General features: G+C 48.1%; 3 protein-coding genes and 1 pseudogene across 8 annotated transcripts; 2 read left to right on the forward strand and 2 right to left on the reverse strand.

The window, feature by feature from the left end:
- The first annotated feature begins 30329 nt into the window (after positions 1–30329).
- LOC139031777 (U2 spliceosomal RNA) lies at positions 30330–30392 on the forward strand (annotated as a pseudogene).
- A 26927-nt stretch (positions 30393–57319) lies between these two features.
- LPIN1 (lipin 1) lies at positions 57320–190415 on the reverse strand. Of its 6 annotated transcripts, XM_070451534.1 has the most exons (23): positions 190340–190406; positions 153077–153133; positions 106966–107166; positions 106033–106128; positions 102785–103092; positions 99900–100025; positions 97713–97817; positions 94104–94233; positions 92445–92763; positions 91365–91458; positions 90500–90690; positions 89425–89518; positions 88637–88706; positions 85233–85310; positions 84986–85078; positions 81660–81739; positions 75888–76014; positions 74491–74639; positions 73888–73974; positions 69216–69368; positions 65595–65709; positions 63652–63755; positions 57320–59790 (listed from the first exon to the last, which is right to left on the reverse strand). In XM_070451534.1, exons 1-23 carry the CDS (start codon positions 190391–190393, stop codon positions 59631–59633), a joined length of 2991 nt encoding a protein of 996 aa, XP_070307635.1. In that variant the 5' UTR covers positions 190394–190406; the 3' UTR covers positions 57320–59630. The 6 variants fall into 6 exon arrangements, with proteins under 6 accessions (XP_070307635.1, XP_070307645.1, XP_070307639.1 ...); XM_070451544.1 differs by lacking the exon at positions 97713–97817 and having other exon boundaries at positions 190340–190408; XM_070451538.1 differs by lacking the exon at positions 85233–85310 and having other exon boundaries at positions 190340–190354.
- A 7-nt stretch (positions 190416–190422) lies between these two features.
- NTSR2 (neurotensin receptor 2) lies at positions 190423–197999 on the forward strand. Its single transcript, XM_020883200.2, is given in 5 exon segments — positions 190423–191115; positions 193993–194242; positions 196297–196387; positions 197477–197651; positions 197653–197999. Coding segments are annotated over 5 exon segments (1257 nt in total). The 5' UTR covers positions 190423–190491; the 3' UTR covers positions 197770–197999.
- Positions 198000–204004: 6005 nt separating this feature from the next.
- Positions 204005–270679, reverse strand: GREB1 (growth regulating estrogen receptor binding 1). Its single transcript, XM_020883216.2, has 32 exons — positions 270120–270679; positions 265308–265427; positions 263714–263890; positions 256197–256379; positions 254760–254903; positions 253394–253522; positions 250589–250702; positions 249934–250077; positions 247948–248133; positions 244590–244940; positions 243426–243554; positions 242627–242755; positions 241809–242006; positions 240989–241169; positions 238839–239034; positions 236709–236845; positions 234805–235144; positions 233506–233621; positions 232005–232204; positions 230136–230225; positions 227337–227944; positions 224645–224747; positions 221084–221242; positions 219980–220122; positions 216331–216492; positions 215230–215434; positions 212599–212773; positions 210849–211067; positions 209421–209556; positions 208069–208269; positions 207253–207391; positions 204005–205908 (listed from the first exon to the last, which is right to left on the reverse strand). Exons 1-32 carry the CDS (start codon positions 270274–270276, stop codon positions 205745–205747), a joined length of 5835 nt encoding a protein of 1944 aa, XP_020738875.2. The 5' UTR covers positions 270277–270679; the 3' UTR covers positions 204005–205744.
- Between the last annotated feature and the right edge of the window lie 17679 nt (positions 270680–288358).

Here is a 288358-nt window from a genome sequence, read left to right on the forward strand (position 1 = left end):
CTGGATCATTTTGTTTACTCTGAATAAAGTGTTTCAACTGGGAGGAGAAAGGATTTCACTTGGCAAAGGCAATGAAAATCCTAGCTCACTTACTTAGGGAAAAAGTATCACACTTGAACCCTGACTTATATTTTACAGCCTGTGACATGAATGCTCAGTCATGTCTAACTCTTTGCAACCCCATGGACTGTAGCCCACTAGGCTGCTCTGTCCATGGGATTTCTCAGGCAAGAAATACGGGAGTGGGTTCATTTCATAAATTAAATATTTCATTTTTTAATATGTAAAGAATACTTAGATAAGATTGATGAATATTTACATAATCTTTATATATAGGAAAAAGTTTGAAGTATATCAACAAAGACAAAAGCCATAAAGCAAAATCTAACAAATTTAGAAGAAAAAAAATTTTTGAAGGTAATGGGAAAAGATACAAATGGGAAATTTCTAAAAAGGAAAGAAAAAAGGAAGGGGGGGGGGCAGAAGGAAGTATAATTGATCAGGAACCCACAAAGCCTTCCTTGAATAAGACTTCCCCTGCTGCCATGTCCTCAGCCTGCCTTTTGTCTGTGGAAAAACTTCAGTCAATGAAGAAATTTAATCAGAGAAGTGAGAAAATGAAGAAAGAAAAGAAACAGTCAAGCAAGACAAAATATTAATAGTTTAGCCATTAAGCAAAGTCTAGGACATTTAGGACAAAAGACTGGTTCCAAATAGGAAAAGGAGTATAGGCTGTATACTGTCACCCTGCTTATTTAACTTATATGCAGAGTACATCATGAGAAACACTGGGCTGGAAGAAGCACAAGCTGGAATAAAGATTGCCAGGAGAAATATCAATAACCTCAGATATGCAGATGACACCACTCTTATGGCACAAAGTGAAGAGGAACTAAAAAGCCTCTTGATGAAAGTGAAAGAGGAGAGTGAAAAAGTTGACTTAAAGCTCAACATTCAGAAAACTAAGATCATGGCATCTGGCCCCATCACTTCATGGGAAATAGATGGGGAGACAGTGGAAACAGTGTCAGACTTTATTTTGGGGGGCTCCAAAATCACTGCAGATGGTGATTGCAGCCATGAAATTAAAAGATGCTTACTCCTTGGAAGAAAAGTTATAACCAACCTAGACAGCATATTAAAAGGCAGAGACCTTACTTTGCCAACAAAGGTCCATCTGGTCAAGGCTATGGTTTTCCCAGTGGTCATGTATGGATGTGAGAGTTGGACTGTGAGGAAAGCTGAGGGCCAAAAAATTGATGCTTTTGAACTATGGTGTTGGAGGAGACTCTTGAGAGTCCATTGGATTACAAGGAGATCCAATCAGTCCATCCTAAAGGAGATCAGTCCTGGGTGTTCAATGGAAGGACTGATGCTGAAGCTGAAACTCCAATACTTTGGCCACCTCATGCAAAGACTTGACTCATTGGAAAAGACCCTGCTGCTGGGAGGGATTGGGGGCATGAGGAGAAGGGAACAACAGAGGATGAGATGGCTGGATGGCATCACCAACTTGATGGGCATGAGTTTGAGTAGACTCTAGGAGTTGGTGATGGACAGGGAGGCCTGGCATGCTGCGATTCATGGGGTTGCAAAGATTGGACACAACTGAGTGACTGAACTGAGCCGAACTGAGGACATTTAGTTCCTCCTCAAGGTCTGTAGATAATATTCTGAGCCATGATCTCTGAGTTAGATACTGAAACCCCCACCATGTGGAAGAAGTGAACAGTATGTTGCCCAGATCAGTTGGAACCAGAAGGTTGACAATGTTGACTCCTGCTTACCTAACTGCCAAGGGATCAGAAGAATGTCCAAGAGCTGATCACACACCCCACCCACCCCCTCCCTCACTCTGTCTTTATAAACCTGTCCCTGAAAGCCTTTGAGGAGTTCAGGTCTTTTAAGCACTAGATGCCCTGGACTCCTTGTTTGGCACCTTGTTTGGTCTTTTAAGCACTAGCTGCCCTGGACTCCTTGCTTGGCACTCCTTGCAGCAATTTCCACTGCATCTTATTTCACCACAACCCAGTGTCAATAAATTGGCTTTACTGTGCATAGGCAAGCAGACCCAAGTTTGATTCACTAGAAGGAAGGAAGGAAGGAGGGAGGGAGGAAGGAATAAAAAGTAAAAGAAATATGTATGGTCCAAAACTTAAAACAAGTAACAAGTAACTGTAATCAAAGCATTATAAATGGAAGGTAACTCTTACTTGACCAACAAAGGTCCATCTATTCAAAGCTATGGTTTTTCCAGTAGTCATGTATGGATGTGAGAGTTGGACTGTAAAGAAAGCTGAGAGCTGAAGAATTGATGTTTTTGAACTGTGGTGTTGGAGAAGACTCTTGAGAGTCCCTTGGACTGCAAGAAGATCAAACCTGTCAATCCTAAAGGAAATCACTTCTGAATATTCATTGGAAGGACTGATGCTGAAGCTGAAACTCCAATATTTTAGCCACCTGATGTGAAGAACTAACTCATTGGAAAAGAACCTGATGCTGGGTAAGATTGAAGGAGGGAAAAGGGGATGACAGAGGATGAGATGGTTGGATGGCATCACCGACTCAATGGACATGAGTTTGAGTAAACTCCAGGAGCTGGAGATGGACAGGGAGGCCTGGAGTGCTGCAGTCCTTGGGGTTGCAAAGATTTGGACATGACTGAGTGACTGAAATGAACTGAACTCTTAACATGTTCTCAACTTTTATTTCTTGCTTCAGTGGCTCTATTTTTATGCATTTGTGAGATGCAAAAGGATTTGACTGAAAAGCCTTGTAAGACCTGAAGTTGGCAGAACTCACTGGAACTTGGTTCAGGAGAAGGCAAATATGAAGTAGAATAACATAATTGTACCTGAAATTAAAAAAACATAACAGGCAGGACTAGGCTCAGATGACAGAAAACTCGCCATGGCTGATGTCATCCAAAAAGACATTCCAGAGCCTGGAATCTTGAACCTAACCTCAAGGAAAAAAAAAGAAAAACAGAACAATGATCTTGTGTGTGTGTGCTAAGTTGCTTCAGTCATGTCCAACTCTTTGCAATGCTATATACTGTAGCCCACCAGGTTCCTCTGTCCATGGGATGCTCCAGGCAACAATACTAGAGTGAGTTGCCATGTTCTTCTCCAGGGGATCTTCCTGACCCAAGGATCAAATCTTCACGGGGTATTCCAAACTTGGCAATATGCGTGAGGTAACCAGGATGACTATGAGTTCGCAAGTGATAACTGAGCAATAAGAAATTTATTCAATCTAGTTTGCAAGAAAGTGTGCTTATGCACCATGCTTTATAATCTAAAAACATAACTCAATATATTATTTTCACATAATCTTCCTATAACCCTTATATTAGGCAATGCAGAGGTCATACCCCTCATTTTAAGAAGAGGAAATAGAGGCCTAGAGAGATGGGATGATGCACCTGTAGTTTCACTACAAGACCTTCCTGAAGGAAGTACTTCAGCCCCATTTCGTAGCGGAACCCTGCCTTCTTTCCTGACCACTCCTGTTGCCATGTGGAATAAAAATTACCAGCTTCACACTTGCACAGTACAGCTGCACCCGCTTCAAACAGTGGAAGCTCATCCAAATTTCAAATGGTCGTGCTAAGGAACACCAACTGCTGTTGCATGTAAAATGTCCTTGAGGAATCCAGATGCTCTTACCACCAAGAGAACCCTTTTGCTGTGTCTGTGAGGCCTTTCTGGAAAAAGTAGGGAAACACTGCAGTGAAACTATGAAAGTTCTTGCCACTGTAGCTTCAGAGCTGTAAACAGATAAATCAGAAAATACTTCTTGGGTTTCCCTGATGGCTCAAGATTGAGAAATTCGCCTACCGATGCAAGAGACACAGCCTCAATATCTGATTTAGGAAGATCCCACATGCCACAAAGCAACCAAGCCCATGCCCTGCAACTATTGAAGCTGTGCTCTAGAGCCCATGAGCAACAACTACTGAAGCCCAAGAGACCTAGAGCCACGCTCCACAACCAGAGAAGCCACCAAAACGAGAGACCCCACGCACCGCAACAAGCCTGCACGGGAACAAAGACCCAAAACAGCCAAAAATAAATAAATAACATTGTAAAAAATTTTAAAAAGCACTTCTTGGGACATGCTGCCAACCACACAGAACTTACTGTACGACACTCCTTACATTGGACCTCAGTTTCTCCGGCCACAAAACTACCAGTGAGATGCTCCCTAAGTTCCCTTTCACCTCTGACTCTTATGGGTACCACTGTTTGAGAAGGAAGTAGGCATACACAGAGAAGATTAAATAGGGCAAGAGGACTGGAAACCATGTGATGACAAGGCGTGGCCAAAAGAAGCAAGGACTAGTGATGGGGAGACACTGGGGGACCAGAGTGAGGTCTGCAGGGCTGGCTTAGGAAAGACAGACTCAATTCACCCCCACAAGGCCACACAGAGGGAAACAGACTGATGGTAAAAGCCCAGGTAGTCAAAACTTGGTCTAAAAATAAATAGACCTATCAGAAGATGAAACAAGCAGCTTCCAGGGAAGGGAAAGAGAAAGGAGAAAGGAAAACAGTTATTGCCCTCCTGTCTCAACTTTGACATGCATGACCTCTGACCTCAGTAACAATCTTGATACCTTGGCATTATCAACTCTATTTTCCAGGTTAGGAAACTACTGCTCAGAAAGAAACCACGTGATCTACATCAGGGTCATGAGTAACTGAATGCCCCATCAGAAGGATGTTGAAATGGAGGATGAAATATTAACTCAAATGTATTTAGACATCACATGTAGAAGACTGGAGGAAAATCCCCTCCAGCCTCAGAATCCCAAAATTCTACTGTCCCTGGTGACTCAGTGGTAAAGAATCCACCTACAATATAGGAGACACAGGTTCAAGCCCTGGTTCGGGAAGAGCCCCTGGAGAAAAACACAGCAACCCATTCCAGGATTTTTGCCTGGGAAATCCCATCGACAGAGGAGCCTGGCGGGCTACAATCTATGGGGTTGCAAAGAGTTGGACATGACTCAGAGACTGAATAAGAACAACAAAAACTTCCTAATCACGAGAAGGATCGTGTACCTCAAAATATTGAATGGGGAGAAAAAACCCATTGCTTCCCGGCAGCCACCACCATGATAACCCACCACCACCATCATCGCCATCACCACCATCAGCAGCACCGTTATCATAGCAGCATCTGTCGTGTGTCAGATACTAGTATAAGCTATAATTAGAGATGTTGATTACCATCAAATACAATGGCCATCAAAGTAAGTTTCTTTGTCATCATTTCACAGATGAGAAACTGAGCCTCAAAGAGGTAAATTATTACCACTGAGCAAGTAAATGGCAGAACTTGGGCTCAGGACCAGTTCTGTTTGATTCCAAAGCTGGTACTGTCTTCAGAATACCTATCCACTCTCTCCATAATGCCCCCAACATGCCACCATACCAGTCGTACACCTGAGCATAGAATATACCACACTAGGAAGTAGAGGATCAGGTGTTGGAGCAGTTTCTATTTCCATGGTTTGTGTTTTTTGTTTTGTTTTTTTAAAGAAAAAGCTCTCTTTTATGTAGCTCTCACAACAAGTCTTAGTTCACTAGCTACCACTCTTCTTGAGTAACATGAACTTGATGGCATATTAAGAATGAGCCTGGCTTCTCAGCTCTCTGTGGCTCTGAAAAGAAAGCTCCAGGAGACTGGCCAGATCAGCAGGAAGCTCTACCTGCAGAACCTCAATGAGACAAGATGCTACCTTTCAGAGCACTTTGTTGTTGTTTAGTTGATAGGTAGTATCCAGCTCTTATGCGACCCCATGGACCACCAGACTCCTCTGTCCATGGGATTTTCTAGGCAAGAATACTGGAGTGGGTTCCCATTTCTTTCTCCAGGGGATTTTTCCAACCCTCCAATACAACCCACACCTCCTGAATTGTCACGCAGGTTCTTTACCACTGAGCCACCAGGGAAGCTATGCAGATCATAGCGCACTGGAAAGATTCACCTCCCAAAGCCATCCTCCACCCTGGGGGTGCAGACTTGGCTTGCCTTCCTCACAAGGTTCGAAGGCCATCAGCAACTTTCCCCACACTCAGCACTTTTTCCAAACCCCTGGCTCTTTCAGCTGAGGCTGCAATGTTAAACACATAGTTTTGTAAATTAATTCTTTGAAGATTCACTCTTGTCAGCTAACTTTTCTCACTGCAATAAACCAAAGAAGTCACTTCCTTGCAACCGAACTTTCCACTTTCATGTACTCCTGAGCCTTTTTAATTTAAGACACTGTTCCAAAATCTCTATTCAGCAAAACTCACTGGGAATCTCAAAAATGTTCACTTAAAATGAATGGGGAAAGTGATGAACCCATCTTGGCCTTGGATTTTAAAAACTGGGTATATCATCGGGAAGTCTTCCCTGGTGGCCCAGACAGTAAAGAATCTGCCTGCAATGCAGGAGGCTTGGGTTCAATCCCTGGGTGGGGAAGATCCCCTGAAGAAGAGAATGGCAATCCACTCCAGTGTTCTTGCCTGGAGAACTCCATAGACAGAGGAGCCTAGCAGGCTACAGTTCATGGGCTCGCAAAGAGTCAGACACAACTGAGCAGCTATGACACACACGCACACACATCATCATCATCATCATCATCTGAGAGAAGAAGAGAGACAATAGATGAAGAAGCATTCAGCCAGCATTTGACTTAAAATAGTCCCGGTTTTCCAGTTTTGTTTTCCTCTCCAGACTCAGTTCAGCAGTCATGTATGCCTTGAACAGATTGGCCAAGCTACAGGTGAGAACTTAGAAAAATGAGCCACTGTCCCTGCCCTCCATGAGGTCACAGCTGAACAGCAAAAGGACACAGCATCCACCATGGGGCAGGCAGCCTTCAAAGGTGCAGGGGTGTCCTGGGGGCTGCTCTGGGCTAGAAGGCCTGATCCTGGCTTGGGTTCTGACTGCACTCCTCATTTACTCCATAAATTTGGGTGCATCTCATCCCCTCCTGAATTTCAACTTACTCATCTTCTAAGAGAAATAAGGTAGAACCAGATGATACCTAAGATTCCTTCTCTCACTAGCTTTCTAAGAGTTAAGAAGAGAAAAATGTTCCAGGAGAAAAACAAAGGTTCTAGCAGAAATGAAGAGAGGGCTTGCCTTCAGGTTGATTGGGGAAAGTGCTGGGAAGGTGGCCGTGCTGGGCTTTGAGAAACCTAGAACATTGATGGATCTGAAAATGAAGTACTGAGAGACATTCTTGTCAAAGGAAACAGATGACAGCCCAGAAGCTGGGAGAGGAAGGGAGGCCAGAAAGGTAAGCAGAGGGGAGACATAAGGAAGAACAGGAGGAACGCCACCTGATGAATAAGAATAATAGGACCTACATAGCGCTTTATAGCTCATAGAGCAATTCCATATACATGGGCTCATTTAACTCTCATAACATAACTGGGAGGCAGGAATTGGCACTTTACCCCTTCTTATGGTCTCAGAGGGGCTTCCCTGGTGACTCAGATGGTAAAGAATCCACCTGCAATACAGAAGACCCAGGTTCGATCCCTGGGTCCGGAGGATGCCCTAGAGGAGGGCATGACAACCCACTCCAGTGTTCTTGCCTGGAGAATTCCATGGACAGAGGAGCCTGGAGGGCTACAGTCCATGAGGTCGCAAAAAGACACAACTGAGTGACTAACACATACACACACACATGGACTCAGAGTGGCTCACACATCTGGTAAGTGGTGGAGCCAGGACTCACACTGAGGTCTGACTGACTGCAAGCCCCACATCTCACACAACCACGACCACAAGCTCGGCAGGCTGCCCCCACACAAGAGTGTCCAAAGGAGGTCAGCACACGTGTCCCTGGCTGTGCTAATGGATAAAGTGATCTCCATGGGAGATGAAGGAGAACCATGCTGTGCTCTGATTAGCCCAGGACCATGGCTTTCAGTGCCAGGTCCCACACATCGTAAATTGCCCAACTGGAACACTGCAGAGAATGGGTTGTATTCCTAAATTCCTAAAGCCAAGCAATGTTAGCCACAATTGAGGAATCCTGGCACATTTGAGTGAAGAAGACATGGTGGGTACACAATATACTAGAATTATCTGAAGGGCTATTATATCAGCCAGAGTCCCAACTGGAAACAGATGGCTTAATCCAATAGAGATCATTCAAGGAAGATTTGTCTATGAAGGGACTGTTTGCAGTGGAATAGGTGTGAAATAAAGTGAAAGTTGCTCAGTCGCGTCTGACTCTTTGTGACCCCATGGACTACACAGTCCATGGAATCCTCCAGGCCAGAATACTGGAGTGGGTAGTCTTGCCCTTCTCCAGGGGATCTTACCAACCTAGGGATCAAACCCAGGTCTCCCGCATTGGGGGGCAGATTCTTTACCAGCTATGCCACAAGGGAAGCCCAAGAAAACTGGAGCAGGCAGCCTATCCCTTCTCCAGCGGATCTTTCCAACTCAGTAATCGAACCAGGGTCTCCTGCGTTGCAGGTGGATTCTTTACCAACTGAGCTATCAGGGAAGCCAGGAATAGGTATAGCAGAACCAAATGAATAAGGCTGGGATAAGAGATGCTGTTAACCCTGAGACATAGAGTACATAAAGAGGAAGTTGTTCCTAAAACCTGGAGAAAGTCATGTAGAGAGCAAGTCTCCTTGGGAAAAAAAAAAAAAAAAACAGTATCAATAAGAACAAAGCCAATTAGAAGGAATCCTCCAGGCAGGCACCTGAGTAATCCACACATTCCAGCTTCCTCTCCTCTCTCCTTTCAGCTTCCTGCCAAGACACTCCTATGGCCAAATCCAGCCAGAAGTCAGGGCACACAGGACCCCATGGATGGAGCCCAGTGAATTCCACACAGGTCAGCCTCACAGGGCAGAGGGCAGAGTGACAATGAGGAGGAGGTCTGGAGAGGCAGAGGGATGTTATCAGCCATGGTTGTTCTTATAGAAGAACTAGACTTGGGGATGAGACCATAAGGGGAATGGGGAGGTGAAGAAGGAAGTAGGTCCAAGGAGACTTTATTTAGAAACGAATTTTAGCTAAATTTTACAATGGAAAGGAAGAAATCAATAGTCGGAGAAGGAGGGATAAATTAGGAGGTTGGGATTAACAGATACACACTACTATGTATAAAAGAGATAACCAACAAGGACCTTCTACATAGCACAGGGAACTATACTCAATATTTTGTGAAAGTGTAAGTCACTCAGTTGAGTCCAACTCTTTGCAACCCCAAGTTCTATACAGCCCATGGCATTCTCCAGACCAGAATACTGGAGATTACAGAAAACTTTCCCTTCTCCAGGGGATCTTCCCAACCCAGGGATCAAACACAGGTCCTCCAAATTGCAGGCGGATTCTTTACCAGCTGTGCCACAAGGGAAGCCCAAGAATACTGGAGTGAGTAGCCTATCCCTACTCCAGTGGATCTTCCCAATCCAGGAATCAAACTGGAGTCTCCTGCATTGCAGGCAGATTCTTTACCAACTGAGTTATCAGAAAAGCCCTTTTTATAATAACCTGTACAGGAAAAGAACCTGTAAAAGAATAGCCATATATGTGATATACATTAATATGTATCATTTATAAATGTATGTCAGTTATATATATATCAATATGTCAGTTACATATATAACTAACGTGACACTGTAAATCAACTATTCAATTTTTTTTAAAGTCTCCCCCTCCAAAAAAAACTAGGAAGACTACTAGTTCATAATGAGCTTCCCATCGCCAAAACTCAAGTCAAGGTTAGAAGACCAGAGACTCACAAATTCTTTACAGGAAATTCAGTGGGAAACTGTACTAAATGACTTGTAAAGTTTCATCTAACCTTGATATTTTAATACTTCATATATAACAAAGGAGATAAAAAGTAGAATAATAGAAGGGACTTTTTAAATCTATCTAAGATTTCCCCCAATCTTCCTCCTCAGCCTTTTTACAAATTAAGTACCTGCATTCATTGCCTAGAAGATAATAAAGGATGTTTATCAATTAAGGATGGTACCCCAGAGTTAAAATTCTGATTAGGTAGAATTCTGAAGTCTTTCGAGTTTTTTAAATGTATCTCTTCTTTGGTTTATTTTGAAAATAGGATACCTTGACAACGAAAGGGAATGTTCTTTTTTATGTGATTTTTTTTTTTTTTTTCAGCCAGTCCACATGTCATGTGGGCTCTTAGTACCCAACCAGGGATCTAACCGGTGCCCCCTGCATTGGAAGTGCAGAGTCTTAACTACTGGACAGCCAGGGAAGCTCAGGAGTGTTTTTTTTTAAAACCAAACAACTTCAGAAGACCACTTTCTACAGTATCTCAAGATGTGTCAAAATTTTCAGCCATAATTTCCCCAGAATCTTTCTAAAATGGAGTCAAAAACTACAAATAAGGGGGTAGCTGACAAGTGACTTGCAAACTTTATTAACCTTTAGGTTTTTCCCTCTTGTTTACCAAATAACTATAACAATATGTTCCCCTGATTCATTTACCCAAAGAGTTGCATTGTGATCACTGTCAAGGCTAATTAAAATCTAGATTTGCTGATGTTTCCATTTCCTGAATTTTCAAACAAAAGCTTTAGAAGACTTTAGCAATTTCATAATTAGCCATAATGTAGTTCATATACTAGAGGCATCTCCTGTGGGGTTTGTGTTAAATGAGTAATAGCAATGTTGTTCTGAGTGAATAATAGTCCCCTTAACTCCATTGTTACTAAGTAATTTACACTCAGTTAGAAAACCAAGAAGGTCATTTGGAATTGTGTGCATTGAAAATTGCCATACCTTGGTTACACAATGTGCTTTCCATTATTTCACAATGTCTCCAAGAATGGAACTAATAAAGCTGATATTCCATGGTGTAGGGTACAGACTAGCAGTTTGATGTAATTTACAAGGAACAGATTAATCTATTCAACCGGAGAAAAAGACCACCCAAGGTTTAACTGCCCAGGTGAGATGCAAAGAAAAACTGGCTGACAATTATTTTCTAACAGAATTAAATGGATCCAATTGGCATATCTCCCGAACAAGCATGACAGAGCCATAGGTCGATGGATTCCAGTCCTGTTCTAGGAAAACTGTGAATTAATTCAGTTATGTTCAGGAAGCCGAAACACTACAGCCATTAGGGAATCTTTTAGAAGCCATGGTTTTTATTTCTTTGTTCCTACAAAAAAAGACTTGATTGTGAGCTCAAGCCAAGTCACGGCACATTAGCACAGAACACTGCCCGCCCAGGCAGGCCCTTGAGAAGGGCAAGAGGACCACTCGTGCCTGGGAAAATCTTCAAAAGGCAATTCTCAATGCCAGAATTTCACCTAATCACCACAAAATTCTTGCCTCCTACATAATCTCTCCTACCCTCTCCCCAATATAAGGTTTTTAAGTCTTAAACCAAAAAAGCAATGCCTGTCCCTTCTCTGCATTCATTCAACAAAATCTGCCTTCATTCATACACTTGTTCACATTCATCACAGACGTGTAGGCTCTTCAGCTACATTAGGCAGGTCTTTACAGATCAAGGGTCATCCCACTGGCATACTATGTCTGCCATGCATCAATGTCACTGGGGTTTTTATCATTATTTTTTGTATTTTTGCTCCCTCACAACAATGCTGTTGTATGTGCTTGCTAATGCAGCATGGCTCACAGATGCAGGGACAGACTCGTATGGGTAACAACTGTTGAAAGAGAAAATGTTAGTCACTCAGTCCTACCCAACTCTTTCCAACTCCATATTAGCCTGCTAGTCTCCTCTATTCATGGGATTCTCCAGGCAAGAATGCTGGAGTGGATTGCCACTCCCTTCTCCAGGGGATCTTCCCAACCCAGGGATCAAACCCAGGTTTCCTGCACTGCAGGCAGATTCTTTACCATCTGAGCTACCGGGGAAGCCCCCACATGGGTCATGGACTTGCCCAAATCACCTGGTGCCTTAGTCCACTCAGGTGCTATCACAAAAATACCAAAGACTGGATGGCTTATAAACAGTGGATTCTTCTTTCTCATAGTTCTAGAGGCTGGAACTCCAAAATCAAGATGATGGCAGATCGGAAGTCAGGTGAGGGCCTGCTTCCTGGTTCAAGTCTTTCTGCTGAGTCCTTGCCTGGAAGGGACAAGGGCTCTGTCCTGGGGTCATTTTTAAAACGGCACTAATCCCACTCATGAGGGCTCCACCTTCATGACCTCATGTGTGTGCCAAGTCGCTCCAGTTGTGTCCAACTCTTTTCGACCCCATGGACTGTAGCCTGCCAGGCTCTTCTGTCCATGGGGATTCCCCAGGCAAGAATACTGGAGTGGGTTGCCATTTCCTCCTCCACTGACCTCATCATGACCTTCATGACCTCATCATGACCTCCTTCATGATCTCCTTCATGACCTCATCACCTCCCAAGGACCCACCTCCTAATACCAACATATTGGGGGTTAAGTTTCATCACCTGAATTTAAGGGGAACACAAACATTCAGCTTATTATACCTGGTTAATAGTCACAGAGCTTGGGTAGCATTCCAGGTGAGTCTGGCGGCAAATCCCATAATCTTTCTACTGTAGCAAACTATTTCAACATTATAGTGTCCACCACTGTCTCACGAGCTCAATCAACAATCTTACAGAAGACTCATCCTGGTCACTTCCAGTGGACTCACACATACAAATGCCTGGTCCTCATTAACCACTCCCCATGTGCCAGGCAATATTTAAATGCTTTTGAGCTGCTTACACTCCATTCAATCCTTACAACTATCATGAGGAGACTGATTGGTATTATTCTCATTCAACACATGAGAACAGCAAGGCACAGAGGGGTTAAGGAACTTTCCTAAGATCACACAGCCAGCAAATGGAAAAACTGACATTCAAAACCAAGTAGTATGGCTCCAGAGTCTGTGCTTTGAACCTCTATATTACCCTCCATCATCATACTCGGTCTTCATTTATTCAATAAGCTACCACTTACTAAATGCCTCCTGTGTGCCATCACTGAACGGGCATTCAAAAGGTAATAAGATGGTGTGGTCATTTCTGTACTAGAATGTGCAGCATAACGGGAGAGACGGATGTCAAACAAATAAAAGCAATGGAGGAAGACACACAGTGAGGAAAAAAGAAGATAATGCAGAAGCAGGGGGCAAAGTCTCTTTTAGACAGAGTGGTCAGAAAAGGCATCCTGGATGCAATTTGATGAGATCTCTAACTTCAGAGAAATATAAATGATGGATGAGAGGGACACAGATTCTCCCTTCACAGTTCATTTCCTCGGCCTGAGTTTACATCTCAGCCTGGACCCTTCCCAGTGCTGGGGCTTTGAATAAGTTACTTCTTTGAGATCCCATTTTTGTTTTTGTTTAGTCACTATGTCATGTCTGACTCTTTTGTGACCCCACGGACTGAAGCCTGCCAGGCTCCTCCGTCCACGGGATTTCCCAGGCAAGAATACTGGACTGAATGGCCATTTCCTTCTCCAGGGGATCTTCTTGACGCAATAATCGAATCCGTGTCTCCTGCATTCGCAGACAGATTCTTTATCACTGAGCCACTAGTGAAGCCCCTTAATCAGCTATGTTGATCTCTAAGTCATGTCCAGCTCTTTGCAACCCCAAGGACTACGGCCCACCAGGCTCCTCTATCCATGGAATTCTCCAGGCAAGAATAATGGAGTGGGTAGCCATTCCCTTTTCCAGGGGATCCTCCCGACCTAGGGATCAAACCCAGGGCTCCCACATGGCAGGCAGATTCTTTACCATCTGAGCCACCAGGGAAGCCCTCCAATACAAAATAAAAAGTTAAAAAAAAAAAGACGATGAAGAAGAAAAGAGTGCAGCACCCACATCCTGGCCGGATGCTGGGAGGCTGGGGCCAGTGGTTAAAAAAAAAAAAAAAATGCAGCAGGTATGAGTGAGGTGCAGGTTTCCTGATGGGCTCACAGCATCACCACGAGGCCCCAGGGGGCCTCTGCTGAGCATCCTTGTGTCGTTAAACAGGGACCCTGAAGGCAATCGACATAAAGCCCAGCTGGAGGGGAAAACGTCACACAGCAGATCAGCTCTGCCTGTCAGTCTTGGTTCCGGAGACAGACAGCCTTTCTGAACGCTGCTCTGCTAAGTGGCAAAGCCACTACATCTTATATTTTTCAAGAGGTAGGTCAAAAAAGCATTGTAAACATGAAAGCGATGACTTATCAAAACAGAAAGAAAAACAGATTGAACAAGGAAAACTTTTGAACTTCTACATGTCAAAAAAAAAATTCCCCGAACAAAATTAAAAGGCAAAGGATAAGCTAAGTAGGAAAATATTTGTAACTTAGCAAACATGAATACAGGGTAATTTGTACAAATTAATGTAAAACGTACATCTTTTTTTTTTTTTTTTTCAGGAAAAGGACATTCAGAGAAGAACTATAAATGGTCAATAAGCATTTCTAAAATGTTTATCCTTACTGCTTACCAAGAATGCAAATTAAAATAAGGTACCATTTTTTTTTTGCCTAATTGGCAAAAAGGATCTTTTTTCTCTTTTCAAGCTAATACTTAGCACTCTTGAGAGTGCCACAGTGCAGGCCTTCTCCCACAGGTCTGTAGGAGAATAAATTCCAGGAAAGCAATTTAGCTAAATGTATCAGAAGCCCTAGAAATGTTATCTTCTTTGATCTAGTAATTCACTTCTGGGAATCTATCCTAGGAAAATCACCAGAAATGAGGATAAAGATTTATATTCCAGAGTTTTTAATATACTGTCATTTATATTGACTAAAAACAAACAAAAAGAAATGCAAGCAACCTAAACAGCAAAAAAAAAAAGATTTACTAAATTAAAGATGGGGTAAGGATAAATATAGTGGAGACAAGATAGAATACTAAAAGATATATATTCAAGAATTCTTTGGCGACATGGGTAAATGTTCCTGATAGAATGTCAGTTAAAAAGGAAGACTTGGATATTATTCTTTTAAAAGAAAATACTACACAAGCATATATGCACTTGCAATGATACATTCACTCACATGCTCATAAGACAGAAGGAAACACAATAAAATACTGACAATGATTGCCTCTGAGTGGTACATTACAGATGATTTTTTTCCTTCTTTAGATTTTTCTATATCTCCCTAATTTCCAAACTAACATATAAGGTTGGCCAAAAACTTCATTTGCATTTTCACTAACATCCTATGGAAAAACCCAAACAAACTTTCTGGCTAATCCAATATACATGGTGGTGGTGGGAGTTTAGTCACTAAGTCGTGTCTGACGTTTGCAGCCTCATGAACTGTAACCTGCCAGGCCCTTCTGATCCATGGGCTTTCCCAAGGAAGAATACTGGAATGTGTTGCCATTTCCTTCTCCAGGGGATCTTCCCGGCCCAGGGACTGAACCCTGGTCCCCAGCATTGTAGGTGATCTCCTGCATTGTAGGAAAGTTCTTTACTGACAGCCACCAGGGAAGCCCTAAAACACATACATGATACATATACCATACATACATTCACTGTTATAATTTTAAAAAGTGCTTTGAAAACAGAATGGGACAAATGAACAACAGCAACTCGGATTACTCCCCTCCTACATCCGTATCCTTGGAGGGATGACACCACACTGACTCTGAGCCAGGTCACTTGGTCAGTGGGCTGTCAGCCATTGTACTGCAAACAGGCTGAAATGCATTCACAGGCCAGAGCTTGTCTGACCTGGTTTCTCTTGGATCTCACGACAACTACCACGTGATGGAGCCTGAGTTTGTTTGCAGTGTGATAGGAGACACGTGGCCCAGTTACCTCACTGCCCTAAACATAAGCCGGCTGACCTCCAGAAACAGAGCTGCCCAGCCAACCAGCAGCTCACCACCAACGCAGAAATACCACCCAGCCGAGCCCAGCCTAGATCACCAACCCAGAAAGTCATCAAATACATAGGCTGTTGTTCTTTCAATCACTAAGATTTGGGGTCCTTTCTCATGCAAATAAATGACATAGAAAAAAAGAAATGGTTCTCTAGTAGTAAAATGGGAAAATCCTGAGTTCTCCGTTGCCTTCTTCATTTAGCCTCTCAGTGACTGTATTTCTTAATCTCTAACATAACAGCACATGCCTCCCTGGGTAGCTGTGAGAGTCAAGTGACTTATGATGCATGAAAGCATCTGACATATAGTGAGGCTAAATGAATATGGGATGAGTCTGAATTATTATTGTTAGGAATTGTTAAGAAGAAAGAAACACTTAAGAACATTAGAAACAGATGAATCAGGATACATCTATGTCCACTGTGTAAGAATGGGCTAAAAATATTATTTTAGTTGTCAAAGGATTTCATTATTATGAGTAGAGGATAAAGGCTTGGGCTGGAAATTGGGTCCATAAGTTTTACACCCTAACTCTTCTAATGACTTGGAATGTAGCACAGAATGCTTTTTTCCCCAAACTTTAAACTTTTTATTTTCTATTGGAGTATACCTGATTAACAATGTTGTGATAGTTTCAGGTGAGCAGCAAAGGGACTCAGACATACATATACGTGTATCCATTCTCCCCCAAACCCTAGGATATTTTTTTAATGTAGAAATTAACTCCCAAGTGGTAATCTCTCAGGTCTGAGCCAACTGCAATAGTGCAAGGGAATATGACTGCATTTGGAGACAGGCATTTAAAGAGGCGATTAAATTAAAATGAAGTCTTTAGAGTAGGCCCTGATTCCCTGATGGCTCAGATGGTAAAGAATCTGCCTGCAATGCAGGAGACCTGCATTTGATCCCTGGGTTGGGAAGATCCCCTAGAGAAGGAAATGGCAACCCAGTCCATTATTCTTACCTGGGAAATCCAATGGACAGAGGAGCCTGACAGACTACAGTCCCTGGCGTCACAAAGAGTCAGACACGACTGAGCAACTAACACCTTAACACTTCAAGCCAGTATGACTGATGTCCTTATAAGAGGAAATATGAACATGTAGAAGCATCAAAGAAAAGACCACATGAGGACACAGTGAGATGGTTTACTTCAGTCCAGTCACTCAGTCCTGTCCGACTGTTTGCAACCCCATGGACTACAGCACCCCAGGCTTCCCTGTTCATCACCAACTACCTGAGCTTGCTCAAACTCATGTCCATCGAGTCGGTGATGCCATCCAATCATCCCCTTCTCCTCCTGCCCTCAATCTTTCCCAGCATCAGGGTCTTTTCAAATGAGTCAGCTCTTCACATCAGGTGGCCAAAGTATTAGAGCATCAGTCCTTCCAATGAATATTCAGGACTGATTTCTTTTAGGATTGACTGCTTGGATCTCCTTGCTATCCAAGGGACTCTCAAACACCACAGTTCAAAAGCATCAATTCTTCAGCTCTCAGCTTTCTTTAGGGTCCAACTCTCACATCCATACATTACTGGAAATACCATAGCTTTGACTAGAAGACCTTTGTTGGCAAAGTAATGTCTCTGCTTTTTAATATGCTGTCTAGCTTTGTCATAGTTTTTCTTCCAAGGAGCAAGAGTCTTTTAACTTCATGACTGCAGTCACCATCTGCAGTGATTTTGGAGCCCAAGAAAATAAACTCTGCCACTGTTTCCATTGTTTTCCCATCTATTTGCCATGAAGTGATGGGATCGGATGCCATGATCTTTGTTTTTTGAATGTTGAGTTTTAAGCCAGCTTTTTCACTCTCCTCTTTCACTTTCATCAAGAAACTCTTTAGTTCTTCTTCACTTTCTGCCATAAGGGTGGTGTCATCTGCATATCTGAGGTTATTGATATCTCTCCCTGCAATCTTGATTCCAGCTTGTGCTTCCTCCAGCCCAGCCTTTCTCATGATGTACTCTGCATATAAGTTAAATAGGCAAGGTGACAATATACAGCCTTGATGTACTCCTTTCCCAATTTGGAACCAGTCCATTGTTCCATGCCCACTTTTAACTGTGAGACAGTGGCTCCCTACAAACCAAGAAGAGAGGCCTCAAAAAATCCAAACCTGATGATACCTTAATGTTGAATCTCCATCCTCCAGAAGTGGGAGAGAAATGAATTTCCGTGGTTTGAGCCACTGGCAGAGGTGACTGGAAATGTGAGTTTCCCAAATGGGTCACTAGGGGGTGATAGTGAGCAAAGCCAGTCTTGCACCCATCTCTTAGTTCCTGGACCCAAGTCATCTATCTCTTCCACAGCCTATCTCACTCCAGGTACTATATTTGTCTTCTCACAACCCCTTGTCCAAGGGCTCCTGGGGGCCAGGTCTGTTTTCATTTCTCTCTGCACCTTTCATCATTCACAGTGCCCAGGACACATCAAGGGGGAAGAATAGAGGAGAAAAGTGCTTTCTCGCAACCACAAATATCATGCCTCCAACAAAATATCAGTTCTCTGGTCTTCAAACCTGATACAGGGACAAGGGGCCAGAATGTTAAATTGGGACCATCCCAAGATACCTGCGGGGCTTCCCTCATAGCTCACTCAGTAAAAAGAATCTGCCTGCAATGCAGGAGACCCGGGTTCAATTCCTTCATGGGAATCCCCTGGAGGAGGAAATGACAACCCACTCTAGTATTCTTGCCTAGAGAATCCCAGGGACAGAGGAGCCTGGCAGGCTACAGTCCATGGGATCACAAGAGTCAGACACGACTTAGCGACTAAACCACAAACCACCGCCATAAGATACCTGAAGCATAGACAGCTACTCAATTTGGGACGGTTCCTTAAAGACCCGGAAAAATGTTAAATACTAGCAGCAGCATATGTGTGGTTGAGAAGACGGAGAGGGATGCCAAAGGCCAGGGTATCCGAGGTAAAAAAAAAACAAACAGACGAAACCCATTTCCTTGCCAGGCAAGGCTCCCCTTATGAGGGAACTGGGGCTGAGAGATAGTCACCTGGGGTCACAGCAGAGTCAGGTCTCTGTCCCCAGGACCACATCAGGTTCTGGGAGTGGGAGATAGGAGGGCAGAAAGAGTAACGGTAAAAAGAGCTGGACAAGGACGGGCTCCCTGGCCACAGCCAACCCCGGACATCCTGCCTTGGCCAGAAGGGGCCTGGAAAGGAAGCAGACACAGAACAATTGGGAAAGGTCTAAAAACCACAGGAGTTTGATGAATAAAGCCAAGAGGCTGCCCAGTGATGCAATTCATGGGAGACAAAAAAAAAAAAAAGAAAGAAAAGGAAAAAAATAAATAAATAAGAAAATAAGAAAAAAGAACTCTCCAATCCTACCCGGGAGCATTCATCATTCAGCGTGACCTTCCAGGAATCTGCTGACAGACACACAGTATTCTGTGTGACTTTCTGCCTGGGTCCTGGAATGACTGGGAAAAGGAGGAAGGCAGGGAAGGGGCTGGAAAGGGGCAGGGGGAACTAGGGGGAACGGGAGGGTTGGGGAGCTGAGGGAACCTTGTTCCCAGCACCCCAAGTTGTTGGGCGCCATCTGCTGATGGCCTGGGGAACTACAGTCATCTCCCTGTCCAAACAAAGTTAAACAACGTTTCAAAGAGAAGGTACATGTCCGAGGAGAGGAACAAAAAATTAGATTTCCACCTCTGATGAGCCACAAGCGTCCATGTACCTCGAAGGTTACATTCCTGTTAGGTGAGAATTGTTGTGCTTGTTTTACAGAGGGGAAACTGAGGTTCAGGGAGATGATCCATTTCACCAAGAGCGAGGCAACCAACGCGTTGTCATTGAAAAATCCATGCTCTTTCTGATCTCATAGAGCCTGGAATCATTCTTAGAGTGTAAATGCTCTGTCAACGAATGACTGGACAAGGCTTGAATAACTGAGTCTTTTTGCGGTTTATCTGTTTGAATCCAACAGAATAAGAAAACTGCTGCTGCTGCTAAGTCTCTTCAGTCATGTCCAACTCTGTGCGACCCCCAGACAGCAGCCCACCAGGCTCCGCCATCCCTGGGATTCTCCAGGCAAGAACTCTGGAGTGGGTTGCCATTTCCTTCTCCAATGCATGAAAAAATGAAAAGTGAAAGTGAAGTCGCTCAGTTGTTTCCAACTCTTCACGACCCCATGGACTGCAGCCTGCCAGGCTCCTGCATCCGTGGGATTTTTCAGGCAAGAGTACTGGAGTGGTGTGCCATTGCAGAATAAGAAAAACTAAATGCAAAAATAAGAACAGCAATTCTGTTTGTCAGAGGCGCTCAGGAGATGCCCAGGGCTTTATCATCCCCCAAGATTCCAAACTACTTCAAAGCCTAGGAGGGATCTGATTTCTTCCTGACCTCTTCAGAGCACTGAGCTATCCTGCAGGGACCACATCAGGAAGAAGCTCAAGCTCCACCGGGTCGCAGGGACTTGAACAAGTCCCAAGGAACAGGGGGCAGCCACCACAGAGAGTTCTGAAAAATTCATTCACTGCCATCAGAGCCGTACTTCAGTCACCCCTTTCTCTCCTGTCCCAGACCAGGACCCCTTCTTCCTCTGCAATGTCTGGTGGTACTCAGGCACATCGGGTCTCTTCATGCTAGGCCCTACCTACCTCTTCATCCACCAGTCCCCCCGCCACTAGTTACCACACACAGGCATATACACTCAGCTTTCCTACAAACACAGAAGCAGGCCTACTATCTATACTCCTACACACAGGCAAAAATTGCACAAATCATGGACTCCAGCACAGAAACCTCAACATTCACAGACACACTGGAACCTGACACATCTTTGAATCTTGGCAGTACTTTTCTTCCTCTTGTTCTCTAGCTGGGATGACTAGCCTTCTCAGACAAACTCCTATTCAACCTTCAAAGCCCATCTCCAATATCACCCCCTTGTAAAGCATTACCCCGACCCAAACTACAATCACTATTTAGTTGTTCTCATCTCTGAATACCCAGACTTTGTGCATATTTTATATGTTACCACACGTAAAGACCCTTCATGGATCATGGCCTTGCAATGCTAAAGGGGCATGAGTAATTCAAGGAAGCTATGAGTCATGCCATACAGGGCCACCCAAAATGGACAGGTCATAGTGAAGAGTTCTAACAAAATGTGGTCCAGTGGAGGAGGAAATGGCAAACCACTCCAGTATTTTTTTCCAGTAATTATGTATGGATGTGAGACTTGGACCATAAAGAAGGCTGAGTGCCAAAGAATTGATGCTTTCAAATTGTGGTGCTAGAGAAGACTCTTGAGAGTCCCTTGGACTGCAAGAAGGTCAAACCAGTCAATCCTAAAGGAAGTCAACCCTGAGTATTCACTGGAAGGACTGATGCTGAACTTTGACCATCTAGTATGAAGAGGTAACTCATTGGAAAAGACCCTGATGCTTGGAAAGATTGAAGGAAAAAAGATAAGGGGTTGGCAGAGGATGAGATGGTTGGATGGCATCACCAACTCAATGACATGAATTTGAACAAACTCTGGGAGATAATGAAGGACAAAGGAGCTTGGCATGCTGCCGTCCATGAGATTGCAGAGTCAGACACAACTGGGCAACTGAACAACAAAAACATAAAGCACTACCTTCATCTACACATGCCCTGGATAGAAGTAGATATTTAGTAAGTGTTCATTGAAAGAGTTAAGGAAAAAATGTGCCCACACTTCTCATAAACCCTGAGAAAGAGAAAAAGTATCAAAGTGGAAAGGAACCTGTCTGCCATTAGCTGCTAGATCCCAGCTTTAGGCTCAAGCAGCTCTCAACTCCCGGGTCTGGTCTAGAGCCCCTCAGCAAGCGGGCCTGACACTCTGGAGGGGAAAGGAAGTGAGAGGCTCCCAACTTGTGGAAGAACAAGGGACAGCTAGTCAGAGAAAAAATGACCCTCAGGTCAGCTACATGTCAGCAGTATTGAGATCTAGAAGCTTCTGCATCAACTCAGCTCCTGTACAAACCTGGTCCAGCCCTGGGCACTCATTTTTTGTGCTTAGGTTCTGATCTCTCTTGATTTTTACCCAGCATATGGGATTTGCTGAGTACCTAGGCTAGGAAACAGCACTGTAATTCTTTCCTAATTGAGTGCTTTAAAAATAAGACAGGGACTTCCCTGGTGGTCCAGGGGTTATGACTCCCCATATAGGGAGCCTAGGTTCAATCCCCGGTCGGGGAACTAGATTTCACATGCCCCAACTAAGAGTTCAAGGAGATTGAAGATTCCATGAGCTTCGACTAAGAGTCGGCACGGCCAAATAAGGAAATAAAACTAAAATTTTTTTAAAATACTATGTTAAAAAAAAAAAAGGGATCAAAACCAGTGGTGAACCTGCTCATCTGAGACTCTCATCCCTGCCCCAAGGCACTGAGTCCGAGATGGCGGTGACTCCCCACAGGAGGGGAGAGGAGCAACAACAGTTAGTGACCATCCCTGAGCAGCAGCCGTTTGACCTGCGACCACGGTAGATGCCACCTTGCTTCTCTGGCAGCTGAGGGCAGAGGCTCAGAGAAGCAGAGGAACCTGCCCAGGGGACCCAGCTGGTCAGTGGGGCAGCCGGCATCACACAGGGGCTCGCTGCAGCACATCGTCCACCCCACTGCATGGATAGCCCCCCACAGACCCTGGGCGCTGGGGACTGGGTACAGAGACACTGGCCTTCCTTTGCTGCTTATCCGCTAAATGACCCCCCTTTCAACTCTTTACCTCACGTGGGAATGACAGGGTTTGAGGGAAACTTGGGGCTTCGCTGATAGCTCAGTTGGTATAGAATCTGCCTGCAATGAAGGAGGTCCCGGTTCGATTCCTGGGCCGGGAAGATCTGCTGGAGAAGGAACAGGCTCCCCACTTCAGGATTCTTGGGCTTCCCTGGTGGCTCAGCTCCTAAAGAATCCACCTGCAACACGAGAGACCTGGGTTCAATCCCTGGGTAAAGAAGATCCCTTGGAGAAGGGAAAGGCTACCCACTCCAGTATGCTGGCCTGGAGAATTCCGTAGATGGTCCATGGGGTCGCAAAGAGTCGGACATGACTGAGCGACTTTCACTTTCACTTTCCAGAAAGCGCAGAGAGGAAGGCAACAGCCAAAGTCTGCTCTTCATTGGACGAACAAGCACATCCAGGGTGGGCCAAGTGAGGCTGGCCCAGGGAGGCAAGGCCTACGGACCAGGGGCTGGCCCTCCCACCCACGGCACCAGGGACGAACTAGCGCCGCCCACCCCCCCAACTATGGGGCAGTGCCTCAGGCCCTGGGAGTATAACACTGGTTTAGGGTCACAAATAGCTACACGACCAATTTTTTACCAAAGCTTGGCCAAGGCAGAGAAGTGGGAAGATCCCATGTTACAGGATGAGAAGCTAAGATTCAGGTGAGCAAATCCTTGATCAGCCTTCCTGAGTAGTATTGTCATAGAGCGTGACAGAAAGACTCACTGTCTGAGCCAAACACTGCCTGGCTATTGGGACACAAAGGCAAAGAAATACCAAGTGATGATGCTTACAGCAGAAACAAAGGACACATCAAAATGGCAGGACCATCCCTCTGGGAGAGAAAGATGCCAAGTGGGGGCAGGGATATTCGCACCATTATTTCCTATTTGTTTATTCATTAATAAAAGTGCAGTCATATTCTGAAGCAATGGAGTTGGAACTTCAACATATGAACTTGAGAGGTTATAATTTAGCTCATAATCCCTAGGTTATCAAGAAGCAATTTCCCATGGATAAAGAAAAAGAGGCTGGAATATCATTCAACCCTAAAAAAGAATGAAACATCGCCATTTGCAGCAAAGTGGATGGACCTGGGGGCTTCCCTGGAGGCTCAGCAGGTAAAGAACCTGGCTGCAATGCGGGAGACCTGGGTTCGGTCCCTGGGTTGGGAAGATCCCCTGGAGAAGGGAAAGGCTCCCCACTCCAGTATTCTAGTATAAGTGTTAGTCGCTCAGTCGTGCCCGACTCTTTGCCACCCCATGGACTGTAGCCCACCAGCCTCCTCTGTCCATGGGATTTTCCAGACAAGGATACTGGAGTGGGTTGCCATTTCCTTCACCAGTATTCTAGAGATTATCGTATTAAGTGAAGAAAGTCAGACAGAGGAGGACAAGTATCATATGATATCACTTATATGTGGAATCTAAAATATAATACAAATAAATCTATTTACAAAACAGAAATCAATCAAAACCCCTTGATTCTACCTCCAAGGTGTTTCTTACACCCACCAGGTACTCACTGTCTCCACTGTCCCTCCCTCGGGTCGGGCCTCCATCTGCCTGATCCCCGAGTTTCCTCTCTGCTACTCATCCTTCCCACAACAGCCCCCCTTAAAATACCTCAGTGACTTCCCTGTGCTCTTAAAATCCACTTCCTCACCATGGCTTAGACACCTGCTTAGACTGGCTTAGACACGTGGCTTAGACACCATGGCTGAGGGAAGTTCTGAGTAACTGGCCCCCCGCCATTTCCTCTCCTATCATGTCCCTCCAGCTGCTGTCACACTGGCCTTCTTACACTGCTCTGAACACACCTGGCTCCCTCCAGCCCCAGGTAATATTCTGTTCCCTCTACCTGGAAAGCCCTTTCCCCAGCTCATTTGATGGAAGACTTGCTCTCAACCTCAAGGCTCAACTTCAGCACGAACCTTAGCCGGACCCTTTACAAAAGAAACAACCCCACCCCTCCCCAGCGAACCCTGCAGGGATTCTGCCTCACCTCCAAGCAGCTCCTTTTAGAGCATCCTCTTGCTCAAGCTGTTACCATCTGTACTTCAACTACAAGGGCAATGCCAAGGCAGCAGGGACCTTCTCTCCCATCACTGGACCAGCGCAAATAGAAGGAGCCACAGCTGAGTGGAGGTGCCAGCAGGTGTGAATGGAAGTGTCAAGGTCTAAGTGTTCACACAGCATCACCCTAGACAAACACATCTGGCCGGCCCTCAGAACGTTCTAGCCTACAGTGGCTCAGGCCCTTCCGAGCAGGTGTCTGAGGAGGACTTCAGTCCTGACCACCTGAGATGAATTTCCCCCACCCCCAGCATTCAGGGAAGAGCCACTCGGCCAAAGACCTCTGTCTTTGCAGGGCTCCCTGCTCCCTGCCCCCAACAAACAGAACAAGAATCTTCTCCATTGCTTGGTTTCGCTTTTCTTTCTGGGACCCTCCATTAGCTCCTTATCACCTACAGGCACTTCAAGCCACTGTATCCAGCCCCACCTGCCCATTCTGGCCTCATCTCCCACCATGAGATCACAGGACCTGCACTCCAGGCACACAAACCCTAAGACCCCCACATGCCACACCTTTAAGCCCTCAGTTACATTTTTCTCCCAGCCTGGATTGCTTGCTTGCTTTTTCTCTACTTCTCTAGACTTAAAGCACTCTTCCAAGCTACTCCACACCTCTGTATTGATATTTCCCTTTTGAGTCTCTTGCATCTAGTCTCTTGGATTGATAGATACCAGTTCACCCCAGTAGAGGGTTGTGAGCTTATTAAAAGCATGTGATTGGCCATGTGTCACCACAGAAAAAGGTCATGGCCAGGGCAGGACAGCTGAGTAAGATGTCACAGAATGGGGTGGAAGTTACTATGGGAAAAGAACTGGATTTTGAGTCAGATGGGAACCAGAGTTCAAAACTCTCCTCTGACGCTTCTTAACAAGGCAGGCTTGAGCAAGCCACTTCCCTTCATCCCTAAGCATGATCATGAGGTAAGCGAAAGTGTTAGTCACTCAGTCATGTCTGACTCTTTGCAACCACATGAACTGTAGTCTGCCAGGATCCTTTGTCCATAGAATTCTCCAGGCCAAGAATACTGGAGTGGGTTGCCATTCCCTTCTCCCAGGATCTTCCTGACCCTGGGATCAAACCCAAGTCTCCCACATTGCAGGCAGATTCTTTACCATCTGAGGCACTAGAGGTGATTAAATGAGATCATGTAAAATACTTGGTGCCCAATGAGAGTCAATAATTGTCCAGCCCCTCCTCCATCCCCAGGACTCTGCTATGAGTCACCTCAACACTTTTTAGCCTCTCTGCCTCTATCTCCTGTTCTCAGCTCTGACCTGAAACTCTTGGGTCCGAGGGATGCATTTTGGTTATCACCCCAGCCTTCCCCAGCCTAGCTCCATCCATAGACTTCACTGTCCCAGCTTTGCCCCTGCTCACCTCCCCTGATGTTGACAACCACATGAGATTTCAAATTCCAGACTCAGGTTCAAGTTCCAACTCTGCTACTCATGGGTCACCTGATCTTAGACTCAGTAAAACATGTCTTCACAGGATGACATTTATCCACTCACCAGCCCTGGTTTAACCCTCTGGTTGACGTGTGAACATGCCCTGTGACCTGCAGACCCTACGCTCACCATTGTTACTTGGAAGCCAGGAAAGACGTTTTCTCCATGGCTCTTCTCATATCCATGAAAATTAGGGTACTTGGCCGAAATTACAGACCACATCCTGTTGGACAATAGCGAGTGAAAGTTGATCAGTCGTGGCTGACTCTTTGTGACCCCGTGGACTATAGAGTCCATGGAATTTTCCAGGCCAGAATCCTGGAGGGGGTCACCTTTCCCTTCTCCAGGGGATCTTCCCAACCCAGGGATAGAACCCAGGTCTCCTGCATTGCAGGCAGATTCTTTACCAGCTGAGCCACAAGGAAAGGTATATTGCACGATAACAGGATAATTTATCTCTCTGCCACTCCACTGTGGGTTTCTTCTCTCTGTCTTCCCCTGTGGAAGCACAGTTCTGGCAGAGAAGATGCTCAGGAGTTTGTCATTGGAGTCAAGGACTCGCAGACTCATTCAGTTCAGTCACTCAGTCGTGTCCGACTCTTTGCAACCCCATGAACTGCAGCACGCCAGGCCTCCCTGTCCATCACAAACTCCCGGAGTCCACCCAAATCCATATCCATTGAGTCGGTGATGCCATCCAACCATCTCATCCTGTGTCATCCCCTTCTCCTCCTGCCCTCAATCTTTCCCAGCATCAGGGTTTTTTCAACTGAGTCAGCTCTTTGCATCAGGTGGCCAAAGGATTGTAGTTTCAGCTTCAAAATCAGTCCTACCAATGAACATCCAGGACTGATCTTTAGGATGGACTGGTTGGATCTCCTTACAGTCCAAGGGACTCTCAAGAGTCTTCTCTGACACCACAGTTCAAAAGCATCAATTCTTCAGCACTCAGCTTTCTTTATAGTCCAACTCTCACATCCATACATTGCCACTGGAAAAGCCGTAGGCTTGACTAGACGGACTTTGTTGACAAAGTAATGTCTCTGCTTTTTAATATGCTATCTATGTTGGTCATAACTTTCCTTCCAAGGAGTAAGCGTCTTTTAATTTCATGGCTGCAATCACCAACTGCAGTGATTTTGGAGCCCAGAAGAATAAAGTCTAACACTGTTTCCACTGTTTCCCCATCTATTTGGCATGAGGTTATGGGACCAGATGCCATGATCTTAGTTTTCTGAATGTTGAGATTTAAGCCAACTTTTTCACTCTCCTCTTTCACTTTCATCAAGAGGCTTTTTAGTTCCTCTTCACTTTCTGCCATAAGGGTGGTGTCATCTGTATATCTGAGGTTATTGGTATTTCTCCCAGCAATCTTGATTCCAGCTTGTGCTTCTTCCAGCCCAGTGTTTCTCATGATGTACCCTGCATATAAGTTAAATAAGCAGGGTGACAATATACAGCCTTGACGTACTCCTTTTCCTATTTGGAACCAGTCTGTTGTTCCATGTCCAGTTCTAACTGTTGCTTTCTGACCTACATACAGGTTTCTCAGGAGGCAGGTCAGGTGGTCTGGTATTCCCATCTCTTTCAGAATTTTCCATAGTTTATTGTGATCCACACAATCAAAGGCTTTGGCATACCGCAGACTAAATGACTTCAATTTAACCAAACCTCTCTTCCAAAGTCTCTGGGCCCATTTCTTCATTTGCAAAATGAAGAGCATATGACTTCATGAAGCAAATGTAGTAAAGTTCTCTTCATTCCTCTCCATCACACTTTCCTTCTGGAATTCTCCTCTGGACAGGCGCCCCACTCCCACCCAAGCACCAGTTGTTCCATCCTCCTCCTGCAGCCTTTGTCCAAAGGAAAGACTGTAGATGAATGACGTACTCCGTGTGTGAGTTTGTGATCATATCGACGCCTCACCAAGCATCTCCTCAGGTACAGTTCCTGTGACTTAACCTGATGGCTCACCTGTCGAGGAATATCCATACCCTCCGAGAGAACCAATCACTTAGGTTTGGGGGCTGAAGGAGATTAGAACCCTAAAGATCACTGGCAGTGAAATTTCAGATTCTGCGACAACAGATAGGAAGCAAGTTTCTTCCCCAGGCAAATCCACATCCCAGAGGGACACGGCTAAGAAAAGACTGTGATGGAGGTTTCCTTGGTGGTTGAACAGCTAAGACACCATGCTCCCATTGTAGGGGCCCCGGGTTTGATCACTGGTCAGGGAACTAGATCCCACACTCTGCAACTAAAAACACCCTGCATACCACAACAACAACAAAAGACCCTGTGTGCTGCCACAAAGACCTGGGGCAGCCGGATAATTAAACACATAAACAAATTTTTAAAAAACAGGCTATGATGTTTTCCATCCATCTAAATACCTACAAGGGTACAATTCAAGTCCAGCCACTTCCTAGCTCTGCTGACTGAGGATAAGTTTATTTAGCCCCTTTTGCCTTACCATCTGTAAGATGTTGATAATAATACCTATTTAAAGGAATACCCGGATGATTAGAATAATTAAATAAATATATTAAAATCAATAGATGAAATAGATACAATAAATACATGGAATAATTAGACATAGAAACCCATTCTATGATAAGTACACTATTTGCCTGCATAATACGTACTCAATTGGAGTTGCGCTCAGTCGGTCAGTCGTGTCTGACTCTTACCACCCATGGCCTGTAGCCCACCAGGCTCCTCTGCCCATGGAATTTTCCAGACAAGAATGCTGAAGTGGGTGGCCATTTCCTACTCCAGCAGTATTCAATAAATGAAATTAAACTTAGTGTCTGGACTCAAGACTTACTTTTCATGTGACTTAGGTCAGGATCTTTCTTTTCTGCACTCTAGAGTTTTCATCTGGAAACCAGAAACAACTCCCCCCAGCAACCCTGTGATGAGTGTAATATGATGTCAGAGATGGGATGCCATCAAACCTGCCACGAGGCGAAACATAATTTCCTTCCATGGGTTCTCGATCCAATAGGCTGGGAGCTGGGGAGGTCAGGGGCCTGAGATCACACATCCCTCCTTCCTTGCAGCACCAGGAGCCCCAGAGTTAGCTGCTCAGATTTGATTCTGGGACTCCTCTTGAGCCCCCAAGCAATTCTTAGAAGCCACCCAACACGTGATGTTTGCCACATCTACTATGTGCTAGATTCTGAGATAACTATTTCCTGGTTTCATCCCAGACCAGCTCCAGACAGCAGAAGTTCTGTGAACAATGAATGTGTCCCCAGGATCCGGGGAAGCCTCCCACCAAAACAGATTACCCCTTCTGGGGCCGCAGGCACCCTTCCAGGGGAGTGCGGGGCACACAGTTGCAGCTGGGGGCAGGCCGGGCCAGTGCACACTGGCCTGATCGTGTCAGAAACCAGTGGGAGAAACACGACCTGCTCTGAGACTCACAAAGCTGCCAGGTCAGTCCCTCTCTCCAGGTGCTGCCCCTGGGGGGCCTTTCGGGGGCCTTTCAGGACAGCAAGCAGCACCGTTCTTAATGCATTCCCTGCGGGGCTTCCGGACCTTCCCACAGCTCTGCTTTCAGCGTTTGCTTCAATAAATTAGTAAATGGAATTCAGGTAACAGCAATAATAGGTGATGCCTTGAAAGGAGCTTACCTAGCCACCTATTTTAGTTCCATTTTCATTGTGTGAGGCCGCCCTCCCGCCCATCGTCAGAAGCAGATGTCATTTGTAATAGGTACAATCTGTCCTCTTCCCAGATAAGAGCAGGGAATCATAGACTCTGAGCCAGAAGGAAACGTAAAATTCCCCTAACCTGGTGAGTCTCAGACTTTAGTTTATATTCAAACCACCCCTTCCGAAAGGCCTGGGGAGACCGACAGCTGCAGCCTGAGCCCCAAACGTCTGATTCCAAAGGTTTGGGCTGGGGCCCCAGAACGCGGATTTCTAATGAGTTAGCATCACGGAGGCTGATGCTGCCCTTGGAGAACTGTGGTCCAGCCCATCAGTTACTACCTTGATGGTGGAGCAACAGGAGCCCAGGGAGGGAAGGGACTCTCCAGAGGTGATAGCAGGAGTGCAGGGGGGTGGGGGGCAGAGTTCTGACAGGCAGGGCAGTCTTAGCCCACCCACCGGGGCCCTTCAAGCTTGTTTTTTGCTGTATAATCACCAGTGATGATCTGGTTTCTACCACTGGAAACTAGAGACAGAAGTTAGGGTGGGGATGGCCTGGGTCTATCTGACGTGTTTTCAAAAAACGGTCCCATCGCTTCTCGGCCTTTTGGCTAAGATCAAGTGTAGTATCAAAAAATGGTCCCCAGATTTCTCAGCAGAGAAAAGAGACAGGGCAATGGGATGGGTTAACAGCTCAGGGTGGCTGGGCGGCAGTGGGCAGGGAAGACTGGATGGGCAAGACCCATTCCAGGCCCCACCCCCGCAGTCTGCTGGCCAGGCTCCAAGCCACATAAGAGATTCCCTGTCCCTACCTCTTTCTCTGCTCATCTGTCCCTCCGTTCTCCACAGACCAGCGTGGATCAGGGAAGCCTGCCCCAGAACTGATCAGAGCTTCTGAAGAGAGAGATCCTTATAACCTCTGTGCAGAGAAGCTTAGGCCAGCTCTGGCACCAGCTTTGCGTTCGAGTCCAGGTCCATTACGCACGCAGCCTTCACTCTCCTCGCCTTGAGCATGAAGTTATAATCAGCACGAAGCCCCTCTCATGATGCCTGATATAGAACACGTGTTCACGTCTCCATTCCACCTCGTCGTTCTAACCCCAATGGTGACTCCGCAGGTTTTCATCCGAACTGAAGACCGTCCCACAAACAGAAAAACAGCGGAGAATTAGAGATGCCGTCTCTGATTGGGTGAAAACTCTGGAAAACGCCTTCAGAGGCTGTTCGCTGAGCTGACAGGAGCTGGTCCATTCAGGCCGGAGGAAGGGTCCACAGAGTTATCACCACCAAACTTTCTGAGGGATCTTGAGGGTTTGCAAGAGCCTTTTAAGTCAAGCCCACTTTCAACCTCCATCACGTGTCCCCCACGTTCAGGACCAGCAGCAACTGAACCACTGAGGCCACAGTCAGTCTTTAGCAGGAGTTAAACATAAATCTTTAAGTTACTGGGTCCAGAGATTAAAAAAAAAAAAAAAAGCTACAAACAAACCAAAAAACCAGATGGAACCGGCTGGGACCAAGATGGCAAAGAATCTGACCTTGAACAGACCGCATCTCATTATACACTGACTTGACTATAAAGCATATTCACACCTGCCAGGGGTCGGACATTAAGGACCATTAAGGATAAAAGGGGTGCTGCCCCCTCCCTCAAAAAGCCCTGCCCCTTCCCAGCAGACTAAGGCATGTGCCTCCCTGTCATTAGCCTCACTCCTCCTCCCTTTTTCTTTACTCTTAATTAAATTCCTCTTGCCATGCGGGTGAGAAATTGATTTGTGACCTTAGTATCCACTTCTCCATCTTTTGGCCACTGAATAAAGCCTGTGCAGCATCGATCCCGGCTTCCATTTCATTATTCCAACAGCTTGAACCCAAAGGGAAAAAGAACTGTTTCCTCGGAGGCTGGGAGCCTCAGCCAACCTAGGGCCGGAGCAGAGTCCACACGATATAATTCAGTACCAGCTTAGCCAGGGAAGAAATGACCTGTGGGAGAAAACAGAACATGGTATAATCCAGTGACTACATGACCGTGGTTTAGCAGTTCAGTATAGCAACCAGGATATATGAATGTTTTCCTATGACTTTAGCCTTTCCCTGACTTGGGTATGAGTTTGAGCAAGCTCTGGGAGGTGGTGATGGATGGGAAGCCTGGCGTGCTACAGTCCATGGGGTCTCAAAGAGTCAGATATGACTGAGCAACTGAACTGAACCGAACTGACTTGGGTTTTTATGTTGAAACTACTCTTTGGACTCCCTGGGTGGCTCAGTGGTAAAGAATCCATCTTCTAATGCAAGAGACTTGCATCTCTTGCATCTAGGATTTGTGCTAGAATAAATATAGGTTCAATCTCTGGGTCGGAAGATCCCCTGGAGGAGAAAATGGCAACCCACTCCAGTATTCTTGCCTGGAGAATCCCATGGACAGAGGAGCCTGGCAGGCTACAGTCCGTGGGGTCTCAAAAGAGTCAGACACGACTGAGCACAGTGCAGCTCTTTGTTTGATCTATGTATAATAATTCATTAAACAGTAATAGCTAATATTACAACGCACTTAGTAGGTGCCAGGAACTGCTCCAAATGTTCACAAACATTAACTCATTGATTCAATCTGCACAAACTACAGGTATCATCTCCATTTGAAAGGCAAAGATGCTGGGACCTTCCTGGTGGTGCAATGGTTGGGGCTCCAAGCAATACCAGGGGGCCCAAGTTCAATCCCTCGTCAGGGATCTAGATCCTGCTCACCGCAACATGCCACAACGAAAGACCCCAAGGGCCGAAACTAAGACCCAGTGCAGCCAAATAAACAAATATTTTTAAAATAAATTATAAAGGTGAAGATGCTGAGACACAGAGAGGTTAAGCAATTTGACCAAGGACACAGCTAGTGAGCAAAGTCAGTGTGGCTGACTGAGTCACTGCTTTGAACCACAGCTGACATGCCCTGGGACACCCTCCCAGGATCCAGCTATCCTTGTGCATGTCACGGGAATTCAGTCACTGATGTACTTGTTCATCTGTCTCTTTGTCACCCCCACCACCAGTCTAAAGCTCCTCCTGATTCCTTGGTGACTTAGGGGTAAAGAACTCTCCTGCCAATGAGAGACCCAGGTCCAGTCCCTGGATCAGGAAGATCCCCTGGAGAAGGACATGGCTACCCACTCCAGTATTCTTGCCTGGGAAATCCCATGGGCGGAGGAGCCTGCTGGGCTACAGTCCGTCAGACATGATTTAACCACTAAAACAACACAGTGACCCTGGGACGTGCTCATGGTGTGGTCGTTAGCTGAGTGTTAGCCGGCACGTGCTGATGTCACAGGCCTTCAGCAAATGCCGAGGGACAAACGAACGAGTGAAGAGGCTATGGGAGAGGGAATTCGCATATCTGTTTGAAAAAAGTACAGTATAAGGGGACTTCCCCGGTGGTCTAACAGTTAAAACGCAGAGGGTATAGAGGTTTCGAGTTCAATCCCTGGTCAAGGAGCTAAGATACCACAGGTTGGAGGCCAAAATACCAAAACATAAAACAGAAACATACAGTACAAGAAGATCTAATATTGACTGAAAGGATTTTTTTATATTTCAGAAAATTTTTATATATGTTATCATTTTTCACCTGCAAAACAAACCGGTGAAGAAATATCAGCTCTATTTTACAGATGAGGAAGGAAGCTTAAATGCTTAAAGCCATTATTCCAGTAATCCCCAGGGTCAGAAAAAAAATTGTAGAGGTCTCTAAAATGAGAAAGAAAAAAAATTACTAGCTGTTCTTTTTGGAGCATCCTTTCAAGGTATGTAAACCTGTGCTTCTCTGTGCTGTTTACTACTCTGTGAAATGTAGAAAACCGATAGCAAGGCAGACAATTCTTTTCCATGGAAATGCAAATGAATTTGCATCCTTGGAGATGCAACTGATTACTGCCCCATGGACACTGCATTCTTTTGCATCTATTTGCAAATTCATTTCCCAATTCCTGACTGCCTGTGTTGTGTGTTCTTTGAATTCTCCATTGAACCTGTTTCTACATTTTACTGGTTTCCTTGTTAATGAGTTAAGTAAAATTCGTAGCATGTATTCATTATATATTTCCATGAGAGTTTTGATTTTACCTTTATTTTAATTTTAGCACCAATTAGTATTCAAATCCATGTTTGTTGGTTCTTTCCAATTAATTATACACACATGTACACACACATACACACTTCACTGCTGATCACAAGTTCTTTATCATTAAGCTCTCTGTCAAAGGCAAACTAAGCTTGGCTAAAATGTCAAAACAACACATGTTTAAATAGGGCTTTTAAAAATTGTATTATTCAAAACTTCCCCAGTGGTTCGTCCAGCTGTTAAAACTCCACATTTTCATTGCAGGGGGGTGCAGGTTCAAGCCCTGGTCAGGGAATTAAGATTCCACATACCACGTGATATGGTTGAAAACTTTTAAGAATGGTGTTGTTCAGTATTGTCTATTAAGGACTGAATTGGAAAGGTCTGACTGGGTAATACGGCAGGTTGTTCTCAGGGGCAGCCCTGGGTTCCCACTGTAGTATGTATTATCCTCCTCTTTATTCTGTGCATTTTTTGTTTCTCTGCTTACCTGCCTCCACCTCCATGCAATCCGCAGGGCATGAACCATGTATTTTCTACTGTCCTTCCTTTGCTACGCTGTGGCCCAGAGCGCACCAGCACATGGTCAGGGCAAAAACAGTCCAGGTTGGATTCAGGCGAATTGCACTGAACTGGATCAGCCTCCAAAGTCTACCCAGGAATCCTTACTTTCCCAAAAGCTGAGTCTTGGAGAACTGTCTTCCAGAGATGCTATTCTGAGAAAGCAGGGGGAATTCCAGATCTTTTATTTTCCCTATAAGGCAACCAGAAGATTTTCAAGGCAGGAAAAAAATGGCTGCTGCCATCAGAGACCCTGGGCTAATAGGCCCAGTGCCCCTACCCATCCGTACACACTCTAAATGAGACAGCGTGGCTTTAACAGAACAAATTCTGTAGCCTCCTCCCAGCTCAAGCCCTAGCTTCATCACCAGTGCTTCTCTGAGTTTCAGCTTCATCAACTGCAAAGGTTAATTTTTATGCATCAACTTGGCTAGACTATGCCTGGTGCCCAGATATTCAGTCAGACACCAGTCCAGATTTTGCTGTGAAAGTATTTTTTAGATGTGAGTAACATTTAAATCAGTAGACTTTGTTAAGCAGATAACTCTCTGTAATGTGAGTGGTCCTTTATTCAATCAGTTGAAGACCTTCGGAGGAAAAGACTGAAGTCACCTGAAGAAGAAAGACCTCTGCTTCCAGAGAACCTCTGGACTTGAGCTACATCCTTAGCTCTTCCTTGGGTCTTCAGCCTACCAGCCCGCCCTGCAAATTTCAGACTCACAGCCCCCACTATGGTGTAAACCACTTTCTGTCTCTTTCTTTCTCTTCCCCTCTTCTTCTTCATCTCCCTCTTTCTCTTCCCTTCTCTCTCCAGATTAAAAAAAAAAAAAAATTTAAATGACAGTCCAGAGATGAACCTGTAGAACTGGGCTGTCTTGTATGTTATAAAACAATAAAAATTCACTTTCAGGAAACCTACCTTACTTGGCTAAAGTCCTCCTGCAGGTAAATGAAGGGACAAAGGAAACCATAAAGCATCACAGTGGATCCTCTGGTGTCTGCTCTGTGTAACCACCTCACTCCCAACAGGTATCTGCATCTGTGGCTAAAAATAATAGAAAACTTAATCCAACCAGCTGGAGGAGTAAATGGCTCTCTGTTCCAGAATTCTTGCCTGAAAAATCCCTTGGACAGAGGAGCCTGGGGGGCTACAGTCCATAGGGTTGCAAAGAGTCAGACACGACTGAGCACACATACACACACTACATCTGGAGAGTGGATATTTACCTGGCAAATCCGTAATTCACCTGAAATGTTGCAGAACTGAAATATGAAAGATTATTTATGAGAATGTGATCTCTTCTGAGGAGCACTTTACCAACCCCACTTTACCAATGAGTGGGTTGTTGGGAAAGTACTTGAATGTCTTATGTCACACACGGTCCCCAGGTTATTCCACTTGAACAAATGCAGACTGAAACCAGTAGCTTGGCTGCTACCACCAAGACCCCGGGATGCATTCACAGGACTTGCATTCAATAGCATGTGTCTACGAGTCAGCTGTCCTCCTAAGGGGATGTCACTCCCCAAGGTGTGACTTCCACCCTCTCAACTCCTACCACTATTCCAAATGTATTGCCAAAAGTTCTGAAATGGGAAAGAACAAGACATAATAATTAATTCCAGGACCGCATCTCTCTCTTTTCTGAAAATTCACCCTCATTCTATTTCACTTTGTACATGAGTTCAAACATATTGTCTAATACAAGGAGAGACTGCCCACTGAGCCCAAATATACATTAAAGAAGGCTCTCAAATACGGACACTGAAAATTGTTTCCCATTTGTGAATTTCCAGATAGGCACTAAAGGCCAGAAATTGAAGTCAAACATAATCTCCCTTCAAGGGTCTCATTCTGCTCAGGATTAGAGAAAGAGGTCCTGACAGAACTAGCTTTTGATGGATTTATTCTGAAGCTGCTACCTAAGCTCCTTCCAATGGAACAAAAGTGATTTTTTTTAAACACCTGCAAAGGGGCAGACGTCCAATGCCAAATATCTCATATACCCCAGTTTCCCAAAGATCCATGAAGAACCACAAGATTATCTCAGTACCACTCTCACACCCACATACATTAGAAAACCCTAGCAAATTCCTAGCCCTGTGAAAACTATGGTGACGAGACCAGTTCATTGCAGGGTTCAGAGCTCAGCCAAATGCCATTACAGATTTCAAAAATGTCTGTGAGAGGAGAATAAAGGGAAAACATATGGAAAATGTTCAATATGCTTGGTTTCAACTTCAGCAGAAGCCCCGTGAGCCTGGCCAGTTGTTTGTCATGTTTTTTGTTTTTCCAGAAACACAAATTCGGCAAGAAGCCTTCAGCTTTGAGGAGGTTCATGGTTATGGGTACAAACAAGCTGCTCTTCAAAAAGTGACATTTGAGACACTGCCGTCTTCCTGAAAATTTGAAACACGTGAAGTCTCCGAACTTATTAGAGGCTCCCTTCTGCCTCTTAAAACCTCTTCATTTATGTCTCCTCAGATGTTCCTGGCACCCCCGTGCTGAACACTGTATCCGCTCTGTCTCCGCTCCCTCCTGTCAGCAGAGCGCACATTTATTTTTAGCATTTTGTTTCCTGATAATTCATTTTTTTTTTCCCTCTGCGTTACTCAAGAGGATGGAATATCCCTCATAAAACAACTCCTTCCCCCAGCTCACAAAGGTCCTTATCTTTTGTAAATAATATCCACCACCATCCACTGTGGTTGAACCCACAGTCTGGGTCGTTCAAACCTCCAATAATCAGAGTTTATGATCCGAGCACTTCCAAGCAAGCTGACCACCCCTCCCCCCGGGAGGATGGAGATTCAGAGACTCAGATTCAGCTGGTCTGGGGTCAGACTTACACATCAGTGATGTTTAAAACACCCCTCTTCAATTAATTCTAATAACCCACCAAAGTTGAGCAGCTTTTATGGTAAGACCTCAAAGATTCTCTGCTCTGAGACTTCTCACCAGCATCAGCCACAGCTGTAATTCTGTGGGAGGCACGCAGCTGCGGCCTCGGCTCAGGACAACGGAAGCCCTCGGGGTCTGGCAAAGCTCTGCCTCCCCACCAAGCATCTCCTTCTCTCCATGTAAAACTCACAAAGATTATGCTCAAAAATTCCCAGCCAGAATGCACCAAAATGTATCCGTTACTCCTCCTCCATCCTGCATGAAGAACTCATAGGCATAGAGGAAACAATTGGCAGTTTTTTAAAAAACCTGGACAAGCAAGAAGAGATTCAACCAGTCCATCCTAAAGGAAATCAGTCCTGAATATTCATTGGAAGGACTGATGCTGAAGCTGACACTCCAGTACTTTGGCCACCTGATGCAAAGAGCTGACTCATTGGAAAAGACCCTGATGCTGGGAAAGATTGAAGGCAGGAGGAGAAGGGGACAACAGAGGATGAGATGGCTGGATGGCATCACCGACGCGATGGATATCAGTTTGAGTAAACTCCAGGAGTTGAGGATGGACAGGGAGGCCTGGCGTGCTGCAGTCCATGGGGTCGCAGAGTCGGACACAACTGAGTGACTGAACTGAACTGAACTGGACAAGGTGTCCACAAACCCCTCTCTCCTGGAAGAACAAGAGAAGAGCTAGGATGAAGATGGCCTGGATCTGAGCTCAGGAGAGACTCCACCCGCCTCTCCACCGGTGTTAAGATGCCCACTTGGCCAGCCTTGGACTCAAGAGTTTGAAAGAGTTGGGACAGAAGTTGGGGCCCAACCCCTGCACACATTATTGGAGATATGCCCGGGGCAGGGGGTTATCAGAAAGGGTCTGAGAGCGTCAGAGACTTGCTTGACTCAAAAGTGAGTCCTGTCCTGGCTCCAGGGTCCTCCCTGGGCAGACCAGCCCTTCCTCCTCTGGGAGTTTAGGTCTCAGGGGACAGACAGACTTCCAGGGGAGGGGAGATGGGAGTAGCATTTGGGGGTGAGGGGAGCAGCCAGGGCCCATGTCAGAATCTCTCCTGTCCATCTCCTTGGGGACAAAAGTGTGTCCAATTGGACACATTGCCTGCAGTTCACGCTGCCAGGTGGGGAGTCCTTGGGGCTGAACCAGACACAGGTCTCGGGCTGACTCTGTCTGCGGGATTCCTGGGCTCGTCCTGGGTGCCTGGGCTCCCGGTCCTGTGGGGGCACCTCTGGCACTCAGGTTCACGTCAGACCTCAGAAGTTACCCTGAGTTCCCCCGGGCACCCCTGGTTCCCTCTCCTTCAGGCTGTGTTGCTGCCATGCTCAGGGCTCAGCCTCCCCCCGCCCTTGGGGAGCTGCCCCATCCTCTCCAGTGAATCCTTTGGGCTCAGCCCAGCCCTCTGGCCCCTCCACGCTGCTGCCGCAGTGACCCCCTCCTTCATTCAAATGGCCTGCACTTGCATATGAGACGAGGCCAGACCCTCTGGCCCGGCTACACCTCTCAACAGGGTCTCAACACACTCCTAACCCCTCCTCTAACCACATCAAGCTCATGAAGTTCCTCCTTCCCGCATGCCGCTTCCTGCTTTCCAGATAGAAAAGATGCAGGCGTCACTGGGGACTCAGTCCAGGCACCACCGCAGAGGAGAGCTTCCTCTGCCTTCGCACTCACCACCCCCACCCCCGCCCCCAGGTGCACTTGACCTTGCCTCCACGCTGCTCCCCACACACACCCTGACAGTTCTGTGCCTGGTCCTGCCCCACCTCAGCACACGGTTTCTTTTTTTTGGCTGCTGCACAGTACGTCGTGGGATCTTAGATCCCTGACCAGGAATAGAAACCAAGCCCCCTGCCGTGGAAGCACCGAGTCATAATCAATGGACCACCAGGGAAGTCCAGCACATGATTTTTTTTTAATTTCTTTAAATTTAAATTAAATTTAAATTAAATTCTTTAATTTCTTTAAATTCTTCCAATTTCTTTAATTGGAAGCTAATTTCTTTACCATATTGCGGTGGCTTTTGCCATACACTGACATGAATCAGCCAAGGGTGTACATGTGTCCCCCATCCCGAACCGCCTCCCACCTACCTCCCCATCCCGTCCCTCTGGATTGTCCCAGTGCACCAGCTTTGAGGGCCCTGTTTCATGCATCGAACTTGGACTGGTCATCTATTTCACATATGGTAATATACATGTTTCAATGCTATTCTCTCAAATCATCCCACCCTCGCCTTCTCCCACAGAGTCCAAAAGTCTGTTCTTTACATCTGTGTCTCTTTTGCTGTCTTGCATATAGGGTCGTCGTTACTATCTTTCTAAATTCCATATATATGCACTAATATTAGTGTTTTTCTTTCTGACTTATTTCACTCTGTATAATAGGCTCCAGTTTCATCCGCCTCATTAGAACTGACTCAAATGCATTCTTTTTCAACAGCTGAGTGATATTCCATTGCGTATATGTACCACAACTTTCTCATCCATTCGTCTGCCAATGAACATCTAGGTTGCTTCTAGGTCCTAGCTATTGTAAACAGCAGCAGGTGATTTCTTAAACATCCATCTCTCCCTGGCCACGAACTCCTCCAGTCCCCCAGCACCCGGCATTTTATTGGGCGTATAATAGGTCTGTAGGCTTCCCCAGTGGCTCACTGGTGAAGAATCACCTGTAACGCAGGAGCTTCAGGAGACTCGGGTTCAATCCCTGGGATGGGAAGATATCCTGGAGAAGGGAATGGCAAACCACTCTAGCAGTCTTGCCTGGAGAATCTCATGGACAGAGGAATCTGGTGGGCTACAGTCCATGGGGTCGCAAAGAGTTGGAAACAACTGAGTGACTAACACACTATTGACTTATTAGGATGAAGATTTTATCTTCTGCATACCTTTGCTCATCCCCAAACCTCCTAGTATAAATGACATGATATTTTGTAGGCCCATAATTTTTCACTCCTCCTGAGGCTGAGAGTTGCTCCATTTGTTATTGCTCATTAATCTATGGTTTTTTTTTTTATATTTTATTCTTTTTTTTTTCCATTTATTTTTATTAGTTGGAGGCTAATTACTTTACATCATTGCAGTGGTTTTTGTCATACATTGAAATGGATTAGCCATGGATTTACATGTATTCCCCATCCCAGTCCCCCCTCCCACCTCCCTCTCCACCCTATCCCTCTGGGTCTTCCCAGTGCACCAGGCCCAAGCACTTGTCTCATGCACCCAACCTGGGCTGGTGATCTGTTTCACCCTAGATAATATACATGTTTCGATGCTGTTCTCTTGAAACATCCCACCCTCGCCTTTTCCCAGAGTCCACAAGTCTGTTCTATACATCTGAGTCTCTTTTTCTGTTTTGCATATAGGGTTATCGTTACCATCTTTCTAAATTCCATATATATGTGTTAGTATACTGTAATGGTCTTTATCTTTCTGGCTTACTTCGCTCTGTATAATGGGCTCCAGTTTCATCCATCTCATTAGAACTGATTCAAATGAATTCTTTTTAATGGCTGAGTAATATTCCATGGTGTATATGTACCACAGCTTCCTCATCCATTCATCTGCTAATGGGCATCTGGGTTGCTTCCATGTCCTGGCTATTATAAACAGTGCTGTGATGAACATTGGGGTACACGTGTCTCTTTCAGATCTGGTTTCCTCAGTGTGTATGCCCAGAAGTGGGATTGCTGGGTCATATAGCAGTTCTATTTCCAGCTTTTTAAGAAATCTCCACACTGTTTTCCATAGTGGCTGTACTAATTTGCATTCCCACCAACAGTGTAAGAGGGTTCCCTTTTCTCCACACCCTCTCCAGCATTTATTGCTTGTAGACTTTTGGATAGCAGCCATCCTGACTGGTGTATAATGGTACCTCATTGTGGTTTTGACTTGCACTTCTCTGATAATGAGTGATGTTGAGCATCTTTTCATGTGTTTGTTAGCCATCTGTATGTCTTCCTTGGAGAAATGTCTGTTGAGTTCTTTGGCCCATTTTTTGATTGGGTCATTTATTTTTCTGGAGTTGAGCTGGAGGAGTTGCTTGTATATTTTTGAGATTAATCCTTTGTCTGTTGCTTCATTTGCTATTATTTTCTCCCAATCTGAGGGCTGTCTTTTCACCTTGCTTATAGTTTCCTTTGTTGTGCAAAAGCTTTTAAGTTTCATTAGGTCCCATTTGTTTATTTTTGCTTTTATTTCTAAAATTCTGGGATGTGGGTCATAGAGGATCCTGCTGTGATTTATGTCAGAGAGTGTTTTGCCTATGTTCTCCTCTAGGAGTTTGATAGTTTCTGGTCTTACATTTAGATCTTTAATCCATTTTGAGTTTATTTTTGTGTATGGTGTTAGAAAGTGTTCTAGTTTCATTCTTTTACAGGTGGTTGACCAGTTTTCCCAGCACCACTTCTTAAAGAGGTTGTCTTTTTTCCATTGTATATCCTTGCCTCCTTTGTCGAAGATAAGATGACCATAGGTTCGTGGATTTATCTCTGGGCTTTCTATTCTGTTCCATTGATCTATATTTCTGTCTTTGTGCCAGTACCATACTGTCTTGATGACTGTGGCTTTGTAGTATAGTCTGAAGCCAGGCAGGTTAATTCGTCCAGTTCCATTCTTCTTTCTCAGGATTACTTTGGCTATTTGAGGTTTTTTGTATTTCCATACAAATTGTGAAATTATTTGTTCTAGTTCTGTGAAAAATACCTTTGGTAGTTTGATAGGGATTGCATTGAATCTATAGATTGCTTTGGGTAGAAGAGCCATTTTGACAATATTGATTCTTCCAATCCATGAACACGGTATATTTCTCCATCTGTTTGTGTCCTCTTTGATTTCTTTCATCAGTGTTTTCTAGTTTTCTATGTATAGGTCTTTTGTTTCTTTAGGTAGATATACTCCTAAGTATTTTATTCTTTTTGTTGCAATGGTGAATGGTATTGTTTCCTTAATTTCTCTTTCTGTTTTCTCATTATTAGTGTATAGGAATGCAAGAGATTTCTGTGTGTTAATTTTATATCCTGCAACTTTACTGTATTTGTTGATTGGCTCTGGTAATTTTCTGGTAGAGTCTTTAGGGTTTTCTATGTAGAGGATCATGTCATCTGCAAACAGAGAGAGTTTTACTTCTTGTTTTCCTATCTGGATTCCTCTTACTTCTTTTTCTGCCCTGATTGCTGTGGCCAAAACTTCCAAAACTATGTTGAATAGTAGTGGTGAGAGTGGGCACCCTTGTCTTGTTCCTGATTTCAGGGGAAATGCTTTCAATTTTTCACCATTGAGGGTGATGCTTGCTGTGGGTTTGTCATATATAGCTTTTATTATGTTGAGGTATGTTCCTTCTATTCCTGCTTTCTGGAGAGTTTTAATCATAAATGGGTGTTGAATTTTGTCAAAGGCTTTTTCTGCATCTATTGAGATAATCATATGGTTTTTATCTTTCAATTTGTTAATGAGGTGTATTACATTGATTGATTTGCGGATATCAAAGAATCCTTGCATTCCTGGGATAAAGCCCACTTGGTCATGATGTATGATTTTTTTAATATGTTGTTGGATTCTGTTTGCTAGAATTTTGTTAAGGATTTTTGCATCTATGTTCATCAGTGATATTGGCCTGTAGTTTTCTTTTTTTGTGGCATCTTTGTCTGGTTTTGGAATTAGGGTGATGGTGGCCTCATAGAATGAGTTTGGAAGTTTACCTTCTTCTGCAATTTTCTGGAAGAGTTTGAGTAAGATAGGTGTTAGCTCTTCTCTAAATTTTTGGTAGAATTCAGCTGTGAAGCCATCTGTTCCTGGGCTTTTGTTTGCTGGAAGATTTCTGATTACAGTTTCCATTTCCTTGCTTGTGATGGGTTTGATAAGATCTTCTATTTCTTCCTGGTTCAGTTTTGGAAAGTTATACTTCTCTAAGAACTTGTCCATTTCTTCCAAGTTGTCCACTTTATTGACATAGAGCTGCTCGTAGTAGTCTCTTATGATCCTTTGTATTTCAATGTTTTCTGTTGTGATCTCTCCATTTTCATTTCTAATTTTGTTAATTTGGTTCTTCTCCCTTTGTTTCTTAATGAGTCTTGCTAATGGTTTCTCAATTTTGTTTATTTTTTCAAAATACCAGCTTTTAGCTTTGTTAATTTTTGCTATGATCTCTTTAGTTTCTTTTGCATTTATTTCTGCCCTAATTTTTAAGATTTCTTTCCTTCTACTGACCCTGGGGTTCTTCATTTCTTCCTCTTCTAGTTGCTTTAGGTGTAGAGTTAGGTTATTTATTTGACTTTTTTCTTGTTTCCTGAGGTAGGCCTGTAATGCTATGAATCTTCCCCTTAGCACTGCTTTTTACAATGTCCCATGGGTTTTGGGTTGTTGTGTTTTCATTTTCATTCATTTCTATGCATATTTTGATTTCTTTTTTTATTTCTTCTATGATTTGTTGGTTATTCAGAAGCGTGTTGTTTAGCCTCCATATGTTTGAATTTTTAATAATTTTTTTCCTGTAATTGAGATCTAATCTTACTGCACTGTGGTCAGAAAAGATGACTGGAATGATTTCAATCTTTTTGAATTTACCAAGACTAGATTTATGGCGCAGGATGTGATCTATTCTGGAGAAGGTTCCGTGTGCACTTGAGAAAAAGGTGAAGTTGATTGTTTTGGGGTGAAATGTCCTATAGATGTCAATTAGGTCTAGCTGGTCCATTGTGTCCTTTAAAGTTTGTGCTTCCTTGTTCATTTTCTGTTTAGTTGATCTATCCATAGTTGTGAGTGGGGTATTAAAGTCTCCTACTACTATTGTGTTACTATTAATTTCCTCTTTCATACTCGTTAGTGCTTGCCTTACATATTGCGGTGCTCCTAGTTGGGTGCATATATATTTGTAATTGTTATATCTTCTTCTTGGATTGATCCTTTGATCATTATGTAGTGTGCATCTTTGTCTCTTTTCACAGCCTTTATTTGAAAGTCTATTTTATCTGATATGAGTATTGCGACTCCTGCTTTCTTTTGGTCTCCGTTTGCGTGGAATATTTTTTTCCAGCCCTTCACTTTTAGTCTGTATGTGTCCCTTGCTTTGAGGTGGGTCTCTTGTAGACAGCATATATAGGGGTCTTGCTTTTGTATCCATTCGGCCAGCCTTTGTCTTTTGGTTGGGGCATTCAACCCATTTACATTTAAGGTAATTATTGATAGGTATGGTCCCGTTGCCATTTATTTTGTTGTTTGGGGTTCACGTTTATACCACCTTTCTGTGTTTCCTGTCTAGAGAAGATCCTTTAGTATTTGTTGAAGAGCTGGTTTGGTGGTGCTGAATTCTCTCAGCTTTTGCTTGTCTGTAAAGCTTTTGAGTTCTCCTTCATATCTGAATGAGATCCTTGCTGGGTAGAGTAATCTAGGTTGTAGGTTATTCTCTTTCATTACTCTAAGTATGTCCTGCCATTCCCTTCTGGCCTGAAGGGTTTCTATTGATAGAACAGCTGTTATCCTTATGGGAATCCCTTTGTGTGTTATTTGTTGTTTCTCCCTTGCTGCTTTTAATATTTGTTCTTTGTGTTTGATCTTTGTTAATTTGATTAATATGTGTCTTGGGGTCTTTCGCCTTGGGTTTATCCTGTTTGGGACTCTCTGGGTTTCTTGGACTTGGGTGGCTATTTCCTTCCCCATTTTAGGGAAGTTTTCAGCTATTATCTCCTCGAGTATCTTCTCATGGCCTTTCTTTTTGTCTTCTTCTTCTGGGACTCCTATGATTCGAATGTTGGGGCGTTTCACATTGTCCCAGAGGTCCCTGAGGTTGTCCTCATTTCTTTTGATTCTTTTTTCTTTTTTCCTCTCTGCTTCCATTTATTTCCACCATTTTATCTTCTAACTCACTTATCCTATCTTCTGTCTCTGTTATTCTACTCATGGTTCCCTCCAGAGTGTTTTTGATCTCATTTATTTCATTATTAATTTTAAATTGACTTTTTTTTTATTTCTTCTAGGTCCTTGTTAAACATTTCTTGCATCTTCTCAATCTTTGTCTCCAGGCTATTTATTTGTAACTCTTTTGTTTTCAAGATTTTGGATCATTTTTATTATCATTATTCTAAATTCTTTTTCAGGTAGATTCCCTATTTCCTCCTCTTTTGTTTGACTTGGTGGGCTTTTTTCATGTTCCTTTAGCTGTTGGGTATTTCTCTGCCTTTTCATCTTGTTTAGATTGCTGTGTCTGGAGTGGGCTTTCTGTATTCTTGTGGTCTGAGGTTCCTTTTTATTGTGGAGGTTTCACCCAGTGGGTGGGGTTGGACGATTGGTTTGTCAAGGTTTCCTGGTTAGGGAAGCTTGTGTCAGTGTTCTGGTGCGTGGAATTGGATTTCTTCTCTCTGGAGTGCAATAGAGTGTCTAGTAATGAGTTTTGCAATGGGTCTCTGTGTTAGGTGTGACTTTGGAGAGCCTGTATGTTGACACTCAGGTCTATGTTCCTGCGTTGCTAAAGAATTTGCGTGGTATGTCTTGTACTGGAGCTTATTGGCTCTTGGGTGGTGGTTGGTTTTGGTGTAGGTATGGAAGCTTTTGGATGGTCTCTTATTCCTTAATGTTCCGTGTAGTCAGGAGTTTTCTGGTTTTCTCAGGATTTGGGCTTAAGTCTCCTGCCTCTGGATTTCAGTTTTATTCTTCCAATAGTCTCAAGACTTCTCCAACTATACAGCACTGATAATAAAACTTCTAGGTTAATGGTGAAAAGATTCTCCACTGTGAGAGACAACCAGAGAGGTTCACAGAGTTACATGAAGAATAGGAGAGGGAGGAAGGAGATAGAGGTGAGCAGGAGGAGAAAAAGGGGACTCAAGAGGAGAGAGACAGATCTACACAGTTATCTGTTCCCAAAGTGTTCTCTGTAGCCCAGACACCCACAAAGATTCACAGAGTTGGATTGGGAAGAGAAGGGGAAAGGAGGAAATAGAGGTGTTCTGAGGTAGAAAACAGAGAGTCAAAAGTGGGAGAGTAATCACCACACTCCTGAATAGAAATGGGAACTGAATATTGGATTCTTAAATGACCAAAATTTATATCACATACTACTGAAAAACAAAGATTAAAAATCTAGTGTAGAGGTTAGACTCTTTGAAATACAATATTTAAAAACAAAACAAAACACACAAAAAAATTTAGAAATGTATATGAAGTTCGGTTTAAAAATAGGGTTTCTCTCTCTCTCTTTTTTTTTTGGCAAGGTTATAGTGAAATGAAAATGAAAATTAAGGAATAATAGAGGAGTATTAGAGGACTTTAAAAGGAAATAGGAGAGAAAAACAAGAAAAAGAAAAAAAAATTTTTTTCCCTAATTAAAAAAATCGTAAAAATATATGAAAATGAAAGTTGAGGAGTAATGGGGGAGTAATAGGGAATTTTAAAAGAAAATAAAAGAGAAAAAATTTTTTAAAAAAAGGAAAGAAAAAACAATTTTTTTAATTAAAAAAAAAAAAAATATATATATATATATATATCTAGGAATTTCTCTGGAGTTGTTGCGGTCAGCGTAGGTTCAGTTCAATTTCAGATAGCTCCCCTTTCCAGCTTACACTTCTCGATATCTGTAGGCCCCTTCCGGTGTAGTCGGTGTTACCTTCTGGGATTTTAATCTGTTGCACCAGTCCTTTCTGAAGCGGTTCCCTTTGTTTATTTGGCTTCTATTTGCCGTCTCTTTGGTGTCTAATTTCCGCCCTGACACAGGCGGGCGGAGGTGATCTCTTATTTAGGTTCTCTAGTTCAGTTCAGTCCTGCTACGGGGAGGGCGGGGCGCTGCAGACAGATACCGCTCAGTGTGGATAGCACTCACCGTGTTCCGGCCACACTGGGTTTGCCCCGCTCACGGGTGTCAGTGCTTTCGCCGTCTACACTGCTCAGGCTCCCGGCTGCTCTATATGGAGCGGGCCCTGGGTTGAGTGCGGTTCCAGTTTTCGGGTACTCCACAAAAGCGCAGATTCGGTTGCGCCTGCGTTTTGTGCCTTCCCCGGCCTGAGCGGCTCAGGCAGCCAGAGGCTTGGGCGCACTCTCCCGGGGTGCGGCGCGCTTTTTCCCTCCGTGGCCCCAGCACGCACCGCCAGTCGGGTCTCAGGAAGTCTTTAGATAGGAACCGGGGGCCTGTTTGCAGTGTGGGAGGGGGTGGCTTCTCAGGGGCTGAGTTTGCCCTTTTCCCCTCCCCACTGCCTCCTACCTCCAGCGGGGATGGGCCGGCTCTTCTCTGGAGATTCTCAGTCCCTTTGTTTTGCGAACCACCGGCAGTGTGTTCGGGCCGGTTAATTTTGTCCCTTGCTATCCCACAGTTTAAAAAAGCTCCCTCCGATTGCTCTCAGGGTCTTCGGGCCAGTCCTTACCCTAAGCAATGCCGCCCGCTCCTCTCCGTTCTGCCCCCACTTGTTGCTGGCGGGTGCGGGCGTCTGGGTTACTTTTCTGCTGGGAGTTGCTTTTAGGCACGTAATCTGTGGGCCTTGTTTAATTTTTCCTCCCAGTTAGAATGCAGAAAACTTCCCCCAGTACCGCCAGAGAGAGGGTCTCCTGGTGATTGGAAACTTCATCTATTAAGACTTCCTTCCAGGGACGGGTCTCCGTCCGTAGCTCTTTTGACTCCCTTTTTATCGTTTATATTTTGTCCTACCTCCCTTCGAAGACAATGGGCTGCTTTTCTGGGCGCCTGATGTCCTCTGCTAGCGATCAGAAGTTGTTTTGTGAAATTTGCTCAGCGTTCAAATGTTCTTTCGATGAATTTGTGGGGGAGAAAGTGGTCTCCCCGTCCTATTCCTCCGCCATCTTGTCTCCTCCTCCTCTTTCTATGTATTACTAATGTTCACCCCTTCCCCAAAAAATATATCATGGGAGAAGAAAGCTTCTCAGTAACATTTTTTTCCCATTGTCAAATCTCTCTCCCCTCCCCCCACCCTTTTACAAACAGAAAAAAGAAGAAATAAAACTCAGGATGAAACATTACTTCCCCTAAAGCACAGTGACCCTCGCCATCACAGGCGGCCTCGGCAGCCACCTCCCCTGACTCCCCAGGACCAGCCTACCATTGTGTTTCTCTCCAATCCCTCTTCCCTAATCTGTTCTCTCATTCCATTGTTGCTGTTCAGTTGTCAGTTGTGTCCGACTCTGCAACCCCATGAACTGCAGCACGCTGGGCTTTCCTGTCCTCGCCATCTCCTGGAGCTTGCTCAAACTCATGTCCATTGTGTCAATGATGCCATCCAACCATTTCATCATCTGTCATCCCCCTCTCCTCCTGCTTTCAATCTTTCCCAGCATCAGGGTCTTCTCCCATCAGTTGGCTCTTGGCATCAGGTGGCCAAAGTATTGGAGCTTCTGCTTCATCAGTCCTTTCAATGAATATTCAGGACTGATTTCCTTTAGCATGGACTGGTTGGATCTCTTTGAAGTCCAAGGGACTCTCAAGAGTCTTCTCCAGCACCACAGTTCGAAAGCATCAACTCTTTGGCACTCAGCCTTCTTTATAACCCAACTCTCACATCCATACATGACTACTAGAAAAATGACTACTCATTCCATTGGATAATGCTAATTGTTATCGCAAATAAACCTCTGAATCTCAGAGGCTATCACCATAGGAACATTTCTCACTCCACAAATTTCACGCACGTATTCAGCAGGCCACCTACCACTGAGTGGCTCGGTGATCCAGGTTCCTTCCGTCTTGTGACTCCGCCCTGGAGACCTTTGCTTCCAGTGATGGAGAGACAGGGAATGTGAAGAAGGCACACCTTTGTTTTATCTGCTGTGGCCCAGAGGTGGTCTGATCACTGCTGCTTAGATTTCCACTGCCAAGATGCAGTGGAAATCAGCCCCCAGATAGGGGGCTGGGAACTGGGGGACTTAGTCCCTGGGAGGAAGCTCTTTTTCAGCAGTAACTCTCCAGAACAGTAGGACTCTTCAGAAGACAGCTAGCCACCTCTGCCCCACCTTCTAAGGCTCAGGGTCCTCAGATTCCTTGTCCCTGCCTCATTTTCACAGCAAGTCCAATATCAATTTGTATTTCCACCAGGATATTATACAGCAGGAAAGTAGCAACTGAACATAAGTGTCATTCCTCTGTGTTGCTAGGCTGTTGTAACACGTCTATGGCAAACAGAACAGAAGGCTGGAGAGGAGTGCACCATTCATTCCGTCCCCTGCCCCAGACACTGCTTCCTCAGCTCACACTCTGCTGCACCCAGTTGGCAGGTCTCATTGTGCCTGGCAAGTCCTCCAGCGTAGCCTGACAATGGTGCCTTTGGCAGGAGTGTCCATGATATACGCTCCATCGCCCACCCGAGTGAAACTGGGTCCTTGCAGATATTTCCTATTTGAAAGGTTGAGCTCTGCTTGGTGAGAAGAACAGGCCCTGGTTTGCATCTGTTTCTGGTCAAAACAAGAGGTGCTTACCCCATTTTTCAAAATGCGTTAGCTCTTTCAAAAGCAAAAGGCATTGTGGCACATACAGTGATTCAGCCCTGAGTAATCTGTGGAAGAGTCTGCAGGTCTTTCTCACGGCCTGTTCCCTGCTCTGGGTCCTCTCATCTCCACCAGCTCCACCAGGACAGATGTCAGTGCCTCTCTTGTGTGCAGAGTTCAGGGCACAAGGTGGAGTTACTCTGACCTTTGCCCACTTCACTGCCATCACCCAGCGGCCACCCATATGACTGCCACTCTCAGTGGGCCCCATGGGATGGGGCCTGTTAGCACTTGAGAATATTCTGGATTTGGGGATCTGAGTTCCTGCTCTACTTTATACTCATCAGAGGACACCAGACATATCAGTCTCTCTGAATGTCGATTTTCTCAAGAAAACAGAGAGAATGTAAAAAGTGATCTGAAACAGCAATGATAATAAAATTTAGGATTGTCCCAGGTCCAAAGTACAGATACACCCATTATTTTGTGCTGTTTTCTGCTCCATGGCAACCATGTAGACCAGCAGGGAAAACAATTAAGAAACCCAGGCCCAGGTAGGATGCTGGAGTCCATAACGGAAGACCACAAACTGACTGGAGACAGTCCACATTGTTTCAAATCAACCTTTCTGGGCATAAACCAGGTGCCAGGCACTGGTTTTTTCCAGTAGTCATGTATGGATGTGAGAGTTGGACTATAAAGAAAGCTGTTTAGTCGCTCAGTTGTGTCCGACTCTTTGCAACCCCATGGACTGTAGCCTGTCAGGCTCCTCCATCCGTGGGATTTTCCAGGCAAGAATACTGGAGTGGGTTGCCAAGATGAGTGCTGAATAATTGATGCTTTTGAACAGTGGTGTTGGAGAAGACTCTTGAGAGTCCCTTGGACTACAACGAGATCCAACCAGTCCATCCTAAAGGAAATCAGTCCTGAATATTCATTGGAAGGACTGATGCTGAAGCTGAAACTTTGGCCACCTGATGCGAAGAACTGACTCTTTGGAAAAGACCCTGATGCTGGGAAAGATTGAAGGCAGGAGGAGAAGGGGACAACAGAGGATGACATAGTTGGATGGCATCCAACTCAATGGACATGAGTTTGAGTAAACTCCAGGAGCTGATGATGGACAGGGAGGCCTGGCTTGCTACAGTCCTTGGGGTCACAAAGAGTCAGACATGACTGAGCGACTGAACTGAACTGAACTGAGGCATTGGGATCATTGCTTTGGAAAAGAAATCTAAGAGCATATCCTTCCATGGGGCTCTGAATAGACCTGGGATGACAGAGGGAAATGGAGAATTCCTGTTCCTGGCCCAGCTCCCTCTTGCTCAGCAAGTTCAGATGAATTCAATGATGGGCGTGTGGTGGCTGTCTAGAGAGCTTCGTGTGAGCCAGCTGCAGAGACTAGACGGTGAAGATTACACCAGGCCTCCAGAGACTCACCAAGGGGCAGCAGGGCAGGCCAGTGAGCTAAGAATGTGCGAACACATCGCAAACTGTAAAGAGACGCTCAGAGGTGCGTTACTGTAAATGCAGCCTACCAGCACCCTAGCTGAAAGGTGGGCTTAGAGGCCTGACTTCAATGAAAATAATAATAAACAATCTATAATAAGAACGTGCGTGCTGCGTGCTAAGTTGCTTCATTCGTGTCCGACTCTGGAACTCTATGGACTGTAGCTCCCCTGTCCATGGGATTCTCCAGGCGAGAATACTGGAGTGGGCTGCCATTTCCTCCTCCAGGGGATCTTCACAACCCAAGGATCAAACCCACGTCTCTTATGTCTCTGCACTGGCAGGCAGGTTCTTTAACACTAGCACCATCTAGAGAGTTCTATTTGAGCCTCACTGAGGCCAATCGCCTGGAAGCCAGCTTCCAGATCACTCTGAGAAACTGCTCCAGAGAAGCCTCATTTTCAGCACGTGAAACCTATCTTTTATATCTTGTCAAAACAAAAAACATTAAATTAATAGGAGATACATTTCTTTAAACTGTTGTTAAAAAAAAAAACAGAAAAACATACCAGCACATGCAGAATGAGTATGTCCTCAGCACCTGGGAAGGGAGCCTTATCATGTTAGGTGTCCCAGTGCTGGCATCCCAGGAAGGGGTGTTTATTTTTTAAATGGACATTCTTTGTGGTCAGCGAGACTTTTTCTTCAATACTTACAGCAGATTTACGACACACACTTGGTAGGCCACAAAAAAACCTGTCCTAGTTACCATAAGATTCAGGTTATCTCATGTGTAAGCCTGAACGACTTCCCCAGACCTCAGTATGTGACCATTTCTTCTATCACCATGGACAGACATAATTAGCTATACAGAAGCAAATTGCTTCAAGAGTGATGTTCTATCCACAGGCCTGGGTGAGGTCCTCCCACGGACACTCAGGACATGCTCCGTTTTAATGTCTGCCCTTTTGATAATCTCACATTTATCATACATTATACATCAACAGCCCTAAATTATTTCTTGTGTCCGCTTTTTTGGTTTTTTTTTTTTTTTTTTTTTGACCATGCAGTGCAGGAATTAGGATCTTAGTTCTTCGACCAAAGATGGAACCCATGCCCCCTGAGGTGGAAACTGCATGGAATCTTAACCACTGGACCACCAGGGAAGTCCCTGTTTCAATGTTCAATTTTTGTACATTAGTTGATGGTTTTATGCTGTGGTAAAAGAATGCTGATTGCAGGTATGGCTGTTCGGCTGGGAGAAAAAAACCAAACCACCTCTGAGCCCCAAGTCAAGTCCATTGTCCTCTCTCCCCGCCCTACCCACAGAGCATGTTGGGGGTATCTGGAGCTTTCTCATCAGCTGAGTATTGCAGGGGTGAAGAGCTAGGAACTTAGGTGAGAAAGAAGCCAAGGTCCCATTCATCTCTGGATGTCAAGGTTAGATCCCTCCCCCTCTTTTCTCCAGATGCTGTGTGAACTGGGACAGACTTTGGGGATCTGTGGCTGCTCAGCTCCCCCACCCCAGTTCCTGCAACAGGAAATGCTCGTGGGAAGGGGAGGTGTCAGGCCCAGTTCCCCAGTCCCCAGGAAAGCCACCCCAGGATCCCCCAAATCCATGCAAAGGTGCTTTACCTGGCCACTCGCCAACTTCCTCTCAAAGCAAGCCAAACCATCCTTCAAAGTTTCATAAGAGCTTTGGCTCCCTAGAAACAGAATTGCTCACCTGCCTCCCTGAAAGCGCACAGGTGAGAATTTAGCTTATTGGACCCTCCACCTTGTTAGAGGGACGCGGCGGGAAGGAGTATGAGGGAAGCAGCTGCCAGCAGGACCTGTCCTCTCTGCTCCATCTGGCGGGTGGGATGGCTGGGCGTCCGCCAAGTGATAAGGGTGCAGGCCAGCTAGAATCAAAAGTAGGAGGCAGGCTCCATCCTCCACGGAGCCAGAGATGGGAGGAATTTTCTAGTTAGGGGGATGAAAAGAGGTATTTAAATGTTCCAATGTGACTTCAGGCAACTTCCATAATTTCGGTCGCTTTGGGGAAGAAAACTGACCCACGAATGTCCATTGGATTCAGCTGTACTCCATCAGTCAGAATCCTGGAAGGGAGAAGGGTGATGGGCATTCCAGACCCAACCTCCAAGTGTGCTGATGCCTTGAGTACCAAACGATGCCACACAATGTCCAAAAGGAGGTCTGATGGCACATGAAACACAAACCATGGACTCTTCATAGTGCAATCCCTGGCTAAACACCAAAGTCCCATTTCCAAGTCTGTGGCAGGCTTGTCCCATCAGACAACTCACTGAGGGGACCCCATCCTGTTGGAAGAATCCGCAACAGCTCATTAGCTGTCAGTGTAGATGGAAGTGGGTAATAAGAACTTTTTAATTACTGTTTTGTAGGCCAGTGCTAATGATCATTTAAATGATGACACCCCATGCTCAAAAATTGAAAGAATAAAGTCGACAAATGAAACATAAAGCATGGATACCTCTATTATCAACCCCAAAGTGAGCATCATCTTACTGGCTTTAATACATCATTTTCTATCACATAACATTCAGGTTTATTTGAATTTCACTGCTGCTATAGTTCTATCTGCACTTAATTTTAAATGCATTTTGGTTTTATTATTATATAAAGGCTATTGCTTTCTGTTGATGCATATTTAAATAAAACTATACAAAAACAATTTAGTTCAACATTTTGAGAATCACTGTATTGTTTGAATTGCGGGAAAGATGCTACATAGCACTGGTCCACTGGGCGTGCACTCTCTAATCCTAAGAAGCTCACCTATTTAGGTATCATAAACTGACTTCTGCAGAGAGTCCAGATGAAAACAATTTTACTGCATAAGAAATGATCTCCTTTATCATTCTTTGTGAGCCACATGAAAGCAGGAACATGAACTTTTGTCCAGAACTAAATCCCCTTCAATAAATCAGAGGTTAACCGCCTCAGTCAATCAACAGGCACTGTTTATTTTTTGGATATCCCAGAGGTATGAATCAAGAAGACAAAAGAATAAAAGTGAAACTATCAGGTCACTCTGGAAGGAAAAATATAAAGTTCCCAAATGAATGTGTTCCTTGAAAATATAAACCATTTCTCCTTAGCTTGGCTCTGTCATCCATCTCGGAAAAGGATGTTTTTACAATCAGAGCAGAAATATGACTGGCGCTCCTACATTTACATTTCTTTGTTGCAAAATGAATGTAACTTGTTCGGATTCCAGCAGCGGGAGAAAGCTGCAGAAGTCGTGGTTACTTTCCAAAGTGAAACCTAAAACCACCATCTCCGGTTCACAAAAGGCAGAATGAGTCACCGGAAGAGGCTACTTGCTTGCAAAACTCATTAAAGGCAATGCAGGCCTGAATGGACTTCCTGCACCAGTGAAAAGATCGCTGGCGTCAGGACAGCACCTCAAGGCTCCAGCAAGCTGGGGGAGGGAGCCATCAGAAATCTGGGCCCAGCCCAGGGCTGCTGGTTCACACGCACTCTGGCTGCCCGGCCTGGTCAAGGGCACTGCCTCCTCCCAGCTGGGACCAGCAGCAAGGCAATGAATGCCCAAGAAGGTGGCTTAGGCTAGTGGCTGTTCATCGAAGGTCCAGGATACCTTGTGGCTCTGGCGAGCCGCTGTATTAGATTTCCAGAGGTCCTTCTCTCTCAGCAACTCCTGTGGCCCTGACCAGGCCGGATCGAAGTAAGATATCATGTGCATGCACGCTCACTCGCTTCAGTGGGTCCGACTCTTTTAGAGCCTGGAGGGCTCCTCAGTCCATGGGGTTCTCCAGGCAAGAATACCAGAGTGGGTTGCCATGCCCCACCACCCCCTGCCCACCCCCGCAGGGGATCTTCCCAACAAAGGAATCAAACCCACGCCTCTCATGTCTCCTGCGTTGGCAGGCAGGTTCTTTACCACTAGTGCCACCAGGGAAGCCAATAGATGTCCGGTAGAGCCAGGATCCACCCCCTCCATGACCCCCAGCTTTGTAGAAACAGGGCACAGTGCTTTGTGCAGTTTCAAAGGGAGGCAGATGAATACGAAATGACGGGTGATGTGACAAAGCTCCCTGGAACAGCTGGTGACAACAACACTCCTGCTGGAAGGAGGAAGTCAGATCCCAGAGTTTCATTTTTTAAAATAATGCCGTGTAACTTGCCTCCATGCCTGTTCTTCTGTCTTAGGATCGTCCGAGGGCTGCCTGTGTTACCTTTTATAGGAAAGGTCACTCTGAGGCCCAGTGGTCACTGGCTGGTTGTCAGTGCTGCTTAACATCCGCTCAAAGGGCTGGTTCTTCTGGTGGGGTGTCAGGGTTTGAAAACCAAGGTAGGAAGTATTTTAAATGTTCAGGTGATTACAGCTGAGACATCAGGAAATGCAAGCTGCCGAACTGGTTTTCCCTTGCACGTGTGAGGGCTGTCTGCACAACCGAAGGGAAATAGCATAGCCTAGTGGTTCCACAGAGGAGTGGGGACAGGCCCAAGACTGCAGCTCACAGTTACTTTCCAGAGAAGCACCTACCATTTGAATTCAGGGCAAGACTAAATCTGTGATGTTCAGCTAAATGACAGCTTGTTTTTAAGATGCACAGGCATAAATTCTACAGACACCTTGAGATGAACTGCTTGGATCTGGGCTTCACAGGGAAATAACCTGGTACCCTGGGTGGCCATCTTTAGGGCCCATATTCTTGCATTTATTCCAGAAACATTTAGGCTGATGCAGGTAAATTGATAAGATGTCTCAGGCATGTCAACAATATGCAAAATCAGTAGGAATGCTGATGGTTTTCAAGTTATCTGGGTGAACTCATCAAGGATTCTGATTTGTTCAAAATGAGAAATGAATCTGGCACACCAGAGTCCAAAAACCGAGGACGGTGGACCCGAGGCAAGGACACCTGTACCGTCTCTACTTTTATTGTACATTTATCATGCCTCTTAGTGACTTTTTAAAAACTTTTTAATTTTATATTAGAGTAGAGGCAATTAGGGCTTCCCTGGTGGTTCAGATGGTAAAGGAGAATACGCCTGCAATTCAGGAGACCTGGGTTTCATCCCTGGAGTGGGAGGATTCCCTGGAGAAGGGAATGGCTACCCACCCCTGTATTCTTGCCTGGTGAATCCCATGGACAGAGGAGCCTGGGGGGCTACAGTCCGTGGGGTCGCAAAGAGTCGGACACGACTGAGCGACTGACACTTCCACTGTTCAAAGTCGATTAGCAGTGTTGTGATAGTTTCAAGGGACTCAGCCATACACAGTGTTTTGTGATCTAAACTACTTTCTGGCTAGGAGAGACTGGCCAGGCACTTTTTAGAGATAGCAGAGGGCCCGGCCGGAGCATGCCTAGGGAATGCAAACTAGACGATGCCGAGACCCAGAGCAGGCCTCCTCTGTCCGGCTGGCACCGCAGCTACACCAGCGTTGGCACTATTCCTCGGCCCGCATCGGCCCAGGGCCGGGTACCAGGCACCCGAAGGCCACGCCTATAGCTAAGAGGCCACTGAAATGAGCCACATCTGGCAGTCCTCAGCTGTTCCCCTGGCCCTGCCTTTTGGGCAGAGACCCCAATAAAGGCTGGGTCCTCGGCTCCCCCCTCACTCTTCTGCCTCGTGACCACACTGGGGGTTTCCCACGTGGCCTCCCACTCTGAGAACCTGGGAGTGTAAAAAGCTTGGTTTTCCTGAGCTCTCCTGGGGCTGCACCTGACTGACGTCCCATACAACAGCACAGCACACAGCCCGCCTGTGCGAGAGTCACATGTTGAACATCGATTATGGGCTTGGTCCTGGGAGACACCTCACATACAGCATCTAGCACAATTCTCCCTGCTTCTAAGTCATTCTCTTCAAGGTGAGATGAGTCCCCGCCCCTGGGTGGGGAGGTGGGGAGAAGGAGCCCAGCCGTCTCCTGTCTTCACCCCCTCTCCCTCCGAAGTGCACACGGGGGGTCAGGATTTCACCAAAGGCGTCAGAAAAGAAGGGCTTTTTTTATTCCAATGCTGACCATTCAAAGCTTTAAGGTTTTTGCTTTTTAAGTAGAAAATAAAATAGTATGCTTGAGATCACACAACAGGAAATCAGCAACTTAATAACTTACCAAAAACTAAAATTCACACACCTGGCTTTCAGGGAAGTCTTTCATTGGTCTCATTTATTACAATATATTCTAGCTCTGCATCCAGGACAACGCAATCAAGGATTACAGTGATTTTATCATTGTGCCAGCATATACAAATACAGATCAAGTGTTGTAAATAAAATATATTTAAAATGGCGATCCCAAACCTAAAATGAAAAGGGAATTCTCTCTGAAGTTGTCATCATTTTCCCCAGTGTATCCGGGATGTACATTTTTTTCCATCACGTGTGATGAACGTTTGATGACCTGTCACTATGGAGGGATTCGTTTCCATTGGGCAGCTTTGAAATGTGTGGTCCAAACACAGCATCCGAGCCCGTGGCCATGGGGTCACAGAGTTATGAGTGTGTGAACATTGATTAAACTAGCGCACACATGCGTGAGTGCTTCGCAGGCACAAATCTCATTTTCCAAAGCCCATGAGGCAGGTGTGACACAAACCTGACGTTGCAACTTTCTGGAAGGCTCGCTCTGTTTCAGAGGGCAGTGGTGTGGAAGCTTAGGGTACATCCAAGTTACATGCTCTCAACAGCCGGTCATCCTGATGAAGGGCACTCGCTATGAGGGACAGGTGACCCAGGGCCATGGCCAAATTCCTCCCAGGGCAAGGGAGAAACTGGGCCAGCCTCTGCAGACCTGTGAGCTGATACTCGGTTCAGAGCAGTTAAAATTCACCCCAAAATACCCTTGAGACAGAAAGAACGTCACTAATGAGCGAGCCCAAGGTAAGGCAGGATTATTTTAAATTGTTTTTAATGCCTCCAAAAAGGGATCTGCACATGTGGGTCATGCTTCCGTGCAAATCTGCGATTAGCTACACACGGGCGTTGGTGTTTCCTGTGTGGCCGCATGGACCACTCGGGAGGGCGTCCCCTGCAGCAAAGCCCACCAATTACAAGAAAGGATTTTCTTTCACAGAAAGAGTAGAATTGCCTCAGCTGTTCCACTGTTTGCCTCCTATGACTCTAAACATGCGACTTAAATAGGAGAGCATCTCAATCAATGGAGTAAAACACTCTAAAAAAAATAATAGCTCAAAAAATAAAGCAAAATCTTTAACCAAGATAATTTTTTCACTTTTCAAATTATTCTCGCCAGGAGCCAATTTAATAAACAAGTAAAAGAGCATATTCTACCAGCTTAAAGAATGTCATTCAAATAACTGCTGACCCACTTGCCCTTAATCTGAGTGGGAAAAACGAAGGGAAATAAAAAGTATTACTCATAAATTCCAAAAGAAGGTCAGCGTGGTGAGGATTACAGAATAAGGCTCTTTGGATGGTCTGACACGTATATCTTTTTAAATGTATTATTGACAGTTATAATAGATTATGGCTAAAATGCTTATTAACAGTAACCCCAATCAGAATAAAGTAATAAATAACACTATCTACAAAGAATATATAATTCAACTTTTTCAAACTGCTTTTCTTAAAACAAACCAGTTTCTGTTGAAAGCTCACAAAAGAAAGCGACACCATCACTGTTTGGCATAAGCTCTGTTCAAGCCCCCATTTTCAGCAGCACCTTGCAGGTTAGGTTGATGGCAGAGTGTCGAACTCGAATTCGAATTCAAAATACTGCCTTGGTAGTTATTTCCTATAATCTGAACTTAAGGCATTGCAGAGTCACAGGGAGCTAGCCAAAGCACATTCTACATAAAATGTCTGCCACGGATGCATTAAGGCATAAACATTCCAGCCTCGTGCTGCAAAAAATGGGGGAAAATATGCCAGTTTATGTAAGTTAGCTTTACCTGGAGGAATGAGAGAACTTAGCCAAACATCTGACCGGTCAGCAAACACCTCAAAGGGACATGCGCAAGGTCAAGGCCCTGCACAGGGAGGTCTGGAGTCCCTCCGGAGACCTCGATTCAGCTCACAGGACCCTGCACAGCCCTCCCGCCGCACACAGCAGCCGGCACAAACCACCACGTGGCGGTGTGTCCCCCACTCTCCCGGAGTCCTGCACACTTGGCACCCCTCCCCGGATCCCGTCATCCCGAGGACCCCCGGGGTTCACAGCCCATCTTGCACACTAACCATTCCCGGCCTGGACTGGGCTGCGGAGGGTGGCAGGGCACGGCCTCCACACCAGAGGTCAGCTGATGACCCCGGGGACAGACACCCTTTGCGTGTCACTTAGAAATGCAACCCCGGAGTGGGGGCTGGGAGGGGAAAACCCCCTCCTCAGTCCTCTCTGCTCTTCAGCAAATGACTGCACATCCCCAAACCTATCCTTTAATGGGGGCGCCCGGTCTTCAAGAGATGTCAGGAGGGGGTGGCCGGGAACCTTCTAGGCTGACGCAGAATGGACATCCTGGTTTTCGAAGGGTGGCGGTGGCTCTCTCCAAAAGGTGAAGTTACTGAAGGTGTCTGAGCAGGGGAAGTCAGAAGAGTGGCTCCTTTTCAGCAAGGGAAAGACGTGGTCGACCACTTCGCAGAGTCTCACGTACCTGGAAGGAGAAGGGACTGCATCACTGCCTGAACACGTGGGACACCTGCACGCAGCCCCCGCTGCACCTGGGAGTCAGGGAGAATCCATGAGCCCATGGAGGGGAGCACGCGATTAATGCAAGGGAGGCTGTTCTAGAATAGTCCCTTGCTAACTTATAGGAAAATCAGAGGGTCCGCCAACCAAGGAGGAGTCGGAGACAACCCCGTGGGCGAGGCGGGTGTGACCCGACCTGACTTGATGGACAGAGCAGAAGTGAAGACAAGAAGCTACCAGTAGGACAGACACACACACACATCGCCTGCCTGGGACGGGGGGGGAACCACGGAAAAGAAACATCTCCTGGGCATCAGCCCGAGGCTGCAGCCCTGTGCAGTGAAAGGGCGCTGGGACCTAGGGCTAAGGAGAACTTCGACCTTCAGCTCTGCCACTGACGGCTTCCCTGGAGGCTCAGGCAATAAAGAATCTGCAGACTCGGGTTTGACCCCTGGGTCGGGAGGATCCCCTGGAGAAAGGAATGGCTACCCACTCCAGTATCCTTGCCACTGATGAGCTGGGCTGTCTCTGACAAGCAGTTTCATCTCTCTAAGCCATGATTTCCTCAACTGGAAAGGGAGAAGATGAAAACTGTGCACAGTGTATGTGCGAGGATTAAATTAAATGACGTACGCACAGTAAAATAATGGGAACTGATGCTCCATAAATGTAACAATTAATCATTAACATTGTAACATAGTTCACCTTGGCTAATGATTAGTCTCAGGAAAAAAAAGCCCTAGTTGGCACAAGGTCATGAGACCTGGGATCTACTCCTGTCTTACTGCTGTGGGACCCTGGGCAGGTGTCTTGCCCTCTCTGGGCTTCAGGTCCTTCTAGAAGGTGGACATGGGCCTCATCAGTATTTCCCAATGTTCCCTGTAATGCTCTCCCACTCTATTTTCTGCGTATTCCCAAGGAGACGTTGCATATTAGTTTCTGTGGCCTAGAACTACAAAGAGAAAGTTGCATATTGAACACGCATTTTCAGACCTCTGGGCTCCGACCAGAAACTATGATGAGCCCAGGCCTCCCAGAGCCTTCCCTGACAGTCCCCGGGTCCCTCTCCAGTTCCAATTTGCTAAGAACCAGAAAGGGCTTTTGAAATCCAAACTCCAGGAATTCACATTTCTGAGGCATAAAACAACTTTTAAATAAGGGTGAGTGTGTGTATTTAACAAAGGACTTCCAGATAAACACTGTGCTTACACAAAATGGAGAAAATCTCCCTTAATAAGCAAGAATGGTGTTTTTCCCAAGGATTGAAACAAAAATTTTATTATTTTTTTTGAAACAGAATTTTAAAATACTTCCTGGCTTTGAGTTCTGTGACTCGGGGAGGCGGCCCCTCCCTGCCAGGGGGCGGCTCACATTCATCATCAAGGTTCGGTGGCACCAGACCCAAACCCAGTCCATCCATGCTTCTCTCGGGCCAAACTTCCTCACCAGGGGCTCCTTCAGAGCAAGCAGCACTGAAGCACTGCTGGCCACAAAGGCCAAGAAAGAAAGCGCTGAAGCCCCCCACCTGGGGTCAGCTCTTGACTTCTCAGAGACAACATGCCAGCTCCCTAGGGGCAAGCACCTGGTGGGCTTGGATGCCAGAGTTCCAAGCTCAGACACAGGGCGCCAGCTTGGCACCCGAGCTCCGAGCCAGAGAAAAGCGCGTGCTTTCCTGGGGAAGGAGGGCTGCTCTCCCACGGGAACAGCTGTATCTCCTGGTCAAGGGAGCAGATGACACCATTTTTTGCCAGCATGTAAAGTCTTCTGCCATGAGGCGTGGGCACAGCACGCATGTGGGCTCCTGAGCAAGCCTGTGTAGCTACGGAAGCCCCCCCTTCCCTCGTCCTTCGTGATGAGACTTGCCCCTTGGCCGCTGCTAGCTGGGCAAAAACCTTTGCCGTTTCCGGGAACCGTGTCACTTGACTTCTTTTGACCCTAAATGGAAATCCACTGTCTCCTCGAGACCAGGAACCGCTCTCATGGGTGAGCGGAGGGAAAAGAGGGAACTGAGACACTGTCAGGGTGGGGTGGGGGGGCCCCACCGAGAACTCGGGAGGGGGAGGAACTGCGCAGAGAGGGGGAGGAAAGAAGAGTTCCTGCTGTCGTGGGCTCACGAGGTCATGCCCAGCGCCACCTCCAGTTCCAAGGGATTGGAGGAGGGTCCTGGCTTCCTAGCTCCTCCCTCCCCTCGTCCCTCCACAGCCTAAGAACTCCTTAGGTCAGGCCTGGCCTAGAGGAGGGAGGCTTAGGGGTCAGCGCCTAGGGCACCTCTAACCTGGAACTGTCCTATTTAGGCTGGATTAGACTCCACAGGTAAAAGGGCCATCTTGAAAATGAACATCTGCTTGAGGAGAACCTAGATCTCTAATTTACCAAAATACAATCCCTGGGAAGCTGCTAGACCCAAACTCCCCCAGTCTTACTCTTCCATACGAGGAGGGCCCCACAGGCCCCCTAGGGTGGCTCAGGCCAGAGGCAGCTTTCCAGATCTCCAGCGACCAGGCCAACAGGGGTGCAGCCTCTGATACAGACAAAGCAGGATGACACCTGTCTGCCCGACGTCACCCAATGACAGGTGACGTTACCCAGTGGGCACAGCTGAGGACACATGATCCACTCGAAGCAGTTAAGAACCCAAAGCAAGACACATCCAAGTCAAGAGGGGCCCCAGCCAGCCAGGCGGCCTCCCTGCAGACAGTAACCCCGTTGGGCTCACGGCCTCGGGGATGAAGGGCTTCGGCCAAAAACACAAGAGAAACTCTTAAGAGTCACACGGTGATGTTTCTGGCAAGAATATTATTATAGGTCAGGATGTGAAGAGCTATATACGTTCCTCATCTTTAAATATAGCTTCTCATGATATTTTAATTTGGTTACATTTCTCATTCACATTCTAGGCTTTCAAAGCATATTTGGCAAATCTCAGCCAATAGTTTTCAAATTCATGCCATTCCACTCTATAGCAGCATCTAATTACGCATTTAAATATTCAGCCCGGAGGTGGTTGTTACAGCAGCAACAGTCATTGTTCAGTTGCTAAGTCCTGTCCAACTCTTTGTGACCTAATGGTCTGCAGTATGTACACCAGGCTCCTCTGTCCTCCATGATCTCCTGGAATTTCCTCAAACTCATGTCCATTGAGTTGGTGATGCTATCTAACCATCTCATCCTCTGTCGCCCTCTTCTCCTTTTGCCTTCAATGTTTCCCAGCATCACCGTCTTTTCCAATGAATCAGCTCTTCACATCAGGTGGCCAAAGTATTAGAGCTTCAGCTTTAGCAACAGTACTTCCAATGAATATTCAGGGTAGATTTCCTTTAGGACTGACTGGTTTGATCTCCTTGCTGTCCAAGGAACTAGTCTTCTCCAGCGAAAATGTGAAAGCATAAATTCTTTGCTGCTCAGCCTTCTTTATGGTCCAACTCTCACATCTGTACATGACTACTGGAAAAACCATAGCTTGGACTGTATGGACTTTTGTTGGCAAAGTGATGTCAATGATTTTTAATACAGTGTCTGGTTTTGTCACAGCTTTTCTTCCAAGGAGCAAGCATCTTTTAATTTCATGGCTGCAGTCACTGTCTGCAGTGATTTTGGAACCCAAGTCACTGTTTCCACATTTTCCCCTTCTATGTGCCATGAAGTGATGGATCTGATTTAATTCAGGTTGTCCAAAACTTAGGTTGTGGACAAAATCTGAGAAATTAAAACATGTTTTCTTTGTAGGACTTAAAGGTTAAAATGCAGGCAACCAAAGGATTAGAAAGGTGTACTGTTAACTGTAAGACATCACTCCAAGGTCATTGCCAATGACAGTGATACTCACGAGGAGATGTTGGTCTTGGCATGTTCCTGCACGAGCTCTCCTTTGGGGTTCACTGTGAATATCCTATTCAGAGACACTCCCACTTGCTTGTATGAGTACACATCCTATATTTGGAGAAGTGTTAATTAATCAGAAGAAGAGAGTTCATTGTATATACAAATACATGATTTTTCAGATTTGATACAAATACAAAGGTAGAAAGGGCAGACCTTGGGGATATGGCAGATTCAGATCCCGATGCCACAACCAAGCTAGTAAAGCCAATTGCATAAATGTTTTGGTTTCGTAGTGTACATAAAAGTGATGTTTATACTATATTGTATTCTGTGTACAACTTCATGTCTCTAAAAAAAAATGTGCATACCTTTATTAAAAAAGACTGCTGAATTGACACATACACACTAGCACGTATAAAACAGACAGCTAATGAGAAGCTGCTGTGTAGCACAGGGCTCAGCTTGGTGCTCTGTGATGACCTAGAGAGGTGGAAGGGAGAAGGCTCAAGAGGGACAGGACATAAGTATACTTAGAGCCGAGTCACATTGTTGTACAGTGAAAACTAACACAACATTGTAAAGCAATTATCCTCCAATTACAAAAAAATGCTATGATTAAAAAAACTCAACTATTGAAAAATGCTAACCACCATTTCTGAAAGCACCGTTGAGCTTTCAGTGAATCCTAGCAGTCACATAAGAGATCACTGATCCCAGATCAGCACAACATACAAAATCATGAAAAAGCTTGAAATAGTGCAAGAATTACCAAAATGTGACACAGGGACAGAAAGTGAGCAAATGCTGTTGGGAAAATTGTACCAACAGGGCCGCTTGATGCAGGGTGTTTCAACTTTGTTTGCTGAAACACAAACTTTCAACTTGGGGTGGAAAAAAAAGTGCATTACCTGCAAAGCACAACAAATCAAGCACAATAAAACAAGCTCCACCTGTATTACAGAAGTTTCATTAAATCAGAACAATACCCCCAAGTAGAGTCAAGAAATAATATCTCTGGATGTGAAACTAGTAAGTCAGTTGTCCTCTATGGGCCTCAGCTCACTCATCTGTTGAGGAGCTGAGTTAAACAATCAACCACCTACTGCATTCCCTGCAAGTCTAACAACTTTCTTTAAGGTTCTTCACTCACCCATTTTCTTGGGCAAGAGTTTCGAAAACAGGAGAATTTGATCATTAGGAAGTCCCAATTATATTCTCTATATGCTGAAATTTCCAGTCAATTTGGATGGCACGCACAAAATCTCAAAGTATGACTCTTGCCATAGAAAACAACAACATTCACTTAAGACACTGAATTCACCTCTATGCTCTGTGGTTTCGTGGTTCCCTTCCTGTAGAAAGGGTCTAATCCTATTTAACGTTCTTATTTTGCTAATTTAGCACATAATCTCGACTATCAAGTTTCTAGTTTCAAATTTCAAGCTGAAACCCACGAGCCCACCTTCAAAGAAAATTAGAGGCCATGAAATGAAGATGCTGTCCTTGCCTTCAGATGAGGGCAAGTGGATCTTTAGCAGCTATGTCTAGGAGGAGGAAGGTCTGGCCTCACAGTGGAGTCTAGGCCAGCCTTTCAGATGATGGTTGTCAGCTGCTGCTGCTGCTGCTGCTGCTAAGTCACTTCAGTCGTGTCCGACTCTGCGACCCCATAGACGGCAGCCCACCAGGCTCCGCCATCCCTGGGATTCTCCAGGCAAGAATGCTGGAGTGGGCTGCCATTTCCTTCTCCAATGCATGAAGGTGAAAAGTGAAAGTGAAATTGCTCAGTTGTGTCCGACTCTTTGCGACCCCATGGAATGCAGCCCCAGGCTCCTCTGCCCGTGGGATTTTCCAGGCAAGAATACTGGAGTGGGTTGCCATTGCCTTCTCCGAGGGTTGTCAGAACAGTCAGTAATTTCAAGAGCGCAGATATACCCAACTACTACTTACAGCTGGTCGGTTTCCAAAAGCAGCATAGAAAGGTTCTGTGTTCGGGAAAAACAGGTTTTTGATGTCTGTCAAACACTGGACTTTAAACTTCTCTGGCTTCTTTTCAATCACTTCCCTGTTAAAACAAATCGACAAAATAATGGGTCAGCGCAAGCTTATTAAGAATTCATTAGCATCCAACTGTTTTTAATTGTCAAAGATGCTGGGATAGTGAGTGCATTCATCTCTTTGGAAATTAAATAGGTATAAGTCAGTTAAGCCATGGGATTGCAACAGAGTCAGACACAACTTAAGAGGAGGAAATGGCACCCCACTCCAGTCCTCTCGCCTGGGAAATCCCATGGACAGAGGAGCCTGGGGCTGCAGTCCATGGGGTCGCAAAGAGTCGGACACGACTGATCGACTTCACTTTTACTTTTCACTTTACTTCACTGGAGAAGGAAATGGTACCCCACTCCAGTATTCTTGCCTGGAGAATCCCAGGGACGGGGGAGCCTAGTGGGCTGCCGTCTCTGGGGTCACACAGAGTCGGACACGACTGAAGCAACATAGCAGCAGCAAGTCAGTTAAGCCAACCCAGGAAAGCACTAGACAGAATGTGAATCCATACTTTCAAGTCTGCCCACAAAGAAAATGCCCTGGAGCAGGGATTTTGCTGAAGACCTCGACCAATCAGCCAAAGAACAAAGAATTTCAGGGCACAGAAGAGAGAGCCTCTTCACTCTCTTCATGAGGCCAACAGGACCTCAAAAACTAAACCTAAAGAGGTGAAGTAGGTGGAAAGGAAGGTCGGTGCAAAGGTTCTAAATAAGTGAAAAACCTCACTGCCATAGATTAGAGAAGACCTAAATAAATGAAGAAATATACCATCTAACTGAACTGGGAGATTCAATATTATGATGATATTAACTCTCTATTGGTCTATAAAGTGAAAGTGAAGTTGCTCAGTTATATCCGACTCTTTGTGACCCCATGGACTGTATAACCTACCAGGTTCCTCTGTCCTTGGGATTTTCCAGGCAAGAGTACTGGAGTGGGTTGCCATTTCCTTCTCCAGGGGATCTTCCTTACCCAGGGATTGAACCCGGGTCTCCTGCATTGCAGGCAGACGGTTTACCATCTGAGCCACCAGGGAAGTCACCTATTGGTCTATAGATTCCCTGTACTTTCAATTAAACTCACACCAGGTTGTTGTCTGTATGTTTTACAGAGCATGACTTGAATAACACAGATGAATAAAGACCAGAAATGGAGGCTCACATTTATGGGCCCTCGATTTATGACCCTGACGACAAGTCAGAGCAGAGGAAAAGGGCAGCCTTTTCAGCAAATGGCATTGAGGCAACTGAACATCCATAGAGGGAAAAAAAAAAAATGGACACCCTACTGCACCCTATGTACAAAACACAATTCCTGGTGAATTACAGACGTCGGTGTGAAAAACACCACCTTTAGATAAAATATGGGAGACTTTCCTTGGGCCCACAGCCAGGGAAGGCTTTTTCAATGCACAGAAAGTACAAACTACAAGAGGAAATGATCTGTCCAACTGCACCAAACTCAGATTTATGTTCATCAGAAGCCATAAGCTGGGGCAAGATACTTGTAGTACTTCTAATAAAGGCCACATCTATAGAATCTGTAAGAATCTGTAAGACTCTTACAAATTAGAAGGAAAACAAGGGAAACACGTGAACAGGCATTTCACAGAAGATGACGCCCAAATGGCCCAGAAACACATGAAGCCATCTCTTTCCCACCAGACTAGCAGAAATGTAAACAGCTGACACTGGGTAGGCAAGAAAGGAACGCTGATGGGAGGAATACCCAGAACTGTTTGCTGCTGGTGCACAAATTGTTTCAACCACTCTGGACAACAATGTGTAGTGATTTAAGAAAGCCAAGCATGTGCACACTCTGTGGCCCAGGGACCCCACTCTTGAGCGTCCCTATGAGTGAATAACCGCAAGTGGCTCAAGCACCCACCAACAGTAGAATGGATAAACGGGCAGTGGTGGAGTCCAACCATGGGACCTACAGAAGCTAAGACGAGCCAGTGATGGCCACTCCCAACAATCCTGGAGACATAGTATTGAGCAATAAAAACAAGCTCCGGAAGGACACACAATTTGTTTACATCAAGTTCACAAATGTGCACAATTAAACATACTGGTTAGGATTACATGTATTTGTACTGATTACTTAGAGGAATAGGGAGGGATGAACACAAAATCCAGGGAGAAGGGTTACTGTTCCTGCCCAGGGATGAGGGATGAGAGCTAACAGAACTTGGGGCACAATGGTTTATCCTCTGGCTTTATCTGAGTCTAGGGTCCGCTAGTGTTCACTGTTTGATTACTGGATGATCTCAAAGGTCCCTTTCAGCTTGCATATAGAAATACTGTATATATATATGTGTGTGTGTGTATACAGTATATGTGTGTGTGTGTTAGTCACTCAGTTGAGTTGTGTCAGACTCTTTGTAACCCTATGGACTGTAGCCCACCAGGGTCCTCTGTCCATGGGATTCTCCAGGCAAGAATACTGGAGTGAATAGCCATCTTCTTCTCCAAGGGATCTTCCCGACCCAGGGATCGAGCCCAGGTCTCCTGCATTGCAGGCAGATTCTTTACCATCTGAGCCACAGGGGAAGCTCATATATAATATGTGTGTATATACATAAACACACTGCATAATTTTAGAACTATTCCTCTGCAGCTTAAAAAAAAAATGTAATTTAGATGATGATGGTGATGATGGAGATGATAGTGATAATGAATGGTGATCATGATGGTGATGATAATGGAGCCCCAAACTGAGTATCAGAAGTCCCAGGGGCTGGTCTTGGCTCTTCATGGACTTCTATGGACTCTAGAACCCTCCTTAGCACTATAAAGGCCTCACTGTTGACATTTCAAGACTCAGAGAGACGTGAGTGGCTGTATGAGTTTCAAACTTTGATCCAGTGCAGGACACTGCCCTGGGACCCCAGCTCCAGGGAGGATGCTGTTTTTCTGTCCCCACCCCAGGAGGCCAGACTTAGTCTGGCTTGGCTGCCCTGAATGCGGGCATGAAGGTGAAGGGAGAAGGGTCATTGGAAAATGGGCTGGTGGCGGTCTGTAAAAACAAAATGGTGTGACCAGGCCTCAAGGAGTCCCAGGCCAGGTGGTGGTGGCTGCAGAGAGGCCACGTAACCCAGCCTAGGTCCCCGGTCAGACAGGAAGCACATGGATTCTCAGAGTTGCTAAGACACAGGCCAGAAGTGCTGGGTTTGGGGAGAGGGCAGCTCCCCACAAAGGAGGGCAGCATGAGCCAAGGCTCCAAGCAGAGACCACCTCTCTGGACAACGGAGACTGCATCCAGGAACCAGAGAGAATGAGGCGGGAGAGGAGGACAAGGCAGGTGGTGGAGAGCCCGTGATGCCGAGCTCATGGCTGTCATGGCTTTTCTCCCGAGGGCCATGGTGAGCCGACAGAAGAAGCTGAGGGTCGTGGGGCCAGACCTGCCCTTGAGGATGAAGCCTCCAGTGCCCAGCATGGAGCGGAGGTGTTGGTGGGCAGGATGAGTGAGCAGGACAGGGGTCTGGAGCCGGCCCACAGGTGGGGGCAGGCCGAGCCTCACCTGTGCAGGGCGGAGAAGAGGCTGCTCGGGCTGAGCAGCAGCGGGCCCTGGGGCAGCACCGTGCCACGCTCGTTGACCCAGTGCAAGTAGCCCCGCGTCATGTCCGCCATGCCGATGGCCCGCGCCGAGCAGTACAGAAACTTGTACCCGTTTCTGAAAGAGAGACAAAACGTTCGCCGTGAAGGGCATCGCACACTGGAACCATTTTGTGTGCACAAACCCTGATCCGTATCTGCTCTGTGAAGATGGGCTCTGTTGTAATTCCCAAGCAAGAGGCCACCTCCTCTAAAATCTCATTTTCAACTGAACCCCATTTCCTGTCACTACTGAAGCACCTTCCTGGCCTCACTTGGTTTAACCCTCATGGACACCTAATTCCTTCCACTTTACTGTTAGGGAAACTGAGGCTGAAGGGACCAAACTGGCCAACCTACCTGCACTGGGACCATTCATACCTCTCCATCTGGCTGTTCACCTGTATCCTTTATAACCCTGATAAAATAAACAGGTGAACATGTTTCCTTGAGTCTTGTGAGCCATCCTCAGCCCTGAGGAGGGGGTGTGGGACCCTCACTTTGTACTCATGTCAGGCAGAAGTGTGGGTAAGCTGGGCACCTACCACCCAAAACTGGTGTCTGAAGTTGGGGCAGCCTTGGGGGAATAAGCCCTTAACCTGTGGGGTCTGCACCAACTAGGTAGTGACGGAATTAAATTAAATTGTCGGATACCTGCTGGGATCTGCAGAGAATTGGGTAATTGCTTGTGAAAAACAGATCACATGGGAATATTCTTCGGTTAAATACAATTTTATTTAGTAGAAATGAATTTCCCTATTTTTGAGACTTTGAAATCCTAAGAGTCCCAAAAGACGTGGTATAAATATTAAATAAATGCCAAATTCAATGCCTTACTATAAAGACAGAATGTAAGATACATCCCATTAAGAATTTCTGTATTGATGATATGTATTTTAATGTATTGGATTAAATATATTTTAAAAAATTTAAACACCATCTATGGGCTTCCCTGGTAGCCCAGTGGTAAAGAGCCTGCCTGCCAGTGCAGGAGACACAGCAGACATGGGTTTGATTCCTGGGTCAGGAAGATCCCCTGGATGAGGGCATGGCAACCCACCCCAGTATTCTTGCCTGGAGAATCCCATGGACAGAGAAGCTTGGTGGGCTACAGTCTATAGAGTAGCAAAGAGTTGTACACAATTGAAGCGATTTAGCACAGTACAACATAAACTACCCACTTATCATCCCACTTACTGCTCCACTTTGACTGTTTCACACTGAGCAATGGACCTGCCTCAAGATTTTCCTAGTAATATGTTCTTTAAAACCAGGAAACAGGAAAGAGCTACAACGCAGAGAATCTACAAACACCAGCTTATCCAGAGCACAGAAATGTATCTGAAAATCAAGCAAGCTTTTTATGGACACATCTTTGTATCTGAGATAATTAATGTAATTTTTTTTTTAATCACTATTTCTACATACAGGTCTTCACATCAAAGTCCTAAAAGCTGCCGCCTACAGGGGTCTGAAATGCTCATTTTATTCGAGCCTTGATTTGCAAATGCTCTTCACGGCTGGATCATGCCACTGGCTGTCCTCGCTGGCTGGCCTTGCCGAGCAAGTGTTTTGCTTCAAGTGTTGTTTCTAAACTTAGCTGGCAAACCAGCTCCAGGATGTCCTAACCAGAGGAACGCCTGTTAGTGGCAACAGGGATCCCCTTTCCAGAGCCTTCACCCCCAGGGGAGCCATGTGAAAGACCAGGTGTCCCCATCACTCGCTGGGTGGGCGGGCAGCACCCCACACGGCACCCAGCACAGTCCCTGGTGCCCAGCAGGGTCTGCCATCAGCAAGATCCTCAGGGCACTCACAGAGGACTGGCGTGAACAACACACACGCTTGTGGCTTCAATCGCACAACCCAGGGGCACAGCACAGCTGGCCTAGCAAAGACCTAGGGGATCGTGCAAGCCAGCTTCTCACTTTAGAGAGGAGGACACTACAGCTGGCTGCGGGGAACGGATCGGAGGGTCTACAGGGAGCCGACGGCCCCTAGAGCCCAGGTCCATGGCTCCCTCCCACTCGCCACACGACCCCCTCCCTTCTGGGCAGACAGCGATGATGCAGTAACCTGAGGGGAAAGACAAGAACTGCTGCGGCAGGAGAAAGATTCTAATGAGTCTGCTAATAATCGCTTCCCATCCTCACCATCCTGACTTCAGAGGATGCATTCCTCAGGCCACAGATGAACTGTTTATCTATGGAAACACAGGAAGCAGTCACTCTCACTAAGTCATGGAGGCACTGATTTGGTTACATGAATATCACAATATTTATCAAGCAACACAGGAAATTAGAACAATTATTGTCTGTTCTCTAATCCTCCTTGGCTCAATGATCTAGATATTTTAGGAGTCAGTCCTTCTTTTCTTTCTTTCCAATTATTGAACACGTATATTTGAATGAGGCAGTCTTCCAATCTCTTCCATTTGTATCTGCTAGAGTTCTTTTTAATCAATAACCAAGTCAGCTTTTTAAAATCGATAACCAAGCAAGCTTTATATCCTCTCTGTGAACAAGGTAATAATCAACCTGACAGCTAATTTCTCATGGGCTGACTTACTCAAACAAGTTATTAGACCTGGCAAAAAGATAGAAATTGCCCTTATTTTCTGTTGTTTCCAGGTAAACGATTATCTGCAACTGGTCTTTCCATTAGAAAAATACTGCAGAGTGTAAAATATAGGAGGGACCCAAACGCAAGGAAAGCAGAAATTCAAGAGCCATCAGTCCAAAACCCCACAAGTAAGTGGCCTCTGCTCCCTGGTACTCTACATGCTGAACGTTTCTCTGAACACGTCTCTGAGTAATCACAAACATGACATCAACAGAAACGACCTCCCAACCTTTGCCAGTTCTCAATCCCTGTACTTTTCCCGGTTGTGGCTGCCTAAGACCTGGAGGAGGTGGTGTGTGAGATGCTGCCTGGATGGGTATTTGCTCTAACCAGCTACAAAAGTCGATGCCACGTCCAGCCTGAGCAAGCACTCCATGATGGCACCTGGGCCACCCAGACAGGGCGAGCCCTCGGGTACCAGGGAGGCCAGGGGAGGAGGACACAGAGCTGCCCTATATCGATTCTGGCCTGGAGAGGCTTTGTGAGAAACCATGGGGTCTGAGCATTACAGGCAGGAAACCTGTGAGAGGCAAATATCAGAGAAAAGGCCCTCCAAGCAGGAGCCATCAGGTGAGGAAAAGTGGGAAGATGGGAAAACAAAGGATGAGATGGGGAAAAGTCAGACTGGGGTCGAGCAAGAAGTTACGGGGCGAAGCCGCCAAATCAGGCACTAGCAGAAGCCTGACCCAACACTGCTGGGTTTGAGAGCCATACAGAGGGGCCTGCACTTGCTTGTGTCTGGAGCCCCTGAAGGCCATGGCCAAGCTGAGTGAGGGTCCGAACATCGCTGGTCTAACCCCGTGGGTGCCAATGAGAACACGCATCAAACTCGGTGAACAAGTTAAGTGTCAGGCTCCTTACTCTCAATCGCACCCAAAATGAAAACACCATAAGTCCTCTTAACTCTCAGATCCTCATCCACAGACTGGACTCATTCTAAACCAGTCGATCAAACAAAAGAATGATCAGGCATTCTTTGGTAAGCAAGATAATTTTTGTAGGAAAACCTAAGAGAGACACAAATCAATACAAAAAAAGTTCTACAAAACATCAGCACCTCCCCCCGCTTTTTTAAATATTACAGTAAGAACAGGAATAGATTCATGTTCCAAAATCCAGAATCAATCAGGCTGGGAACTACTCAATATCCTGACCCACAGGGGTTTCTTTCGACTAAAAAATAGAGGCATTTTTCAGCGTCAGGCTAGTCAAGACAGTTCATCAGTGCATTAATCTTCAAGGCAAAGTGTCAGCCATGGGGAGGCTGCAGGCGACTCCAGTCCACAGAGACATGGAGGAAGTGGGACTAAGCACCTGCTGGTGTGGGGGAGGGAAACCCCAACAGCTCTGAACCCTGGAGATGAACCAGAGTAGAAGCAACAGACCGGGACCTGGGCCGACCAGGACTCCAGGGGGCTCTGCCTGGTAGCAGCTATGGGAATACAGACCAATCGTTTTAACTCTCTAAGCTTAGAAATGACAATACTTGCTTCTCAGAATTACTGTAAGAATGAAGTGAAGTGACACATGTGCCCGACACTTGAGAGCAACTCAATATGTACGTTCCCACCCTGATGTCCTGGGTACGGGCCCCTCAGCAGAGTGCTCCCCGGACCAGGTGGATGAGATGGGCACTGCAGGCTGGCCCACAAAACCTGCTTGGAATCGGGACCGTTTTTAGCCTAAAATACATCCCATGGCCAAAGTCAGGCTACCATGTCTTCACCTGACTGTGAACCTCGACCCGACCCATGAGGCTGGCTGCCACCATCTTCCCTCCCCATCAATTTTCAATATCCCAACCACTTCCTTTCTTGCCTTTCGGTACTGAATTCAAATGCGGAGCTGGCAGGCTTCCATCGTGCGCTCCACCACCACCCCCGCCATCTCTCCCTGGCTGAGGGTCAGCATGTCTAAGCCAGCCCAGCAGGAAAGGTTATGTGTGCAGACTGCCGCGTGTTCCCCGGCTGTGGACTTACTGGCTCACTTTATGGTATAGCTTGGCGATGCCCTGGTGGGTCCAATCCTTCCCCAGTGTGGGTAAAATGTGCCCGAGAGTATCTGATCTGAATAAAGACAGAGAATAGAAAAATTAAATGACAAGCGAACTGCGTGAACAGCAAGTTCCTACTGTCTAGCGAAGGGAACTATAGTAGATATCCTGTGACAAACCACAATGGAAGAGAATATGAAAAATACGCACAACTGAGTCACCGTGCTGTACAGAAGAAATTAACACAAGACTGTAAATCAACTATACTTCAATAAAATCTTTTTTTAAAAAAAGAGAAAGGCAGGCATCAGTAAAGGAAAAAAAAGTTCACTGATTCATTGTACCAGAGAAGACAACGTTAAAAATGCAAGTGAGACACACAACTTGCTCTCTGGGCGGAAACCCTGAGACTGAGCGATGATGTCAAGGAGCCACTGCCCCAGAGTGAAGAGATCCCCAAGCCCCCACTGCAGCTGTTTAATTCAAGGAGCCCCAGAAACTGAACTACACGAGCCCCGAGAAGCCCCAGCAAGAGGAGCCAACGCGCCTCCAGGCCCAGGGCCCACAGCCCCAGAGCAGCAGGACTCACCGAGTGATGGTCCCATCGATGTCAGAGATGACCACCTTGTCGTCCCAGTCCCACAAGTAGATGGTGCCTTCGCAGCGGCACGTGCCCTGGTACTGCGTGGTGACGCTGAACACCACGTCGTTGGGGCCGTTCTTTAACTTCAGGCTTTTCTGAAAGATAGAAGGGCGAGGCCCAGGGAAGGGGCACGTGGTTTCTGTTCCATGAGAAACCAGATCTGGACTTTTTTTTTTAATCACCCACCCTAGGCCACCATACAATTCCATCCCTGTCTTGCTCTCGATGAGGATGGTTCTTTCCAGGACTGGGGCAACCTGAACCCCAGCCCCCCTCACAGGTCCACATGTAGGGCAACTGGGACACGTCCCCCAGGGGCAGGTGACAGGCACTGGGGCTCACGACAGGAAATCATGACCCCAGACTGGGATGTACTTCCTTGGCCACATAAAGGGCCATGAGCGTAAAGGGCCATGACCAGCAAAACGAGTCTACGCCAAATGCGGAAATACATTCCCCACACCAGTCATGAGTATGGATGACGACGCACAGAGACTGGAAGAAAGCAGTCTCGGTTATCAAGCATGTCTCATGTCCAGAAGCACAGAGGCCAGGTTCCAGGAAATCACTCCAGCTTCTGAAAGCAGAAGCCCCTTTTGGGGGTTCTGAATCTCTGCACTGGGGCCCTCAGGTGCCAGCCAGCTGGCAGCCAGAGTCCAGGTCGACCCCAGGACTGCTGGAGGGGGCCCCTGCCACCCAGCTGCTACTCTAGGACCGCGGGCTGCAGGGGTCTGGCCTGTCCCTTCTCTTTTCCCATAAAACATCATCATGGCTAGGCCCGGCTGCCACGAACTCTTGGGACAGCTGAACAGAGACGCCCGCTCACTGTCTGCTCGTGGGAAACAGGGTCCAGGCCTGACTCAACCTGGTGGGACAAAGGCACAGAAGAGGACGCCCTGATCAGGATGGCCCCTGCTACCAGCAGGTCTCAGAAACCATCATGAGTGCTCCAGCTTCCCCCAATTCAGGAGGCGCTGACCTAACAAACATCTCCGGGAAAGTGGAAACGGCCCATGAGGTATGGTCTATCAGTCATTTACACCTCGAGACAAACACCCTCAGGCTGCCCTCCTCCAACACTTGAGACCAGGGTGCCTACAGGGCAGACACAGGGGAGCGTGGCTGGACAGGAGCCTGCCTGGACAGGAGGCACCGAAATGTGGGGGGGATGTGAGCTCAAGGAGGAGGCCAGCGGGTACTGGGACAGAGAAGGTGCTTGAGGCTGACTCGGGGCGGGGTGGGGGGGGGAACTCAGTCCCCCCAGTCCATGGAACCCGCCGAGCACAGGCGGCAGGAGCCGGGCCGGAACCCACGTCGCGGTGGCGGGAGGAAAGGGCCCTCACCAGCTGCTCTGATGTGAGGCGCAGAGTCTTCTTGTAGCTGACGCTGGACAACAGGGGGAGGTGGCTTGTGTTGGACGGCTTGGCAGCCGCGTGCTCCTCATCACTAGAGGATGACTCATGCTTTATTCTGGAACACACAGTGATGTAACCGTCAATTAGGAAGTCCATCTGGGCAGCCATTAAACATGCATTAGGCCAGAATCGATGACGGAGTGCTGTCCCTGGGGCGGTCACTTAGCAGACACCGTCACTAATCCCATTCATGAGGCTCCTGCATTATTCACCCGGGGCCGCCACTCCTCATTCAGGTGCCTGCTCGATGGCATCAACGCTCTATTTTAAACTGAGAGGCTCCCCTCATCCTCCCTGAAGCCTTGGAGGGCACCTGCGTTCTCTCTTCCTCCATCCCAGGCTGCCGGCCAGGCCAATCACAAGGAGCCCAAATATTTTCCTACACATCCAAGCCCATCGTTTCCTCCAAACACACAATTCCAAATAACAAGGTCACTCTAGGAACTTACAAACAGGTGCCAGGGAAGCCAAGGAAGACCTCCCCCACCTTCCTCCAGAACCCCTCAGGAGGCTGCCCCTGCACCATAAGCCACACCGCACTCGCCTGCACAGAAGTCAGGGCTCCAGACCTCTCCACACGGCGGGTGGCGGGGAGAAGGGCCTGGGAGGTGCACGTGGGGAGCAGGCTCATTTTCTCCAACTAACCTGTATAAAGCATGTCAGCAAATAACTGCTCCCTGGATTCGAATCCTGCTATGGCACTGTCCCCAATCTATAGACCTGCTTCCCAGGACCATCTTCTTTAAAAATGCCTTAACACCATACAAAGTGCTTCCTAAACGACTATTAGGCTAAAGGGCGACAGCTGAGTGATCTGGAACAAACCGGTCCCAAGGCCCCGGGTGCGCAACTCCCCATAAAGCCTCCTGCTCAGCACATCACTTTACGCAATACTCAGCTTCTCCTGGAGTCTCAGGAGGCTCCCACCTTGTCCGCAGTGCCCTGGCCTTCCCCTTGCCTCCCCACTCCTTCTATCAGAAAACGGTCAGGTGTTTCCTCCGCAGCTTGTTGCTTTCTTGCCCCACGTGTTCATTCCAGAAGCAGTTCCTACAACCCAACACCACCCTGAACTAGGGAGATGCAAGGGAAGCCCTGTTACCCTGCTTCTGTGTTGTTTCTCCCAGCTCTTTCCCCACCCAAAATGAGCTGCCCCTCCCCAGGGCCCCGCTCTCGGCCCTACAAGGGGTGGCCTCCAGTGGGCAGTGGGCTGGAGCTCAGGCCATCAATGCTCCTAGGCACCGTGCCAGGCGTGAAAGTGAAAGTGGAAGTGTTAGTCACCCAGTCGTGTCCCACCCTCCACTCTTTGTGGACTATAGCCCGCCAGGGTCCCCTCCGTCCATGGGATTCTCAAGGCAAGAATACTGGAGTGGGTTGCCAAGCCCTCCTCCAGGGGATCTTCCCCACCCAGGGATCAAAGTGCAAGGTATGGAGGATACAGCAAACCACCTGGCCCCAGCTCCCTGGGGCTTTTTGTCTGAATAATCACAACAGAGCAGGACAAGGGCTGCACTACGAGGAAAGAGGGTGTCCTGGGAGTGGCTGAGCCCCCGGGGCAGAGAACTTCCTGGGTTTTGGCTGGACTGGAGGCCCCGGAGCTGTGCGGATCAACCACAGCTGAAGTTCCAGACTTGGCCATCACGGGGTCACAGCCATGGTAAATGAGGGTGGGGACAGGACAGAGCACGCACACTAAGAATCCTGATTGGTCCATGGCAGGGCTAAGCCACATGCAGACAAATCAAAGTCTGTGACATCAAGGACAGGTTCCAGGTAGAGTGGAGAACTGGGAAGCCCAGGTTTGAACCCCAGGAACTTCAGGGTGTGTTCTCCTGCTCAGACTATTTTCTCTCTGGCTTGATTTCCTCATCTTAAAGCAAAGGGAAGCAAACAGCATCCCACATAGCAAGAGATCCCAGGAGCCAGCAGATAACAGACAGACAGACATGCATCCCAGGAAAAACCTCACAGTCACAGAATTCCTCCCTGGGCCTCAGTGGCTTGTCTGTAAAATGACACAAAAGCCCCTCTCCATCCCAACCCTTGCCAATCCTAAGAGCAATGCTGACCCTTCTGAACCAACAATCTAGAAGTTTCAGACAGACAGGTACACATGGTTCTGGAGCCAAAGCAGCCTGACCAGAGCCGGGGTGGGAACCTAGGGACAGGCAGCTACAGGCCCCTTGGTGAATCGGGGAATGTTTATGTTCCATGCAGACAGTTTGGAGGGAAATGAGATTCTGAGATCCAAACGTGAACTGAAGCTCGCAGTGACTACAGACTGACGTGAGCCGCTGCTGGCGAAGTGCAAGACAGGCGGGTGAGCTCTCAGCTCCATCTGCCACTTTAAGACAAAACCCCAAACCCCTCAGTCGGTGCAGCAAGCCTCGTTTGAGGGAGCATAGGAAGGAAAACAGAGAGACATAAACTGAGACAGGAGCTGTACTTCTGAGATGGCAGGGCTGGCTGGGGACGAGGGCACGTCACCCTTGGACCTGGCCGCCCCCACCCCCTACTCCTGCAATGGTCCTTAATGTCACTGGCTTTGCAGCATCTGCGAGAAGCGACAAGACAAAAAAACAAAGGGCTCATCTCACTCAAGTACCCGTGTTCAACCGAGGAGCTGTGAACAACACTGAAGTTCGCACTTGTCAGTGTACAGTTTCCGATGGTATTTTAATGACTTGCATGGTGACAAGCTGTTTGCTCAATTATGAGACTTCAAGGACTGTTCTGTCAATCACAAGTCTGTCAATTAGGAGAGCACTCCAACACTTTTTTCCCCAGGCAATTGCATGAATCTAATTAGCAGATGAAGATGCCAGTAAAAATGAAAAGATGCATATGGCTCAGGAGAACTTCATAGGAAGGCTTTTCAAAATCTCAAATCCTTTTCGCCAAGAGTCAGTTCTTCATTTCTCAGGTTTTGTAAAGAAGCGTACGTAGCACAACTAACTCAGAGTGGTCAATAGTCTATTTCTACTTAACTGGGCAAAGCATTTGTGTCAACACTTGAATAGGATCGTATCAGTTCAGTTCAGTCACTCAGTCGTGTCAGACTCTTTGCAACCCCATGAACTGTAGCACACCAGGCTTCCCTGTCCATCGCCAACTCCCAGAGCTTGCTCAAACTCATGTCCATAGAGTCAGTGATGCCATCCAACCATCTCATCCTCTGTTGTCCCCTTCTCCTCCCACCTTCAACTCTTCCCAGCATCAGGGTCTTTTCAAATGAGTCAGTTCTTTGCATCAGGTGGCCAAAGTAGATTGTATCAGATACTAAGAAAATCCGCAATGCTTTAGACAAACTGTCAGCCGATCTTCCAACTGGGGAAGAGCAGCAGAAGCGACTCCGGGAGTCACCACACTGCTGCTGGAAGAATACAGACCCTATTCCAGCCGCTGTTGTGTTCTGTCCCTCCCTTTAAATCTGAGCCCCTGGCCTGCTGTTCCCAGGTCTCAGACTGGCATATCACAGGCTGGACTTGGCTGAATCCTGCGTTTGGCCCGTACTATGCAGTATAATTTTAAAATCCTTGCAACTGCCTGGTTAGGACGAGCCTGTGTCCTACAGAGCCACCCTCCTGACGCAGGCACAGCCCACGTGGCCTTGCTGGGTCTTATGCTCTGGACCTCCTTTCCCAGGAAGCTATGAGCTCAGATCTGATAAGCCAACTTTTGTGGGGTGTGTCAGTCTTCTGCCCATTTCCAAGATGACAGAAGAAACACCGAGGGGTTGAGGATTTGCCAAAGATTAGAGAGAAAGTCCCAGCTTGCGCTGCCTCTTATGCTTGGAAACTACTGTGGGACAGAGAAGTTCTCAAAATGTTCCCTGCATTTCTAGTGCAGCAGTTTTAACTGCTGGGTTAAACTGCTTGGGACAGAAGGGTGGCATCTCTGCTCCTATCTCCTTGCCTGGGCTGCTCTTGGCACAGACATCATGCTTGTTCCTTAGCTCAGATTCAAAAAGGAGTTTGCCCAAAGCCAGGACTCCAAGCCAGATCTGCTTGACTCCAAAGCCTGCCGTGCACAGCCTGCTGCTTCAAACAACTACTTACCGAAAACCCATTGACTTCCTTCCTGGTTACCGCCTTACCTGCTCAGGACTGTGCACTCTTAGCCCGAGCTCCATCTTGAACACACCTGCCCTCTCCCTTCCAAACTCACTCAAGGTACACTCAAGGTTCCAGGTCGGGGGACTTCCCTGGTGGGCCAGTGGCTAAGACTCCGTGCTCCCAAGGCAGGAGGCCAGTGTTTAATCCCTGATCAGGGAACTAGATCCAACATGCCACAACTAAGAGTTTGCATGGCACAATTAAAAAAAAAAGATCCCACATGCCATAAATGAAGACCAAAATTCAACATGCTACAACCAAGACTCAGTGCAGCCAAATAAATAAATAAAAAAAATTTTTTTTTTAATTCCAAGTCAGGAAGGTATCCAGATAATCATGCTGGAAAGCCCCTCCCCAGAGAATGAGCCAGAGACGGAGGGTAAAGAACAGAAGAAAAACACACAAGCAGGCCAACCCTTCTCCCTTCTCCAGGGCAGGCCTACACGGGGGCAGGTGAGAAGGAGCTGTGCCGGGCACCATCGGGAGGAACAGAAAGGGTGTCCTCCCAAAACAAAAACAGCCCAGCTGAGAGCCAACCCCGCCATGCAGTTTTATCCGGTCCTACACACTCTTCTCACACAGAGGACAATAAAGAAATCAGACTGTCTCCTCCATGACACCTGCATGTGTTTCTAGTTCCAACAATGGATTCTAGAAATGACATCGTTTCAGATACAGAGCTATGGCCAGGAAGCCAAGGACTGGACGGCTAAGCCCACCTTCCCTAGGAAACAATAGATGGGGAAAATCTCATTGGCTCAACTAACAGTACACTTAAGGTATGACTACTCTGCGTCAGGCACTGGCTTGGCCTCCGAGGTATAAAAGGATGGAGGTAGGCAGCCTGCCTTCAATGAATATGTCAGAATTTTCTGCCTGTAAATAAGAAATGCAATCCTGGTTCTCTTAAGCACAGGAATACTATAAGGGTGAGGTCATCTGTAAAGTTGTTATAATAGATCACTCAATGTTGATATAATAACACCATCAAATTAGTGGCTGATGGCACTGCCCTCAGAGGAGTTACCCTCAAATCCCATAGCATCAAAACAAAAACACATAACAAGCAGGTTACCCTGAAGATAAAACCCTACTAATGTGGATAAGTTATCAAATTCTAATGTCTTCTAGGCCAAGTTAATATCAGTCCCTATCAATACTTAACATGCTAAGTCCTGGTAAGTGATTAAACCATAGAGAATGCAAGCTCCTGCAAAAGCAGCACTTGTTTTCACATCATCCCCATATCACCCATATCACTATTTATCACCACAACCCCTGTTATTACCTTCTGCAGACTGAGAGCTATCACGTTCCAAGACCATGAGGAGTGCTCTTGTGACATTATCTCATTTACTTTGGAAAGTCAGTATCTATGGAGAGCTTCCATGTGATTCATGAGAAGATCAATTTCAGTAAATTACTCCAGGTCATTGAGTAAATGACAGAGCACCAGGCCTGTAACCCAGATCGGTCCGGATTCAAGGCCCAAGCTAATTCTGGGAACCCTATCAGCGTCTGTGTGGCGTGTGCCTTGACTCTGAACACAGACAGGGGCTACAACACCCCAAGATGACTGGCACTGTACCTGGTGGCCATGCCCAGCTGTGAAGGCTGCTCCCCGGTACTGTGGCTCTCTCCCGCCAGGCACTGCTCTGGTTTACTTTCCTGGAGAAGAAGACGCCAAAGAATCATGGACACAGCAGAGGGAAACCACCTGCGTGACAGCAGGTGCTCCCTGACGTCCAGGGCGGGGCCCCAATGCCTTCCCCAGTGGCACAGCCCACCCCCAGGGATGGCAGGTTCTAGTTATTCCTTGACTTAGCCGTCGTCTACAACTGAGCTGAGAAACATTTTTGACAAAAATAAGTCTGTTTTCCATAAGTGTTTGTGGCACCAAACCAAGGCTCCATAATCAAGGCAGCTTATGCAAATGCTTTATCAAGGGCTGCTTGGATACGCGGGGGCTTTCAAAATATTTTCTTCTAATTGCTGATAGATATGCCTGAAAATATTTTCACACCATATTTTGCTTGAGAAAAACATGGACGCATTCTCTTTCTCAATCCCGCATGCTCTTAATAGAAGATGCTCCCTTAATGTACTGCCAGCGCTTTGGAATATTGAGAGCTCTGGGCCGGTCCTGCTTCTCTGGCTTAAAAAGTTCAGGCAAGTCGTGGAATGTTTCCGTTTCCTTTTCCCACCAGCAAGGCAAGGGTGATGACATGCAGCTCCTAACAGTGTCAGGAGGACCACAGAGATGCTACACATAAACCCAGAGCCTGGTCTACAGCAGGCAGGGGAGGCGGAAGACATCCACCTGCCAGCAGACATCACAGAAAGTCATCACAGGCCAAACGGATGTGTCAAGGGACAAAGGCTTTACAATCACATCTCCTTATCTATGGTCATTCAGTCTGGAGGAAGGTTAATGCATTTAATGTTGATAAAGAAAACGAGTGATAGAAACAATATAGCAGGGTGACTAGCTTAACATATGATGGGTCCAAGCCATTTTCAAAAATTCTTTAGCTTTTTATAAGCATGCAGATAAATGATGTGAAAAGAGTCCCAGTGATGTTTAATCTATTTATTGAGGCAGGGAACTTAGCCACCGCTATTAACAATTCTTCATTAGACTTGTTCAGAAATACATGTCTATCTAAAATGTGTTTCATGTTTTTAAGAGATTATTTCATAACTCTTCCTCATTTCATGCTGGCATTCCCCTCAATTCCAACTAATGAGACTCTAGATACTCTGCAAAAAAAAAAAAAAAAAAAAAAAGTCCTTAAAATAGTCTGTCTAAATTCCAGAACGTTCTGTTCTCTAGTAAAGGAATCAGAAAGGCCTTTTCCACTTTAAGTCTCCTAAAGCAAAGCGAATGCTAGCTATAACGTGTTTATACCCTCTTGGAGGAAATGAGATGGTCAGAAAAGTTCAGGGATGCTAAGAGAAAGCGCCCCAAAACAGTGTGATCTTGGTAAAAACACTTCCAACAGACTCTTTCCCTTTGAACTAATGAAATAAACAAACTGAGCATCTGAGCTTTTTTTTTCACTCTTGTAATAACCAACTCAGCTACTGTCCTCAGGGTTTTTTCACACTCTATTCCAAGTGTGATCAGCATTCCCTCTAATATCTGCCGAAGCCCTGCCCCGGGTCCAGTCTGGGTCCTAGGGAGACCACAAGGATCGAAGCCATACGTGGTCTCTGTTTTCATGGAGTTTAGGGTCTGGAGGGGAAGGGAGGGTTAATCAAACAGTCACACTAATCAGTGTATAATTATAAACGCTGGCAACATTTGTGAAGGAAAAGTTCAGAGGCAGGGCCATGAGGGCAGAGAACAGCAGACAGGATCAACCTGCCAAGAAAGGGCCATTTAAGATGCTAGGTAACTAAGTGAAAGGGATGAGAGGGGTCCTAAGAATACCAGGCAGAGAAAATAACACATGCAAGGGTCCTGGGGTAGAACTGACACCACAGCAGAGAGGTCGGGGGAGATGGCAGAAGATGAGACTCTACAGGGAATCAGGGGCCAGGATACACAAGGCCTGTGGACCATGTTAAGGATTTTGATCTTTAAGAATCTGGGAATCCACTAAAAGCTTTCAAGAAGGGAGTAAAATAAATTGGACTATTACCCTAAACAAACCAAGGCAACTCAGAGAATGAGGAAGAAGAGAAGGCAGGAGTGGATACAACTGGACCATCTGCAAGTAATCCTAGGAAAAAGATGGCAGCCTAGATTTTTGGGGGTGAAGATGGCGAGAAATGGAAAATTGGAGCAACATACTGGATGGTAAACTGAAAGGAGGGGTGAGGAAAAAAGGAAGTATTAGCTTATTGATGGACAGTGGTATCATTTTCTGAATATGGTCCAGCAAAGGAAGAACTCTCGAGAAAATCATCAGTTTGATTTTAGAAATGATGAGTTTGAAGAGCTGAAGCATCCACGTGGAGACATCTATCTGGCAGGGAATTTGATAAATGAATGTGAATTATAAAATATCTTCTTGGTTAATAAAAATGGAGTCACTGTACAGGCGTGGGTGAGGTTGCCTGGGAAATAACAGGCAGACTTTGAAGAAGAGAGGTTCCTAAGACAACCCTGTAACAGTAGTATTATTAATCGCTCAGTTGTGTCTGACTCTTTGGGACCCCATGGACTGTAGCCCGCCAGGCTCCTCTGTCCATGGAATTCTCCAGGCAAGAGTACTGGAGTGGGCTGCCACGCCCTCCTCCAGGGGATCTGCCCCACCCAGGGACTGAACCCGGGTCTCTCGCGTGGTGGGTAGATTCATTACCGTCTGAGCCGCCACCAGGGAAACCTGAGGACCCACTTGAACAGCGGCTGAGCCAGAGGACAAACAGCCCCTGGGGCAGGGGGCGGGGGGGAGGCAGGTAGACGCACTGACATGGAAGCCAAGAAAGAAAGTGCTTCCGGAAATAGACTGAGAGGCTGGTAAAGGTCTGAAGAAAAGTATAAGCATTTATAGAAACGGAAACCAAAGTCATGTATATTTTAGACATGCTACTGACATGAAATGACTAACAGGAATCAATCTACGCTATAAGTCTGCCTTGCTAAAACCTTTCTCATGAGCAACAGGAAGATATTTTACTTAAACATTAAAAAAAAAAAAACCAGGTTAAATCTCTTTTTTCTACAGATGAAGAAACGTTCCAGAGCGGGAGTGACCTGACCACACCCTCCAAGCTGAGAGGTAACAGAGCCAGGAGGTGAGGCCATCTCTGCCCACCCGTCCAGGTCCTTCTCCACCTCCCCTTTTTCTGTGCTGCCTTCACCGGCGTGGTGGCAGAGCTGGCTCCTGGCTCAGTGTGACAGCTTTGCTCACTGACACACGCGCCCTTGCTGAGCCAGGCAGAAACACTTGTGTTTTCCAGGCTTACCTCTTTGATTGTGGTGTTTCTTCCCCTCCATGAAAACCACCATCTTCCTCCCTTTCTGGGCATCTTATCCCTCATGATAGACTCCACTGTGGCCTGTTTTAAATGGATGGTAACATAAATAATGGAACCAAAAAAAGATCAACTTAGCACATCCAAACCAAAAGACACGCACATGCAAATTAAAGTAAGATTTTTTAAAAAAAAGAAAGAAAAAAAACAAAGAAAAATCAGAGAAAACACGACATACTATTTGTGGATTAAAAATTTTCGAGAAGCAAAACCTAATGGCATCCAAAATTACATTAAGGTAACTTAAGCATGAAGACTTAAGAAGATGTTAAAGGAATAAACAAACAACAAATAAAATACAACACAACAACAACAGAAAAAGAAAGCATTGAAAATCATTAGTGATTAGTCAGACAGCAAGTTTTCAAATTAAAGTGGTTTACTGATTAAGATACTGTTATTCTCAATAAGATGATTATAAAATGAAAAATGAAATGATTAATATGAGGTACAAGGTAAACAGTTTTAAACAAAAAGTAAAACGCATGGAATCTTTTTAGTAGATGTAAATTTCCAAATTTAGGCAAACTGAATATTCATAGATGCATTTGACTTAAAAGCTCAAGTATTAAAAAGAAAATCCATACTCTTGTCCTAAATAAATGCAAATTGAATAGAAGATTAAATATTAATTACTAATATTCTTGGTAAATCAGTTGTACTTCAATAAATTTTTAAAAATAATAATAATTTTCTACATATTTTAAAGAAAAAAACAGTCATCTTGAGGCTAATTCAAGTGCCAAAGTAAATATTATCTAATTTCCCTTCTTTGGTTTATAGAACTCTCAGACGCTAATACCTCAGCTAGTAATGAGAGAATTGTCTTTCAACCAAACAAGTTGCAGGTAAGTGGAAAGATAAATAGTTCACATATTTAGCCTGAAGTGTGCTTCTTTTTATCATTTAAGAATCCCTACCTGACACAAAAGAAAACTTGAATACACTGAACAAGCCAATCATGCCCACCAATTCATGAACAAGAAAATTCATAAAGATGTCAATTACCCTACTCCTCTTATTTCATCCATATATTAAACAAAACTCCAATTAGGGGAAAAAAAACAGGATTATTTTCAAACCTAGACAAATTGGTTGTAAATTCATTTAGAAAACAAACAGAAATGGCCAAGAAAACTGAAAAAAGTAGGCATAAGCCTGGCATGTGTGTGTGCTATGCCGCTTCAGAATACTGGAGTGGGTTGCCATGCCCTCCTCCAGGGGATCTTCCCAAACCAGGGATTGAACCCATGTCTCTTACATTTCCTGCACTGGCAGGTGGGCTCTTTACCACTAGTGCCACCTGGGAAGCTCAGGCATAAGCCTTACTAGATATTAAAATATGTTTAAAACTTACAGTAATTAAAAGAATGCAGTCTGGGGACATAATTTAACATTATCAGAAGAGAAGACAAAGTCCAGAAATAAACCTAAATTCACAGGGGAATGTAATATAAGATAAAGTTGTAATTGCATATCAATGGGTAGAGAGTTATATAATGAAAGGTATGGAGATAAGTAGGGAGCCAACCACTACCCTCTCAGTTGACTCTCTGGGTGAACCTCCCCTTTGTTTCTCACCATCACAGCCAAAACTCTGCTCAAGAATCAGACTGCACTATGTTCCATGAAGGCAGGCTCAATTCTGGGGGAGAAACTTAGATTGTTCTGCACCATTCATGGCCATTCCATTGTGTTGCCAAACAACTGGCTTAGAGGTAATCATGTGACCAAATTGTGGCCAATTAAATGTGAGAAGCCTGTCTCCATCCTTCCTATTTTGGACACTTGTATGAGGAGCTGTTGGATAAAATAGTCATCTTGGGATCATAAAGGGGAAGCCAGGAATATCAGAGAAGCTCATCCAGATTCATCCAGCCTGAAACTACCAACCTCTAAGATTCTTATTATGTCAAATAATAAACCCCTGTTATTCCAGTCACTTGTAGTCATTCTGTTTCCTGAAACCAAAGCATCCTGATTCAATAACCAGATGGAAAAAAAAAAAAAAACTGATTTCATTTCTGATACCTCAGCTCATGACTTTCAAAATAAAATCAAGATGGATCAAAGATTTAAGAAAGTGCTGGAAGAAAAGACAGAGCATATTTTCATAAGTTTTGGAAATGGAAAGCAGGGCCATTCCAAGTGTGACACAAAACCGAGCAGCCTCAAAAGATAAGACTGATGAAGTCTCTGCATAAAAATAATTTCTATTATTAAACAAACACCAAAAACAGAGTCCAAAAAATTACTGACAACCTGTACAATATTTAGGCTGCCTACCACAAAGACTAATTTCTTTAAGTTCAGGAATCATGTGTATTTCTTCTTCTGTGAACTATATAGCCTTTATCAGTAAATTTCTATTGCACTGGTCTTTCTTCTTACTGATTTGTAAGAACTGAGACATGTAAGATAAAAACTTGTTCTGGGCTACAAACACTGTACAGAACCTGCCAAGGACAAAATAGAACCCACTCTGGAGCATAGGCCCTCAGCTCAGTCCACAAAGAATACTCACAGATAAAGCTCCACGAAAGATGCAGTCACAACTCCAAAGCATGTGCACACGCGCACACAACCACAAAGGAGAGAACGTGAGCTAAAAGTTCAAAATAGACCTGCACGACCTTCAGGTATGAGAACTACCTGACAGGCCACAACATCCAGAGCAGCACAAAGCCTTTGCTAAGCATGTGGAGGATGCGAGTGTGAGACGTGGGCTCTGCAGCTGAAAGAACGCAGCATCTGGAACAAAGACCCAATGCCAGAAAGCGATCAATTCCAGGAGAAGCCTAGGGAACCGGCAGGGGGAGGACACGGGCATGGTGGGCTGCTGCAGGGCATCTGCCCGTCACCCTGGCTCTTTCCTGCAGCTGCTCACCTGCTCTCAGGTGCAGTCAGGAGCTGCCCAGGACCTGCACTTGCTCCTTATTGGCCAATCGGCCCCTAGCCTGCTTCCTGGCTGAGCCAGGCCTGATGTGAGTGCGGGCACCTGGGGTCTGGTATCGTACTGCCCTGCTCCTCTCCTTCATCTTTCTCCCTTCATCACCCTTGGGCTCAGCATCCACCTGCTTTGCCCCCCTCTGTGTCCCTGGCACAGCAGGTGTGGGGACAGGAATCCTGGAGAGGCAGGACTCAGTCTGGCGCTGCCTCCACTGGGAGCTTTTGCTTTGATGAGAGAAGGGAGAAGGATATTCAAAGTGCAAGGGAGACCCCTGCAGTTTACACCCATGAACTTCCAACCAGCACAGTGTAATTAACCTCATGGTTTCTAAAGAAAATGAAAGAAAGTGAAGTTGCTCAGTTGTGTCCGACTCTTTGTTACCCCATGGACTGTGGCCTACCAGGCTCCTCCATTCATGGGATTTTCCAGGCAAGAGTACTGGAGTGGGTTGCCATTTCCTTCTCCAGGTGATCTTCCCGACCCAGGGATCGAACCTGGGTCTCCTGCAATGTAGACAGACGCTTTATCGTCTGAACCACCAGGGAAGTGTAAAATAAAAGCTAAATCCCAATCCCCCAGATTCAGCGGGCCATCATTCTCATGTCCCTTTTCTTTCTCATGGTAAAGCTCACCTTTGGCAATGGTTTCTGGAAGGCCTGCATGGCCAGGAGCAGAGGCGCCGCTGTCGTCCAGTTATAGTATCTGACACAAAACAACAAAAAGAGGTCAGAAGACCAAGGCTCAGACTGAAACTCTAATGTCCCAAGAAGCGGTCATGTGAGGCTCTGGACATCCAGAGGGTCCTTAAAGAGCCCAGCACTGTGGCCAACACCCCAGGTCAGCTGCCACATGCCCCACCCATGCAGAAGTCCCTCCTCCAGCCAAGCCCCCAGCGGCCACTGTGGCAACGGGACAAACGACATGGCAGGTGACCCAGCGGCCAGCTGAGAGCAGCCCACGCCCCACTGGGCGTCAAGCCACTGACGTGCTGGAGCGTTTCTTGCCCACACTTCAAGGAAAAGGAAACGAGGACCCTCAGTTAATACGTAAACATCTGCGGCTTCCTCTGATGAAGAAAAGTTTGCCAACAGCTTGTAAAAACACATGCATATCCCTTGACCCCACACAACAAAGCTTTCAAGGGGTCGGTGCACGGTCTACATGTGAGAGAGGCCAGGGCTGTGACATCACACGTCCCATTGTAAAATCTGGTGCAGCTGAATGCAAGCCCCACAGGATCCAGGTACATCAATGCTCTAACCATATAAGCGATGTCAGTAGTGAAGAGACAATCATAGATTTTTAACAAAGACTTAAGTTTATACATTTCTAAGGGTTACTGTCCAGGTCTCTATAGCTGAGAAGCTGAAGCTGAACGGGTATCACACGACGGCTGAAATGACTTTCGGGAGGAACTTACTTATTTCCGATCTTCACCACGAGATTGGGGTCATCAATGAGGGCAGGGTTGTCCGCAAACTGCTGATACGACACGGCCTGCTCCAAAAATGCATCTGTGAAGGCAAACGGAGGGGGGGGAATACAAAAAAGATTTAGCACAAACACCAGGCCTGTTTTCACTCCCTCACAAGTACCTTCTGAGAGTTTATACCATCCAGCTATGCAGACAATCCTATCAAATCTATTTGTCAAGGGGCCTTCAGTTAGTTTTGGGGGCTGTGTCTATGCAGAAAGAAAGGGAGATGAGGGCAGTCAGAGGATGGGGGACAAATGCACCCTTAATCAGGGCACACGTGTTTACACGGGAGCAGGTGTGGGGGAAAAACCACAAACACAGGCCCCTGCAGAAGCAGACTGGAGCTCAAGGTATGGTCACCCAGGTCTGAGTCACAGTCATTGGTGTGACCTTCCACACCCACCTCCTCGCCAGGGGTCATGAGGATGGACAAAGTCAATAATGAGAACTTGGTGACCTGCCTAAAGCAGGTGGGCACACCTAGGGCCACCTGGTCCAGGAGTCATCAGCTGCAATGGCTGACTGCACTCTCTGGAGGTCTCGGGGCCACTTCACCATGGAAATAGCATGAGATCCTGGGAAGCTAGGGATACAAATAGGGTGCGGGCTACGATTTAACTCAGAGCACCTAAGGCAACCCTGAGACACCCTTCTGACACAGTCAGGAAGGGTCCAGGGCTCTCTCAGACACCCCTCCCTCCAGCGTTTCTGCACACTTGCCACACACTCTTTTCCCAGTGTTGACATTGCCACCACCCCCGGGGCCCCACTCCGCTGGAGGACGGGCACAAGCTGTGCTCAAACACGCCTGACGGCCAGTGACCCCAGTGGCCTTGTTGTCGCCTGGGGCCACGTGTGTGTGCGCCCTGCAGAACACTGCGGTCAGCCAGCCAGCCAGCCCCCGCCGAGCCGCAGTGAGTCACGTGCGCTCCTTCATGAGCCCGGGGCTTCGGGCCGGTCCAGCCGGCGGCCACCAGGGGGCGCTGCCGGCTCAAAGATGGCGGCGGCCCCGCAGTACCTTTGGTGATCTCCCGGTTGTCGCTGAGGCCCCCGCACAGGGAGATGGCGATGGACGGCAGGTCCCTCAGGCCGTCCGACGTGCTCTCCACGCCGCTGTCCACGCCGGAGCTGCCCACGGACTGAGGGGACTGGTTGGCGGAGCGGGCTCCGTTGTCGCTGGCGGGTTTCGTGAGCCCGGAAGGGTCCCCGCTGGAAGGAGAGGAGTGGGAGGGCTGTGAGGAGGACTTCCCCAGCCTGGGGGGGGCGGGTGATGTCTCACTCAGATGTCAGGTGACCCCGGCAGTTAGAGGGACAAACGAAGTCATCCCAGCAGGCCCTCACTAAGGCACCACGACAGGCACACGAGCTACATGAATGAGGGAAAATAAGAGGGAAAATAACCATTTTTAATCCCCCACGTCTCCCTGTGTTTTCTCCCAAATGCACTGGAATTGACGGAAGAGACAGCACGCCGTCCCAAGAGGCCACCGTCCTGTCACGCCCTCTGCGGAGCCAGGCCTCCCCACAAACGATGGGAACCCCAGACAGCGGGCCCCCTGAGGCCCCAGGGGACTTGCCGTGGGGAGGGGAAAGGCTGTGCATAGCTGATCTGGGATGAGGATCACTGACCGCTGCAACATCACCTTGGTGTACCTGGGGAGATGGCCTCGAGCCTGTGTCCCTGGCTCAAAAGCCGTCCCAGGAGGGGTGGACAGCCATGCCCTCACGTCTACACCGGTCCATGCTTTGACCGGTTGCTCCTCGAGGTAACACGTGGGACTCCTGCACCCTTTTCTCACTCACTTTCTAATCAAATATAAGGAAAAAGCAGCTCCCAGGTTAACATATACAAAACTAATAAGAAGCATAAAAAGGGCTCTTACTTTTTGGGGAAATACAGGGCAGCGACTTCGGGATCCATGTCCGTGAGGTCATCTAAGTAGACGCCGTCAGCCCCCAGGTGTCGGCTTCGTTTGTCTGAAAGGGCACACGGGTCGGGTCTGAGCACCGTTCTTCAGATGCAGCCTCACAGACTTCCGAGCCTCTCTCAAAAGAGCACTTGAGCACCGTGTGCAGATCTGCTCAGCAGGGCCCACTGAGTGAGTTGGGTAGCTCAGTGAGCCTCAGCTCCCCAGCGGGGAGGGGCCTGAGAGGTACTAAGGACTCAACACACTGACACAGTGATGGCTATTTTTATTATTATTGTCGGTATTGGTTTTGTTATTACTATCACTAAACAGCAAAGCTTTCACTGAGCACTTCCCCATCAGTACTCTGAAGCCTCCTAAATGGAACATCGTCGGCCCCTGGGCACCAGACTGCAGCCTTCCAGTTTACTGCTGCCCAAGAATTACATCATCGGTTCGTACAGACTAGAACCACCGAGGACAAAGCCATGCGGCTAACAGATGGGACTTCATGTCATTGGTTGGGACAAGCAGCCAGGTGGGCATGTGACTACGTGTACGGAGCCCCCACCATGCGCCAACCACTACACAAAACACCAAGGAAACAGGTAAAAAGACAGAAATATTCTTGACCTCATAGAGCACATATGTTCTGGCACGGAAGTCAGGCAAAAAAACAAACAAGTAATCACTTGAAACAGTGACACAGAGTATGCAGAAATTAACACCGGGCAATGCACTAGAGGGAAGCCAGGGGCAAGGAAAGCAGGGTGCAGACTAGCTTCATCATCAGTGTCTAGTGCAGTCCTAGCGTGGCGGACCCCAGCATCCCTGACCTGTACAGTGGAGGGCGGCGGGGGTGGATCACTGCACCATCCGGTTAGATTTTCTACAATTCATTTCTGAGAAAACACATATTCAGCAAAAGGGCATGGACTGAACAGGAGAGATGTCCTGTCTCCCCTCTGAAGAATTGTGAACTTTGCGGGGGAAGAGGCTGAGGTGGGCAGAGCCCCCAGTGCACAGGAAGGCGCTAGGAAGCATCGGCTTTCTCACCCTTTTTCCTGGAAGGCGAGTCCGTCTTGCTTGCAGCTACTGGGGCAGTGTTGGCAGAAGGGGCTTTGGGCTCCTCGATCGTGGGTAAAGGGGGAGCCGCTGCTCCCAAGGCCTCGACATCATCTTCGTTCACAAACTGTATCTCTGTCTGCGGCTTGTTCTGCTCCGGCAGTGGCTGCACCGGAGATGCCCTGACCAGTGTCGGCGACTGGTCACTAAACGCATCTGAAGATTCACTGTGGATGGCTTGGAAGTGCATTTTATCACAGATTTTCCTACTGTTCAATGGGCTGGACTCTTTCATCTTGTGTGGCGAGGACTGGATCAAAGGGGCAGGGAGAGAGGGAGAGAGAGGAGGTCAGAAAAGAGTCGAGTCAACCAAAGGGCCCCTGGGCAGGCACAACTGTACAGGACACAGTGAAGCTTTGGGGGAGGGAGGTAGGGGGAGGTGGCGCACTTGGTGATTCCTATACCTGCCGAAAGGTCTGGAAACCAAGGATAGTATTTCCAAAGCAAATGAACTTTCATATAAAACATTAATTGCCAAATGGGAGTGAGTGAGTAAGTGAGTGAATGAGACCACCAATCTAACACAAATGTCCAGCAGGAGAAAGGGGAATGTATTCACACTACAGGGCGATCAAGGTGCTGAGAGTAAGTGAATTATGACACATGGTAATAGGATGAGCCTTGCAAAACTAAACTCTGCTATTAAAGTCAAGATCGGGTTTATCATTATTGGGGGAGGGGGAGGCGTCAGTTAGAACAGTAATTGCAAAGGGTCGGGGGGCTTCCAAGTTCTGATTTAGTCCTGGTCTGGGTGCAAGTCATGTGGACACATTCACCTGTGTGAAGTGTGTGAAGTGAAGTTGTTTCGATCTTGGCACTCAGGATCTGGGTGTTTCCCTGCATGTGTATTACAGTTTAATGAAGTCCACCCCCAAAACGTGAGTGAACAAGGGCAGATTTGGTGGCTGGTTCCCATGAGTGGGAAACGGGCATTTCTGATGCTAACTCTCCAAGGAATTTCCAGTTATGGAAAAGATTTATCCAAATAGAAATCAAAATGCAGCTTGTGGGCTGCAAAGCAGGGAGCGGGTATGCATTTCTGCATCTGATCCTACAGCTTCGAGCACAGAAGAAAACAATGCAACAGTGGATCTGTGGTCGGAACTGTTTTGCCAAAAGTGATGGGTTTGCACGTTTGTGCCATTTCTCCAGCAACAGATGACATGCATTTGTAAAGATGGCTGGCTGGGTCAGCACGACCGCTTATAGGCAGAGAAATCAGCATTTTCCATGAAAGCTAAATATAACCTAGAAAGGGAATGAACCCACAGCTTCAGCCTCAACAGACCTACTCTCCAAAGAGCTGTCTCTTTGAGTCACCATTGAAATGCTTTCAGTCTTCACTCACTCACTCATTTATTTATTCACATCACAAAGATTTACTGGGGATACCAGAGGCAGTAGCACCTTCTAAGGGTCTTACAGTATTTAAAAATAACCAGCTTGAAATACCATAATATAGTTTGAGATTCTTATAACAAATTGGAATATGAAATAAAATTTCTTGAAAGAAAAGATTGTGACCATTTCATGTCCTCAGAAACTACCTTTGATGGATGGCAGAAATGAGGAAGGAAAAAAAAAACCTACCTTTGTGGCTTGGGGCAGTTCTCCCCAGAGCCAGAGCATTTCTAGATTATTCTTCTGCATTGTCCTGTCCGCAGATTTGCTGACCAGTTCTGAATCGCTTTTAGGTGTTGAGGGTCGGGAAACTGAAGGACTTAAGGAAACACAAATGGAAGATTAAAGTGGGAAGAGAAACTTTGGAAATGTTTTTGTGCCCAGCATTTCTATGGTTCAGAAAGCCTAGAAAACGGACCCAACAGACCACTGCCTTGCAACCACAGCTTTGTGACTATCCCCTCTGTGGCCACCAGGGGTGGACAGAACACGCACCCGGGAGAAGGCATTCCCCATTTAGGTAACCTTGTCTCAGCCTGCTGCCAAATTCCAAGTAAAGATGAGAAGTAGCATTTAAAAGGGGGAAATGGCAAAAAAGAGATGAAATGGGAAAGGGAAGAAAAAAATTTGCTGCCATCTTTGCAGGCCTCACTCTGACCTCAATGCTCCTGCAAGCCCAATTTCCAAACCAAACTCAACTCTCACGCAGCTGCAAATAGGTCTGGGCCATCTCGGACATGCACCCATCACATCCTATATTGAAGATATTTATACATCTGCACCGACTTTGAAAACAAGGAAATGGATCATGTGTCAACATTACCACAAATGCTGGATGCCACCAGTAACTCAGTAATGTGTAGAGTTCTCTGAGCTGAGATTCTGCAAAATATTTTATCTTCAAGAAATACTTCCCAGATTCCTATTTGCTAAGACTCTTCCTACAACAACACAGCACGAGGCTTAATTCTCAAACGAGCTTTTAAGTGGTTGTGACTTGCATTCAGGTCTCCACGTTTTCTATATTTTTCTCTCGTGAGACCCGAGCTGTCTTACTTCTGTCCAACCACAGAAACCATTGATTTAGGCACAAAATTCTTGGCACCTTCTAAACAACATATGAATGAGAAAAAAAGACCCGCTTGATTATTTCACTCTTTGATCTCCTATACCCTTTCCTTTCAGACAGCAGTTTTAATGACGTGAGAAAGCAAGCCCTGCAATTCTCCTTTTCCACATTCTCTCACGACTTACACGGGCTCTCTCAAGCACCTCACATCATGTGCTTGGTCTCATGTATCTGCTTGAGTCAGACATCAGCTCCAAGGGGAAAGAACTTGCCTGTCAGAACAAGGCGAGCTCGTAGATGACCCACAGCTTGTCTCAGACAGATGGGGACCCTTAATGGCTGAACTGACGCTGGCTGTCTTTAGTCCAGCCTTTCAGACAAACAGATTCAATGCTCCTCTCCATCATTTCACACTGAAGTAGACACGGGCTGGTCCCTCATCCCTTGGCATCCGCTGCCCTCCATCCATGGAAAGGCATGTGGCAGCCTTCAGGCTCGACATGGCCAGTCTGCAGAGAGGAGGAGCCTGAGATCGCATACTGTGGGTGTGTAACCAAGGGGACACCTCTACACACACACACACACACACACACACACACACACACACACACACACACTATGCCCTTCAGAAAGCTGCCCCCTGAGAAGGAACTCTGGGCCCTCCAGACGTCTGACAGATAAAGTGCTCATCACCTCCTTGCTCTTGCTTCCTCCAGTTTCCTAATTCTGCTTTTCTCCTGAGGGTCAAGGCACTTCTGGCACCAAAGTGTCCAGAATTACATGTTCAGGACCATGAAATGTGCAAAGAGAGCATTGTGGCCTCCAGCAAGGGGCCTTTGTGCCAACAGCTCTGACCTGGATGATTCTCCAGAGGCATCAAGGGGGAAACCCATCGTAACTGGCTTCCTACCCTCATCAGTGCAATACCCAAACCTCAAACTGTTTGCTTAAAAGGAACATATTTTTTTATTTTGCTATAAAAATTCTCTGGAACAGTATCCACTGCACTAAAGTAAAGCCCTCTAGACTGAGCCTGCTCTGGAGCCAAGTGTCAGCAAACTTCCCCTGTAAGAGGCCAGACAGCAAGTACTCCAGGCCCCGGGGGTTATGTGGTCTTTGCAGCAACAACTCGAGCCTGCCCTTGTGGTGGAAATGCAGCCACAAACAGTATGTGGACAAACTGGCTGTGCCCCCGTAAAACTTTGCAGAAACAGAGGGTGGGCCGGACTGAGGCCACAGGCTGTAGTTTATGGATCCCTGCTCTAAGAGAATGTAAACACTGAGCACAGGTCTCCATCACCCTGCCCAAATCCAGAATCCTTAACATCTGATCCTGTGATGAAAGCTACAAGTCATCGAGATGCTGAGGTGGGCAAATTCAGATTCACAAAGGACCGAGCCCTGTGTGATCCATATGCCAGGCGCACCACCCCTCAGTCACGTGCCCCCAGCACACCAGCCCCACAGAAGGACGCTGCACCCAAATACACATGCACCGTCTGTGCTGCGTGTGAGCGAATTCAGACAGATGTGACATAAATGAGGGAAGAGACTCCTGATGCTGAATGTGACTGACGAGAGAGGATTCCAAAATTGCCCATTATCGAACATGAGACTTTCAAGATCAAAGGTTGTTCAAAAAAGTAAGCTTCAAGGTCACACTGACTGATCTGTATCAATAATGCATTTACTAGCCATAATCGTTATCGGCATTTTTACTGAAATCCCAATTAGGCACATCAGTTATATAACTGCTCACAACTTAGCTGACCTCATTTTAAAATGGCCTTTGTTCTGCAACCATAACCTGGGAGGGAAGTATTAAATACATCCCAAGACTTGGTTCTTCAAAAAGAAAAACAGTTTCCCAGGCAGAAGTTAATCACGACTTCACTGCTCAAGTTTTTTACAAAGCAGGCAGGTCAAAGTGTGGGCAATTCCAAGGGAACCTATGGCTTCTGCATCAAATGAAAACTCCAACCTAGAATTCTGAACCTTCTGGTCCATCCTACACTACTGTCCAAAATTCTATTCTACAAATGCTATGGACACATCTGATCGTATTACTCAGAAAATCTATAAGCTCTTTACTGAGTCACAATAATAACTCTCCTTATGCTTCAATGATGGGACTTCCCTAGTGGCTCAGATGGTGAAAAAAATCTGCCTGCAATATAGGAGACCTGGGTTCAATCCCTAGATCAGGAAGATCCCCTCAAGAAGGGATGGCAACCCGTTGCAGTATTCTTGCCTGGAGAGCTACAGTCCATGGGTCACAGTCAGACACGACTGAGTGACTAAATAGGCAGGCATAACTTACATGATATTTGAAAAAAGTTTTGTAAACTTATTTGTTGAACCCCAGATACAAAGATCATATTCCCAATTTTCAATTCCTAATTCTATTTTTCAAAGTATATCACAAAATAAGAAAGGACTCTATGCTTACCCTAATTTCCAGAGTCAAATTTAGTATTTTAAAAAAATATAACCATCTACAAGTGCTTAAAATGAAAGGAAAAGAAATAATCTATATGTATTTTCTTCATAAGTAATTTGGTTAGTGGATAAATAAATTGGTAAGGGTTAGATCAAATTTTTCACTTCCAAGAATCTATACGTATTCTCCACATAAGTAATTTGGTTAATGGCAAAACTTATTTATTTATAAGAGTTAGAGCCAAGTTTTTATTATAAAGACATCCACAGCGGGAAAATAAGCCCTCTACCTTTCCGAAGCGTGGAAGTGGGAAGACTGTGGAGGGCAAGAGCTAGAAAGACCGCCCTCGGCCGCAACCGCCAGGTGAGGGGGGGGCCTCCTGCAATCTACCAGGCTACGGCATACCACGTGATCGACATTAAAAGAAAGAGAAATCAGAGGTCAATTCAATAAAACAAAATTTCTTATCAGTTATTTGACTACTCTCACAATAACAACTATAAGAAGGTGAAGGTACTTGGGCAGCTGACAATGGCAGAGAACCACATGTTGAAATCACAGAGAAATCAACACGATCTTCTTAACCATGAAAACAGAAAACTGCCAAGACACCCATTTCACTTTCTGTTTCATCCACAGGCCCATAATGAATTGCTTTTCTTGGGTCAGAGTTTAGTGCCTAATCAAATGACATACTCCAAAATGCTTGGTAATCTGGGCTGGCAATTGTCTCTTGAAAGAAAATACATAAACCCAAGTATAGATATGTATCTATTTATTCTAATTTGTAATTTCATTTAACCATGGTCAGATCACCTCACCTGACACAGTTATTATTCTGGACTCATACAGCAAAAATAAAAGACAGAGAAACGTATTCAGGGATGTGTTTAAAGGATTTGTTTTAAATGTTTAAAATTAATGTAGAATGTTTGAACAGTTTTCTTCCTATTAGTGACTTCTAAGTATTCCACATAATTTTCTTCCTAAGTACTATGTTTTTCCCTCCTTGGGTTATAACTCTACAGACCGCGGGAGAGAACGTATGAGGTTCTAGAAAGGTCTATATCTATACAGTCCAATACAATAGCCACAGGTTGCATGGGGCTATGAGCATTTGATGTGTGACTGGTTCAAACTGAGAGGGTCTGTACATGCTGAGATACACAACTTCAAAGGCTTGTGAAAATGAGAATGTAAAACAGTTTCACAGTGTTTTACAAAACTGATTACTTGAAAAAAAAAAATCTGATTACTTGAAAATAATTTTTAATGTATTGAAATACATCATAGATCATCAAAATTAATTTTATCAGTTTCTTTTCACTTTTTAAGGATGGTTACTAGAAAATTTTAAATTACATATGTATCTAGCATTATGTTTCTACCAGACAGGGCTGGCCTGAGGACAGACAGACCCCTGGGAGGGGACTCCACAGGCCCCCAGTCCCACCCTGGCTGATGTCCATTCACGATCATGTGATGCGTCTATTTCTCTCCAACCTCAACTTCGACGCACAGCGATGACCATGCAGTCTCATTAATGAGATCACTCCAGTCAAACTGGAACTGGGAGAGGTGTATACTTCAGGTGGGAAGCCCTGAAGGGCTCTGACATCAGAAGCAAACCTAACACGTTAGGAGCATGAGTAACCCAAGAAGGTCACTGTCACCTAGATCAGTGCTGTGCATCTCTTCTGCATTCTCGCCAGATCCCTGAGACCTTTTCTTTCCTAACAGCCCTCCCTCCACCATGAAATTTTAATGCCCTGAATATACTCCACGTCTGCTTATGTTACTATGCCCCTTTGGAGGTCACATGGCTATTGTAATCTCTAAGATTTTTTTGCCACCCAAGAACCAATTTCTGTCCCGACAGGGTTGATAATCATCCCCACATGCTTCAGGTCTGTCCCCTGCCCAGTCCTTCTGGAAACTGCTCAGGAGGGCTCACGTGTCCTCATAGGCTTCACAGCCTGAAATGTTCTGGAGTCTTCTCTGCACACTGAGCAGCTATGGTTCTCCAACCTCATACGGAAAGTCTATGGCCCCTGAGAGTCCATTTCAGGGAAACCAAAATCAGAGGGCAGTGGGGGAAGACGGCATCGTTCTCACAGCCCCAGATGACTTCAGGGCCCCTGATGCAGCTTCCCTGCTCCTGAATCTCACTTTAGGGATAAGTATCCAAAAAGGCTGTCACTGTTTTCCCCTCCTGACAATAAGCTTTATGTAACTTAACACACGGTTTCCCTTTCACATCTGTGGTTTGATTCTGCTACTAGATAGAAGTTTATGATCTGCTCATGTTCCATGTTTAATCCTGATCTGTACCTTCTAGCCTAAGCTGAATTTTGGGGGGTTCTAATTCTATTCATTTTTTACGTAGATTTCACTGTGAAACATGCCTCCTGTGACTGACTTGGAATCCTCTGGACCAGGACAGGTAAACACACATGGACACACACCAGCCACTCACCTGGCGTTGGGTGACCACTCTCTGTCGGAATTAGGGTAAGAGGCTGACTGAGGGTAAGTCATGACAGGGGAATGGCTCTCCTTACGGACATCTTCTTGGAATGGAGGTATATCATCAGGAAGAGTTCTGGAGAAAGAGAAAGAAACAAAAAACATCAAAGTCAAAGAGATTTTACTGATAAATACACAATAAAGGCAAGTTTCCATTTCTCCTTATCTCTGATGCTTTGTAGATCAACATGATCTCCTGGTATAAACCAGGGATATTCTGGGCAGTAGAAATGAAAAAAGTTACTCAGAGAAATGTTTTGTGTGTTCACGCTTTGGCTGAATTATAACTGGAAAATGATTAAGTTTAAGAACTTAGACTTAGGGGCTTGATGACCACACTGCTTGTTACTGTTAGTTACACTATGCGGTGTGTGCTCAATCTTCAGTCATGTCCAACTCTTTGTGACCCCATGGACTGTAGCCCTCCAGGCTCTTCTATCCATAGGATTCTCCAGACAAGAATACTGGAGTGGGTTGCCATTTCCTCCTCCAGAGGATCTTCCCGACCCACGGATCAAACTCGCATCTTCTGCATTGCCAGGAGGATTCTTTACCACTGTCCACCAGGGAAGCCCAGTTACACTGTAGGCCCTACAGATTTATCTTTCACACCTCATCTCACAAAAGCCTGAGAGGTGGATGGCACCCGAAACTGGACCCAGAGGTTATAAAACTCTTGCCGTGCGTGACTGAGCTACCAAATCCCTGAATGGCCAAACAGAGACAATGTTTCGTCCAGCACGATAAATAAATGACACAACCAATCGTATCTTATACTTGCAAAATGGCTGCAAATCTACCTCCTTTCAGGCACAGCATGCTTTAATAAGAAATATGACTCACTATTTCACCCATGCAAAGGCCACCTGTCTCTGTTTTTGATGTGACCTCAAACATCTGACACTAAACTCTGCAATTAGAAGCCATGCAGGGCAGGTGACTGTAATAAGCCTGACCACCCTCCCTTAAAGAAGACTGAGAGCCAAAGAAGCGATGCTTTCGAACTGCAGTGCTGGAAAAGACTCTTCAGGGTCCCTTGGACAGCAAGATCAAACCAGTCAATCCTAAAGGAAATCAACCCTGAATTTTCATTGGGAGAACTGACATGGAACCTGAAGTTCCAATACTTTAGCCACCTGATGCGAAGAGCTGACTCATTGGAAAAGACCCTGACCCTGGGAAAGATTGAAGGCAAAAGGAGAAGGGGACAACAGAGGATGAGATGGTTGGATGGTTGGACATGAGTTTGAGCAAACTCCAGGAGACAGTGAAGGACTGGGAAGCCTGGCGTGCTGCAGTCCACAGAGTCGCAAAGAGTCGGACACAACTGAGCTACTCAACAACCACCACCACCACCCGCTTCTGAGCCCACAGCAAAGCAGAGGCCACAGTCAGGTAAAGCAACACTGCCCACAGGCCACTACGTTTTAGCTGAAAAAGCAAAAATTCTAAATAACAAAGCATGAGGTGAATCCTGTGTTTCTTCTTCCTCCTTTTGTTTTTTTTAACTGAAGCACAGTTAATTTACAATGTTGGGTCAGGTTCTCATGTACACTAAAGTGATTCGGTTATCCATCCTTCACCCTTCTTCTGTGTTAACAAGACACAAAAACAGTGATCACAAATTACATTGAACTGCATAAAAATCTGAATGAGTTTGGCTTTCAAAACTGGCACTGTTCACCAAAATAGTAATTCACAGAAATAGAATTTCACCACACTATTAAAAGCAAAGAAAAATAAAACATGTGTCCAACTCAACTTTGGGCCTCATGAAAACTGAAAAGGAAAAGTTTGCTTGTGGATAAACTGATCACGTTCTAGATTCACCTGTGGCCCTAAGTCTATCGCAGGTCAGCCTCCGGCTATCTATCGGTCCAACTGCCGGGCTCATAGTTGGTGCTAAAGTGAGAATAAGGAGGTTCTGAAACAACAGTTTTGTGCATGAAGTGTTCACTTCCTGAGCTCCCGTTTCTTGGTTCTGATCTGGAAGGCTGGAGTTATCATCAAGGCTATTATCAATCCTGTCTCAGTTACAACGTCCATCCCATCTTCATGTGACTCTAGAATCGGGCCTGCAGGATTCCAAAATCCAGTCTTAAATGCATTAACAGAAAAATAAGAAATTCTGGGGGGGGGGGGGGGAACGTTCATAAAAATCTTTCTACTGTAATCCCACTCTTGGGCAAATACAAGAGGAGAAAACCATAATTCAAAATGATACCTGCACCCCAATGTTCACAGCAGCACTATTTACGACAGCTAAGACATGGAAGCAATCTAAAGGTCCATCGACAGATGAATGGATAAAGATGTGGAACCTATATACAGTGGATATTACTCAGACTTAAAAAATAATAAAATAATGCCATTTGCAGCAACATGGATGGACCTAGAGATTACCATACTAAGCCAAACTGAGAAAAACAAATACCATTTGATAGCACTTAACATGTGGGATCTTTAAAAAAGGAAAAGATACAAATGAACTTATATATAAAACAGAAATAGAAGCACGGACATAGAAAACAAACTTATGGTTACCAAAGGGGAAAGCAAGGGAGAGGAGTTTGGAATTAACATTTACACGCTATGTGCAACATAGGTAACGCACAAGGACCTACTACATGGCAGGGGGAACTCTACTCAATATTTCATCATGACTTATAATGGAAAAGAATCTGAAAAAGAATATATACACATCTAAATGAATCACTTTGCTGTACATCTGAAACTAACATAACACCGTGAATCAAGTATACATCAGTTAAAAAAAACAGGACCATTCGAAACACTGAATTCACCTAGCACACCCCTTCCGTCACCCGCACTTACCTACTGCTGTCCAGCGGCTCAGCCTCCTCGTCCGAGCTCATCTCTATGGGGAACATGTCTTCATCCTCGGACGTGTTCGTGTTCTCGTCCCTTTTCAGGCTGTCCAGCTGCGACTTCCTCCTCCTCTTCCTGCGCTTCTTCACTAAAGAGCCACTCGACGGGGTCTCACTGGGAAGGGAGACCTGGGCTGACGTGTTGGCGTCCAGGCCTCTAATCCGATCTGCGGAGTTCCTCTTCAGCTGGGACTCCATCCTCGAGGCTCCTTCCGACAGGATCGGGGAGGTGGCCAGGTGCATGGGGATCACCTCCTGAAGGGCAGCAAACATGTCCGAGAAGGAACCTGGTTAGCTGGGGGCAGGGACCAGGGAGGGGGGGCAGGGGTTAAGGGTTGGGATGGTGCCAACAACCCGCCAGCATTAATTCAGGGGTCCAAGCACAGGTGGAGGGGTGCAATGAGGAGCGCAGGGCAACCAAATGTCACGGTGATCTGGGGATGTGGCTGCAGGATTTGATAGATGGTCATGAAGTCAACATGTCACTAAATGCCATTTTGTACTGAATCCTGCGTTTTCATAATTATAAGAAAGTGGAGTAATTTTCAGTCATTTCAGACTACCAAAATTCAACATGGTCTGAAATTTCCAGGGAAAAGAGGAAAAATCAGCTTGGAGTTATTATATTACCCTGGGAACTGAACTCAATTTTGCACTCCTGTGTGTGTGTGTGTGTGTGTGTGTGTGTGTGTAAAAGAGAATGTGTGTGTGCATTTTTAATACACACTGAATTAAGATGATGATAATAATTTTTAAAGAAAGTTTTCTGGTACAGCTAAAAGCCAAATAAAATTAAGAGGCTTAGAGAACATCAAATCATGTACTGCACATATAAAATCCACACCTAGAAGGTGAGGTTGAGGCTGGGAGGGATGGGAAATAGGTCACACCTCCGGGGAGACCGAAAGAAAGCAAAGTCTGGGACAGTTTTGTCCTAAGATTGAAACTGTGGGTATTCATTTTAGAGCCTGAAGCTACTCAGACCCATTCCTTGATAGCCAGTCTATCTTCCCATAAAGCAACCAGTTCAAGCGGATTTTACTGAGAAATCACTACATCAGATCCCTTCAAAGCAACTTTCTCAGTGAATGAAAGAGTGAAAAGAAATGGTTTATCTTAGAAGAAAACATGCAGTAAATCTTCATGACTTGGAATTTGGCAAAGGATTCTTAGATATGACAAGAAAATCATGAGCCACAAGGAAAAAGCATATAAAATGGACTTCATCAAAATTGAAAAGTTTTGGTTTCAAAGAATAACATTAAGAAAGTGAAAAGACAGCTCACACCATGGAGAAAAATCTTTACAAATCATCTCTCTTATAAATCATGTAAGTCCCTTAACAAATCATAAAAGGGACTTATCTCTGGACTATATACTGAACTCTTACAGCTAAAATGATAAGAAGACAAATAACCCAATTAAAAAAAAATGATCAAAGGATCTGAACAGATACTTCTCCAAAGAATGCATACACAAGGTCAATAAGCATGTGAAGAAGTGCTCAACATCATGGCAATAGGGAAATACAAATCCACACCACAATGAGATACAACTTCACGCCCACTGGGATGGCTAGAATCACAAGAACAGAGAGAAAGTAATGATGAGTCTACAGACAGATCAGACCCTTGTGCACTGGTGCTGGGAACAGAAAATGGCGAAGCGGCTTTGGACAACAGCCTGGCAGCCTCTCAGTGTGAAACTCAGTGTTGCTGAAGAAGACTCTTGAGAGTCCCCTGGACAGCAAAGAGATCAAACCAGTCAACTTTAAAGGAAATCAACCCTAAATACTCTTCGGAAGGGCTGATGCTGAAGCCAAAGCCCCAATACTTTGGCTACCTGATGCAAAGGGCTGAATCATTGGAAAAGACCTGATGCTGGGAAAGATTGAAGGTGGGAGAAGAGGGAGACAGAGGACCAGATGGTTGGATGGCATCATCGATTCAATCGATGTGAACTTGGGCTAAATCCAGGAGATGGTGAGGGACAGGGAAGCCTGGCGTGCTGCAGTCCATGGGGTGGGAAAGAGTTGGACACGACTTGGCGACTGCACAACAAAAATAAATGACTCAGCAATTCCATTCCCAGGTACAAACTCCCCAAAGTGAAAACAAATGCCTATATGAAAACCTGTACACAGCATTATTCACAGTGGCCAAAAGGTAGAAACAAACCCAAGTGTCCACCAGCACATGAAAAGATAGATTAAACATGGTCTATAGATACAGTGGAATATTATTCAGCCAAATAAAGGAATAGAGTACTGACACAGACACAATACAGGTAACTCTTGAAAATATTACGGTACATGAAAGAAGCCAGGTGCAAAAGATCACAAACCATAAGATTCTATTCAGATGAAAGCTCAGATTAGGGAGGTCTATAGAGACAGAAAGTAGATTAGTGGTTGCTGAGGGCTGATGGTGGTGGGGAGTTAGGGGTTTAGGGAGAGGGAAGGGGATACCCTGCCTCTGAGGTGATGAAGAAGCTCTAAAATTGACTGTGTGATCAGTGCAGGTATCTGTGAAAATACTAAAATCCACAGAACTGCACACTTGAGATGGATAAACCACATGGTATAAAAATTATATCTTAATAGAGCTGTTAAACAGTTTTTAATAATAAAAAATTAATGTGATCTGGACATTCACCAAGCAAAACTAAGAGCACTCAAGACTTGACACACAGGTGTAATTTGTACGCTTTGGATGATGGCTTCAGGCCAGCATCCTTCAGCTCCTCTGTCTCCCTGGAAACAGAGAGCACATGCAAGAGGCAGAGACCAATGTGTCTCCGTGTGGACACAGCACACACCCACACTGTGGCTCGATCTCCTGGTACAGGAAAAAGCCAATTTCCTCCTCCGCCCTCACCCACTCAGCAGGCACCTGCACTTGTCCTGCATCATCCAGAGAAGCGTCCCACAAAGCTCAAAACTAGGAAGTAAGCATCACCACCCGGCTTCCCAGGTGGCTCAGCAGTGAAGAATCCCCCTGCCAAGGCAGGAGACTCGGGTTCAATCCCCGCGTCGGAAGATCCTCTGGAGGAGGAAAAGGCAACCCACTCCAGTATTCTTGCTGGAGAAATCCCACGGACAGAGGAGCCTGGTGAGCTACGGTCCATGGGGTCGCAAAGCGTCAGACACGACTGAGTGGCTGAGCGTGCATGCCAGCATCACCCAGCGGTCCTCACCTGATCGTTATCAGTCTCTTGGACAAAAAACGCTTCTCCGTTATCTCCCAGTTTCATGTGCAAATCCACAGATTCCCCGTTGATTTCTATGTCAACCTGAAGGAAAAACATACGTCACCATGACAGGAAACGTCACAGGGAATGCCCAGGTCTCTACACACACTGCAGTTACATACACCCCCAAATATCTCACAGTCCCTAATCTCAACAGGTCAATCTGGTCCATCAAGAAACAGAGTCTCGGAGACCTCTCTGGTGCTCCAGGGGCTAAGACTCCATGCTTCCAATGCGGGGGCCGTGGTTCGATCCCTGGTCAGGGAACTAAGATCCCATACATGACAGCATAGCCAAAAAGAAAAAGAAATGGAGTCTACTCCCCCCCCTCACCACCCCCTGGATCCCCGCAGGCTTGTGATCGCCCAGTGAGTTGAGCACAACAGCAGTGACTACTGAAGCTAGTTCGCCCTCCCTTGCGAGAGGCTCGCCCTTGCAGCCAGCCACCATGGTGTGAGGAAGCCCAGACCACATGGAGAGGACAGAGGCGTTCTGGACGAAAGCCTCAGCTCAGAGTCCAGCCAGGGACCACCCGCCCGCTGAGCCAGAGCATCCACGGAGGAGCCCAGCCTCCGACCCCGAGTCTTCAGCTGAGGCCCCAGGCAGTGAAGAGCAGAAACTAGCCAGCCTCCTGCTCTTGGCATGCATGCCAGTCCCCGCCCCCGCCAGAGTTTAACAAATAGTTGCTTTATGCCACTATAAATCTTGGAGAAATTGACACAGTCACAGTTAACGAGAACAGTTGGTAATTGTCGATTTAGGGACCAGCCTTCCCGAAGGAGAGCTAACCCTCAGGGTCCTCAAGGAGCTCCGGATACATAAGGCTGTAGAAATGCGAAGAGCCTCTCTAAGGAGGGCCCCTGCCCCCAGGCCACTCACCACCTTCTCCCGGGAGCGCAGGACCCCCATCTTCCCAAAGCGTACGTGGAAGGGGGAACACTGCAGGCTCCCATTGGGCTGGCGGACCACGATGATGTCGATGCATCCCGACAGGGTGGCGGGGTTCAGCCCCTTGTAGAGCTCCTTCACAGTGACGAACACCTGGCCCGCCAGCTGCCCGACGTAGTTCATGGTTTGAGCCTGGGCGACAGAGACACAAGCAAGACACACACGCAATTAATTCAGCTCCATAGGTGGCTCAGATGATAAAGGATCAGCCTGCAATGCAGAAGACCTGGGTTCCATCCCTGGGTCAGGAAGATCCCCGGAGAAGGAAATGACAACCTACTCCAGTATCCTTGTCTAGAGAATCCCATGGATAGGGAAGCCTGCTGGGCTACTGTCCCGGGGGTCACAGAGAGTCAGACAAGACTGAGTGACTGACACTTTCACTAGAGCCAATCAGGATGAACGTGTGTGCACTGCACGCCCGACTTCACACCCTGCTCAGGGCATTTTGTTCTACCTGAATAGGACTCCTATGCCTCAATCAGCTGCTGCTGCTACTGCTGCTAAGTCGCTTCAGTTGTGTCTGACTCCGTGCGACCCCTTAGACGGCAGCCCACCGGGCTCCGCCATCCCTGGGATTCTCCAGGCAAGAACACTGGAGTGGGTTGCCATTTCCTTCTCCACTCACTCAGCTACCCCGACCCCAAACCCTGGCCACCAGGCAAGGCCTAGTCTCAGTTGTCCCTGGGCCGCTCCTCTCTGAATCCACGGTACCTGTTGACACCGTCCTTACAGTTCTTGCTCTAACTTATGTGCAGGTTTTACAAACCAAATCTCAAGACTCTTGAGAAGAGAGACGTACGTGAAATCTTCCATATTCCCCACCACACCAAAAAGAGTAAAGTGACATGAAGTGAAAGTCACTCAGTCGTGTCCTACTCTTTGCAACCCCATGAACTATACAGTCCATGGGATTCTCTAGGCCAGAATACTGGAGTGGGTAGCTGTTCCCTTCTCCAGGGGATCTTCCCAATCCAGGGATCGAACCCAGGTCCCCTGCATTGCAGGTGGATTCTTTACCAGCTGAGCCACGAGGGAAGCCCAAAAAGAGTAGGTATGTAATAATATGACTAGAGACAGATGACTATTTTTCCTTGAGAAGGAAAAAACAAAGTGACTTTTATTTTGAACAATTTCCACCCTGGGCCTTGCCTGCCTGCCCCATGCTCTCACATCCTGAGGGATATCTGTGCTGGACTTCAGGTTTTCTGCACAGCTGACCCACTGGAGTCCCCTGAGCAAACATCCAGAGCTGCTGCTCTGCAAGGGGCCTGTGCTAGGAAGACAGATTCAAAAGATGCAGCCCCCTCCCCCAGAGGGACTTGGGCTCGAGAAGGAGAATGCACGTCCATGAGGCTGTCTCTTTTAAGGAGACCCTGAGAGAATTCACTTTGCCAACAAAGGTCCGTCTGGTCAAAGCTATGGCTTTGCCAGTAGGCACGTGTGGATGTGAGAGTTGGACTATAAAGAAAGTTGAGCACCAAAGAATTGATGCTTTTGAGAGTCCCTTGGACGGTAAGGAGATCCAACCAGTCCATCCTAAAGGAAACCAGTCCTGAATATTCATTGGAAGGATTGGTGCTGAAGCTGAAACTCCAATACTTTGGCCACCTGATGCGAAGAGCTGGCTTCTCTGACAAGACCCTGATGCTGGGAAAGATTGAAGGCGGGAGAAGAAGGGGATGACAGAGGATGAGATGGTTGGATGGCATCACCAACTCAATGGACATGAGTTTGAGTAAGCTCCGGGAGTTGGCAATGGACATGGAGGCCTGGCGTGCTGCAGTCCATGGGGTGGCAAAGAATCGGACACGACTGAGCGACTCAACTGAACTGAACTGAACTGAGAAAATTCTGTCCAGGGGAGGAGGAGAGACATCGTGGAGGAGCTGGCAGTCAGCAGGCAGGGAGGAATGTGGGGATGCTCACTGGCAGAGAGAGCCGGACAGGACACCGTATGTGGAGAGATGTGCGCCCCGGACAGAGGGGCGGTGCCTGCAGAGGGAACGCGCAGTGGGGGACCAGAGCGGACACCTGCCAGGAGACCGGCCAGCGCGTGGTAGCAACGGGAAGCCTTAGGGGACTCGGGAACACAAAATGATGACTCAGTTCACGACTCAGAAGGAGCATTGCGGCAGACAAGGCTGGCAGGAAAAGACCCTGAAGGCAGGCAGGCCACTCGTGGCTGCTGCTGACCGCGCGGACAAGAAAAGATGCCAGCTTGAAGGGCGGCAGTGACGGGAGAAATGAGGCAAATGTTGGGGGCCAGAGCAACGGGAGTCCCCGCAGCGCTGGGCCCTGGTCCTCTCCTCACAGCTGGGGCTCCACTGGCCACCCCAGTGTGACCCACACCTGCCCAGCTGCCCGGACGGCCTCACCCGCCCTCCAGATGCTGGTCGCCCACCCTGATGGGACTCGGACGCTCAGATGGGCCCAGCCTCCCTGGGGATGTGGCTCACAGTCCTGCCCCCACTGGGTTCTGCCTCCTCTGGCTCCAGCTGCACCTCCACTGCAGGGCTGAGTCCACACACTTCTGTCCCTTCCACTCTGTACACTCTGGTGGACTCGTGAGGCCACATGGTTTCAATATCATCTGAGCACCGAGGGGTCACACAACGTGACTTCCAACCGACGGGTCCCCAGCTTTTGGCTGGCTTCCCTGCCCACAGACCCCAATTCCTCAGCAGATCCTCATGGGACTGACCACACTGACCATCACCCAGGGTCCCTACGATGACTTCAGCAGACACCACGGCATGTGTGTGCCCACCTGGCCCTGACAAACCTCCATTTACACAGCTTAGAATCGTGAACCTTCTTGGTCTGATGTGTGTCCATTTTGCCATGTGGTTTTCATGTCACTCAGTGAAGTCAGATTCTCCTTGAGGCCAAGGATCAAGCCTGGTCCTTTCAAATTATTACCAAAAAAAAAGAAACTACCTTTTATGAGCCTCTCATCTCAACCCCCACAACATAAGCAGAAGTGATTATGACTTTCACTGCTCCCAAAAAAGGAAACTGAAGCACTAAAGTGATCAGTCAACTGCCCTGCATGCAGACAAGAACTGCTGATTTGATTCTAACAGAACAAGCCAGAGACCTGAAGCAGTGAGCAAAACCCTCAAAGAAAAGAGCATGAGAAAGTCCTCTGGCTCATGGTACAACTTTAAATGACATTCTCTGGATTAATACGCTTCCTCCCTCAGATGCAGAAGGAAGCCGACCTTCAGTAAACACATTCAGAGATGCACAGACCTGCCTCCCAGTTGCACAGCCTCCACCAGTAACTAAGGGCCAGGTACCTAGATACATAAAATCACACACGTTCTAAGCTGGCTTAGTGGTGCAGGTTAACCAACTCCATGCAAAAGGGGAGGCGGGACATTTCCTGAGCCATAGAGAAAAGGACTGTTTATAACCCCAACACTTTCTCTAGGGAGTCATTTTATAAAAGGAAAGCATCACCACAATGGTCAACCTAGATTTTAACATACTGGGCTCATGAGACAGCAGTGCCTGCAGTAGAATAACATTTTTTTTACAATTTCTATCATATGTGTGCATGCATGCTAAGTCACTTTCAGTTGTATTCAGCCCTATGGGCTGGAGTTCGCCAGGCTCCTCTGTCCACGGGATTCTCCAGGCAAGAATTCTCCGGAGTGGGTTGCCATGCCCTCCTCCAGGGGATCGTCCTGACCCAGGCATCTCCTACATTGTCAGGCAGGTTCTTTACCACTAGCACCACCTAGGAAAGGCCCTTCTTTCATGTGATTCTCACAATAACCCTGTAGGTATAAGGCCTTTCAGGCAGGAAAACTGAAGGACAAGCAAATGTGCAATGCAGCAGATGCCCCAGATCACCGACCTGGAATCTGACCTTGGCTTTGGCTCTGTTGCGCCCGTCTCCCGTCCCCCACGGCTCCCTCCCACCTCACCACGCTCACATACGGGCCCTGCCCGCCCCTGGATGGCGGACCTGAATGGCCGCTCCCCAGCACCGCGGTCCTCAACCCAGGCCAATGTCACCACTCCGCTGGCAGGGCTCCTGAGAAGGCCTCAGGACCTGCTGGCTGGCATTTTTTATTCAAAGAGAAAGCTCATAACTGGATGGTATTACCAGCTCTGTGTCCTAGCCTCTCATCTGTCAAATGAGCATACTGGTCTGGGTGATCAGCAAGGTCCAGGTCCAGCTCCAATCATCCAAAGATAAAGGCTGCACTCTTCAATCCTTAGCAACTGCAAGGGCACCTTTCATAATTTAAATGAAATGTTGCTCTGTGCTCTTGTCCTCAAGAACGAAGCATCCTTCCCCCACCCACCAATGAGTAAATTCAAGGTAAATGGGCAGAAACCGAGAATTCTGAAGCTGGCAGGATCCTGACTGAGCTTGTGTCCCAACATCCTCGTTTTAAAGAAATAAGCCCAGAGGTGGGACATGGCTTAGGCGAGCTCCCCACCACTAAGACAGAGCCAGACTTCAATTCCTCGATCTCCAGCCCTGGGATTTCCCCTGTGCACGGGCCATGGGTGGGCTGATATGTTCTTCCTACCACAAATAATCAGAAGTTGCTCTGAAATCTTTAGCTACCCCCTCTATTGAATAACTTATTTGCAAATCTGAAAATATCTCCATTCCAAAGCAGAAAATCTGTTCTATAATCCTTAAGAAATGACAGAGCCAGGGCCCTACCTGCCAACACGCTCCTAGGAACTGTCAGTGTCTATGCCCTAGGCCAGCTGGAACTGAGCACTGAGAATTTTTTAAAAGGGGAGAACGCTCACTACCACCTCACACCTATTTGTGATTTCAGAGACGCAGCAGTGAGCGGTGACTTGAAGTGAGATCTTTGTTCCCTGCCCAGGAATCGAACCTGGGTGGTTGGGATGAAAACCAGGAATCCCAGTCACTAGACCAACAGGAGACAGTAGCTGGAACAAAGCTTGCCCTGGCTCTTGTCACCACAGATAAATGCATTTCTTAAGAAGGCGAAAACTGTTAAAACAGGTATAACGTTTATTATCAGAGACACAGCACCAGTGGGAGAGCTCACAGAGAAATGGTTTAGTTAAGACAGAAGGCAGAGATGCAGACCAGGAGAGAAAGGGTGTGGGTGGCCCCCGTAATGAGAAGGAGTACAGTAAAGAAGCAGTTAAGTCATTTACATAGGGCAGTCCTTCTGGGTCTTTGCTTTCCTTGGGCCAGTTATCTGGTTTGTTTTTCCTCACCTGACCTACCAGAGGACCCTCTCCAACATCCATGCACTACTTTTTTCAAGAAGAATTCCAACCCAGAGGCCGGGGGGGGGGGGGGGGGGGGGCATCACATATTATGGGGTGGTGCCCCCTCCTTTTGACCCCCCAGAAGCCTTTCTGAGCATGGGCAGTGTCTTCCTTGCCCCAAGGATGGGAAATAAATGACTTCTTTATTTTTTTTTTTAGAGTTTTATTTATTTATTTTTAATTGAAGGATAATTGCTTTAATAAATGACTTCTTGAACTTTTACTCAAATGGAGTTTAGCCCTTCTCTATTCTTGCCATGACTGTTATCTTAAGGTGTCCTCAGGAGACAAAGCCTGGCTCTTTATACTGTTTCTGCTATTTCTATCTCCAAGTGCAAATAGGAGGCTAGTTGAAAATATCTAACCTGGAGCCCACCTATCTCCTGTCTCAGGAAATGCAAACAGGAGGCTAGTTCTAAGTGTCTTGCCTGAAGTCCATCTTTTCTCACCCCAGAGAAATGTAAACAGGAGGCCAGTTGTAAATGCCTTGCCAGAGACCCATCTATCTCCTGCCTCATTAGGATGACTCCTGCCTAAAAAGCAGGAAAAAACATGCACTGGTGAGGATGTAAAGAATATGGAACCTACATACACTGTTGGAGGGTAAATGGTACAGCTATAGAACACAACATGGTGATTCCTCAGAAAAATTTTAAATTTAAAAATTAAAAATTCCCTCAGTTCAGTTCAGTTGCTCAGTCATGTCCAACTCTTTGTGATCCCATGGAATGCAGCACGCCAGGCTTCCCTGTCCATCACCAACTCCCAGAACTTGCTCAATCTCATGTCCATCAAGTAGGTGATGCCATCCAACCATCTCATCCTCTGTCATCCCCACAGCCAGTCCCTCCCATCAGGAAGCTTCCACAAGCCTCTTATCCTCACCCATCAGAGGGCAGACAAAATGGAAACCACAATCAAAGAAAACTAAACAAACTGATCACTTGGATCACAGCCTTGCCCAACTCAATGAAACCATGAGCCATGCCTCATGTAGGGCCACCCTAGACAGAGAGGTCACGGTGGAGAGGTCTGACAAAACGTGGTCCCCTACAGAAGGGAATGGCAAGCCACTTCAGTATTCTTGCCTTGAAAACCCCGTGAACAGACCTACCCTAAGACCCAGCAATTCCACTTCTGAGTACACAGCCAAGAGAATGGAAAGCAAGGTCTGAAAGAGATATATCTGTGTTTATAGCAACATTATTCCCAACAGCCAAAAGGTAAAAACAACCCAACTGGCCATCGATGGATGAATGGATAAACAAAATGCAGTCTGATACACACAACGGAACATTATTCAGTCTTCAAAAGGAATGAAATTCTGACACATGCTACAGCTTGGTTGAACCTTGAGGGCATCATGCTAAGTGATATACACTAGTCACAAAAGGACAAATACTATGTGATCCTGCTTGTATGAGGTACCCAGAGCAGATAAACCCATAGAAGCAGAAGGCAGAATGGTGATTACCAGGGGTGGGGGCAGGGCGGAGGAAGTTCGTGTTTCATGGGGACAGAGCTTCAGGCGTGCAAGGCAAGAAGAGCTCTGGAGTTGGACAGTGACCGTCCACTGTGTGAATGCACAGCCACGTACGTGTACTTATATTGAGTCTATTGAGCTGTTCACTTAAAAATGGTAATAAGACTGGATTTTATGTCTTGTATTTTACCAAAAAGTTTTAAAAAATTTTTACAACACAGATAAAGGAGAATACTGCATCAACCAGAATTCATTTCAGGAAGATGAACATTATTTGGATAAAAAGTTTCTTGGAGGGACTTCTTGGGCAGTCCAGTGGTTAAGACTTCACCTTCCAATGCAGAGGGTGTGGGTTCGATCCCTAGTTGGGGAGCTAAGACCCCACATGCCAAAAAACCAAGACATAAAACAGGAGCAATTGAGTGACGGACTAGGTCCAGGAGACCAAGGGGAGAAAGTGGACCCAGGTCACCTCCAGCATCTGCTTGACCGAGAAACACAGACTGGCTAGAGGCAGCCACGCTCTTCTTGACTTTCCGCTCCTCCAGGGTCTCCTCCTAAACACATGCTGGTGAGTGAAAGTGAAAGTTGCTCAGTCGTGTCCAACTCTTTATGACCCCATGGACTATATATTCCATGGAATTCTCCAGGCCAGAATACTGGGAGTGTGTAGCTGTTCCCTTCTCCAGGGGATCTTCCCAACCCAGGGATCAAACCCAGGTCTCCCATACTGCAGGTGGATTCCTTACCAGCTGAGCCACAAGGGAAGCCCAAGGATACTGGAGCAGGTAGCCTATCCCTTCTCCAGCAGATCTTCCCAACCCAGGAATAGAACTGGGGTCTCCTGCATTGCAGGCAGATTCTTTACCAGCTGAGCTGGTGAGTAGGTACCGAATATAGGAGGCAACTGGCTGGGCACCGCTTTCCAAGTTTCACTTCTGTCAGCTCCATCGAAGTCAAAGCCTCAAGGAAGAAGCTAATTTCCTGGTGAAGAAGCCAGGCCAGCCAGAGTCCCCTGCCAACCCCCGTTCACCTCCCCTCCAGCCGTGGTGTCCACTGAGACAGGACAGGAGAAGGCCCGGAGGGGGTGTGTGCCCTCAAAAAGAAAGTGCCTTCAGAACCTCAAGAAGCAGCCAGAGATAAGCAGAACCTGTACACAAAACTACCGGAAGCCATTATGGGAGGTCCCGCCCGTGACGAGGTCATGAAGAAAATACCGGGCAGGCAAGGCCATCCGGGATCCCAACCATGATGAGGTCATGAGGAAAAAACCTGACAGGCAAGGCTGTCTAGGATAAGGGACCCTCCAGGTTGGCCTCGGCCTCTACCCCACCCTGTATCCTCCTCCCTTTTCTGCTGTTGTTCTTGTTCGCCCTGCTGCGGATTCTTGTGTTGCCTGCCGAGAGCTCTCCTGCTCCTCTTTCACTGAATAAAGATCAACTTAAAACCCTAATTAATAAATCTCCTGGACGCTGGTACCCTATGAAGGGGCCAGGGATGAAGGAAATGCTTCAATTCAAACCCTTTTGCTGGCATTCTGGCTTGTGTGATAAATATGTGCTCTCATTGCAAAAAATGCTCTTGATTGTTCTAAACATCCTAAGCACAGTACGCTAACAAAAGAAACTATTAAGCATAGGCCCCTTCACGGGGTGAGAAAAGCTCCACAAATATGATAGCCACAAATGTGCCTAATAGAAAATACTTTAGATAGAGATTAGCTGGTGACTTCTTGCAGGTAGTTAACTTTTAGACTAAGATCCTGTTTTGTGCCATATCTGCTGTTTCTGCAGTCCTTCGCATTTCTGTTCCGTAAAAATGTAATCCTATCTAGTTCCCATAGAGATCACGCCTATTAGAAAGAAAATAGATTAATTATAAGAAAAACAGAGGCGGCTACTGAAGTTACTTAAGTCACACCAGGTGCAAGCCATAAAATGTTAGCAGGCCTGAAGGCCAAATGATAAGAAGGACTCTTGTGAACGAAAAGCATGTGGGTGACATCCTGTTTCTGTTGAAGGTCAAGTTGTCGTAATGTTTTGAGATGACCTGTGTGTAAGCAATATGCACTTCCCCCAAAAAGATGTTGTTAAGGGTATAAAGGGGCCGCGCAAAAATAAACTTCAGACTCAGCCCCGAGCTTTGTCTCACTGTCTCTCTCTCTCATTCGCCGACGCTGTTCATCCTGAGGGTTCCCCTGGATCCTGCTGGGGCTGGACCCCGGCACAAAACAAAGGCTGAAATTTCCAGCTGAACAGCTTTGAGACCCCTGCTCTCCACTCACCCCACTCCAAGTCACTTCTCGATCTCTTTCCTTTAACCCTTGTGCAAAAGGTTTTCAAGGAAAGCTGAGCCAGACCTCAAAAAAACAGAAAGATACCCCTCCTGCCAAACTCAGGTTCTCTATGCTGTGCTTAACTCTGAGGTTAAAAAACAGGTAAATATATTCTTCTCAGTGTGACACCTTCCAGTTTGACCTCCTGGAACACTACTGACTTTCCAAGATTATTCCACGCCACTGGAATACGGTCTTCCTGGATACTCTTCCGTAAGTTAGAAACCACTGCAGCACTTGTGTTAGACCCCAGTAGATAACACACATGGAACACAAAAATCCAAAAGCGTATTTCCACCTGGGGTTCCATCTGCAACGTAAATAATCAACAGAGCATCTTCAGCCTGAAAAGCATCAATTATTGAAACTAAATATGGGCCTTTGAATTATTTCAGGCCAACCCCCTTACTCGAAATTCAGGAATCAGGTCCATTCATTTATTATGCAAATGTATAGAAGTGATTTTAATTAATTCCCTTTCTAGTTCTTTCAACAAGACCATTATCAAAGGCACATTATCTACAAGGTAAGTTTCTCCATTTTCATCTTGTGGGCGTGCCCAAAGACATGTGATGTTATGACAGGCAACATCCAATCTGGAGATACTCTGCCCCAGGAGGATAGTGGGTCAGGACTCGGGGCTGAGAAACCTCACCTTAGCATAGGTCAAAGAGAGTGCAAAGCTGTCTCAGTGGACACTACCCTCAGAATCACCATTTTGTTAAACCTTCCTCACCTTGACACTTCTTTCTACCCTCAGCTCTTTAAGCCCCACAAGAGTTCTACTGTCACTCCTTAATCTGCATGTCCCATTGCCTCTTCTGTGTCTTCGCCTGCATGTCAGGCTTCCTCGACCATTTCCACACCCACATCAACTTATTGTTCTGGGAACTGAACTCCAGGCTCTCCTGTTCAGTTGATCCCCTTTCCTCCTATCCTGGGCAGCAGCTTGATAAAACACAGGTTGTCACTTGTCCAGCTGGAGAGACCTGATAAACTCGGGCCAGCATTTGTCCAGTGGCTAGAGAGACCTTATTCACCAAGCTGTCTGCCCTCCTTGAGGACAGGGAGGGGCCTGCTCATCTCGGGGTGCCTAGCCCCTCACATGGCACCAGGCCCATCCCAGGGACCCAGAAATGTTGCTGTCACACATGACCGCATTTGAATTACTTTCCAGACTGCGGCTGACTCCATTCTTCAGCATTTGCCGGGAGCCTCATCTCTTCTACTTGTCCATTAAGTGAAGTACCTCTGAAATGAATTAAATCTATTGATTAAATTAAATCTGATTGAATCAAATCTATACAGTGATTGTCTTCCAACAAGTGAAACTGCTTCATTGGTTGGGGACACTTTTGCGTTGGTTTAATGGAAATAGATGAGGTTCCATCCAAGCTGCCTGCATCCTACTCTTAGAACACTGAAACAGACGCACGGCTCAGAGTGAAGGACCAGGGCACGGCGAACGCCTGTATCCTCCTGGTACCTATCACAGCAGAAGAGGACGGGAGCGGTGGCAGGTAGGAGGGTGCGGAGCTGTGCCAGAGAAGGGGGGCTCCACTTACCAGGGCCCAGCTGACCTCAGGGCGGTCATGGCCACATGGGTGGGCACGATATCCTAGTGCTTTCCTGAGGAATGAGGAGGCAGGTCATCACACAAAAAGAAACAAGGGAACATCAGAGAAGCAAATGAAAGAGAACTACTGAAAATAAATCCCTCCCTACACTCACGTTCCAGCAAAGGTTAACCTGAGGACCATCTTGGAAAGGATGTCCAGAATGAAACAGAATTTCAGGCTGAGAAAACAAGTTCTGCAGCGTGCATGAGGTTAATTTTCTGTCAGACAGCCCAGTATCCCTGAGACTGAACCTAGCTTTTCCAAGAGGCTCTGCAGGGAGCTGCAAAGTAGAGCCGGGAAGTTCAACCTTCTTACCTGACACAACAACCAGGAACTCGAAATGTAATAAGTGGAAGTGAGAAGACAAAATGATGCTTGTTGAGAAAGACTTAAATGGACTTAGAAAACCATGATGGGTGCCTGCTGTCTTTGGGGAGCAAGTGAAGTAAAAGTCACTCAGTCGTGTCTGACTCTTTGCGACCCCATGGACTATACAGTCCATGGAATTCTTCAGGCCAGAATACTGGAGTGGGTAGTCTTTCCCTTCTCCAGGGGATCTTCCCAACCCAGGGATCAAACCCAGGTCTCCCGCATTGTAGGCGGATTCTTTACCAGCTGAGCCACAAGGGAAGCTTTGGGGAGCAAGGAACACTCCCAAGCCATCAGCACCCATCCCATCCAGTAGATGCTGTAAACAAACCCCTAGCAAACCACTAATGGCTAATGTCACTTCTTCCCAAATCCCAGGCAAAAGGCCACACAAACTTCCACTCAACATCTGTGCGGCACTTCACAACACATGGAGCTCCTTTGCCAAGGTGGACTCATCTGATGAAGATCTAAGCATACTCAGAACATCATTACCCCATTTCCAACGAGGAACGGGGGCACCGGGTTTGTGTGGCATTCTGGGTAGCTCCACTGGTAAGCTACAGTGAGGATGGGGGCCCAGGCGGAACCCCCAGTCTTCCCTGTCCTGCTGAGCTCAGCGCTGCCTCCCCATCCCACTGGACAGAACTGGTATAAACGGCCAACGTGCATGCTCAGTCATGTCTGACTCTTTGCCACCCTTTGGTCAATAGCCCACCAGGTTTCTCTGTCCATGGGATTTTTCAGGCAAGAATACCGGAGTGGGCTGCCATTTCCTCCTCCAGGGAATCTTCCCGACCCAGAAATCGAACCCACATCTCCTATGTTAGCAGGTGGATTCTTCACCCACTCAGCTACCAGGGAAGCCCAATAAATGGGTGAGGCCCAGTTACAGAAAAATCAGTTTTGCTTTAGCAAAACAGATGGTAATCATCTAGTTCTAAAAGCCAGATAACAACATTCAGCACATGTTCACAGGGTATCCCAGTACTACCCAGGCGACCAAAGATTGTAAAGAAAGTTGGAATTACAGACAGGCCATTCCAGAGCCAGGACGGAAAGCACAATCTGTGAGACCAAGCTTCTAAGAGAACTGATTCATTGCGTGGGGGGCGGGGGGGGGGGGGGGGGCGGGAGTGAGCTCACCATCACTGGGGGAATGCAAAGAATCTAAACCATGATCTGATGAAAAGGCTGTAAATAGAATTCAAGAATGGGGCTCTGACTGTTTATAATAGCCAGGACATGGAAGCAACCTAGATGCCCATCAGCAGACGAATGGATGAGGAAGCTGTGGAACATATACACCATGGAATATTACTCAGCCATTAAAAAGAATTCATTTGAATCAGTTCTAATGAGATGGATGAAACTGGAGCCCATTATACAGAGCGAAGTAAGCCAGAAAGATAAAGACCATTACAGTATACTAACACATATATATGGAATTTAGAACGATGGTAACGATAACCCTATATGCAAAACAGAAAAAGAGACTCAGATGTATAGAACAGACTTGTGGACTCTGGGAGAAGGCGAGGGTGGGATGTTTCAAGAGAACAGCATCGAAACATGTATATTATCTAGGGTGAAACAGATCACCAGCCCAGGTTGGGTGCATGAGACAAGTGCTCGGGCCTGGTGCACTGGGAAGACCTAGAGGGATCGGGTGGAGAGGGAGGTGAGGGGTGGGGACCGGGATGGGGAATACATGTAAATCCATGGCTAATTCATTTCAATGTATGACAAAAACCACTGCAATGATATAAAGTAATTAGCCTCCAACTAATAAAAATAAATGGAAAAAAAAAATAAAAATAAAAAAAAAAAGAATGGGGCTCTGAGTTCATGATTCTGTGACTTGGTCATAACAACTTCAAGAAATCAAGTTTTTATCTCCAGCAAGAAACCAGGAGTTTAGAGTTGCTTTTTATTCTTTCAGGGATTGTTTGGAGGGTGAGGAAAGCAGTCGTACGGGGGAGGGATTTGTTTTGGAATTATTTTGTTCCATCACAAAAAATTCCAGATGTGTACACACCAAGGTGCACATACCACCTCAAAGTAGCTTAGCAGGTATTGGTATGGGGGGAACAGTGATAAAATTCAAAAATTAGAAGAAATTAAAAAAACGGGAATTGTCCTCTCCCAGGAACACAGAACTAATGAAGACAATGCAAACTCAGTTCACTGCAAACTACATTCACTGCAAACAGAGTTTAGATAACAGGCTCATTACGCATTTCTTGCCAGCAAATAGGCCACAGAAGATAAGGATTAGTCTAAAAAAAAAAAACAGAAACTGCACAAAATTAGGGGTGTGAACAACAACAAAAAAATGTTGCCTTCCATTTCAGTAAACAAATAACACTGCCTGCCATTCGGGTAAACAATGAATGTTGCCCCCAGTCAAGCCATCGGCCACTGCAGCTACCCAGCGGTGCACCCTGAGAAGAACTCAGGATAGAGAAAAACAGGATGCCCCTGTGGGCAATTAAGATGCACATCAGGGGAATCACTTCAAGGAGTGAGACTCCTGCACCTTTCTGTACACAGACGAGCACTGAAATCATTAACTTGACATGGCTATTTTTTGTGTGATTAGCAGTCATCTTTCATATTCGACTACATTTTTTTCCCAGCAAAAACTTCCCATATATCCTGGCTCCTCCCTGTCCCCTCTGGAACACCCAGGCTATGGTCCTCAGGTGAAAGTGAAAGTTACTCTTTTCGACCCCATGGACTATGCAGTCCATGGAATTCTCCAGGTCAGAATACTGGAGTGGATAGCTTCTCCCTTCTCAGGGGATCTTCCCCACCCGGGATCACAGGTCTCCCACATTGCAGGAGGATTCTTTACTAGCTGAGCCACAAGGGAAGCCCAAGAATACCAGAGTGGGTAGCCAATCCTTCCTCCAGCGGATCTTCCCAACCCAGGAATCAAATTGGGATCTCCTGCATTGCAGGGGGATTCTTCACCAACTGAGCTATCGGGGAAGCCCTCAGTAAGGTCACCAAATAAAACATAACTCTCGGGTTTTAAGCTGTGGGTGTATGTTTCTTTAGTGGACAGGGGTCAGGAGGCCCGGACGTGACTACTTCCTCCAGCATTCAGGAGCTCTCCGCTAGGGGCCAGGTCTCCCCCAACCCCTCTGATGAGACTCACCAGCTGTCATCAAGAGCGCTGAACAAGATGATAACTTTGAAAAGGTCTTTGCCCTTGCAAAGCACAAGCCGAAAAGTGAGTGGTTCCTGTCATTTCTTGCCTGAGCAAGTGGCTAGATAAGTCAGACTCTGGGCTCTGGGTGAGTTATTTTCACAGGTAGCCACACCCCCCCTCACCTACCCCTACCCTCAGTGCTGCTTAGAAGGTCAATCCAAAACCTGCCCCCACAGCCCTCAAGGCCCAAAAGGTCAAACGCCCTCCTTTCATGAGTCTGTGACTGGAGACATCTTTGGCACACTTGTCCCCAGAATGAGTCATCACTTCCAGGAGCCAGCCTGCCACAATCCCCCGCCCGAGCGGGCAGAAACAAACGTGCACTCTGTTACCTCTACCCCGACAGCAGGTGTGGAATCTGGGCTTAAGGCACACGCAGGGCAGGTCCTGATTGGAAAACCGACCCAACATCCCCCAGGCGAGGCCTCTGGCTTTGTGTTCCTGTTATCAACAGCAGGACTGCAGCCCCAGACACCCAACCAGCTACTGCTCTGCTGGGGGCCAAGGTTCCAGCCTGCCAGCTACTCTGGTTACAGAAGTGCGTCTGAGAGATTTCTCCATGCCCACTGAGTTCACAGCCGGCACGAGGCAACGACACCTTGGCAACAAGCCAGTGTGACACAAACCTTCAAACCTGCTACCCTTTTTCAAACACCACTACGCCTGGAACACCTTCCAGATGGTGATAGTAACAGAGTTCAAATCATTTGCTTAGTTATCATAACAATGCAAGGGATATGATTTTCCCATTTTGCAGAGAAGGAAACTGTTACAGTTTATATAACTTGGGCTGGGTGAGGGGTGGACGCACCATCCAAACTCACATTGAACCTCTATCCAGCACTGGGACGATGCTGTCAAGTTCCCCAAGACTTGACGGTCTGACCTACATATGGGACAGCACGCAGACCTTAAATTATATACACGGGAGGGTCTAACGCACAGCAGTATGAAAACTAGTCACTTCTCCAATGGGGAAGTACAATGGTACAATGGTACATTTTAAGAGCTTGATTTCCTGGTTTGGAAACTGGTCTGCTTGCACCAGAGGTCTGTCTGTGCTTGCTGGTGGGTCGAGCAGCAGCAGACCAGTCTCCTCCTCCCACCTCTCCAGGTGGCACACGCGGGTAATCGGAAGACGCCCGGGGGCGGGTGCACAGGCTGGGCGGAGCCCTGCCACTGGCTGACAATCAGGGTCATGCCCCTTGCAGATCTGGACAGGATCGCATCACTTTTGAGCTAACAAAGAAAAAGGGCAAATAATTTACTAGTAAAAGAAAAAAAAAATCTAAATTGAATATCCATGGATAAAATCTTCTCCCCTTTATCCAGATCTACACCTCAAGTCGTTTCTGAGGGCTGGTGAGCAACTGGCCAATACCTTCCTGCCCATGCCCACTCCCCTCACCCAGTCACACAGTCACCTGTGCCCAGCGCTGGGCTTGGCACCGGCCAAGACTTAATTCCTGTCCTGAAACACTGGAAGTCTTGTATCTTAACTGGCTCGGTTATTGAACAACTAACTGAACGTGGATGTCCTTTATAACCTTTCTGAATGGTGAAGAATTTGCCTGAGAGAGTGAGCCTCAGTCACTGGGAGTATGTAAGCCACCTGGCTTTTTGCTCGTTAGGACGGTTCACCCTCAAGGACACGACAGAACCTGCCATCCCTGAAGCCCCAGGATGTCTCCTTCCTCTGAGGATGACCCCTTGCGCCCTAACACCAGAGCCGGGCCTCGAAGGGATGGCAGGGGGCCTCCACCCACCACCCCTGGCTGATCTCCTCTGAGCATATTCAACTGTGCCCCCACATCGGGGGTCCAAATCTGAGGTCTGCCCAGCTTTGAGCAACAAAACAGATGGGTGCTGCTTCAGGACTGGCCAGGACCACATCCACCTGAGAGGTTATGGGATAAATGCTGGCTTTCATACAAAGCATGAAAAAAAAAAGACAATTCCTAAGAAATTCCAAAAGGATATGATGACTAATATGACTTATATGAAAATGAAATTGGTTTATAAATAGCACATCTTCCTCTTGCTATTTCTATTAACGGCAAAGAGGAAGTCTTCTTCTCAGAGCCCCTGTGCATTGATAGTTATCAGCTGACAAGGGTGATAAATTAAATGCAGATGACAAAAAAGGAAGTATGACTTTGGCGCAGAGTGATGCAGGAGAAACAATGCCAGACTGGAAGTCCAGGTACCGGGGTTTCCTCCCCACTCCTGCCCCCTACCCTGCCTCAGTGACAGCACAGTGGTGGGGAGGGGGTTAGTCCCTAAGAGAAACTTCTTACAGACAAGCATGTGCTCAGTCATGTCTGACTCTTTGCAACCCCACAGACTATAGCCCACCAGGCTCCTCTGTCCATGGAATTTTCCAGACAAGAATACTGGCCTGAATTATCATTTCCTACCCCAGGGGATTTTCCCGACTCAGTGATCAAACTCGCATCTCCTGAGTTGGCAGGTGGATTTCTTAACACTGAGCCATCAGGGAAGTCTGAAACTTCCTACACAAGAGAGCAAACGCCTGTGTCCCTCAGTGCCTGTGGGGATTCAGGGACTTTACTGGCAGGCCAGTGTTTTTCAGGAGATGCTCTGGTCCAATAGTAGAAAAATTCACCAGAAAAGCTTGCGGTGCCTAGAAGAGCTGCAGGTCAGACTAAGACTTCCTAACAAATGATGAAGCAGCGAATCCAGCCAGCCCTGGCATCCCAGCACCAAAGCCTGTTCTCCATTAAGCAGTCCTGCCCATCGCAATTGGGCTGCAGGCCATCCTGCAGGATGCGGGGTACCACAGGAGGCGTGGGGAGGGCATGCGTGGGGATTGCATGCGTCTAGGATGCAAGGAGCTGTCACCCTGTAGAAATGCATCAGGAAAGCAGACACCCACAGCAACTCCAAACACACAGGAAAGAGAGATAGATGGTGTGGGAGGTTTCCTCTCCTCCTTCAAGGGCCCCACTCGGCAGGAGAGCCCCACACTCTGGGCACAGAGCTGATGCACAACACACCAGTTACCCCAGTCTCGTATGGTTCCCGAGGGCAGGGCTGCTAACACTTTGTGTCACAATGAGGTAATGGAGGTCCCATGACTTCTCATCTCACTGCTACATCAGAAACATCAGCATTTCATCTAAAACTGGCAGAATCCTTCTCCAGGATTCGCAAAACTGTCAAGAACATGGCTTTGGTGGAATTTGTGCCCAAATTCAACACCCCAGCCACAGCTCTCGTAACCTCACTGCTTTACTAATGTCACTGACCTGTAGAATACTAAGGCTAATTTAAGAGGGCCTCAGACCCAACTATTGAGTACGTATTTACTCATTCTATGACTGAGTTATTTGCAAAGTACTCAGAGTTGAGAGGGAGAAGGCAATGGCAACCCACTGCAATACTCTTGCCTGGGAAGTCCCATGAACAGAGGAGCCTGGTAGGCTGCAGTCCATGGGGACGCGAAGAGTTGGAGACAACTGATCAACTTCACTTTCTCTTTTCACTTTCATGCATTGGAGAAGGAAATGGCAACCCACTCCAGTGTTCTTGCCTGGAGAATCCCAGGGACGGGGGAGCCTGGTGGGCTGCTGTCTATGGGGTCGCACAGAGTCGGACACAACTGACATGACCTAGCAGTAGCAGCAGCAGACCAACCGAACAGAATAATGAGCAAAAAAGAGTTGACAGAGAAAGAAGTCCATAGGGTCAATAAGGCACGAGAAGATATTCAATTCTATTTGTAATTTAACACATGCAAATCAAAGATGGCCTTTCAGATGGTCCAAAATCAAAGCATTTTGTAAAACCTGAGGGCTGGTGAGAATGGGGAAAAAACAAATGCTCACCACTACCCGCTGGTGGGCTAATAAACAGGGTAAGCACTGTGGCAACAGCTGTTGTCTTTTTTGCACACACCAGCAAAACCCCAGCAATTCTGCTACAAGACCCATGTACAAAACAGTAATTACGGTGCTGATTACAATGAGGAAAATTAGAAACAAATATCTACAGGACTTTGGTTAAGTAAATTAGGGACCACTCAAACCATATAATTGAGCATTATTAGGGTGTGAAAAGATAAAACAAAGAGACAGAGAGGTGGTTCCCCAAATACTACTAATAACATGAAAAGATGTATATACTATGTGAAAAAGGTACAAATATATTTATAATAGGAAATCGCTTTAAAGAATTACATTTACATATATTCTGGTATGCACAAAAATGATGGACTGATGTCTGTACCAGCAAGGTTCACAGGCTCACCCCTGGGGATGAAGAGGCCTTCGCTTTCCATCACAAATACTTCCACAGTGTTCATTTCTGGGTTTTTATTACATAGGCATGTACTACTTTAGCATTAATTTTTAATGACCTCAGAGACCTGGGGGGAAGATGGCAAACTCTGGCCTGCTGGGTATCAAGGTCCCCCACCCATCCTTGAAACTGCTGAGACAGGAGGGGATGATGAGGTGGTGGATGCCTGCTTTGGTCGAAAAGGTCAGATGGGTGGCCATCTCCAGCATTGGGATTGTGTAATGCTCAGATCTTATAATCCCATGGGATGAGTGTTCTCAAGTCCCTGCCAAGGAGGACAAAAGGCCTGGGGGCGGGGGTGGAGGCGGGGAGGTGGGGCAGCTGAACGACCCAGTGGCCAACGTGCTGGGCAAAACATGCCCCGGTTTAGACCCTGATGCCCTGGAGCAGGAAATGGCAAACCACTCCAGTATTCTTGCTTTGAGAATCCTCTGGACAGGGGAGCCCTGAGGGCTACAGTCCACGGGATCACAATGAGCTGGACACGACTGAAATGACCTAACACACAAAGCACAGAGCACGCTCAGCTCCTAACCACTAACTCGTGAATGGAACACGGGACCGTGGAGCTTCTCTTTATACACCTGCAAGGGCCCTCTGTCCAGGTCTGTGTCTTGGCCAAAAAGAAAGCCCCACTGTGGGACTTCGGCCCAGCCCTTGTCGCCTCCCCTAAGCAATTCATGGAGAGGGGGTGGCTAAATACCTGGATGCTCCCAAGCGCTGCCTACAGCTCAGGGGTAAGAATTCAGGGCCTGGAGGGAGACACTGGCCTTCACATCCCAGCTCCCCACCTGCTAAGCCATGACCATGGGCAACGGACCAGCCTCTCAGCCACAGTCTCAAATCTGTAAGACGGACGATCCTAACAGCGCCCGTCCCCTGGGATGGGTGTGAGGTGGTACACGAGAAGTTCTTTTCCAAGTGCACAGCCAACTCAAAGCCAGATGCTACCCTGTGGTCACAAAGGGTCCAAAGGCTGGACCGAAAACTAAGACCGCAGCCTGACAGTGCTTTGCCTGCATCAACTATTTAAATCACACCCGCCCAAAAAGACAAGGGCAAAGAATACTACTGGTTAAAATTAATATAGAAATACCAGAAAGGTATGGTTAGATTTCAATAGGCTGGGCATATATTTCCATTTTGCCCAAAAGGTCTGAGTCAAAGGGAACCCCAAGATTGGGCCACAATCTAGGCCAACACAGAGTTCACAGGCAGGTTAAGTGCCTGGTTATACTCCAGGACCCTTGCTGCTTCTATCTTTTGTCAACCAGAGGTGGATGCCTAGTGAGACCAGGAAGAGAAGGATTTCACCAAAAAGGGAGAAGACATGTGTCCAAGGAGATGCTGGACCTTCAGGAACAAGACACAGTGTAAACCCGCTTGTCCTGTCCCTGAAGTTGGGCCAGCAGGGTCCATGGGTGCCCCTAGGAGCAAACAGGCTGTGGATCCAGAGTCAGGACTCTGCCCCAACAACTGGTAGCCCTTTTCTGGAAAGCACAGCATTCAGCACCAGAGAAAAGGTCTTACAGGAATTTCAAACCTGCTCAGTGAGTTGAGGGATGTGGTTGCAATCAGCAGAACAACATCCTCTCCAAACTGAGCCCTGGGCGTTCGCTCCCACCCTCCCTCCAGCTGGACCATCCTGGGCCAGCCCCCAGCTGGACTGCCGGGAGCCAGCACCTGACACACGCAGGCCCGTCCTCACACGCTATGCACTGGGTCTCACACGCCCTTCTTCCCTCCATCAGAGTTCACACACACACAGACACACAAACACATGTCAAGCTAAAACAGGTTTCAGAGAACAATATCTAACCTTAGTACGCCTAGGTCCAATATTTTCTTTTCCACTCTTACCTCACTTTTTTTAAAAAATGCCCATGGACCCACTAAACTTATTTCAGGGCCAGTGGGTCACAAGCTGCTCTGTGAAAAAATTACTGTGTCCAGAGCCAAGGCTCTCTGCAGGCAGAAAGTCCAGCTGCTTCTCACTTCTTGTTTGTTAAGTCAAAGGTGGGGAGAAAGGGGGAGGCATGGGAAGAGGAAGCAGCAGGGAAGCACAGGGAAGTGGGGGGACACATGAAGGAGGGGGGGCAGGTCACGGGCTCCCTGACACGGGCTCCTGACGGCTCCACCGTCAAGAGGCTGTCCCACTCCCGCCTGCCATGTCCCCCAAGCTGGACCTGTGGCCAGGAACCCAAGCAGGTGTGGGGCCCCGGCTCTCTCTCCAAATCCACTGCTCACAGCTTGGAAAGCTCCCATTCCACAGACAGCCACCGAACAGGCAGCTGGAGTCACCTATACACTGAGAGCGTGTCAAATCACTGAAGGGCTTGTCCCGGCTTTGCTCGGCCTCTCTTCCCAAACCCCATTCCGAGTCCCAGTGAGCTTATCCCGTAGGAAACCTGGCCAGGGTTCAGTGACACGTAACAAGTAGGACTTCGCCCACCCCTCCCGGGGCATCCGCCCCAACGCTGACCCTGCATCCCAGCCTTGCGTGTTCCTTGTCACCTCAACAGCTCTGGGTTCTCACGCCCCAGTCACACTGAGGAAGTTAAAGTTCCCGCAGGTCAAACCACCAGCCTCAGGGTCACAAATGGACCACCGTCATCTAGGTCTTTCTCAAAATGCTCCAAAGGTCACCCTGCCAACAGGCCTTCCCTGGAATGAACCGCCTGCAGCCTCAGCTAGCCCCAACGGCACCCTCTCGCTAATCAATCCATCGCATTTAGATACCTTTTAGACCTTGAACCCAGAAGAGTGAGGATCCAAGAGAGGCTGACTCACAGGGGACAGGGGGTCCCACCACGGTGATTCATAGCCCAGATCGCAGTGTCAGGCAGGACTGTCTCAGCTCTACAAATAGCCCTCCTCACTGGCACCTTGCGTCCACCCCTTAAAATAACAATGACCACGGTGACTCCACGCTCTGTCCCAGGAGCTCTTATCCATCTCAGCGAACTTTTACAATAACTTGCAAATGGGTGTGATCATCTCACAGCGGAAGAAACCGACACTCAGAATTTGTCTTTGGCCCAAGTTACAGGGCTCAACTACAAAGCCAGGTTCTTTGCACCAGCCTGTGTGCCCCACTGGCCTCAGGCCCTTCTTTTGAGCTATCACCCTCCATCTCCTGCCCCCTCCCTCGGGTCAAGGGCCCTGAACACAGCTGACTGGGTGGAGGGTAGGCTTGCTTCCTTCCTTCTGGGCTGGCCACCCCCACCCCTTTCAGGGCAAGACTCCTCCTCGGCCTTTCGGAGGTCCCCTCAAGACCCATGATCCCCCCACTTGAAACAAGACTCAGCCGGTATTTATTTCTTGATTACTATACGTTCCTTGCTTACTTTAATTCATAAGACCCAAATTATTGAACAGGGAATGAAAAGTAACTTTCACATTACCCCCCATTACCTGCCCCCTCCCATGAAAACAGTGTGTAAGCTCATCTTTCCAAAACACTCCTGTTATCCTGGGGAAACTACTAGGTTCTAAAAACTCTGAATCAATACTGCCAGTTGTTTTAGTCAAGTTCCTGTTTGGTGGTCAAAACCTGGGTTGACATCTGCTTTCTCCAGCAACTACCCTCCACACAAACTACCCTTCAGTTATCTACATACAATGTGGTTCCATGGCACTTAAGAGTTATTTCCAAAACACTACTTTTCATCCTACATTTTCCCGGGCTTCCCCCAAATAACATTATTCCGCAAGGGCATTTGATGGGAGGCCTAGCACCCCTCCGGCTGCAGAAAAGGTGCACAGAAGCCGGCAGAGCAGAGACCAGGCTGTAATAGGAGAACTCGGATTCCAAACCCGGCTCGGTTGTGTGACCTTGGGCACGGAAAGTCAAGCTCCCTGAGCCTCAGTTTCCTCAACAGCAAAGCAGAAAACCTTAACATTCCCCCTCCGCGAACAGCTTCATAAATGTCCCTGACGCTAAGCAGGGGCTGCTCGCTGCCCAGGTAAAACCCACTCGTCCTTCCCCGGATGGAGCTGGCTGGTCCCGCCGTCCGGGGATGGAAGGGGGCCTCCCTCGAGTTCGCCTCGCCGATCAAGGTCAGGTCAGCCCTGCAGGAGAAGGCCCGAGGGATGCTCACGAGGCCGCCGGGCCCCTGGGCCTGTTCTCCGCCTCCCTCCCAGAATCTCTTGCCCCGGAAGGACCGCAGGGGACCGAGTGCGGTCCGGGGAGCCGGGTGGACTTGCATCTCCCCGCCCGCGCCCGTTACAGCCTGGCTGCATCCCCTCAACTCGGCCCTGAGGGCCGCGCCCCGCCCCGCCTAGCCCGGCTTCCCCCAAAGGCTGTGGCCCCCTACCTCGGCTGCGGCTGAGCTGGGACAGCAGCTCCGCAGGGGGTTCGACACGGGCGATCGGTGGCGCGGAGGCGGTTACAAACCCTGCAGAGCCGCGCGCGTGGCCGCCTTTGTATGCAAACACCCAGCCCGCCGCGCGCTCCCTGTATGCCTGACCCCGCCCCAGGGGCGGGGCCACCCGAAAGGGGCGGGGCCATCGGGGTGGTGCGGGGCCAGAGGGGTGGCGCGAGTGTTCCTTCGACCCCGCCCCCAGGGCGGGGCCATGGGAGGGCGGGGCCAGCGGGGTGGCGCGAGGGCTCTTTCGAGGAGCGAGCCACTCGGCAGCTTCCTGAGCCCGTCGGGCGCCAGGCGGCGGATCCTCCCTCGCAGGAAGTCCCCGGGGCGGCCAGCCCCTCCTCCCTAGCCTACCTTTAGTGCTGTTTACTGAGATGCAGAAGGAAGAGGGAAGAGTCCTGTTTGGAAGAAAGCAGGAGTGCCCCTTCTGATTTTCCCCAGCCATCCCACCCCTTCGGGAAGGGTTTCTGGTGCCCGTTGGCGAAGTCCCGCCGGCTCTAGGTAGAAGTGGGGGGGTCGTCTGCTATCTTTCCCTGCTCTCCCTATTACTGTCACAACAACTGAACAAAGGCCAGACTTTTGCAGGGAGAATTTTTTTTTCCCCCCAACAGACAATAAGAAAACACTAAACCACACATTTCAGTGCAAGCGGAGTTGGATGCCCTGGAGCGCTTGCCCGGCTGAAGTTGCCGATCGGGAGTTCCCCCTCCCCGGAGGGCCCCTGCCCTGTGGTCTGCAATCACCCAGCTGTGACTCAGCCGGGAGAGCTGAGGTGATCCCCTGAGCCAATCCCGGGACCTGCCGCTTTCTGCCCAACTCGGGTGAGGAAAAGGAAACTGCCCGGATGAGTAGACTCGCTCCAAGCTCTGGAGGAGGAAGGAGGGAGAAGTGATGCCCGGGACGAGTAGTGCAAGCCTCCTGGAGGCTAAGAATACTCAGTTTCACTATCTGAAAAATGGGAGGCAGATGCTCAACACACAGGTCCACTTTGAGGACGGAAATAGCCATCATATGAAATACTCCAAGGCCTTTCACTAACTTGAAAGTGAAAGTGGATCAGTTGTGTCCAACTCTCTGCGACCCCGCGGACTATGCAGTCCGTGGAATTCTCCAAGCCAGAATACTGGAGTATTCGATCCCACGGATCGAACCCAGGTCTCCAGCTTTGGCAGGCAGATTCTTTACCGGCTAAACCAATTTTAGAACCTTATACATGAAGGCGTCCCAGGTGGTGCTAGTGGTAAAGAACCCACCTGTCAGTGCAGGAGGCTCGGTTTCCAGCCCTGGGTGTGGAAGATCCCCTGGAGGAGGGAACAGCTACCCCACTCCAGTATTCTTGCCTGGAGAATCCCCATGGACAGAGGAGCCTGTAGGGCTACAGTCCATGGGGTCGCACAGAGTTGGATACGACTGAAGTGACTTCGCAGGCTCACATACATGAAAGAGTGGTGGATCCCAGAAGGATTTGTTCAGTGCTTAGCCCAGCTGTGATACAGGGAGTGGCCGGCTTGCCCAGTCTCAAGACTGGGCAGGCTGCTGACCTTCCTCCTAGGAGGGACAGCCTAGAGAAGCCTGATGCTGTGTAAGGCTAAACAATTACAACTCCTCCATTGTCAGAACTTTTCTCGGCATATAAAAACCCCAAGAATGATACAAGCTGCCTGGCTCTAACTGGAAACCTCCCTCCTATCCACAGACAATAGCAACCCTGAGAATTCTTAAGATTTCCAGATTAACTACCTACACAATTTAAAGGGCTCTGCAAGTGGGAGGGGGAGACAGGAGGGGTGAAGGCACGCCCCTCTTCACTGGAGTCTCGTGAAACAATCCAAATAGGTGTGCAATTGACTGATCTCCTGACAGTCACATCGGCGGGTGAGCTCTGTAAAAGCCTGGGGCAGACAGAAAAAGAACGGGTTATTTCCCCCGGAGGGTTGCACGTTATCTCTGGCACCTGACTTGGGCTCCTGGGAAGGGAGGGAATCTAGGATGTTCAGCCAGTGCTGGGCTAGAGGCCTCGTGAGTTCAGGGCTCCCTTGCTTGAGGCCTCAAGAATCAGATGGGAACCAGGGAACACCTGGTGTAGCCTCATTCCCCCTACCCCTCGGAGGGCAGGAGACAGAGCAGCCTGGAATCTACCAGAGATGGAGTGGGTCCCCCAGGTGCCCATGGGCGGGCTAGCCACAGCAAGTTCCTTAGGGGAAGAGGCAGGAATGAGGGGTGCTGGGTTCAACTGGAGAAGGAGGAGGAGGAAGAAGGGTACACCAGGGGTTGGGAGGGAAATGCTTGGAACCAAAGCACACAGGGCACACCCCCAAATTAGGGTGAGGGTCACAGATGAGGGCAGAGGCATCCCTGAAGGCAAAAAAAAAAAAAAAAATCGCAGGGAGACAAGGGGGGGGTGGCTGTCAGCTGGCCTAATTCACCCTCACAGATACATTAGTTAGACAGCATCGTGGGCCCTCCCCTTGGGCCATGCTGGGCAGAGTCCAAGATTCGTGGGTCCTGGCACACGGTACAGCTGGGAAGCAAGGAAGGCCCCTGGTTCAGGGCAGAGAGAGATACTGCTCCCCTGAGGGGCCCGCACTGTTGCCCCCCACCCTCATGACCAGTGGGCCCACAATGCCACCACCCATCCCCCGTCCATCACCCCCTGGCCCTGCCTTCCTCCCCGCACTCCTGCAGTGAGTGCCCTCCCTTAGGCCAGACCCTATGGGGGGCTCCACTGGGGACCAGGCCATTCATGGCATCTGTCCTCAGTTGCGTGTTCTATTGGGGGCAGTAAGGTGAGTCAGTGGCACAAATACACATAAAAACTGTTACCCTAATCAGTGCCACCATGACCTGACCGGTTGTACATGGTTATCGGATTTGACCTGCTCATCTCCGGAGGAGTCGGCCCACTCTAGTCCCGGTGTGGAGGAGCAGACCATAAAAGAAGGCCAGCCTGTGCAAAGCAGGCTGGGCCGTTCAGGGATTGAAGGAAGACTCACTCACACACACACAATGATGCAGCAAACACACCAAGTCCCCTGACTGCCCTGGCAGTGGCTCCCAGCCTGCGTCCCGGTGATGGAAGGGGCTGGGACAGCTTTTCTCCCCTGGCCAAATGGGGAAGACTCCTGATGAACCAAGCAAGGACAAGAAAGGTGGTTTTGCTAGAAAACTATATTGTTCTCTCTTGTTGGTCCACTGCCAGGCCCGCAGGACCCAGGCCTCTAGGAAGCAGCCCCCACCCCTAGGAAGGCGGGTTCTTTGGTGCACAATTCACATACACCAACTGTCTAAGCTTCACTTCATAGCCTTCATCCTGTCCCATCTTTTCCCCAGCCTTGTAGTGAACAGGTTGATGTGCCAGACACAGGATTAGAATTCTCTCTATTAGGTCCAGCGTGAGCACTTGCTAATCACCATACACAAGAGCACAGCAGACCAGGATTCTGCTGGATTATGGAGAAGGTGGGAGAAGGGAAGAGGAGAGATGAGGTAGCAGGAATGAAGCCACTTAGGGAACTTGGGACCATGACTGGTCACAGGTATTTGAATCATTGATTGGCAAGGTCATATTCATGTGTGTGTGTGTGTGTGTGTGTGTGCTCAGTCATGTCCAACTATTTGCAATCCCATGGATTGTAGCCTTCCAGGTTCCTCTGTCCATGGGATTTTCCAGGCAAGCATACTGGAGTGGGTTGCCATTTCCTCCTCCAGGGAATCTTCCCGACCCAGGGATCAAACCTGTGTCTCCTGCATCTCCTATATTGTAGGCAGATTCTTTACCTGCTGAGCCATGGGGGAAGCCCATATTTGTGTACACTAGATGAATCTACCCAAGAAGAAAATACAGTTGGAATTCAACTGAGAAAGGCATCTGCTATGGACTAAATGTTTGCATGCGTGCTAAGTTGCTTTGGTTGTGTCTGACTCTTTGCAACCCTGTGGACTGGAGCCCTCCAGGCTCCTCTGTCCATAGAATTCTCCAGGCAAGAATACAGGAGTAGGTTGCCATGCCCTCCTCCAGGGGATCTTCCCAACCCAGGGATTGAACCCACATCTCTTAAGTCTCCTGCATTGGCAGGCAGGTTCTTTACCACTAGCATCGCCTGGAAAGCCCTGGACTAAAAGTTTATATCCCCCCAAATTTATGTGTTGAAGCCATAACTCCCATATTGATGGCAACTGGGATGCAGAGGTAATTAGGTTTAAAGATGAGGTAATGAAGGTGGACCCTCACCAGAAACCTGGATGCCAAAGCTAAGCATAGTGATCCATCCTCTGACCTCAGCTAGGGAAGCTGGCTCCAGAATAAAATCAGGCTCCTACAAGAAGATGCTACACAACCTGTGACAGCGCTGTGGGCTCAGGGCCAACCACAGGGTCACTGCTCAGCTGCAAGAGTTTTCAGCTGATAGACCTTTGCACCCAATTAAGATAAAATCTATGATGCTAACTTATATAAGCCTTTGTCAGCTCTAAACAATTAGGAAAGCAGAAGAGGACTGGATTTGCCAACAACTTATAATATGTGTTAATATGCAGCATTTATGTGCTGCTTATCAATAGCCATTCACATTGGCATCTGCTTGTTGCCTGGAGTCTAACCACAACATCTTTAATTGTTGACCTAGAATCTGGGCTTGGTTGTGGAAAATCACTCTATACTCTGAGGACTCCAAGTCTTTGCTAGTGTGGTTCAGTGGTAAAGAATCTGCCGGCAATTGCAGGAGACACAGATTCAATCCCTGGGTGGCAAAGATCCCCTGGATAAGGAAATGGCAATCTACTCCAGTATTCTTCCCTGGGAAATCCCATGGACAGAGGAGACTGGAGGGCTACAGTCCATGAGGTCCCAAAAGAGTCGGACACGACTTAGTAACTAAGCAACAACGACAAAGCAGTGTTTACCACGAAAACTTGTCACAGAGTAGAATCACCTGGAGAACTGTTAAAACTCTCTATGCCCAGACAAGCATTGACATCAATTAGCCACAGTCTCTGGGGGCAGGACAGAGGCATCGGTATATCACAGAGGCTCCATTGTACAGTCACATCTGAAAACCAGTGGTGTTCTAAGGGTCCACTTCCCTTCATCCTGTGCCCTGGCCAGCTGCCCTCTCTCTCTCAAAGCACACCCTCTCCTCTACCAGTGCCCTGTTCCAAGGGTTGACAAAAAATTTATATTTCTTCTAAATGTCCATATAAACCAACTCAAAGTAGAGTGAGTGTGTGTGTGGAGTATGATACACTGAAGGAGCCAGGGATTGCAGAAGTGGGCCTTGAACTGCGGCAGATTTCTATCTCTCACTCTCTTTCCACTTCCTTAACTCCGCCCCTTCCCTTCTCCCAACTGCTTCCTCCCAGAATCCCTCCCTCATCAGTCTGGCCACACGTGGCTCCCCAGGTAGCTCTTTCCTTCCCATGACCGCCTACCTCGGTTCCCCTAACTCCAAAATGTCAACAGAGAAACTGGATTGATTCAGCTCATCTTCTCAACCTACAATCCAAAGTCTTAGGTGACCAACATCCTAGGAATGACCACCCTTGCTGGTCTGTCCCTGTCTAGAGCCTCCCAGTGCAGCTCACGTCCCCTTTTCCAGAACCTAGTGTACCCCAGACACAGAGGTCCACATTGCAGGAGACAGCGCCGTGATCAGAATCGAAGCCTTCCTTGCAGGCCTCCTCAAGTCTGTCAGATAGCCAACACTTGATGCAGGAAGCACTGAGGGAGGAGAAACAGAGATCAAGCCTGACGGGAGACCCCAGGGCAAGGGGCTCCATGCTTCACTCTGATCCCCGCCTTACCTCTTGCTAACTATGTGACCTGGGGACGGGATGTTTGACCTCTCTGACCCTCAGTTTTCTTTTCTACTGACTTGGGGTGAAGCGTCTGATTCACAGGGCTGTTGGACTTATCTCAAGTGTTTAGTGCATTGTACTGTATCAGTGCAATGTCTGACACAACGTAGATAGTTCACTCCAGTGAGCTTTATGATAGCAATGATAATTGCTATTATTGTTATTTATTATGAACATTTAGGAGCCTGTTAAAGAATGCAGTTATCAGGTTTGGGCCTTCAGGATGGGGAAAATGCCTAACACAGGGAGAGTGGGTGAGAGGAGGCCTTTCAGGCTGAGGACAAGCAGGTGGAAAGACCTGGGAAGGGATGGGGAGCTCAGTGCCTCAGATGGGGTGGGGGGGGAGTCACCTCCCCAGTCTGGATGCAAGAATGAATTCATACCCTCCTTCTCTCTTCCGTGGTGTCCAGTGCTGGGCCCACAGGTGGTCTCAGACGATGTGTGAAATGAATGATTGGCTGAACTGGTAGTCCAGGGAGGGGATTAACCACTCTGGAGAGTTAAAGTCAATTTCCTGAATTAAGGCACATGCTCCTTTGTGCTTAGGAGAGTTAAATTCAGTTTTCGCTTAGCCCAAAGCAGAACCTTAACGTCACACCTGAGTGTAAAAACATGCACCTACAAGGAGCATCCATATCCACCTCCTTTGGTGTCCGTGGGCCCTCTGCCTCACTCACCTCTGGCCTCTCTCTCCATCCTCGCCCCTTCCCTCTTGTGGGAGGAAGTACAGAGGTGTGGCTCCTCTTCAGTGTGACAGTCAATACAAATCAAGGAAAAGATTCCATCTTCCCCAATGCAATAAGGGGAAGATCCTGCCTGCTCCTCCCCACCTTTCCTTAGAGCTTTTACTATGCAACCCTTCTTATATATTCTTTCTCTGCCCCTCTGAGAGGCAAGTAAATCTTTTTTTAAAGATCTAGATAAGCCTCTGGGTACCTGTAGGACTCAAATGTTCAAAGAACCTGGCAGCCACCTCTTGGAAATGAGAACTGGAAGTTTGTACCCCTGTCTCCCAGCCTCTCTGGGAGGGCAGGCGCCTAACTCTGACAGGTGTCATGCCTCAATCCATGGTGCAAAACCAGCTCTTATCAAAAGGTACTAGAGGTTTCATTATTCCTTTAGATAAAGGCAATAAGCTAAAACAGATGGTCACTCCATTACCAGGTGAGCTGTGTGTGACAACTAGTCCTGTCAAGTCCTCTTATGAGGACTACTGTCATTTAACTTGAGAACATATAACCAGCCTGACGAGACGAAGGAGTGAAATCCTTCATGGCTCTGTAGTCTCTATTGGATGGCCTGGTTTAATACTTATTCAGTAATCACACTCTTTTCTTTCTCGTCTCCCTTTGTGGAGAGGTTCTCTGGGCTTGGAGGAGATTTGTTCTTCATGGTGTGTCCCAGCAGCCTGGCTGTCCTCGGGATGTGGGCCTTCCCTGCCCCAGGTTCCCTGAGCCAAGCCTGGGAAGCTTGCAAGTGTGACGTGACTAAGGTTAACTCACGAGAGAAACTCTGGTCACAGGCCAAGTTGTGTCACTGTCGTCTCTCCCTCAATCTGCGAGTTGTCTCTCAAAACATGCTAGTTAGGAGTCTGAAGGATCCAAGGATCCATAAAAAAAAAAAAAAAAAAAAAATCTAGGCACTCAATGTGGAAACAGTCATACCTTCACTACCTTCAAAATCCAATGCAGCAGTGTTCTTTGATTGTGAACATCGGCAACAAAACAACAGAATCCACAGTACCTGTAACCGACACCATCACCACCAACAACAAATCACAAATATTTTCATGTCACAACAAAGTTGTTGCCGATATTGAGAAACATCCTGGACACTCATTACTATTTAAAAACTGTGGTTGCTATTCTATCTGCAGCTCAGAGACAGGAGGACCAAGGCGACTTGACCCTGGAGAATCAAGGACAGGAGGTTGCTTCCTCTGGAACTTGGTCAAAAGCAACAGAGAAGGCCTCCCTCCACCACTTCACATTGCCGAGCTCACAGGAACAACAGGAGGGTCACAAGAACACCAGGGAGAGGAAACCTAACAGGCCAAGGGACCCTCTCCGAGGTCCAGTGCGAAGGGAAGACCTAAAGCTAAGAGGCAGGGAGGTGAACCCACCGGCACCCTGAAACACAAGGTGTGCCCAGAGGAGCGTGAAGGGTTCAATGCGCTGCGGGCAACCTCAACAGCAAGGAACTTCAAACCCAGCCCAGCTTCTACCCGGGTTAACCCACCCCCACACTAAGGGCCTGCATGAGGGAAAGTGGGTCCATTTCCGGAGATAACAACAATTTGTAAGTTTCTACAGTTCTACTGAGATGTCCAGCTCTCAAGAAAAAATTAGGAGGCAAACGAAGAGGCAAGATAACACCCTTGCCTCCTGCCCTCAATCTTTCCCAGACCCTGATGTTAACCATTAAAAAACATAGAATAATTAGCTCACTTCTTCCTGATTAATGAAATATCTAAGTCAATGTGAAAGTAAGTAAATTAGAATTATGGTTAGAGTGAGAATTTGCCTCCTGCAAAAAGAAAAACGGTGCCTCACGTGGCACCTCAAATGGCCCTTTAAACTGAAGGCCCTGGAGAACCCGTGAACAGTTTATAAGCAGGGAACGAAATGTTATGAAACCTCCATTTTATGGAAGTGAATCTTGCCAGGGTGGGCCGTGCAGGATGGCGGCGGGCCAGGCGGCAGGAGACAGCGGAAGTAGCCGGCTTCTGCCACGGCCTGATATCCGGTTCTGGGGTCGAGTGATGATAAGGCGCCGGTTGCCATGGGAAATGGATGGAGGGACAACAAGTTTCCAAATGCCTCAGCTTTCGAGTTCAGGGACCCGCGCCGATCCTCCCAGGCTCCTGGAGGAGTGTGGGCAGTGCCTCTGCAGGCCGTGAAGTCTTGACCCCAAACTGTGAAATGGGAGCTCTTGGAGCTTCCCTGAAGCTGAAGGTAGAAAACCTTCTTTTTTTCTTGGAGGTAGAAAAATGGCCTTTTGCTTTCGCAATCATCATGAAAGAAGGGCAAGAGACCCAGGGAGAAACAGTGCTTTAGGAGCTGTGCTCACCTGTCCCCCACCCTGGGCTGGGGCCCTCGTGTGGGCATCTGTCTACACAAGCTGGCTTTGTGGGGAGGACGCGACTGAGCGACTTCACTTTCACTTTTCACTTTGATGCATTGGAGAAGGAAATGGCAACCCACTCCAGTGTTCTTGCCTGGAGAATCCCAGGGACGGCGGAGCCTGGTGGGCTGCCGTCTATGGGGTCGCACAGAGTCGGACACGACTGAAACGACTTAGCAGCAGCAGCAGCCTAACAATGTCCCAATCGGAAACATAACAAGAGCAAGAAAATACCCACCATCTTAAAATCCCAGTGAAACTGCACGTCCCGTGAATATTTGTGTGCTGCTGGTGGTTCACGACTAGCTTGCCCTGAGTGTCTCAAGACACCTCTAATCTGTGGCCTACAGGCAGGGGAGGAGCAGGGAGCCCAGAGGGGTTGGAGGGCAAAGGCAAAGGTCACCTACTTTACAGGGGCGCTGTGGGCTCGGCTTGGGTCCCGGTTTGGGAATCGAAGTTCCTGTCCCTATTGTCTCGTCCTTCTAACAGGAATTAGACTCTGGAGGTTTCTGTTCGGTGCCAACTTGCAGAACTCCCTGAAAATACACTTAGTATCACAGGCCCGCACGTACATCTAAATGGCATTTCCTTTGCATTTCCCCATGTTAATGAGACAAAAATATTAGAAAACTATTTGTATAAATTCAAATTTTACAAACAGGCACCGTGGTTTACCCTTCTTCAAGGAACTCTACCAGTAGGCCATCAACGACACTAAGCAGATGAGGAGTCCTGGGTTTAACAGCCCAGAGCAAACCACAGAAGGTCACAGAAGGGAGAGCTGAGACCCCCAAGAGTCTTGTAACAGGGCTCTCACGTCCCCACACCTCAGCACTGGGTCCACCCTTCAGTGGGTTCTGTGCCTGAGAAGGCAGCGTGGGGAACGGCTGGACGTGTCGCCTGAGGACTAGCACCTGGTCATGTCCACCCTGCCTCCTGCCTTTTACCTTCGCTGCAGGCAGAAAGCCTCGTCTTCTCCTCTTGGAGGGCATGTCGTCAGGACCCCGTTCCACTTCTGTTAGCTTCATATGGAGGTCCCTGCTCGTGGGAACATTGGCCCCCGAGTCAATTTTCCTCTTTCTCCCAGCTTTCTGGTTCCCAGCAGGCCAGGCCACTGCTTATCGGCTGTTGTTAGGACAGGCATGACAGCCGCCCCACCCCTGTCTCGCTCTTCTCTCTCTTTCCTCCTGATCTTGCCCCTCAGCCCCCCTCCTCCCCTCCCATGTTCTCTCCTTGTCCATCGTCCTTTCACCTGCGCCTTCTGCAAAGACCCCAGGGAAAGCTCATTGTTGGGTGGCAGGATTGTGACAGCCCCGCTGGGGTTATGATGTCAGAGAAGACAGGGAGGGCTCAGTAAGCCAACTGATTGGAGCTGGTCGGAGGCCGGCGCTGGTCCAGAACGGACCTGACAGACACTAGGGGTGATGGAAAGCTTGCAGCAGGACGTGACCAAATTCTCCCATGACATCGGATTTTGCTTGGCTGAATTCTATGTTCACAGAAAGCTAACTAGAAGGGACTTTCAATTCATTTTTAATTCACTCCAACTAAGTGAGAAAAAACCATTAAGAGAGGAATTACCTTATCCATTTCTTATAAAGCACGAAAATTTGGTGTTATTTATAAAGTATACTGGGCTTCCCAGGTGGTACTAGTGATAAAGAACCCACCTGCCAATGCAGGAAACATAAGAGACACAGGTTTGATCCCTGGATTGGGAAGATCCCCTGGAGGAGGGCAGGCAACCCACTCCAGTATTCTTGCCTGGAGGATCCCATGGATGGGGGAGCCTGGCAGGCTACAGTCCATAGGTTTGCAAAGAGGCAGACATAACTGAAGAGATTTAGCACACACATGTAAAGTATACTAGTAAGAGATTTCTGTCATAGACCTTGCTGCAGAAAAAGCATCAATTCTAAAATGTTTAGGCTATATAGGAACCCTTTGAAATGCCTAAGTGATAGACAAAAATGATGAGTGATTACAGGATACAACTGTTTACCTATTATCCAACTATAAACTAGTTTTCAAATGGTGATAAACTAGAAAGTTACTGTACAATTAGAATAGAATCCTTTAAAATATGACAACACTGTTAGATGAGCATCAGAAGTCTTTGCTCTGGTGTGACCCTGTGAACCCAAGCTTTCAGCTGAATATCAAGGATCTTGTGCCCCTGTTGGCTCAGTCTCTGCATCAATACCTAGGATCACAGTGGGATTGTTTCCTCGTAAGCAGTTTCCTTAGGCATGACCAGAATGTGGTGGTTTAGTCGCTAAGTTGTGTCTGACTCTTGCGACCCCATGGACTATAGCCCTTCAGGTTCCTCTGTCCATGGGATTCTCCAGGCAAGAACACTGGAGTGGGTTGCCATTTCCTTCTCCAGGGGATCTTCCCAAACCAGGATTCGAACCCGGGTCTCCTGCATTGCAGGCAGATTCTTTACCCACTGAGCTACAAGGGAAGCCTACCAGCTTGCCTACCAGCAATGCCTACCAGCAAATGTTAGACATCAGAGAAGGTAAAACTTGAAAATACTGGTTCACAAACCTGGGAATACTGGTTCACAAACCATGGGCCTTCTCATTCTTCAGGGAAATCCACAGTTAGAACCGGAGGTGGTCTTTCAGATGTAACACCCAGCTTACCCCCTCCCCCACTGTCTTTGGACGGTGTTTTTGAATCTTGATGGAAAAGTTGCATGTGTAAGACCAACTCTTACAAGGAAGAGAATGCTTCTTTCATCTCTAGCTCAGAGTAATGTGGGTAGATTGGTGGTTAACCCACTCCAGTGTTCTTGCCTGGAGAACTCCATGGACAGAGGAGCCTGGTGGGCCACAGTCCGTAGGGTCGCAAAGAGTTGGACACGACTGAGTGACTAACACTGTAGAGTTCTAAAAAGCATGTTCTGCTGTCAAAATTCTGGGAAGCAGGTTCTGGTAACTGCATGGGATTTGTACATTGCTCTGTGCACTGGTCACTATGCAACCCAGCACCTCTGGGTAATCGTGTGTAAATGTACCATGTCTTTCACATATAAGAGAATGCTGTTCCAAGCAGTGTATCTAAACTTTGTACAAATCATTTCAACCAAATACAAGGCTCTTCTGTAGTCTCTCCAGATCTTGTCAACCCAGCCTTACCAAACTTTAGAGGCTAAGGAAATATTAACTTGTTTCTTGTGAGTCTCATCTTTAAAAGTTTACTCTTTGCTATTGAGACGTGAAGTCAGCATACTCATGGACATGAGATTCCAGCCTGTGTGCCCCTCTGCGAGCCTCAGGAGAAGACCCCGAAGGTTCGCATTTCCCCCAACTCTGGGGTATTGGTCTGCACAGGTAGATGACTGACAGCCCAAAAGAAAGGAAGTCATTTTCCCTGGTTTTCTCTGCAGGTCACACCACACTCACAAAACCACATTTGGTGCCAACCTCCGTGCTTGAGAGATATAAGGGTGGCCCGGAAAGAATGAGCTAGCATGAAAGGCGAGGCCAAACCACTCTCCAAGTATAATGACCAAAGCTGTTTAAATTGCAAAAGAAAACCCAGTGAAGGGAATGGGAGATGGAGAAATAGTGACCTGATGAGAGGACAGGATCATATTTGTCTGTAGATTCCAAACCTTCTGAAGGATGGAAGTAGGTGGATCTGCGATCATGATAAAGGGAACCCACGGTGAAAGGTCAGGCCTCTGCAGAGAGGCTCCTCTGCGCCTGGAGCCTGGGGGCTCCCCGCTGGACCCCCACTAGGAGCAGGGCTGTGGAGACAGATCCAGAGTGAACAGCTGGATCTTTTGTGTGACCGGGTTGAGAAATCTGGGCTCAGCTTCATGGTCCCACCAGCACAATGTGCAGAGGAGTGGGAGTCTGTGCAGAGGTGGGCAATTGGGTTCAGCATGCTTCCACCTGATTCTGTGATGCCTGGATTGAATTAGCTGCTCCACCTCCCTCTGCCCTCCAAAGAGGATGACCTGGTTCTAGCGAAGCTCTCCATTGGGTGAAATGGAGAAGGTCCATGAGGCTTCCCCCCGAGGAGAGAAGGGACAGGGGCACCTCTGCCTAAAGGGACTCTGAGAGTAAGCAGGTTCTAAAAGCTAATTCTGAGTTTTAGATCTCCCCTTGGTCCAGCCCTCAGGCTCCCCAGAGGGAACATATCCCCACCCCCGCCGCCCCCCCCAAGCTCATCACAAAATCTGACCTGGGACTCTGTGATTTTTCCTCCCAGAAAAGCGAGGACATAAGCCCAGTAAAAATATCCCACATGTCTTTCTGGAAACAGGTGCCTTAGACAAGGTGTGGTTCTGGGGACCCGGAGATCTAGGTCATTGTCTATGTTCTGCCACTTACAGGATCCTGCCTAGGTCACCTCAGTCTCCATGATGGAGAAAGAGAGGAAGTGGGAATAGAGGGCCATCTGCTCTGACCTGTCATTTACATGTCTATGCTGTGACTTCATGGGGACAGACAGCCTCACATCATCACGACTGTCTGATCCCCCAACACACACAGTGCGGTAACTGTCAGTCTGGGGCCCATGCCCCCATTCCAGGGCATCTCCATTCATTTCAGAGGATACTGAGGTAGCTTCAGACAGAATAACCGTGAATTCTCTTTCATTTTAGAATATCACATCTCCCCCTACCCACCCCATATTCTTCTCTCCTGTCTCCCTCCCTGGGGGATGTGTAAGCAAAGGCTTGGGCATAACTAACCTAAAGAGAGGAAATTCTGAGCTGAGCAGGGCATACTCAAGATAAAGAATGAGTTGGGAGTTTCTTGAATTTCCAGCGGGAGGCAGGGAGTGGGGGCTAGGCAGACCAGGGTTTATCCGGACCCCAACACTGCTCAGTTTCAATTCTCTCTACCGTTCCCTGCCCTGTAGCATTGAATATACTGCAGTACAGTCTTGCTCTGCTGATGCTCAGCTTAGCTGCGATGTCCTCAGGAGACCCAGAGACAGCTGGATCAGCCAGAGAGCATCTGAATGGGGAGTGGTTCTCTGACACACAGGCACCTGCTTCTCCAGCATCAGATATCTGACGGTCTGTCTGGGGCCCGGCTGCTCTGCCTTCACCATTTCTCCATGCAGTCGAGGCTCCAGATGCACAAGTCCTTGTGCTTGTCCTGTTCCTTCCCACCACAGGACCTTTGCACATGCTGCTGCCTCTACATGGAATCCTCTCCCCCTTCTTCACCGGGTTAACCACTGCTCATTCTTCATCCTTAGTTCAAGCATCACTAACCTAACCAACGATGTCAGTTCTCCCTGTTAGATACTTGCATTGCTCTGCAAATCTTTCATTTAGAGTACTGATCAAGTTAAAATGTTCCATTTGTGTGTGCAATGATTGTAAAATCTCTCCTCCAGCAGACAGACTCTATAGGAGGGAAAAGACCATTTCTGTTTTAAGGATCTAGCACCATTTCTGGTACTTAATCAGTGTTCAATAAATATTTTGGAATGTATGATTAATTATCACATGGGGTCATAATGCCCGGTTGCAAATATATGTTCATCCTAATGAAAATTTACTAGGCATGCACTGGTGTTAAAGATACCGGTGCCCTTATGAATGAGGCAGGAGGAAAGTCACAAAAGATACACCCATTTATGCAACTAGCTATTTCTGAGTGCTTATCCTGTGTCAGGTACAGTGGGGATGTTAACAATTAAGAGACACCTCTGACCTTGAAGAGCTCACGATCAAGTTGATACATAGTGTGTCCCACAAGAGAAGACAAGGACACACAATTCAGGACAGGATGCCCATCGGGTGGGAGAAGGAATTGATAAGAGGGAGGATTGGGAATACACGCTATAAAACCTAAGCGTTTACTGAATAGGAAATGATCCTTCTCGGTAAGATTCTAATTAAATACATTATTGTTGGATCTGATTGTGCTAGTGCCTGGCACTGATCCATTTTGGACAAGAGTTACAGAGCGGGGCTGTCATGATTCAGGCTAAGAAACGCAATCGGTTGTAAGATACCTGCAGAGATTTCTAGATAGGAACAGAGTGAATGTCATCAGACAAGTTCAGAACAGTTCTGGTAATGATGCTGAACAAGGAAGAAAATCCTGGGTCAAGATGGCAGGTAAACCAGAATGAACACAGGCGTTTATTTTCCCTTTACTTCCAGATGTTGTTGGCCAGTCACTGAGTCATGTTCCACTCTTTGACCGCATGGAGTGCAGCACACCAGGCTCCTCTGGCCTCCACTATCTCCCAGAGTTTGCTCAAATTCACGTCCATTGACTTTACAATGCTATCTAACCATTTTATCTTCTGCCACCCTCTTCTCCTTTTGCCTTCAATCTTTCCCAGCACCAGAGTCTTTTCCAGTGAGTTATCTCTTTACATCAGCTGGCCAAAGCGTTGGAGCTTCAGCTTCAGCCACAGACCTTCCAATGAATATTCAGGGTTGACTTCCTTTAGGATTGACTGGTTTGTACTTCCAGATACCTCATCTCTTTAGATTTCAAGGGAACTTCAGAACTTAAAATTTCACAACCGTGAAGAGAGGACCATCTCCCGTAGAAAAGACGTTTAATCAAATTTGGAATGTGGAAGCAAAGGGAAGGGTTAAGTAAAGAAATAACACGGAGCAAGTTATAACCTGGAATGCCCGCAAAGGGGCTCCAGCGGAGGGCGGAGCTACCTGCCCAAGAGAACCTCAAAGCGGGACCAGAGCCAGAACCACGTGATCCCTTGGGTAACAGCTCCCTGACTGTTTATTCCAGAGCGAACCCCAGCAATGGGAGTTTCCTACTCCATCCATGTTAAAGAAAAACAGTCAACTGCTAGTCACCAGATATTTGAGGAAACTGCAATCTGGAAGAAAAAGAACGACAGACAGAGAGAAACCTGATTACAGAAGAAGTGAAAAATAATTAAGGGAACAGAAGAGAAATTAATAGGAAGAAATTCCCAAATTTGAAGCTAGGCGAGATTGGGGAGGTTATTTCATACATAAAGCGAAAATAGAAGAATGCTGTGAAAGAGAAAAAAAAAACTGAGAACAAAAAGGAATCTGTTAAAGGAAATTTTTGATTGCCAAAAATAATCATGAGGAAAATAGAAGGTTAAGTTAATGAAATCTACCAATCATAAGCCAAAAAGTTGGGCTTTTGATAAGGGAGGAGAACTTCACTGGTTTCCAGTCACCACTCTTGTTTTCCATTTTCGTTTAATCTGTTGAAATATCTCATCTGTTGATATTCATTAGCTGGCAAGTGTGTTGTCCACCAGGACAATACAGACTCATGCTCCAAGTTCTGAGCAGAATGAATGGGACACAATCCACTGCTGAGGCTTCAGGATACAAAGGGTTAACCGATATCCAGAAGCTTCCGGATAGAAAAGAATAAGTCATCCAGGAAGGAACAAAAGTCAGACTGGCATAGAGGTAATATTGGTTTTTGGAAGTCAATGAAACAATGCATTCAAAATTCTGTGAAAAATTAAGACCAGAAACTATCAAACTCCTAGAGGAGAACATAGGCAAAACACTCTCCGACATAAATCACAGCAGGATCCTCTATGACCCACCTCCCAGAATCTCAGAAATAAAAGCAAAAATAAACAAATGGGACCTAATGAAACTTAAAAGCTTTTGCACAACAAAGGAAACTATAAGCAAGGTGAAAAGACAGCCCTCAGATTGGGAGAAAATAATAGCAAATGAAGCAACAGACAAAGGATTAATCTCAAAAATATACAAGCAACTCCTCCAGCTCAATTCCAGAAAAATAAATGACCCAATCAAAAAATGGGCCAAAGAACTCAACAGACATTTCTCCAAGGAAGACATACAGGCAAAAAAACACATGAAAAGATGCTCAACATCACTCATTATCAGAGAAATGCAAATCAAAACCACAATGAGGTACCATTACACGCCAGTCAGGATGGCTGCTATCCAAAAGTCTACAAGCAATAAATGCTGGAGAGGGTGTGGAGAAAAGGGAACCCTCTTACACTGTTGGTGGGAATGCAAATTAGTACAGCCACTATGGAAAACAGTGTGGAGATTTCTTAAAAAACTGGAAATAGAACTGCCATATGACCTAGCAATACCACTTCTAGGCATACACACTGAGGAAACCAGATCCGAAAGAGACACGTGCACCCCAATGTTCATCGCAGCACTGTTTATAGTAGCCAGGACATGGAAGCAACCTAGATGCCCATCAGCAGACGAATGGATGAGGAAGCTGTGGTACATATACACCATGGAATATTACTCAGCCATTAAAAAGAATTCATTTGAATCAGTTCTAATGAGATGGATGAAACTGGAGCCCATTATACAGAGCGAAGTAAACCAGAAAGGTAAAGACCATTACAGTATACTAACACATATATATGGAATTTAGAAAGATGGTAACGATAACCCTATATGCAAAAAAAGAAAAAGAGACTCAGATGTATAGAACAGACTTGTGGACTCTGTGGGAGAGGGCGAGGGTGGGATGTTTCAAGAGAACAGCATCGAAACATGTATATCTAGGGTGAAACAGATCACCAGCCCAGGTTGGATGCATGAGACAAGTGCTCAGGCCTGGTGCCCAGGGAAGACCCAGAGGGATAGGGCGGAGAGGGAGGTGGGAGGGGGGACCGGGATGGGGAATACATGTAAATCCATGGCTAATTCATTTCAATGTATGACAAAAACCACTGCAATGATGTAAAGTAATTAGCCTCCAACTAATAAAAATAAATGGAAAAAAAAAAAACAAAATTCTGTGAAAAATTAATATCAACCTCAAATTCTCATTCCAACCAAACTATCAAATTTGTGAAGCCAAATTAAAAAAGAAATTCAGACACACAAGGAGGCAAAAACTTCTCTGCTATCCCCCTTTTCTGGGAGATCACATGAAAATGAATTCCGATTTGCTTATTTCTAAAGAGTAAACTAAGAAAAGAGGAAAATAAGGATCTGGGTTAAGGTAGGTGTAATGAGAGCCTCCCCGGATGACAGCTCTAGTGGAGGACTGACAGCAAACAGGAAGAGAGGTCTCCTGGAGTGAGAGGTTAGCCAAGGGAAAAAGGGCTTCTACACAGAGAGCTTGGAAAAAATCAGGGAACCTGACACGGGTACTAAATGCAAGGAACAAATGAAAAGAATTACACTACAGAATAAATGAAAAGAAAAACACTACAGGGTTTAAGAACAAAGTCTCTGGAGCTAGGTGTGGGTCTGAATTCTAACCCCGCCCCTTTTCAGCTGTGTGACCTTGAGTGAGTGGCTCAACCTCTCTGTGCTCATTTTTCTCATCTCTCAATTGGAGATAAAAATAAGACCAACTTATAGAACTATTGTAAGGAAGTAAATGAGTTAATATTTGTAATGCTCTTAGGAAAAAACCTATCACTTGTTCCATATAAGGTTGTTAAATAAATAAGAAATAAGTAAGAAAACCAAAGTGCTATATGAAAATCATGGTCATCCAAATAAATTAGTAAATAAATCCCAGTTAAAACAAGCTAATGGACTTAAAGAAGGTGATAGTTTCCAAGTGACAGACTGAAGTAAAAGCTCATTGGTGTACGTGTAGTGGGGAGGACAGGCAGGGACTGGGAAGCATATATTTTTCCTGCTAACAAGAAAAAGGCAAACATAACTTCCAGGAAAAACACACCCCCTGCCTAAGAAAAACTCCATATGTAAAAAAGACAGAGTCTAAACAGGATAGGAATATACATAAATCAAAGAGTATGAGAAAGGAGAATGCATTTACATATGATGATCTGTGAGAATCAGCTAGATTCTCCTCTCTCAGTATATAGGATAATGTGCAAGCAGATAGAGAAGTGGTCGGGGTAGGAACCGGGAACTATGGCTTCAGCTGTGAGCCAGCATTTCCAAGTTGATTTTTTAGAAACTAGGTACATGAAGCACTTTGACAAAATATTTCAAAAATTAATTTAAATCTAACCAAAGTCACTTCCTCCCCACACAAAGCATGCTGTCCACCCTAAAATCCTGTCCTTTGTCAGACCTGAAGACAAGAAAGAAAAACAATAAGCAAAACACAGCTCCAAGAACTGTGCCAGGATCATCTAGAATTCTGGGAATTGTTGCTTTTGTTAGGAACGGTGCAATCAAAGCACAATTTGGCCAAGAGGAAGGCTTCATGTGACGAATTGTACCATGTTCCCTTGTCCAAGTTAGACAGTTTACGTAGTTTGGGTGGACATTTCATTGCTCAATTCTCCCTCCAGAATCCAGGGCCTGTTGCCTTGAATGAACCTTTCTTTGTCAGGGGGAGGATAGACGTGCTTCTGTGTATCTGGGGCAGGAGGAGGTTTCTGCATCCCATTGCTAGATTCTTCAAACTGAGAGCAGGACCCCTCAGGGAAGCCTGCCCTCAAACATTCCTTGGGTCGGTGAGAATTCATCACTGGCTTCTCTGTACTAAGCAACCCACATGGACCTCCATCATGGCACATGTCACAAAGTCTTGTCACTGCGTCATTTCTTATGCCTCTATCTCCTCTGCCAGTTGGTGAGCCCTTCAAGCCAAAGACCAACCACAACACACTCATCACTATATCTTGTGCCTTGTGCTGAGGCACATTTATCTATACCATAACTAGGAGACAGAGACAAGGACAGGGACAGAGACTGACAGGCAGAGACAGAGATCTTGAGTCCTACTATCTGCCCCATCGTACTCTCCCTTCATTTTGGGTTTTTCTCATCAATAAGCATTTTTGGCATTTATGAACCTTTTGTCTAAGGATAACAACATACCAAAAAATTACCAAAAGCAGTCATAATAGAGGTTCTGACTGAAAACCCACCTACATGAGCTCGCCCACCTCCCCATGCCATACACACTCCTCGGTGATTCTGCCCCCCTTGGAGACTTCGGTGACACTGTTCTGCTGTTGACCCACAGTTCAGTATCTTCAGTCCTGACCTTGCTCTTGGCTCCAGACTGTTCATCCAGCTACTTCCTGCACACCTCCATTTGGGCAGTCCTGCAAGCACTTCAACTCAACTGAGCTAACGGCCACTTGCTAAAGGGTCTCCCTGCCTCTGGCTCCACCACATGTCTGCCCTGTAACAGGCTGCAGATCTGACTTAGCACTGTCTGCTTAAGTCTCTTCAGTGCTAACCCTTCCTGCATTACCTTTTCTTGTAGGATAAAGGCCAACTCCTTAGATCAGCAAGTGAGTCCCACCCCCCATTATCACACTCCTTTCCTCTCCTGCACTCTCATCTCCCACTCCTCTCTCACTCTTTCAATTGTATGACCCAGTTCTTACCTCCATGCCTGGCTAATTTAGACACCTCTTTCAAGACCATGCATAAGACTCACTTTCTCTTGGAAGCCATTTTCTGAATTGCTTCTAAACTCTCCACCCAACCCAAGCTGAGTTACAAGCCCGTCTTCTCTTCTACGGGTTTTCCTGGTGGCCCATTGATGAAGAATACAGCTGCCAATGCTGAAGATGCAGGAGATGCAGGTTCGATCCCTGGGTCAGGAAGACCCCCTGGAGGAGGAAATGGCAACCCACTCCAGTATTCTTGCCTGGAGAGTCCCATGGAGAGGGGAAGACTGTTGGGCTATAGTCCATGAGTTGGCAAAGAGTGGGACATGACTGAGCAACTGAGCAAAAACATACACACACACTTCTCTTCTACATGATGCCCGGTGGTTAACAGCGAGCACTCTGTGTTCACAATGGGATGAACTCCCAATATACCAAAGGAAATAAAGCTCAGAGAAGTTAGGGAACTTGCTCAATATCACACGTACTCTAAAAGTGGCAAATGTCACCAAAACTTTGCTCTCCTAATTCAGTTCTCCTGCATAGACAGTTCAGATTTTCTGTAATTTCACCCTTAGAGCAGAAACTTCACACCCCCTATCCATGGCTTCTTGTCTTGTTAGTTCATGAGCTCTGTGAGGGTCCAGTAGAAGGTCTGACAGTGAGGCCCAGCTGATGCCTCTCCTTGACCGCCTCTCTTGTAACCATGGCCATTGCCCAGCACCATGGACTGGGGGCTGGGCCTGGAAACCTGGTGGCCCTGGGCTCCAGCCCCCAGGTCTGGAGAATGGGATTTGGCCATGGAAAATGGCAGCCTCAGACCCCCTCATAATGGCCAGCCCCCACGGCTTCCCGTAGGCAGAGCAGCTCACTTACCAGGACATCCTGCCCCTTCTTTCCTCCATAGAGGATGGCTCCCCTCACTCCAGGCTCAACTGCCACTAACTGCCTGCCCCACTCAGGATTCCTGGCCTGTGATTGGGCCCAGTCCCTGCCAATCCACTTGGAAATAGAACCTGTGCTTTTCCCAGCATTCCCAGGGCCAGGACTTTCTCAGGAGCCTTCTTCATTCACTTAACTGGAGTCTCTGGGTTCATGTATGAAGACACGCTCTGGCTGGCCCTGCACTGGGCCTCCTGGGTCCTCTGCAAATCCTCCTGGTCCACTCTCCGACCAGAGTCTCTCCCAGACTGAGCTCTTTGAGAGCAAGACCAAGTGTTACTTTTATTCTATATCCCTAAAACTTAGCACAGGCCACAGTCGAGACAAATGCCTATTGAGGCTTTATTACTTCCTCCCTGTGTGTGCATGCTAAGTCGCTTCAGTTGTGTCCAGCTCTTTGTGACCCTAAGGACTGTAGCCTGCCAGGCTCCTCCAGCCATGGGATTCTCCAGTCAAGAATACTGGAGTGGGTTGCCATGCGCTCTTCCAGGGGATCTTCCCAACACAAGGATCGAACCTGCATCTCTTCTGTCTCATGCATTGGCAGGCAGGTTCTTTACCACTAATACCACCTGGGAAGCCTACTTCCTTCCACTCTAGGAATTCCAAAAGCCTTTTCTTGAGGCCCCTCCACCTGCAGTGTATTCCCTCAAGTCTCTTCTCCACAGGAGAGAATCTCAGGTTTAAAATCTACTGGGCAGAGCAAGTTGTAGGAAACTACTGAAGCTTAAAGTCTGGTCCAGGGCAACATGCAGGTGATTTACAGGTACTGTGAGAAAGGAGCCAGGATGTAGATGGACACACCCAGTTATGCTTCAGCAAAATACGCCTTCCCCCAAACTACAGAGGCTCAACAAGTCAGACTCACGAGCAGAATGTGGAAGCTGGCGTGGGCATGCAGACAAGGGTGGTGCTGGCCCTCAGGCTGCTGAACATGGGGACAAGGGAGACCCTGAAAGAGCAGAGAGCAAAGGCCGAGCCAAGGCTTGGGGACCAGGCATGGGGCAGTGACCAAACGGACCAATGGGTGCAGGAAGGAGAGGCAGAATCTGCAGGACTCTGAGGGGTTTAGCGGCAACTGCAAGGGCTTTTATTAATGTGATGGACATCTGACCATCTATGAGGGGCAAACAAATAGCCTGAACTTGATATGAACCTTTTCCTGTTAGCACTAGGGAGCCATCAAATGCTTTTTAATCAGGGAAGTGGTAAGATCAGATCTATGACAAGCTCCAGGTCCACCTTATGTTGCTGCAAATGGCATTACTTCATTCTTTTTAATGGCTGAATAATCTTCTGTTGTACATATGTGCCACGTCTTCTTTATCTATTCCTCTGCCAATGGACATTTAGGTTGCTTCCATGTCTTGGCTACTTCAAATAGTGCTGCAGTGAGCATTGGGGTGCATGCATCCTATTGGATCCAGTCTGCTCAATGTTATGTGACAGCCTCGATGGGAGGAGGGTTTGGTGGAAAATGCATACATGAGAATGTATGGCTGAGTGGCTTTGTTGTATACCTGAAACTATCACAGCATTTGTTAATCAGCTATACTCTAATATAAAATAGAAAGTTAAAAACAAAACAAAAATCAGATCTATGCCCGAGAGAAGATGGCTCACAGGCAGAAGAGATTAGAAACTAGCAAAAATGTTCTGGGCTTCAGCTGGGGCTCATCAAATCTTTAGAAAGGGCTACAGAGCAACTCTGAAAGCACTGAGGGAATGGTAGAGTCCTGATTTGGGGACTGTGTGTATCCGTAGCAATAAACCAGTTGGTCAAAGAGTACTTTCTCTCATCCGGAAATGTTAAAGTATCATTAGGACATTCATAGCAGCTCCACTCACATTAATGTTTGAGGACCAGACATTTCGAATCCATCCAGGGTCTCTCATTATTGGAATCTGGAAAACAAAAACATTAGAAAAAATTTCATGGTGATGTTCTGAAATTACTGGTAGCATTTGTGCAACCTCGTGAATGTACTAAAAACTACTGAACTGTATGCTTTAACATGGTGAATTTTATGGTATGTGAATTATGTCTCAATAAAAAAAGAAACCGAGGACTTCCCTGGTATTCTCATGGCTAAGACTGCACGCTCCCAATGGAGGGGGCCCAGGTTCAATCCCTGGTCAGGGAAATAGATCCCACATGCTGCAACTAAGACCTGGCACAGCCAAATAAATATTTTTTAAAATAAATAAACAAAAATAAAAAAGGAAATTGAATAAGAAGAAGGATGTGGTGAGGTTTTTTTTTCCCCGTGTGCTCAGTTAGAGGGTGGGATTTGGTAAGAAAGGACACAACGCGAGGTCGTAAATCTCTCTCTCTTTTCTTCATCATCTTCATCCTCCCAAAGCACGTGGACGTACTGGGGAAACTTCAGGAGATAAAGCAGCATGGAGAAATGACAGGATGTGGAATCTGAAGACACACTTTCATGGGTTTCTTCTACTATGTCTTGGCTATAGGGCTACACAGGGCTAGTTCTCTTATCTGTATAATGGACGTAACGATAACTTCAGAATGGACAGGTGCATTGTCAGGAGCATTAACAGAGTCCATTCAGGCGAAGGGGCACCACCTCACACGGACGAGCTGTTGAGACTGTTGATGTGAAATTATCCAAGCAAGTAGGACCCGCACCGTCTGCTTTTCCCACGGGAGCCCCAGTTAGAGCTCCTAGTCAAAGGGGCATGTCGAGTTTTCACGGGCCTTAAATTATCTGTTAAGTTGTACTTTAAAACACCTGAATTCTGAATTCAGTTGCAGCAGTCCAGAATCAACCACCCTTGAAGGCCCTCACCCCTGTTCCCCTCATCCTGTCATCCCCCTGCCCTGTCCCCTACCTACTATTCACCTGAGGCATTTAGCTTTTCCGGCTTGCATTGTTGACAGGCTGATCATGAATGGTGTTGTTTCACCTCCTGGCTTATTGAGTTTCTCTCAGGGGCCAAGTATTTTGCTAGGTAGTGGGAACACAGAGACGAGTAAAATATAAATCTTTTCCTTTGAGTCATTCATGATCTGTGGACTGTGTTAGTCGCTCAGTTGTGTCTGACTCTTTGCAACCCCACGAACTGTAGCCCGCCAGGGTTCTCTGTCCATGGAATTCTCCAGGCAAGAACACTGGAGTGAATTGCCATTCCCTTTCCCAGAGGAACTTCCAACCCAGGGATCGAACCCTGGTGTCCTGCCTTGCAGGCAGATTCTTTATCATTTGAGCTACAGGGAAATCTATGATAGCTACAGAGAAGTCTATCATTCATGATCTAGTAGGGGTGAATGGGCAGGAAGGCGTGTAGAAAAGGTTTTCATGGCTAGGGCCACCATCAAGACACAGCTGGGGTCAGGTGGGAGCACAGATTGGGGGTGCGGGAGGGAGCCAACAGTTTGCCTGTGGGATATATCAAGGAGGTTCCATGCCGTCCTCAGAAGGTGACATCTGCGCTGCTTCTGAAGGGTGAGTGGGACTCTCAGAGGAGAGAGGAGGGGGAGAGTCCATCCCAAGCAGAGAAGAGGGCGTGTTCAAGGAAACAGAGGCAGCACACATATGTTTGGGGAACAGCCAGGGGCGCTCATGACTGGAGAACATTCCATCATGTGCAAGTGACATGGAGGGGTCTGGGATGGTCTGTGGTCAGGAGACATGGATAGAGTGTGGCTATTTAGAAAAAATTGTTATGCCCCCCCCAAACCAAATTTTTTGCAGAAGCCTGTATATAAGTAGAAGGGGAACTCTATGGTCATTTCAGGGAAGAGGACTGGAGTCCCCAGTCTTGGCTGCAAAACCCTGGCTTCAGAGAATATGGGGTTTGTTTTGATTTTTGGTTTTTTGGCCATACCATACAGCATGTGGGACCTTAGTTCCCTCACTAGGGTTTGAACCTTTGCCCTGTTGCACTGGAAGTGAGGAGTCCTAACCACTGGACCATTAGGGAAGTCCCCAGAGAACATGATTTGAGAACAATCACTGTACACAATGGGGGATACTGAGGGATAGGATGGTCAGACCTGTGTTTTACAGAATCGCTCTGATGGGTGTGTTGGAGGCAGAGAAGCACATTTAAAGGTTTTTTTCATTTGTTTGTTTGTTTTTTGACTGAGCCACATGACTTGCAGGATCTTAGGTCCCAGCCAGAGACTGAACTCACTCACGTCCTGGGCAGTGGGGTCTTCCCAGGTGGCTCAGTGGTAAAGAATCTGCCTGCCAATGCAGTATACGCAGGAGATGTGAATTCAATCCCTGGGTCAAGAAGACCCACTGGAGGGGGAAACAGCAACTTGTTCCAGTGTTGTCGCCAGGATAATCCCATGGACAGAAGAGCCTGGTGGGCTACAGTCCATGGGGTTGCAAAGAATCAGACATGATTGAGCGATGGAGCACGCATGCACGCCTCGGCAGTGAAAGCTTAGAGTCCTAGCCACTGGACCACCAGGGAATTTCTGAGGTTTTGGGGGTTTTTTTTTGTTTGTTTGTTTTTTAAGGTGATTCTAGCAAAAGGTGACCAGGGTGTGAAGGCAGGTGGTGACAGGGTGGGGACTGAAGAGAAAGGGGTGGCTGTGAGTCCTGCCTATGGGAGAGGCTCCCAGACTTGGTGAGAGACAGACTGGTCAGGTGAGTGAAGAGGGAGATTCTGTGGATGACAGAAGTTTCTGGCCTGGGTGACCAGGTAGATGACATTGTCATTAACTAAATGAGGGAAATTGGAAGGATAAATTTGGAGAGGACTACTTGAGTATTCTGGAACATCTGGAATAAAAAGGACAGAGCTTCCTCTAAGAGAGAAACTGGGAAAGAGCCAGATGTGACTTAGTGATTCGACCCAAGTCCAGACCCTGGTTGGGAAAGTGGGGCAAGGCAATTGGTTTCTTCATCTATAAATTGCTTAATATAGTAACTATTTCAGTCCTGGTTTCAACTGATCAATGCACTTGAAATGCTTCTTGAAATCCAGCTACCACCTCCACTTCATCTCCTGTGGATTATTATAGCACGTGGCAAAAACCATACCCCTTGGATTCAGATGTTCTGTGCCATCCGACTCAGATTCCTCAAGGACACAAACATAGTCACATGTCCACCAGCGCCAGCTGGGTACAATAGTTGCACTGATTTTACACTCATGAGGCAGGTTAGGAAGGCTGGCAGCAGTTTAATTCACAGTGCTTGCATTTGACCCCGATTACAAAGGAAGTTTCAAGTTAGATACCAGATATATATTTTTACTACCATGAGAGCAATGATTCCGATCCCCCAAGAGTTTGGTTTGATTTCAAAGATTAAGTATAAATACAAGAACACCAAAAATGGTGAACCCATGTACTTCAACAATAGTTTCTCTTAAAGTTAAGAAGAAAATTATCTCATTCCACCCCCACAGCTATTTGTTGTCATTCAAAATTCTAACACAAAATTTGAAGCCCACCCTATGGACCCTGGGCACCAAGCAGTTAGCAACCATGGAGGAAGCCAGAAATGAACTTGGGTTTGAACCCCCATTCTCCCACTAAGAACTGTATGGCCTTTAGGGAGGAATTTAACCTCTTGAGCCCCAATCTTTTCATCTGTAAAAAGAAGTGAACAATAAGAGAACAATAAAATAGTTCTGGAGCTGATGTAAGAAGGAAAAGAGATAACACTGTATAAAACAGGAATGCACAAATGTTAGCTGCTGATCCTGGATGATGATCATAACGTGGGAGACTGGATGTCAGGAGCAGGCAAATGTCTTCTGAACAGCTGGTTTGCTTTCCCCTTATTCACACCATGAAGTGTGTGATTGCTCAGGTCCTTCCTTAGGCACTGGGGACCAGAGCCACACTTCCACTTTTACGCTTCTCCTTGTAAATGAGCCAAACTCTATCACATTCACGTTTGTGTTAGCCTCCTTCTTAGCTCTATCTTTTTTTTTGCCTCTACCTCCTTTTCCCTTTTCTTCCTTAATTCTTCCTTAATAAATGTATGTAACCACCATGGACTGACTGTTCATGTCCACTTCACCCTGCTTAAAATTCAAATCTGAAGCCCTAATCCCCAGTAGGATGCTCTGTGGAGGGAGGGCTTTGGCAGGTAATAAGATTATAAGGGTGGAGCCCTTGCAATGGAATTAGTGCCCTTAAAAAGAGACAGGAGAGAAATGAGCTCTCTCTGCCCTGAAAGGGTACATTAGGAAGGTTGCCATCTACAAGTCAGGGGCAGGGCTCCCACTGAAGCAAACTCTGCTGGTACCCAAACCTTGGACTTCAGCCTCCAGAACTATGAGACTTAAACTTCTGTTGTTTAAGCCACCCAGTCTGGGGTATTTTTGCATTAACAGGCTGAGCTGATCAAGACAGAAATTCTATTAGGCTTTGAACCATCTTTTGTCCTTTGATATATACAGTAACAGATATGAAAGGACAGGTCGATAGCTAGATAGATATAGAACTTGGGAAAATGGTTTGGAGAATGGACATAGTAAATATAGACAGAATAATAGATAGGAGATAGGCATGTTTCTACTCTTTTCGTTTATGCTGTGTTGATTTGCTGCTCACTTGGCTGGATGGCATCACCAACTCGATGGGCATGAGTCTGAGTAGACTCCAGGGGTTTGTGATGGCCAGGGAGGCCTGGCATGCTGCAATTCATGGGGTCGCAAAGAGTCGGACATGACTGAGCGACTGAACTGAACTGAACTGACTACATTAATCGTCATTTAGTAGAGAGCACCTGAAATAGAAACCAAAGGGCAGAATTACACTAGGTGTAATTCTTATCTCCAAAATTCTATAAGCTTAAATGCACGTGCCCGCCCACGTCATGATTCCAATGCCATGACTCCTGTCTTCCACAGCTCAGCCCCCTCTGTCAGCACGACTCAAAATAAGGGAAGAGGGTAAGGAAGGGTTTCCCCTGGTGGTAGGAGATGGGTGAAGAGGAGGACACTATCGGCAGTGCTGGAATGGGACCCCGTCAGCCTCTAACCTGGGTCCCCCGGGTTCCTTAGAAGATTGTAGAAATGGAAAGAAGATCTGTAGTCAAGAAAACTGGATCTAAGCCCTGGTTATAATACTTAACTAATGCTTCATCCTAGGTAGGTCACTTTATGTCTCAGAAATTCAGTTTCTTCAACTACAGCACAAGGTTAGTAACACTTCCTCCATCTTCAAAGCTCTGGAGGGCAGGTCAGGTGCCTCTGAGATTTCATGTCTCTGACCCATTCTCTGAGTTCAGGGGATTACACCAGTCCCACCTGGATAATCCAGGATAATCTCCCTATTTTAAGGTCAGTGATGAATAATCTTAATTCCATCTGCAACCTTAATTCTTTTCTGCCATGCAATTAACATATTCACAGTTTCTGGGGATCAGGACATGGCACCTTTGGGGGAGGCGTCACTATTCTGCCTCCTAATGGGACTGTCCCCATTTCCTCTTGCCGCTCTGTGGTTCATTCTCTGTGCTGTAGCCAAGGGGAGCTTCTTGAAACACAATCTGGTCATTTAATCTCCATGAGCAAAATCATTCAAGTCAATATATAAAATGTATCAAGTGGTAAAGAATCTGCCTGACAATTCAGGAAACACAGGCAACAGACTTGGGTTGAGAAGATCCCCTGGTGAAGGAAATGGCAACTCACTCCGGTATTCTTGCCCAGGAAAGAAAGAGGAGACTGGTGGGCTACCATCCATAGGGTTGCAAGAGTCGGACGCGAATGAGCATACACAATTTTTAAACTCTTTCTTAACATGACGAACGAAGTTTCTACCCATCTGTCCAGTCTCACCTCCCACCTGCACCCTTTGATCTCTGACCCACTCACACTGCGCTTTTCCGTCTCTCCTATTCAATAGATTCCCATCCAGCCACAGGGCCTGGGCATATGCTGTTTCCTCTGCCCAAGACACATTTCAACTGGTGAGCCGCTACGGATCCCCCAGACCACACCAAGTGTCATCTCAGAGAAATGGTTCCTGGACTCCTTAACAGCGGTTCCATCCTGACTGCACTCCCTGATCGCTCACCCCCTGATGGCACCCTCATCTTTCCTTTCCAGCACTTAGCACGGTTGGTAAAGTTACACCTGTTGGTGCCATTCTCCAACTCAAGACAGCCATCAGGGACAGTGCCTGTGGTCCTCACCACGGCATCCCCTGAAAGGTGGTCAATAGACACGTGTTGAGTGCAAGATTAGAAGTGTCACTTTTTCAATATACGGAAGAGGACACTGGCGCCCAGAAGGTCGAGGAACGTGGCCAAAGTCACAGCTTGCAAGTGGGGGTCGGTCAGCTGGGATCTGGCCTGAGAGCTCCAACATCACTCGTTTGCACTGAAGCCAACTGATACTGGAGTGGGGCTGCGGACGGTTTGATTTTCATGATCTTAAGGGAAGATGAAGGCGGTGCTGGTCCTGCAACTGTTTGAGATGTAACTTCCAGGATAGAAACCTCCACTGAAAGGAATGACCCCAGCACAGGCTCTTATCTTAGCCTCCTTACATAAGAGTGCACAGTCCTCACAGCTGCCACTGTTTCAGGCCCAGATGTAATAGCAGAGGTGTGCTTAATAGGGGAAGCACGTGTATGTGTGTGTGTGTGTGTGTGTGTGTGTGAGACTGATTACAGATGGCCTCAAATTCTTTGCTGCCATTGACAAGTGAAGTCTAGCAGCCCTCCCCTTGAATCTGAGTGAGACTTCTTATTCATTCTATGTGATAATTTTTGTTATTTTTGTTTGTAATGTTTCAGATTGCAAGGCAATACGTAATATAGTGTATGTAAAATACTCTTTGTCTATTATTTACTACTGGTATTTTGATTTGTACAGTCATAATTTATTTCAATGGTTTCATTTTAACATCCTCAACAGATGCATATTAATAATATAAGTTCAGATTTAAAGAATGATGGGAAAATGGTGCATGGAACACTTTCACAAGTATTGGCGGTTTAGTATGTTTTGAAAATAGCAATTTACTAATTCAATGGATATGAATTTGAGCAAAGTCCAGGAAATAGTGAAGAACAGGGAAGGCTGGTGTGCTGCAGTCCAAGGGGTTTCAAAGAGTCGGACACGACTTAGTGACTAAATAACAACAAAATTTAACTTTTGGGGTGTAAGGAAATGGGTTTTATCAAAGTCCATTGTGGGCAATGGTAATACTGCCACTATTACCTGGTAATACTGGCACAGAGCATTAACTCCACACCTTATTAAGTGACGTGAGTATGTTTAAGAAAAATTTTAAAAAACATCTGAGCAAGCCTGACAGACTTGCTTGTTGAGTGATGTGGAGGACAAGTGACATCCTTCAACTCCCGAGGTCATAAAAAACCTTCCTGCACACCGTCCATGTTTTGTGATGCTCTTTGTGGGAGATGCCAGCTATGACATAAGAGGCTTGACTACCCTGAGATGTCCCATCCGAGAGGCCCTGTAGGCCCTTCTGGCCACAGTCCCGGCTTGGCCCCACCTTCCAGCCACTCTCACCAAGCCACCAGACACGTGAGAGAAGCCAGTGTGGTCCTTCCAGGCCAGCCTGTCCAGCAGTCAATTTCACTGAGTCATCATGTGAGGAGGCGAAGCATCACCCAGCCAAGTCCTGCCTGAATCCTGACCCACGAAATCATAAGCTATAATGAGATAGTCATTAGATGAAGGCACTACATTGTGAAGCATTTTGCTTTGGAGGGATAAATAGCCAGGACAGAGGATGTGTATCAGGGGGAGGGGTCTGGGTTGTGTTTCTCTGTTTGTTTATACACAAAACTACATCCTCGAATCGTTTTCTGGTGGACAGTGACCGTGCTTATTTCTGCAAACATGTCTGTTTTGCTTGTATCCCTTGGACTGCAAGGAGATACAACCAGTTCATCCTAAAGGAAATCAGTCCTGAATATTCACTGAAGGACTGATGTTGAAGCTGAAACTCCAATACTTTGGCCACCTGATGCGAAGAGCTGACTCATTGGAAAAGACCCTGATGCTGGGAGAGATTAAAGGCAGGAGGAGAAGGGGACGATAGAGGATGAGATGGCTGGATGGCATCACCAACTCAATGGACATGAGTTTGACAAACTCCGGGAGTTGGTGATGGACAGGTAGGCCTGGCGTGCTGCAGTCCATGATGTCCAAAGAGTCAGACACAACTGAGTGACTGAACTGAACTGAACCCAGTTTGTGCTTCTGTGTGTTTACCTGTGTGTCTTCTTATTTTCTGTGTATCTGTGTATGTGTATTTGTGGCAAAATGATGAGGATAACTCTCTTGTGTAGAATCCAGTCCCAGGGCATACACGCCTCCTTGCCTATTTTTTGAGAAGGGCCCACACAGACCTATCGACATACACACATGTGTGTCTATACAAGGATACGGTTTGATGGGGAAGAAGGACATAACCTCTAATTGGCTGGTTCTAATGGGGAATTCATTCAATACAGGCAATTATGGACCACCCACTGTTTGCCATGCACTGTGCCAGGAGCCAGGGATCCAGAGAGAAGCAAGACTTGGTACAAAGCCTGGGGCAATGCCAGGAGTCTAGGGACCTGGAGAGGATCAGGCCAAGCTGAGAGCCCAGGGCTCTCGGGGCAGTGACTCTGGGCTCCTGGGGCACCTGAAGCCCAGTAAGGCGCTCAATCCAAGCCCATGAGAGGGCAGCTCAGAGCCGAGCCACCCCCACTCCACCCTGCATACATGACAGTCTTCCCCAAAGACTTCTCCTGGGTTGGTAGGAAAGTGAAAAGTGAAAGCTGCTTAATCGTGTCTGACTCTCTGCGAACCCGTGGACTGTAGCCGGCCAGGCTCCTCTGTCCAAGGAATTCTCCAGACAAGAAAACTGGAGTGGGTTGCCATTCCCTTCTCCAGGGGATCTTCCAAACCCAGAGACAGAACCTGAGTCTCCTGCGTTGCAGGCAGATACTTTACTGTCTGCGCCACCAGGGAAGCCCATGCAAAAACCAGTTCTGAGGTGGGGCAGATAAATCTGGAAATATCAGATAAAAGAGAGATAAAGATTTATTCCAGCGTAATTTCTTAGCACCCTTACTACCTCATTGAATGCTGTCAGTCTAATAAAGGGAATATAAAATACAGCATTTCCCCAAACTACACAATCTTGAAATCCCTTTTCACTGAACAGATGATGATAACTGTGTGTTCAGTAACTCATTCAGGGGACATCCTGGGGCAGAAATAACAGGTGTGGTCTCCAACCCCGGGGGCCAGTCAACCACATTTCCCATCTCCACCGTCCCCTGGGGAAGGCAAGACAGCAATTCAAGTCTGAATGGGGAGACTAGTGGAAGGAGCCACAGGAAGTCTGGGACAGAGGGAGTGAAGTGAAAGTCACTCAGTCATATCTGACTCTTTGCGACCCAATGGACCGTACATACAGTCCATGGAATTCTCCAGGCCAGAATACTGGAGTGGGTAACCTTCCCCTTCTCCAGGGGATCTTCCCAACCCAAGGATCAAACCCAGGTCTCCCACATTGCAGGTGGATTCTTTACCAGCTGAGCCACCAGGGAAGCCTGGGACAGAGGGAGGGAGGGTGGAAAAATGAATGAAAACAGGAGAACTCGTCTGTCTGTGCTATGGCGACGAGGTACGAGACTGAACCAGGGAGATTATACAAAATAGTTGAGAAGCAGTTTTAGTACAGCCACTGCCCAAACCAAAGAGACACCCAACCAACCAGAAGGGACACATCAGCCTTGGATACACCGATTAGCATTTCAAGTAGTTTTTTACAGGGTGACTAAAACAGATTCTAGAATCCGACCAGCTCAAATCCTAGATCCATCACAGACTATCTGTGTGACCTTGATCTAGTCCCTTAACTTTTCTGTGCTTCAACTTTTTCACCCGTAAAATGGGGATAAAACTACATTGTTATGATGAGGATTGAATGTAAATGAACTTAAAGCACTTAGCCCCAAAACAGCTTCATAGCACACATTCAATAAATGTCATATTATTATGATGGTGACCAGTATGTGTAATTTAAGGACAGAATTAAGCTCTGGTGAAGCTTCTCACTGGTGCTGAGAGTCCACTGTGTGTGTCTCCTCTGCCAGGGGCTGTGAACAAGCTTGAGCGCTGTTGCTGCTGCTGCTGCTGCTGGTAATCACTTCAGTCCTGTCCAACTCTGTGCGATCCCATAGACGGCAGCCCAACAGGCTCCTCTGTCCACAGGATTCTTTAGGCAAGAACACTGGAGTGGATTGCCATTTCCTTCTCCAGAAGAGCGCTGCTGCAGTTCAGAGCAGAGAAACCGGCGAGCACAAAATTAGTCATGTCTGGTCACTAATTATTTCCTACCTGTCCTGCCCTGTCTAGGTACTGAGTTCATCATCAGGACAATTGCAAAGGTGACTAAGCCTTGATTGCTTGAGTGATTCAGAGATTAGAGTGGAACCATAACACACACCTACTTCGTGTCCCGTGCTGCACCAGGTGCTTCCTACATTCAAATTCTCATCATTCCTCTCTAAGTGTTGTGGGTATCACCATCCTGGTTTTTATTGGAGAAGCCAAGTTTCAGAAAGGTTGAGTGATTTTCCCAAGGCCACACAGCCGACAGGCTCTTTCTACCTTAGACCATTCTGTCCAACTGACCCCCTGGACCTACTCACCCGCCACCTGTTTTGTGCTGCCTGACCCAGCTCCTGCAGGTGCCATCAATCATTTCCACGTCATTTCCCTAGCACCTTGTTCTTAACACACCTCTCAACTTGCCTTGCCTGCCTGTCCCCCACTGGACTGGGAGCTCCCTAAGACCAGCCACCAGCTTACTCTTCTTTCTGTTTAGAGCCCAGTACATGTGGCCACTTGATGGCCATTATGTTGAATGTCTGAATGAGAGAATGAGTGAATGATGTAACTGCAGGTGTGGTCAGCTGGCACACAGACCATATTTATATTAATAGCACTTATAGTTTCTCAACACAGTAGAGAGCGATTCCTCAAAGGCTTTGCATTTCACATGTCAGTGCTCATGACCCATGGCCATCGGGAAGCAGTAAACTTCAGTTTCTATGTTCTCTCTGTTTTATCATCTTTCTCCTGAACATCCTCCAATGACTCAGACCCCTTAAGTCACGGAGGTGGTGGAGCGTGAGGTGACATCCAACCCTGGCAGGGTTTCCCCAAAGAATTGGAAACCGCACAGCCCATGAAGTCAAACTTTGTTCTCCCAAAGCGGAGCACAGATCAGCTTATAACACATTTTATTCTTTTCCACTACAAATCATGACTTGGCCTCAGCAAGCAAGTGCCCCTTAGAAAGGTTTTACGTAGATATACTTTTTTAAAGAGACACAATAATACAGTCCTTCCAGTTTAAATATTTGTCTGAACTAATAAGCTCATCTTTTAAGATACAAACAGCCTTTAGAGAGAATAAACAGAGCAAACCTTTTACCTACAGTGTCCACAGATTAAATACACTCAGCAAATTCAGTTGCTCTGTGAGAAAAACGGTTTATGATGGGAGGGTGGGAATGGTGGAGAATAAGGTCAGAAGGAGTGTTTGGGGGAAAAGAATCAGAACCTGATCCACCAGTTCAAAAGTGAGTGGGTTTCTGTGCAGAAACAACCACCAAGGAGGTGAAGCAACTGTTGCCTCTGAAGACATTAGATCCACGTGACTCTGTTCTTGGTGTTCTTGGAAGGGGCGGGCAAGGTGGGAGCCAGTGACAGCAGCACTGATTCCGGGGAGGACTTTTACATAAAGAACCCAGAGAAAGCCTCTTGACCCTGCGTACATCGAGTTCCTTCTACGAAAGCATCTGGTCTCCTGAGACCGCTGGCCCCCTGCCAGGCTGGAGCGCGGGCCGCGGGCAAGAGGCTGACAGCAGAAGAATCAGGACAGGGCAGGACACACCGTGCCCCAAGGACTCCAGCTCTGCCCCCAGCCCCTCCCCAGCCCTGCCTCCAGCCCTGTCCCAGAGCACCAGGCGCTGAACTGACCCAGAAGACAGACATCCATATCCCTGTGCATCTGGGACCTGCAGGGGGAGGTGGGCAGGCTTCCCACGTGGCACTTGTGGTAAAGAACCCGCCTGCCAACGCAGGGTACATTAGAGACGCAGGTTTGATCCCTGGGTCAGGAAGAACCCCTGGAGGAGGGCATGTCAACCCATTCCAGTATTCTTGGCTGGAGAATTCCACAGACAGAGTGGCCAGGCACGCTACAGTACATGAGGTCGAAAAGAGTAGGACTGAAGCGACTCAGCACACATGCATGCAGGGAGGTGGGCATCGGATGGAATGATTGTCTGTTGCTCAGGAGAAACTGACAACTTTGCCGCTTAAGCGCTGGACACAGTGATGCTCCCTGACCATCGAGCTGCCTACACCCTGGCCAGGACTGCAGGCAAAGCTGGGCGCTTCCAGGCTGGGATGTCACTCAGAGCTGAGAGAAGCATGACAACCCTTCCCCTGGGGGTGGACTGGGCCCTGGAGAGGGGCTTGCTCCTGGCCTGGGGAGATGGGTAGGAGGGGTTGTAATTGGGGTGGACACAGGAGGGACTTGGTACCAGGCTCTGGCAGGTTCCCACAGCGAAGAGGTAAATTAGGTGGGAGAGGTTTTTCAGCCAGCAAGATGGCCAACCAAGAGCTCCTCCATTCAGTCTGCCTGTGATGGTGGCCTTTCCCTGTCCCCGGGCCTAGCCTCGTCATTATCAACAACAAGCAAGAAAGAAACCAGCAGGTCCCCGAGGTTCAGCGAACGCCAGCTTCCCAGGGCTGGGAAAACTGGCTGAATTCCTTGGTTGTGATGTGCAGACTCCTCTGGCTGGCCGTGCTTTCAAGCCAAGGCATCGAGAAGCAGGAGCCAAAGCCTGGTGGGGCCCAGAGTGGCCGGGGGCTCTCCTTCCTGCCCCCCAACCCCCACCCCAGCTTGGCTTCCAACCCCCAGGAGCTGCTGCTGCCCCAGCCTGGAGGGAGGTCAGAGCCCAGGGTTGCCAAAACACAGGAGCTGGGCAAGGCCTCTGGGATGTGCAGGGGGCTGGCCTCGGGGCACACACGGGGAGCCTGGGATTTGGGGGGCTGCCTGTTTGAATGATGGCTTCACTTTAGAAACAGAGAGGGAATAAACCAGAGCTCCACGGAAGTGGGTGCCTCCTCCTTGGGACCCGAGTGAGGGGACCATGAGCCTGCTCTTAACAGGATGTAGCCCCGCTCTTGGGAAAAACACCTTCCCCTGGGCCGGAGGCTAGGGACCCAGAGATAGGGTAGGGGGTTCCCTGCTCTGAAGGGGTCCCTGCCAACCTGGAAAACCGTGTAACAGATGGCATGAAAGGATAGGATGACAGGGAGGGCCCCAGGGGAGCGACAGCTGAACTCAGCCGTGAAGGTGGGTGGTTGTCTAAAGGCCGAGAGGGGGAGGAATCTCCCACAGCAAGGAAAGGAGCACGAAGGCTCCGAGCTCAGAGAAGGGGCTCCTGGTTCCTTTCGGCTTGATTCTGGACCAGGAAGGGGCACCCTCGGGCCATGCCAGGCTGGCAGGGCTGAGGATGAAGCTGGCTTTCCTCCTGATTCTCCCCATCTGGCTGGAAAGCCCAGAGGCTGCATCAGCCTTTGCATCAAGGCTTAGGAAGTAGGCCTGTTGCCACCACACCAGGGACAGAGAGAAGCCCATCTTAGCACATCATCAACTTTCCCATCTCCACTGTTGAGCCATTCAATCAACAAGGGAACACACTATCCTCTTGTCTTGTCTGTTCAGTGCCCAGCAAAGCCCCTCTCTTCCCTGGATTCCCCTGCCAGCTACTGCCCATTTCCGGTTCCCTTCCCAGCAAATGCCTCTGCTTGTTTTCTTCAGTTTCATTCTGCTTGTTCCTTACTTAAACCCTTCTAGTCTGATTCCTCCGCCTCTTCCACAATTTCACCAGAACTGTCTTCATCGAGGTCGCCAACAGCATCCAGGTTGCTAAATGCAATGGACATTTCTCAGTCTTTACTTGTGCTTTTCAATCATCAACAATGTTGGACACCATTTCACTCCCTTGCCCTTGAAACACTTCCTTCTCTGGCCTCCAGGGCACCAAAATCCCTTGGTTGTTCCTCCTGCTCCAGTGTTGGCTCTCGTTTTCTTGCAGGTCTCTCCTCTGCCCTCCAGGGACCAGACCAAGTTCCTCTTCTCGAGCTGACTGACTCCCACGGTGACCTCATCCAGTCTCGTGGCTTCAAATACCTGCAGTATCCCAAATATGTATCTCTAACTTCAGTCTCTCCACAGAGTTCAGAATCATATATTCAACGGCCTGCTCGTTATCTCCAAATGTGAAACCTAGCAGCATTCTCCAAGTCAGCACGTGCAGATCTCCAGTGACCCCCATACCGCTCTGCCCGCGGCTTCCCTTGTCTTGGCTGATGGTCACTATAAGCTTTTAGGTGCTTGGGCATTCTTCTCCCCTCTCACATCAACATCTGATTCACCAGGAAATCCCAGTGGCTCTGTCTTCAGGACGTGTCCGGGATCTGATCACTTCTCACCCCCTTCACAGCTCTCCCCTTAGTCCAAACCCCTTATCTGTCTTCTTCTTCACGACAGTGGCCTCCTATATTGACTTTCTGCTTCCCTGACCTACTCTCCACACTGCAACCCAAGAGGTCAGAAAACATCACTGCTCAGCTCAGACCTTGCAGTGGCCAAAATAAAAGCCATAGTGCTGACAGTGGCCTGGAAAACTCTAAAAGCTCCCTCCTCCACCCCACCCCTACCCTGGCCCTGACTTGACCTCCTGATGTCCCACCTCCCTTGCATTCCGTTCCAGCCACACTGGTCTATTTGCTGGTCCCCAAATGCTCTGTCTTAGGCAACAACAACAGCAAAGATCCTACTGGTTATTCTCTCCACTGGGAAAACCTTTCCCTGCAAATAAAGTGACCAACTCTCATCTCCTTCAAGTCTTTGCTGAAATATCACCTTCGCCACAAGCCACTCTTGACTACAGTCTGCCCTCTCACCTTACAATCTCTGATCCATGGGCTAATTTTATTTTCCATTGCACTTTTAACTCTAACACATTAGATATTTATACTTATTGTTTATAGATTGTCCAGTTGTGAACTCCATGAGAGCAAGACGTCATTTTTTATTTGTTTTGTTTTGGTCAGATTTGTTCAATGATGCATCCCAAGTTTCTAGCACAGTTCTTGGCATACAAAAGGCTCTTAATAAATATTCTTGAGCGACTGGAACTAAATGATAAATAGCCTCCTGACTGACTTGGTCCTTGGTTTTAAGATGCTCATTTGATGAGCAGCCAAATCAAACAAGTAAACCATATGATGTCACAGATAATGGGCTGTCATAGCGATACACAGACGCTTAAAAAATGATTGGAGAGTGGTACGTTGAGCCTTTCAACGGTAATAATCCCTTTTTTTTAAGCAGTAATAGGGATGCAAATGTTCATTATATTATTCTGCATCATGGATGTATGAAAGATTTCATATTTTAAAACATTAACAGATATTCAGCAAGTTAGCACTGACTATCATGTGCTCAGTCCTGTGCTAGGTATTGGGCTGGGGAGCAGACAGGACCAAAAGAACCCTGGCCCTGCCCTCCAAGAGCTTGAAATATACAGTGAGACAACACAGCAGCTTCCAGAAAAAAACACAAGGCAGACAGGACATACGAGGAGGCCAGTCGGGGAGCCATGGGTGGATGAGCGACACCAAGAGTCAATGGCACAAAAGTTCAGAGGGTACAGAGATGGCTGGTCAGAGGGGCAGGGGACCCTCACGAAGACAGGGGGCTGAGCTCAGCTCTGGGGAGCCAAGAGAAGGAGAACTCACAGAGAACAGGTGTTCTCACGGGAAGCCCATGTGGCAATAAGAGTTCAGTTCAGTCAGTTCAGTTCAGTTCAGTCGCAACCCCATGGACTGCAGCACGCCAGGCTTCCCTGTCCATCCCCAACTCCCGGAGTTTACCCAAAGTCATGTCCACTGAGTGGGTGATGCCATCCAACCATCTCATCCTCTGCCGTCCCCTTCTCCTCCTGCCTTCAATCTTTCCCAGCATCAGGGTCTTTTCAAATGAGCCAGTTCTTCACATCAGGTGGCCCAAGTATTGGAGCTTCAGCTTTAGCGTCAGTCCTTCCAATGAGTGTCCAACCCTAGAAATGTCTGTCAACCTCACCATACCTTCCTCATCCATTCACAGCGTTCCCTGTTTATAGAACAGGGAACAATCTACAAAGTCTTTTCTGCTTGGAGGAGTCTATCATTCTGTGTGCCAAAATGACCGATTTGCTCAATGCTAGGCATTGGGCAAGGAGAAATTTTTTAAATACATGGACCTTGCCTCAAAGATTTCACAGTCTAATACAGGAGTTGGGCATTAGTTCCCTTAACAACCTTGAGAAGGAGGTACAATAAAGGTGAAGAAACTGAGGCTCAGAGAGGTGCCAAGGACAAAGCACAGACCGGGTCTTCCGGATCTCCCATTCCAGGGACAGGTTCCCAGGTAAACAGGAAGCCCCGTTCTCTGTGACCTCACACTCCAATCCACTTCTGAGTCAGCCAGAGGGCTTGCTCTTGTGAAGAAGGCAGGTTATGACCCAGCAGGTCTGGGGTGGAATCTGAGTCTGCACTTTCGATTGGCACCCAGGTGTTACTGATGCTTCCGCTGGTCTGAGGACCAGTGCAGAGCTCGCAACTCAGACAGGCTCACATTTATGTGCCTGGACCACATCTAGATCATTCCAGAATCTCTACATCAATGCTTCCCAAACTGGGAGTACGTCACAGTTACGTGGGCAATTAGTTAATTCCAACAGCTGGATTCCGTAGTCTTTTTTTAAAAAAACAAGTTGTTCAGGGATTCTGATACACGACCTTTGCCAAAGACGACTACTCCACCTCATCTTCCTGAGACCCCAGGACCAGGACCAGGACCAGGACCAGGACCAGGACCAGGACCAGTTCTCTGGCTTTCCGATGCCTCTGACTCTCTAGCTCCACCTGCTGGGTCCACTTTGTATGCCACAATGACCTCACAGCCTCATTCAACTTACAACTGGACACAAGCCTGAGAAAGCTTCTGGGGTATTTGAAGTGCATAAGGAAGCTTGCCCCCTGACCCAAAGAAGATATCTCCCCCACTATGGCTGATCTTGATGTCTTAGGTTTCTCAGGCCGCAATATAATCCCAAGATCTCAGGGCAGGATCTTGTCTCTGTATCATTGTTGTTGTTCAGTCGCTAAGTTGTGTCTGACTCTTTGCAACCCCAAGGACTGCAGCACATCAGGCTTCCCTGTCCTTCACCATCTCCAAGAGCTTGCTCAAACTCAGGTCCATTGAGTCAGTGATGCCCCCAACCATCTCATCCTCTGTCACCCCCTTCTCCTCCTGCCCTCAATCTCTCTGTATCATGGGGCTTATCAAAGGGTACAGAAGATAGACCTGGTAGTGGCAGTGAAATTTAAACAGAAACTTTGAACTTAGCATTGCTCTTTCTTCTATTTGTATCAAAGGCAAACATCTGGAGAAGAGCATTTTAAATGAGTTTCCTCCTGTGGTTGTCCTCTGGGATACAAAGTGGGCAGCACCAGAGCCCTAAGTGTCTCAGAGGAAAGGAGAGGTGGGATATGGGAGAAGAAAAGGATGTGGGGGCCCCTGCAGGGCACTGAATGTGTGCTAAGCACTTTACAAATGCTGTGATTCAGGATCTAAACCTGCTCGCTCATCAGAAATGACTGGAAAAGTCACTCACATTCTTTATTCTCGGCCCCACTCTAACCTATTGAATCAAACTCTCTAGTGGAAGCTTTGCTAAGCTCCCAGGTCATTCTGGTAGGTGGGAAACATGCATTACATCATTTACCCTCTCACAGTAGCCCATTTTACAGATGAGGCCATTCAAGTGCAGAGGGACTTTCTGAAGTCACAAGGTCAGTAAGTGCCAGTGCCAAAGCAAGCAGAAGGAAGTGGGACCCACATTTCCAGTGGCATTTTTATAGGAAGTCCTGCTTTTTGTTCAGTTGCTAAGTTATGTCCGACTCTGTGACCCCATGGACTATAGCCCATCAGGCCCCTCTGTCCAATGGGATTTCCCAGGCAAGAATATTGGAGTGGGTTGTCATTTCCTCCTCCAGGGGATCTTCCCAACCCAGAGATCAAGCCTGAGTCTCCTGCACTGGCAGCCAGGTTCTTTACCACTAGCGCCACCTGGGAAGCCCAAGACAGATATACTAAGACACAAAGAGTCCATTGTGTAACTGATAGAAAAGGCCTAGCCATCAGCAGTTATTAAGTAACTCTGAATGCTTTATCTTAGAAAACAGTAAGAGATATTTAAATCTAGAATAAGACCAGGGGCCATTGTACATTGTACTGGCCAGATAAAACTTTAAGAAGGACACTGACAAAATAGACTCTTTCTGAAGAGTACAAGTGGGTGTCAACAGAAGCAGAAATCACATCTCATCTCACAACAAAGAATAAATGGAAGAAGTCAAGCATATCTGGAGAAGAACAGATGAAAGAGGGTCATAAACACTGTCTGCATGCCTGGTAAAGAGACATAGACACTAAAAAAGTGTATATAATGTAAACAATATATAAAATATTATATATAATATTCATAGCCATTTTAAATCATATATTTATTATACTTAAATCTATATATTAATACACAAACATATTTGATGTTTTTGAATTATGTCCTTGGAGAAGACTCTTGAGAGTCCCTTGGACTGCAAGGAGATCAAACCAGTCAATCCTAAAGGAACTCAATCGTGAATGTTCACTGGAAAGACTTATGCTGAAGCTGAAGCTCCAATACTTTGGCCACCTGATGCAAAGAACTGACTCATTAGAAAAGACCCTGAAACTGGGAAAGATTGAAGGCAGGAGGAGAAGGGGACAACAGAGGATGAGATGGTTGGAGGGCATCACCTACTCGATGGACATGAGTTAGAGCAAGCTCCAGGAGTCGGTGATGGACAGGGAAGTCTGGCACCAAGAGTCAGACATGACTGAGAAACTGAACTGAACTGATATTTGCGTATATTTTTCGCATATAATGTTGTGAGGCTGAACCCCACAGATTGTGAGTCTATATTATTCAGAAACTCTGTGAGTCTGACAACTAGGACTGGGAGTGACCACAAGACTCCCACGAGGCCAGCTGTGAGTGTAAGACTACATTACGTGACAGTCAACAAGGTCCCCTCTCATCCAGCATCTGAGAATCCCATACATCATGAAGTGTTCTCTCATCCAGAAAATTTCCAAGGGCAGGACCCACAGAGAACATGTCTCTCCTGCTCCCCGCTGCCACCCCTATATCATCCTAGGAAGGGGCACTGGTACCAGGGTCAGCTGGAAAATGACTGTCATTCAAGTGAGATGGTCGCTACTGGAGAAGCAAATCTCTAACTCTGAGTTTCAGGGCTGAGCAGAGATGTGCAGCTGGGAGACTGGCTCCCAGGAAAGCCAGAGCTCAGTCCTATGAAAGCTTCCAAAGAAAAATAGGAAGGCAGCATTTCCAGGGGAGAGAATAGATCCTAGAAGCAGGAGACTAGCACAGAAATAATGATTTCACTGCTGGTTGTGAGACCTCAGCCCAATTAAGTAACATCTCTCAGCACCTCTGTGTTTAAGCTGAGGCTAATAATCTACCCACGTGGTTTTTATGATGCTCCAATACTTTGGCCACCTGAGGCGAAGAGCTGACTCACGGGAAAAGACCCTGATGCTGGGAAAGATTGCAGGAGGAGAAGGGGGCAACAGAGGATGAGACGGTTGGATGGCATCACCAGTTCAACGAACATGGACTTGGGCAAATTCCAGGAGATACTGAAGGACAGGGAGGCCTGGCATGTTGCAGTCCATGCGGGGGTCACAAAGAGTCAGACACGGCGACGGAACAGCAACAACAATGGTTTTTTTTTTTTCAAAAATGGTTTTTAAGAAGATTGATGACAAAAAGAAAATGCTTCATCAGGTGCCTAGCATACAGAAAGCACTCAATAAACAACACCAACAATAATAAACCTAGACATTTGTCATTTTTAAAGCACTTTAAATTATTTATCCATAAATTGAAAATCACTGTGCTTGCAAAAATACTGTTCTACAAGGTGGCCACTCAGAGTGCAGCCTGTAAAACTCACTGTTCTTTCTCTTTCCATCTGGTAACATTTCACCCACTGGGCATTGCTAACTGGATAAAACCCATAAACTTGATCCCATCTTGCTTCACCTTTCACTGTGAAGTGTCCATCAAGGGGCTATTAATAAACACAGTTTCTGCCCATGTCAGATCAGGGGAAGATATTAGCTAGCCCAAGTCCCCATTTCCCTTATCTTGAACTATTTGAAGTTCAAATCACCTCAGGTAAAAATAATTCACTCAAGAATTTCAACAAAACTCTCTGATTGTTGGCTGAAAGGCTTTATGTATTGATTCAGTTTTCATTCTGCAATGCAGAATTTGAAGGACGTTTCAGTTTTAGGCTCTCGGTGTGGCTTTGAGCAGGCCTGCTGTCACCCTGGAGCTATGATCCCTCCCCCATAGGGCTGTCTTCTGATCACAGCTGCAGGCACAGGAGTGCCCACTCGGAGGAGCTTAGCTCACTATCATCAACCCTTATCAGGTGCCTTTGTGGAGTGAGGGTGTGGCAGGGCTGTTGTGTAAGTTTGCAGTCCACACAGAGTGCTGGCCCAGGGGTCACCCAGGGCAGAAAGCCACCCTGCCCCGCTCACCAACCCTGCTGGGCTGGAGGGCAGAGGGTCCTGGGATGGTCAGGAAGAAGGGGCTCCTCCCTGAAAGCCGTCCATCCAGAGGGTGCTCTTTCTTTTTTTTTTTTATAACATGTATGTTTTTTTTTTCCATTTATTTTTATTAGTTGGAGGCTAATTACTTTACATCATTACAGTAGTTTTTGTCATACATTGAAATGAATTAGCCATGGATTTACATGTATTCCCCATCCCAGTCCCCCCTCCCACCTCCCTCTCCACCCGATCCCTCTGGGTCTTCCCAGTGCACCAGGCCGGAGCATTTGTCTCATGTATCCAACCTGGGCTGGTGATCTGTTTCACCCTAGATAATATACATGTTTCAATGCTGTTCTCTTGAAACATCCCACCCTCGCCTTCTCCCAGAGTCCACAAGTCTGTTCTATACATCTGAGTCTCTTTTTCTGTTTTGCATATAGGGTTATCGTTACCATCTTTCTAAAGTCCATATATATGTGTTAGTATACTGTAATGGTCTTTATCTTTCTGGCTTACTTCGCTCTGTATAATGGGCTCCAGTTTCATCCATCTCATTAGAACTGATTCAAATGAATTCTTTTTAATGGCTGAGTAATATTCCATGGTGTATATGTACCACAGCTTCCTCATCCATTTGTCTGCTGATGGGCATCTGGGTTGCTTCCATGTCCTGGCTATTATAAACAGTGCTGCGATGAACATTGGGGTGCACGTGTCTCTTTCAGATCTGGTTTCCTTGGTGTGTATGCCCAGAAGTGGTATTGCTGGGTCATATGGCAGTTCTATTTCCAGCTTTTTAAGAAATCTCCACACTGTTTTCCATAGTGGCTGTGCTAATTTGCATTCCCACCAACAGTGTAAGAGGGTTCCCTTTTCTCCACACAGAGGGTGCTCTTTCTTCCCTCTGCCCAGAGGGGCACTGTGTGCCGGCCGTGGCTCCAGAGCTGGGTCTGACCACAATTTGCAGCACTTGCTATCTCTGATACAGAACTCTTGCTATCGGTGACAATGTCAGCAGACTCTTCCTTGTAAATGAAGTAAAAATGGGGCAACTTGTGAAATGCTACTCTTGGCGCCCTCCCCTCTCAAGCTCCCACATCCGCCACCTCCTGCCAACCCCCGACCCCTGCTGTCTCTCTCTCCCTAGTCACCCAGGGCTCCATGCAACACAGCTTGAACCCCCGCAGAGGAGGAGGCAGCCTCCTGTGGCCCATCCAAGTTGACCATTTGGGAACCACAACTGCAGTGGGTTGCCATGCCCTCCTTCAGGTCATCTTCCCAACCCAGGGATTGAACCCGGGTCTCCCACATTGCAGGTGGAATCTTTACCGTCTGAGCCACCAGGGCAGCCCAAGAATATTGAGTATAACTGCTGTCATTCTGGTGCTCTGACCCAGAAATGCCCTCTAGAGGGCTCTGTGACACCGGGACCCAGGACAGGGCACAGCTGGATAGGGACCATGCCCTCTCTCCTACGAGTAAGGGCAAATGAGACAGAGTCTTGCTCTCTTCATTCATCTAAAAATAAATTCTTCCAAGTTTCAGAGGAATTTGGAATTTTCTGCCTCCCCTTGCTGTCCCTGCTGTAAGGAATGTCCATTCTTCAGCCCCTCCCCCTAGACTATAGACCCACCAGCCAGGAATATCACATTTCCATAACATCCTGCTTTCCCATCCATCCTGCTTAAAAAAAATAATAATAATAAGGTCTTTTTATTCCAAATTTTTGCTTATTATTTGCTTATATTCTTTAACAAATCCAAAAAGAATCTCAAGTAGTTTAGTGAAAAAACTCAAGCAATCAAACTGTTTGCAAATAGATCAAAAGCCATGACATAGAGCAGAATTTAGAATGATGGGAGGAAGTAGAGAGAATTACTCCTGACATCCAGGCTCAGATAATCCTGCTCTCGGGGACTCAACAGAGCCCAGGTCCAGGGCAGCCAGGGCAGAGGAGGAAAACAAAAAACAGGCTCTTGTCCGACAGAAGGGCTCACATTGATTCATCACTTTAGACAACATTCCAACCATGTAACCTGTGAGGAATGGATTTATAACACTTCACACGGGGCAGACCACAACAGAAGAAGGTGTCCGACCCACCGGAGCCTCGGGGGCAGGCATCTTCTAAATCACTCACGTGGGATGGGTGTGACCTTTCTGGTGAGCATATGTGCTGCTCACAGCGCCACGGGGGTGGCTATGCACCCCACTCCTATACCTTTAAACCAGGCCTGCTTACCCACAAAACATACCACACAGTCTCTGTCCAGAAGCCAATATCCGCCAACCTCAGGCATTCCAGAATAACTCACCTGGGCCAGACCCTCTGGCACCACCCTTTCCTACCAGCCTTTCATTTTCCCAGTCTTTCCAGCCTGACATTCTGGTCTTTGCCTCCCATTTCTCACTTGAGCTTAACTACAGAGCAATCTCTAAATTGTTTCTGGGCCCCTCCTATTCTCTGGCTCCTCCCTCTCCAAGGGCCTCCCACCTGCTCAGGGCAGGACTGTGGAGGATCACCCAGTAAGTGCTAGAAGTGGGGTCAGGGAGCCTCAGTGTGTAAATGAAGATGAAACCAGGCAAAAGCTCGCCATCAAGTGATAAAGACCTGGGGGTGCTTACCTTGTCATTTCATTCATTCTCTGTTCCTTCTAGAAACACCAAGCACTTACTATGTGCCAGGGACCAGTCTCGGAACAACTACGACAAAAGTCTGTTCCAAACAGAAGTGGGGGGTTTAGAAGTTCCAAACAGAAGTGGGGGTTTAGGAAGGAAGCATCACTCCCAGCTGGGGTTTCCAGGCAGAGGCTGCACTTGAGCCAGCCCTTGAAGGAAAAGTGGATGGCTGACAGTGGCAATCCCTCCCCCACATTCTCTACTAATCGAGCATAAACTGTGAATGAAGAAATACGGTTGGATAAGCATAGACACCAGAAGGAAGCTGAAGAGGTGAGAAGCTGAGAGAAAGGGAATAGAGGAAATATCTGGAAAGAGAAACAAGGCTAAGTGTACTCCAAATTCAAATGGGAAGAGAAGTTCAAGGTGGTGTCTGAATTTACCTATGTTTCCTGCATGGAAGGAACTGTAGCCTTAAGTCTATAGTCATGCCTAGAAAACATGTCCTCTGACAGGTTCAGCCTCCCCTTCTGTAAATTGGGGGGTTGCAGGCTTCCCTGCTGGTTAAGGGATGAAGAATCCACCTGCAGTGCAGGAGACACAGGTTCCATCTGTCTGGGGGGTTTATAATTTCCCTGATTCTGTCTCGCTACAGCAAAAATTTGAAGGGACAGACGGACAGACCAGTGTTACAGCTCAGTTTTATTTGGCAAGCAAAGGAACAGACATCCTCTCGGTGTGAGGGTGGGCCAACCCAAAAGACACGAAGAGAAGAAGGCCCGTGGCAGTTTAGTTTTGGCTCCTCTTTTTATGTTTTTTTTTTCCTCCCCCTGAGCCTGCCTTATGTAAATTGGGCTAACCAAGAGGGTTGTTTGCTTCACCTGAGGGTCTCACTCCGGTCCTCGGACCTTCCTTTGTTCTGTTTTCATGGGCTTTTCCCCTTGTCTTTTAGCCACCACTATTTTGGACTCCTTTTTTCCTGTTCTAACTACCTAACACATCCCTGGTCCAGGAGGATCCCATACGCTGAGAAGTGACTAAGTTCGTGTGTCACAACTACTGAGCCCGCGCTCCACAAGAGAAGCCACAGCAGTGAGAATACACACAGTTAGAGTGTCCCTGCTTGCTGCAACTAGAGAAAAGCCCCAAATGAAAAGCCACCACAGCCATAAATAAATACATTTTTTAAAAATGAGGGGTTGCACCAGATCTGGGGTTCTCAAACACTGCGATTCAGGGACTGAAATTACATTTCTAGCCTCGACCTCTTCCTTGATTCCATTATTGACCTCCGACTCCAGAAGCTTCTCAGGACTGATCTCCTTTAGGATGGACTGGTTTGATCTCCTTGTAGTCCAAGGGACTCTCAAGAGTCTTTTCCAACACCACAATTCAAAAGCATCAATTCTTCAGCATTCAGCCTTCTTTATGGTCCAACTCTCACATCACATACATGACTACTGGGAAAACCATAGCTTTGGCTAGAAAGACCTTTGTTGGCAAAGTAATGGCCTTCAACCTCAGCGGGGCCTGGACACCCAGCATGCTTTGGATTCCAGAATGTCTGGCTCTAGGTGAGTAATCACACCATTGAGGTTATCTGGCTCATGAAGATCTTTTTTGTATAGTTCTTCTGTGTATTCTTGCCACCTCTTCTTAATATTTTCTGCTTTGGTTAGGTTCATACCATTTCTGTACTTTATTGTGCCCGTCTTTGCATGAAATGCTCCCTGGTATCTCTAATTTTCTAAAAAGAGATCTCTTAATTTTTCCCATCCTATTGTTTTCCTCGATTTCTTTGCTTTGATCACTAAGGAAGGCACAGACTTCCTGGCCCCTGACCCTCGCCCCAGGCTCTACAAAGATGAGAAGGCGGGGGCAGGGCCTCCCCGTCCAGCCTCCACCAAGGTTCTCTGAGCCTCTCAGATCCTCAGGCTCTTCACCTTTACCACTGGGACTAATAAACCACCTTTATTAGCTTCTCATGAGGGTAAATGGGGCAAGGTTTGAGAGTCTTAGCAGCTTCATGAAGCATATAGTAGAAGGAGCTGTGGAAAAGGACAACTCACTGAAAAATTCAGTGTGAGCTCTAAGGTCTGTGAACCATAGGCTGGTGTCACGCTGGTTCTCACTGAGATCTGGGGCTGGCCCTGGATCCGTACTGGCTTCTGGAGGTGGAACTTCACCTTTTGGCTGCATCAGGAATGATCCTGACTTGAGAAAGCACATCTGGGCAGGAGGCGGAGGGGTGAGCAGAGGGCTTGGTGGATGTCCAGGCCCCGCTGAGGTTGAAGGCCACTGGCAGGTTTGAGGAACAACACGCCAGTGTGGCTGGGCTAAGACCACAAGGGGAAGAATAGGAGTTTGTGTCAGAAAGCAAGGGAGGGGTGGGCTCTGCCCAGGCATCATCAAGGCATTGGCCTTGACTCTGACTGAGACAGGAAGTCCTGGGAGCACAGGGGGCAGTGCAGGAGCAGGGGACCAGCTGGGAGGTCGTTGTATTAATCCCACAGAGAGGTGAAGGTGGTTTGGACCAGGGTGGTTGCAATGGAGAGGGTGAGAAGCTTCTGGAGAAGATGACGAAGGATAGGGAAGCCTAGCATGCTGCAGTCCATGATGTCCAAAGAGTCAGACAAAACTGAAGGACTGAACAACCAACTCAGTTTAATCTATTTAATATTTAATCTATTCCCTTAGCTTTTCTGCTAACACACCAAGGCATGGTGTCTGCAGGGAACAACATCCTCAGGGAACTAGACCACACAGTTTCTACCTCCTGCACTAACGTTAGACCCTAATCTTTGTGTGAAACACAGTACTGCCATACAAAGTCCTCCAACCCCCTCTAGCCCTGACCGGAGGAGATGACTAGGACCCTTAAGTGACTGTGAGAAAAGACCTTTGGAAACAAGCTGTGGATGAGGGGATGGCTCCAAAGCCAAATGCAGGTATGACCTTACAGATGTGTACCAGGTAGAGTGATCACCCCATTTCAGAGCAAAAGGGGTGCTGCAATATTACATCAAGGCAAAAGGTATAAATCCAGCTGACCCAGACATGTAACACAACTGTGTTAGGAGCTCTGGGCAACACCAAGATGGAGATACTCTGGCTGCTCTCGGGGCTCACAGCCCAACAGGAGAGAAGAGGTTTTATGATAAGGAAAACAGAACAGACAGAAAGGGAAGGTGGCAGCAAGAGTTGGAGTTTAAAAGCACGGTGCAGAATGTAATCCAACAACAGTTTCCTGCAAGGAGTTTAATCACAAACAATCTTAATGAGGAATTCAGATTTGACCCAGTAATCACTGACTTTGCACCACTGAGTTTCTGTGTTCATCCTGTTTCTGTCCCTAGTAAAAGTCCCATCGGCCACTTGGCTGTGATAGGACGGGGTGGTGGTTTTCCTGCAGTTTTTCTGTTTTTCTGTTTGTAGGCACTCTGTAGTGGCAGAGTACCACCTCCAGGGGGAGCTCCAGACCTCCCCCTCGACTTCACAGGAAGCAGGGGTCTGGTGGGTGGACCCAGGGCACTGTGTTTCCCATGAGGGGGTGTGCGGGGAATGCTTCCTGGTTTCTTTCTCTGCCCATCTCCCCATCACTCAACCAGGGAGCCAGTAGTTTCAGGCTGATCCCAGGCAGTAGCCTCGGGATCCTGCCTGGATCAGGTGGGTAGACAGGTGTCTCAAGTTGGGCGGGCCTCTGGGAAGAGGTGGACCCTGTCCCTGAGTCTGTCCTTACATGCCCCCAGCACTTTCAGGGGTGCTGGCCCTAAGGGTCCCTAAGGAAAGGGGTCTTGGAGGCTATGACCCGGCTTCTGCCCAGGCTTCTGGTCAGCTTTGCCAATGGAGTTTAGTGGCAAACATGTGCTCTGGGAAGTTGGGGCCCAAAGTCCAGCCCCTTGCCAAGTCTCAGGGGCTGGAGATGGCAGGAAGGGTCTGAGGTCCTGATGTTCATTCCTTGGAGACCCAGCTAACATAATGGGCTCAGTGCCTCCGAGGAGAGGCACTTGCTGGACAACACATGGTCGTGGTAGGTGAGGACAGAGCCAAGAGCAGGAAGCTCTTGAGAGGCCTTGCATGCCGAGCCAAAAGGTCTGCACAAAGTCTCACTCTGAATTGTCCATAATAGGGGATGTGGGGCTCTGATTTTGTGCATTCTCTCTTTACCGTACTGAGATCAATGGTCCAAATGCAAATGATTTTCTCTTCACTGGTATTTACAACCCAACTTGTAACAAGCTATTTTTTTTTCCAGGTTTATTAACGATAGCTCATTTACCAAGCACTTGGTGCCGAAGCTCTGATACTTTGGCCACCTGATGCGAACAGCCAACTTGTTGGAAAAAGACTCTGATGCTGGGAAAGATTGCAGGCAGAAGAAGAAGAGGGTGACAGAGGATGAGGTGGTTGGATGGCATCACCGATTCAATGGACATGAAACAGGGTTAACTCCAGGAGATGATGAGGGACAGGGAGGCCTGGTGTGCTTCAGTCTATCGGGTTGCAAAGAGTCAGACACAACTTAGCAAGTGAACAACAATGAGCAACCAAGTCCCTGTGATTATTATATTATTAGGTATTGTTAAGTCCCATTTTACAGATAAGAAAACTTAGGCTCCAGTTAATCAAACTTACAAGTGGTAAAACTAAGTTTGAGCCCAGGCCCTGTGTGGCCCTGGATTCACAGCGAGTCCCAGATATTTGGTCCGTGACTGTTTGCTTTCTCTCACAGGCTGGGGGCCTGACCGAGATGAATATCACCACGCACGCCCCAACTCAGGAGGCATAAAATCCCAAACAGCTTGAAGAACTGAACTTGCAGACTTAGCTTTAGGAGAACACCCTGTTCTCGCAAAGCCCAGCTGTCACTCAGGCTGAACCCTTGGCCTAGAAGTCTCTGCCCGCCACCCCACCCTCCATGTGTTCTGTTTATTGAAATCCTACCCCCCTCCCAAGCCCTGGCTCCAATGCCAGCTTCACAAAGACGCCTTCCCCAGCCCTGCCAGCAGGAATTCCTCCTGATCTGTGTCCACAGGAACTTGGCAGCTGGCAGACGCACCCACTCACACTCCACCCTGATCTCCTGCGGGTGAGGACCAGGTCTCACCCATCACTGTGCCCCACGGGGCTCTGCACATGCTCAGAGCCTGGACATCAAGCTCACAGCCTCTGGGAAGGGATGTGGCGTGTGTTCAGGGAGCTGTTGCCAACTTAACAGGTGCCTCCCAGGGCTCTCGGCACTGCCAGCTGCCCTTTCCTGGCCCCAGGAATGAAAGTGCCCCACGATGGCTGAGCCATTCTTACCCTCCCCAGAAGCAGCCAGCTCAGCCCGGGCTCCTGGCCACGGCAGCTGCGGTTCCCGCCTCTCCTGCCCGGCTTGGCCAGCTCACTTGCAGCCTCCTCCGAAGCTTTCCTGCACGGCAGGCAGTCCATCTGGGCGTCCACCTCGATTTCCTGCTTTGTGTTCCAGTCCAGCTTTGCTGAAGCCTCACTCAGGACCTGGCCTCCTCTGTCCTCCCAGGGCTGGCCCAGCCCCCAATAGTGGAAGGAGGCCAGCGCTCTCCCTGGAGCCCGTTAGACTCCCGGGATCCCTGCCCAGCAGCCACCCTTCAGCTCAGCAGTTCAGATTCTCCTGGATGTGGGCACCAGCAGGAGCCAAGCCCAAGTTCCTGAGTCCATTTAAACTCTGCACCCAGCGGTGGACAGTCTGCAGGGCTAGCGCAGCAGCTCCAGAGTCCAGCAGACTGTCCCCCGTCACCCTTCACCCTTTCCTGCCGTGGACACCTGCCTCCGCCAGGACGACAGTCACAGATGTCACACAGCAAGGGGTCCAGGCCACAGTGGACAGCCAGAGGGCTTTGGGGATTTTAGAATCAAGCAAACAGGGCAGTGAAGGGGTTGAAATGAAAAAAGAACTAGAGACTTTGAAATCCTTTCTGTGGCTTAATTATAATGAGCTTCCAGGAAAACACAGGGCGACCTCAGTTGACAAAGTTCCCAGGCGACCTCCCAAGCGGGTGAAATGATTGGCATTTTATTATCTTATTAATATTTGCACTCCTCTGTAGAATCTAAACCTTTTCTAATACACATAATTTTATAACCAGGAAAAATTGCTTATAATCCAAAGATAAAAGCAGAAAGCAGATGTTGTCAGAGCTTCCTCGGATCACAGAGTCCGCAGGTGCGGGGAATGACAGCAGGGCTGGGCTACTACCCTGCCTCCATCTCCCCCACCCCCTCCCATCCCCAAGCCACTTGTCAGGCAACATCAAAACCTCAGTTTCCCCATTGTCAGATGGGAATGACATTTGACAGCCTGGGCAAACTGGACGAGAGAGATGGGCTGTACAAGAGAGATGCCATGATGATAAGACCTGTGTCCCAGGGCCAAGGAGACTCGGTCCCGGAATGGACGTGGGAGAGCTTTCCGAGAGTGCAGTGCTGCCCACCTGGGAGAAGAAGGGGGCACTTCTCAGGGCTGCTCTGTTCAAGAGAGACATTCCAGGAATGGGAAACAAGACACAACCGTCTTAATCTCCGACGAACCACAAAACCATCTGTTAAGCTAGAGTGTGAGTGCCATCGATGTACAGAGCACTGCGGGGGAGTGCTCCCATTCCTGCCCTCTGCCTGCAGAGGGAGGCTCACTGTGCAGCTGCCTCTTTGAGCATCTGTCTGCCCAGGAAACACCGGCCCAAAGGGCCAAGTGGCAGAGGGTGGGAGTAGAATCCAGAGGCCCTTTCTCGGGCTCCCCCTGCCCCCCGCATCTCCGCCTGAGTACCAATAGCAAGGTCCCACGTCCCTGCAGGGAAAGGAGCTGCCCTGAGGGTGGACGTGACTGAAGTGACAATGACAGGGGCTTCAGGGAACCAGGGGCATCCAGGAGGCTGTGTCTGCTCCAAGCACGCCACACCCCTCACCCTCTCCCCATAGGTGAGATGGACCCCAAGCTCTCTCTGTTTCCAGGGTGTGTGGAACCCTCCAGGACCAGCCCAGCCTCTGCAGCTGGGGGCCAGACCAGGAGTGTCAAAGGTGTCCTAGACATTTGGGGCAGGGGAGTGATACACTGGTGGTTCCCCTGGTGGCTTAGTTGTAAAGAATCTGCCTGCAATGCAGGAGACCAGAATTCGATCCCTGGTTCGGGAAGATCCCCTGGAGGAGGAAATGGCAACCCACTCCAGTATTCTTGCCTGGAGCATCACCATGGACAGAGGAGCCGGGCAGGCTACAGTCCATGGGGTCGCAAAGTGCCAGACACAATTTTGCGACTAAACCACTACCATTAACACATTATGTTCACTGTGGCCAAAACTCCAGCCTTTGGAAGAAATAGCCAAGCCCAAACTCTAGTCCAGCCTCCACCTTTGGTCCCCACTTCCACTTGGGGTTATCTGAACACCCTCTACTCTTGCTTTTGGGGCTTCACACAAACATAACTACCTTTGAAGAAAACCTGGACATCTAGGATGAGATCTAGAAAACGCAAACAGTGCAATCTCTGGCTTTGGAGTCCAGGAGCGCCCGCAGCACACACATCACACCCACTGACACAACTGTGCTCAAATGCCTGTGTTGATCCCGTAACTTCAACTCCCGGGGCCTGCCTTCCTTGCCCGCATGCAAACACAGAAGACGGCAAGCATTCCCTGCACAGGGCCTGGTGAGCAGGAGTCCTCAAATAACTCTCTGTCTTGAGGATTAAAGCAGTCACTATACTCTCCATCCAAGGCAAAGAAAAATGCCTTGACTTCTCAGGTCAGTTCTAAACCCTCTTCCATAAATGCAGCCTCCATCCCAGGAGCCCCTGGGGAGCAGCTGGTCCCATCAGCTGCTTTGGAAAAATGCGGACGCACCAATCCTTTACGAGACCAACAGGGCCCACCTGCACTCCTCAGCCAGGCGGGGGGTGGGGGGTTTGCATGTGGCCATGCCCTGGCCCTTACCCACGACCAAGGTGAGTCCGGGCGGCTCTTTGCCTGTGGGGGCTCCCAGGTGGGGTCACAGGCGTGGTCCTGCTCCTCCATGGCTGGGCTCGGGGGGACTCCACTGGCCTCCCCACCTAACACCCAGAGAACGGTGTCTGCGGAGGCTAATTTCAGGAGCTGGGAGGCTGGCCCAGCGACACTGAGCCCAGAGCAAGCAGCTTCTCTTTCCACCCAGGAGCCCAGCCAAGTCACAAGGCTCAGCAAAAGAGCAGAGTGTTGAATTGCAAATCCTCTCCCACCTGGGGCTGGCTAACAAAACAACACCCGGACACCTCCCAGTGCCTGAAGGATGCAAAGGTCTCCAGCAGACGCTAGTTTCTCTGGACTCTGTGAGACTGACACCCAGCCACAGGGCGTGATCTGCTGGGTACTCTTGCCTCACCACTACCTTCCCCAAGGTCACAAACCCACAAGTGCTGCCTCCAGAGGTGATCTGTGGGGAGGAGGTGTTGGGGGAGGCAGCACCTCACATGCTGGGTGCAGGGAACCTTGCAAAAGAGGATGTGTGGGTCCTGTAGTCCATTCACCTTCTCCTCTACCACTGTCGTGTCATGCGAAAGTCTTAGTTGCTCAGTCGTGTCTGACTCTTTGAGATCCCCTGGACGGTAGCCCACCAGGCTTCTCTGTCCATGGCATGCTCCAGGCAAGAATACTGGAGTGGGTAGCCATGCCCACCTCCAGGGGATCTTCCCAACCCAGGGATCAAACCCGGGTCTCCTGCAGTGCAGGCAGATTCTTTACCATCTGAGCCACCAGGGAAGCCCCTGGTTTCCCACAGAAGCGACGAGGAATCCTTTCTCTCCATGCACGGGCAGCCTTTGGGGAGTCAGGAAGGCTGGGGTCAGCGGCCCCCCTTCCCCAGGGGGCCACGGGCGTCACCTCCATCACACTCAGCAGCATCATCATGACGACTCTCTGGACCTGAGTGCTGCTTGCACACCAGGAAGCCAGGGAAGGGAGAAAATAACACTTTCAGGTACACCACCAGGCGGTCACCTGCTCTCCGGTACACGCTCTGCACGGGAGCCCTATGAGGTTACGGAAGTGAAAGAGGAGCTTGAAGAACTGGTCTTGGGTCTCAAAGCGGGAAGTTTCTAAGCAGGGTCGGGTTGACCCCAAACACGGTGCTTGAAACGTGGTTCTGATCCTGCCAGGAGCTGCGGGTTTGTGCTGATGGAGCTGGGCTCCGCGGGGCACAGGTGTGCAGGCCCGCAGCTGGGTGTGGGGAGGCAGTTTCTGGGGAAGACGGGGATGGGGAGGAAGCACAGGGTGAACTGCAGGCCTGGATGAGAGGCTCCCATCTTGTTTGACAAGGACTGAAGGAGACAACCTCCCTGACGCCTAGCACAGAGGGACCCTCTGGCCCCAAATTCCCTACAGCCTGTGATGCTAAGACTGCCCACCTCCAAACGCCTCTCAGCTCTACTCCGTGGGTGCAGAAGCATCGACCCTGGTCCCTACCTCCTCCCCAGCCAGACCTTCTGCCTTTCCACTAGCTTCACTCCTCTTCCTCCTGCTCTCTGGAGGGGATCCTGACCCGGAATCCATCCAGGTATGTGCCGGGGGTGGCATGGGCAGATATCAGAAAGATGCCAGGCATGTCCTAACGAACGTGATGGGTTATAATGACCTCCCTTGACAGGTTGGAGGTCAACGGCTACCCCAGTTCTGCTGCATCTGGTAAGCCACAGGATGGTTCTGAACCCCAGGCTTCCACATGCCCAGGTCACCACGATCCTGGCCAAACACTGCGCAGCTGGCCTCCTCCCCCTGGAGAAGAGCAGAGAGGGTGGAGTGGCCCCCAGCCCACTCCCTGGAACGGCTCCCACAGACTGAAGTTCCGTGAATGTCCTCAACGGAAGGGTGAAAGTAACACTTTCAGACACTTCTACCGAGTTGGGTGCCCACTACTTTTACTATTTTTAATTTTTGCTGTCAAGATATTTTGAGAACCTCATGACCAATCAGTGATAAGACTGTGAGTCATTATACCAGGTCATGGGGAGCGCTTAGCTGGCTGTGTGATAGATGCAGAGAGCCACACGGGAGCTGTGAACACAGCACACCAGTCCTCCTGCACCCATCCCCAGGGCCAGCCACGTGGAGCCTCAGCGTGAACAAGAGGGGGCGTGCCTGGTCTTCCAGGTTCCGAGCCCAGGCGGGTTTCACACCCCTGCTCGTGGGGAGGTCAGGCTGACGGGTGTCCTGCTGCTATGTCAGGCCGATGACAGCCAGCACTGGCTGGGCTGGTGCACCTAGAAATAGGGACATGTGTGTTGATGGGGCTCCTGGAAGCAACATGTGACGACTGAGCTGCACCATCTGAGTCACACAGACCTGGGCTCTGGAGCTGAGTCGGCGCCTCGAAGCTGTTCTGACTCAGACCTTTAAGGACCTTTGTTTCCTTATCTGGGAAACACAGGGATAAAAATAGTCTCTCAGTCACAGGGCTGTTGTGGGGGCACTTGAGGCCATGAACAGAGAGTCCTTGACGAACGCCTGGTCTGTATCAGACCCTCAAAAAGCAGTCACGACTACTAATCCTTACAGTCACTCTGAGGTAGGCATGAATAGCTCCATTTTACAGACAAAGAAACGGAAGTTCTATTTTACTTTGGACTTCTGTTGGCCAAACTCTCCAACTTGTCCTCCACTGGAGCTTCTGAGGACTCCTGCGCTGACCCGTGGGACCCCAGGCAGGACCACGTTGAAGTCTGCCCTGAAACACTGCCCCCTACATGCCCCAGCCACAAGAATCCACAGGGCACCCCTATTCCCCAGGCTGCCAGGCCCTGGTTTGGGAGTCTCCTGTGAACTGCCCCCACCCCAGAGCACCTTGTCTGGTCCCATTTCTAAATCTTAGTTCATGCTGTGACCCACTTCCTGGAAGATCTTTCCAAATGTGTCCACTGACTGGGTCAGGCCACACCTCCTTCCCCCACGGAGCCTTCCCCGATTTCTCCACTCCATGAAGAGGCTTCCATTCTTAGGTCTTTGAGAAAAAGGATGGAATGTTGGACCTCAGCTGTGAAATGCAGGATATCAACCTCCAAATGGGTCAGTGTTCTAATCCCAGAACCTGCAAATATGTTACATCTCTGCCTCCCTCTCTGTCTCTCATAACACATACACACACAGTGACTCTGTTGTCCCCTCTTTCTCTGAGTCAGAAAACCCTACGATGACTCAATTCTGGAGTGATGGAAACAGGGAATTAACTGTCTTTTTCCAAGGTTCAAGTAGCAAGTAAAGTCTCTGGGTCACGTGCTGGCATCAGGACCAAAGGCGGCTTGGGGACGGAAGCTGTCTGAGTCTGCTCAAGCTGTCAGAACAGTACACTGGGGAATGTGGGGCTTAAATAGCAGAAGTTTACGTTCACACAGTCCTGGAGGCTGGAAGTCCAAGATCAAGGTGCCAACAGATTTGGTTCCTGGTGTGAGCTCTCTTCCTGGCTTGCAGACTGACCGTCTCCTCCTCACTGTGTCCTCGTGTGGCAGAAAGAAAGAGACAGAGAGAGGTGGGGTGCTCTCTGACATCTCCTCTAAGGTGTGCGTTAATCGCTCAGTCATGTCCAACTCTTCTCGACCCCATGGACTGTAGCCCACCAGGCTTCTCTGTCCATGGGATTCTCCAGGCAAGAATACTGAAGTGGGTTGCCATTTCTTTCTCCAGGGTATCTTCCTGACCTAGGGATCAAATCCAGATCTCCTGCTTTATCATCTGAGCCACCAGGGAAGTCCTTACATGGATACTTATCATCTATGATCTCCTTTAACTCTAATTATCTCCTTACTCCAGATGCAGTCACACTAGGGGTTAAGTCTTCAACCACTGGGGAGGGGAACACAGTTCAGTCCATGGCAGAAGCCCTTTTGATGGGACCCTACATGCAACAGGCAAGAAAGTTAGGAATCTAGGTACACAAAGCAAACAGAACACCCAGATTCTTAGACCCAGAGACTCCTTGCCTGGCCAGAAAGCCTTGTCAATAATTCACACCACTGCCCAGACAGCCCAGAACAATGTAGCATCCTGCCTCTGGCATCTCTGGACTCATAATCCTTCCCTTCCATAACTGCCACCCCCAGCAGCACCCTCCAGTACTGGGTAGTTCTGAATTATTTGCTGCACAATTAGAAATTGAGAAATTTAGCTTGGTCTGTGACTCAATGGGCTTCCCTGGTAGCTCAATTGGTAAAGAATCCTTCCACAATGCATGAGACCCCAGTTTGATTCCTGGGTCGGGAAGATCCACTGGAGAAGGGACAGACTACCCACTCCAGTATTCTTGGGATTTCCTGGTGGCTCAGCTGGTTAAGAATCTGCTTGCAATGTGGGGCACCTGGGTTCAATCCCTGAGTTGGGAAGATCCCTTGGAGAAGGGAATAGCTACCCACTCCAGTATTCTGGCCTGGAGAATTCCATGGACGGTGTAGTCCATGGGGTCACAAACAGTCTGACACGACTGAGCGATTTTCACTTCGTGACTCAATAGGGAAGCCCAGATTTTTATTCTAACATAGACAGTGGAGGATATCAAGGATCAGAGTCTTCCAATATAGGCTGAAAGCAATCTTAAAACAAGTAATGCTTTTATTCAGAAGAAAAATTAAGTTCTTGTAGGTATTGAAGAAGCAAGCGCTAGGCCCAGAGCATCCACACACGGATATGTTCTCAGAGTTTCAGCTTAGAGGCACCAGGTATGGGATTTACAACCAGAGGGCATATCAGTCATTCTCCTCTAGTCCCCTGGGTGAAGATAGAAATCCTGACCCCTCTGCACACATCTGTAGGGAGAGCCCACTGGATGTATCATTGGTGCTGAGTCTTCCTCACTCCCTTATTACCTGCATCTTACCTTCCTGCACACCGCAACTAGAGAGTAGCCCCCCCAGTCACCACAACCAGAGAAAGCCCTGGTACAACAACAGTGCAGCCAAAAAAACTGAAATAAGTAAATTAAGTTCTGGTGTTCTAGATGGGTTTAGGAAAAAGACCCATGGAAGGCTTTAAAACATGTGCAATATTTCTTTTCACTTTCTCACACTGCTCCATGAGCATGACATCCTCAAAGGATGGAGAAAGCAGATATCAAGATATCATGTGGGGGCATCTGACAGTGACAGAGGACTTCCTTGAGGACATTACCGTGGCACTGAAATAGCCTTTAGCAAGAAGATGAAAGAGCCTTTTCCCAAGAATAACAGCTGCAAAATGTTGCATGCGTGCTCATTCGTGTCTGATTCTTTATGACCCCGTGTGCACCATCCACCAGGCTCCTCTACCCATGGCATTTTCCAGGCAAAAATCCTGGAGAGGGTTGCCATTTCCTCCTCCAGGGGATCTTCCCAACCCAGGGATTGAACCTGTGTCTTCTGCATTGCAGGTGGATTCTTTACCACTGAGCTACCTGGGAAATGCTGACATGTGGGCAAATTCTTGATCAGTTGTCCTGGGACCGTACACACAGGCAGCGGCAGAGCACATGGTACATGTGGGATGCCTGTTATGCTACAGGTAAAGAGTTGCACACAGATTCACCCACTCAATCTTCACGGAAAGTCTGCAGTGTAGATTATATTTTTTAAATGCAGAAATGGGTTGAGAGAGGACAAAAAATAACTTGCCCAAGGTCACACAGCTAGTAAATGGAGGCATCCGGCCCAACTCACCGTCTCTTGGGTCCCCCCAAAATGAGCCCACTCTCCATCCAGCACTTGTCTCCCCCGCCGGGAACTGAACTGGGAAACGTGAGCACAGCTCACAGGCTTACCCTCGCGGTCCTACGCCGGCTCCGGGGCACCCTTCGCGGGGCGTGTCCTCCCATTCTGGAGGTTCCCAGAGAGGAGGGGAGGCGCTGGCCAACGGGGCACCTCGCCCAGTCTCCGGGCAGGGAGAGGGAGGGAGCGCAGTCTCGGGAACGCGATGGAGACTGGCAGCCCGCGGGCCCCGGGACCCAGCCCCGGGCCCGCACTGAGCCTGGACGCGCGGCTGGGCGTGGACACGCGCCTCTGGGCCAAGGTGCTGTTCACCGCGCTCTACTCGCTCATCTTCGCCCTGGGCACTGCGGGCAATGCGCTGTCCGTGCACGTGGTGCTGAAGGCGCGGGCCGGGCCCCCGGGGCGCCTGCGCTGCCACGTGCTCAGCCTGGCGCTCTCCGCCCTGCTGCTGCTGCTGGTCGGCATGCCAATGGATCTCTACAACTTTGTGTGGTTCCACTACCCTTGGGTCTTCGGAGACCTGGGCTGCCGCGCCTACTATTTCGTGCGCGAGCTGTGCGCCTACGCCACGGTGCTCAGCGTGGCCAGCCTGAGCGCCGAGCGCTGCCTGGCCGTGTGCCAGCCCCTGCGCGCCCGAAGCCTGCTGACACCGCGCAAGACCCGCCGCCTGCTGTCAGTTGTCTGGGCCGCCTCGCTCGGCCTGGCCCTGCCCATGGCCGTCATCATGGGGCAGAAGCACGAGCTGGAGACGGCGGGCGGGGAGCCGGAGCCCGCCTCGCGCGTGTGCACCGTGCTGGTGAGCCACACCACCCTGCAGGTCTTCGTCCAGGTAAGCGGGAGGAGGGACCCCACCGCCTGTGTTTTCATCTCTCACGCTAGAGAGCAGTCAGAAAGTTGGGTCTCACTGCCCGATTTAACAAAGGATTTGGGGAGAGACTTGGCCAAAGTGAAACGCTAAGAGAAGTCCAAACAAGAATGAAATAATGCCATTTTGTGGCCATACGGATGGACTTAGAGATTATCATACTGAGAGAAGTCAGAGAAAGACAAATATTACACAATATCGTTTATATGTGGAATCTAAAGCATAACATAAATGACTAAATGCAGAACAGAAACAGACCCTCAGACCTAGAAAATAAATATACGGTTATCAAAGGGGAAAGGGAGGGAGAGACCGGGGATAAATTGGGACTATGGGATTAACAGATTAAAAAGTACTATATATAAAATAGGCAAGCAACTAAGATTTGCTTGTATAGCACAGGGAATTATTATATTCAATATCTTGGAATAACCTATATGGAAAATAATCTGAAAAATATATGTATAAATGTATAACTGAATCATTTTGCTATATACCTGAAACTAACAGTATTGTAAATCAACTATACCTCAATAAAAAAAAAATAAAGAGAATTACAGATTCGAACTCAAGATTGACTCTGAAGTCTTCCTAGTCTTGAAGGAGTGGTGAGCAAATGTGTTTGGGTATAAGAATTACCTGGAGAGCAAGTAAAAAAATGTAGATTTCATGACCCACCCAGTTTTCTGCTTTTCTACTATCACCCAAACTAGTGATCTTTAGCCCCGTGACAAGAACAACTAGTTTATTGGGTCAGTGTACAGATAGAAAAAGTGGCTTAAACATTCAGTGTTAATGAAGGATTTCAAAAGAAATATCAACCGCTGTCTTAATAGAAATATGGCAAACTGTGGAAATAGGAATAAAAATGCAATAGGAAAGCATTCCACTTGCTTTCAAAATTGCAAAGAGTTGAACACAACTGAGCGGCTTAGCATGCACACACCAGAAATATAAGTACCCAGTCAATCAGGGTTGATAATGAACCAACCTCATCTTGTATTTTTCAATCATGCCTGGAGTCCTCTCCTCTGCTCCAGCACCTTGCCAATGCTACCCCATCTTTCCGCTCCTCTGGGGGACACCCAATTTGGGGATCCCAGGTCTCCCTCTATGTTGGTTCAGAAACTTATTTTGATGGAACATATGCTCTTGTAACCTCCTGAGACCTGAGAAAAGGTCCACAGAAGGTAAAAACACTTTTTGAGAATTTACATGTCTGAAAATACTTCTTTTATCCTCTCACTGTATGGCTGGGCAGAACATTACAAGATGGAAACTATTTTTCCTCATAAATTGTAAAGCATCAATCTATTATTTTCTAGCTTCCTCATTGCTTTGAGTGAGTCTAAGGCCAGGTGGTGATGGACAGGGAGGCCTGGCGTGCTGCAGTCCATGGGGTCGCAAAGAGTCGGACACAACTTCAGTTCACTGAAGGCCATTCTGGTTCCCCTCCTTTGTATGTGCCCTGTTTTATCCCTTTGGGAGCTTTGGAGACCTACCACTTATCTCCAGGTGCTAAATGTCATAAGATGGTGCCATGATATGGGTTTATTTTCATCCAATGTTCTGAGCACCCACACGCCTTCCAGTCTAGTTCACATCCCTCAATTTTGGGAAAACTTTTTTAAAATATAGTTTTATTGACTTATGGCTGGGCTGCCTCTTCACTGATGCATGGGCTATTCTCTAGTTGTGGCAAGCAGGGGCTCCTCCCTAATAGCTGTATGTGGGCTTCTCATGGTCGTGGCTTCTCTCGTTGCAGAGCGACGGCTCTAGGGAGCGTGGCTTCAGTAGCTGCTGCACGTGGGCCCAGTAGTTGTGGCTCCTGGGCTTAGAGCAGAGACTCAATAGTTGTGGTGCATTGGCTTAATCGCTGTGTGGCATGTGAGATCCTGCCAGATCAAACCTGTGTCTCCTACACTGGCAGGTGGATTCTTTTATTTTTAATTAAATAATTAATTTATTTTAATTGGAGACTGATTACTTTTTAATATTGTAGTGGTTTTTGCCATACATTGACATGAATCAGCCATGAGTGTACATGCGTTCCCCATCCTGAACCCCCCTCCCACCTCCCTCCCCACCCCATCCCTCTGGGTCATCCCAGTGCACCAGCCCTGGGCACCCTTTCTCATGCATTGAACCTGGACTGGCTATCTATTCTACACATGATAATATACATGTTTCAATGCTATTCTCTCAAATCATCCCACCCTCACGTTCTCCCACAGAGTCCAAAACTCTGTTCTTTACATCTGTGTCTCTTTTGCTGTCTAGCATATAGGGTCATATTATCATCTTTCTAAACTCCATATATATGCGTTAATATACTGTATTGATGTTTTTCTTTCTGACTTACTTCACTTTGTATAATAGGCTCCAGTTTCATCCACCTCATTTAGAACTGATTCAAATGTATTCTTTTTCATAGCTGAGTAATATTCCATTGTGTATATGTACCACAGCTTTCTTATCCATCCGTCTGGCAGGTGGATTCTTTACCAATAAGCCACTAAGGAAGCCCTGGGAAAACTTTCTTAAATGCGTTTTTTTTTCCTACATTATAATTTCCTCCACTATTTTATCTATTTTTCTTTCCAGATGGCTATTATTTAGATAGTGAGCATCCTAAATGCCCCCTGTTTTCTTATCTTTTCTATTTTCACTGCTCTCTCCTTACTTTCTGAGAATTTTCTCAGCATCTGTAAATCTGCCGTCACCCCCACCCCCAGCCCCGCTCCTGTTGCTGCAGATTCCTGGACCCTCGGGCACACCTGGGGACCAGCGGTCACCGAGCCTTGGAGCTACCACCGTAACCCTCGGAATCACCTTTTCCAGGTGAATGTGTTGGTGTCCTTCGTGCTCCCTTTGGCATTAACTGCTTTCCTGAACGGAGTCACCGTGAGCCACCTGGCGGCCCTCTGCTCCCAGGTGCCATCCCCTCCCGCCGCAGGCAGTTCTGCCCCCAGCCGCCTGGAGCTAATGAGCAAGGAGAGGAAGACACTGCCCCTGGGGGACCAGGCCGCCCTGGTGAGACGCAAGGACTCCCGCCGGATCCGTGGCCTCCGGTGCAGCATCCAAGTTCTCAGTTAAGTTCCCGGTGATCCCGCCCGGAGTGGAAGGGCCAGACCAGGGCGGTCTCCACCAAACCCTGGCCACATAGCCTTGAGCTAGTTCCTGCCTCTGTCTAGGTCTCATTTTTCTCTATGCCCTGGGGAGTTATACAATCACCAACAGGCTTCTGTAAGGTACAGTAGTATAATTAAAAGAGGGAATGGGAATTGTGTACACAAACCGCCCCGTTAGCTCCAAGGGGTGGCACACAAAGACAAGCAGACGCCTGGCTGCTTTTCAGGGAGTCTGGTTGTTCGGATGGACATGAGGAACCGATGTATTTAAGGACCCGCAGGCCAGGCATTGTGGGCGCAGGCCAGCTAGGTCTCCAAATCCAGTTCCCCACTAACTATCCACTTTCTCTGATGCGATGTTGATCTGTGTTTTGCTTTTAAGTATCTGGGCAAACTTGGCTCTGTAAGGGCAACTTTAAAGGCACAGCAAAGCAGAGGTCTCTCCAAGCACCTGTGTGATCCAGGCACATGCAAAGGTCCAGAGGACAGAGGAAGGGACAGGGTCTCTGCTGCCATGTGTATGTCACAGTCTTATGCACAGGACTGAATACAAGAGCTAAGCGTGATGTGATCTGCCAGGCAGCAAAATCAGCACGTGAAGGGCCTGGGCTTCTTTCCATAGACAATGGGCCATCACTGAAAGAGCCGGGGTCCAGGAATGACAGGGGGACTTGCTCTTGAGATATACATGCTCGGCAGTCTTGCAGGACAGGCTGTTCAGTGCTTCTCAAGCTTCCGTGCATGTAAGAATGCTTGGGGAGAGTTGTCAGATGTGGACCCCTGGGCCCCCATCCAGAAATTCTGATGCGTCTGGTCTGGGTGTGCCTGACAGTCTACATTTCTAACAAACTCCCAGTTGAGGTAGATGTTACTGGTCCAGGGACCTCAGTGGATTAGAGAATGGGTTTGCCACCCAGGGAAGGAGGAGAAGGAGGGAAGGGAAGGAGGAGAAGTTTAGGTCAATAGGGCCAGTAAGGAGACTGCTGTCACAGTCCAGTGGAGGGAAGATGTGGTCCCCTGGGGATGGGCACAGTGGAGGTGGGGAGAAAGGGAGAGAGGAAAGATGCTAGGGAGTAACGTTTTAATAGACTGGATCTTGGGGGTATTGGAAAGAGAAGACTCTCTGGCTTAGGACTTGGGTGTCAGATGAACAGTGGTGCCATCAATCAACCAGAAAAAGGGGATATAGGAGGGGAGAGGCTTTGTAAGTCAGGACATTTGAGTTCTATTGTCTATGCAGTTGGGCTTCCCAGGTGGCGCTAGTGATAAAGAACCCTGTCAATGCAGGAGACACAGAGGCATGGGTCCAATCCCGGGGTGGGGAAGATTCCCTGGAGGAGGGCACAGCAACCCACTCTAGTGATCTTGCCTGGAGAATCCCATGGACAGAGGAACCTGGCGGGCCACAGTCCATTGGGTCGCAAAGAGTCGGACATGACTGGAGTGACTTAGCAGGCACACATGCACACACATCTATGCAGTTAGACAACCAAGGGGAAATATCCAGCCCCAAGTTGGGAGTATGTTCTAGTGGCCAGGAGGTTATAGATATTGTAGAAGTTTCTAGAACATGTCAGTGGACCAGTTAGGATTAAAGTGGACATTCACTCAGAGGACAGGGTAACAGCAGGTTTGGGGACAGATCCAGACAAGAGTGGGGCTTTCCTAATACCTCAGTTGGTAAAGAATCTGCCTGCAATGCGGGAGACCTGGGTTGGGAAGATCCCCTGGAGAAGAGAAAGGTTGCTCACTCCAGTATTCTGGCCTGGAGAATTCCATGAACTGTATAGTCCATGGGGTCGCAAAGAGTTGGACATGACTGAGCGACTTTCACCTTCACTTTCTTTCCAGACAAGAGTGTGCCAGATAACCTCAAAGTCTCCTGCCAACCCCTAGACTCCAGGAAGAAGCTCTCGGGAAATGCTGTTGTCACCTCAGGCAGCTTCTGCCCCCCAGAGTTGCATAACTGCTAATGTGTTCGCTGTCTGTCTGTCTCTCCCCACTTGTCCTGCAGGAGCCATTGTGGCCGTGTATATCGTCTGCTGGATGCCATACCACATCCGCAGGCTCATGTACTGCTACGTCCCTGACGAACGGTGGACTGAGTGAGTGAGGGGAGGAACCCCAGCTCATGGGGGCAGGGGTGTGGCGTGGGGCTAGGATTGCCTGCGCTCTCCAGGGAAACCCCTGGTTGCCAGCCTCTCCAGAACTTTGGTCTCCATTCTAGCTGGCCCTGCCCAGTCTGTTATCCCAAAAGTTTCCAGTTCAGGGTGGGGAACCAAGCATCATCTAGAAAACTCTCTGAACTGCTCAGGCTGTGTGAGTGGCAGTCAGGGCTTCAGGCCTCCTGACTCCAGGATGGAGAGCTGCCTGCAGGTAGGGAGCAGGGCGAAGGCCATGTTCTCACAAGGAGGGAGGGAGGGAGGAGGCCTCAGAGCTGGGATTCCACGAGCTAAGAGAGGCCCCTTAGAGATGAGACCGTGCGCACCCCTTTCATGACACAATGGGAGAAAATCCAAACTGAGAATCCCTTCTCTTCCTTTTGGAAATCACTGTACCCTGATAGTAAGCGGAAGTCAGACATCTGAGAGGAGAGAGATCCTATGTGGCCTCCAAGGAAATAGCTGTGTCAATAGATGACTCATTCTCGAGCTGCAATCTCCCCTACACACAGATACACAAGTACATGCACACACATGCACAAGCTCAGACATACACGTGCACATATATACGAGTGCACACTTATGCACGTATGCACACACACACAAGTGTATGCATACACACCAACATGCACACAGGTCCAGCCCTTGCCAAGGTGGCCAGGGGTGGGACTTCTCAGAATGCCTCTCTCTCCTTCATGAAGCCACACCTCCCTGACCTCACGCAGCAGCATGAGGTTCCCCACGTCTCGAGAGCCCAAACCATGGTCCCCGTCCATCAGCAGGTGTGCTTTTCACTCTGCGGGCGGCTGGGCCTGGCGGCTGGGAACAGGGACTCCGATGCTGGGTGGAGCATGACAGTCAAGGGCAGCTAGTGCTGATGGAACATTTCTTGAACTCACATTGTGCTTCGATAGCAGGAAGCAGGCCTTCCTGACCTGGCCCTGTGGAAGGGGAGACGTTCCCAACAGGAAGGGGAGGACCCGGCGGGCAGGCAGCAGGCCCTCTAACCGGCCTTCCGGGTTTCCCTTCCAGCAAGCTCTACGATTTCTATCACTACTTCTACATGGTGACCAACACGCTGTTCTACATCAGCTCGGCAGTGACCCCTGTCCTGTACAACGCAGTGTCCTCCTCCTTCAGAAAACTCTTCCTGGAGGCCCTGGGCTCCCTGTGTCGAGAGCACCACCCCATGGAGCCACTCCCCCCAGGGACCCCAGACCCCCGCCCGAGTGCATACAGCTTCCAGCTCTGGGGCTCCCCCAGGACCCCCAGCCTGGATGAAATTGAATAATGAGCAGAACAACCCTGACTGCCTAGCCCTCTAGTGCTCAGCAATTTCAACACTAATAACTCAAGCTGCGTGATCAGGCGGACCTAAAGGGAACCCAGCTCTGCCGCTGACCAGCAGTGTGCCTGCAGGCAAGTCACTTAGGCCTCTTAGCCTCAGTCTCCTCATCTGTATGAAGGAGCTTAATAATACCTGTCTTTTCCTGCTGTCTGACGACTATATGCTTAGTGCCTAAGCATAATAAAGAATATATTTTCGCTGCCATTATTTTTGTTGTTACTGTTCTTACTACTATTCTTTCTTTTTTTCTTCTGCTCTCCTAGAAGTCCACCAGCATTTACAGGTTGTGGACTCAGACATCCCATGAATTTCCACAAATGACAAATCAACAGCACCCAAAGCTGACTGCATTGTTAGGTCACATAGGTCGTAGTAAAATCCTCTAGTCTTTCCCAGTAAGGGAGCAGCCATTCACCTTACCAGGGTGTTCTGTGCGCTCCGGAGAGCCTGCAGTCACCAGCTGCCCTCTCTCCTCTCTGGCCTGCATGTCCACCTGCTCTGAAGGGCAGCCCCGGATGCCCTCCAGCCAGCATGGTGCTCAGAAGAGCTGCATTTCCACTCTTCTCATCCAGGCAAGCTCCCTCCAGTCCTCCACAGCCCCACCCCCTCCCCTGTCTGCACAGGCTTGACATGCCAGCCTTGCGCCTGAAGCCTTGTGAGGCCTGGGCCCACAGAGAAAGGGCGGTTTTCCTGTGAGTGTCTAGAAGCTGCTGAAGCCACAGGCCTGCAAAGGGGCAGGAAGAGAAAACTGGGGCACAGAATAGAAAGACCTAGAAAAGGTTCTTTCTGATGAACTGTGATGATGTTTCTCTGAACTGAGTCCAACTCCTGATCCATCATCACCCACCTGTTTCATGTCAGAACCAGCACGTGTGCACACACATCACATGCACACAATCACACAGACACACCACACGCACCATGTGTGCACAATCACAGACACACCACAAACACACCACGTGCATGCAATCACACACACACCACACACACACATGAGCACAATCACAGACACACCACGTGCACACAAGCACATAGACACACCACACACAGCACATGCACACAATCACACAGACATACCACACACGCACACACACACAATCACATAGACACACCACACACGTGTGCACAATCACACAGACACACATGCACACAATCACAGACACACCACACATGCACCACACACCACGTGCACACAATCAGACACACCACACACACACACCATGTGCACACACATGCATGCACATGTATTACACCACAGACTTGACACACACTACACACACACACACACACCTGGACGGGCACCCTGTTTGAAGTGAGAAGCTGGAATGGGCCAAGGAAGACAGGACATGCGGTTGGAGGAGGAAGGCCCAGCCTGGGCACACGGCCCGGGGTGCTGCACAGGGAACTCTGTATGATTGGGAGGCAACTATCCCAGCCCCCAGCCCCAGAGGCTGTGAGAAAAGCCCAGAGGCGAAGACCACACACTTCACGGGGAGCCTGCACGGAGCCAACCACCCCCCTTGTCCGGGAAGAAGAGCGTCCTGGAAAGGAGTCGCCCAGCGCTGGTCTCGGGGACCTCCTGTCAGGTGGCTCTGCAGTCGGGCATAAGGCCGCTGGGTGGATGGACAAGGACATGCTCCAGATGGGCATGTGGAGGGTCAGCCCCTCTCTGCCCTGTGTGGCTGGGCTGTGGCTCTGGCTGAGGACCCCTGTTGTTGTCAGTTGCTCAGTCATGTCTGACTCTTTATGACCCCATGAATTGCAGCACGCCAGGCTTCCCTGTGCTTCACCATCTCCTAGAGCTTGCTCAAACTCATGTCCATTGAGTTGGTGATGCCCCTGTTGTTTTTGGTCAATCGCTAAGCCATGTACGACTCTTCGAGATCGCATGGACTGTAGCCCACCAGACTCTTCTGTCCAGGGATTCTGGCAAGAACACTGGAGTGGGTTTCCTTCTCCAGGCAGGGATCAAACCTGCATCTCCTGCATTGGCAGGCAGGTTCTTTACCACTGAGTCATCTGGGAAGTCCTGTGGTCTGATCTTAAAGGCCTATCTCTGGAGCTCTAGCAAAGAATCCTTGTCTTCAGCTTCTGATGGTCCCCAGCAATCCTTGGAATTCCTTAGCATGTAGATGGACCACTCCAGTCTGTGTCCATGGGGCCATGGCATTCTCCCTGTTTCTCTTTCTCTTCTTATAAGGACACCACTTAAGAAGTAGATTAGGAGTCTACTTGACTCCAATATGACTTCATTTCAACTAACTACATCAGCAACAACTCTATTTCCAATTAAATTCACATTCTGAAGGACTGAGGGTTCAGCTCAGTTCAGTTCAGTTGCTCAGTCATGTCCGACTCTTTGCGACCCCATGGACTGCAGCATGCGGGCCTCCCTGTCCATTACCAACTCCCGGAGTTTACTCAAACTTATGTCCATTGAGTTGATGATGCCATCCAACCATTTCATCCTCTGTCATCCCCTTATCCTCCTGCCTTCAATCTTTCCTAGAATCAGGGTCTTTTCTAATGAGTCAGCTCTTCACATCAGGTGGCCAAAGTATTGGAGTTTCAGCTTCAACATCAGTCCTTCCAATGAATATTCAGGACTGATTTCCTTTAGGATGGATTGGTTGGATCTCCTTGCAGTCCAAGGGACTCTCAAGAGCCTTCTCCAACACCACAGTTCAAAAGTATCAATTCTTTGGTGCTCAGCTTTCTTTACAGTCCAACTCTTATATTCATACATGACTACTGGAAAAACCATAGCCTTGACTAGACGGACCTTTGTTGGTAATGTAATGTCTCTGTTTTTTAATATGCTATCTAGGTTGGTCATAACTTTTCTTCCAAGGAGTAAGCGTCTTTTAATTTTGTGGCTGCAGTCACCATTTGCAGTGATTTTGGGGCCCAAAAACATAAAGTCAGCCACTGTTTCTACTGTTTCCCCATCTATTTGTCATGAAGTGATGGGACGGATGCCATGGTCTTAGTTTTCTGAAGGTTGAGCTTTAAGCCAACTTTTTCACTCTCCTTAGGACTTTAATATATCATTTGGACAAACACAATTCCACTCAACACCACCTAAAGCCCACTCTTCCTGGCAAGGTGGATTGCCACCCAAGGAAAAACCTTGCACAGGGTAAAGATCCTAAGAGAGAAAAACTGCTGCTCGCCAGAGTTCTAGAAGAAAAGGCACAAGGAAACTGGGACAGTGTATTTGGCGAATGACAAATGCAGTCACAGAATTTCTGTTTCTCCTCTAGACCTAAAGGACTTGAAAATTCTGTATTGGCCTTTCCAACTGTTTTGCTCATTAAAATGCTAATTCCTTTTGAGCTGGAAGTCTTCTTAAACCAGCAGACTGAAAAAGAAACAGCAGCTGTGGACACTGGACTTGCCCTTGGTTCATGGTTTTCCCTGAAATAAGGGCTGTCCGCAGAATCTGAAGCCAGACCTGAGAGGTTTAGTGCAGACATCTTTATTGGAAGTGGTTTCTAAACCTTGATCCTGGGGGTTTCCTGGACTCTGAATGGTACCTATGTGCTGCCTGTGGTACATGGTGAACCCAGAAGCACCTTCAACAGGCAACACAAAACCTCTCCTCTCAGTGAGAAAATTCTGGATCAATATTTTGATCTTAGAAGTACAGCGTGCTTAGAAGCTGTACAGAGTCTTAGAAGCTGTACAGAGTCTTAGAAGCCAACAGCACCTATACAGTATTGGTGGGAGTAAATGACTCAAAATAAGAAGCAGCTGTGATGTTAATGCAACTATCCTTACACTTGCAGGGATGAATCTAGATTCATTTTGTCACTTGAGACCTGTGTGATCTCAGATGAGTCACCTAGCCTTTCTGAGCCCTAGTTTCTTCTGTGTAAAATGATACCAATGATCTACTTCAAGTGCTAATTGTGATGATTAAATGAAATAATGGACAATTAGTCATCTAGTAAAATACCTAACCATAGTATATGGTGAAAAAAGTTTGCTACTCACTGTTGCTAATTTCATAGCTAACATATGGAGCTGGGTGACTTGGCAAAGGAACCAAGGAGTGAACCCAAGTCTCCCAGTTTCAGCTTCCATGCCCTCTGCACTGCCACATCCTGTGTTGAGAACACTGACATCCATATAAATGTTACTCTTGGAGCACGATTTCTCCTCCTTTATTGCAAGAGTCTCAGATTGCTGAAAGCATTCAGGAAAAAAGAAATCAGTGTTATTGGTGTGAACTGACTATTGTTATCTGGTTTTGGGGTGGCTGTTATCTGGCCTTGCAGAAGTACGGGATTACATCTTTCCCAAGGTTCTGGGAGGGTTTTTTTTTATTGTGTTTACATACACAAAAAAATTAGCACTTTCACAATGTATGCAACCATCACTACTATCTATCCCAGAACATTTTCTGCAATTTTTATTATACAAGAATTCTCTCCTCTTTGAAGGCTAATTACTGTAGACCAACTCTCATTTCTGTGGGTCTTCTTTCTCTAATTCTGCGAGAGATGTACTAGTCTCCCCTTATGATTACACAATTTACCCCTTCTCACATTTCTCAGAGTTCTTCATATTTCATAGTTGGCATTTTTACAAAATTTGGGGACAGTCTTATCACCCAGAGTAGAACCTGGAACTTTAACTTAAAACATCCCATTCCCTATTTAATTTTTAAATATGAAATTCTAGTCTGATTAGCTTTCTTGACACAATCTGAGTCAAGAAAATTAGTTTGATCATTGATAGTTCTAGATGTGTTCTTTATTCCTCAAGTCTTCTTGCTTTTTACCCCCTTCCCCTCCCGAACCCACTCAATTCCTACACTGATTTTGTCCATGCTGATTTTCCCTTTGATGTTTAAGGTGTTGGCCATCTAGTTTTTTCCTTTTAGCAGCTACTCTAAATGTTTTTAATACACTTCTACCCCTAGTAAACCAAGAATTTGTGCTCAATTTCACTCCTTTTATCAATTCCTCCATCACTGACCACTCCCACACCCAGCTCCCATGTTGGGATCAGCTAAGATAGAAGAGATTCATTCATTCACTCAATGGGCATTTCACATGCCCACAATGTGCTGGGCATAATCAAAGCTCTGAGAACAGAGCAGTGAAACTATCTCATACAATTCCTACTTTCAAGGGGAAAGACCAAAAAAAAAAAAAAAAAAAAGCAGCAAAGATAGCTAAACAAACTGTGTTCTGTTAGGAGGTACACTCAGTGAGGGATGACGACATTGAGGAGGTGGCTTTTGAGTATTAAGGGGCCAGAGGAAGTGAGGGAGGGGTCCAGGCAGATGTGAGGGGGAAGAGCACCCTGGGCAGAGGTGGGCACAAGCCTGGCAGTGGCCCCAGTGGTCCAGGAGGGCCAGGCAGTTGATACGCAGTGAATGGAGGAAGAAGTAAAGGGTGAGCAGAGATTGTGAGCATTCCTTGTGCTGTCTTCTAGACATTTTTCAGCTCACTTCCCACTCTTGAGTTCCACTCTTGAGCTGGTCTATTTCATCTGCCCACTGAGGTTTTAAATTCCAAGATCTGTAATTGCTGGGTTTTTTTTTTTTTGGTCCTGGATATAATATCATCTTTTCCCCTGAATTTAATTACACTTGTTTTATAGGATTGTTTGCTGTACTGACTCATTATGGAGGTTACCACCTCTTCCCTTATAATATTTCCTTTATTTTTGTTATGAGTTTTACTTATGAGTTTATTTTTCTACTAGGGAGCTCATGTCTGCTATTAACTGCCTCAAATGACTGTGGGGATAAAAGAATGTCATGGAGAGGAGGCTGCTGCGAGCTTGTCTTATTCACAAAGGCCTGGCCCCCCAGGCCCCCTGCCTATCTAGGAGTCCACACTCTCTCAGCCTGAGTTTCAACCCATGAGCTGCAAGGAGATCAAACCGGTCAATCTCAAAGGAAATCAACCCTGAACATTCATTGGAGGGACTGATGCTGAAGCTGAAGCTCCAACACTTTGGCCACCTGATGCAAAGCGCCAACTCATTGGAAAAGACCCTGATGCTGGGAAAGATTGAGGGCAGGAGGCAACAGACGATGAGATGGTTGGATGGCATCACTGACTCAATGGACATGAGTTTGAACAGACTCAGGGAGATAGTGAAGGACAGGGAGGTCTGGCGTGCTGCAGTCCATGGGGCTGCAAAGAGTGGGACATGACTGAGCAGCTGAACAACAAGCACATCTTAGTATACTCTTACTTTCATGAATTTATTCTTTCCTTTCCCAAACTACCCTTCTTGTCATGCATCAATTTCAAGGAGGTAGTTCTCTCAGACAATGCAATTCATTCTCACCAGAGTAACAATGCATGCATTATGAATTTTATTTATAAGGCTGGAACAAACAAGAATGTTATTTTTTTTTCAACTTTAAATTAATGAATAAAATGGGAAAAGCAGCCCAGAAACCGCCATTTATGAAAGACTCAAGAAGGTAGAACTCAAGAAGTAAGTTTTTATTCCAAAATAGGAATAATGACATATACAAAGTGATCGTTTTTTAGAAACATTGATCTAAATTTTTTATACTCGTGGACTATTTTTTTTTCCTCAGGGAAGAAAAGATTGACATTAACTCTTTGGCATCATCTTTGAACATAATTCCTTCTCGGATTAGGATCCATTAGAGTGCTTATAAACGTCTAAGATGGATGGACAAGAGTGCATTCTGCTGATTCATTTCTGAGGACCTTTCAACTTTTCCTCTGGCTACGGGCCACTCCATAAACAGTGTGGTGGGGCGGGGAAACAGACCCCGGAGTCTGCTCTGCTTCTCTGCAGCTGTGTGATCTTGGGGAGATGTACTGTTTGCATCTCAACTGGCTCATCTTTCAAATGGGAAGAAGGATTCCACAGCACAAGGCTGCTGGAAAGGGTAGGCAAGACATTGTGAAAGCACCTGGCCCCGGGCCCAGCCTCTAGGGGGCACCCTAACATGCTGGTTTAAAAAATATTCTGGCAGGCAAGGCAGAGTATGGGTATCACAGTACAACCCTGTTACTTTGTCTGTCCCCTTCCTCTCTGGACGGGGACCAAACATTCAGAAGAGAAGACGAGCAATTCAGGGAGCTAAAAATTGAGCTTCAATAAATTAGAGTCAGAAGTCTAGTTCTTATCAACTATTTTCCCTATCACTTTGGTTGTTTTCACTGTTTGTTTCAAGTAAGACGTTTGGCTCTTTCCTTTGTAAGGCAAATTCTGTTTCTCAAGGTCAATCTCTGCAACCCTAATTTCCTTCCTGCAACCCCTGTAGTTTTTTCTTTTTAAAGTTTCTTTTCACTTTTGCCCTTTCTAAGAGGTAGGGTATTTACCCTATACTATTTTAATAGAATCATATTTGCTCTGAAGTGAAACTATTTGTTTTACTTTATTAAATTTGATGCCTTTGGGCTAGTTTCTAAAAGAGTAAACTTACACAAATTCGTAATTAAGTGAACCTACTTCAGTTTCCCTTGTGTCCAGCCTTTAGGTTAAAATGGTCTTTTGGACTATTGCTCTGGAGTAGGTTAGAGGGAAACCTACTTAGCCAACATCACATCCATCATCTGAAATGCTGGCATCTCTACAAGCTAATCCAAAAGGGACCCTTCAGAACTAAGAGGAAAGTCAAGTTTGTCCAAGTGTGTCCATGGAAGCATATGGATGACGTGACAGTTAGGCAAAACTTTGTTCTTCATAAAATGGACTTCGATACAGGCCTGGGCGGTGGGGTCTGGCCCAGAACCTAGGAGTCTGGGGTTGGAGTTCTTGCTCACCATCCACTCGTCCCCGTTGCTCTCAGTAAGTCTCCATGCATCTCTGGGACCTACGGTTCCCTGGCACCTACCGTGAAGGTGTGGCCTACAGACACCTCTGGGTCCCGTCCCAGTCCAGACGCCCCAGGGTTGTAATTCTTCCTTTAGCCTCAGTAGCCTGAGGTTGGGCAGGCTCCACCCTCAGATGTGCCGTCCGGTCAGGAAGAAGAGCGGCCGGTCCTCCTTGGCGTTGGCCGTCTGGAACTCGTCTCGCAGCCGAAACTGCCACTCGTCTTCCAGCTCCAGGCGGACGACTGTCTGGCGGAGCGAGTTGCGGTCCTGACAGATCACACACAAGGTGGCACCTGTGAGGACAACGGCAGAGGTGTGTGAACGGAACAGGAGAGTTTCTGGGCAGGAAAGCTCCTGCCTGCTGCTGTTTGCCAGAACAAAAGGCGATGCTGCTTTTGGAAGGGAAGGACCAGATGTCCAAGCGAGTGCCCATTTCCAGGGGCTGCTTCGCCATCTTAGCCAGACGGTGAGCGTGTGTCTTGGCAGGTCTGGCAGATGAGACAACACAGAACCAAGAAATGATGGCAAAGAAGCGAGCAGACGGGGAGGAGAGACTCTTAGGATCACAAACCAGCATCCTCAGCTCCAGCCCCCGGTGGGAAACACCCTGCCCCATAGCCTAACCCTTCCCTCTTCACCCATCGCAGTCATCCACCCGCCCAGGCCCCACGCACCTCCTGCCTCTCCTCCTGCCTGGCAACGTGAATTCTCCCTCAACACCTAGCGCACATAAATAATCATGGGTGTCCATTCCGTCTACCCCCTATCTCCACGTCCTATCCTCCTATTAGACAACATGTTTCCCAGGAGCACAGAATGTTGTGGAAACCCTCTATTTCCCCAAAGCTTATGCAATCCCGGTGCTCACTCAACACCTCACAGAGAGGAAGGTGGGTATCACGGCCAACCAAGAAAAAGTGAAGATCAATTAGGGATCCCAGCTGGATTGCAAATAGTGTTTTTAAGTCATACTGAAATGAACATTTCCCACTCTCAACCACTCTAGCACGAAAACACCTATAGAGGGAGAAAGATTAGAAGAAAAGTAAAGATGCACGCAGCAGCCTAAGACAAAGAAGAACTCATCCACCAAGAAGAAAAAATGTCTAGGGGGTCTGCATGCTTAAGCTAAGAGCCTGGCCTGAAAAGCAGCAGAAAAGCTGAAAATATCTGCTGGTCACTGGGAAGAAAGGGGATGTGTCTTATCTCTGTGCAAACAGGTAGAGAGGAAGAACCACCCTGGGATCCCACCCCAGCTTCCTTGTGCCTCCCTGGAGCGCCGGGGAAGTCACATGCCCTGAGTCTCAGTTTTGTGGTTGTTGTTTAGTCACTCAGTCGTGTCTGACTCTTCGCGACCCCGTGGACTGTAGCCCACCAGGCTCCTCTGTCCATGGGATTCTCCAGGCAAGAATACTGGAATGGGTTGCCATGTTCTCCTCCAAGGGATCTTCCCAACCCAGGGATCAAACCCGTGTCTCCTGCACTGGCAGGCAGATTCTTTATCACTGAGCCGCCAGGGAAGCCTGAGCCTCAGTTTACTCATTGGCAAAAAGGACAAGGACCAGATTCACCTCCCAGAGGTGCCAGTGATGATAGCCATTCAAGTCAAGGTCCCCCGTAAGAGCACGAGAATTTACCTTTCAGAAAGTGAAACTTTTTCAAAAAGCTAGCTCCCACAAAAGAGTCACAGAGGTACAGCAGGAGTCCACTGAACACGAAGTCAGAGCAGCTGATGTTTAAAGAGTGGGGCCTGGAGCTCACATAACACACAGAGATCTGGGGGAAGAAAAAAAAAAGGAATCCACGAGAAAATGCCATTTTCCATGAAACACTCCACAGCACTGTGCTAGAGCTTTGCATCTAACACACACTAACTGCCAGGTCAAGCTCAGGCTTGGAGGACCAAAAACAACATTCAGTGTCATTTTCAAATCTTATGTTCTAAACATCAACCCCAAGACTTACCCAGATATATCTATTCATTACCTCATTTGAGAGTCATAAATGTTCTGGCATGAGTAGTAAGTTTGATTCCTAACTTTCTATGTCAGGGCATGTGTGCTAAGTCACTTTAGCTGTGTCCGACTCTTTTCGACCCCATGGACTGTAGCCCGCCAGGCTCCTCGGTCCATGGGATTTTCTAGGCAAAAATACTGGAGTGGGTTGCCATGCCCTCCTCTAGGGGATCTTCCCGGCCCAGGGATCGAACCTGCATCTCCTGTGTCTCCTGCACGGGCAGGCAGGTTCTTTACCACTGAGCCACCAGGGAAGCCCCTTGATATGGGGGTGCACTGTTTCAATTCTTTCAGCCTTTAGCTTATCGGCTGTAAAGCGGGGGCCAGGCCGGAGCTGACGCAGTTGGGGGGCTATAATTCCAAGCTCTGGGTTCTAACTCCCGTGTTGAGAGACTTCTCTGATGGATGGACTCGACAGCACCCCCCTCAGATGGTTACCTGAGACCCCAGGTTCAGGTAGCAGTCCACGGACAGCACGGGGTGGCCGGGATTCTTCAGGGACAGTGGGAAGAAGCGGTGGCTGTGGTGCTGGAGGAACTTCTCCAGGAGGAGCTGCGCGGGGGCCGCGAGGAACGTGTGCTTGCTGTCGGGGGCGCAGATGTACTGGGCCGGCACGACGGCCATGGGGCTGTCCGACACCTGTGTGGGGACGGGCGGGCGTCAGCCACTCCTGGGGACCCAGCGCGGGCCTTCCCGGCGTGGATGGCTGTGTGCAGCTGTGATGCAAGAACACATACGTCCATGGTGAAGCTCTCCACTAAGGGAAATCTGGCTTAACTAAAGTGGGACGTGTGAAAACTGAGCACGGGATCAGTGATTGTAGACAATGACCACTCCATGCAGAGACATGGCTGTCTGGTCTAGAAAAAAATAAGAGAACCCATAGACCCAATGTTCCCCCAAATCCTGAGATGTCAGCCTCTGGGAAGGGCCAGCCTTCCCCCTGACCTCCAGATCCCCTCTGTCTCCTGTCCAGTCCCACTGGTCTTCCTCTTGATGGTCCAGCCCTCTGAGCCCACAATCTCTTATTTCATCACCAACATATTTCCCAGGCTGGAGCCAGACAGACTGGGGACATACATAAGACTACTCAAGTCCTCTGATGGACACCTTTCAGTGGGTGCTCATTACTCCTGAAGTCAAGAACGTTCCCATGGCAGAAAAGATCCTGCCTACTTCTCCAGCTCCTCTCCGCCACTCTCTTCCATGGATCAGAGGGACCTTCAAGGCAGGGGTGTGCCAATGACCTATGGGTTCCTGGAGGATACAGATCGCCGAGGACACATCTCCCTCCACCTGGAGGCTGTCTCCAGGGCAGATGGCACACACATCAAGCTAGCCTGTCAGTCCCATTCAGACAGTATTTAGCAGGCGCTGTCCCAGGGCCCCTAAGAAGAGCACGGTACCACATCTGACCCCCAAGGGCTCTGCCCAGCAGAAAAGCCAGACAAGTGAGCAGCAAAGACACTGATGGAGACGTGCTCAAGAAACCACGTGGAGAGAGAGCGTGGGATTGGGGGGTGGAAGATGAGGGCAAGGGTGCATGGAAAGGCTAGTGGTGGGCGTGCACCAGGGAGACACACGCGCGCGCACACACACACACACAGAACCAGAGATGAGAAGGGAAACTTGATAGAGTCTTTCCCTTCTCAGGGCTCCCAACTGGCAAGTCTCATTAGCACTGCCCAGCCGTCAAGCCCACCCCGCTGACTCAGAGGTGCCCGGGTGGCCTCCCGGCCAGCTTTCCCACCACGGGCAGCAGCTGTCTCCGGGCACACGGCCGCACCCACCTTGGACGTGATGTGGAAGGACCTGTGCCCACCCACTGCGATCTGCTTCTTCATCACGCTGAAGCGGTTGAACCGGCAGAGCAGGAGGCCGGCGCTGTGCACCCTCAGGTTGAAGTCCACGTCGTCACACATGAACCTGGCAGGAACCAGAGGAGGGGGGCGGGTCGGCCTCCAGGCAGCTCACAGTCACGTCCCCACCAGACACCCCCATACCGGCGGCTGGGCAGACGAGCAGGCTCGTTCCTGCCCCCAAAGACCTTCCCCGGGAGGCACAGCAGGGAAACCAAGAAGGAAACAGGCTGTGATGCCCCTGCACCGAGAAGGCAGGGTGTTCTCAGGCTTTACTACAGAGGTTCTGCCACATGCGGACCATGCACGCCACGCCAGGCACCGTGAAGGGGGCTTAACAAATGTCACTTCATCCATCCGTTAAAAAGAAAACAAATGACCTCCCAGAGTAAATATATTGCTTCCCTAGTGGCTCAGATGGTAAAGTGTCTGCCTGCAATGTGGGAGACTGGGGTTCGATCCCTGGGTTGGGAAGATCCTCTGGAGAAGGAAATGGCAACCCACTCCAGTACTCTTGCCTGGAACATCCCATGGACAGAGGAGCCTGGTAGGCTACAGTCCATGGGGTCGCAAAGAGTCAGACACGACTGAACATGACACCTCACGCCAGGCACCATGAAGGGGACTTAACAAATGCCACCTCATCTGTGTGTTAAAAAGAAGACAACTGACCTCCCAGAGTAAATATATGAGCCACTGTTATAGCTGAGGAAATCAAGACTCAGAGATGGTCAGTCATCTGCCTAAATTTCAAAGCTGACAAACGGCCGAAGCCACATTCCTGGCAGGTCAGTCTGCTCCAAAACAGACACTCCCCTGCGGGCACTCTTGGGGATGTGCCCACTGCCTGGCAGGTAGAGGGCTCGCTAACATTAGCAACTGGATTCTTCTTGAGACATGAGCACTCCTGCGGCTAGATCCAGAGAGAGGGACACAAGGAAATTATCATTTTCTTCAGCACTCAAGCTCCTAGAAAGTAATGTGTTCACAGAAGGAGCCAGAAAAGCAAGAGAAACACCACCTAGAATGGAAGTCATTAAATAATGAATGGTCTTATGCAAATCTCCCCTAAAATTATGCAACAAAAATAGTAAAAAAAAAAAAGAAAAACCCATGAGGACTGAAAGCAAGGGGCCAGGCCAGTGCCATGGGTGGGAAGGCCTTGCAGGGCAAGGAAGGAGCAAGGGCCCTCCAGGAGTAAGGCTTCTCCTTGCAAAGGGCCCTGGGACCATGGGACTGAGCTGATGGACGTGGGTGGGCAAAGGGCCCTGGGACCGTGGGCTGAGCTGATGGCCATGGTTGGGCACAGGGCGCTAGGACCGTGGGCTGAGCTGACGGCCGTGGTCGGGTGGGGCTCACCGGTTCTGGTTGTACTGCACATTCTGGGTCAAGTCCACGTTCAGGACGATGAAGTCATGCACATGGCATCGGGAGAAGGGCTCGCGCACCTCACGGCTCCCAGTCTTGCTGGACCACTTCCGCATGCCGATCAGGGCATAGTGGGTGATGTTGGGGGACGCCTCGATGTGCTGCATGATGTGCTTCAAGGACACATTTCTCTCCGACCAGGAAAATTCTCTGCTCAAAGGAGGAAGACGGACATTCCCAGGTCGGCATGCAGACTGGGCCGGCCAGGCCACTGCTTTCCCTGGAACATGCCAGGTGGGCTGGTGTGCCCAGAACCCATCACAGCCACCAGGCACTTCGAATTCATTATCACTGATCCTCGCAGCAATCCTGTGACATAGAACCATCATCCCCATTTCACAGATGGGGAAAAAGAGGCTCTGGCTGACTTGCCCAGTGTCACTCAACAGAGCTCGGTTGGAAGGGTGTTGTCTGTCTCCAGAGCCCATTCTCTGCACCACGCCACAGCACCTCCCATTTCTGGTAGCAATTCCAAGGAGGTTGGGGGGAGGGAAGGAGGCCGCATGTAAACACCTCCCACCCCACCCTGACGGCAACTGAGGTCTGGGAAGACAGTGAAGGCCCCCTGACGACCAGGGAGGCAGCCGAAGGGAGTGACCCCGGGGCTGGTAGCCCAGGCAACAGGAGTTCTGTGTGTGAGAGACCCAGTAAGTGGCTCAATATCTCTGCATCTCAGCTTCCTTTTCCCCAGCCGAGGGGCTTCCGCTAAGCTCCCTAAGGCCTCAGCCGGCTCTGACACCAGGACTTGAACATTCTGCTTCGGAACGAAATTCAGAAAAGCAGAGGGGAAAAGCCTAGTTCTCTTCCTCATCGCTGTCCTCAGCCAAGCTCTTGCCCTCGGAAGGGCAAACACATTTGCTCTATCAGACCAAACACATTTGTTTCTAGAAGAACAGTGGAGAGGATGGAAGTTGCTACACTAGTACTTAGGACTCACTAACACAAAAGAGAGGAACTAACCTCACATCGTCTTTCAAAAAAAAAAAAAAAGCCAAGCATTCAAGTTGTTTCTCAAATAAGCCAAAGATACCGGCTAAGTTGAAATACCTGTGCCAAAAAACCATACAGAGGTATCTTCCCAATGATGCTCAGATGCAGCTCTACCTACTGTGCCTTTTCTACCTCGTGCTGCTCCATCACCCCCCTCCAGGCACACAATTCACAGTTTACCTAATCCTCGTAACAAACCTCTAGGACAAGGGCAAGGGCCCCTTTGAAAGGTGATGAGTCTAAAACCCAGAAAGAGTCATTTCCCAAACATCATACAGCAAATAAAAATACAGCTTCATGTCAGGAGGAGGCTGGAGTGGGGAAAAGGTTCTAGAAGGTGTAGGGGAGGGTGCATCGGTGATGGTGATGGTCCATTTCTTCATCAGGGGGTTTGTTAAGTGGGTGTGTTCATACCTGGATACGTATGACACTTTCTTTTTCCAATCTATTTTATACTGAATCTATGTTGCGTTATTTTCTGTCTCTACTGTGTCTCAGTAAAATGTTTTCAATTAAAAACTCAAAAGCTTGGCAGGTGAGCCCACCCCAGGCAGGGCTCTGTCCACCGCACACCACATCTTCTAACAGGAAGCGCCCTCCGGGGTCCTCAAAGGATGGACAAGAATCCCCCACTGGGTAGAGCGCCTGCTCCATTGTCTCACTGGGGTGCCATCAGGAAAAGGGCTCTCACCTGCTCCTCTCACCCCCACCCTCGATGTCCACCACGTTCCACATCACGCAGGAGTCATCAGAAATCACAATGAAAGGCCAGATGTCCTGCGGCTTGATTCCCAGCTCCTCCTGACGGTTCCGCTCCAGCTCCAGGTTGTGGTAAGACAGCTCCTTGATCAGGAAGTGGGCGGCGCCTGAAACGAGCAGACAACCCCGACTCAGGTCAGTCTGAGTGCCCACCCCGACCCAGGACAAAGCCCCGGTGAGAACGAGAATTTGAAAGCCCACCCAGACCCCAGCCCTACCTGCTCTTATCTGCAGTCCTTATCCACTTGCTAGAGGCTATTGACTTGGGAGAGGAAATTCGAGGGCGGAAAACACTCCCCTCCCATTTGTACACACATCTCTCTATTTATCTTTGCTTTTCTAACAGCCAAGACCATGAATAAACCAATAACCGAGCACTGAAGAAAAGAAGAATCGTCAACAAACCAAAATAGCTTTAAAAGCCAGAAAGCTGAAAGAGAAAGGTCTTTTGATTCTATGCAGACTAAAACCGTCTCTCACCATCTGCCTCTACAAGGATGAGGCCACTAGTGGCCACCTTCAACACACCCTGCAAGCAGTTCAGGGTGGAGAATGAGGCACTCTGTGCTCTGGGAAAAACCAACAGAACAGGCCTTCAGATCGTGAGATATTTTTCAGGAGAAGATTTTATGAGCCCAGTTTCGTGCACTGTCTCCTATCTAAAAAAGCACTAAAATCCTTAACAGAGACACCTGCTGTCCGTGACCAGCACCATCCTTCTGGTGACCAGCAGCATCCTCCACTGATATGTGTGCCTGATGGCAGTTAACCTCCTTCACCAAAATCACATATACACTGACCTCTCCCTCATTTTGGGAGCAGTTCCTCGGAGCTATCTGACAGGCTGTCTCCCAGGCTCTGGTCCTCATTTTGCCCCCAGTAAAACTTTACTTACAATTCTCTCATTGTGCTTTTTTTTCAGTCAACACCTAGAAGACTCTCTCAAATCTCCATTCACAGAAATTTGAGTAGGGCGTGTCTTAAAGGGTCTATCACCAAAGAATTCAAGTGACAGGTTATCCCAGAAAACCTGCAGTTAGTGAAATTAGGATATAACACTGTGGGAAATTCTGAAAGAGATGGGAATACCAGACCACCTGACCTGCCTCTTGAGAAACGTGTATGCAGGTCAGGAAGCAACAGTTAGAACTGGATATGGAACAACAGACTGGTTCCAAATAGGAAAAGGAGTACATCAAAGCTGTATATTGTCACCCTGCTTATTTAATTTTTATGCAGAGTACATCATGAGAAACACTGGGCTGGATGAAGCACAAGCTGGAATCAAGATTGCCAGGAGAAATATCAATAACCTCAGATAGGCAGATGACACCACCCTTATGGCAGAAATTGAAGAAGAACTAATGAGCCTCTTGATGAAAGTGAAAGAGGAGAGTGAAAAAGTTGGCTTAAAGCTCAACATTCAGAAAACTAAGATCATGGCATCTGGTCCCATCACTTCATGGCAAATAGATGGGGAAACGGTGGAAGCAGTGACAGACTTTATTTTTTGGGGCTCCAAAATCACTGCAGATGGTGATTGCAGCCATGAAATTAAAAGACGCTTACTCCTTGGAAGGAAAGTTATGACCTATCTAGACAGCATATTAAAAAGCAGAGACATTACTTTGCCAGCAAAAGTCCATCTAGTAGTCAAGGCTGTGGTTTTTCCAGTAGTCATGTATGGATGTGAGAGTTGGACTATAAAGAAAGCTGAGTGCCGAAGAATTGATGCTTTTGAACTATGGTGTTGGAGAAGACTCTTGAGAGTCCCTTGGACTGCAAGGAGATCCAACCAGTCCATCCTAAAGGAGATCAGTCCTGAATATTCATCAGAAGGACTGATGTTGAAGCTGAAACTCCAATACTTTGGCCACCTGATGTGAAGAGCTGACTCATTTGAAAAGACCCTGATGCTGGGAAAGATTGAAGGTGGGAGAAGGGGACAACAGAGGATAAGATGGATGGCATCACCGACTCAATGGACATGAGCTTGAGTAGATTCCAGGAGTTGGTGATGGACAGGGAGGCCAGGCGTGCTGCAGTCCATATGGTCGCAAAGAGTTGGACACAAATGAGTGACTGAACTGAACTGAACTGATTAAGAATATCCAGGGTCTTCCCCGGTGGCTCAGTGGTAAAGAGTCCACCTGCAATGCAGGAGACGCAGAAAACTCAGGTTCAATCCTTGGGTCAGGAAGATCCCCTGGAGGAGAGCATGGCAACCCACTCCAGTGTGCATGCTTGGAAAATCCCACGGACAGAGGAACCTGAGGGCTACAGTCCACGGGGTCGCAAAGAGTGGAACATGACTGAAGCCACTGAGCACGCACACACACAAGAACATTCAGAAGAGCACACACACAGTTTGGTGGTCTTGGTGCAGTGGTGGGACAGCAGTGATTATAGAATGAATGTAATTAATATGCACACACCTGCTGGAGGAGACTAAGGGGAAACAGGTGTTCGGTCTAGAGAAACATTTCTCAGTGGACTTCCTATGAAGTCAACGTGTCTTGAATTTAACTTTGCAACAAATTTGGGGGGAAATAAAAAGGCCTACCAACTCCAGCGCTGTTGAAGATGCTGGGGAGGACCAGCATGATATGGTTGGGCCAGTATTTCTTGTAAATCGCCATCTCGTACTCCTTGACAACCAGCACGTGCAGGTGGCTGGCACCGTCCATCGCGTGGTACAGGTTAAAGAGTCCGTGCTCGTGACGGCCAGTTGTGGGAGTGAACGTCGGGCTCTTTATGTATTCGTGACTCTGGAGAGCATGGGTACAGAGACATCAAGCGTTTGTCAGCCTGGCCACGAAGACTGCCCGCCCTCCGAGATGGGACTCTGCAGCCTCCTCCATCTGAGGATGGTGCCTGTTTCCACACGCCTTGCTCTGGCCGAGCCTTGGGACTTGCTTTTATGGATGAAATGCAGTAAAGATGGTGGCGTGCCAGTTCTGAGCCTGGCCTCCAGAGGCATTCTGTCCTCCCTCAGAACCCCCTACCCCTGGGAGAAGCCCGGGCTAGCCTGCTGGACAAGGGGAGGCCACAGGAGCAGACACGGGCATCCCACTGAGGCCACCACAGTCCAGCCCCACCACCAACCTGGTAACTCACTTTAAACACAAGGGATGGCAACCAGGATAGCCACCCAGCAGAACCGAGCCCAAACTGCCAGTGCACAGAATACAAAGCGAAATAAATGCTTATTTGAGAATGGTTTGTAAGGTGAGCAAAACTAATGGGCTTATCGTGACCCAAATCCACGACCCTCACCTATTGGTGCCTAATGCACGTTGAGTGCACATTATTCCTGTGTGACTTAAATCCCTCCATGTCTGAGCCATACAGCCTAGCTTCTTATTCACTCAGGCTGTGAATCTTCTATATAAACAACTGTGTTTTCTTTCACTCTTTTCTCAACAACCAAGCTAGGTCTTCCATTCCTTCTTGATTTCTCAAAGCACTTGCCACAAAGCTGTGAGCTGAGCTGGCGCTCCTAACCAGTTCTGATGGGGACCATCAAGAAAACAGAGTAGAGTAACTAATAAGGCCTCCGTCACCCTCTAATAAAGGGCCGCACTACCCCTTCACAAAGGTTTTCACTGCTTGATAATAGCCCCTGGGTCTGCAAGGCTGAGTCCCAGGGCCGCAGGGCCAGTACCTTGTCTGTGACGAGGGGCAGTCGCATGCTCTCCAGCTGGCCTCCAGGTTGGCTGAAGACAAAGTGGTGCTCCTTGGACTTGGGGATGATGAAGTGGAGCTGGATTTCCTCTCCTAGCATGGAGTAAGAGAAGGCAAAGGCGTGCAGGGTGGACTCATAGAGCTGGGGTGCGAGGGGGAAAGGACAGAGCTTGTCATCAGAGTCCGGCCTGACCTCCCGGAAGAACCCAGGCCTGCTGCGGCCATGACCACACACAGGCCACTGCCACTGCTGCCCCAGCTGATGCCAGTTCATAGCATGGACACCCAGGCCTCGCGAGTGTGTACCCCAGGCCACACCTGATTGGCCAGAGGCTCCCATCCTGGTGCTGACCCCTCAGTACCCAGGGGATGCCTCTGAAGCTGCTCAGCCTTTCTGGACTCTGGATTAGACCCAGAGGCATGCTGGGGCACCAAAGCCTCCATGCTCCAGGTCACATTTTTAATTTCAAAAAAGATTATTTTCCCATCACAGCTAATCTGTATAATAGCAGAAGACAATAAATAACTGTATAAACTTGTGCGTGTCCGTCTCACTCACCACATCCAAGACTCAGGAACCAATGAATATTCCTAGGTCCTCACTCCCATGGTGGACATCCAGAGGTCTTGGGCTCACTCCCATCCCTAAGTCTAGCCTCACCTCCAGTCACTTTGTCTAAAGAGTCCTCCCATTACCCAGTCACCGTGCCCACACTGCTCCTGGTGTGATCTCCCAGCCCGGCGAAGCCCAGGCCAGAGGCATGCCTCCTCCAGGCCTCGGCTCTGGCGTCCACAGCAGGGCCTCACCGGCCCCTCTCCCTTCAGCTACCCCTGCAGAGGCACAGCTAGTCTGTCCCACGCCCTCCCGGGAGTCACGGGGACCAGGGCAGGGCTGACATGGGCCAGGACGTGCTGGCTGTGACGTCTGACGGACTGTGGCTCTGCTTTGAGAGCCGAGATGAAGGAGAAACAGAAGCTGACCAGGGGAGGGAGCAAACAGGGACATAACCGAGGAATTTCCTAAGACCACCTCCCAGGGGAGCCTTGAGCAACGAGGAGCAAGAACCAAACAGCAGAGGCAGTGACCTGTCAGCAGGGAGTCAGCGTGTGCCCCTGTGTCCTCAGGGGCCTGGTTTCACACCCCTGCAAAGTGTGGCCCCAGACCCGACCCGCCTACACAGAGGCTGGCCCTGGGGTTGGAACTCAGACCTGCCCTCCTCTCCCTTCTCCTCCAGGCTCCATCCACTCATTCACTGAAGACCCTGAAGCAACCAGGCACTGAACCCTTCAAGTCTCTGCATTCTTTACATTTCAAGATCAAGAAAATGTTTTCACTTGTATTTTTCTCTGCCTTGAAAGAAAAACTTCATCTCCAAGGGAAGAAATGTTAGGAGGCCATGGCTGATTCATGTCAATGTGTGACAAAAACCACTACAATATTGTAAAGTAATTAGCCTCCAACTAATAAAAATAAATGAAAAAAAAAAAAAAGAAATGTTAGGAGGGTTTATCTGCAGCAAATAGGATTTCTGATCATTTTTAATCCTTTGAAAAACCACTCATATGTATTTTCTAATTTTGTCTAGAGCACAATTGCATCATTTGAAAAAAATCTGTGCTTAAAGGAGACAGGTGCTACTTCAGTAGCAGCTAAGCTCAAGGCCGGGTAGATTTGGGAAAATGAAAGCTACCATCTTCTGTTTCCCTCTGCAAAGGGGACAGACAGAGGAAGCTGGCACCCTTGTCAACCTTCAGGCCTTTCTGGGGCAGCTATGGACTGGAAGAGCCGGCCTGCACCCCTGGGTGCTGCCCAGCTATCTGTCTCCCATCAGCTCCGGCTGCCCTTGACTCCTCTTTCCTTGCCTGCATCTGAAATGAAAAGAAATTCTAAGTGTAAAATCCTACCCTCCATCTGTTTCTAGATAACCAGCCCACAGGCCCCCAGAAACCTCCACAAGGCTGTGTTTAGTCGCTCAGTTTTGTCCAACTCTTTGCGACCCCATGGACTGCAGTTCACCAGGCTCCTCTGTCCATGAGATTCTCCAGGCAAGAATACTGGAGTGGGTTGCCATGCCCTCCTCCAGAGGATCTTCCCAACCCAGAGATCAAACCCGGGTCTCCCATACTGCAGGCAGGTTCTTTTACTGTCTGAGTCAGCGGGGAAGCCCAAGAATACTGGGGTGGGTAGCCTTTCCCTTCTCCAGGGGATCTTCCTGACCCAGGAATCGAACCGGGGTCTCCTGAATTGCAGGCAGATTCTTTACCAGCTGAACCACCAGGGAAGCCCCTCCATGGACTAGTAAGAGACTATTCAAAACTGGTGGATGTTAATTAACTCAACTTATTGTGCCAATCATTTGGCAAAATATACATATATCAAATCATTATGTTGTCTACATTAAACTTACACAATGTTATTGGTCAGTTATATCTCAAAAAACTGGGAAAATTGTTCATTTTCTTATCAAGTGTTCATTGACTGAAAAAAAAATCAACTTAAAAAATAGAAAAATAAAAAAAGAAGAAGAAGGAAATACCCCCTTCCCAAGGTAGCTTTGCCCCATCAGGCCTCAGCTAAGAGTTCTCACTGCAAAGGCCCCATTCCTCCCCACAGCACGGATGACTCTGTGGTCTGTCTGTGCCTACCCACCCAGCCTCCTCTCCTGGGACCAGCCTTCATTCTAACCCACTAAAGTCACCTCTGATTCCTCTAGACACCCCTGTCTCCCTGCTATTGCACTTGCCATTCGCTCCTTCCCCCCACTTCTGTCCACCTCGGCTCCTTGGCAAACTCTTACTGATCCTTCAGAATCTTCTCCCCCGCTCCCTGCCCAGTATCATATCTTCATTTATTAAATGGGGATGATGCTATAGCCTTGTGGGGTTTTAATGAGAATTAAAGAAGAAACTCAACAGCACGGTTTCCTAACCAAATGCCCCTTGAATGAATCACAGGTGTCACTTGAACATAAATTGCTTCAGCCAGAGCCCTGGGAGCAGTCTTATCCATCTACCCAGGGTACAGGGCAAATATCATTTTCTATCATGTAAAAAATTGGGAAGTACTGGTATATAAAAAGTGCCTAGTACATAGCCCGGCGCATAATAGATGCTCAGTAAATGCAAATTTCTCTCTTAAACTTCATGATGTCTACATGTCAACCATACCGCTTTCCTGCCAGCTTTAGCCTGCTCCAAAGTTTTGTTTATGTGCACCTGTCCATCCCTAGACTGTGAGCCTCAAGTCTGGGGTTTTTTTCACCTCTGAGTCTGTGTCCAGTATATAACAAGCACTCAGGAAGTGTCTGCTGCACTGAACTAACTAGAAATTGCTAAGATGTAAAAAAAAGTAAGACTTTGATAGCCAGTTAACTCTGCCACTAATACATGTGTTACCCCAGGGGAATCACTGTTCGGTAGCATCAGTAATAATTTCAGAGATGCTTGACGGGAATAGAGGATTCAGGATGAAAGGGCTTCTTCCAGAACTTTCCACCTCCTGACTCCAGGATGCAAACATAACAAGAAGAAGGAAACCGAGGTGCTAGTCAAGGTGAAACACGTAGCCAAGAGTCATCGAAGTGCCCGCTGGAGTCTACCTGGGGCGCTACCGGGGGGCTCCGTCCTACCTGGTAGCGGGGGTGGAAGCCCATGTACTGGTGGCACTGCTCACAGTGATGGTAGGTGTTGTACGCTGCGAACTTGGACAGTCTCATCCTCGCAGTCTGGCGTCGCATGTACAGGTCCTCCGGCTTCCGGTGCGTCCCTCTGTCTGCACGAAATCCCAGTGTTAAAGAGCGCAGGAGGCCCAACCAATACTCTCTCCTCCCACTTGTTGGCAACGAAACACTGTAACAGGGCTTCCTGGGATCGCCTCTCACCTGTCCACCCCAAGCTGACTCCACTGGCCAGGAAGGACAGAGTCTCAGTGGGATAAACTAGACACTACATTCACATGGTGTCTCACTCATCCTGCTCCGGATGTTTCATAAACCTATTCAAGGATTCGATCTGTGACAACGTAAATCGATCACTGACTTAATATGCAAATGCTGCAAAGCACACGATCACCCCTAGGATTTCAAACGACTTAGCAAAATTAAGATTTTAACACTCAACCTCCATTTGAGAAGGTCTACGTGAAGTGTGAAGGAGGCTTCAGTGAATGGCATCTGCTCTGAGCTCAATATAGATAAAATGATGGAATCGACAAGGAGACTGGTGTCTTCCTCTCACACTGTATTCACTGAACTTTCCCAGTCAGTGCTTATAATCTCACTGGCCACTCACATCCGACGTTTGTCACCAGTGACCCTGAAACCCGGCAGGGTTACTGTGAAAATTAGCGGTCCCCGAAGAAGGAGCGAGAAAACAAGAGACCAAGGAAGGGCAGGATGGGAAATAGATGCATTTTGTTGTAACAATCCAAATTCATAGAAAAACATATGTCTTTTTCTTCGATTAACAAGAATCTTCAGAATATTCCAATCATGAAAAGCCATCAACAGCGTCCTCACATTTTTCCACACTAATGGAGCAGCAAATCTTCCCTCATGAGGTCGAAGAGCATTTCCTGTCCAGAGAGGTGGTGACCTCACTGCTCTCACAGGCACCTCCAGTTCACTCATCACCATCAGATATGTTCATCGCTAGCAAGATTTAACTCATCCCTTTAAGAGGCTATTCCCACATACTCTGGAAGAAGGTGGAAGCAAGAGTTTGACAAATCTGACCTTCGCTCTTTACACTCTGATGGTGTGAGCAGATCAGACTGGCGTCCTCATACTTCGGATCGTGAATAATGTAGTCAAAAGGCAACTTCTTGAACAGCTCCAGGTCCGGCCAGGGGTCACTAAGCTGGAGGTAATGCCAATCCGAATCTTCTCTGAGGTCTACAGGATCGGGAGAAACACAGATATGTGACAAAATGGGATGTCAGAAAGATTTATTTCAAACGTGCACAAGGGTGATGGTTGGAGTGGAACTGATGCTGAGTCTACAAGTTACCACGGGATCGCAAATGCCCAGGTACATGTTTCATTTTCAGGATTCTTCTAATTCAGCAAGAAGGTGCATTCAGATCTATCTCTATCCAGAGAAAGAGCCTTATGCTGGGTTTCCTATGGGATAGGCTTGCTCTTCTGACTTCCACTAACTTCCACTCCTCCCAATACACGTAACCCTGTGCTCTGTGCTTTTCCCTGGCCCTGTCCCTCAAATACACCACACTGGTTACCAGTACCAGCAGAAACTGATGCAGTTCTCTCTCTCACTCTTATATCTAAATGATACCCAGTCAGTAAGGCCCAACTCCTATCACTTCACCTATAGGAAAACATTTATAAATGCTCAGATCCACCAGCTTCCCCTTTCTGAATGCCAACACTGGCTCAATCCATGTTTTCACATTTGCCATGTATCATTGTACTATTATAATCAGTGTAGTCTACAGTGCTCATTAAACGCTTGTTGGCAAAAAGGTAAAAAATTCTACTTGGTCCAACCCCAAATTATGTAATACATTGATTTCATGTATATGATATTTTATACATATGATACTGAAAGTGCTGCACTCAACATGTCAGCAAATTTAGAAAACTCAGCAGTGGCCACAGGACCGGAAAAGGTCAGCTTTCATTCCAATCCCAAAGAAAGGAAATGCCAAAGAATGCTCAAACTACCGCAGAATTGCACTCATCTCACACGCTAGTAAAGTAATGCTCAAAATTCTCCAAGCCAGGCTTCAGCAATACGTGAACCGTGATGTTCAAGCTGGTTTTAGAAAAGGCAGAGGAACCAGAGATCAAATTGCCAACATCTGCTGGATCATCGAAAAAGCAAGAGAGTTCCGGAAAAACATCTATTTCTGCTTTATTGACTATGCCAAAGCCTTTGACTGTGTGGATCACAAGAAACTGTGGAAAATTCTGAAAGAGATGGGAATACCAGACCACCTGACTTGCCTCTTGAGAGACCTGTACGCAGGTCAGGAAGCAACAGTTACAACTGGACATCGAACAACAGACTGGTTCCAAATACAAAAAAGGAGCACGTCAAGGCTGTATATTGTCATCCTGCTTATTTAACTTCTATGCAGAGTAAATCATGAGAAACACTGGGCTGGATGAAGCACAAGCTGGAATCAAGTTTGCCGGGAGAAATATCAATAACCTCAGATATGCAGATGACACCACCCTTATGGCAGAAAGTGAAGAAGAACTAAAGAGCCTCTTGATGAAAGTGAAAGAGGAGAGTGAAAAAGTTGGCTTAAAGCTCAACATTCAGAAAACTAAGATCATGGCATCCGGTCCTGTCACTTCATGGCAGATAGATGGGGAAACGGTGGAAGCAGTGACAGACTTTATTTTTGGGGGTTCCAAAATCACTGCAGATGGTGATTGCAGCCATGAAATTAAAAGACGCTTACGCCTTGGAAGGAAAGTTATGACCAACCTAGACAGCATATTAAGAAGTAGAGATACTACTTTGCCAACAAAAGTCCATCTAGTCAAGACTATGGTTTTTCCAGTAGTCATGGATGGATGTCAGAGCTATAAAGAAAGCTGAGTGCTGAAGAATTGATGCTTTTGAACTGTGGTGTTGGAGAAGACTCTTGAGAGTCCCTTGGACTGCAAGGAGACGTCCATAAGAAAGAGGAAAAAAAAGAAGAGGGAGAGGAATGCTTATTATGCATTTAATAGGTGCTCGGTGCTTCATATGTATAACATCATTTAATCTTCACAACATCCTGTAAAAGGGGAATTATGCACTTTTTGCCAAAGACAAACCCAAAGCAATAGGAGAGTATTTGAGAAAATAAGGCTATGAAGTTTAACACACTTCAGTCAAATCCTCTTTATCACTGGTGTACCCAACAAAATATGAAACAGAAACTCAGCAGCAATACAGTTCCAAATTGTGGGGGAAATGGTGGAAAACTCAGAGCGCAGATGAGCGTTGATATGGTTCCTTTTTCCTTCAAAAGAAAGATCAAGGGCTAGACAAGCTTCCTGGGTTCTAAATTTTATCCCAGTCAAAACTCAAACATAGTTAAGAGCATGTAAAGAAGTTCTGTGTGTGCAAAGGGCAGGACTTCCTTCTTTGCCAAGACTGACTACATTGCACGTATATACCCCATCTTTATCCACTCAACTACTGGCAGGCATTTATCCATCAATGGACACCATACAGTTGTTGCTACATCTTGGTTACTGTGAATGATGCTGTAATGATCATGGTCACTATGAGAGGTGACTGTGGTGATTATTCCACAATGTGTATCAAATCATCCAGTTGTGCACCTTAAACATACACAATAGAAGTGCTCTTAGATGCCAGTGCAGCCTCGTGGGGCTCCTTCTCTATAATACAGACTCCTTACACAAATCTTCATTCCCAACAGATTCATTCAGTAAACTGTTTCAGAGCCACTGGAGTGGCACTAGAAGAGGAAGGGGAGAAGGTCCTCTACAATGAGCATGAAACATGTTCAAAGACAGTCTTCCCTTAATCAGGATAAACTCCGCTCTGGGAATGAGAAGAAAAGCCTAATCCCTACATATCATGTATTCTTCATTTTGCCCCAAGGCGCTGACCTATGTGCTCAACGGTCTGAAAGGGAATTCTCATTTGATGGACAACTCTACTTTCTAGAGGCAGCGTGCATGCATGCTCAGTTGCTTCAATCGTGTCCAACTCTGAGACCCCATGGATTGTAGCCCACCAGGATCCTCTGTCCATAGGATTCTCCAGGCAAGAATACCGGAGTGGGTTGCCACTTCCTTCTCCAGGGGAGATTTCCAACCCAGGGATTGAGCCCATGTCTCCAGCACTGGCAGGTGGATTCTTGATTCACTGAGCCACCTGGAAAACTCCCTAGAGGCAGCAACCAAATATGGTTCCAGTTCTGCTACCCCTGAGCTGGCTCCTGAACATGTTACTTAGCAGGAACATGGATTAACAATATCTGTCTCTCGGTATGGTAGAGGACATGAATGTGGTAATTTATGTAAAGTATCTGGCACAGTGGTTTACATTTGGAAGGTACTCAGTAAAGAGCAGTTACTTTTAGTATCGTAATTTTATCTTCCCCACGGCCTCCCAGGCTCTACTCTAGGATTGAGCACAATGACTACAAGGGAAAGATAAAAGCCCTCCAAAGCCCTTGGGAGGAGTCAGATCATTAATCTGAGAATTCCATCTTGAAAGTAAAAGACACAAGCAAGTTTCTCAAAGACACTTGAGAAACTGATGAAGATCATTCCAAGCCCCAGGGTCATCAACAGGGAACTCACTGATGTTGATCTCTTCCTCATCATAAACATCCACTTCCGTCAGCCGAATGAGCATTCTGGACAAAATGCTGAGGAACTGCAGGTAGGCGCCTGTCTTCCCGATCTGCAGGGACAGCGAAGTGGGAGCCGACCATCAGTATGTCCATGCCAAGTGCAGGCGCTGACTGAGCACCTGACTTGCCTCCACGCATCCACCAATCTTAACCATCTCGCCCAATTAAAATGAGGGCTAGGGGGATGCAAAGACCTTTGAGGGAAAATGTGGCCTGAAGAAACGTGGCACAGGCAGACAGATGAACTCCCATGGGCAGAAGACCCACCTGCTTATCAATTATTGCAAATGTCTTTCCAGATTTTAATTGGCCACACTGTTTAAGCTGTTAGAAATAGGACTCCATCACAAGCTGAACAAAATGTTGCTTCAGAAAAAAAAAAAAAGAACTGACATTTTAATAATGCCTTAAAAGTCTTGCTCAATTGCAAATTGTGATCTTATATTAATGGATGTATCTGTAGCGGGACAACAAAATTCATTGTGGGAGATGTGAAAGGTTGGCATCACACCTCTCTCTTCCTAAGTTCAGGACTTCCTTCTCTTCTTGTATTAATAGGTCCCCACCCCCATCAAGCCAGCACTAGGCCAGTATACTATTGGTCTTAGTGCACTGACATCACAACTAGCTACAAGTGGACTTGGGGGCTAGCCTCCTCTCCCACCCACCTCGGCATCCTAAAAATGTGCTCTCAGCTTAAAGCTTAAGTTCTCAGCTTAAGTTCTCAGCTTAATGCCTGGTTCATAGGAAGGATTCAACAGATGCTGATGAATGGAAATAGCTAACTTACAAAATGAAAATATGAAATACAACTGGGGGGAGCTTTAGAGAAAATATTCACAATGCATATAATTCACAAAGGATTAAAATTTTTATACTCTAAAAGAACAAAGCAAAAGAAAAGAAAGTCAAATGGACTAAGGGAAAAATAAGAGAAACAAAACCAGAAAGTCATTGTAAAAGAAACACCAGTGACCAATAAAGATATTAAAATACATTCACCCTTACTAATAAAACTATGATATACAAAGTAATTTTCCCCTATCAAAAATGCAAAAATTTTAAAGACTGATAACATTCAGTAAGATGAGGGTATGGAAAAACCAGGATTCCTTTATAAAAAACACTTTACTTTCCCCTTTTAAAAAAATTACACAAAGTACTACATGCTTATCTAAAAGTGCAAGAAATACAGATCAATAAAAAAGTAGTCAAGTCACTCAGTCATGTCTGACTCTTTGCAACCTTATGGACTGCAGCCTGCCAGGCTCCTTCGTCCATGGGATTTTCCAGGCAAGAATACTGGAGTAGGTTGCCATTTTCTTCTCCAGGGCATCTTCCCAACCCAGGGATCGAACTCAGGTCTCCCATATGACAGGCAGACTCTTTACTGTCTGAACCACCAGGGAAGCCCAATAATAAAGTAGAATAGTCACAGATTCCAGCCCCCTCCCCTGACAGCTCTCCTGTCGGGGGTTTCTGAAGATATTTTCACACATGCAGGCACACGCACACAGTGGTTTTTCTGTGTAATTGATATGACCCTATGTATATACTGTTCTGCAACTTGATCGTTAAAATGGAGATAGCTTAGAGAACTTTCAGTGTCAGTATACAAAGATCTAGCTCAAATTTTCTGTAGCTGAACTGCATGATACCTCTGTGCCCAAGTAAATTCAGTCAAGCTTGACCAACAGAACTCACAGTGTTTCCATTTATTTTTTAACTACTGAAAATTACATAACACAAAAACGAGCACTTCTATCCATATTTTTGTGGGTCTGTGTTTCTTGGGGTAGGTACCTGACCAAGAAACGAACACGTGAGTGAAAAGGAAATGTGTCTTGAACGGGGACAGTGATGATGACGGGGACAACCACAGTGCTTTCTAGGGGTCGGGTGCCCTACCATCCACTCTCTTGTCTAAAGCTCCTGTTCTTGTGACACAGCTATTAGCTTCCTCATTCTCAGATGAGGAACCTGAGGCAAAGAGAGAGCTGGAACTGGCCCAGGGAGGCAGGTGATGTTTTAGTTCCATGCAGGGCCCACCCTTCACCCCGGCTCCGAGTGACTGAGCCCCCCTCCCAAGACCCCATACGAACCTCATGCATCCTCATCACCATCACAGGCTCGCAACCCCTGACATTCACACCTAGGTTCCTGCCATGATGACAGGTGAAACTGTCTTTCGTTGTCAGAAAAATACAATGAGCTGTGGGATGGAGACAGGTCTCTTGCCTCCCTGTTGTGTTTCACCAGAATCTTGCAGGACAGAAACAGGGGTCAGCCTCCATTGTCAGAGTGAGGGAGAACCGCCCTGACTGGCTGTGAGGACCAAATGGAGGAATGTGGGAAAGGCAGAACCATAATCTGAATGAGCAAGAAGGACCCACAGAGGACCCCTCTGGCCCCATACTGCTCAAAAGAGGAAACTGGGGTCAGAGGATGGAGGACACCCCGGCATGGGCAGCAGGTGGGTCCCTCTACCCATCCCCTTAGGGCTACGAGAGATGCCACCTGGGGGACAGCAGACGTGAATAACGGATGCTCTGGGATGCTCTCAGCCCCAAATCAGCCTCTGGGTGTGCACACAAGCCCCCCCAATCCCCGCAGAGCTGGGCGCATGGGGCAGCACCCACCTGGGGTGGCCCACTGAGCAAAAGCCGGCGCGGGTGGAAGCCGTCCACGCGGCCCTCGGCACGGTTGCCGTAGTCCATGTGGCCGGGTCGGGGCACTGTCCACTGGCGGTAGTAGAGTGACTGCTCCGTGGACGTCATGGTCTTGCTGAGCAGGGGCCGGAAGGAGCTGGCCCACATGACCGAGTGCGAGGGCAGGAGCGAGGCGGCCTTGGGCAGGCCGCTGCCGTCCGTGGACGTGACCATGTCGTACACCAGCTTGGGCAGGAAGACCACGGGCGGCTGCCGGCAGGACTTGGTCATGGAGCACTGGGAGGCCTGCAGGACGAGTGGGCCGGTGGCGGGTAGCGCCGGTGAGGAGGCCGAGCCCGAGGAGGATGCTGACGGGGCTGACACCTGGACACCCCGCTGGCCGCTCTTGAGGCTGGGATCCGGCTGTGGGGTCAGCCCCGGGCTGTGCCTGCTGATGACCGATGGTGGCCCCCCCGCTGCCCGGAGCCTCTGTCTCTCCCCGGGGGCCCTGGCCTCCTCCGAGGGGCCACAGGGCGGTGGGGACCGGACCCGCTCCCCCTGCGAGGGTCCGGCTGAGGATTCGCCGCATGGTGCTGAGCCTGCAGAGAGACACCCGTCAGTCAGGGCCCGGGATCCCCGCCCCAACTCCAGCTCCTGCTTATATAGCACTGACTCCTTTTACCTGCAATGATGGGAATTTCCGCCAAGGCAATTCCCCTTCTGGTTAAATATGGACTTTTTGTCCTTCTGATAAAGCCCAGAGGTACTGCGGAGAGAGAGCCAGCGCCGATCCCCTGGCCCCACACACTCCTCCAAGCCTCTGCACCCACAGCCCCATCTGTCCCAGACCCTCACCATCAGCACTCAGCCCACCTCCTGCTCCGGTGCAGGTGGGTCCCGGAGCTCAGATCTCCCTTCTGCACAGCACAGCGGGGCTTCCGGTTCAGACTGGTAGCAAAACTCATAGGAATGAAAAAGCTCGACTCTTTAGCTTCCAGAAGAATTCAAGATAGAAAATGCCGCACGTACAACAGCTACCCAAATGCAGCATTTCTTTTGCTCTCCCCCACCAGTGGACCACGTTGCAAGCCAAGGTGACTGTGGGTTCCTGGCATCCAGGAGCGGCATCCTGGTCCATCTTTTATATCACCCTGTGTGTGCTATGTTGCTTCAGTCATATCTGACTCTTTGCGATCCTGTGGAGCATAGCCCACCAGGCTCCTCTGTCCATGGGATTTTCCAGGCAAGAATACTGGAGTGGGTTACCATGCCCTCCTCCAGGGTATCTTCCTGACCCAGGGACTGAACCCTTGCATTGGCAGGTAGGTTCTTTACCACGAGCGCTACTATCACCCTGGACCTCCTGAAAGGCGGGGGCTTCCCCATCTCTGAAACGTGGAGGTTGTACCCAAGGCCACAGGAAGCATCTCATTGGAGACTCCCTAAGGTCTCAGGGTCCTCTGAGGAATTCTGAGAAAGTCCCCTCACAGGACGGGGAAGCTGGCCAGCAGCCTGGACATTCTACTCTGCCTGACAACACTGCACAGACCAGCAGGTCCCAGAACCTTCTATAAAGCTGTCAGCCCAGGATCAGGGAAGAGCAAAGCGCCACACCTCTCTACTCTAATGGCCTGGAGCACCCACTTCTCAGGTCCCCCTGGTGCCCTGGGTCCCTCTGTTGTTTGGGGCAGAAGGATAAGAAGCTTTTGGCTTTTCTGACTGACTCAAAACTATAAATCAGACCTTCCTCCATCACAGAATCCAGGCTCCTGTGAGAAGGCCTCTTTTGATTCCTTCTGTGCACATCTGTGAGGGAGACCCTCACCACCTGACCCACTGTTATCCATGGGCTGGTGAGGAGGTGGAAGAGAAGAAATGAAAGAAGACCCCAGGCCAAACCCCATGATGTGCTCTGACCTTTGCAGCCACTAAATGACCCTAAGCTGTCACCCCAGGACCACTCACTGCACCCAAGTACCACACACACCTTCACACCCCAGGGCCTCCTCTCCCTTCAAGGCCCAAAGGCCAGCTGCTCTCTGAAACCTGCAGGGACCACCCCAACTCCTGAATCTGCCCCACTTGGGACAAACTTCTTCCTATGCATAAGCATAGCATCTCATAGTGTGAATGTGTGCAGAAAATACACAGCAGCCCCTATTGCAACACAGCCTGGTCCAAAGGAACCATGAATTCCTTGAGAGCAGATGTGTATCTAATGGGACCCTCAGTGCCCCGAGCCAGGTAGAGAGCAGGTTGTCCATAAACACTTGTGGTGGGAGGACATGTGATCTGTCTCACTTGTGCTGCCCCGGACTGCTCCCTTGAGGCCAAGGCGGCCCCCAGGACCCACATTCCCCACTCCTCTGCCCAAGTGCGGTCAGGTCCAGGGGTCAGTGGACACTTGATAAATTTTGCTGCTTCTCCCCCAGTGAAGCCTTCTGTGTCCGCTTCTCTCGGCCCTCAGACTCGACAGCAACACTCACCCAGCTCCTTGCCCCGATTCCCCAAATGAACAGCGGCCTGCAGAGCACCGAGGGGTGGCCCTCTGACACCCCGCAGCACAGGCCTCCTCCCAGGACAGGAGCCACCACAGCCCAAACCCCTCATAACCCCAGAATCACCCCCAACCCTGGTCCAGAAAGACGCGTACTCTCTAGAAAGGCCAGTTCTTCACGGACCCCTTCTCTTTCCAGTTCTAGTTGAAAATAAAGAATTTCTTTCCAGTCTCTGAAGTCTCAGAAAACCAAAACGGTCCAACCATGGGATCTTTATCCCCTGGAGACTTACTGGATGCCTTAGAGGAGAGGGATGAAGATGCAGAGTCATGGGAGCGGGATCGTTCTCTTTTCACAGGGCTCCGCTTCTCTGACGTGGAGCCTGTTTCAAAACATACACACTGAAGAGGCCTAGTAATCATGGCACCATCTGTTTCCCTAGCACTTCAGTTTATAAAGTGCATTCATATATAGCATCTCTCATCCAACCATCCCTCCATCCACCCATCTATCCATCCATCCCTTCATCCAACCATCCATCCATCCCTTTATCCACCCATCTTTCCATCCATCCATCCACCCATCCGTCCATCCATCCATTCCGCCATCCACCCACCCCTCCATCCACCCATCCTTCCATCATCCATGAATCCATCCATTCCTCCACCCACCCATCCATCCATTCCTCCGCCCACCCATCCATCCATTCCTCCATCTACCCACCCACCCATTCCTCAATCCATACCTCCAACCACCCATCCATCCATTCTTCCATCCACCCATCTGTCCATCCATCCATCCATCTGCCCATACATTCCTCCATCCATCCCTCCATCAGCCCACCCACCCATCCATCCACATCCCTAGGCCCCCTCCTCTGAGGGAGTGCTAAGGAGACAGGTGTATGATGCAGGGCAGGCCAGTGAGGCACTGGTAGGTCAGTGGGGCTCCTGCCCAGGGGTCTTGGCTACAGGATGGAGTAAGGAGGGCAGATAGGGCAGATCTGGGACCCAGGAGCCAGGCACCCACCCAACAGGAGGAAGCAGGAGAGGGGAGACATCCTGAGAGAGGGGACCCTGACCCCAGTTCTGAACGGCCAGCTGGGTGGGGTTTCCAAGTGAAGCATGGGGCAGAGGGAACTCGAGTGGCTGGGAGAGCAACTGTGTGGCCCAGAGGTGACAGAGCAGGGCACAACCATGAGATGAGTGTGGCCAAAGCTCAAGGGGCGGCATGAGGGCCAGAAGCCAAGAGGCACAAAGGGGGAAGGTGGGTCGGGAGATGTCAAGTGTGTGGATTCCCTCCGTGGGCAATTTCATGTCAGGGGCCCGCCCACACCTGTGAAAATCATCTACGGCACCAGGAGGGTCTTTCCTCCCCATTTTACAGATGGGCCATCTGAGGCTAGAAGAGGTGACGTGATCTGTCCAAACGCACACAGCCAGCAATGGGGGCTGGGCGGGGAAGAGGCGTTCTGGTCTGCTGGCTCTCCAGTCTCACTCTCCCCTACACCAGACCCCACAAACGCCCTGCACTTTCACGGCAGAAGCTTTTCATTTTTTTTCTCCCTGTCCTGCTGACAGCAGCCAGATGCCTTGCACTGCCCTGATTTATGTGTCCTATTAAAAAACATTGTGTCAAACTCTCATGTCTGCAGATGAAATTGGCCTGTTTCCATAAATCCCAATAATGGACACCTCCAGTGAATTCACATAGAAGGCATAAGCGAGTGAATCTTAAACCAGCCAGTAATTCCACCAGCAATTCAAACAAGGCATGAGCTTAAGCCCTAGGAAATCTCCATTTTTCTTCCTACTTTAAAGAATTTTAGAGCTTCAAAGAACTTGCTGGGATTCCCATTTTCTCACACCACCAAAAATGAGGGGTAGTGATGGCTGGTTTAGTAGCTAAGTCATGTCTGACTTTTGCAACTCCATAGACTGTAGCCCACCAGGCTTCTCTGTCCATGGGATTTTCCAGGCAAGAATACTGGAACGAGTTGCCATTTCCTTCTCCAAAAACAGGGGGAGGGGAAGCAAAACATGAAATCACTGAAGGATTTCCCCTAAAGATGTATCTAGATGGTTCTCACTGGGAGCTGCTGACCAGCAGACAGGCCAAGGACCACCCTGAGTGGGGACAGGGGCAGGACCGGCTTCCCCACCTTCTGTCACCAGTTCTTCGTCCTCGTTGTCTGTGCTGCTCAGCTTCTCCCCATCGCTCTCCAAGGCCTCAGTCCGGGCGCCCTTCTCCAGGGGAGCCTCACTGCTCACGAAGTATGCGGCCAGGCCCAGCTCCTGCTCCAGGGCCGTCCTCACCAGGCAGGAGGAGTTTATGAGCCGCAGGTCACAGTACCGCAGGGACCTGGGAGGAGGCGGAAGAAGGGATCTATCGAGAGCCTTCTACCAGGAGGCATGGCTGCGTGCCAGGGACCAGCACCCTGCCTGCCTCAGTAAGCCCCCAGGACTCAGGCCAATGGAATATCAGACAGCGCACCGTGAGCCCTGAGCACCGAAGTCCATTTGACTGTACGTCTCTGGGGGCCCCTGCTCGGTATTTAGCCCTGTGCTGCCTGGAATCTAAAGAACACCGACTTTCTGGTCAGATGAGAACGAGGCTTGAGTTCCAGCCCTGCCTCTTCGTGCGACAGGACCTTAGACAAAGTGGGCAACTACTCGGGAGGCTCAGATTTTTTTTCATCTGAAGGATATGAATGAATATTAATAACCACTTAAGTGTACTGTTACGAGCGATATATGCAGTAAGTAGACACCTGATTATTCCAACAACATTTAAAATGTGTCCAGGACCATGTCTCGTGCAAGGGAAAGGATGGCCATCAAGTCACTGCCATATTGGAAACCAGAGTTTATCTGGGAAAACGCTCCAATGAGTCATGAAATATGGGGAGGGGTGGACACATGGGATGGGAGGGGCAGGGCTCAGGGGAACAGCAGAGGGCTTAGAGAGGCGGATGGGGGCTGCAGTCAGGCTCTGTAACTACTGCTTCTGTGACCTCAGGAAAATGGCCTTCCATTTGCTCACCTAAAGAACAGGGCAGTAATACTAACGTTGCAAGTGACAAGTGCTAGATCAAAAGTCCAGCACTGTGCCTGATACAAAAAGGAGTTCAGAAAGCTCACTCAAATTTAAAATAAAGGCATTGTCAGTCCGATGGAGCTGAGGACTGGAAGATTTGATCCATGACATAGCAACAACCAAGGTCGAACAGTCTGGAGCTGCTTTTAGCTGGCCCGTGAGTAAACAATGTGAAGTGGCCCTTCTATAAGTGTGGTATGGCCCAGCGGAAAGAAGCCAGGAAGCTCTGAGGCCACCATCCACCATACCGGCTTAATCTCTGGAAAACTCGGTTTCCTCATCAGGAAGGCCTCCACCCATGGAGACCAGCAGCAGTCCCCACACCCACCCCCCTGAGCCCAAGGGGTTCCTATCTGAGAACTTGGAAAAGCTGCCCAGGCCCAGACACCTTTCATTGCCATTTGCTGGAAAACTGTGACCACAAAGATACAAGCTGCTGATGCCTATGATGTGAGTGCACCACTGAGAGTCGGGCAGGGGAAGCCTGACCTGATAAAGCCCCCAGCGTTGCCTGGGCGGCTGGCTCCTCACAGACCCCGAGGAGCACAGCCCCCCAACTCACTCACCTTGGTAAGGACTCCCCGTGTGGGTCCATCCCACTGAAGATCAGGATGCAAGGCAGGCCCTCCAACTCCAAGTACGTCTGAGGCCGCCACTCTGCATCCTCTATGTTCTGCCACACCTGCAGATAATTAAAGAGGGAGACGACTGTGGGACGCCACCCTTCCTGACTAGCCCAGCGCTAAGGGAACCCTGATGTCCTCCTGCTGATTTAGAGCCCTTGCAATGCCTTGTCTGAGCCTTATCAAATTTATACTGCAAATAAGCACCCCATCAGCTTCACCACTGGATTCCCAGCCACGCAGAACACTGCCTGGCACTCATCAGCCATTCAAGAAGTATCTGCCAACTGACTGCCTTAATCTTTGCTAGAAAGTATACATCCTCAGGCCTTCCTTGGGGGCTCAGATGGTAAAGAATCTGCCTGCAATGCAGGAGATCTGGGTTTGATCTCTGGGTCAGGAAGATCCCCTGCAGTAAGGGAATGGCGACCCACTCCAGTATTCTTGCCTGGAGAATTCCATGGACAGAGGAGCCTGGTGGGCTACAATCTATGGGGTTGCAAACATTGCACACAACTGAGCGACTAACACTTCACTTCGTACCGTATATCCTCAACTGTCTAACATTTTGTACCATGTTCTCCCCATTGTGGAGCTGTGCCCTCACAATTCCTTCCCAATTGTTCAATATTCTTGCCCTAAGCCTTTCGTATCATCTGTCACCTGGAGGTCTAGTGGAGAGCGAGGTCTATGGGCCAGGCACTGTGCTCATTTGGGGGGGCTGAGATGTGTGGGGGTGTCCCTGCCCTCCCCTGCTGAGGGAGAAGCCAGAAAACAGGCAGGAAAAACAGAACCTGTGCCAGGTTGGGGGCGGAGGGCAAGGAGGGGGAAGTGAGGCTTCCTGAAAGAAGGAAAGACTCTGAGTTGAATTCTGTGAACCAATAGGTATTAGCTAAACAAAAGAGGAGAAGAAATGAACCCCTGGAAAGAAAGAAAATTGTGCCAGGGCCCAGAACTTTAAAACAGCAAGACAGGGTTTTGGGGAGGGTGCAGTTTTATAAATAATGTGGTAAGGCTGGACTGAAAGATGCAGGTAGGGATGTGGTCAAGAGAGGAGCCTGGAGGGGTGGCCGGGTGTGCAGAGGCCATGTAAGAGACATAAAGTTCATCACCAGTCCACCCCTTCCCCTCTGCTCCCTGCCCCCTGGTCATCTTGCCCGCCCTCCCAGGTGTCTAACCCGCCCCCCGGTCATCATCTCCACCCACCCGTCCTCCTAGGAGTCTGTCCCTGCCTGTCCCCACCTTGAGCTGCTTGAGGAAGTGCTTTCCTATGGTGATGCCCGAGGCGGGGTTCCCCAGGATGATCTCAAAGTGCTCCTCCAGGGCCAGACGTGCCCGCACGTGGGCCAGCCGCTCATAGGCCACGGCCGCCAGTGGGGAGCAAGGCACCCGCAGCAGGACCATGAGCCCGTGGCCGCAGGGGCACTGCTTCGGGGAGTTGATGAGGTTCTGCGTGATCTCCAGCGTCTCCACAGACGTGTAGTTCTTCATCTGCGAGAGGCCGCTCACGGCCATCATGGCGGCTGCATAGTGCTGCACGAGAACAAAGGTCCTGATCACCGCGCTGTGCAGGCGGGGGAACCTGCAAGGAACAGAGAGACCACGCCGTGACCTGGGGCTGTGACTCCAAGGATGCCCAAGCGCTCCAGGAAAGCAAGGCCTTCCAAGGCCAACCGGTAGCCAGACATCTGCCGTCCAGGGCAGAGGGCATGCTTGCTGCAGGAGGAGCTGGGGAATTGAACAGAGAAGCAGAGGCAGGACAAAGGTCAGGTCACACAGCCTCAGTGTAACATCTTGGAGAACTTCCCTTGGCAAGGCTATGGGAGCTCAGCTGACAATCCACCTGGCCTGATGAAATCCATCAGCATCAGAGGTGAATGATAGCTTCCCAAAGGGAGTGCTGGGAAACACTAATCTCACAAGACACTCGACACGCCTTGCACGCTAGCCCTCTCCCAGAGACTCACAGCACATATGGCCAATGGTAGGCACTGAGAACTCTCGTTGGGAAAAAGAACCTTTTGGTAAATGTAAGATTTATCAAACACATATGACCATGGAAACCCTTTTGACATAACAGCTATTAGTGTGCAGCAGCCTAGTTTGGAACACAGTTTAGGAAGTACAGATCTAACTCATTCCCTTTATCAACAAGTGAGAAAAACAAGCTGCCACGAAGAGAGACGACAGAGCTCAGTTAAACACCCACAGTGAGCAGCAGAGCCATTCATTTTGTTTTATATTGCATGCATGTGTGAAGTCCCTTCATTTGTGTCTGACTCTTTGGGACCCCATGGACTGTAGCCCACCAGGCTCCTCTGTCCAGGCAAGAATACTGGAGCGGGTTGCCACGTCCTCCTCCAGGGGATCTTCCCGACACAGGGATTGAACCTGCGTCTCCTGCATTGGCAGGCAGGTTCTTTACTGCTGAGCCACCTGGGAAGCCCCAAGTGTTTTTCATTAGACAGTCTGTAAATCTGGGCCTGCCTTTTCCACATATACACTGTGTGGATGTCAGTCCTTAACCTCCCTAGGCCTCCATTTCTTCATCTGTAAAGTGATAACGTTGACACCCACCTCGGGGGTCTGCTGTGACAGGGTGGGAAAGGTAACACTGATTCCGGGTTCAGACCCAGTTCTGTCACTTTCTAGATGTATGGCCTGAGAAAGTCATGGGGTCTCCCTGAGTCTCAGTTTATTTGCAAATGTGAACAATAATAACAGCTGTCTTGGAGAGGTCGGGATAATGAAAGTAAGGCTCTTGGAACAAAATAGGCACATGGTAGATAAACAAAGGAAATAAAGACAAAGCCAACTGATCACCACTCTCTCCCTTTACACCTTTTGGCATCTTACTTCCTCCCCCATTTTCTTGCCCTCCCTTGAGTCTCAGACACACAGACCCACATTCCAGCATATTTCTGTCCATTCTCACTCTCAAATTTTCTGGAGCACCAACATGATATCACCAGCCCAATATGCAAAACGAGGAATAAACTAAGGTCGATTCAATGGAGCGACTTGAGTCACCTAGGAAGGGAGGCCGGTGACCTGATCCCCAGACATGCATCCCCTGGCTGCACATTCATTCCTCACCTGGCACTTGACTACTGAGCAGTTTTAGGAACTTCGAGAGAGACGTGTACCTTTTTCCCAGTGCGGTGACCATGGCCTCAAAGGAGCTGTCATATCTCAGCAATGGGAGGCTGTGTCCTGAGAGTGTGGACTCGATGAACTCAGACAGCCCGAAGTACTTCTTGTTCTCAGGATACAAGTCCACACCCTAAAACAGAGATGCACCTTGGTCATGCCAATGACACATTTGTGGGAACCATGGGTCATGTGCTGGGGGCACAGGTGACCTGAACAGCATCTTGATCTAAACTGAGCTGACTCTGCAGTGCCCAGGATGACCTTTTATAAATGTCTTTCCTCTGCAGACCCAGAGCACAGAGCACTCCACGCATAAAGGCCAGTGCCTCCCCATCACTCAAGATTTTTCCATTCAATTGACGCCAGTGCCTTGGCCAAGAAGAAAATCAACCTTGTTTTCTTTTCTTTTTTTTTTAAGACACACAACTTTCTTTGTTAAAACTGCTTTTACAACAATTTTAACTGGCTTTAGGAATAGGCAAATCAATTATTTTTGCATTCAGCTGCTATTACATCAGCAGAAAGAAATGCATTTATCTAACCAATTTTACTCACATTGATATAAAATTCCTCACAGACTAACATCAGAGCTTATCAAACTTCAGAGAAGAGGGAAGTTGGGGAAGGATGCTAAAACTACAAAAATGAAAGTGAAAGTCTCTCAGCCACATCCAGCTCTTTGCGACCCCATGGACTATACAGTCCACCCAATTCTCCAGGCCAGAATACTGGAATGGGCAGCCTTTCCCTTCTCCAGGGGATCTTCCCAACCCAGGGATCAAACCCAGGTCTCCAGCATTGCAGGCGAATTCTTTACCAGCTGAGCCACAAGGTAAGCCCAAGAATACTGGAGTGGGTAGCCAGCCTACCCCTTCTCCAGCGGCTCTTCCCAACACAGGAATCAAACTGGGGTCTCCTGCATTATATGTGGATTCTTTACCATGAACTATACCCTCAGGTAGCACAAAGGTTAAGCGTGAGGACCACGGAGTCAGCCGGACTGGGTCATATCCCAGTCTGGCTCCAGAACTTTCTAGATGCATGGCTTTAGGTAAGTGGCTTAACCCATCCCCTCTGCTTCATCTTCCCTATTTGTAAATCAGAAATCAATGTAGCATCTGCATCTTATCCAAGTTCATGAGATAAAGCACTTTGAACGTTGCCTGCCAGGCTCATGGTAAGCACTACATGAAAACAACTGCCGTCACCATGAATGTATATATATGTACATATTTGGCTATCAAATGTTAATTGCAGCATGGGGTGCACAGATTTCTTTGGGGTGCACAGATTCCCCAGTGGTGCGCTCAGACTTGGTAGTTGCAGCGGGTGGGCTTAGTTGCCCTAGGGCATGTAGGATCTTAGCTCCCCAACCAGGGATCAAACTCTCGTCCCCTGCATTGCAAGGCAGATTCTTAACCACTGGACCACCAGGGAAGTTCCCAACTGCTGTCTCTACCACTGATTCTGAGTCAGGTGGCTGCAAACCAAGCATCAGCACCTTTAGAGGTTGCTCAGATGACTCCGAGATGCTTCGAAAAATTCCAGAACTTGATGCCTACTGTTTGCTTGTATAATTAGGCAGAATCCAAACATCCAGAGTTTTCATATTAGAAGAATGACTGCTATCTTTTATTTTGGTGAAAAAATGGCAGATGATAAGCTGACATAAAACTCACCAGGGTTTGTGGATGTGTGTTCAGTTTGAGAAAGGAGATTTCAAACCTCACTGCTGAAGGAGGCAAGGAAAGGAAAAATAGGAACACTTCTAGACAACCTTAGAGTCACCCCGTACGTAGCCCAAGTCCTCACATCCCTAGAAGCCTCGATGTCCAACACCAAGAGAGTGAGAGCTTCAGCCACTCAGAGAGCTTCAGTCACCATAGAAACAACAAACCAAGTGCGCTACCCTATGAGCTCTTAGACAGGAAGCCAAGAAATGCACTGCAGGAGGTTTCTAAAGACCAAGAAGGGTTTAACTCTAACCCTGGGTAGAATCAACAAACCAAGGAGTTGGAACCTACTGACCCCCAACTGGGCACATCAGTCAAATCTTTACTGAACAGAACCTCTCCCAGCCCAAGGTCACTGGTGCAACGGGCCCAGCCGCCCGGGGAACTCACGTCACTGTAGGAGGCCGGCCAGTGGATCTCGTTGTAGGGGCTGACGAGGGTGTGCTGCGTCTGCAGCGCGTAGGGGAAGGAGGTCACATGGAGCGTCACGATGTTGGGGGCCTCCTTCACCTCCTTGCAGTTGAGCAATCTGTCCACCAGCCCCACAGATGGGTCACTTTGGGAGTAGAGGTTATGAACAGCGCTACTGAGGGAGGAAAAGGGGGAGAAGAAATGATAAGTGGAACGACCAGCGTTGTCTTGTCACCTGACCAAGATCGAACATTTGGATCAATTGATAATGAGCCCCCCCGTGCTGCCAACAACTGAAGCTTAGAACTCTGCCCTTGACTAGGAAAATGAAATTTTAAAGAAAGACCCCAGTGGGATTTCCAGGCAGTACAGTAGTTACAACTCCTCGATTTCAAGTCCAAGGGCGTGGGTTCGATCCCTGGTTAGGGAACTAAGGTCTTGCAAGCTATAGGGTGTGGCCAAAAAAGAAAAGAAAAAAAGTCTGGGTGCACTTCAGGTACCTGTCAGGGACTCCCCAATCATGACCTATTAAAAGCCTGACTGGGGGGACAGTGTTTACAGAGGCACACTCACACAATACCCGGTCCACCTGCTTCTCTAGCACAGGGACGCTCACCCAGTTGTCAACGAGTCGCCTTTTCTCTCTTGGTCCAACCTGACTGTACACTCATCTCCTTAAGTTCTTTTCTCTAAAGTCCTGTGACCTTGAATTGATCCAAAGAGGACCTAAAATGGTACATTCTCTACCAAATGTTACAGCATAGGACCAGCAATAGGAAGCACTTTGGACAGAGACGGAGGAGACAGTCGCCTCTTAGCCTTCCTCTGTGGGACAGGGGCCCCGAGTGTTGTCTTCTGTAAATTGAGAGGAATGGGGAAAAAAAAATCAGTGCCTCACCTCTTGGGTGGCAGGTCGCCACTTGGAAAAACCTAGCCACCAAAGGAAAATGGACAATATAGCTTTTTATATAACTCAGAATGTTCAAATTCGCCCAGTGCTAGACTGGACACCCTTTACCTGGGTGAACTTTAAGGCTCTGGCCAGCCCTGCGCTTCTGCACCCGCTGTAAATCAGAGCCTTCCTCCGAGGTCCGACCCATCATGTTCCCTCCCTCCTCATCCAGGTCAGGAGCGATGTCTAAACACACAACCCCAGTCTCACGGAAATGCCCAGGAACCCTGCCAGACTCCAAGCTTGAGACCATCTGAAATTCATCCAGATTTATGTTCATTTGAGCCGAGTAAGTGAAATCACCCTGGGAAGGGCAGTAGCTGTGACCCACATGATCCAGAGCTATGAGGCTCTGTCCGGAAGGGGTTGGGTAGAGCTCCTCCAATCCAGGTCCCTTTCTGGCACCAGTGCAGTACCCACTGTTCTGCCCCTGCCACCCTTCTCCCCCTAACCCAGCCTGCAATGTTGAGCAAGATGCCCACCTTCTCCAGTTTCCATAATGATCCCTTTTAGAGGCCTTTTAGGGCTTCCCTCATAGCTCAGTTGGTAAAGAATCTGCCTGCAATGCAGGAGACCCAGGTTCGATCCCTGGGTCGGGAAGATCCCCTGGAAAAAGAAATGGCATCCCACTCCAGTATTCTTGCCTAGAGAATCCCATAAACAAGAGGAGCCTGGCAGGCTACAGTCAATGGGGTCACAAACGTCGGATACAACTTAGCGACTAAACCACCACCAGAGGCCACCTGAGATGACCCCTCAGCTAACTTCTGGCCCTACAGTCTGAAACAGTCCCACAGCACCTGCCTACAAATGCCAAGCCCCCAAAATCATTCATCTTTTTAACACTTATACCCACTGTTGCAAATATTATCCATACCTTGGGTGCATGCACACTCAATCACTAAGTCATGTCTGACTCTTTGTGGTCCCGTGGACTGTAGCCTGCCAGGTTCCTCTGTCCATGGGATTTCCCAGGCAAAAATACTGGAGTGGATCGCCATTTCCTTCTCCAAGGGATCTTCCCGACCCAAGGATCAAACCCGCATTTCCTGCATCGCCAGGCGGATTCTTTACCACTGTGCCACCCATATGATCTACAGGGAAACCCATATGATCCACACAACTTCATTCAAATAAGGGAAATGCCAGCCCTCCCCTGTGCCGCAGCCAGTCTAACCTCACGAGATCCCAGTGGGCGTGGTCGTGGATGAGGACGAAGAGTGTGTGCGGATTCTGAAAGGAGTTTTGCAGGAAGGACTTGAACTTCGTCTGCGCTTCGGCATCGAGCTTCAGAACATACTGCTCCACCCTCTGCCTGGTCACGTGCTCCTTCTCCAAGCCCAGCTCCAGCAAAACCCCTGCAACACGGTGAAAATACATCAGTAGCTCCAAACATGGCTGTGAGGTTTTGAAGTCATCAACAGACCCTTAAGCAGGATCTCCCATGTGGCAGGCTTCAAGCTGGGCCCGGAGGCTACAGGGATGGAGGAGTTATGCAGGAGTCAGGAGGCCAGATACCAGAATATAGTTCACTGACTTGAGTGGAACAGAGGGAATATTCTAGTGATGCCTTGCCTTTAACAGTTTATAAAATCATGGACAAGTGGCTTCCTCTGGGCATCAGCTTCATGAGCTATGAACTGGGGGTGTTAATACTGCCTCCTCTGCTTCAGAAGCAAAGATGATATTAGAATCCAAATCTGAATGTAGGTACATCAGAGCTTCTGCACCCAGACAGACATCAGATACGCCCTGAAAGGCCATGCCGTGTGAAGTTGCTTCAGTCATGTCTGACTCTTTGTGACCCCATAGACTATAGCGTGCCAGGCTCCTCTGTCCATGGGATTCTCCAGGCAAGAATACTGGAGTGGGTTGCCATGCCCTTCTCCAGGGGATCTTCCCGACCCAGGGATCAAACTCATGTCTCCTGTGGCTCCTACATTGCAGGCGGCTTCTTTACCGCTGAGCCACCAGGGAAACCCCAAAAGGGCCCATACCTGAATGCCAGACATGGAAGAGGGTCTGTTGGTAAGTCACTTCTGAGGGCGGAATACAAATCAGAAAGTCCACCTTCTCAAAGGATCCCAAGTCCAGATTCTGGGTGCTGGAATCAGCGATTGAACACACGTGGGAGAGGAGCTTCTGGGCCACAGCCAGCTGGAAGGGCCGGATGCGGTGGGGCTCCAGATGGTAACCTGGAACCAGAGCCCCCATCAGGATGAGGTGCAGTGGGAGCAGACTGCTACAGCCCTGGACTCTGCAGGGGACTCAAGCAAGGGCCCCATCCGGCTCACACAGGGATGAGGGAACGAGAAAAGACCAGCATTCACTGAGTCCCTGCTCTGGGCTATGCACCATGCTCGTCATGTCACACCCTATTCCTGATTTAAAAATTAAAAGATGAACAGCACTCGGGGATCTCAGGGACTGAGACCTACTCCACCTGGAGGGGACAAGGATAGGATCCCAGGGAAGCGGATGCTGAGACTGGACTTCCGAAGAGGCTGCAGGTTCTCAGGAAGAGGAGGAGACCAGCAGAGCCCCTCAGGAACACAGCATGAATAAAGCATTCCAACAGTGCATTGATAAACGAGAAATCAACTTCAGAGAAAGGAAAGCGTACAGATGTACATGTCAGGGTAAAATAAGACTGTTCTCATTAAAGACTAAAATGAAAGTTAGGTCTACTTTGATGCTAGGAAAACACCTTGCCCACTGGATGTGCCTCAAACTGTGCTTTCTTGCAGACCGTGGTGGCCCCGGGATGCTGCCCCACCAACCCGGAGCTTGACCACCACTCCCCAGCACCACTCACTTGTGCACGCAGGTGCCCCGCTGACATCCAGGGATGCTGACTTGGTGACAGAGGAGGCAGTAAGTGAGGAAGAAACAAGGCCTTGATTTTCCTGATGGAATTTGTCCAGCAAAATGTCAATGTCGCCTTCTGCCCCCAAACAGAGAGAACATCAGAAATGGGTTCTCCATCTCAGGGAAACTCAGCATCAAGGGAACAACCTCTATGTGTGAGGCACTGCCCTGAGCCTGGGGCACCAGAGATAGGGTGGCCCATCCCGTGAAAGAGCCCATAGCCTAGGAAGGCAGATGTCCTCAGGAAAATGACATTATGACCCAGTGGGTTTCAGGGCAGGAAGCCAGAGGTCAGGAGGTAGGGATCTGAGCCCATCCTGGAGAAGGAGGGGCCAGCAAAGGTTTCTGGGAGGAAATGGGGTGACTCTTGAAGGGCGAGTAGCCAGGAAAAGAAGGGAGATGGGCTCAAAGCTTGGAACACACAGAATGAGGCACAGAGATACACTTCTCCAACAAGAGGCTTTAAGCAACTGAGGGGGGAGGCAGGAGGGTGATGGACAGAGCCCTGGAGGTGGAGAGGACCATGCACAAGCCCCTCGTGTGCCCCCAAAGGACAGACACCACACAGCCAGAGCAGGAATCGGCCAGCCAGAGACCCTGCATCATAGAAGGGCCACCGCACCTGTAAATCCAGGCCAGCCTCGGCAGCTCACGGGGATGGGCTCTGAGACGGCCTCTCCCTTGTGTCTGTGTATTTCTGTCTCATCAGTGAATGGTGACTTGCACCTGTCTGACTACAAGCGTACCTGGACAGAGGGTGCTAAAAAAGGCCCCTAGTGAGTCCACCTTCCCGGTAACCAGCTCATAATTGACTTCTTTCTGGTACTCGGCTGGGGTGAGAAGGCTCTCAGAAAGAATGCGGGCTTGGTATTTTCCTGGAAAACAAATGACAGCTTTGATGGGGCCCTCCACTTAGAATTAGTACAGGAGCTCTTTGATGTCAGAGTCTGTGCCTGCATCCCTTTCTCCCTCCATCCTCCAAGCCCAGCACCACACCTGGCTAAGAGCAGGACTTCCTGCTGCTGGTGAAATGAATGAATGGTACACATGCCCCAGAGCCCAGTTTGGAACCTGACTCTCTCCCCAACTTAACCAGCTGTGTAACCCGGGCCAACCCAGCTTCCTCATCTGTAATTCATGGCTGGCAGCTCTATCTACTCTGCAGGACTATCACGAGGATGAAACAGGGCAAGGTTTATGAAATGTGCAGCCCAATGCCTGATGCACCAGAGGCTCCAGTACTGAAGGTACCACTCAAATCAATGTAAAGAATTTATTAAAAAAAAAACACAGAAGGCATTCAGGATGAAGGAATGATAAGAGATAACGAGGACCCGGCAGAGGAACAATGTGAAATCAGCCCCTCATCTGTGATCCTTCACACCTCCCCCTTCCTCCGGGGACATTTCACACCCCCCACCCAGTGTCTGCCTGTCCACCAGCACATGGGCTCCAGGAAAGCAGGACATCTCTCCTGTATCCGCAGCCCCCAGGACAGAGGCTGCACATAGTAGGGCTTCAATAAGTGTTTTTATAGTTAGTTAGCTGACAGCCTCATTAACCCACACAACCCAGTAAGGTCATTATTTTTTCTCTCCATTAGGTAGTTGAAGATGCTGAGGACTGGAGTCACTGATCACAGGTGTGAAGGGGTTTCCGTGAATCTATACAGACCCCAAATTTGACCCCAGTCTCTCAGAGGAACCAGAACTGCAGCACCTTTCATTTCAGGAGGAATGGAATTTTCCAGAAGCATGCTATTCAGGGCACACCAGGGGTGTTTGAGAGTTAACTGCAGTTACTAACCAGCGCTGATGCAAACCCCAGGCCCCTGAGGGGCCAACAGCCAGGTGGTGGGGGGGGTTTTCTGGGGGTCACCAGAAGCATCCCAGCGGAGGGCCCAGCCTCACCGGTGACGGCGATGCAGGAGTCAATGGCGGTGCTCCGGCAGGCACAGATGATCACCACATAGTTGGTCTTGGCCAGCTTGCCCTCGATCAGCAGCCGGAACATCTCGGAGAGGCCCTCGGCCAGAGAGTAGGTGCACTCGATGATGTGCACGCTGTCGTTGCAGGAGCTGGCAGCCAAGCCGGCCAGCCAGGGCAACTGCGCAGAGGTCACGGGTGCCACGGCGCCTGGCACGGGTGGGAAGGGCTGGGGCGGCGCCTGCTGGTACTGCCGGATCTCCGTCAGATGCGACTCGCGCCAGGAGCGCAGGAAGATCTGCTCCAGGTCCTCCATCAGGGGCACCTGGTCCGCCGCTGGCAACAAGGCGGATGGGAAGGGCTTCAGCACCTGCCCCGCCCACACCACGGGGCAGTGCTGGGGAGATGCGTGGTACCCCAATGTCCACCTGATACAATCTGAATAATCCACATCCAAAAGAGAGGGAGGCTGCAAACGCAGCCCTCATCTCATATGCCTAAAAGAACCACTATTTTTGAGTGCTTCTCAGCCTTTCTCCCCCCACGTGCTGGAATTTTTTGTTGCTCAGTGGCTCAGCTGTGTCTGACTCTTTGTGATCCCATCGCCTGAAGTACACCAGGCTTCCCTGTTCTTCACTATCTCCAGGAGCCTGCTCAAACTCATGTCCAATGAGGCAGTGATGCCATCCAACCATCTCATCCTCTGTCAACCCCTTTCCCTCCTGCCCTCATCTTTGCCAGCATCAGAGTCTTAAATCACTATGAACTGAACTGAAAGTCATTGAGTCATGTCTGACTCTCTGCGACCCCATGGACTGTAGCCCACCAGGCTCCTCTGTCCGTGGAATTCTCCAGGCAAGAATACTAGAGTGGTTTGCCATGCCCTTCTCCAGGGGATCTTCCCCACCCAGGGATCGAACCTGGGTCTCCCACTTTGTGGGCACATTCTTTACCATCTGAGCTACCAGGGAAGCCCTTTTGATCACTACAATGGGTTTACATTACTGTTAATGATTGTGGGGAAATCACTTCAGGATGTATCCGCCTCCTTACCATCATGTCAGCATCAAACCACAATCATGATGTTTACAGCTTTCACACACAGCACTGTTACCAGGCACTTGATGTCCCATGACTTGGAGGCGCCATCACAGACCTAGCAACACTGATCTATCATTGACCCTTGCACTGCTTCTGAGTAAGCACCTTCAAAAATACTTCTGCAGGACACAGCTTTACGTAAAGGACATAATTTCCTGAGCCTAAATGGACCTACAGAGCTGACTGGCAACACATTATCAGACTGTCTGCAGAGGGTCTAAATGTGACAACTTACCATGACATTAACAAACCACAACAACACTGCTTCTACTGCACCCCTAGTTCTATTGGATACCACCATTTGGGTTCTTATCATCAACTGAATTGAGAAAAACTCCATTCGTTTGATTTTTTAACTTTGTACTTCTTTGACAACTAGTGAGACTGAGTACTTTCAACATTTTTCCCTATAACTATTTTCTGGTTTACATGTGAGAACTTTACACTTGGATGAGCCAGTGGAAAGAGAGCCATAGTTTGATTTAGAAAACGTGTCCCCATCCAACTACACCCAGCACCAGCTGTGGAGCCTTGAGCTATCTTAGGATACAGCTTTCTGATCTGAAAAAATAGGGATCACACCACTTCCTCATGGGGCTGCGCCAAAACTGGATTAGATAAGCTATTGTATCTCCTGTCTTTTTAAAGTCTTTCCCTGGAGCCCACAGCCCCTTCCAGAACCATCACCACCCATTAAAGCAACCACAAGAGCTGCCCACACTCACCACACTTGTCTCCTCGCCTCCATCTCCTCTGACCCATTCCAGTATGGGTTTTGTCCCTACTCTCCTCATATCTCCACCCACCCGCGTTGACAGTGGTTTCCACATGCCCCAACCCAATGGTCAATCATCAGCCAGCCCTCAATTCTCGGCCATTAATGAAATGAAGTCAGATCATATCTAAAACTGAAAGCCACTCAGTTGTGTCTGACTCTTTGCGACCCCATGGACTATAGCCCACCAGGCTACATGGAATTTCCCAGGGAAAAATACTGGAGTTGGTTGCCATTCCCTTCTCCAGGGGATCTTCCCGAACCAAGGATTGAACCCAGGTCTCCTCCACTGCAGGCAGATTCTTTACCCATCTGAGCCACCAGGGAAGCCCAGATCCTATCTGTCCCCTGCCTGAAAGCATTCCAGTGCTGCTATGGACTGAATTGTGTCCCCCTCCATTCATACATTGAAGTGTTAACCCCCAATGTGACTATATTTAGCGAGAGGGCCTTTAAAGAAGTAGCTAAGGTTAAGTGGGTTCATAAGGGTGGGGTCCTAGGCCAGTAGGATGGGTGTCCCTATAAGAAAAGGAAGCAGCTTTGGAGTTCACCCTCTGTCCCCACACACACGCATGAAGGAAAGGCCATGGGAGGACACAGCCGTCCGCAAGCCAGGAAGAGAGGGCCTCCCCAGAACCCCACCATGGGGCCACTCTGACCTTGGACTTCCAGCCTCCAGAACTATGAGAAGATAAAACCTCTGTGGCTTAAGCACAGTCTGTGGTATTTTGCTACGGCAGCCTGAGCAAATAAACACAAGTTGTTCTCACCGTGTCTGACATACAGACTTTTGACCTTAGCCTGAGGCCCTGCCGCCTCTCTGACAACACCCTCACTCTCAGGTTCTCACTGGGAGGCCTCCCTGGCTCCTGCTGACCTGGGGCGCCACGCTCCCACTCGCCCCTCGGCCCTTGCCCACCCCCCCGCCCCGACTCTGCTTCCCTGAGATCTTCACAAGCCTGGCTCCCCCTCATCACTCAGGTCTCGACTCAGAGACACCTTTCCCGACGACTTGAATCAGCCAACAACCACCCACCCCACTCCCATTGCTTCTTTTCCTCTTGTTTACTGTATCTCTCTCCTACAGAATCCTTGAGGGCACAGTCTTTGTGGTATTCCTGCTGTATCTCTGCACCTAGAATGGCAGGGAAATCAATTTTGAAAAAAATATATATATCTGGTTGCATCGGGTCTTCGTTGTGGCACATGGGGTCTTAGTTCCCCAGCCCACGCCCTCTGCGTTCCAAGGCAGATTCTTAACCACTGGATCACCAGGCAAGTCCCAGGAAGTCGTATTTGAATTCTCACTGCCATCCCAGCCCCTTAGGTGATGACCACTGCAGTGACCTGACGACAGAGGCCGCCTTCAGAAGGGCTCTGAGAGAGGGTCCGTGATCAGGCCGTGTGCACGTCCCTCCTTCAGCGATTATTCCACCAGTGGTCCCCGCGAAATGGGAGGGGACTCACCCAGCTGGACGAGATAGTAGACGGTCAGCAGGAGCTGCATCTCCTCCGAGATGGGCTGAATGGTGGAGGCCCCGTACTGCTCGTAGGCTCTGGAGATGGACTGCGAGTTCTGGTAGCACGTGTACAACAGGGGGCTCACGACCACGTCGTTCAGGTTGCCGCAGAGGTAGGGGAAGTTCCCGTGGCCTGGGGGCGGGGACACACCATGGCTCGGCAACTGGCCTCAGGCACAACGTGTGGTCCCCATATGTGCACGCGTGCATGCTCAGTCGTATCCGACTCTTTGTGACCCCGTGGACCATAGCTCGCCAGGCTCCTCTGTCCATGGATTCTCCAGACAAGAATACTGGAGGGGGTTGCCATGCCCTCCTCCAGGGAATCTTCCCCACCCAGAGATCAAACCTGAATCTCCTGTGCCTCCTGCATTGCAGGCAGATTCTTTACCACTGAGCCAGCAGGGAAGCCTGGGGGTCTCGGCATGAAAGGGAGTGAAAACATGCAGGCCAGCTGCACTTGAGGCAACTCAAGCTCCTTTGTGGGAAATCTTGAACTCTCAGCCCGTGATGGTTTGTGCACCTGCTCTCATAACTGACAGGGGCTGTAGCTTGTTCATTTGCTTATTTATGAATTTATGCTTATTATTATATGCTTATTATTTGCTTATAAATGAGTTTGCTTATTCATTTGCAGTCTCCACCTTTTTGGCACCAGGGACCAGTTTCTTGGAAGACAGTTTTTCCACAGACCCAGGGTAGGGGTGGGATTATGGTTTGGGGATGATTCAAGAACATTACATTTACTGTGCACTTTATTTCTATTATTATTATATCAGCTCCACCTCCGATCATCGGGCATTAGATCCTGGACATTGAAGACCCCAGATTTAGTCCAATTTCTTATGTTACAGCCGAGCATACTAAGGCCCAGAGAGAATTACTAAAGCTGCTCAGCCATCACTTGTGCCTCCCAGCCCCCCAGGACTCCTCAATGAGCTAAGTTAGGAAAATAAACCACTGTACAGATCAGAGACTCCAAACATTGACAGAACTTGACAAATGCTTCAGCAAATGGTACAAGATTAATTCTGACGGCAGCCCTCAGAGGCAGGACAGCCCAGGCCAGATCTATTTATTAACTAGGTTACCCTCAGCAAGAAGCTTCACTTCCTCAAGCCTCGGTCTCTGCATGTGTAAAATGAGGTGAAGATATCGATCCCTCGTGTGGTTGCTGAGATGATTAAATGTGGTAAGTGCCTGCAGGGTACCGTGTACTCAGACGGCCTCCGTTTATTCACCAGACACACACTGAGTAGGCACCTGCTGTGTGCTGTGTGCAGGCACCACGCTCAGCGCCGGGGGAAATCTAGACTGAGACATAGTTCACAGCCTCAAGAAAATTGCTTCCCAAACCTGAGGGTGCGCTAGGGTCCCCTGAAAGGCTGCCTAAAACACAGACTGCCAGACCCCACCACAGAGTCTCTGATTCCAACTGGGGCCTGGTTCTGATTCTGGAATGGGTGGGCCTGGGAATTCACATCTTTATTGAGCTCCAGGGTGATACTGTTTTTGCTGGTCCAGGAGCTGCAATTTGGGGAGCACTGCTCACAAACATTCTGGTTTATCAGAGGCAACAGAAAGAATTACTCTTAGGGGAAGGATGTGACATTTGTCATAAAAGAGGCACAAAGATGCTACAGCGGGGCCCAGATAAAAGGGTTAGAACAAACGAACAAGAAAATGGTCGTCATGGAATAGGACCATCTCAAGGAAAACAGTGATGGGCTCTGAAACTTCTGGCATCTGATCAGGGGCCACCCCAGTGATCAGTCTGCTTGGTTCTCTCATTGCCCTGGAAACAGCTTTAGACGTTTTCCCAGGAGGACAACTTGGAGTGGAGTCAGACTAGGATGATGTGTCATGTTGTCTGTTTCTCATGTATTCCCTGGGCTCCCTGACCTTCCACCCCCTGGTCCACTGCTGTACTTGCCTTTAAAGATCACTGGCTTGGCCTTGCATATCTTCAACAAGTTGTCGGGAACGGACACTGGTTCTCCGGAGGCCACAACGGGAAAGGTGACTGAAGCTGGTCCCACCAAGCCAACCTGGGGCATGCAGGTCACACCTGCGCTTTCTAGGGACACGCCGAGAGCGTGAAGAGGATACGTCAGACAGGGCATCCACCTCCAGCAGACCTGACATCAGGCCGGTCAACACACCTGCTACTTGACCTTCTCTGCACCTCCAGGAGCACCCAAGTCTGGGAACCACAGGTTCCTGAGTCAAAAGATCTTAAAGATCACCGGGTCCCCCTTCCCCACCGAACAACCCAGTTTTCTCTTCAATGTCCCTGCCAAGTGACAAGCAATCCTTTTAGAAAAAATTCCTCTAAGATCAGGGAACTCAATACTGCCCAGGAATCCTGGGCTTTGTGAAGCAAGTCTAATACATGAGAAAGAGAATCTTTCGTTATACTCAAGTGTGCCTCCCTAGAACTTTCTCACCTGTACATATGAAAGCATGTGTGTACACATGCACACATGAACATGCACGTGCTCATACACACACATTCACACACACAATCACACACACACACACACCACCAGGTCCCTAGCCTTGCATCCGGGGCTGGCTCCATCACTTACCATACTTGGCTCTGGTCCCCGCTCCCTGGGAGTAGCCACCATCCGAAGCTGATGGAGATTCTGGAGACCAGCCTTTGTGGCGTTTTTTGGGGGGGCCGGAGTTTGATAAGATACCTAGACAACGTTCAGAGTGTGAATTAGGCTATCACCAAAGACATGCTTCAGCAAAATATTCCCCTGAGCTGGAGAACACTTATTTGTTATTTTTTTAAAGCACAGCTTTACAATGCATTTTAGCATCTAGTGCATTTTAGCTTCTCTAGTGGCTCACATGGTAAAGAATCTGCTTGTGATGCAAAAAAGCCCGTTTGATCCGGGTCTGAAAGACCCCCTGGAGGAGGACACAGCAACCAACTCCAGTATTCTTGCCTGGAGAATCCCATGGACAGAGGAGCCTGGTGGGCTACAGTCCATGGGGTTGCAAAGACTCGGACACAACTGAGCAACTAACCAAGTCTAGAGGAAGTATCTAGGCTTAAAGAAATATCCTGTCGATCTCTATAAATGTTTCGTTCCAAAGCTGTGTCAGTGTCTAAGCTTTAGCTCTCCGAGCCTTACCTCCTTCATCATTACCATGGGATCATAAAACCTACTCTGAAAGGTGACTTGATCAAGACTAAAGAGAATATATTTAAGGCACAAAATTTGGGGCCAATAAATGGTAGCCACCAAGTCCAGATCCTCCCTTCTCCAGTGGGTCTTCCCGACCCAGGAATCGAACCCAGGTCTCCCACACTGCAGGCAGATTCTTTATGTCTGAACTACAGGGAAGTCCATCATCGTCTCCACATTCGAGTAAATTAATACTTGTTTCTGTAGACAAGCCCCAGCAGCAGTCAACCCACCACCACAGTTTCACCACTCGGGGGCAGTACCGATCCACCTGTGCACCTCTCCCCACCCCAGCCCTGAAAGCTAATTTCAGGCTAAAAAAATCCAGGGGAACAGAAGCTGGTACCCACTGCCACTAATGAGTCATCCTGCCCACGCCAGAACAGCGTGAGCGTGACTCATGCTCTGTTCTTGGATTCTTCAAAATACCAAGAACTGGTTACCACATTTTGGGGGACCAATCAGACACAAAATTTCCCTTACCTTTAGGGCTCTATGTTCAACCATGATGCATTATATAAAGTTTAAACTTTAAAACACTCTATTCCTGGATGCAACCCTCTCCCAAGGAAGTCAGGACCTCAGCATGTCCACACACCTCCCGATGACCAACCCCACCTCCCATCCCCGCCCCAAGCTCCTGGTGATTCTAAACCACAGCCAGGGTTGAGAACCACTGGTTTAGAGCAGTGTTTCTCCAAATCTAGCCAGAGACAAAGCTGGACAGAGCCAGGAGGAGCTTGTTCCAAGCGTCTGCTCCTGGGCACACCTCAACCTACAGAAGCAGATCTCTAGAAATGAAAGGAAACACTTAGCCACAAGCACCCCGCTTGTGCTTAGACGTGCTGCAGTTTGAGAATTATTGCTTCCGAGTCTCTTAAAAATAACCCAAAGTTATTTTCGCCTCTTCTTTAGACCGACTGAAAATGAATGAAACAAAGTGAATAAAACATTTAAAGACATGAAGTTCTTTGCTTGCAAAGAGCTTTCCCCACAGGTGGGTTCCTCTGACCCCCGCAACCTCTGCGGCAGCTTCTGTCACCTTGATGTCATTTAGAACCACATCTTCGTTTCCCCACACATCTGTCCTCAAGAGCAGGGAAGAGTTCCCACACAGGAGATGCTGGCTCCTCTAAAAGCCACGTTAAACTACCAGAGGAGGAAGGGCAGTGGGATGGGACCTCAGAATAAAGGCAGAAGGTCTGCAGGTGTTTTCTTCCCTTGGGGTGCTAACTGCCTCTACACGGACTCTAAGCTCCTCATGTGTGCGTGCTAAGTCACTTCTGTTGTGTCTGATGTTACGGCCCTATGGACTGTAGCCCGCCAGGCTCCTCTGTCCATGGGGATTCTCCAGGTAAGAATACTGGAGTGGGTTGCCATGCCCTCCTCCAGAGGATCTTCCCCAAAGCTTTCCCAAAACAATGTCACCAGGAGCTGCCCCTGTGGACCAACTATTTCTGGCCATGTGTCCTGGTGCTGGGAAGGGGGACCCTATTTGGCATTTGGAGAGAGACAAGCCTTCCCTGTAGCCCACTCCCTGCAGGCACTGCAACACCCAGACCCCAAGCTGGGACTACACAGAAAGGGATTCTGCATATTTCCTACCTCCCCCTCCCCACCCCGGCCCCACCCCGTCCCGTCCCGTGGGGGGCAGCATTTTCGCTGATAACCACTGAGCCCCCAAATCCTTGTCACACACTCCGTGTAGCTTCAGAGGCGGTTTCTTGAAACAGAGGCCACCCTGCCCAGAGCAGGCCTCAGGCACGGGACTCCGAGGCTCCAGCTGTGCCCTTAATGGTGCAAGCCCCGTCTCTACCAGCACCCATTGCACCCTCCAGGCCAGGCTCCACGGAGTAACTGGGCTCCCAGGACTCATGACAATGACTGTTCCTGGGAATGTCACCAGCCCAGAGGGCGACAGATCACCACTCATAACGGCTCCCACTTCGTCCTGGCGCACACCCATCACCCAGATTGGGGGCAGAAGCCATGTGCCTACCTACCTGCAGCACTGGAGGCTGGACACACTCCCAGAGATGCAGGAGGTGCCTGCTGATCCAGCCTGACTCATTCCAACTCCAGGAGGCTCAGGGGACCAGGAGCAGTGGCTCCCGTGTCCCCAACCTGCCACCGCCTTGGCCCAGAGCAGATCAAGCGCCCCCCGCCTCCTCCGAACAGGACAGTCAAGGTTACCTAAGGCCGAGGGGCGTGGCACTGCAGACAGGCGATTCTTCACCAGCGGCTGGTGCTTCGGGGAATCTTTGCCGTTGAAAACAGCTGGACCCAGGGCAGCAGTTAGGGTGGAGTGATCGGGGGCTGGTCCTGAGAGCAGAGACAAAGAGGGGAGACCATGGGACACTCTGGGAGCCCAGCAAGCAGGAAACGGCTCTCCCTCTGTTTAACAAATTAGCTTTCCACTGATGCGGCCCGTCAGGGGTCAGGACTCTTGACAGTGATTCTGTCCACCTCCAGCCTCCCAAGAAAGCAGACACACATGGACAGGCACACACACACATGCACACACGTGCATACACAGGACACACGCTCCCACACATGCTCCACTGAGCACTCCTGGTGAGAGAAGGGCCCATGGGGGTCCCAGGATTCCAGGAGCACCCCTGCACCTGCTCCACTCTCCTCCCACTCTCTCGCTCACCCTCCCGGGTTCAGGGTCACGTCAAACATGCTCAGGAAAGCAGTCGGGTTTGCCGTCGCCCAGGGTCAGGCTACGTATAGGATCTGGGGCTCCCCAGGCCTCCGGAGGACTCTGGGGGCAATTGTGGGCTCTGCTCTAAGTCACCGACATGGGCCAGAATGGTGTGGAGGGTACTCCAGAGTCAGGAGGAGCACAGAACATCCCCTATGTCGAGGTGATGGCTCTGAAGCCAGACGACCCCTGTCTGAGCCCCACGTCGCCTGGAACTCGCGGTGCAACCTTCCTGAACATTACACCCCCTCCCTGTGCATCCACCTTCTCATCTAGAGGGTGGGGGTAATATTAGAGCCACTGTGAGGACGACGGGAGTTAACAGAAGGTTGCAAGCAGTAAGTATTTGCTATCACTGTCATCACGTTTAATTTTTATAATCACCCTGCAAATTAGACAGAAAAATTTCTCTCCAAGTGTACAGAGGAAACGGAGAGTCACAGAGTTAAAATGAGCTGCCCCAAATCTCTCAGCGAGGAGGCGGCAGCACTGGAAGGGGTACAGGGGGCCTCTGGGGGGAGTGCATTCCCCGCTCAGCCTTTTCACTGTGGTTGCTGAACCACGTGCAGCAGGGGCCCAGGGCCCCTCAGCAGACCCCCCTGGGCAGGAGGACCCCCAACCACCAACCCCCCGCCAGAGCCCTTGGGAAGGAGGTTGCTGTCTACTTGCCATCAGCTGTCGTGGTTATCAGGTGTGTTTTGCTTGGTCGAGGCCAAGTTCACGAAGCAGAAATACCTGCTATCAAACCCTACTGCCCGTGATAGCCTAGGCAAGCATCTTCGCGCCTCCATTTTTCAGTTGGGGAAACTAAAACCGACTCCCAGCACCTCCAGCTCTGTGCCACTGCCTCACCTGCCTGCGGGGCTCCCAGCGGGGCGCTCGGGGTTGTCCCGGGACCAGGCTCTCCAGGGAAGGGGGCCGGCGGCCCAGAGCTGTCCAGCGGCGGGAACAGAGAGCTGGAGCACGCACCCACGGACGCCTGCCGGCTTCTGAACTCTGCGGGGGAAGAGGCACTCGTGACAGGCAGCTCCTGCTCTTCCCCAACAGCGACCGATAACTTCCGAGGCCAGAACTCGGCCTGCGGGAGAGCCAGGCGCCGAGATAACTGCAAGGGTGCCAACGCCTTCCCCGTTACTGCTTAGGTGCAGTCAGCGGGGCTGGGACGGGGGCCATTCCCCAGGCTCGGTCTCCGGGGAAGCCACTTGAGGGACAGTCCTCTTGCCAGCAGCAGGAGCAGTGGTGACCATTTGGGAAGAAGGGAAAAACACATGATGCAAACAAGAGCTCCAAGTCCAGGGACGAACAGCACTATAGGAAAAACACATGATGCAAATGAAAGCTTCAAGTCCAAGAGACGAACAGCATTACTCAGAGCTGAAGGAACAGCTGGGCTTCCCTGGTGGCCCAGACGGAAAGACTCTGCCTTCAATGTAGGAGACCCGGGCTCCATCCCTGGGGTCTGAACAATCCCCTGGAGGAGGGCATGGCAACCCACTCCAGTATTCTTGCCTGGGGAATTTCACAGACAGAGGAGCCTGGCGGGCTGCAGTCCATGGGGTCTCAAAGAGTCGGACACGACTGAGCGACTAACACAACAATAACAAAGGCAGAGCTAATACTTTTCTCCACCCCCTAAATCACTCTCCGTTGGGAAGATTACCGTCTCCAGAGCTGACTGCAGCCAGGAGGATACAGGGCGACAGGAGAGAAGGATGGAGGGAGGCCCTTCCTAAAGCTGGAGCCCGCTCTCTTCTGCCAGCCCCAGCCTCAGGAAGCTGATCTTTTCTGTTCGTGGTTGACAGGGCTGCGGGGCAGGGAGGCAGACTCTCTGGGCTGAGCTTTCTCTAAGTCGGGGCTTCTCAACTTCAGCACCATTGACAGCGGGCTGCACAATTCTCTGCGGAGGGCTGCCCCAGGCACGGCATCCCTGGCCTCCACCTATGAGATGCCAGGGGCTCCCTGCCGTCACAATAGTTAACAGTGTTTCCAGATATTGCCAAATATCCCTGGGGGAAAGAATCACCCCCAGTTGAGAATCTTGCCCCAGATACTTACCACAAGAAGACCCCACACCATGTGGCCCTGTGTCAGCATTCAAAGCGCTCATACAATTAGACTGATGCTATAAACTGGACGCCCAGAGGGCGACACCGCATTTTGATTTGGTGGGCTGACCTCTTGCCCACCACATGCACTGCAGAGCAGTCTCAGCCCAGAGTCGGGCCAACAGGCCCCTGGCTGGCCTGGAGGTGCCCCCTTCACACAGCCCACCCCACAGAGCTTGCTCACCTGAGCCTTTCCAGCAAATGAGAGGCCCTTTGGTCAGAGCCCCCTGGGCGTTGCGGACCAGGTAGTACTTCAAGTGTTTCTGCTTCTTGGGCTGCGTGGTCAGCTTCAGGTTGATGTGATTAGAGAATTCCGTGAAGTAACAGAAGCCCTTCTTGCCACAGCCCACACAATTCCCAGAGAAACCTGGGGGAGCAAACAAACCGTGATCATCCCCCCCGACACCCATGACCCCCCCAGTGAACCACTGTTCACTACACATTCACGTCCTGAACCACCAACCAGAGAGGTCCAGGAGGCAAAGGTCGCTGTCAACTCACGCAGGTCCAGGGGTCAAGATGACCTTGACACAAACAAAACACCTTAACCAAGGAGACGCTGGGTCACAGAGATGAGCCCATGCAAGCATGGAAGACGGCACTTGCTTAGGGGCACATTTAAAGACTGTGCCTCCTATGGGACAGGATAATTACCATCCCATTCACCTGTCCACACTAACTGAGCACCTGCAATAATGTGGTGTGTCCCCATGGTCTTTGGGCTTCTCAGATGGTGCTTGTGGTAAAGAAACCACCTGCCAATGCCAGAGACATGAGAGATGCAGGTTCGATCCCTGGGCCAGGAAGATCCCCTGGAGGAGGTCATGACAACCCACTCCAGTGTTCTTACCTGGAAAATCTCATGGATAGAGGAGCTTCATGGGCTATAGTCCATAGGGTCACAAAAGAGTCAGACATGACTTAGTGAATAAACAATAAATGTTTATACTGTAGTCCAACACATGAATTAAGGAATTATTTGATGTTTGAGCATCACCAGCAGAAATGAAATGACTATATTCTGTGTATGTAAAATGCACACAAAGTGTTTCTAGTTGGTGGGGATGGAGGTGGAGGGAAGAGCTTTGATTAAAGTATAAGTAAGTATAAGCCTTAAGTACTTGAAATTATGTTTCCCAGGTGGTTCAGGGGTAACAAAACTGCCTGCCAAGGCAAGAGACACGGGTTCAACTCCTGGGTGGAGAAGATCCCCTGGAGAAGGAAATGGCAACCCACTCCATATTCTTGCCTGGAGAATCCTATGGACAGAGGAGCCTGGTGGGCTATAGCCCATAGCATCGCAGAGAGTCGGACACGACTCAAGTGACTTAGCACACACACCCCATGGTCTTCAGCGCCAGCCAATCACAGAATCTCAAAGCAATTAGACCACTGAGACTGCATACACTAAGAGCCCTCTTGAGAGTCCAAAATTCCCTCCAGGAATCAAGGAAGTAGACCCCACGAGTAGCAGAAATCAAGCACTTCACCACAGGTGGCCAGGATTGTGGCGAGTGAAATCTGGGCCCAGCAGCCGTGGTGAAGCCTCTCATCTAGAAGTTGACTGCTTGTACCAGTTCCTGCTGCCCGAGACCAAGGGAGCCTTCCTGGGAGACCGCAGAGCACAGCTCTGAGGCTCTGGGGAGGCTGCCTTCCAGAGGGGATAACAAAACCAGCTCTTAAACTATTAAACTATTAAAATCCAGAGAACATGCTTAAAAGACTCATACAAACCATGAAGTCCATTTAGACTGGACTCAATAGAACTGTTGGTTAATACAAGAAAAACGTGATGGTTTAGCTTTTGTACCTGGTAGACTGTTCTGCTTTAAGCTCACTGTCTCGCAAAGGCCTTCCCTATGACCTTGCCTTGCTCACTGGTACGTCGGGTTTCTATGCAACCAAGTCCTTTGGCAGGAGAGACCCTGAAGCTGAGACTAATTTGTTTTATCTTATCCTCTGGCTGACAAGTTTACAAAGGGCATCTTGATATAGGCCAGGAGGGCCAAAGGGTTTTGTGCATAAGCTCTACTTTTAAAGGGGATAGTCCTGAGGCCTCTGGCTACTACTGTCCAAGATAACAGCAGTTAGTAAAGGTTCAAAACATTTCCCCATAGAGAAAGAAGATGTCTATATTACAAAAATATGACGGACTTCATTTTCTCGGGCTCCAAAATCTCTGCAGACAGTGACTGCAGCTGTGAAATTAAAAGACACTTGCTCCTGGAAGAAAAGCTAGACAAACCTAGATACCAAATTAAAAAGCAGAGACATCACTTTGCTGACAAAGGTCTGAATAGTCAAAGCTATGGTTTTTCCAGTAGTCATGTATGGATGAGAAAGTTGGACCACAAACAAGGTTGAGAGCTGAGGAATTGGTGCTTTCGAATTGTGGTGTTGGAGAAGACTCTTGAGGGCTCCTTGGCTAGCAAGGAGATCCAACCAGTCCTTCCTAAAGGAAATAAACCCTGAATATTCATTAGAAGGACTGATGCTGAAGCTGAAGCTCCAATCCTTTGGCCACCTGATGCGAAGAGCCAACTCACTGGAAAAGACCCTGATGCTAGGAAAGATTGAAGGTGAAAGCAGAAGAGGGTGTCAGAGATGAGATGGTTAGATAGCATCACCGACTCAATGGATAAGAATCTGAGAAAACTCTGGGAGATAGGGAAGGACAGGGGAGCTTGGCATGGTGCAGTCCATGCAGTCACAAAGAGTCAGACATGACTTAGCAACCAAACAACAAACATTACAGAAACCTGGATTTTCGCTCTATTGTAAGCAAGTTTAATACTCCTTAAAAGGCATTAAAAATAAGGACAAATCTCTTGGTCTAAGAAGGCAGGCACAGGTTAGTTTTTCCTTCCAGACACCTATCCCCTCTATACTGAACAGATTCAGTTCAGTTCAGTTCAGTCTCTCAGTTGTGTCCAACTCTTTGTGACCCCTTGGACTGCAGCACGCCAAGCCTCCCTGTCCATCACCAACTCCCAGAGTTTACTCAAGCTCAGGTCCACTGAGTCAGTGATGCCATCCAACCATCTCATCCTTGCCTTCAATCTTTCCCAGCATCAGGGTCTTTTCCAATGAGACAGCTCTTCGCATCATGTGGCCAAAGGATTAGAGTTTCAGCTTTAGCATCAGTCCTTCCAATGAATGCTCAGGACTGAATCCCTCCTGAATAGATTAAGGTACCAAAAAAATGTCAACATGGTGCTCTAAGTTTACTTGTTGTCAGAGGGACACGAAGGAAACTGACATGCAGAGAAAACCAACGGTGTTCTTGCCACTCACTCTCGCCCAGATGGAGCACCCAGCTTAACTGAGGCAACCATCAGTTGGTCAGGACAGCTAAACCTTCCTTGGGGAAACCTGAGAACCAGAGGGGCTAAGTGGTTGTCCAGAGTAGATCCAGAGAGTGATTCATTCGATTCTAGCGTGAGAACGCAGCATGGATGCACAAGCATGCCCTCCAGGGCTGCCCCCAATGCCTACCACCCCCATTTCCTGCTTTATCTCGCATCCCTCCTACTGTTATGCCGGACTTTATACTGCTGACAGTTCTTATAACTTCTTCCTTAGTGTTAGAGTTATTAACATCTGTATTTTCCCCTATAACTATCCCCATCCTTCCACAGGACCAGGAGCATGTATGTCCACAGGGAAGTATGGGTTGTATCTGTGTGCATTAGTTTACGTATACAAACCAGTGCCCAGAACAGGAGAAACAGTCAGCAAACGCTGGGAGGGAAGGAGAGAGGAGATAAGGCAACTAGCAGAGTGAACACTTAGCCTCTCTGCACACGCTTTGATGTGCTTTTATTTTCTAATGTTTTCATGTTTCTAATGCTTCCTAGTTTATAATCTAATGTTTTTATTTTTTCTTTTGTCTCCAACCTGGGAACCTTGAGCAGTGCAACTGCCATCCAAGAATGAGGCCCTGAGAAACCTTCCAAGCTCCCTGGAAGAGATCCTGACCCTGAGGTCAAACAAAAGACAATGAATAAGAAACAGAACTGCAAATCCAAGGATGCTCCAAGCACCTCACCAAGGCCAGCACTGCCATCCCTTCCCAGAAACAGCTAAACAGGTTACAGGCCTTCGTCCCATGACAAATGTGAGCTGTGGGACAACGGCTCCGTTCTAGAGGCAGGGAGGGAGGGCCACAGACCAGAAGGGGCTCCTCCTTGTGGTTCAGAAATCAAGGTGGAAACCTTGGCCCTCCCGGGGCAGTAAGGACAGGCACACCTCATTCTATCGCGCATGCCTTTGTTTCTTCATATCTCAGTGCTGGGTAGTAACACATCTCACTCACTCCATTTTAACTCCAGCAGTCATTGGCACATGAGAAGTAATCAGTACAGTGGCTGCTATTTAGGTTCATTTGCTGCCGCTGTCTTTCTCCAACTGGTAATCCACCCATTTTTCAGGACCCAAGTGCATCACCGGTGACACACTCTGAGACACTCTCATCCAGAAATCGGTGCATCCTTGGGGATCCCACAGCATCTTAAGCTCTCGGTGGGAGCCTGCTGCTCAGAGGTTTCCCAGAAGTTCAATTTCTGTGGCCATGCATGATCTCTGAGGGAAGTCTTGGTTGGCCTGTGTCCTCCCATGGCCCTGAGCTTCCAGGAAGGACCAAGTGCCACTTGGCTTTGTGGCCCCAGGCTGAACTTAAAGTCCACCTTCAGTTATTTATTACTATGAATAATAATAAACACATAATTATTTGCCTGCCAGACGAACAAACGGCTCATTTACTCTCATCTCAGAAATGAACATTCCAGCTGTAATAGATGGAAGCTTCCCAGGTGGTGCTAGTGGAAAAGAACCTGCCAGCCAGTGCAGGAGATGTAAGAGACACGGGTTCTATCCCTGGGTCAGGAAGATTCCCCTGGAGGAGGGCCCGGCAACCCACTCCAGTATTCTTGCCTGGAGAATCCCATGGACAAAGGAGCTTGGTAGGCTACGTGCATGGGGTCACAAAGAGTCAGACGCGACTAAAGCGACTTAGCAAGCACATGCACAGCTGTTAATAGATGGTTTCCTCTCCTTCATCTTAGCCATCAGCTAGTTTCAGTGAATTACTAGCAGACAACTGGAACACACACCTACATTTTAGTCTTTTCGCTTTCACAGACTGAAATCTCTCAGTTGATTCAAAGTCACTAAAACCAGCACTCCTTTCACTATAAATTATGGGGGGGGGGCGGGGGTTTTAAAGCTGTTACTTTCTCCTAAGATACTCCAGAGCCTCCCCTTTATAGGTCACTAAAAAGTGCTGAGTCCCGGCCTCAGAGGGGTGCTGGGCCAGCGTGCTCTGTGCAGCCATCAGGGTTAATTGCAGGAAACCTAAACAGTGCTAAGTGTGCAAGCTGAGAGTATAAAGTTATTTTAAAAGAAGAAAGCATGGGTTATTACCAGCCGGCCCTTGTTACCCACCTCGATGGCTTTTTGGCAAGCAATTAACAAAGACCCCACTTCCTCTACGCTCCCCGCCCGAGGGGCTGAAGCTGTTCCCAGGACAGTGGTGAATGAACTGAAAGATTCTTGCCTCTGCATTTCGAGACATAGAGCCTCCTAGATTTACTGCCCTCACAATTCCTTTACAGTCACAAAGGGAAGGAATTCAGGCAAGCTCCCAGCCACAGCCAGATCAAACGCTAAGCAAGTCACCAGTCCGTCTTCCCCACTCATTCTGTCCTGAGCGGCCTTGATAAGCAAATTCACTCTGAGATGCAATGACTCAGATGCAATGAGCTTCCTTGGTGGAGTAAATTTCCTAGATTATTCTTGCTTTCAAAAACTGGTTAAAATAAACACATAGAACTGCCTTAAGAAAAAATCTGCCAAAACCTTTTCTCCCGCTGGTCATTGCCCCAGAGTTGTGTCTCTCCCTCCAGTGAGCAGTCATCTGCTAGGTTTCAGAGTGTACACACCATCATGCCCCCCCGGCCCTCGTGGCAGGAACCATTTCTTTTTCTTCTCTGGGTCAAGCCTTGCTCTCCCACCTCCATCCTTCAGTCCTTTGCACAGAGACTCACCTTCAGTCCTTTGCACAGAGATTCAGACATAAATGTCCTCAATAAATATCCACTAAAGTGTGTAGGAGATCCAACAGTCCATCCTAAAGGAAATCAGTCCTGAATATTCATTGGAAGGACTGACGCTGAAGTTGAAACTCCAATACTTGGGCCACCTGATGTGAAGAACTGACTCATTGGAAAAGACCCTGATGCTGGGAAAGATTGAAGGCAGGAGGAGAAGGGGACGACAGAGAACGAGATGGTTGGATGGCATCACCGACTCAATGGACATGAGTTTGAGTAAACTCTGGGGGTTGGTGATGAACAGGGAGGCCTGGCGTGCTGCAGTCCATGGGGTCGCAATGAGTCGGACACAACTGAGCAAGTGAACTGAACTGAAAGTGTGTCTACCGACCCAGATTTGGGGATATATCAAGTGTAAAACTGAGGTTTAAATGTTTTTCCACAGGGAAAGCACAGAAGGAATTGGGGGCCAGCAGGAGAGGTTTAACCTAGAAGTTTTTCCCATAAACTCTCACAGTCAAACTTGCTTCTGCCATGAAGATTGTTTCTGAGGCTACATCTCGGCTAGACAGATCAGTACCAGCCCTCCTGCCTGCCCAGCTCTCCTGCCAAGGAGACGCCAGGCCAGGTGATGGGCCATATGGAAAGCACTTGCCCATTCTCTGGAAGAGGACACGGAAGCCCAGGGTCACACAGCAGCCTGTGGTCAGACACGGGGCTGGAGCCAGCTCACTGAGCTCTCGGTCCAAACCTATTTTGCTCCACTTATGGGGGAGTGTGCTGAGCTCAGGGTCAGGCATTCAGTAAGAGCTCAATAAATGTTTGAACCAACAGAAGACAGGCTTGGTATGGCTTGGCCTTGACTCTGCACTGACACTGGGGATCCCATGGGCCAGTGGTGGTTCCAAAGTTCAAAACTACAGCTTCCTTAGGCTGACCCTGACCCACTGAGGGCCTGTGGGGTGCAGTAGCTAAAGGAACGATATGGAGCCAGGAAGACCTGAGTCTGAATCCTGGACGCATTCTTTTACTCACGCACCCTCAGGCAAGTTCATTAACAGGTCCAAGGCGACCTTGACTGGTGGGAGGCAAAAGGTAAAGCAAAGAAGGGAACGGTAGAGGGTGCCGGGCAGTCACTCGGAACAGGACTGTCCTGGTCAGGGGGACACATGCTCAGCCTTATTCTCCTCCTGCCACGTGTCTGCTGGCCTCTGAGAGCATCTCGGATGGGGTCTGGATTACATTCCCAACACAGGTAGGCACTTAGGAAAGTTCTGATGAACACATTTACCAAAAAAAGTAGTACTAACTGACAGGCTTTCTACAGGAAAGTTGTCACATTATTTTTACACTATTCATTTTATTTTTTGGCCATGCTACACAGTATCATGTAGTTCCCCAACCAAGGATCAAACTCACGTCCCCTGCACTGGAAGTACAGACTCTCAATCCCCGGACCACCAGGGAAAGCTCCAGGTAGTCACATTTTAAAACAAATCTCATTCGTATTCCACTCCACAAAGAAATAGGCCACAGAATGAGGACAGAACGGGGTTGTGGGATGTGCTGACGAAGAGGCCGAAAGGAGGCCCTCCTTGTCCCCACCCATCATCCAGCCTGAGCTGCAGAGCGGGGCCCAGGAGGAGCTCACCGAGAAGAGCGTTGTGTCCGTCGCCATCCGGCAGGAACCTCTTGTCCACGGCACACACCAGGAGATGGTCGGGCAGGCTGGGGGACTTGGCGCCCACCAGGAGGAAGCCCACGGGGACGTCGATGGGCTCACTGGAGATGGAGACCAGACGCAGGTCCTTCCCGGCCTGGCAAAACCCTAGGGGGGATGGACAGGGCTCACACGCCGTCCAGCGAGTGGCCCCACACAACCAGGATCCACGCGGGCAAAGCTGGAAAACAGTCTGGATTTTATCAGCAACCACCCTCACCCCTGGACCGGGCTTGACTCTAAAATTAATTCTGAGAACATTACTAGGTATGTTATCCTTACATGCGCTTCACTTGCCAGTTACCATGATTCACAACAATAAAGTGACTGGGCAGAATAAAAAAATAAAATGAATAAAAGTAATTCTGAGAGATCAAATTATAACCATCGTCATTCATGACATTAAACTACTTGCTGTTTTTATGACTACTGGTGTTACCGTACAATACACATACAAGAATGTACAAATGAAGGTCAACTGGAGAAATGGGTAGACAAGTGATGGTAAGTTAAAATGTGGATGAAAAATTCATAAGGGACTTCAAGTAATTTGATGTCTTTTCCACCCTGCAGTTAACATGTATGAGGCACAGGCCAAGGGCAGGAATTCAGGCTGACGACCCGGTAATGATGGTCTTAGAGAAGTCACATCAGCAGAGCAGGACCCTAGGCACTTGAACTTTTTGTATTTTAGAGCATTTAAACGTCTGTGCACGTGGTTAGTCGCTTCAGTCAAGTCTGACTCTTTACTACCCCATGGACTGTAGCCCGCCAGGCTCCTCTGTCCATGGGATTCTCCAGTTAAGAATACTGGAGTGGGTTGCCATGCACTCCTCCAGGGCACTTCCCAACCCAGGAATCAAACCCTCGTCTCTTTACAGATGCTTTACCACTAGCGCTACTTGGGAAGCCCTTAAACATGCTTCTTCTTTAAAAATTAAGTGTCCAGAAATACTTAGGGAAAAAAGGAAGAAGAGAGAAACAGCTGAGATTTATCTGGATGGACCTTTTCTGGGAATCTCTCTCCCCGAAGGCACAAGTGGCCCCATGCCCTGTGTTTTTCCATCTTTAATGACCAACAGGGATGACACGGGCTAATGTGAACTCTGAGACCCCGAGGCCTTCCCTGCAAACCCAGAAGGTATTTATACCTTAGTAAGATTCTCCTCCAAGGACATCTGCTTTACCACTTTCAAGGCACTGGCTCCTAGTTGTCCCGTCTGCTCCTGGGCAAAGCAGGAAGCAGAAAGTAATACCCACTGTGTGTGGTACCGAGTGGGAGAAGCCCTGGAAAGCTTTCATTTGATCATTTTTGGGCAGGTGGTCCTGCCCTTAGTTTGCAGACACAGAAATTGAGGCTCAGAGAAGTTAAATCATTTACTCAAAGCTTCTGAGAGGGGGGCCAGGATGGAGCCAGGTCTGGCTCTCAAGTATGGGGTGGTTCCCCTTCATCCATCATCTTGGGGACATGGGCTCGGCTCACAGCTCGGGGGGCTCTCAGCACACAGCCCAGCGGGCATCTCACCGTCCGTGGTGCAGCATCCTTCAGGCGGGGGATGCATCTGGTAGGGGTTTGGGGGACAGTTCTGTTCCAGCCCCCCGTCCCCTTCCTCCTCCTCTTCTTCATTGTCCACTCGGCTTCCACCTAGACGTGGAATAGAGGAGTGATGACCAAGGCAGAAATGAGTACACAGTGAGCCCTAGTTAGTTAGGAATTAACCAGTCCTCAGAGACACTGTTTAAGCTGGGCACTATCACCCTTCTTCACTGGGGGCGAGGGCCGAGGCTCATTCAGACCGGATGTCTTTCCCAAGGTCACAGACTCTGGCTCCAAGCCTGGTCATGTGACTTCAAAAACAGGTCCACATTCCCTCCCAGCGCTCACAGCTGGATATATCTGCATGAGCAACAGGGCTCAGTATGTATACAGTTGCTGACAGGGACCGACTATGAAGTCTGCACACAGCAGGCACTCCAACAACAGCTGTGTGGGAGGAACCACAGTGTAACCCAGGGACCATTTTACAGATAAGGAAACTGAGGTTCAGAGAGACCCAGTGATTCAACCACCTGCTAAGTAACACAGCCAGCCTGTTCCCAGCTGTATCTGGTGCCCAAGCTGCTGTCCTTGTCGTAAACTGCATCACTTGGTTTAGAACCCGAAATACAGTGTGAACAGCCTTTACACTGAAAAAGACAGGAGTCAAACTACATGCTGTTATTTATCCCCAAGGGAACACTAGATGTATACATTATTAGCAATATAAACACACCAGAAGTTGTCACATGCACAAAACGAGCCAGCACAGGGCCAGGCCCTCTCAGTGACTTTATGACTATAGGAAACTTTTCCAGTGAAATAGCATTTTAGGACTAATGGCAAATGTGGAACGGGCCAGGAGAGCCAGCAACTGGCCAGGGAAACCCCACTCTCCTCGTGCGTGCTCTCCATCTCCGCAGCAGAGGAACTGGCCTTCCCCACATGGTCAGCTCCTGGGGGGCCGGGGGGCCCTGGGTTATTCAGGAATCTAGGCCCCCAGCAGAATGTCTCACACACACAGAGGCAGCACTCGGGAAACCATTGAGTTAGCCAAAAAGTTTATTCCTGTTTTTTTCCGTATCATTGTAATTCCCAATCATTTGGAGTATACACAGAGTGCACGCACACACACACACACACATACACACACACACATCCCTTATTTACCCAGCCTGCTAGAGCAAAAGGGTTCCACATCAGTGAATTTTCAAACTTCTTTTAAGAGATGTTTTGGGTAAAAAGTCTTTCTCAAATTGCCTATCTTTAAATGCCATTTAATAAATAGCACCCAGATTTCTTCACACAGTAGGGCTGTTACAAGCATCCTTACATACCTGAGGCCAGGGACAGCTGCTTCTTTCTTTCCTGTGTCTCCTGTCTCTTCCCCTTGCACCAGTCCCTTTGCTGCCATTTCTTCTACTCTAACCTCCCTTGGCTCTCAACCCATCCATTCAGTGTGTGACGTGTTTTCCGGTCAATGATGAAATCTTGTGCAGCAGAAAAACAGACTAGGAATCTGGGAACTCACAGTTTTAGTCCCTGGATCTGCCATTGTCTGTGTGGCCACAGGAAAGTTACTCAACCTCTCTGTGCGTCAAACCCTGCCTCTTTAAGATGAGGTGGTTATAGAAGGTCACCTCGAGCTGTGAGTCTTTGTGGGGAAATATGGCCCTCAGCATTGCACAGAACATTCCAAGGGTGATTTAATCAGTACAGCATGCTGGGAGCACAACCTCAGGGTATTCACCATTTTAAAGGTGTTAGTCGATCAGCTGTGTCCGAATCTTTGTGACCCCGTGGACTGTAGCCCGCCAGGCTCCTCTGTCCATGGGATTCTCCAGGCATGAATACTGGAGTAGGTTGTCATTCCCTTCTCCAGGGGATCTTCCTGACCCAGGGATCAAACCTAGGTCTCCTGCATTACAGGCAGATTCTTTACCATCTGAGCCACCAGGGAAGCCTTATTTTAAAGGTGCCTGAAGGGACAAGAGGCAGAAGAAACAACATTTCGGGCCAGCCCAGGCCCATGACCTTGGGAAGGTCACAGCAGGAAGTAAGCAAGAATTCCTAGTGTCTCCCTCCCTCTAGGGCTGGAGGACACAGAGGTGGTGGGGAGACTGTAAAAAGATTACCCAGGAAGAACACAAAGGGGGTTGGAGGGATAAACACCGGAGCCTCTTTCAGGCGCTTCCTTCCTGCCACTAAATGCAGGCGTGGCTGGTTTCAGCAGAAGGTATAGAGTCACGCCGAGACCCCAGGCGCCACCCACGCAGCGCAGTCCCCACGGGGCCTCAAGCCACCCTTTAGCCGCCTACAGAGTGGGTGGCTTGGAAGGCTCTGCAAAATCAAGATTAGTCTGTGAACCAGGGACTCACCTCCGAGGGCTCAGCAGGGGGACAGCAAAGAGCCAACAATTAGGGTGAAAAGGGGAGAGAAAGCCAGGCTTTCGAGCTCAGAGGGCACGCACAGGAATGTCTGCATGTTTATTCTGTTCAACCGAAAAGAGCAGGAATGCAGACTCTCGGAAAGAATGAAAGAGGAGGGTCTTAAGCCTCCTAAAGGCAAAGAAAGGGCTCAAAATCCAGTGGCTGCTAAGAAATCCCGCTTTCTTAGCAGAAAGCAGAGAAAGCAGGATTAAAGGTCAAAGGTCTACATCAGACATTCCAGGGTCTTTGATGGAATCTGTCAGCCAGCAGCAAGCCCAAGGAGACTCCCTAACCAGGGCCAGACTAAACCAGACTGTTTACCAAGGTCTTCTGGCAGAATGAGGGCTTTAAAATGGCTTTAGACAAAACGAACTGGATTGGGAGTTTAGGATGTTAAAACTCAACCATGGGAATTCAGAGATGTCATGACAGCACTTCACCCCCTGGTGTATGAAAGTATTGATGTTTTAGAGTAAATTGTGTTTTCTTCTCATGAAGAAACTGTATGGCATTCTGAGTGGGTGGGATGACAAGGATTTACCTGTATCTTGTTTAATAAACATTTATCCCAAATTCTAAGGATGTATTTGTTTGGTTTGCTTGGCCTGCCTTTAAAAATAAAATAAAATAACACATAAAAGGTTTCTCCCCTGTAAGGAAGGGTCATACCTCTAATTTGGAGAACAAAGTAACAGGGCCCCTCTGAACTGCCCTTGCAAATAGAGAAAATGTTAACAGATCTAGGGGTGTTTGGTATACCAGCGCCCTGGTCATAAAAAGCATCCTTAATGTTAATGTCTGAGGAAGGAGAGCAATAAGATAAGAGACCGCGACAAAGAGACAGACAGGCCAAACAAACCCTGTGCACCACGTTCTATGATGCAGAAACCAGGGGCTCAAGCTGAGTGCTCGACTGATAGGGACATTTAGCAAGTCTCCTCCTTTTCACCAAACCCCCTCCCCACTCCTCCCAGCGCTAGAGAAACAAAATCCAGGAGGGTCTCTCTATGCTGCTTGCCAGACAAATGGGAAAATGATAGAGAGGGCCTGCGCTGGTTTTCATATCAGAAACGAGAAGGGCTGACCATGAGTACTTATCCTGAGTACTACTGTTCATTTACCATTAGCAGCTAAACTTTTCGATACTGTAAGAAGTTAACAATGATCATTTAATACATATTTCATAAGTCTTTCAGCTAGTCGAAAACATGGACTGTAAAAGATGCCCCAGTTATTCCTCAAATGCCCTCCAGTGTCACAGTAAAACTTCCTGGGCCAGAAATCATTGGTACTTTGATGTGAATGCCAAAGAATCCTTGGGTTTCCTGACTCCTGCTTTTGACCATAATATACTTTCTCTCAGACCCAAAGCCAGTTCCTTTAGGTCCTTAGCTGCTGCTATTTGCAAGATTATTTTTGTAAAAACGCTTTAAAGAGTGACACAAGGAACGCCTCCCTCCTAGAGAGGGACAATCAGATATCATGAGGACCTCAGTGCCTCATTTTCCTTTGGAAAGTGCAAAAGTCCCCAGCCCACCTCCCCACACCCACCTTGCACACACAACCATACACACACAGGAACACAGGCACACACCACGACCACCCTAAGACAGGACCTGGTACACTGCAGGCTTCTTTAATGAGTTCATTTTTGTTGTAAACCACAGCCGTCTTTCACATCAAAAGCTAAGCAAAGTCTCCAGGTAACTTCAAGTGGAAGACAAGTGACAAAAACAACTTCTTCAGCAATAAATAAGAGGGTGGGGCAACTCGGGACATGAAGATACATGACTATAAAAAACACAAACTAAAAACTGAAAAATACAACCAGTTTATTCTCTGGATAATTAAGTAAACCCCACACATATCCCCATGCCCGAAGATAATTTATTGCTGGCACACAGTAAACTCATAAGGGTTGATTCTTGGCTTTTAACAGTTTCTAGAGGGCTCTCATAACTGCTATCACATGGAAAAGTACTTACACTCCTTTGGGAAGATAGGGCCACAAATCACAGAGGAAAATATATATATATAACTGAGGGTCAAAAATATGTTAAAATGTCTTACTTATCCAAGTCAGACCATCAAAACTTTTCATGAGTATAAGTAACAACCAATTGATAACAAGTTAACACTGGCCTTTCTTTCTCCTACTAGTCCAATGAATCATCTCATTGCTTGCAACTTTATGGCTGAGACTTAAATTTGAGTTTAAGCCAAGTAAGGATGCACAGGCAACTTTCTGTTTCCTAATAATTCCATTCTGCCATACCCAACAGTTGCCTATACCAAGCAGAAGAGGAGAGTTTCAAGTCCCATCTCGGACATTCCCGCACACGGTAGAGAAGGGCACAGACGCATCTCCTACCTTCTAGAGCGGAAAGCTGCTGCTCTGCTTCCAGGTACAACTGGGAGAAGATGGGCCTGGGTACCAGGCTGTTGGAGCGCAGGGAGGCCTCGATGGAGTTGTGCAGGACCTCCTCGAACCGCGTGGTCTTCAGCTGTCCAGCGTACGAGTTTCCCATCTTCAAAAGAGACGGAGGAGTTTTCTGTTTAAAATGGCATTTCAGTTGCAGTTAAAAAGCCTGCCCCCTGAGCACGAAGCCCACAGGTAGAAGAGATCCAGGCTGCCAGGAGGGGAGGGCCCTGTATCCCCTGCTCAGCCAAGAGGAGGAGCGGGTGGCTTTCAGTGACTGCTCCTGCCGAGCAATTACAGGAAGTTATATAAGTAACAGCTTTCCCTAAATTAGCACGCCGCAGAGTCTGACACCTCTTAGGAGATTTTACTAGAAACTGGCTCTCAGTCGTCCACAGGTTTCACAGCACCACCCACCCCCCAGCTTCTCCCTGAGATGTGATCCTGCTTTTGAGAGACCCCGGACAAAAACGACGCTTTCTTCTCCTTGACTTGCAGAACAGCCCTGTGCCACTTTCTGTGTGTGACGGCAGCCGACAACGCAGCGATGCATGACAACCAGTCCCTGATTTCAGGATTACTGGACCCGGCCTCCACTCACTTTCTCAGGAGGAAGGTTAGCAGATTGCCCATCACCGCCTCCTCTGCTAAAAGGCCAGTTAGAAACAGTCTTGCTTTACAGTGTTTTTTACTTTATCGTAGTTTCCATCAGACAAATAATCCAGAATTGCATCTGGAAATCTGGGAATTACTGAAGAGGGTGGAAAACCAGGAGGCAAATCACTGCGTCCATGCCCCAAGATAATCAATGTGATTTTTTTTTGTAGCAGCTTAAGATCTAATTCACTTACTTACCATCCCATTTACCTGCTACACATAAAACAAACAATAAGGTCCCACTGTAAAGCATCAGGAATTATACATAACAATACCTTGTAATGAACTATAATGGAAAAGAATACGAAAAAGGACATTTATATGTATAACTGAATCACTTTGCTCTACACCGGAAACTAACACAACACTGTAAATAAATTATATTTCAATTTTTTAAGGGTACAAGTAAGTGGTTTTTTGTATATTCACACGTGGTACAAGCATCACACAACTGATGCTAGAACACTGTCGTCATCCCCAAAAGAAACCTCATACCCTTTAGCTGTCACCCCCAAGTCCCCGATCCTCCAGCCTTAGCCAGCCACCTGATGTCTGTAGACACATGTCAATAGAATCATATAGTATGTGGTCCTTCCTTCCATCAGGCAATGTCTGCACCCTGCCTCTGCATTGAGCACCTATCAATACTCCACTCACTCTGATACTCTGATGTATTCTTTGCAGACTTAATTCCCTAGGAAACAAGAGGGACATGGAAGGCTGTATCCACATGGCTCTATCACTCTATGATACACTTTTTGATTTTGCTCGTCTCATTTGACATAAACATTTCCCCCAGTCCTCTGACAAAGGCTGTAGAACCATTTTAACGGCTGCATTGCATTCCCTTGAGTGATGGTGCAGATACTTGCTCAGACATTTCTTTGGGATCAGACATACAGTTAAATCTCTATATTTAGTCCTGGCCAAAAACTGGCATTTAAATGTATGTTCCTTTCTAATGCATTCTGTTTATTCTCTACTTCATTTAGTTTTTTGTTGAGATTGCCCTGTTTCCTTTTAGTTTAATGTGTTGTACTTTTTACCAAACTTCTTAAAATGACTACTTTATTCTCATCTTTATTTTCTGTATGACTGCTTTGATAGTGAAGATATTTAAGGCTATACGTTTTTCTCTGGGTGCCTTTTATGCTGTGACCCCTAGGTTTAGTGTAAAGAGGTCCCTTTTTCTTTCTTTTTGGATAGTTTATGATCTCCCTTTTGATTCCCTTCTGGATCCAGTAATTATGCAGAAATGTAGGTTTAATTTCTAAACAGTCAAAATTTGAGAGGAAGAAGGATTAGACTTATATTATGTATTTCTAATTTTCATTGGATAATCACAACCGTGGCCTTTAAAAATTCTTTTTAAAATTTATTAAGGGTTTCTTTTAGACAAGACAGATGCTGGATGGATTTTTACAAATCTGCTATCATATAAGAAAAGATAAACTCTTAAAGGGATGAAAACAGATTATTCAACTTTTCTATGCTCTCATCTACTTCATGTGTCCGTTGATTCTTAAAGTGGTATTTGACTTTAAATTGCACGAGATGGGGAGTTTTCTGGGAGTCCAACGATTAGGACTCTGTGCTTCCACAGCAAGGGACAAGGGTTTGATCCCTGATCAGGGAACTAAGATCCCGCAAACTGCTTGGTGCGGCAAAAAAATATTAGAAGATGCCAGCCCCGACGTGACCTCAGGACAGTGGCTTCCTGATTCATTACAGTGACACACAGCCAGCCACACTAGTTGTGAGACTGGCTTCACACGCCAGGCACCACCTCCCAGATCACTTTGACTTAAGATGTAGGTAAGAGATTCTCTGAGTCCTCATGCTGTTGCTGAGCAACTTCAAGATGGGACCACTGGTGCCCTAAGGAGCTCTGGTTTCCCTCTTGAAGGTAAAATGGGGCGGTGTCCTCAGGCTGATTTTCTGCTTCCGTTCAAAGAAAGGTCCAGCCTTCCTTCTTCCAACTAACAGTAAAAGGAAACAATTAAACACCTCCTGTGGCAATAACTCCTGAGCACAGGTCCCCCCACCCCTCCGCCACACCTCCTAGGTCAGCCCCAGCTTACAGCCTGGGGAAATGAGCTGGTGGGAGGGTTGCTACAGGAATTAGCCCCAACAAAAAGAAAGTGCTCCTGAAAAACAGAGAGCAACGGCCGAGTCACCGAGTCACCGAACAGTCGGAAGAGGCTCCAGGGCTCTGCGTCTGCCTTTTCTGTCGGGCTGCATCCGTCAATCCAAGAAAGAGGGATTCCCAGCCACATCTGGCGGCCTATGTTTGCATTTTGGTTCAGGGTGGTCCATGGAAAGCTGCTGCCAATTAATAACATCACGAACGGCTCCTGTTTCTATAGATCTTTGTCTGAAGAGCTGAACGCACAGAAAGCAGCTCTAAGACCGGCCCATTTTACGAGGAGGCCCTGCAGAAGCATGCTCGAAGGCTGAAAGAAACGCTCAGGGCATCCAGAACCTCCCTTTCTTCCCAAGCTCTTGTGCACCTGACGCCTGATCGGCACCTTGAGCCTGGAGGACTCCAGGGGTTAACATAGAGCAATACCTGGAGTGGACAGAGCCGTGAAGAAGGAGAAAGAAAACGAACACTGACTGGCTTCCCGAGTGCCAGGCACCAGGCCTGTTCCCTCGCTCCACACGTGTGAGCGATATTATGAAGCCCAATTTAAAGATGGGGTTCTGAATCTTAGCCTCAGAGTTGATAAGCAACCTGCAAGAAGTCTTGGGGAAAGAAAACAGAATTGGGGGTGGGGGGGTGGGGAAGGGAGGGAGAAGGGACAGGGGAGGGGAGGAGGAAGGGAGAAACACAAAAGGGACAAAACGTGAAAGAGTGCTCACACTCAAAAAAATGGAAATTTCATTTTACAACCCTAAGCACACACCAAAGCTTTAAAGTCTAGAAGCAGAGAGGGAGAGAGAAACTGACTCCACTTCCAATCCAATGAGGCATTTGAAAGCAGAAGTAAGCGCTGGTAACTGGGGATGGAGGAGGAGTGAGAACCATCTTATAGCGTCGGGGCCCTTGCTGTTCATCCCACCGTCAAGTGGTGTGGGAGCTTCCTACCCACCCCAGCAGTGCTCCAGCTCACAGACAAGACCACCCACAGCGGGCAGAGCCTGGGATCAGAAGGCAGAGTAGGCTGAGATGCCAGCCCTGCTGGGGCTCGCTGGCCTGCAAGGAACTTCCAACCATCAATTGGGGAAGTGAGGAGTCAGGAGAGAGAAAAGCCTCGCTCAGGGCCAAACCCCAAAGCCGAACCCTCCTCCGTGTTTGTGGATCCAGGTCAACACCAGTGACCTCCAGGGCTGGGCTCTGACCGCTGCTCCCTGGGCACTGCCTCTGCAATATTTTCCTACTGCAGTGACTCCAGTCTGCAAACCAAGGGGGTTCCTTTCCCCCCACCCCTCCACTGCCTGCCTTCCAAGGCCTGGCCCAGCCCTTCCCAACACTGGTGGGAGATGCTCTTCAACCACAGAATCCAAAGCAATGCCCGTCACCACAGCCTTCACCTTAATGCACAGAAGCCTGGTGTGAGATGGAGAGAGAGAAAGCAACTCACAGGGCCTCAGTATTCTCATCTGTAAAATGGGCACTCTGAAGGACTGACTGGTCATCGTGGGGTATACCAGAGACAGAAAAGGAAAGTGCCTAGCAGAGCACTTGGTGGTCAGTGCAGGATCATTCCCTTCTAGCTAAATGGAACAGGCATGTGAAAAGACTAGAATTTCAGATCAGGACTTCCCTGGTAGTCCAGTGGCTAAGACTCCACACTCCCAATGCAAGGAGGCCCGGGATCAAGCCCTGGTCCAGGAACAAGATCCCACAGCCCTCAACTAAAGATCTTGCATGTTACAACTAAGATCAGATGGAGCCAAATAAATTAAAAGCATGTCAGATCATATCATAAATGACAAGTGACAAAAAGGACTATAGTCCATAATTTCTACAATGTAAGGTGGGGGTGGAGGCCTTAGGGGGAATCGATGAGAACTTGAGTGGTTCAAAGGGGCTGGTACCCAAAATAGGCCAAAAGAATGAGTAGGGTATTTTTGGCCAAAAATTGAGACCAACAATTGAGACAGAAACAACAGGAGACAAAGACAAGAAAGCTCCACAAATACAGACACGCTCTAGAAAAAGAAAATGAGGGCTTTTGACAAGTAATGAAGATGGAACTATGGTGGAAAAAAACAAAAGTGAGGGTAAAAATTAGACACTGCTTTGTCGTTATTGTGGTTTTTTAGTGGCTCAGTCATGGACAACTCTTTTGCAACCCCATGGACCACAGCCTGTCAGACTCCTCTGTCCATGGGATTCTCCAGGCAAGAATACTGGAGTGCATTGCCATGTCCTTCTCAGGGGATCTTTCTGACCCAGGGATCGAAGCTGGGTCTCCTGCTTTGGCAGGCGAGTTCTTTACTGCTAAGCCACCAGGGAAGCCCACTACTTTAGTAGGTGACAACCCTGATGCTTCAGAATGAGGGATTTATAATGATAAAGGTCATGTTTTAAGCAGGTCAAGTGGACAGAGGTGTTTAGAATAAAACTGGAGGGAATACCTGGAGGCAGGAGGCCCGGTGGAGTTAAATTAGGAGTGGCAATTAACACTAACATATTACTATAAATACACTAGGTAAACCACAAAGACCTAGTACACAGCACAGAGAGCTATCCTCAATATCTCATAATAACCTAGAATGGAAAAGAATCTGAAAAAGTATATATATATATGCGTATCACTAAATTATTTTGCTGTACACTTGAAACTAACATAACCTCATAGATTTACTATACATCAATAAAAAATAAAAATTAACAAAAAACAGGCTTTGATCACTTCCTGTCTCAGTTACATTTTCAGTAATTCTCACAATATTTCCAACCCTCCACCAGCAATAAGACTCTAACTCACTGAAGGCTGAGATAATGGTTAATATTTTTTAGTAATAAAGTATTTTTTAATTGGGGTACATACATTTTTTAGACATAATGCTATTGCACATTAATAGACTATAGTATAGAGTAAACATAGATTGTATATGCACTAAGAAATGAAAACATTATACACTGAGCAACATGTGGGCCCTGACTTCTCGGGCCAGAGATTGAACCTGTGTCCCCTGCAATAGAAGCACAGAGTCCTCCCCGACTAGCCCACCAAGGAAGTCCTACTTTTCATTTCAGTTTATAACATACAATTTTTTGGACTAGGAGCATGTTTATTTTTATTAAAAACTGAAGGTTACTTTTAAAAAATAAATAAAATGCAGTCATAAAAATTGGTGACAGATGTCCCACAGAATCTAAGTAGTCTTAAGAGCAAGTGAAGATCAGGTGAACCACAGACCTCCGGCAAAGGCAAGCCACCCTGCTAAGCATCACTGTAAGCGTCAGTGATTTTAATCTTAGCAACAGTCCTATCAGATCATTATTTCTCTCCCTGTCTGTATGCCGACTTTATAGATGAAGAAACTAAGGCTCAGGGAGGCTGGGACACCTGTCTAATGACACATAGCTCATGCCTGGTCTGGAATTAAAAGCCCATCTTGAAGAATCTTCCATGAAATGTGGTGTTAATAAGTTTAAACTGGCGGAATTGAAAATCTCAGACATCCTCAGCTGAAGGGTGGTTTTTTCCAGTGGTGACAAGGCTTTTCCCAGTGTTACAGAAAGCTACGGCATCCTTCCAAACTTCCAGAGGACAGCACTGGAAAGTTGGCCTCACCAGACTAAGCAGACACACATACCCAAAACCAGACATCCTCTTGTGCTAAACGTTCTTGTCAGTGCTCTGGGAGCCCATAAAACCCTGCAATTACTCACTCACAGGAGACTTCCCAGGTGGCGCTATTGGTAAAGTGAAAGTTGAAAGTTAAGTCGATCTGTCATGTCCGACTCTTTGCAACCCTGTGGACTGTAGCCCACCAGGCTCCTCCGTCCATGGGATTCTCCAGGCAAGAATACTGGAGTGGGTTGCCATTTCCTTCTCCAGGGGAACTTCCCGACCCAAGGATCGAACCCAGGTCTTCCTCATTGCAGGCAGACGTTTTAACCTAAAGAACCTGCCTAACAATGAAGGAGATGTACAAGACTGGAGTTCCATACCTGGGTTGGGACGATCCCCTGGAAGAGGAAATGGCAATCCACTCCAGTTTTCTTGCCTGGGAAATCCCATGGACAGAGGAGCCAGTCAGGCTGCTGTCCATGGGGTCGTAAACAGCTGGACATGACTGGAGCAACTTAGCACGCACTCATAGGAGAAGATTCTACACATATTCACTGAACCATATGACTGGCCTTATAAAGTCCCTATTACAGTACTTACATATACAGTTTACACATACAGTACAGGCCTCCCCAGCGGCTCAGCAGTCAAGAATCCACCTGCAATTCAGGAGACATAGGAGACGTGGGTTTGATCCCTAGGACAGGAAGATCCCTTGGAGGAGGGCATGGCAACCCACTCCAGTATTCTTGCCTGGAGAACTCCATGTTCAGAGGAACCTGGAGGGCTACAGTCCACAGGGTCATAAAGAGTCAGGCATGACTGAAGCAACTTAACATGCATGCACACATAGATGCAGAATTACATCCAAGGAGGACAAAAACGAAAACAGAAAAACACCTGTTCTATTTTCTATTTTCTATCTATTTTCTCTAATCATGATATTACTTGCCAGTAAATATTTTATAATATAAATAATATATACAGAATATACTGGAGTCCATTATGCAATTTATAAATCAATAGACAGATGTGTGTGTGTGTATATATATAAATATATATATATATATATATATATACACATATATACATGTACATACATATGGGGCTTCCCAGGGGGTGCTAGTGGTAAAGGACCCACGTGCAGAAGACATATGAGACATGGGTTAGATCCCTGGGTCAGACAATCCCCTGGAGGAGGGCATGGCAACTCTCTCCAGTATTCTTGCCTGGAGAATCCCAGGGACAGAGGAGCCTGGTGGGCTACAGACCATGGGGTTGCAAAGAGTCGGACACGACTGAAACGACTTAGCACACACACATATATATAGGGGTCAAATTTGAATGAAAGAATAAGAAAACCAATATTTGCTTAGTATCTATTTTGTGCCAGAAGTCATGTGGCCAAAGTACTATTATCTTCATTTTGCATGAAGAGATTGTGCCTGGGGTTTAAAAGCATTTATTGTCTTCACATCTTTATCATTTCCTTTAGCAATGCAACAAAAACCCCAAAAGCATTTTATGTAAGAATCAAAATAACAGTCATTAATTATTAGGTTCACTTGGTGCAGACCTTTTTCTTGGTTTATGTTTATCATTTTATCATCACCATGGCCCTAAAAATGCACATAGCATGGCTCTCATTTTATATTTTTGGAAACTGACGCAGGATGAGCTGAAAAGAATGTCCAAAATGTCACATTTGAGATAATTTTAGATTTAGAAGGGCCCTAAGCAAGTAAATCGTGGCTTTCAGTGATTTCAGAAAAGGGAGCTTTTTTTCAAGTTCTTTTTGTTTTTTTTAATGGTGTCCACTTGTCCAAACATGCCAAAACTTTTGGTTAGAAATCCTGGGCTCTTCCTTAGTAGTATTTTACCAAAACGAGGGCTGCCATGACAAGAAAACACAGCCTCAGCAAATGAAAAGCCCCAAACTTTAAAAGACACATTTCTAGCCAAACAAAGAAAATCAAGAGCATTTTAAGAATGCTACCTGAAGCCAGGTCTCCCGGAGGGAGGAGGTTGACCAGGCTCACTGCAGCTTCAGAGGAAGAACAAACAAACCACCAGCTGGCCGGCCCCCAGGGTCTGGACAGTGTCCCCTCTCTGACAGCCTGATCAGCCCTTTCCTGGAGATTAAAGCAGGGATTAAACTAGACTCCAGCCCTTTCAAAGAAAAATATGCTCACGCCAGCCTTTCCTTGAAGTGACCTTTCTCTATCTCTTTACTTTTTAAAGAACAGAATTATCAAAAGTTTTGCCCCAGTGGTAGAAAATCCATTTCACTTTAAAAGCTCACCAGGCGGACCTCCGTGGTGGTCCAGTGACTAGGATACTTCGCTCCGAATGCAGGGAGCCTGGGTTCGATCCCTGGTCAGGAGACTAGATCCCACATGCTAACACGAAAGATCCCATGTGCCACAACTAAGACCTGGTGCAGCTAAAATAAATAAATACTAAAAAGAAAAAACAAAACAAGAAAAAAAGCTCACCAGAGGCTTCCCTGGTGGTCCAGTGGTTAAGACTTCACCTTCCAATGCAGGGGGTGTAAGTTCAACCCCTGGTCAGGTAGCTAAGATCCCATGTCTCAGGGCCAAGAAAACAAAACAAAACAGAAGCAGTACTGTGACAAATTCAATAAAGACTTTTAAAAAAGCTCCACATCAAAAAACCTCTAAAACAGAAAAAAGCTCACAGCACTGACTGGGGACCTGAAGAGTGCTGTGTCCAACTTAACTCTGGGTCCACAGTGAGTCCACTGTTCCTTTCTGAGCACCATGCACTTTGCCTTTTATTGGTCAAGTAATGAGGCACCTCTACTTAAACCCAGAGCTCCTATCTGTCAACAACAGATATTAGTTCCTGGAATGGCTGGATCTCACTTCCTGAGATAACACCCAGCTCTGCCTGTCGCTGGCTGCTGCACACTGTCCACTCCGCTCATAAAAATAAAGGCTGCCGCTCACCCATCAGAGCCAGCCCTTCCCCACCCAGATCTCCAGTTAACATGTGGATGCGCCCTCACCCACACCCTGTTGCTGGGTCCTTCTGTGTGTGGAGACTTGAGCCCAGAGGCGTGCTGGGCACAAGCTCTTTGGTTCTAAGCCATAGTGTCCACTTAGGTCAAAACCAACAGGACTCTCAGAGATGGCCCTGCAGACCCCTTTGATTGTAAGATATTAAACCCTTCAGTCAAGTTGGACTTTACCAACTGTAAACAATCTTTCAAACACAAAAGTACTCATAATCTGCCTCGTTGTTGTTTAGTCACTAAGGTTTTTTTCGCAACGCCACGAACTGCAGACCTCCAGGCTCCTTTGTCCATGGGATTTCCCAGGCAATAATACTGGAGTGGAAGTACTTCTACAAGGGATCTTCCCGACCCAGGGATCAAACCTTTGTCTCTTGTGTTTCCTGCATTGGCAGGCGGATTCTTTACCACCAGGGCAGCCCCATAATCTACCCGCTGAGTAGTAAAAAGCATGTACTTTGGAATAAGACCAACAGCAGCTTAATTTATGACTATGCTCCTTTTGAGCTGTGTGGCCTTGGGTAAGTTACCTAACCTCTCTGAACCTCGATTTCCTCATTTGTAAAACGAAGATAGGGACTTCCCTGGTGACCCAGTGGCTAAGACTCCTCACTCCCAATGCAGGGGATCTGGGTTCAATCCCTGGTCAGGGGACTAGAACCCATGTGTCACAACAAAAGATCCTGTGTGTCACAACTAAGACTGGTGCAGCTAAAGAGAGAAAGAAAGAAAATTCTAAAATAAGCATAATATAAATACAAACCACCTCCCAGAGTGCTAATGAGGACGAAGTGAACTAACATGTCTAGGGTGGTTGGCACATAGTAGATGTTAACAAATTCTAGTTTTCTGTCTTAAATTGGAATTAACTGCCCATAAATCTCCTTTCTAGATGCCAACTTAGAACGTCAGCGATCTTGACTTGATTCACTGTCCTCCAGTACCAACAATCAAACCGGCTCCCTTTAGGGGTACACCGATTGCAATGTACCTTTCCAAGTAGATAGCAATCATTTCCACAAGGCTTCTCTCCCTTCCTCTGAAGACGTGAAGCTCCTTGACAACAGGAACTGTTCTAGTCACTTCTTTATTTCCCAGATAATAACTCCTAAGAGGAGGCCGGGGGAGAAGGAGACCACGTGCTCAAGGTTACAGTGAAGACGGCAAAGAGACGGAGCACGGTCCTGTGGGCAAGCGCCGCGTGCAGCCTTGGAAGCCCCCAGGGAGGAGCCAGGCAGACACAGAGGAGAGTTCCATTTCAGCCGCCGGATGTCATCCAGAAAGGGTATTACCTAATGTCTCTCTGACAGCTCAGTTGGTAAAGAATCCGCCTGCAATGCAGGAGATCCCGGTTCGATTCCTGGGTTGGAAGATCCACTGGAGAAGGGAAAGGCTACCCACTCCAGTATTCTGGCCTGGAGAATTCCATGGACTGTATAGTCCACGGGGTCACAAAGAGTCAGACACGACTAAGCGACTTTCACTTTCACTCCTGCCTCTCTGCCCCAGGTGTTACCTGAACTCACCTGGTTATCTTCTACTCCAAGCAGGGTCAGAGGGGAGCCCTTTCCGTGAGCATCCAAGCACACGACATACACTTCTGTTCTTTCCTCGTGAACACTCTCCTGCCCCGGGGGCCCTGTTTGTGCCTGATCTTCCCTCGGCCGACACCAAGGCCAAGGGTCACGGCTCCTCCTTCCGCCCCCCGCCCCCCGGCACTCTCACCGGGCTCCGGGTTTCTTCCCCCACAAAGCCACACAGAGTCTGTTTGCCTTCCCCACCTCCGCGCAAGCTCCACCTGCCGCAGGGGGCAACCATGCTCACTCGCTGGCCACAGAGCCCAGAACACTTTCTTGATATCAGGTCCACCAAAGAAGCAGCCATCAACTCTGCTCATTACCCCCAGGCTACCGGGGAGAGAGACCCACCTCTCCGTCCAGGGCCACCCCTGGGCTCAAGGAGAAGACGGGGCCAGAGGTCTGGAAGGTCTCAGGCCCGAGGTCAGACAGCTGGGTCTGTCTTAAGCCACTGATCAACAACTCCGTGTCTGTTCTCTGCTTCCTGCATGAGAAGCAGAGAACCTCCCTCTTAGATTTGTGGTTTGACCTGCAACACTTAAACAGTCTAATTTGGATTCACGGCAGAAACATTTCATTCCCCCTTGGAGTTCAGGGTGAAAGTGAAAGCCACAGAGTCCCTGACCTGCAGAAACTCGCAGGTAGGGAAGGAGAGTGCAGGTAAACAAGGCCGTATGACCCTTGCCTCAGCAGGGATTTAGGCAAGAGGGCAGCTCTGAAGGAAACGAGATGGGAGGTGAGGTTCTGACTCAGGTCATTCTCAGGGCAACTCCAGGAAGAGCTGAGTCTGGGAATGAGCACAGTTTTGCCAGCCAGAGAGAAGGAAGGGCATTCAGGCAAGAGGTGGGCAACACATGCAGGCGGGACCCCGGGGGGGGGGGGGTGACACCCACATGTGACTGGTGATGCAGGTCCTTCCGGATGCTGGAGCACAAGTGTAAGAGGGTGACAAGGGCCAGTCTAGATGGAGCCCTGAGAACACAGTCAGAGTTAACCCTGCAGAGTCAGGCAGGGCTTTAAGGTGGCCGGAACAGACTGCATGGGAGAGAGATTGCCTAGGCTTCCTAAGGAGGAATGTAGGAGAATATTGCAATACGTTGAGACTCCAGAGGCCTGAAAGGTGGCTCAGAGGGTGAAGCCTGGTGGCTCTGCCTGCAATGTGGGAGACCCAAGTTCGATCCCTGGGTCAGGAAGATCCCCTAGAGAAGGAAATGGCAACCCATTCCAGTGCTCTTGCCTGGAGAATCCCATGGACGGAGGAGCCTGGTGGACTGCAGTCCATGGGGTCACAAAGAGTCTGACATGACTGAGTCACTTCACTTCACCTCACTTCACTTCAAGCACAAAGCCTGGCTCACGTGGAGGCTGAATGACAGGGAGACGGGGCTTAGGAACAGGAGGAGGCCAGAGGTGGTGTCACCATCACAGTGCTGGAGGACAGAGGCCGGGGGATGTCAGAGGGGCTCAGTGCACCCTCCAGCCATCCCCGGGCTCGCATTCTGTTCCCTCACAAGCATCCGCCAAGCTACATGCAAAGTGGGCCCGGTACCCACATGTCTTTGCCTTTTGTCTCCTCTCAGCCTAGCGTGGAGAGAGCACCATGGCAGAGAAGAAAGTGGCCATGCCCTGGAGTCCAGACTGGAGTTCAAGTCCGCGAGAGAGAAAACCCATCCGTGACCTCCGAGAGGCTGTCTTCCGCTCCCTCTGCCATCTGCCTCTGCTCCGAGTCGCGCCCAAAACACACCTGAGGACCTCAGACCCTCCCACGCGGCCCTTTCTGAGGGACGGCCCTCTCCCAGGATCCCTGCTGACCTCAGGGCCTCTCGCAAGGTAACCAACCCGGCTCCACCCAGAGTCAGCATCCCAGACGCCAGCTCAGATCTGAGCTGCCACGGATCCCTGTTCCTTCCTCCTCCCTCATCCCTACAGCGAAGGCTAAGAATCTTTGAGCCAGCACACAAGAGTGACGACTTTTCTCTGATGAGCCCAAAGTTTCGGAAAACAAAACCAAAAGCAAAGGCCTCTCAAGACGACATTTCCCACATCCTTGGTGGGAGGAAAGTGGGCGTGACACTCAAGGAGCATAGGGAGAGTCAGCCCTGTATATATGATATGGCCATAAACGCATTCAGGCTGCAGGATGGCATCCTATAAACTCTTTGAGGTCTTCCTGGCAGGAAACACCATTCTCATGCAGATTTCTGCGATTTTCCGTCGAGGAACTCATAAACTCCACAGGTGTTGTTTAAGGAAGAAAAGCAGGCTGAGGGTTTGACTTCTGTCTAATCTGCTGTTTCTCTAACTGGGGCTGGTCCTGCCCCACAAAACCGCCGCAGCGCCACGCCACCCAGACATCTGTCCACACAATGCCAGGTGGTGCTCCCTCTGGGACCTTCCTTAAGTACTCTGGAAAGGAGCCACAAAGCCACAATGTCCCCACCCCCTGGCTGCTGGAAGAACTGAAAGAGCAGAGAAGCACCTTCAGAATAAAGCCAGGGAAGATTTGCAGGGAGGAAGAAATTACAGGGGGAAAAAAAAAAAAAACCTCTTTCCAGAGCCCACCAGGCCTGATCCACAGAGTGCGACTCATTCCCTTAGCAATTATAATCCGACTCCCTGCTGCTTTGGGTCCACTTTCTGCAAAACTAAATGGCTCCAATCTCTTCAGATAACATTTCCAACAGAAAAAAAAAAAAAAACTCAGGAAACAAATGCATTAAGTGGATTCACTCAGCTTACTGAAAAGGCAAACACTTCGCCATTTTTCTGCTTGACACAGGCCAGGGCCATCTAATTCATAAGCCAGAAAGCCAGGGCCCACGTCTCCAACCTCCCGCCCCCAAAGCGGGCGCTCCGCTCCTAACATTGAACACACTGTACCTTACAAGAAGCTGGTCACTGCAGGCGGCCAGAAAGCACCCAGCCAGGAGCAGGCTGAGCCCCGTGGAGGGCGAGCGCTTGCCGAGCCCCCGCCTCCTGGGCTGTGCCTTTGATCGTGCAGGGAGCCCTCGATGACCCCAAGAACAGTGCCAAGTATTTGGGCAGCCTGACACCCTGGTTCCCCAGCCCCTGCCCGGGAAGGCAGAGGCAGGCCAAGCCAGCCCACAGGAAGGTTTCAAAGGCAGTATCTGCTCCTGGGGCTACAACAACAACCAGGAGGGAAAAAAAAAAAAAGAGGCAGCAGACTTTCCAAGTTGAGCTCCATCTGCCCCAGGCTCCTGCTGGGTCAGATGGCAAATGCCATGGCTTTCCATCTTAGCACTGAAGTGTTTTGCTGGGTCAGAGTGCTCTCCACGCAGGTACATACCAATCTGTTGGTCTAACCACCAGCAGTTAAACCCAGTCTTTTCAAACATGAAAGTTTTGTACTTGGCGTGGAACCACGTCTTCTCGCGCAGAGAACAAAGGGTCAGGGAAGCGCAGAGGCTCTGCCCCAGGGAACCGGGCAGCCCGCGTGGCCCCCGGGGGACCGCAGGTGCGGCCCCGGCCCGGGGAGGCACGCGCCCCTCCAAAGAGCCGCCTCCGGCTGGAGACACACAGCAGGGGACACACCCACCCAGAAGTTTCCCCCGAGAGTCACAGAGGCTCGTACTCAGATTTCTCTTCTGAAGTCATTTCTACCCCCTCTGGACATCATGGAAAACACTGGCTCTTGTCTGCATCTTCCTACACATTCCTGTTGCAACTGATGCTTTGAAATCGGGGGATCCTCCTCAAATCCTAACTGGAAAGGGCAAGTAGTAGTCATGGGTGCCCCCTCACATGTGCCAGATCCCTTTAACTTTGATTTTTATCTCCTTTCCAGGGTTTTCTATTTGCTAGACAAGGTGACTTGGTCAGGACCCAAGGGGTCCCACATCATCTGCCTTTTGTGACAAAGCCCAAAAGACGAGATTATTCTTGCTGGTGTCTCAGACAGCAACGAGAGTTCTCAGTTGCTTCGAGGCTCAGGACTCAAAACCACCACGGATGGGGTGGAAGGAAGAGCCACGCCTCACAGACCTATTCCTGCAGACTGAGCCCGGACTTCCGAGCAAGGCAGGTGAGAACCCACCTGTCTCCAGGTCTTCACAGACAGGTAGGGCAGCGCCCCCTGGTGGCCCCGATTGGGCGATGCTGCCGCGGAGTCCTACACACCGCCGCCCCCCGCCCCCCGCCCTGCCACCCCCTGCAAACCCTGGCCCGGCTTCTGTCTCGGGGTGCGGCTTGGGGGAGGAAATCACATCTGAGGACCACGGGGAGTGAAGAGGAAGTGACCCTGCTTGAAGGGCCCTCACGGTCTACCGCTCAGAGCGCTGTCTGTGACGGTGTTAAAAACCACAGAAACGTCCAACAGGAAAGGAAGGCTTCATGCAGTCTCCAATAACCGTATGCGCGTGCTTTGGTTTTTTTTTTTTTAATAAGGTAAAGACTATTCTTAGATGTTTAACTATAAATAGATAAAGGAAAAAAAATCTTTCTCAATTTTATGAGCTTTCGAGATAATTAATTTTCATGCTTTAATGTATATAATTTAAAAAATGTAAACACAAAGCTGCCTTGTTTATGATCTAATTAATGTAATCAAGGCAACAATCCCCACGGAAGTAGCTTTGTGAATGAAGCTTTTAAATGATATGGATACACTCAGGATGCACCATTTGGCAAGGAAAATATTTTAAATTGTTATAGAAATAGAAATACATATATACACATATATGTCATATAAAGCATATGATATTATAGAAAGAGACTTCTAGTGGGGGTGGGGCGGCACATCCTAGGTGGCTCAGTGATAAAGAATCCACCTGCCAATGCAGGAGACGTAAGAGACTCAGGTTCAATCCCTGGGTTGGGAGGACTCCCCTGGAGGAGGAAATGGCAACCCACTCCAGTATTCTTGCCTGGGAAATCCCATGAACAGAGGAGCCAGATGGGCTGCAGTCCACGGGGTCACAAAGAGTCAGACACCACTTGGCAACTAGACAACAAAAGCAACGAATCTAGAGAGAGAGATACCTTGGGTTTGACCCGGGCTTGGGTTTCAGTTCTGACTTAATGGACATTTGTCCCTGAGCAACTTCCCCAACCTTTTGTGTCTTGGTTTCCGCAATCTGAAAGAAGGGATAAAAGTACCCGTTTCTTAGGGGTGTTGTGTGGATTCCATGAATGAATATGCAGAGGGTGCTCAGAACAGTGAAGGGCACATATGAAATACTAACGGTATAGGCCATGAATGGTATAGGCCAATGAATATTCATTGGAAGGACTGATGCTGAAGCTAAAACTCCAATACTTTGGCCACCTGATGCGAAGAACTGACTCAGTGCAAAAGACCCTGATGCTGGGCAAGATAGACGGTAGAAGGAGAAGGGGATGACAGAGGATGAGATGGTTCAATGGCATCACCGACTCAATGGACATGAGTTTGAGCTAGCTCCAGGAGCTGGTGATAGACAGGGAGGCCTGGCCTGTTGCAGTCCACAGGGTCACAAAGAGTTGGACATGACTGAGCAACTGACCTGAACTGAAGGCCATGATAAGAGTGAAACAACTCAAGGTGTTTTTAATGCTTCTTTAAACTTTTCTGTAATTTGCTCATTTTAAACTGACATAAATTATCATCACGAGGATAAAATTAGCAAAGAAGGGATTGCCTTCATCGGGCCTGTATTACATACCTTTGAACTGACTGTGCTTTCCTGCTGCTGTCAAAATAGGCTTTTGATGTGAAAATAACAGAGGTGCCTGCACCAGAGAGCTCACCCGAGTGTCAGCTCCGATGGGTACGTCTGGTGAGAGCCTTCCTTCCAAATTTACATCCACACGTCTATGCTCAATGTCAGTGTATCTCCTTGCCATAAACCCCTCTCTTCTATTTCATATCAAATACTGTTCACCCCACCTCCCGGCCAAATCCCCTCCACCTTATATGTGACAAGGATGGATAGATTCACCACGTGTGTGTGTGTTAGTAGGTCAGTGGTGTCCAACTCTTTGCGACCCCATGGACTGTAGCCTGCCATGCTACTGTAGGCTCCTCTGTCCATGGGATTCTCCAGGCAGGAATACTGGAGTGGGTTGCCATTCCCTTCTCCAGGGGATCTTCCTGACTCAGGGATTGAACCTGTGTCTCCTGCATTGCAGGAAGATGCTTTAATATCTGAGCCACCAGGGAAGCCCCTGGATTCACCAAACTAGCAGTTGTGTTGGCTTTTTTCTGTGACCACAAAGGCTGGAAGTGATGATCTTCAAAAGGCAAAAAGTCTCTACCTGTGCAACAGAACGTCCTAGAGACCATGGTCACCACCACTAATGAACAAAGAGGCCTTGGCTTTTACAAACCATTTCCATGAGAGTTTTTAGATTACTTTCGATATGCTCTACTCATACCAACTGTGAGGGCCTGGTACTGCCTGGCGCTGACTGCTCACAAACTCTGGCATTGTGTGCATGGGAGGCCCTTACACCTTGTTCATGACACGAACTCCTACTCATCCTTCAAAACCTACCTCAAAAGTCTCTTGTGTTATGTGATGGACCTGACCTCCCTTAAGAGACCTGAGCGTTTCTGTCGTTATTTAGGTTTAACGAAACTCCAGAAGCCAGACTGGAGAGAAGATTTGTGGCTGATACAGGGGAAGTGACGAGAGGAAGCCGGTTGGCCTTACAGAAACCCAGACTTGGGGTTTAGCCGAAAGCAGAGGACTTCTCTGAAACGCTGTCATGGGCCACTCGACGGCACGTGTAGAATTCCAGGACTCAGGTGGTGCACCCCTGGCAAAACATGAAATCAATTAAACTGAACCAACCGAGGAGAACTAGGGCCACTAATATAGACACAGTCTAGTATTTAGAGGCCTCCAAAATGCTGTCCTGAGCACCCAAAAATCAACCCCTGCCAGTCCACAAGCTCCACCTATGGGTGCAAATCTCCCAGCCGACTTTCTCTTTTTTAAACAAACATGAAGATCCAAGGGTGACCTGGCCTCTGAAGCAAGACGAAAGCATGACAAGAACATCCAGGAGAAGAAAGGATACTAAAGCAACCAGAGGAAAAAAAAACTGGGATATATAAAGGATTTTAAAAAAACAAAAGCCTATAATTATTATCCTCTGAGAGATTTGGAGGAGTGGGCATACTTTGTCACCCAGCCCATTCAGTGAGAGGCTCAAAAATCAGAGAGGAAGATG

Source organism: Odocoileus virginianus, chromosome 2 (assembly GCF_023699985.2).
Source record: "Odocoileus virginianus isolate 20LAN1187 ecotype Illinois chromosome 2, Ovbor_1.2, whole genome shotgun sequence".
NCBI classification, from domain to species: domain Eukaryota; kingdom Metazoa; phylum Chordata; class Mammalia; order Artiodactyla; family Cervidae; genus Odocoileus; species Odocoileus virginianus.

What these genes read in the sequence shown, in the direction of transcription:
- LPIN1 (XM_070451534.1), bottom strand. Translation starts at nt 190,393, where the DNA reads ATGGGAGGACACGCCCCGCGAAGGGTGCCCCGGAGCCGGCGTAGGACC. An exon ending in AAATTTTTAATCCACAAATA is followed by an intron (nt 85,079 to 85,232) that starts GTATGTCGTGTT and finishes CATTTAAAACAG; the next exon opens with GCCACAGTGGAGTCTATCAT. An exon ending in CTCTTCTCCGCCCTGCACAG is followed by an intron (nt 65,710 to 69,215) that starts GTGAGGCTCGGC and finishes TTGTTTTAACAG; the next exon opens with GGAAGTGATTGAAAAGAAGC.
- GREB1 (XM_020883216.2), bottom strand. Translation starts at nt 270,276, where the DNA reads ATGGGAAACTCGTACGCTGGACAGCTGAAGACCACGCGGTTCGAGGAG. An exon ending in CGAAGAACTGGTGACAGAAG is followed by an intron (nt 230,226 to 232,004) that starts GTGGGGAAGCCG and finishes GTTTTGAAACAG; the next exon opens with GCTCCACGTCAGAGAAGCGG. An exon ending in TGAGGAAGAGATCAACATCA is followed by an intron (nt 221,243 to 224,644) that starts GTGAGTTCCCTG and finishes CCGATCCTGTAG; the next exon opens with ACCTCAGAGAAGATTCGGAT.